Genomic DNA, 243,793 nt, shown 5'->3' with positions numbered 1-243,793 from the left:
GAAGAACCCTTAGCAGTCGATAATCAATATGTCAACACAAACGTCAAACTTTACTAACCTGAGACTTTACCAAAGAGGCAAGTAAATTAGTGTTTTTGAACTTTTCTAGAAAAAATTATTTAAAGGAAGCTAAATGCTCAGAACACAAAGTGAGAACAGTTCTTGTTCAAGGGACTATATTACATTTATATTAGGATGAACACCTCTCTTTCTCTTAAAGTTCCTGTAAAATTGGATTTGTTTCCTTATATTGTGTATGGTAAATAATAATTTAGGATCAACACAAAAGATAAACACAAAATATTCCCTTTATTTTTTTTCTTCTACCTTAAGACTACACAGGGTCACCAATGTAGCTCTAAGAGGTATCTACATTTGCATTTTATTTACAGCTTACTTGGATGTCCTCATATTTACACAATCAGAAGAAGCGCTAAAAACACAGTGTTGAGAACAAACCGAAACTCAAAATGAGTCCAAAAACTTTTAGAAAAAGATACAGTCTTATGACGCAACAATTATCAGTGCAATATTCCACAATGCAAATATCCTTCATTCATATTATGCTGAACATACATATTGTTTTTCAGGAACAAAATGCCACTGAATCAACCAACATCATAAAAAAAACAGCAAAAAAAAAAAAAGAAGTCTTGTCCAATTTGCTTAATCGTTTGTACAGATTGAGACACTCAATCATGCTCTCACCACCTATAGACACACAGACAAGTCTATATGCTTGATCGGAAAATGACAGTCAAGAGTGTGAAGTGGCTTGGCATAGTTCAAAACGGTACCAGAAGTCAAAGCAATGTCACAACTCTCAAAATTGTCTCCTTGTGAGTTTTCACATCATGACATTTTTAAATGAGCACAAGTTAACTGTCCTTTGCAGTATCCACCAGGGGAGGGGCATGAACAGAGAAGGTGTGTATAAGAGAGGGAGGAGGGGAGGGTCACAGATGTACGAGGGCCAAAAAGTGTCCATGTGGCAAAAGTTGGTGTGTATAGACAACCTTTAGTCTGTAAACGGGAACCAGAACACCTGCAGGTCAAATGCATTTCCTCCAACTAAGAGGAGCCCTATCCTGGAGAATAAAAGCACTTCCTATGCTGACCTGCGGGCAGCCCTTAGGGCAAAGGCAATTTGTATCTTTCATCAGACCCACAGTACGACCCAAAGCCCATTTACCTCTGCAGCCAATATGCTAATGGAGCATGTATGACTGAATTAACTGCTTTCTTTGACCTTCTGGCCAGCCTCACACTATTTAAAACCATTTTCATCCAAAGTTTAATCGGATTGGATGCTGTGTTGTGGAATACTGACTTTAACTCCTCAGTGCTTCACACAAGGAAATCGAGATTCATGAAAAAAAAAGAAGCAGCGAGTCTAATGAAATACACAGTAAGGGATTTCACTAAAACCCTCCTCATTGTTTTATTCCATGTGTTGAAACACCTCCCCAAGTATTGTTCAAGTACAACAATCAACAATAAAAGGGACAATAATTCACATTATTTTTAAATTCACATTTGTTATACTGTTAATTCATATATCTATTTATAAAACAAAATGAAAATATAGTTCAAAACCAGTCCCAGAAAATACCTTTTTGTTCTTTAATACACACAATAGTTCCACAGTATTTTCTTACAGGGTTGGCTCTTTGTGTAGTTTTATGATTGAGTTGTCTGACCACGTACCAAAAAAAAAATCTATCCTAAATTTAGATTTTTCAAAATTCATTGAAAAGAGGAACACAAAAAATAAAAATCCAATATTATATCCCTTTGTTTCTTTTACTATAGGTGCATCTCAGTTAATTAGAATATCATAAAAAAGGTTAATTACAAAAATTATCTGTAGCTAAAAAACAAAATTCTGCCGCTAAAGACCTTTGTTTATGAAGCTGGGTGTTCACATGCACCCGTATCCAAGCATATTAGGAGAAAGTTAAGGAGGAAAACGTGTCGCACATAAAAAGTGCACAAAGGAACAGGGATAACCCAGATTCTCTCTTTCACATTGAATGCCTTGTAAATTTTCCTGCAATTCTTGAATAGACTTGCTTTAAAATCACTGTTGCTTTTATATCTACTTCTTCTTCCCACTAAACTTTCTTGTGTTTGGATGGAGTGTCATACGAACAGCCAGCATTAATTAATAACTGTTAAGCCAACAACAATGGCGTAATAGTAATAATAATACATTTTATTTAGAATTGCCTTTCATAACACACTCAATGTCACTTAAAGAAGGTAATGACGGTCCCATAAAACATGTCCATAAAATAACACTTCTGAATTAAAAATGGACCATTTGCAATTTCTGAAAGTGGTGCTGTTGTGTCTCTTAGCGTGCCAACCAGGTTGGGAATTTACAGAACAGTGATTACTCCTTAAGGGTGTTACCATTACAATGCATTTTGTAATGGCAACAAAATGCAGTACCACTGATAGGCATTTGGCCTATGGGTGGTGCTGCATTTAAAAAAATTCATTAAAAATTTATACTTCATAAATTTCCCAAAACATTTTCAGACAACCATTTCTATATCTGGAACAACAAAAGTCAGCTCGACAAAATAACAGAAATACAAACTTAAATATATATAACTCTGTTTAATGAATCTGAATAATGCAAGAGGATCCACTTTTTGAACTAATTTACTTTTCAACAATATTCTAATTGACTGAGATTGCACGAATATTCAATTTAGGCCTGCAGAGCTCTGCAAAATGATCAAGTCTGTTGAGCTTTTTCATATTTAGATCACATCAGAAAGGTATTTCATCTGTTTTATGTCATTTTATTCAAAAATAGTCTCTGACATACCACTGAGATCTCATAACAGCTCTATTTATACTGAAAATACAGACTGGTGGAGTTGGTTGCAGGAGATTTTATTTAGACGTACAAGAGAAATAGAAGCTAAATAAAGTATGACAGACTTTTAAGGTTTCATTTGGGGAAAAAGATATGAAAACCTTTTAGATTTCTCTGTTTAAAACAGGCCTCCGTGTTGATTTATCCAATAAATTCCAGAATAATATGCCGATGCTTGTAGAGAAACTTTAGAAAATGTGAAAAAGCCCAACAGGAAATGATCTACCTTCTGCAAGGCGCTGTCATTAAGCATTTTTGCAGGTTTTGTACTTAATAAAAAAGGCCGACATGCACATTTCAGGTTGCACAGAAACCTTAAGACCACAAATGAGCACAAAGCCTCCTCTCATAGAACTCCAAGACATCACACAAACGAAGGTGCTTTGACAAGTTCAGCTGTGGTTTTGATGAAGGGCATTACGGCCAACAGCAATTTCTCTCATTATTAATGGATGACAGGGGCTATGAGGGCTTCAAGTATAAAAAAACGAGTGATTAAAAGAGATGGAATCTCCTTGGCTGAGGCGCAGAAAAAGGCAGAATGGAGCAGGCTTGTGAATTACAATCTGCAAAAGTCTGTTAGCAGAAAGAGAAAGAGAGAGAGAGAAAGAGAGCCGGAGAAACACAATGGATCACCAAAACTCCCCTCAGATTCCTTTGAAGAGATTCACCAACAGGTATGAGGAAATGGAGTCACAAGAATAAGCCAAAAGACATCACAGATTTCCATCCTCTAGCAGCCGCACTTGAAGGGCAAAGACTGGTAAAGAATCCTCAGAAGGGAGAAGGGCACTCTTCTGTCAGTGCAGTGCAACTGTTTGCAACCGTCATCTTGTTTACAGCATATTAAAAGCCAAGTTGGGCACAGTCAAAGAAAAAAAACAAACACGTGTGGTCATGTACACAACTGTCTTTGGCAAGAAGTCCCATTTCCTACATCGGAGTCCGTTATCCGACAGCCTCGTGTTCATGTCACCTTCGGCCCATTTCGCTCTGTCTCATGAAGTGGATGTTGTTGACACTGTCTGCCAGCTCGGGGTACTGGTCAACTGAAACCACATAGTATCCGTCATAGCCTTGCACCTTCCCTGAGCCCAGAAGCTGCTGCTTCTCTCCCTCAGTCCAGGTTCTTGAGCCTTCCTCCCCGTCTCTGAGTCTCTGGCGCTCCCGGGCCCAGGCCTGGCCGACGGCCCTCTGCCGGGCCAGCTCCAGAACGCGGGCTTTCTCTTCGTCTACGCTGCCGCCGTATCGCGTGTTGAGGAGCAACGATCCATGCTGCAGCTGGATGTCGGTGATGCGCCTAGTCCTGCCATTCAGCACGGTGTTGACCTGAGACACGGTGACATTGACACCGTTCTCCAACGTGCGCCGGCCAACCGTCATGCCAATGAGCGCCAGGTCTCCTTCCACTGAGCCCAGCTTGACAAAATGGTGGGTGTCCATCCCCGCGATGGTGAAGTGAAGGTTTTCAAGATAGAATGCGTCGTTCAGAACGGCAGCCATGCGGCGTCCGTCCTCGTTGGCCAGGCTGATGATGTCAGTGCTGATGCGGCCGTCTCGGATGGCGAACTTCACCCCCTTCCCAAAGATGGAGCCGCCAGAGGCGAAGATCTTCTTCCCCTCTGTCTGGGGACATCCTGCGCTTTTGGCGTTGTAGATTTGACCAAAACGTTCCAGCTTGACGAAAGCTTTGAGCTGCCTTTGAACTTCGCACTGAACGCCCAGCAAAGACTGCAAAACAAAGACAACACTGGTTAGTCACAGCCCACGCAGCGCCAGCTGAGGACAGCACCAGGAGTAGTTTGAAATCAATGAAACAGAAGCAAAGGAATCTCACATGAACTTTTTCACATTTTGTCACATTACAATCTCAAGCTTGTGTTTTATTGGAATTTGCTCTGAAAAGTAAGTTGTAAAAAATTAAAAATTTTCCTTTGTGTTGGTCTGTCATATTAAAATCTAATAAATTCAATTGCAATTTCCATCAATTTACAGAAAGTCCAACAAAAATCTGTATGGCCTTGCTTAAAACCTCCTTCTGGTTGAGTAAGTTGAAATAAAAGTGCAAAATTCATATTTGATTGAATGTCATTGCTGGGTCTCATGAGTATTTTCTCACAAAATGTTGATGAAACAGCTTTTTTAATGGCCAGAAAACAGATCCATGATGTTCTGTTGCTGTCAGTACATCACTACATAGTCAAGGTAACAGCGGAGGTGTTTGTCAGAGAATGCAAATCTCTGATCATAAAAACTTTAAGAAAAAAAAAAAAAAGCTAGTGAAACTGCTGTCTTCTAAAAGAACTGCTGGGCCTAATCTGAAACAGGAGTGTTTTGGTAACTGGAGTATGCAGCACAACTCATTCTGCAAGGGATCAAAGGAGATATCACATCCCCTCCAGCCAATGTTTATGCTTTGTCCTAATATTACTTGACAAGAGATGTTCCTCTAAAAGAAAGAAAGACAAAAAAAAAAAAACCCAGAGAGGATGATGCAAAATGGAAGCTGGCCAGAAAACAACGAGGCAGTCGCCTGGGTGCACGTAAGCAGCAACCAAACGGCTTTAAAAATGCCTTCAAGTCACCAGCCAACATACAAGGCTCCGCGTATCCTGAGGAGTTCCTGCCAAGTAGTAACATGCAAAGCCTTCCTGACAGTTTTTCAGTTCTGACTCTGGTTAGAGGGTGGCTGTGGTTTGAGGGATTGGTGTGGGGGACAGAGCGCTCTGCAGCATGCAGCACGTCTGACCATCGGTTGACATAACACTGCATCACATCCTGGATGAACACATGTCAAACGGAGGAGACGAAAAGGCACACAGAAAAGGAGGTCCTCGCAAGCAGTGACCTGTTCAGCTGTTCCGACGGCCGAGGGAGAGGGGACGGCGTGCAACGTCCTCCACTTTACTTCATACAGCCTCCAGGGAAACGCCAAGAGACGCATCAGTCACATAGCAGGGGGTGCAATGAGCCTCCAGCGAAACCCTGAATGAGAGATAGAGCCCTGCGCATCGCAGACCTCATCTCTCCGTCTGCTCACGGCACTTTTCAATCTCTGCCTTGGATCGAGCAGCATCACAAAACGGGGGCTTAAGCAGACAGAGATAGAACGGGAGCTGTTCTTTCTTTTTTTTCTGAATAAAATACAATCAAATACCAAGGTATAGATGTACAACATGCAGTTTTAAAGTTGTATTGATTCCTGAAAGGACCCAATATGTTCCTGGGCTTATCTGGCCATTTGCAGTGAGGATCAACCTGGCATTAGCCATCTCAGGGCATCCTTTCAGAAAAAGGGATTCTGGATAAAAATACCACACAACAGCTCATGAACAGGATCAGGACTAATTATATGGATCCAGAGGTGTGCTGAAGGCGAAACATGACGGAAAACTTCAAAACAAGGCTAACCTCGCAATTCGACGCCTTAATGACTACACAGTTTGAGCTATTTAGGTCTCTAAATAATTGAGGAGCTGCATTTTGTAGATAAATCTTTTAATTTAGATGTATAAATGTTCCGTTTTCTGATAGAAAAAAGCAGGAAATTTTCCTAAAACCAAACATATTATGATATGGACTTTCATTTTTAGTGTTTCATTTCAACAGAGCAGGCGAAAAGCATGTTACAACTTTGAAACGTCTGAACTGAAAATAGATGGGATGTTGTTTGAGTTCTGTGTTGCTTCTCCTTTGTAGGTTGATAACTTTGGTGAGTTCAAAGATTTCTGTGGGTTGTTCGCACCGGATGACTCAGTCTCAGGATATTTCCACAGGAACACTTCCAACAGCAGCCCAAGCAAGATGAGGACACCGCTGTGGTTTTTACCTTTATGGTAATGCTCTACACATGAGACGTATGAAATGTCTGTGCCAAGAAATACAGAAATCCCTGTTACATTTTAATCTACTTTGGAAAGTTGAGTCAAGTCTACTTCAAGGGCAAATAGCATCTTTCTCAAGAGCTAGAAAACTAGAAGAGACTGAAAATAAGAAACAAATCAAATTTAGACATCATGGTCGAGCAGTTGGCTCTCGACTGTCCTCAGTTCACTTTATTCCGGTCTTTCTTTTTTACTCAGTTATCGACATTAGACATGGAAATCAACAAGCATGGACACAACTGAAAGAGAAAAGAAGGAAAAATGATATGTGCCCTTTAAATTATATAACAAAAAACAACCACATAAATAATGACTTAGTACCTATTTCAGGCTGGTCAGACCAGTAAGGGGGTACAGAGGGGTCAACACAATTTGTTTTACCTCAAATTCTGCTTTAGCATAATTTTGTTTTCGTACTAAATTATTAGTTTTGATAACATAACTTGTAACAGTTTTAATAACTTAAAAATCCATTTAAAAACAATTTTATGGTTTGATAACTTTAATAAAAATTTTATATTAGCATAGATTGTAATTCACAATAAACATGGCAGTGGCATTTCAGTTATGGCGTAGCTTCACTTGGGGTTTTTGTTGTTGTGTTGTGCCTGTTGCTGTTGAATACATTTTTTAGGCTCTTCTGGGTCTCCGTAGACCGGAGGTCAAACTCACGTATAATGTTTTTTTTTTTTTTTTTAAATATCAACCCAGTAGCTTTTAATGCACACATTTTTCAAAAGCAAGTTCTCTGTGTTAGGGTAACAGCTGGAGTGTCATGCAACACAAATCCATTCCTGTGCCATTCACTTGTCTGGCTGTAACCAACCCCATGAAAACAACAGTGGCCTCTTCAATAATTCAAGTGAGTTGGGGGCTACCTAAAAGGGCTGATACAAGTGAGAATCAGAGCCTGTCTACTACTTCTCAGACCTTAGCCGGCAGAGTAACACCGAGATGAAATCGATGGTCGTTGGTGGAGGGGAATGGAGAGTGAATTTCCCTAATGGCAGGACAATTACAAGAACTGTTTAGCCTGACCCCATTCCCCAAGATGGGGATGAGGGGGCTGAGACCTGGCTCACTGGGCCATGTTTGGCTTGGTAGTTAGCAGCTCCTCTGGGAATGTGGCAACAAAGAGCATGCTCATTTGCTAATGACGGTGAAAAGGAAAGGGGACAAAAGCAGAAGGCAATACTTTAGGGTGAAAGCTGAGATAGATGAGTGAGTACCTTGGTGCTGTCCCACTCCTGTGTCTTGATTTGGGTGCGGACTAACTCGTAGGAGGGCTCCATGCTCTCTGTGCTCGGTTTACGATAGCCGGGGATAACATTATACAGCTGGAAGCCAAAGGTCACAAGCCAGCTGTTCACATCTGTGGAGGAGAGGTTAAAACAAGTTTAACTTCTGCAAAAAGACAACAAAGGAGGAACAGACAAGATTAATTTATTAAATCTGATCAGTTGACATTTTGTAGTTAAGTGGCTGCTTTCTTGAAATGCTCTTCAGTCAGGAGGAGCACTTCATTTGTTTTGTAAGAGTGGATGAGCTATCCTGAACACTCAAGTCGACGTTGGTGATTCATGTCCAGTCCTGCAGATGCCCCACTAATGACACACAGCTGGATTCCAGAAACAACATCTGAGCACGTCTGCAGCTAATTATGGACTGTAATTTCATGTCACCAGAGACTTCAACAGAAAGATATTTTGAACACTCAGTGGGTTCCTCCAACAGTACTATTTCTCTAATGAGATGCGCGGGGAGGCGAGTGACATTTCCAAGATTTAACTCCATGCAATCACGATAATGCAATCCATCTAAAAGCAGCAGCCAAAACGGTGGTTGTTAGAACGGCTGCAATCCACTTTTCACGTTATTTGCTGAAATACTCACCCTTCCCCCTGAATTTTTTCAGATTATGTCATGTCAAAACCAGAAACTTCAGTGTGCTTTATTAAAAATGTGTATGACTGAAAATCAAAAAGTAGTATTGTTTTTCTTATTTTGACCGCTTTATTCCGTCGTACCCGAATAAAATCGAGTGCAAACAATTCAAAATTCAGCAGTCTACCTGTCCGCATAAAGTGCATTGTGTGTCCTTCACAGGACTTTTTCCTTCAGGTATGGCTTTGCCATATTTTCTTTTACAAAATGGTCCCACTTAAGAACGAGCAGTGGCGCTTTCTTCTGGATGGCGGCCACATTACAACACTGAACGTAAATCTAAGCGGATGTCATTAATTAATCGAATGGAACAAATTTTAATCTAATAAACTATGGATTGACAATAAGTCTATTAATTGTTTGCATCCCTAATTTAGATACAGCCATCTTTTAATTAACTGTGATTACATCATACACAACAGGAGTCTTTTTACTAATTATGCTTTTTTTTTAAATTTATTTGGGGTAAGAGAAAAGTGGGTATACAAACAATCCAAAAACTGAAAACAACTATATATCCTTTTATTCCCATCCCAAATTTGTAATTGTTGGGTTTAAGTGTTGGGTTTATCAAATAAAACTGACAAAAAATAAGGTTTCTGTTCTCAATGTGAAAAATGTAAAAAAATTAAAAAAAATTAAGTAATGATGCTTTTACAAAGCCCTATCGATACGATAATTTTTAAGATCAGGGAGCAACGTGTCGGAGAGAAAAGGCTGTTCAGTTGCAGGTATTTGTATCCTGCTCCTGTTATTGACAGCAGAGTCACTGCCACAGCACATGGGTGGCAACAGATTGCCAATACAACGCTGTGGCGCACAACAAAGCTTTTTTAAACAAGAATTTGTTTGGGAACAATGAAAGGACCACAGTCATTTAGTGAATGGAATTTAAATGTCAGTGCCATCAATCACAGTTGAGGCAGACCCGCTGCAGTACATCTATGGGTCTGTTTAGTATTCAGAGTCCCTTATGGAGGACTGTGAAGCTGAACGGCGCTCTCATTGGAGGGAAGTTAAATGACTTTGTTGGAGCAAAAGAAGTTGAAGGCTGGATCCCAATTAAACAAAAAAGGGGCTTAATTTACCTCTCGACACGGTGCAGAGGAAATGGGAGTGAAAAAAAAAGTACCATATTCCCTATCCATATTATGCAGGTAAAACAAAGAAAATAATTGCAGAATTCCTTTAACTACAGAGAATTTACTAGGTATCGTTAACATAGTTTCCCTTCCAGGCTCTAAGGTTGATGCAACCAGCCCTGGCTATGATTTCTATGAATCCATTGTGCCCTCCTGTTCCCCACTGCGGTGCTTTCACTGTCATTTGTCCTCCCCCTAACACAAAGGAACAGAGAATATTTCTGTGAAGGATCTGAGTGTTCAACAGCAGAGAGGGCCCGTCCATAAAGCACGGCTCCCTTTGAGCATTTTCAAAATGATAGCCGCTGGGCGCTTGCTTGGTGTAGATGCACATAAACACACTGAAGCCCGACATCAGCGAGGGAGCTCTTAAACATCTACTAAATGTGAATTTAATTTTGACTAAAAAAAAATAAAAAAAATCTGATTTCACAAAAATATTGGGTTGTTACTCTTTGTACACATTTATACTTCAGGAAAGCTATTTTTTTTGTTTATGATTTATGAATAACTCACTTGAATGGTAAATGTCTTGTCTCTTCTCATGTTGTAAGTGTATAGAAGATAAATAAAACTGTCTCATCAAATTTGTCAGTTCGGTTTTATGAGTGAACTATGGGAGGACGAATTACCTGTCATGTAGCATTTTGTCTCCTCATTATTGCTGAGTGGGTTGTTATTCTTAAACATGTACAAGTTGAATGGAACGATGCGATTGTTATTGAGATGACTCCAGATCTCTCTGTCCGGTGTTGTCCAGCGGCCAGCGAGGACATCGTAATCCCGTTTGCCCATGTGGACCAGTTTGCTAAGAGGCTCATACAGTCCTCCCTGGTAGCCAATTATAATCTGGAAGCTGGGATTGGTGTCCAAGTAAACCTCTCCGAATGCCGTGTGGAGAATTTGCTTAATCATGAGGCCTGAACCGCTGAACACAGCGAGAGGAGTGCCGATGTTGTCGCACGCCACGTAAAACTCATCGCCGCTGCTCAGCTCCATGGCAAACAGGTGTCCCTGCAGATCGTAGTATAGCGAGGCAATCTCAGAGCTGGAGTGGTTGTACATGTGGGTGACCCGAGTGGGGCTGGACAAGTCGGCATAGAAGAACTGCAGGTGATGACCTGTGCTGCTTCTGCTGGAAACCCGCCTGCCCAGGCCATCGTAGCGATACTTGATGCTCCACCCACTAGCTTTGTTGTACACCTTCGTCAGCAGACCAGCTGAGTTGTACTCAAAGTAGTCGTTCCCTCGTTGCTTCAGGAAGCCGTCCTCATCCATCCGGTACGTCACGTCTCCCAAGCGGGTGATGCGGTCTCTGATGTCGTAGCGTAGCGGGGTGAGGCGCGCGCTGTTTCCAGGGCTGAGGAGGTGCAGGTTGCCGTTCAGGTCGTAGCTGTACCTCCACAAGGGCTTGTCGTTGATGGAGACCACCTGGAGCTGACCGTCAGCATCATACTCATAGGTGTAGCGTGTCGTGTTGGCGTAAGGTCCAACTTTGAGCTCTTTGGCCACCACACGCCCCATGTTGTCATACTGCACCATCATCCAGTACATGAGCGAACGAAAAATCTCATACTGGACCTCCTTCACTCGACCGTAGGCGTCAAAGTGTTTGGTGTGTGTCATCACCGCCGTGGTTATAATTTGATTTATGTCGTAATAAATTACTCCAAATTTGCCAAACTGTTCTGTTTTGCCTGACACATCGTCATAGCGATACAAGTCGATTGGTAGCGGAGTTTCGTTAATGACCGCTTGCATGCTGGTGACTCGGAAACTGTTGTCGTAGACATAGTCGAATCTTGCGTTGACCATGCCTTCCTCGCTGAACCTAAAGATCTGCCTGTCGATGAGCGGGCCGATTTGTCTGTAGCGGATCGTGCAGGTGAAGCCTTCGCTCTGGAGGTTGACGGTCTTCAGCATCCCCGCCATCTCGTCGTAGGAGAAACCAATTCGTGTGGTGTCATAAAGGATCTCCAGCAGCTTGGAGAGCTTGCCGTACTTGTAGATGACCCTGCGACCTGTTCCCAGGTGGGTGGTCTGCAGCAACTGCCCGGCCTCGCTGTAGTCTTGGAGCACCGATGCGTTGCCTTCGGGGGGTCGGTAGGTGTTTCTGTAGTAGCCAATAGAGCGGGACGTCTCCAAGGTGTGCCGAGCTACGTTGGGCATGGTCACGGAAGACAATCGATCGTTTTTGTCAAATTCGAAGATGTACTGCCTCTGACTGTAGAGAAGCAGCACCATGGACTGCAAGGAAAGAGAACAAACAAATTATAAGACAGGAATAAATGGGACATCTTAACCAAGTGGCCCCTGTAGTGTACAAAAACATCTGAAAAGCAGGAATGTTCAAGTCCAGTCCTCGAAAGTCACCGTCCTGCAAATTTTAGATGTATCCTTACTCCAACAGACCGGGATCTGCTCAGAACAGGCCTGGTAACGAGCCATTCATTTAAATCAGGTGTGTTGGAGCAGGGATGCATCTGAAACTTGCAGGATAGTAACTCTTGAGGACTCTTAAGATCCTGTGATAATGGTCGGCTTACCAGACATTGTGATCATTGATAAGCAACATAGGACTGACGTGCTTGATGTGGCTGTCCCAAATAATGGACACATCAAGAAAAAAAAATACGAAGAGAGTTACGAAGGGCTCAGGAGAAGCCTATCATATGAAGGTAACTCTATTGAACAGGATCCTTGGAGGACTTGGGGTAGTGGCCTCCACGCTGGAGAAGTGGCTCCACCAAGTACCTAGAGTAACATCTCACGTCTCAGTTTGGAAGAACATCATCCAAGGAATGACTTGGATACTATGAAGGACCCTCAAGCTCCCAGGTCTCTAGTAGAGTACCCAAAAATGACGTTATCACATCCCTACCCATTTACGATGATGCACATATTTGTGGTGGTCTAGTGAAATCAAATACATTAACATTTGTGTTTGTAACAGGAGAATATGAAAAACTTCAGCAATTTAACAAGGCACTGTACATATGATTGTATTTGCAATCTCAATAAAAGCTTCAACATGTAGCGCTGTGTATTTTCGGATGAAGTTCAACCCATGAATCTTGAGTTTTTATTCCTCTACTATTAAGATTTTTTTTTACATGGTGTCATAAACACGTTTTTTTTCTTATTTTTTCGCCTGTGAGCTTTTGCGATCTGAACAGCATGAAGTAACTGAGTATTTCCCAACTCAGCCAGGCACATTTTAGAAGCAGTAAATGATGCCTTTAAATTATATGCAAGGTTGTCTCACCAGGTTGCTGAAAAACTTCTGATAGGCTGTTAAAAAGGTGACTGGCTGCCGTTTCTTATCATAAATGTCTAAGCTGGAGAACAGCAGCTCTTTTCTCTTCCTCCACAATCATACCTTTAATTAGAGAGCAGGAGGCGACATTTCTTGCTGTTCTTTTCATCTGAGCTATTTCTGGTTGAACTTTGCTGCCAGAGTGTGGTAACAAAGAATCATGTCTACAACGCACCAGACACTTTTAATTATGTTTTGGCTGATATGTGTGCAAGAATCTTTCCGTGTGCTGCAGATACCAGCTTGGAGAATTGCAAGTTCATTTATATATCTTCTCTAATATCTTCTGTCAACTTTCCGAGGCACACACGCTTTTATTCATGCCTTTCTCTACAGTATTTATAACAGCTTTATATTGAAACCATTTATTTTCCATTAAAAGTTTAAAGCTGCTTACCTTTTCGAGGTAAGTGTAGCTCCAATATTTGCCATCCGCAAATATCTGGGACGTGATTCTGCCGTTTACGTCGTATTCCATGCGGACAGACATGGTGCCTCTCTGGATCCCCGCCACATGCCCCCCAGAGGAGTAAGTGACGTTAACTCCGTTGAGACGGCTGCTTGGAGCCCACAGAGTGGGCCGACCAGCGTGATCATAGTGGATCCGTAAAGTGAACTTCCTGTGATCATCATAGACCTTTTCTGTCCTGGTGATCCGATCAAAGTCCAGCGACAGCAGGTTCCGGTTATGAACCTGTTGGATAAAAGACAGGAGATGTTTTGAAATGAATGATGTTTGGACGTTTAAAATCTTGGAAAGAAAGTGGTGCATGTCTTTTCAAAAGGAGAAAGTTTAGCAGAAGCACTTAATCATAAAGGAGTTCTTTTTTTTTGTTCTCACTACAGTTTTTCAATTTAATTTTAACGATGGAGCTGTATCTCAAGCCAGCAGGAGCAAAAAAAAAAAAAAGTATTGAAGAATTTCAAAAATTCTTGGTCTGTGTTAAGACACAGCGAAGTTCTGTTGTGAATTAGACATTAGAGTCACATTGATCATCAAAACTCCTTTTCTTTGCACACTGAAAAATACTTATGAGTCACAGATTCTTTTCATTGTAACTTTGACATTTCTGGAAGCTGCAAAGGAGGAAAAAACATCTTTAAATCCAACTGTGCAAAGAGAGTGGCTTAGGTGATCTGAGAGCTTAGCTGAAAACAATGAGCTCTAGTTTCCCTTTGCTCAAACCAGAAAATAAACACCCTGAAAAGTGCTGACCATAAGATGCAGAATCTTTGCTATGGGTTCAGGACATGCATAGCATTTCAAACACTAATCTATTATGATTTTGGTGATTTTTTTCTTTTTTTCTAAAAATGGTAAGTAACACAAAAACATTGTATTTTAGTATTCGTATTTAGTTAGAAATTTGCCAGCTCTGGAGAGTACCTCCTCCTGAAACCAGCCTAAACCCAAACTGTTAGTTGTGTTAGTTAAGTACTGAAGCTGCTGCTCTCAGACAACATTTCTCCTGAATTTGTTTTTCACCAGACAAATTCCCACATGATTCATGTTATGAACTGAAATTTTAGCTTCCTCTACTTTCATCTTGGCTCATCATCATCTAATGCATTGACGCCTGAGCTCAGGGTTATGAATCTCATCACTCTTGGGGAACCTTTGGTTGGGTTCTTGGCAGCCTTGTGCTTGCCTTCTTTCTTGTACATCTTAAAAATATACATTTCTCAATTTCAGAGATTGTGTAAAAATGGTGGCTTTAATTAAAAGAACGCATGCAATATATACTTGTACAACAAAAATGTGCTGCAGCAGATAGTCATATTGAATCTAACAGGAAACGAGGGGATTATGAAATGATCCCCATTCATGCTTCAAAGCTTATATCCCTACCCTTTAGGGATATAAGTGCATCAAAGAAAATGCTGTTTGTTGATGTAAAGACTTAAAATGTTCGAGGCGTTAGCTTTAATGTATTTAATGAACAGAAGAAAAAAAAATCCATATTTTTCAGTATTTGACCTGATGCTCACCAGTCAGAGCCGATCAAAGCCAAATTGGCCATTACTGCGTAATGAACGATTTTTCCCACATTAACCTTACAGCAGGCTTTTTTTCTGGCTTGATAAAAATGCCTGATATGGATAAGAAATGTCAGTGGCTCAGAAGTTTGCTTCTGGCTAGTTTCCTGAATCATCCTACTGAGCAGGTCACACGGGGGCTTGCTGAGAAACCCTCCCTTTTTTCAATCTCACTCCGAGGAACGCATGCTTAGGTCTCTCATCTGTGAAGGGACAATTACACCAGAGGCAATTAATGCCACTGATACCCAATTGAGAGGATTACTTTAAGTAAAACCAAGAGAGTTAAGAGCAGGAGCAATCCATGGATATTTAGAGCAAGCCAAAGAAATTCAACTCCAAGACTGAGGAAGATGACGGTCATTTAGTCAAGAAATGAGAACAGGGGTCTGTGTTGGCATTTGCTTTATTTTCATTTTTAAGAAGCAATGAGGACTGTTATCTTTCAGACTTATCCAGAGACACATTGCAATGCAAATGCCAACAGCATGTAAGGTAGCATCGCAGCTAGGTATTTCAGCCTTCCAAATCGCTTTTTTTTTTTCAAACTTTTTTTGAATATGCTTGACCAAAAGAATCTGCAAATTGGTGTATTTTCCTCAAATAATTTGGATTCATATTACACAGAAAAATCTGTGAATTTTACCGGGTCAACCACCACAGTAGTCCAGGGGGTTAAAGGGGAATTTATGTACGATGGATGAAATTTAACAAACCAAACTGCAATACGTGATACTGAAGAAGTTGAAGAAACATAACTCTTCCAAGATAATCTACCATGTGCCTTAGGGTTTCTTTTATGGGAAAGAAAAAGGACGTTCCATATCTACTGAGACACTTCAGTCCTTAGTGTCTCAAACTATTTCCAAGGCAACAGAGCTCTGCTTTCTGTTAGAGAAAGTTTATCATGCCGCGTGAGCTGATTTCCAACAGACTCATCTTGTAGAGGTGAGAAAGGAAAGAAAAGCATCTGACAGCAGAGATTCAAAGATCCCACGAGAACAGGAGCCCACTCATGGGGAATAATTTTCAAATTGGATGCCGTCTCTTAAGGGAATATCTCAAAGGAAATAAGTGAGAGGAAGCAAAAAATAAGATGATAGTTGCAGCTCACTACACTCACAAAGGTAGATTTCTAACTGTTCTGTGAATAACATATTACCGGGACATCAAATCTCCAAATCAATAGGAAAGATTTTTGCGTCAAGTGACGGTCTCAATTTGTCATTTTACAAATCTGCCTTTAATCATTTCTGGTGATTTATTTAGTCCTCTGGCTGTTTTCCTCAATAACAACAGTGGTGTTGTTTTCACTGCAGTTAAAAGAAAACATTTTTCTAACTTGTATCTCTTTTGAACAGCAAACTCAACATGATAAGGCACTATGATAATCCTAAGCTGTTACAACACAGATCTCAGCTTTGTCTCTGTATTGTATTCAGTGATGAAGAGGATAAAGAGCGCTGCGATGGTGCAGCGGCAGCCCCGAGGGTTCTCTCATTATTGTAAATTAACAACCTGCCCAAACTAAGAGGAGGGTTTGTTATCGTTGAGGGATACGGTCACTGTGCCTCATGAATGTAAATCAAAAAGGAAGCCTGAGGAGGGGATGGAGAGGCTGAGAGGGATGTGAGACTGAAGAAAAAGGGAGAAAAGCAGCCTTTTCAGAAATGCAAAACCCAGCGAATGTAGTTCCACAGCGTGACAAAGACGGTCAGAGGAACAAACTGGAAGTCAGACAGAAGGAACCTGCTTTATCCTGTCGCCTCTGCTCACAACAACAGATGTCTGTGAAGTCGGAGCTACACAGCTGCATATCTGTTTTATATTCCGACGCCCCCGCCCTGCGACCCTCCAGCCGCGCGCTGCGACACCCTCACCCTGCCGCCCACATAATATCACTTGACATGTCACTCAAGGTCGCTCAATGATTTCAGCTTCGTTCATCCCCTCTGTTCTTGCCATTAGGCCTGCTCCCATTTCCCAACACAACCCTGGGGGGTCGTTGTCTGTAACGTACATTAGACGCTTTCACTTCCAAAGGGGACGACGGGACCATTAAATGAACAGCCAATGACAGACAAAGTGGCACCTCCCCATTAGCAGCGTTGCCTCCCAGAAACGGAGGAGACAGTCTAAACCAAGTTCCTATTGGCTCTTCATGGCCAAGACAAGCAAAGCACTATTATGCTTCACCAACGGGCTCCGGTTTGAAACACACCTGTTGGCTTTCTGTGAACATGATGATTTGGTCTCATATTATTTAACTGAATTTCAATGTAGAATTGATAATTACAAATCAGAGCAAAAAGATGAGTCAGAGTACCCAGCGTCTGTTTAATATCAGAAAAAGGCTAAAAAAAAACCGCTTAGCATGAATGCCAATGTGCTGCTGAGGTCACATAGAGTGAACAGTTTGAGAACAAACAGCCTCATAAGGAGCAAGGAACACAACGTGAATTAAAGTATGGAGGAGAATAAAGCGGGGCCAAATTATAAAACGCTATCATAAGCTTTAAGCATCGAGAAAAGAATAGAAATGGCACCAAAACAAACACGTCAAGACATGACAATCCACCTAAACTGGCAGGCTGAAAAAGGAGAGCACTACTTAGAAAAGCAGTCAAGACCCCGAGGGTAACTGGAGCAGCTGCACCAATCCACAGCTCAGGTGGGAAAAATGTTGAAAACTGATAAGCAGAAAGCCAACGCCAATAGAAACCAAAAGGAAGTCTTATTTGTGTTTTACCACAAGCCATTCTGGCAGACACTTTATTGCATTTTTTTTCTCATCTTCCCTCCAGCTTTCCAAGCGGCCCCTAGTTCTGCCACTGGTTTCATTTCATCTAAACCAGTGATAAACACTGGCTTAGATGAACACTGGTTTAGATGAAAGCATATTCTTTTGATAGAATTGCCCAGTCAAAGACTTGATCTATATCCAATTAAGATTTGGTGGCAAGACTTGGAAAAAGATGGTAGAGACATCCCATAAAATAAATAAATAAATAAAAATCCTGGTTGCATAACGTAGTAAGCCAGATCTTCTTATTCAAAATGTACACCACATTTTATTTCAAAACAATTCCGAAATCAAGACATATAGCAGCTTATGTAAAAGAAATGTGTAATGCATTAAAAGGGCGTGAATAATTGTCAGGATATTCAGACCTTGAGGTAGTTTTATGTGACAAATCTTTGATTATGAGGGATATAACAAAAACACCTTAACTTTAACTGCTGTCCATAGCTCAGTCTTATATCCGTAGATCCAAATGTTAAACTAATAAATCCCCTGATATGCAAGCGTGATTTTATGTCGCCAACCTTTACAGCAAACATCAGTAAAGCAGGTTTTTCAATATAACAATGGCTACACCATACAGGTTGTTCATTCAACCAAGATTATGATGCCCTGAAAACCCCAGGGCATCATATTCTTGCAAATCTAGCAAATCTGAATGAGTTTATGGTGAAATTTAGAAAAATGGAACAAAATATAATAATAATAATAATAATAATAACAAGAACAAGAAAAAGAAAAAGAAGAAGAAAAGGAAGAAGAAGGAGAAAAGGAAGAAGAAGGAGAAAATATACATTAGGTATATGAGTGAGGGACTCATCAAGTCAATTTTCATTACCCTAAATTCACGAATAATCAAAATCGTACCTTTTCACAGTAAGGTGATTTTATTTGTCAGTTGACATCAAAATCAGGATAAATTAGGAAACCTTAACTGTGAATTTCATTCAGAAAGCAGGCAGATTTTAGATGCTATTTCAGATTTATTTTAAAGCTTTTTACTGGGATATAACTAGGAGCAAAAGTACTAGCCTGAGGATTTATTTATTTTTCTTACGGGGGGGCATTTACAGATGAATCAACAAATGAATGAATGAAATTTACATGGTCTCCATGCCAGCAGCACATGGTATCATTTGTGTTTGCTCCCTCAGCCATAATAAGAGCTTCTGTCTCGTATTGCTCATGGATGAAATTTTAATATAAGAGTTTGCAGGAGTGCTTCTAGAGAGTAAATAACAACAGGGGGACTTTGGCATCAACTCATTCTTATGTGGCCAGATTTGTTCAGCAGCTTCAAATGGTCCTTATCCAGCTGGAATGTCACAGGGCACAATTCAGGAAAAAAACCCCAAAAAACATTCATGGCGCTTTTTTCTACTTTGTAGTACAGTACAATGTAGCTCTTCTTGGAGCTGGTTTCCTGCTCCATTTTTTCCTGCAGACAGCGCACCCTGTATATGGAGGATCAGCTACTCATCATATCAGAATGAGATGTAGCACAAACAGATAATCTCCCTTAGTAAGTTTATGACAAAACAACACATTTATTTAACACGTTTAGCTAAACAAACCAAAGTAATACTTATTTTGATGTAATAAAGGAAAAACCTCCGCTGCTGTGCAGTCGTATTGACATATCATACCTATGTTTCACAGTAATTTTAAAAAGATCTCACAGAAAGTTCTGGAGTAACCAGAGTCATATTTGGCCATATGGAGCAAAAATAATAGTGCACTGCTCCTCGCTTACCTGTTTCAGTCCACTGCCAGTCACGCCTACACTTTTCTATTATTTACAAGAAAGAAATTCAGCTGTTCCGACGGTCATGGGGTCTAAGGTAAAAGAGTCCTGTCAATTACAGTGCTCAGAGAATGCTTTTCTTAAAGTGCAGTTAGCATGCTAAAAGGCCAACGTCTGTAAAGCAGCCAACTTCAGCTTTGCTACATAAGCAGAAATCTCAGCTGCTGCAGCTGCTCTATGTAGTCCAAAATGTCACAAAGTGATAATACGCGCACAATGAGCACGTTGGCCTAAAACTGCAATTAAATTCAGTGGGTATTTATTCTGTCTTCCTCCAGTTTTGTATCCATCTGTATAAGTAAAAAGTCAGTTTTTATGCGGACACTGACTTAATATTTATCTTACCAGTTCTGACTGGAGTGGTATTTATTATAATTTATTAGTGAAAGATGATCTACCTAAACTCATTCTAACTGTAATAAACAATATATATTTATATTACAATGGACTGTTGGTCATTAGGGGGCTTAGGTGCAACAGTCGCCTATGAAAAGCTAAAATCCGCAAATACTGAAGACCGCTTCTATAACAAGTTGAAACACCAATTATAACATAATTTGCATTGCTTTTGCATCTCCGCTCTTGTTGGTACAGTCAATCAGCTCCAAGGAAAATTAATGAATTTACTGTTTTGTAAATGCTAACCAAGTCAAGTAGCATGTGTCCTTTTTTAAGCTTATTTTTATGGTTTAATTTTTAAGAATGTTTTTGTACTAGTTTTTTTGTGTGTTTTTTTTTTGTCCTTTTATGTGACTATGGATGTGAAAAATGTTAATCAAAAATGAATGACGTATTTTAGCTTTTTTTTTTTTTAGCATTTTGAATAGGTGGATTTTCCTCAAATAATTTGGGCTCACTGTGAATCTGTGAATCTGCTCTAGCATTAGCTTTGGGTAAATACAGTGTTGGTATACTGATTTAGCATTAGTGGAACTAATGTTTATGATTAGTGCTTTAGGGTTAGTACACCTACATTTATAGCTAGCAGTTCCCACCACTGTTGGTATAATTGTATTTACTGAGCAGGTGCTTATTCTAAAAAGCTTTAGCGTTACTGATTTAAAAGTTAATTCAAGTATGAGCAGAAATATAGAGGTCATCAACAATTTTCAGAGATCGGTAAATGAGCAGTTGACAGTGATTTTAATCATGCATCAGTTTTTGTAAAGCTGCGTTCTCACCCTCAATCTGCGTCCATATACAGTGACTTGACCACGAGCCTGCTCCTTCCTCTGTCTCCACTCCACCAGGTTGAGGCCGTTGTCGATGGCCAGGGTGATGTTCCTTTTGCTGACGGTGGGGTTAACCGTCCCGGCCAGCAGGTGGGGCTCGGTATACAGGGAGACCTCCATACCATTGGCAAGAACAAGCCGCAATGAGCCGTCCAAACCAATAAAGTAGCTGTTCCGAACTTGTTCTGAAGATGTAGAGAAGATATTAGAAGCGTTACAAGGGAAGAAACAGTCTAGCTGATGTAAGAGGAGCATATCTAATATTTCTTTCTGTGAGGCACAAATATAATGACCTAAAATGGCCGCGCAGCAAAAAGGAAAGCCTTTAGCGGCAGTATTTAACCGAGCCACTGTGGTAACGTTGAGTCTGTGACAACAAAGATCAATAGCGTGAGGTTTCAAAGCACCAGTAAAGTAAAATTTTACAGCTGTTGCAGCAGCCTGGAGGATACTGAGAGATGAAAACTATCAAAGCAGCTAGCTTGCCTGTGGCCACAGAGAAGGCAGGGCATGCACATTCGCACAGATTCACAGGGGATAAATCTGAACCTGCCTGTTTCTTTCCCTGGGTGACAGCCGCCTATGTTCCACTTCAAGACCAGTGAGTAATGCTACCTCTGAGCGTCTTATAGACGTCCACCAAGAAAGGCATTGTTTTGCCTTTTCTAAAGATAATAAAAAGACCAGGCTATGTCCAGTTATATTTTCCTGAACCTAATCAAAAAAAATTGCACACTGGCATATTTAGGAGTAGTTGTAAAAATGGTAATGATATTTTTCCTTGCTTTGGGCAGACAATGATCACAGAATAGATGATCCGTAACAATTGTTCACACCCCTCGCCACTGCTACAAAGTAAATGTAACTGTTATTTTTAAGATAAAGAACATTTTTAACTAGTAAACCATGACCCCTCTTATTTTCCCTGTGGTTTAAGAGAAAATAAACAATGGAGTTGTTCATTTACAGTTTATCTTTCAATCAGTTTCACACATTGTTGAAATAATTATGAAAACAGAAACAAAACATGTTAAATTGTCACCGACATGGCGATGCTGCACATAGATAGCAGTGTATTAATTAGAAGCAGAGCTTCTGGTGCTACTATAGTTATAAACAGATGTGTAAGTCAGGATCACTCAACAGAAGCTTTTAGTTTGTTTGATCAACAGTGAAGTGAAGATTTTCATCTTATGTTTCAGATTCTGATCATAATAAACAGGTTAACTAACAGCTAAAAATCACAGCTGTTAATGGTCAATTAGTGCCAGGTCAGGTTAAACAGGATGTTTTATTGCCACAGTGATTTACACAATCTCCACTCAGTTGTATTTTTCATCAATTTTCCTGGAGGGTCTAGTAAGGACCACCTACATTGCGTTTCCTGATTCATTTTTTATGACATAAAATCAATTTTTATTTTTTTCTTTTCTGGGAAATGGATGCTCACTAACACATGTTCTTAAAAATAGAACAGAAAAGAAATACGGCTTTGATTACGGGCGATGATTTAAAAGCAGTCACACACCAGACGTTGTACCGTTTCTAAAGATTTTCTGAGATTTGCACCCGAGTCGTCTGCCTTTGTCTCAGCGTCGTAAAATGAGGGCAAATTTCATTTCCTCTGCAACAAAAGTGTGGACGAATTGCATCTGAAAAGGTCAAAACTTTATATCAAAAACAAAGTCACGCTGATTCCATTTATCCACTTCACTGCTATGTTGTTTTGAGGATGAAATCCCTTGTATTGTTTTAGTTAAAACTGTTAAAAGTCTGGCCTACCAAAGTACAGGTTGAGCCACAGGGTACTCCCACTGCAGCAAGTTCTCAAAGAGGGTCAGTCCGTAAAGACAGCTATTTTTCCCCTAGCTCTTTTCTTGAAACTAGTTTGCCTTGAGGCTTCCTACATGGAGCTGCAGGCCTTCCTGAGTTAAAGCAGGAGTTAGACACCACTGTTACCACAGCTCCAAAACCCATGGAGCGCTTCAAAATTCGGTGAAAATCCATCCATCCATTCATTATCAAACCTACTTATTCTTGCAGGGTCGCGGGGAGGCAGGTGCTTATCTCCAGCAGTCGATGGTTAGACATACTGCCGGTCTATTGCAGGGTGTTCATTGCTTCTACAGTCAAAACTGCTGTAATTTAAGCATGAATATGTAATTTACTACAATCAGGCAATCTTTACAAGTAAGTAACCTGCTCAGTAAGGAGAAAAACTGAGGCCATCCCTGGGGCAAAGTCTCAACAGCACCAACTTCACTAAAGACACAACTTTTAGAGTTTCACTTCAAAGAGAATCTAGTGATGGCATGACCAAACAGACTCGATGAGGTGCTTCATTTATGAGGAAGAGGAACACGTCTCCTGTCAGAACATCTTTTCACCCTTTACTTTTTTAAGCATAGTAGCACTTAAGTTTCTAACAATTTTCCATGTTCGAACCAAAAAACTTCAATGTATTCTATTGAGATGTGTTTAAACACAGATCTGGAAAGTGTAGCCAGAATTTACATTTAGTTACTTTTAACCTCAAACCACCAGATTTCCTCAATTAAAAAGTAAAAGTCCCCTAATTACTGGAGTCCATCTTCGTTTGCTTTAATCTCAATACAAATTCAGCTGTGCTGTTTAGTTTGTTGGAGAACATTAGTGAACAAACAGCAATATGAAGACAGAGAAGCACAACAGACACGTGGGGAAGACAGGTGTGGAGAAATTTAAAGCAAGGTTAGGTTATAAAACAATATCCTAATGAATCCCTAAGCACTGTAAAATCCATCATCCAAGTAATTAAAAAGTAAGACCCTGCAGGAAATCTGCTAAGACATGACCTTTAACCAAAACTGAAAATGAAATTTAATGGACAACCAGCAACAGGACTTGGAAATTGATGCTCACAGCTGCTCTTTGTCCAGCTTACTGAGCTGGAGACATTTTTCGGAGAGGAATTGGCTAAAACCTTCAATTTCTCGATGTGCAAAGCGGATGCAGAAGATCCCTCGAGGCTGTATTTGTAGCTAAAAATGCTTCTGCAAAGTATTTACTAAATCAATTCAAAACGCACACTTTGCTTTCCAATTTTATATTTATATAACTACATGTATACAATTAGTAGTGGGACTTGAAATTTTCATCAAATTCATTTCAAGGTTTGTAATTATTTTTTTGTATTTTAAAGTGACATATAAACATAACATTTTTAATTAAAAAACTCTTTAAAATCATTGAATAAACAGATGTGTGTTTATAAGTTATTTAGGTCATTCAACCATCACACTAGGGCAAAATAATATTATACCCATTCAGCTTTTTTTCTATGAAAAACTACATTAGAAATGTGGACTGTGGACGCTAACATTAGCGTGGCCGACGTCGTTGCTTGCTGCAACATGTTCTGCATTGAAGTGGCATTTTAAGCTTGAATAGCTTCAAGCTGTTGGCAAAACTTGCACATAAAATACTTTTTTCCAGCGTCCCAACAGATTGCTTTTGAACTAAAAATGATCCCCCAGAAGGTAAGGAAAGGCAGCTTTGTTGTCCATTGCTGTTGGTTGTGCGTCATATTTAAGGGCGTACCAGAACCGCAAAAATACAAAAGTTTCAGTTGGAAACTTTGTATGTGAAAAAAAAAAAAAAAAGATTAATGTTGTTTACTTTTTTATCACATTAAAATATATCTAATCTAATTCTCAAGTATTCCTAGTTCATATGCTGGTCTATTTGGAGATCCCAAAAAATCCATTTGAGATTCAGGGTGTAACATGACGTGAAAAGGTTTGTGTGTGAATACTTTGTGAAATTACTGTGCTGTGTGAACACTATAGGATATTACTCATGCCACTAAGAAATGGCTACACACCCTCACAGACTCCACTGATGTCCCTCAACCAATAAAGTGTGATGTCAAACCGGAGGGATAAAGTTGAAAGGTTTAGTCAGGCAGTGCAGTAATGAAAAGAGTGTATGTGCAATCACATTTTATCCTTTCAGATGACAGTTTAATGTAAATGCTTGGTTTGACACAATGCGTCTGTGTCAACGAATTTGGGTCTCAGACAAAAAATTGACTCCCATCACCGAGGCACTCACCTTGCAAAAGTGTGTAGAAGTTGCCAGAGGCAGACAGGTTGGTGGTGACTGTGATATCCTCTCTGTTGGAGCCCTCTGTCTGGATGCGGACCGAACTGTCGGCTTCTGTGCGGTAGCTGCTTACTCTGCCGGTGGGGTAAGTGATGTTGGTTAGTCGTCCGTAACCGTCATACCTACAATAGAGAATGTTTGAAATAAGGATCAGCTGTAGGGAACAGAACCAATTTAAAAGAAAAATGACATCTACTTCAGCAATTATGACTTCTTCTCTGTTAAGAAAATATTTCAGTGCTAACTTTTTTCCCTCCTGGTCCCACAAACTGCAAAATGCGATTGTAAAACGACAGCAAATCAACCAGTGCAGAAAAAAGATAATAAATTCAATAGGCACCTTTAATTGTCGTGGCACAAGCTTTAAAAGTAAAATCATCGGAGGAGTAATTATGCAACCAGAGTTTTGAAGCTTTTACCTTTTTCAACATTACATGAAAAAAACAAATACAATTACTTTATAATGTGTAACTTCTAATGATGGAAACCTGTAATCAAGCATTGCATAAATAAATCTCTGTACCTTTTATTGCAAGATTTTTCTGCCGATTTCAAATGGCCTACACCAGTGGTTCTTAACCTGGGTTCGATCGAACCCCAGAGGTTCGATGAGTCGGTCTCAGGGGTTCGGCGGAGCCTCTGCCGCGGAAGTAAAGACACACTTGTGTAAAGTCGTGATGAAGCCCCGCTTTGCCATCACTTGCTGCAGAGGATCACGTTACATTGCTTAATCAATCAGAGCTGCGGAGGAGCTGATTGAAGGAGCTCCACTCTCAGCATGGATTTTAACTTGTGTCTTTATTTACTTCAGCAAAACTCACAGTTTTTACCAAATTCTGTAGCTTTCGGTGTACTTCTAAATCTGCTCCTTAGTCGCATCTTTTCGGGGTTGCTACTGCCTCTAGTGGCGTGGGGGGAGGTGGGGGGTAACACAACTAATATAATTACTAAATCAGAATACCGCAAAGTCTTTATTATTATTAATTTTTCATTCTCTTAAGAATGTAGAGCTAATTAAATGATCTAAAAAAAGACCGTAAAGTGGTTCCAGTTTCTCTTGATGGCCAACCTGTGGAAACTGTGGCAAATTTTAAATACCTTGGGTCATTCCTGGACAGTCAGCTCAACTTTGCTGGAAACACTGACTATATTTTGACACATTATAAAGTAACTGTTCTCAGAAACTCTACCTTTTTCAAGAAGACTTAGTGATCATGGGGTGACCCAACTAGACTCTAGTTGGGTCACCCCTCTGTCTTGAATTTGGGGGGAAAAAATCATTTTATTCATCACTACAGAAGGGTTCAGTGAAGGCGCATATGAAACTGGTGGGTTCGGTACCTCAAAAAAGGTTAAGAACCACTGGCCTACACATTTTTTTAGTCTCAATAAATGCTCAATTAAACTAAAACAAAGTAGTGTTTTCAAAGAATTATGTTGGTCTGTCATAATAACATAATGAAGCTGTTGTTTGATCTTTCTGTTTATATAAGGCCATCTGCACTTGCATTGGAGTCTCATATGAGGCAGCAAGAGATGATGTTTATGTAAGACAGGGTTCACTGACAAATGCTATGTCAGAATTTGGAGTGTGAATCTGTATTTTTATCTGTTTAAAAATACCTATAATTAGCAAAAGTGTTTTAGTTAACATAAAAAATTATTTTCTGAAGTCACACATGTATGGCAATTTTTCATCTACCTTTAATTCAGTGGCTGTTGGATAATATGGCAGAACTCCAAAATTGCCCCAAGTGTCTGCTTTTGTTAGTTGTGTTTGAAATGCTACAGGAGAAAAGGGTAAACTTCTTCTAAAGAGAAAGGTTTCACAGCAAAGATGAGAACGCACACACCTTCTTGCATTTGGAAAACATCTTATTAGCTTAAAAGATTAGCAACATCACCTAATCTCATTATGTAGCCTATGAAAAAGGAGCACTGAAGTGCAAATCCTCTGAGAGATGCCTTCTCTCTCCAGCCTACAAATCAGCTCATCACATACAAGAACATGAGTGGCCAGATTGTTTCATTCTGCTCAGAGAGCACGTCAGCATCGAACAATTTGAAATCTTTCAGATTGCCTGTTCGAGGAGTGAGTGAGCAGTACATTACTTAGAATGAAGACTTTTATCTGTGCACTGAATACATATTAGAACGCCCTCCTCTATGTTGCTGCCTGCTACAATAAAACCTCTAATAAATGAGACGGCGGGTGCTGGTTTACAGATATTTCCTCAGTGCTCCCATCTCAAATGTCTAATATGGAAAGGAAGAGTGGGAGAAGGATCATCTCAGAGAGATAAATGTTATCTGATCCAAGCTGGTGCAAGCCACTGAGATTCATGCACATTTCTTCCACTTCAGGAAATAGAAAATAGCATCGTAATTAGCATCTAAGCATATGATCCTCCCTGTCTTCATCTTGTAAACAAACTTAAGCTTTGAAAGCATACATTACTCATGATCTAAATTGTACAGTCTAGCCGCTTAATTTATTCAGCTAGTTTTGCCTTTCCCACAAAAGTCCAGTAGACAAATCTTATTCGCATTAGGTGGCTTGATCACTGACCCACACTCTCTCTGTCTCAATTATAAGCCGTGAGCTAGCTAGCTGAGCTGCTAATGGCTGCTGCCTGCCTCGGCTCAGCTGCCCATTAGTTTGCTTTCTTTGAACAAGAGGGGCACACAGGGGCAGGGTGCTCAAAAGAAGCAGAGAACTGTTTCCCCATGGTTGGCCATGAGTCTATTCGGATCGCATCAGCTCTGTGTGACATGTTAGCTCCATGACCTTTCACGCTAGGGCCCAACAATGGGCCGAACACTTCATGTCAGCATCACCTGCAGCACAGTAAATGTCAATTTTACGCGGGATTCTCTTATTTTGCTTTTTTGCTTGCTGCCTTGAATTTGAGGGGATATAAAAAAATTGAAAAGCTTATTGTTGCAATACATGAGCTAAAGCTAAAGACTTTAGAGTGCATGTGGCAAACTCGAGACCTGTGGGCTAATTCTGGCTCTCCATAACTATTTTTGTGGAAGCAGAACTTCAGCATATCACTTATGTGCTTAAAAGTTTTATCAGTCAAATCAAATCAGTTTTTATTTGTGTAGCACCAAATTGCGTCAGTGTGAAAAAATTAAGAACTGCTTCTGCAGAGAAAACTATAACATTTTAATAGTTTGTTAACATGTGGTTTTATCAATACATTTTGCCACAACCAGCCTTTTGAAGACATTTATAATCTTGATGTGGCCCAAAATGAAAATGAGTTCGACCGACACCGCTGCTTTAGAGAACTAGTGCAGCTTTTTTCAATACATCTCTCTATTTCTACTGGCTGTTGAAATTCTAGCACTGCATCCAAGCTGAGCGGATTGTAGCGAACAGTTTCAATTAATATTTATAGATATGCATCAGACCTGCTGTGTTTAATTTAGTGCGTGATATGCAAAATTTTAAACACTATTAATGCTTGTTTTATTTATATCCCTGCTCAAATTCCACAGAGCAGGGGTGTATCAAGGAATTTTTTAAAGAGGACTAAATGGGGGCCAATTGACGATCTTTGTGGTGTCACCAAAAATCAAAACCTAGTTATAAACTTTATAGTGATTAAAATATTGATATAAACATAAATACATAAATCACTTAAATAATTGTAACTAATTCATTTTCTTTCCTAAGAAATTTAAAATATCCACAAAAAATTTATATCTTATAGTAGAAAGTGTTTTGCTTCTTGCAAAAATCTTTTTTTTTTTTTTTCAAATGACTGAACAGATTATTGCAGAAATACTTACAATAAAATTATGTGTGACCTCAAACCAGTTTGATTAGCAATAAATACTTAGATTACAGTTCAAACTGTAGGAAGATACTTTAAAGCTTTACTCAAAAGAGACACTAAACTCAGTCGCACAGTAGCCCTCCAATTTCCCACAGTTGGTCTCAAAGTTCTCTTCTCCTCACAATCATCAGCAGCAGCAGCAGCAGCCATAATTTGTTGTACGATGTTTAGAGTGTAAAATATGCAACTGTCAAAGGTCACTACAATATCCACTTCTAAACAGATACAAATCTGCAACACATGAGTTTTAAACACTATGCGTTTTAAAAACGTCCTTTCTGAGATGCTCTCAGGTTTATAGACATAGTCAAAGGTTTTTGGGAACATTGATTATAGTAATAAAATTATCTAAGGGTCAGAAGTATGTTTGTGAATACCATAAATGTCAATGGGAGTGAGGTTGCCAAGGGTTACAATGAAAAGAAAATCCAGCAGACATCTTTTGTTCCCTAGTCGATTCTGAGTCTTATATCTGCACCTAATGAGAATATCCTTTGATGTACACACCATGGGATATAATCACATAATTATTAATACCAGCAAATGTTTAGCAGGGCACTTTGTTGGATGGAGATAAATGGCGGTTTTGATGGCAGCGAATTCTGCTTCAGACCCTCAGGTGGTGTTCTGACCTTCAACGTTAATTATTCAAGGAAAAACAAATGCTCTTTATTTGGTCTAAATGAAACATGGATGAACTGATTTGCCTGCAGGTAAAAACAAAGTTATTGCTTGACTTGAAAGAGAAGAAGCAGGAAATTGAGTAATTGAATCTCTCCTTTGTTTGGAGCAGGCTATAATATGCAAATTTCATAGGAAAAACAACCCCCCAAAAATACAATGGTAGACATATTTTTAGGAACAAAAGTTACTGTAAATATGTTAATCCAGATTTGTTTATTTCAAGGCAATTTTCTGCTTTGCATATAGTTGTATGGCTGTCATGGTAAAAGGAACAGATTAAAAACAAACACAAGTTAACGTGAAAAAATAGTTGAAGATCTCATTAATTTGACATTTTTCTCTTTAAAAACATCATCACTGATGCTGTATATTAGTAAACAGATTATGACTTTTTTTTCTCAACATATAACATCAAACTGGAATATTCTAAAGTGCTACACTTATTCTCCATGTCTGTTTATTCACACCAACAAGAGATTCTGACCCTGAAAACAAACTGTTCTTATTCCATCTTTAAAAACTCCTTTGTGCAACTTCTGCTCTATGATCTTCCTGTTTCTTTACACATAAGCAAAGGTTGCGACTTGGATCTAATAATAACCGCAGCTGTTTTGCAGAACGTCAAAAAATATATACTTAAAATTCCAAACACCTAGTTGTGTGTTTTGTGGCCAGAGGCAATTTTCTCTACCTCCAGAAATGCAAATATTTGGGTGCATTACTGCCTTCCACTTTCATTCGAAGCATCTCAGGTGACAGCCGAATCAAACACAGGTGATAAATGTGTGTGCATATTAAATGGAGCATCTGATTACATGTCAAAGTTACATTCAACTGGTGAGGCGTGACAGATGTCTGAATGGCAAATCTGCTTAATCACATGTTTTGGGATGACATCCTGTTAGCACAGTTCCCACCTTTTGGTACAGCATGTTAGGATAAGGGACAGGCTGCTCAGCACAAATCACGAGAACATGAAATCCTGCGCTCATATGCCGAAGAGTGTGGGAGGGTTTTCAATTGTTCCCACTCAATGTGTGGTTCACCTCAGCCAATTACTACCTCTGGCTATTATATTATGACTACATTAATCAGCCTTCACATCCCTACGGGTTAAAATTTTCTACTGAGCAGATGCATCTCTATCCATCCTGTATCCAACAATGAAGGGTCTGCAGTCTGTCACTGCAAGGACGGGTGCAGATGAGTAACATATCACCCGGTAATCCTATTTGGTATGATAACGGCAAATAGGATTACACTCATACTTCCACAGGTCTTGCATTTTCACGGACTTGACATCCAGCCATAAGAGGGGAGTTCATGTGCCAAAAAACACTAAATTCACTCTTCTACGAAAACGTCTTAACATAGGATGACAACACAGAATCAAAAGCAGAGATGGAGGCATGAGTCTGTTAGACTCGAACTGAAATCTCATAAAAGATCTTTACCTCATCTAATTAGGGGTGAAAGTAAGGCAGTAAGTGCAAATCATTCGAGTAAAATGACTTACTTATTTTGTGAGAATCCCTGATTAAAAATTCCCAAGCCTGTTTGGCTTCTGATCCAAAGAATAACACTGGAAGACACTCATAACCCTACATAGCACTGATTCCAGACTACTCATATGCAATAGTTTTTAAATCGTTTGCAGTCTGAATGGTCATGCTGCATTTTATCTTCATCGCTGACAAAATTCTGCACCAGAGGAAGCTAGACATGGTAAATCTGGACATAAACAATGGCTGAAAATTATAATTACAAAATTATGAAAGAAGTCTGTGTCACAACCCCACAACAATCCTGATTCTGAATAAACTTCTCTACAGAAGGTGCAATTAATGCAACACAAAAGGTCGTTGATAACTAGTTGTCCTTTATTTTTACTAGCTTCCTTTGTTTGTCTTATGATCTTGTAACAATATTGTAAGCTCTCATTACTGAATGAGAGCTTACAATCAATTCACAGACGATAGGTAATGTTTACTTACTCAAAGAAAGTTGTCCATCCATTTTCATTTGTCTTAGAAGAAAGAAGTCCTGAGCTCCCATGGTAAGTCATTACAGCTAGTTCTTGACCCTGTGCAGCAACAGTTTTGAGGGCGTTGTTAGTACCAATGGTGAACCAAAAGGTCTGCCCATCAGGGACCATTAGCCACAGAGGCATTCCTGTAGTGTCTCGTCGGATGGTCACTGTGTTCTTGTTCTTATCTGTGATACCACTTATATCTCCCTTTCCTGTGTAGGTCAGATTGTAGAGATGGTCTCCTGTTGTCAGACTTTGTGTGAAAATGTGGCTGCCGTTGGAATCAAACAGATAGAGCTCATCATTAATTGGAGAGGATACCTCGTACATACTGAGAGGATTCAGAAAGGGTTTGTTTTTCCGCACGTAACGAATACGAATGTTTCCAAGATCTGCAATATAAAGCTCTCCATCTGGACACACAGCAAGGGAAGAGGGCGCATTCAGCTTGGCGTCCTTGGCATAGCCTCCATCTCCAGAGTAACAATCGCAGTTGACGTCATTTTTGCAGTCGCAGCCACTTGGTGCCCCTGCCACCAGAGAGATCTCTCCATTGGTGGACACCTGTCGCACTCTGTTGATTTTCTTTTCATCAGACTCGGCGATGTACAAAACACCATTGTGTGACACAGTCAAGGCATTTGCTGACTCCAGAGTTGCATGGATGGCCACTTTGCTCATGAGAAAGTGATCAATGCCAGGTACTTGGCAGTGCATGGGGCGGCCTGCTACAATGCGGACTTGATGGTTCTCTGAGACTTGTAGAACAACATTGTTGTCCAGAACGTACAGAGAGTTGTCCATGGGGCTCACGGCCAGGTCTGTCGGCCACTCAAGGCGTACCTAGAACGACAAAAATATATTTAAAAAAATCAGCTTCAAGTTACAAAAAAGATAATGGAAGACATATGAATATTAGGTCTCCATGATGTTGGGCATACTTCTAATAATGTGTTAATATTGGAGCTAATAATTTGCTTAGCGCTTTAGTGTAAACTCTTGAGGAGATTTAGCATACTTAGCTTCACCTAAGTTAACTCTTCTGGATAAATTCTAAAGTGTTGTCTTTTGTAAACTAAACTGAATAAAGTTTGACATTGAGGTTTTGGTAATCAAAACCTCAATAAAGGTTTTGATGACCTTTATTGAGGCTAAGATTTCTTCAAGTAGTTACAAATTTATATTAATCAGCGTCAGCTAATGCAATTAGTTACAACACAATGGTTTAGATCAGAGCATAATCCTTTGTTACTCAAAGTGTGAAAAGAAAAATACATGCCACAATTTTTAGATCAGATTTTCAGTTTGCTTTATGATGATCCGTCACAGAAAATTCCCAGTAAAAAACCCCACATTAAAATAGCTGTGATGTGACAAAATATGAGAAGTTCAAGGGTTTTGAATGATTTTGCCCCATATTATTATTATTGCTGTAATACAACAGCACAAGTCCTTGAAAAGAGACAAAAACACCTTCAACAAACAAAAGCCTGCACTGCCTTTGGCTTTTTGAATTATTAGTTATTGTTCTACTGACAATGTGTCAGGCTTTTAACAAATTGAAATGATTGGATTAATCCCATTTACTGGCCTCCTTCTCCCTTATTGTCCCACTGGGATCTCTAAGAAACATAATCTAGAGTGTCATATTTCACCGGGAGCCTGGGAGCTCACAGGAAGGCTGCTGATTAAATCATGGACCAAAATACAAAAAGTGCTACTGAAAATGCTATTTGCCCATAAAGCGGGAATTCAACAACTCTATGCACAGGCACAGGAGTAACAAATCCCCCAGCTTTCTGCCCTTTGCATAACAAAATAAACAAGTCTTAGACTTACATATAAGCCCTTTAGTTTACTTTTGAGAAGTGAATGCAATGCTGCCAGAATAATTAATTTGAATCTGACAGGACATTGAGTCCAAGTGGAAAGAGAAACAACTTCAAGCGTCACATGCAGTTCATATCCTATAAACCTTCAGTCATTTTCCACAGGAATCGAGGAGGATTATATAATAGGATAGATGACATACAACAAACGGGCAACTGACAGAAGATACATGTCAGTTTTCAGTGAGCAAAAAACTGCGTTTACTTGGGTAATGAAAGGGGGGGGGACTTTAAATTTCTTAAAACCTATTTCTTGTCAACACTGCGGGTTAAATATTTCATGAGCCTGAGTGTGGAGCGGCTCCGGGGACCTGCCTGTAAGGAGGTTTTCACGCCACTCTGACTGATGAGGGGATATTTCCTGAGCTGTCGTCCCACATGCTGTAACCCGATCACAGCCTGCACTTTATACAGTGGGGCTGCTGTCAGCAATGCCTGCCTGATAGGCCTTTTGCCAACCCCACCCCAAAGGAAAAAACTCCCAAAAGAGTGCTCATGAGGTGGGGGAGCAAATCCCAGATTAGTACCAACACCAAGTTTTTTTGGGGGGTATTTGAAGGCTATAAGGATTTTCTACCTTCTTTCAGCCATTTCTTTTCTATAAGGTTTGGCAGGTTATGAAAGAAATAATAAGATGTCATTTTTACTAAATTCTCAATTTAAATTGAATGCCAAAGTTTGAGACTTGATAAATCTTTTTAAAGCTGCTAACATCCAGAACAGGCTACCAAAATTAACTTTAGGGCTTTAAAACCTGTAAAAAAATATGACATTAAGACTTAGAAGACTTTTCTCTTGTTGTTTAGAGCATAGAGGTGTGCAGTGCTGCTACACCTTTTCTTATACTTCCAAGGCAAATATAGCAAAATGCATGCACAAGGTAATCCACAGTGCTTCAAAGGAAAAGCTGAAAAAATAAAGAATAAGAATAAATGCATCATACAATGAATGAAGGTGAATGAAGGTGTTATTCTGAGATTTTGATAAAAAAACTTCTGAAAAATTGCAAACAGTGAGGAAAACCAGACTTTCTAAGCAAACTAACCAGACTTTCATTAAAGCGGACTAAACAGGACTGAAGTGAACACACCCTTAGTATCTCCAATATTTCAGGGACAACACAGCTACAAACAATTTTTAAAAACCAGGTGAGCAACAAATCAAGACAGCAGCTTGTGAATTCTAGGTTATGAACTGTTTCTGTCAAAGATACATAATTCAGTTTGTTAAACTTATTTAGATGCTGCAGTGATTCTGGAGACACAAGAGACGTCATCAGGTTATTGGAGCACACATTTGTCTTATTCTCTGAATTTTGTCTTAAAAATATCAGCAAAAAATTGTTGGACTTGTATAAAAGTTCAGGAGAGAAATGTGGTGAGGGATTTGTCAGCCTGTCAACAGTAAATAAACTTTGGGTATTGCTGCTGTTTTTGTCAATAACATCAGGAAGATTTTACTGCCTTGCTGTTTTTAAATAAATGTCACAGTGAACTTTAAGCTCTGTTTTTCTCCAAAGGCATTTAGCTTCTCTCAGAAATCAGAAATAAGCAAAAAATAAAGACAAAACAGGCCATAAAAGATGTGTCTGGAAGATAATAGTTGAAACCAGATTTTAACATACACTGAAAAAAGATACAAACACATTTTATCTCACTTTCTAAAGTTAAATCTAATGTAGGTCAGTTACCAACATTATTTCTGTTTTCTACATGCCAGAAAACTTGGTGAAGACATTTTTAAAGGTCTGACCCAGGTCATATAGTTTAAAAGACAAATTTCCCTGCTGCTGACCAAATATATGTAAAATTCTAAATTAAATAAACGTTACAAAAAAATTGTAATTCTCATAAAATGCTTCTAATAGATTTTCTGGCATTTAGCAAATACACACAATTTTAGTTACTCTAACTGACCTAAATAAGAGAAGTTTGGATTGATTTAACTTCCGATAGTGAGAAATGTTTAGTCTTTTTATTCGGTGTATGTAAATGTCTGGTTTCAATTGTATGTCACACATTTCTGTAAAAGCGTATTTTTACTCAAGGTTATCACACCATGAAAATCTAATACCAACTCCTGAAAATGTCCCAATGATTCAGTCTGAAGATTTGCTTTTTTATTTGACTAAAATTTGAACTCAGCAGGGAACACAGAAAAGCAAGTCTTTCATTTTTACAGAAATCCAACAGACTGAAAAAGCAAAACAGGAACAATCCAAGTCCATGGTGTAAACAGATAAAGACATCTGAAAAAGTTCAAACTTGTTGTTTTGCAATGAAATAAAAAAAGTTGAAAGATTAAAAACAAAAAAGATTAAAGAGATGAATTAAGAAAGATTTTTGCTGCAGTTTCCTCACAGGAGACATGGTGCAGCAAGATAACAAACTCATCAGAGAGGGAAGAAATTTGACAGTATTTCTTGGCTAAATCAGGTGTGGAACACAACAAAAGTAATGACCACTGCCACGAGCCTTCTCCAGAGAAACCCATTTCTGAGCGAGGTTACAGAGAGTGTTTGAAGTAGGAGCCCGTGTGCTCTGGATGAATTTTTAATGGATGCTTTTTACTGTCTGAGTGTCTCTGGCAGTGCTTGTGTGATTTGTCATCATTGTCGAGCTGCACCCAGCTTGCATGTGTCCTCGCGGCAGCAGCAGTGGGAAGGTGAGCACATTTAGGTGCTTGTGTGTGGGAAAAGGTAAAGAACCAAGAAAAGGTAAGGCATGGGCGGTGGGAGGGATGAAATCCCCTCCTCAGGGTGGGAGTCTGGAAATGGGCAGCTGGAGGCTTTGCTCGAGTGTATGAAATCCTATAAACAGAAAAAGCTTTCCCCCCCCCACTTTCATCTGGCACGCCGCAGAAACTGTTTGCTAGTTGTGCTCAATAATATGCAAAACCAGCTAAATGCTTGAATCATTTGGAGATGTGTAGGTAAGCAGAGTAGAACTGGAAGCACAGTGCCGCCTGTGGTTTGGGTGTATCTGCTGTCTGATGAAATGCACTGCATAATTCTGCTCCTGTTTCAGGAAAAAGATTGTTTGTTGGCTAGCCCTTAAAAATGACTTAAATGTTCAAATGTGTCAGGGACATCTGTGTTTCTTTCTAATTTTCTGTGTCATCAAATCTGGAGCAGCAAGATCTCGTAAATAAAGTGCATTTTGAATGAAATGAAACAGATTCAATAACAATACTGGGCACACTTCTGCTACTACACAAATAGTGGAGCAAATGTTTTGTTTAATGCTTTTGGTAATCTAAAAAAATATTTAGCACATTACATTTTTAAGTCTTGCCAAACATTTTCAATTGGAGTTAATCATGGCCTTGAGTGGGTCATTCTAACACAAATTTGTTTTCATCTAAGGTTGTTTTCTGTTGTAGCTCTGACATATGCTAGGAGTTCTTCTATTTCAAGGTGAACCTCCATCCTACTTTCAAGACTTTTGTCGCCTCAAAGTTATATCAAGCAGGATTACCCTGTATTTAGCTCTATCCATGACTCTAACCCAGTGGTGGGCACACTTCCTAATCCTCTGATGCACTAATAGCGGAGCTAATTTTTTGTTTGGCGCCAGACTACAAATAAATATCTTAAATCTTTCTCTGCAAGAAATTACAGCATTCCTTTGGTCACTTTTGGTCCATTTAGCTTGTAAATGTATATTGCATACTGAAAAAAAGGCAAAAATCACTAGACTAAAAAGAGTTAAATAGCAGCTTCATAGTCAAACATTCCTTTTAGATGATAGCAGGATTATAACATGCAATATAAAAGATTATCCTAGTTCAGCCTAATTTCACAATGACAGATTTTTTAACACTCCTGGTTATGAAGAGTTTCACATGCTTGAAAAGACCAAGTTTCTAGCCCTCCCTTCAAGTTGTCCTCAGCAGGATTTTCCCCCCCGAAACTTACAAATATATGGATAGTATATTAATTTCCCAAAAGGTAGTTTAAACAAACTTCCCTGACTCTTCCTTAACAGTCTGCAGTTTGGATTTAATATGAGTTTTGTAAACAAAAATACATCTAAAAGACATGTTGTAAAATGACAGCAGAATAACTGACTGTACCTGTGAGTCTTATTCATATTAGCTTATACAATACTTTGAAAAAAAAAATGTCAACGTAAAAGAGTTCTGCCTCAGAAAATGTCTACATCAGCAGGTAAATTAATTTAGATAGCAGTAAAGGGTCAAAACTCTGCAGAAAATAGATAAGAGCATGAGAAGGAACACAAAAGAGAGGCCATACCTGAGAAATGTCCATAACGGCATCACAGCTGAGAGGTCGAGCAGAGGTTAAGTCATTATAGCCCAGAAGAGTGGAGATGATACCATTCTGATCAATCCTGCGAATCATGGTTCCATCCACAAAGAAGATTACCCCATACTTATCCACCGTAATGCCTGCAGATAAAAGTCACACTTTAAGAACAGGAGGAAATATCCATCCGTTTCATCTTGCTTATCTGTACCTAATGCAAAGGCAGAGCACTACTAAATGACAATTAAGAGGTATCAGCAGCAATAACGTACAACACTAATTATACCAATGAAAAGTAATGCAAGGATTGATTTTGTAATCAGTAATGGAGAACAATAGAACCATCTGAGCAGATGATAATTACTATAACTATTGATTAAATTACACCTAAACCCGCAGCAGTGAGGTTTATGCATCTTCTGCTTTCTTGCTGATTGACTGGTGTAATTTACTTTGTAACATAGTATATGAGTTTATGTATGTTTTAATAATAGAAACAGACACATTTCATACTAAAGGAAAACATTTGATTGATTTAAAACTCTGTACATTACATTTAGTCTTCCACATAATCTTTCATGTAAAATGTAGTGACTATCTACATTTATTTGTTACAATTTATCAATTAAAAGCAGAAAATCATGATGGATTTATGAGAAAATACTTTTACAGTAGGTTTTAAATATGGACCCAGCCACGATGGAAAGATGGATGGACGGAAAGAAAAAGGGAAAGAAAGAAGTAAAGAAGGAATGATTGAAGTAACAAAAGAAGAAACAAATAAAAACTAAATAGAATGGAAGGAAGGAAAAAGGGAAGGATGAAAAAGGAAGGAGCAAAAGGAAGGAATGAAGGAACAAACATGACGAAAACTAAACAAAATGGTAGGAAGAGATCCGAAAATTACTTCAATTAACTCCCAAACTCTTCCATGCTTTTCCCGTCAATGAAGGGAAATCATTCATTCCAGCTCTGGTGAAACATTACCTCTGGGATTGGTGAGGGTGGCCTCAACAGCTTTCCCTCCATCCCCGCAGCGAGCGTCGTCGTATGGGAGACACTGGTCACCGGTTCCAGCCACCAGCTCCAGATTCTTAGCAACGTTGTTCACAACAGTCAGAGATTTGACCCTGAACACCTTCCTGCTGCCCGTATCGGACAGGTACACGGCGCCGTTCACAGGGCTGGAGGCCAGGTAGTACTTCTGAGCAGGGCTGTTGCTGCGCAAAGGGAAGGGAGAGGGAAGGAGTCAATAAAACTGGAAGCAGCTACATCGCTTTCAATAAGAAACATTGTGTAATACAATTAAAATGGATTCAAAAGCCATTTAGAGAGTCAATTGGGCACAATTACAGTTTAAAACCAGGACACAGAAAGAAGAAAAAAATAGAATGAGATTAAACATGGCAAAGTGAAATGAGATTAAACGTGACGTAGGCGTAGAGTCATCTACAGTAAAGTCTGAACCAAGGACCTCTGTTTGTAAACTGGACAACAGAAACGCACCATAAAAATAGATTTTCATCCTTTTTGTCCCCTTCAAATTACTTTAAGAAAATAAACAGCTGGACGGGTATCAGTCTTTTGGGTCCAGTAGTTGCTTTTACAGAAATCCTAATTATTACCCCAAAAGAAAGACTGAAAATTCCTGTTATCTAGTCTGAAAACAACAAAGGGAAACCAGCCATTGCAGCGCAGCAGTCTGGTTACTCTTCCAAATACAAATGCCTTGTATTTTATTTTTACCTTGCTAAAAATGCTGGTAAAAGGCAAATAACACTGAACCAAAGATCCAAAGACATTAGGCATCCGTCAGGCAGACATCTTTGCGCAGAAACATATCCTGTGTAATTCCCAGCAAAATCAACAAAGTAATCCTTTAAAGCTTGGCGAGATTTCCAGCAGTGACATACAGACAATAGAACCAAACACAGCCAAGATACATAAAATCTCCTGGTCTCCAAAAATGAAGATAGATGGGGAAAACAAAGATGGCAAAAGAGAGCTGTTTATGAATCCATACAAGGACAAATGAGGTGACAGATAGGACTATTTTATGGTTAAATCTCCTGCATTCTGTGATAGATGCAAGCCTCCGCAGAAAAATCGATGGATATTTTCTGACTTATAAAACATACCTCGCCTGCCACATTTATTTTCCCCCCTGGTAAAGATGCGTAAAAAGCCTTGAAATAAATTCATTTTTGCTGTAGTAATCTCTTGAAATCATCCAGGGTCCTTTCTTATGCTCTCTTCAGCTGAACTAGTAGGTTTTCTATTGCGCTTATGTCTGGGGACTGCAGAGGCCACTGAAGAGGGGTTAAGTTTTGTATGGGGAAACTTTTATTGGGCAGATTTGATCATCTGTTTGGCCAAAGGTCAGTATACAGTTGAAAGACCCAACTGTGATAAATTTTCAGTTTTCTGGTAAAGGCCACCCAAGTTCCACTTTAAAATCTTCTAGCTCAAAGATGCACTTTGAAAGACAAACAGGCCCACAGAATCACGGATCCTCTGATAAACATGACGGTGGTCCAGGAAGTGTTTGTTACCAAAAACTCAATATTACTCTGACGACCTTTGACAGACTTGTGTGAGTTTGTAGTACAAAATTCCCATGACCTTGTTGTAGGTGCATGAAATGATGTGGCTTTCTTTTATTGACAGCAACTTGATGTCATCAGTGTGCTGATGCACCTCAGTAAATGTGTTGAACAGCTTTTAAGAAATTAGCTCGTAGTGTCATACAATGGTTGTTATGGAGACGTGGTAACTGAACTGGCAGAAAGCTTTGATGATTTCTTCATCTCTCCTTCCTTTTTGCTCTGAAACTATAAAAATGGGTCGTCATTAAGCCCAGTGGCTACAAGAAATAAGTAGTTGCATCATGTGGCATTTATAACAATAAATTATTGATACAAAGAACAACTTAAAAATGTGAAAAAATATATTTTTTAAAGGTTTCGTTATTGATTTCAGTACCAATAACGCCACAGACGATTCTGAATAAGAATGACTTTTGACTTGATATTTTTTCAAAATTTTGTTATTCTTGCTGCACCAATAAAATAGAAAAATATACTTTTTTTCCCTATAGGGCTTTTCTTCAGGTGACAATAAATGTGGTAGAACTGTTACTACAAATAACTGAATGCCTTTTATAGTATATACAGAGTTTTTGATTTAAGCATATTCTTTCTTGACATGAGTGAATACTGAGTGGTGCAAAAATATTTGCTGGTTTTTACGTTTTGCACAGCTAAACAACTCTATGATGATGAACTGAAAATATTTATCTGTAATTTTAGTTGCAACATTAAACATGTTGACAGTTATCATTGTCAACATATGGCACAATTCTGCCAGAACCGATAAGCTTTGTGGAGAGGCCTGTCATCTTGGCGTCATTCAAAGTGGATTAAGACAGTATTTCAGGTTGAACCTTGGGGGTTCTTTTAGCGTGACAGCACCACTAGCCTATGTTTCTAAAATACAAGAGGGAAGGCAAGTGGGTCTGTGCTATTGTCATCTTGGGTACATAATATTAAATGACACTTGACCTTCAGTGTATCAGTGGTGACAGCAAACCTCAGGCGCATGTGTCGAAAAACGACCAGTGACCCAAACGACTCATTGGCTGCTTTTCTACACAAGTCAGATGCAATGTTCTGGCAAAGAGAATATAAGTGGATCTCAGTAAATCAGAGTTCTTTTGCTTTAATCCAACCCAATTCCAAAAATGAATATCGTATTCTATGGATTCAATACACAAAGAGGAATATATCAATTGATTATATTGTCTCAAAGCTAAGAAAAAAAAACTAAACTATTTTTGTACTATTTCAGAGAAAATTAGAAAATCTCCAATAGGTACAGTTGGCATGGCCAAAAATATTTTAGCTTAATTTTTTTAAAATTAACAGTAAAATGAGCTTTAACATTGTATCACAATTTCTGCCATAAAAATGGTCAAATGGCATTCTAAAAAAAAAAAGATGAGTTTATTCAAATTTACCGCATTTTGTTAAGCACCTATTATAAATATATAATATTAAATACACACTTAAAAGTACTCGGATGCGTCTCAAACTGTTTTGCCCACTAAAAATAAATTATAAAAAAAATCTAACACCATTGCCACACAGCAGTGGCAGGCACTGCAAACTAAAGCACTATTCGAAAACATTAGCTTCACTAATGCTAAACCACTACACTGGCATGGAAGTTAGCAGAAGCTAATGCTAATGTGCTAACATCAATTGAAATCATATCTGTCCTTGAAAGACTGCAACCCTCAAGCCCAATTTAATTTTGAGATTATAATTTACATGCTATACAATGTCGTCAGATGTTGTATTTGTGTTTATTTCTTATTCTCTACTGTCTGTGTTTTGTTGCCAACTTTTTAATGATTTTCCAACTTTTGAGATGTTCCTGTACACTGAATACTCAATACTGTTGGTAAATCTCAGTAAGTGGTTTCTGATATGTGAATTACCTTCAAGCTTCTAGTTGCATGTAAAACACTGCTGGCTCCCTGGCTTAACATTAAGCTATGACCTATATATGCCATCTACAGTCACTGACTTATAGTTTGTGGAAAGTCATTGGATTTTGTTGCAAGCTATTGTGGAATTGATCAGAGAGGATTAGTTAGATCACTAGAGAACTACAGCTAAATCACCCAATTCCCAATCCTATCGCCAGCTATTACATGAACAGGAAGTGGTCATCCATTTTACACCAACTCTTGTTGCACCTTTCCTGGACAAATCTCCTTTTTTAATTTGCAAATTTAGTATACAGAGTTTAGAGATGCAGCTCTGATATCTCTTTAGTGGAGCTCCTGCGAGCAGAGCTCATGTATGATGTGTAAGTTAATGTGTAAAAAGGAAAATAAAGTTTAACCCCTGCAAAATAAGAAATTGAGAAATAAAGTGACAGAAAAATAATATAAAACAAGAGCAAGTGACCAGTATTTCATTGCTTTTTATCTTCATTTCTACTATGTGTTTCAGAGCTTAAGTCAAGGCCCTTAGACAGAAAATCAATCAATAGCCCTTCACCTGAGACACAGCATCTGAAGAGGGCACGCTGAGATTTCCCTCGTTGCCTCCTGCTATGGAAAATGAGGTGTCTGTATCTTAAGCTACTGATAAAATCTTTACCTATAGTCATTTTATTGGACTCACCTGCAGATACAGCAAAATGAAACTACAGTTGGTTTTAATTTTATGCATCAAAAAATGGTCAGTAGATTCTACATTTCCACACTTGGATTAAACAAATAATTGTTTTATAAAGTTTGAAATTTTGACCCAGCCTTTTTCATAAAACAACTTAAATGCTTAAAAAACCCAGCTGTGGATGATCTTCAGTTGGTGGACGGATGGCTTCACTCTACAATGCATTGGTTGCAGAGTTGAAAATGGACTTGTAGACCGAGAACTACACTGAGTCAGTGGCTATAAGGCAAGGCAATATCATCAAACCACATCCACTGTGCTCCACAAATGGTAAGAGGTGTTTGTACGGCTAGTTCATCTGGCATTTTGCAGACATTGCTTCACTAAAGTCCTGGCTGAGAATATCTGAAGACGGTGCAGAGATTTTATGGGAGAGAAAATAAGAATTCATCTACAGAGAAAATAAAGAAAAATTAAATCTGGATACTGCAAGGTACCCAGATCATGTGGCTGTAAAATAATTTCAAATCATCACTTTTCCACCAATGTGCATGATAGTTAGTATAAAACATTTGTGCAGAATTTTCACCAAACATTGTTACAATGCTCAATGTTACAGAAGTCTTGCTCGTTTAAAGGTGTCCTCATATCTGACACATTTGGTCCACTTTAACCAGATCAAAGTTTGTTTCCCCCGTCGGTCCAGACATTTTGTAAAGTTGTGAATCCACTCATATGATCTCAGGGGTGGGACAAACAACTGGTGCGAGACCCACTTTTTGAGGCGGTTTTGTCCGCTTCCAAACAAACTCTGGTGCAGGCTAGTCTTGATCTGAACCAACTACAAGAAATGTATGTCTTTATGACTTTACGCTCCACTGTTACGATAACGCTACTGCTGTATGTAGCAATTGTAATGAAACTGTACCTGATCTGCCGTTTTCTGCTTAGCGATGCTGCTGCCAGCATATTAAGGGTCGGGGCACACTCATTCAGCTGGCGCTGTTCCACAATTTGAAATATCTCTCCACAAAAACAGAATTGAATGAGCTGCTCTTGACATTAAAAATAATTTTGCTGTTGCAATAGTGGTACAATTGTGCACAACAGGTAGTTTTTGTTTACAAATTTAAGTCTGATTGCGAAAAAGCACAATGTGATTCGAAAAACATCACATGGGAAAAAGAGTCTACAGATCTAAGGACTTTTCTGTTGTGAATGCACCCCAAGATGCAACTGTACAAACCTAAGTTGTGATATTATTTGGAAGATATATGTATAACACAAAATAAAAGGATATTGTACTGATTAATTCTGAACTTTAAACGCTTTCCTTCATGGCTACATTCTTACACCAGCTGCTTGTTTAAAGAGAGACAAAGTAGAAAGGGAAAAAGTGAAGCTTGGTTCTCCTTTGGGTATGTTAAACTGTATCCAGATGTACCTAATAAACTGGCTCACTCTTAAATGTTGATGGCTGTTCATGAATTGAGATTCCAACAAAGACAAACAAGTGATGAAATTGTAACAACAAACAGGGTGATGGTAAATTGCTTTATGTAGGGCTTACCTGTGCCTGAAGTCTTTATTTCTTTCAAAGTTAGCGAAAAGCAGGAAAAGTGAGAGAGGAAAGAACAGAAAGAAGAGGAAAAGGTAAGTTGTTAGTAGAAAAGAAAAATCAAAAAGAAGTGGATGGAATCAAGCAAGAGAAAAAACTGACTAAAAATATTCTTTTTTATCTATATCTGTGAACACATTAAGTGGCAGAAGAAACTGCTGTATTGTTTCCAGGACATCATCTGTTGAAGTCCTATTACATCCTTTTTAGGTCCTTCGAAGGACCAAACTTCAGCTGATGCAGGTGAATAAAAGTGGCAGACCATCAATCCTCTGCCTTTAGGGCATTTCTGTCTATCTCAATTGCACTAGGTAGTTTATAGCCTGCGTATAAGCCCACTTAAGCTGCTCGTAGTCCTGAGCGAATGTTAGCAGGCTGCTCCTCTGTTACCTCAGCTCCAGGACGCTGGTGACGTTCCCTGTGGTGAAAATCCTCCTCACATAGTTGAAGTCGCCCACGTACAGACTTCCATCTGAGCCGCAAGCCAGAGCCACGGGGGCCAGGAGTTTGTTTCCGTCAGCAAGGCCGTTACAGCTGGGGCAGGAGATGCTGCGCCTGCGCCCGTTTCCCATCACGCTGCCGATTACGGGCGGCTGCTGAGAGATGAACACGTTCTCTCCGTTGCCCATGTGAAGAATGCCTGATGAGGACACAGAAAACACACAGGTGACACCTGAAAGGGACTCTCTGCTTAGCAGAGTTTAAACATATATTTTGCGAACAAGACAATGGAAGATAATGTTTGTTTTTAATGCTTCTCATGGTGTTGCGCCTTCTTTTTCATCTTAAGCACTTCGCCCAGTCAGGGCTCTTTGATTCGCTGACCAAAATCTTTTAGAAGTCCCTAAGGTCAAAGTCCAAAACTATGGAATTTATTACCTTTTGAATTGCAAACCAGCAGTGACCAATTTTGGTTTACAGCTAAGGTAAAAATGCATTTGTTTGGAGCTGCTTTCAGCACATTGCAGCACTAAGACACTTGTTTGTTTCTACTAATGCCATCTTGTTTGTTTTTATTCTATTCCCTTTTTTTATTACTAATGGAAAGTACTTCAGTTCAGTAGTCACTGTTGAAAGTGCTATACAGATAAAATTTGATTGATTGACAAGTGGAACAAATTTAAAGCCCTGTGGTCAATGGACACATTCAGCTTATTCATAATACTTTTGCAAAAGTATCTATATATATTTTTTTTATTTTGCCAACAACCACAAACTTGCATTTGTATTTTATTGCGATTCATGTTAAAGATTAAAACAAGACAGAGTTGAGTTGCAAAGCGACGCATGAAGTTAATTTATTTTTCCAGTAAGTCAAAAAAAAGATTGACATTAATTTGTATTAAGTCACCATTTTTACTGCAACTAAAATTGCAAGTCTGTTAAGCTCAATTCTCCAACAGATTTCTATATTTTCTTTTTATAAAAAATAGAAATCTTTTTTTTTTTAATTAAAGAAAAAAAGTTAATGGATTGAAATTGAAAATGAACAACATATCTTTCAGGAATTATTAGTATGTTCAAACCAATACAGTTTTGCATAGAAATATATAGGTTACCTTCTGCACGTAGTCGCATATTTATTACTTAGATTTTTTCATTTGTCATTCAGATCTTTGTGAACTTCAAGGAATTGTACTTTTTTCCCAGTCACAGACAGCAGCCAGGTAGCTGCAAGTCATATAAATGCACAATACAAAGGACCTCAATTTATCCTCCTCATACAAGAGAAATTATTACCTCTAGACTCAATCTTACACTGCGGCAAAGTTTGATCGGATCACAAATGTAAAAAGAAGAATGTAATTGAAGACAGATTAGAAGATGATGTGACTTTAAATAGGTTTGTATCTGTGGCGAAAGGCGTGGAAATTGCAAGGCGGGTCTGTGTTTACAATAAGAGGTCATCTCAGTGGATGAAAACACAGGCACAATTTCACGCCAAAATGGGGACCAAGAGCTGTGGCTCGAGTGAAATCTCTTGGAGCAAGAAAAATACACCTCAAACACGATCTTAATCACACAGACGAAAATAACAACACACCTGCATTGTTCCCATTTCTCTACCTCCAAATTCAGGGGCTTCAAAGTCAAGGATTCAGAAACACACGCACACTCACAGACAGCTTTGATATTTTTCACCTCGCTGGTGCCAATTCATTATTGGAAAATCCCCAAATATGTAAATGTAAAGATGTTCCTGCTGGTCAGTCAATGTAATCATATTTGAAATTCAGCATCTGGATGTCTGCGGTGGTTTTTCTGCTTCTGATGGTACTCAGTGACCTGACTTCTCAGAGCAGAACAACATGTGGGCTATCAGAAACGATCAGCCAAGCATCTCTTTCCTGGGACGTGATTTAATCTTTGGGACTGCTGCTGCTCTGAGCAGCAGTCTGACAGCAATTAAATTAGGGATGATTCTAAAAATGCTGGGCATGGATGAGACGCGGAGGTGCCAAACAGGGGAGGGGGAAGGGGATGTGAGGGTGGAGAAACTGGCAGTGCTGGTTTAAAAAGCCGGGAGGCACTTCTATCCATCCTCTGGACACCATGTCCAGGCTTGGTGCCTTATAGATCAAAGTGCCACCTTTCTGAGCAATTTTCAAGTATGCCTCATCTCCTTAGATGAGACTCTCCAGACGCAAAACAGACTGTGAAGCCTTGCTAGTGACAGGTGCTGCCGAAACGTATTCCTAGCGCTGCCTTTGAGGAGTAATTTGTCGGCAATAAGGAAATTGACCCACTTCCTCCTGAAGATTTATGGCAGATATAGAAAGTCAGATCTAACTAAAGCTGAATGACATAGCTGCATGGGGAAAAAAATGTCACATAACAGAAATGCTGGTTAGTTTACTGCATCAAAACCGTTAGATCAAGCACATGTGGCTGATTTGGCATGTTTTGTATGAGCAAAATGTGAAGTGGGTTTATGGCCAGGGCCCAACCTGGCTGAAACTGAGGCCAGGTTGGGCCAAAATTATTAGCCTGATGGTCAGATTGGGTCGGACACAGGGTTCTGGGGTGCGTTTGTAAGCCTACAATACATACAGCACAGAGAAAAACAGATGAAAATGCATGGTGTAAAGTTGTGTTAATGTTAATAACTCTGGGTTAAAATGATAGAGAATCAAATAATGTTTTAAATATAAATTTCATAACAAGTGTCGACTTGACCAGTTTTTTATGTACTAAATTGATATTCCAGGACACAATTACACTGAAAACCCCAATGATAATGTTGCAGAAACTATGTACTTTTTTTCTTTTTCCATATATTTCAACTTTCCACAGAAGGATATGTATCCATCTTCTTTTCTGTAAAAGTTTCATTTTTTTCTTTAATTTAAAATCAAATCCAAAAGCAAAAGTAAAATGGGTTTCTTTATGAGAGCAAATTTTCTGACTTATACTTCAATGAGATGCATTAACTTTATTTAAGAAATTCTACTCAAAAGAGGCTTTTTTTTGTTGCTTCAATTGATCTAGTTTCCTTGTACTCAGTGCGTAAAGTTGAAAATGTCTGCACACTTCCACCAAAATAACGTGTGAACTGTAATTTGTCAAAATTATGGGTGGCCTTCAGATTTTCCAGTCACCATTTAACAAAAAAATATCAAAGACTGAAAATACTTCATTTACACAACTTCAGGGTGTTTTACTGTACTTTTTCTGTACTTTCACAGGCAGTGAGTTGCTTAAAATAATAACCAAAAATAATACGTTCTTAGCAATGAGATGAATATTGGAATATATTCCTCAACCTCAGCACCACATGCTGTTTGAGTGAAATTGGTAAAATGATCTTTTTAACCGATGAAATAAGTAACAAGTCATTGAGAACCGGAGCTTTCAAAGGAATAATGAGTTGACTCACCGCTCTGGATATTTAAAGCATGATGCTTGTCTACTGTCCACCCTCCAAGTTTGGAGGCGGTTGTTTCGTAGCCTTGTAGTACAGCAGTCCTCTTCTCCCACAGAATAAGGTCTGGGCATGATTCATACTCAAAACCCACTGAAACTACAAAAAAAAGAGCAAAGATGAGAAACTAGGGCTGAGTAACATGTGCTTTGGATTAAAAAAAAAAAACCCACACCATATGAAAAATATATTTCATCACTCACCAAAGGCTTCAGAGAGGCCGTACACCTTCTGGCTGTAGACGTCCGTCTTGTCCCACACAAAGTCATAGGAGAGGTTGGGAGCTGCAGGAAACCACTTTCTGAACAGCCTGCCTTCCACAGCCACCATGAGGTGAACCTTCATCAAGTTGAAAGGAATGGTGGAGTGGGTGAGGGTCACCCTCAGAATTGACTTATAACCTGGAGTTCTGCTGCTTAGATAGCTGAGCTTCATCTCTGTCCCTGGTATATGCACTTCCTCCTGTAGAGACTGTGGGCAAAAAACACACAAGAGTTATTAAAGGAAAGGAAACGAAAAAAACCTTCTATAGGTGGGTGACAAATTAAGATTAAGTACATGTTTGTGCTACATAGCAGGAGTATTTGTATTGTATTTTTACCAAACGCCAAGGTTAGGCATTGACAAAGATTAGTTTTTCCCAGTTTGTCCACCTTAAAAAAATCTCTACCGTCTCGCAGTGTTTCTATCTTACTGCAACACCTGCTGCTCAGATAACAAATTGAATGCTATATTTGTGATTAGTGTGATCATTATACTGCATATACCGTTCCTTGAGTAAGAACAATTATATAAATCGACAGATGTTAATACTTCTTGCAATCAGAAACGTATGTGCAGCCCAAAAACGAGTCCTGTTTTCAGTCTGTGAACTGGCAGAAACTAGCTGGGGAGGGGAAGCGTTGTGTTAAACTTTTGTTCAACTGGTACATTTTCTCTTTTTAAAATTACTTCGCTTTAGAAATGGTATGGCAGAAAGTGTTACTACTTTCAAAACCATAAACTTTCAAATCCTGAGAACGGAAACCAGCCCATGCCCAGTCATATTTTTCATTTCTGTTTGTAAAGTGACAAAATAAGAGTACATTAAGCTGTAATTTATAACTGTGAAGCAAAAAGGAAGTCCTCGAGAACCAATGTCCCTTCTTTTTTTCATCTCCATTAGCAGATCAAATTTAACTGATTTAATTCCCACTTTATAAAGATAAACATCAAACTACTTGAAGAATTCTCAGCAGTCAATAACCAAAACGTCAATACAGATGTTGAACTTTACTCAACTGAAAGTTTGCAAAACAGCCAAGTAAATAAATGATTTAGAATTTATTCAGAAAAGAACATTTAGGTGAAGCTAAATCCACTAAAACTGTTCAAACTTAGCAAAAGCTCAAAACATAGACTTAGCTCTACTATTAGCGAACTAGTGGTAGTGTCCCCACCACTGATGGTACATTTGATCAAAACGGGAATTATCATTGTTCAAATCCTGCTGTGCAGCAGATAATCTGTGTTCGTACAGCCCATTCACTAGAGATCCACCAATGAATTGACCAAAGATCATAATATTCCAGTGATCAGCTGTGATTGGTGATCAGATGGACAAATCCTTAAACATATATAGTATATAATGTAATTCCCTCATTCATAGCTGGATTTCAACTGGTACCACTATCAAAACACCTGCTGCACTTTGTTTTAGTGTTTCACATTTAAAGAGAAAGAAGTGTAATTACTCAAAATGGGATGCAGAATTTGGTATCCACCAGGAAAACCCTGATTTCTACACCTTATTAACAAGTGTGATTCATTTATTTGTAGTTCATCCTCAAAGGTGTGCTTAACATTTTCCATTTGCATTCGTTTCTTTCTGGTTTTGTACCAAACCGAAACAATGACGGGCAGACAAAACAGATAATTAATGTTACTCAGTTGGTCAGAGGAAAGCCTTTTGTCTCGTGTTTTTAATTACATGCCTTGAACCATATGTAGGCACTCGAGGGCAGTTATGAAACACTAACCGGTGGACAATTATGCTCATGGATAAAATGGTATCTGATGAAGGATTTCTTTAAAAATACTCCAATGAGCATTTCCAAGAGCGGATTTAATAACTGCAAGCGCTTCATTAGAACAGCAGTCCCCCCAGCAATGCATGTGACAACAGCATAACAAGGAAGCCCTTGGGCTCTGAGTCTATTCAGTACAATAACATATTTAGTTATAAATTTAGCTTGGTGAGAGATAACAGTGCTGCCTTAGGGAATTTACTCCAAGATGAGACCTTTATCAACCGCTGGACGATAGAAGCTGTAAATGAGCACTTTCATACACGGCACAGAGTACAGGCTTAAGTTCAAGGACTGACAGCAATGGTTTGGTTGGCCTGGTCCTCAGGACTAAAATTAAATCGCCTCTTGTCGCCCGTCTCCACAGCCCGAAACGACATGTAGAGCAGCAATCAAAACAGCTGCTCAAAGCGACATTGGTCAGAGGACATGTCACTTCTGATGTATTTATTTTTAAATGCTCACAGATTGCAGCTATTTGTGGTTGACTGATCAAAATTCCCTTTTGCAAGTGTAAATGTAAGTGTAAGTGTCCTTGTGTGGCACTATCAGAATATAAACAATTCTAAACACTGGGCTCCTATGAATAGACTAAATTACATACTAAATTTACAGATATGCCATCAATCATGCGAAGTAAAGGGCAGAGATATGCCTGCAGACAAACAGGATCAAACAAAATGAGGCGCACACACATGCAGAAGTGTGCGATCGCACAAACAAAACATGCAGATGTGGGCGAGCGACAAACAAATGTGTGGGTGGGAAATCTAAAAGCAAATACTGTAGCAAAGTGGTGTGCGCATGTGTTAAAGCAATAACCTCAAATTTGCTGACTTGTCCCTATGTAAATGATCATAAAATGTGGACGTTTTAATCAGGAGCTCGCACATTTTTCAGGTCAAAACTAGTCATTTGATTCAGGTGTGAGTAAAAGGGGGCAGCATCAAAGCATACAGGATACCAGTCCTTGAGGACTGACTTTGCACGGTGCTGCTTTAAAAGGCAACTTAATCTACCCATTCTCTGTCATGGCACTTAAAAGAATGTGTGTGTCCTCCGCCTGTGATCTTTATCCGAGTGCACTAGCCTGCAAGTGGCATCTGCACCACGACAAGGCATGGGCTGGTTGGAGCTGTAAGCTAATTGACTCAAGGGTTACTTCTATGGTTTAAAGTTATTTTAATGAAATGCCAGAAAACATGCTGGAGTGAAGACATAATTTCTATGGATATATGGATTTGACAGTAGCACAATGTTGCCTGTTTTCAACCTGTTTCTACCAGTAAAATTTTACTGGATAGTTCAAGTAGAAACAGAAAGTCATGCTGTGGAAACTACCATATTTACAAATCACTTCAGTCAAAAAAAGTGTCATGAAGAGGGAAAAAAGAACATATAAGTTCAACCTGGCTGCATCCAAACTATAAAAAAAAATGGGACGTATAGTCCAGAGAATACGGTTTAGAAATACATTTGTCTGTAATAAATGCATCTCTAAACCGTATGTTAATAATAGCATGTTAATGTTGACAATCACCAATTTTATATTCATTTTGATGTGTTATTTTAACAGCAGAAGAACTCAGTCAATGTTATATTACAAAGGATGGATGGATAAACGAATTAAAGGAAGAAATGAAGAAAAAAAGAAGGAAGAATAAACAAAACAGATGGTTGAATTAAAAGAGTGATGGTAGGAAGTTGGGGAGGATGAGAAAAATAAAAATGGAACAAAGAATCAAAGGATGAAACAAATGTAGGATGAAAAACTAAACAAAATGGTAAGAACAGGAGGAAAGAAGGCAGGAAAGAAGGTAGGACAAAACAAAGGAAGGAAAAAAATGGGAAGGAAGGAAATAAAAAAAATATTTTCTTTTTTCATGCTAATCCAAACTTTAACATCTTTCTTCTCTGTGCTTGAGCCAAATTCCCTCCCTTTCCAGACTTCGCCATTCCGCGAATGACTGGATAATTCGGCCATTTTTACAAGGGATATAAAAATGACAGTACAGCCACGAGCCATGGTTCCTTTTCCACTTTAGTTTATGAATAATGTTACGACCCTCTTCCAGCTGTTAGGCAAGAGTTATTTGAAGGAGAGACCCACTTAGGTTTCCTCCTGCAGGGAAGTGAGCAGGGCGGGAGACGGAGCATCACCTGGATTTCGGGCACCACTGTCCCCCTTTCCGAGCAGGAGCCGGCGAAGGCTGTGAGCGGCGCCGGGGACACCACGGGGACGGGCCGGGAGAAGCTGCTGAGGTCGCAGCTCGGGATGTCATTTTCCTCGTGCCGCATGACAATGGTGTCCATGACAAAGAACCGTCCCCATGGCAACCACAGAGTGTGCTCCTGAGTGATGAATGGGGCGCGCTCAAAGTGCAGGGCTATGGCTATGCCCCCGTTGGTCACCAAGTCGAAGCTGGAAAAACAGAGAGGATGAACTGATTCACATTTTGTCTTTCATATCGCCGTGGTTACAATGAGGCAGACAGTCGTAAAGAATGGGTTTATAAATGAAGGCTATTAAGAAAGGATTATTTTCAGCATTAGGCATTATTAAGCAGTCTCTCAGGCACACACATGCTGAATATTCAATAGGACTTATATTGATCACAATCCTAAGATCACATTTTTCCACTATAACTGTATGAATATATTATTTTAGGGAGGAAAAACAGCAGATTTAACAGTTTCATCTGTGCGTGTGTGAACGCTGAGCTCTGTTCTCATTTCTATGTGCACAGAGAGAGAGCTTTGCAGTGCCGGATGAAGGCAGCCGCCACTGCTTTATTGATCCTTCAGACGAAGCCTGTCCACGCTAACATCAGTCTAAAAGCCCTGCAATGCAATCCCATCTGCTGTTGCATTAAAAGGCCCTGTGCCTCCGCTCTGACCTTAGCTTCAGTAAACAGGCTGCATCGTGACAACAACATGGCAGCACCTGCGCTGGACTTCCGCAGCTCCTGTCACTTCTCGCTAAGAACCAATTAGCACCTGGTCACCTACGGGGCCCCTGGGACGGGGCCATATCCTCCCGCATCCTCACACAGGAGGCACCTTTGCTAAATTACAGGTAAAGAAGTAGGTCCAAATAGAAGCCTCTGAAATAGGCAGCCTCCCTGTTGGTTTAAGGTTCTATAAAAAGAATATGCTATGTCAAGCTTCCCCTGAGGGTAAGCATTTGAATGTTTGCGGGGATAAAGGGAAAAAAAAAAAAGTAGCTTGTTCTACACTTTGCGGTTCAACCTTGGCTGGGTGTGAGCGGCAAAGCGGTCCGGAGGCTGCAGAGCTGTTGTACTGGTGCCAACATATTGCCGTGACCCATGAGCGGTCTGGCAGTGGCAGCCTGTCAGTTTGCATGACACTAGGCAGGCTAAGCACACACTCAACACTTGTGGACAAACACCCGTGGGCACGGGAGCCAATCAATTACTGGATTTAGTAGATGTTATCAATCAAGTTTAACACCATGTTAGAAAATGGAGAAAGTTGCCTAGAAACCTGCTGGCTTTGGCTTTCAAATCCTTATTAAATGATTCTCTTGTTCTCACCTTTCATCATGTTACAACAGCAAACTTTAACACAGTTTATTGGAATTTCAAATAATAAACCGATATAAGTAGTATATGGTTGTGGAATCAACAGAAGGAAAATATTATACAGTTTTCAAAATGATTAAAAATCATTTAAAGATTTGTATTCAACATACATCTTTTTAGATTTTTCTTTACCAGCCTCTGCTTTGCCAATTAGCTCAGAGAGCATCTGAAAGATTTTCAATTGGACTTTGACTAGGACATTCCAACACATGAATGTGATTTTGATTTAAAACACGGTTTTTCAAAGTGGTGGATGTGCCCCCCTTGGACGACAAGATATCAGCACTATTTTTTTTTAACATATAAGCTTATGTCTGATCAGTAATACGTGGCTGATATTAACAAGCAATATTTATGTCATGTAGTCATGTGGTATTTGTTGTCGTGTGACAGTGATAATGATGCAGCATAGGATTATGGGGAGATTAAATGAAGCAGAGAAGCAGTGGCAAAGGCAGTGATATGTTCAGGTTTTTCTAAGCCATCAAAAAGTTAGTGATATCGGTAAACATCAGTTATTGGTAATAATAGGAAAATTAATATCAAATCCTCGCATCGGACTAAATTTTCACATCGATACGTCCTTAATTTCCATCTTAAACCGCATAAATAACAACATACAGATTTGTTTCATCTTGATTGTGTTGTGACTCATCACATAATCCTTGTTAGCATTTTATACATTATAAAATCGGGACTGCCCGGATACTCTGCTCATATATACAGTCCGATAAAGCCCACGTAGTTTAAAAAAAAAAAAAAAAAGAAACAGCACAAATCTCTTGTTTGGACCAAAACAACGTTTCAAGATAGCATAGGTAATGGGTAATTTCAAAATCTAAACCCTTTGAAAATAAAGAACACATCACAGAAATGAGTTGAGACAGCTTTCTCATTTCTAAGTGGGTGAACAGGTGCGTTTCTGATTTCACGCTGCACTGAGCCTGTTTACAGTGATTGCAGGGGTAGTTGCAGGAGACTGGACATGTTTACAGGGGGGGAACCAGGGAGATGGAGTAGTGTTTACACATATGCTGGTAGGGGGAAAGGAGTATAAAGCTTTTCACAGGAAAAGCAGAGTGATGCATGGAGAAAAATGGGACACGCATAAATGTGGGAGAAAGATAAAGACGAGAAGAGGCATGGCAGTGGAAAGGACATGGACCTGTACTCAAGGAAGGTGGCCAGAAGAAAAAAAAGCTTCAGGGTAGAGGAGGATTAGACAGGGGGAAATGTGAGCAACTGCAAGTCAGACAAAATAAGTAAAGGAGTGGAAGATGATGAGGTTAAGATGAGACATTTCTGTATAAAAGGGAGTAATAGAGTGATGGAAAAAAAGAATGATTAAGATCAAACGTCTGGCAGATCTAAACCTTTAGAGTATGAGGCTGATAAAAGTATCAGGAAGAAGTGGGAGTTGGAGAGCGAACAGAGATTCATGCTGTGCTGTGATACAGCGGCTTCGTTTGCTACAAGGCCCTCCTAAAACAGAGATATAAAGGGGGATTGAGGGAGCTTGTGCAATCTGATCCTAAACTGTGTGCCTGAAAAGAGCAAAGTTTAAAATAAAATTATAAGTTTTTTGTATGTCAATGTTTTCCCTTTTTTCCATGGAACAAATTCATGCCGGTCTAAAGGTTTTGGTCTTTCTAAACAACAATTTACATTTTAACAAAAATGCTTTCAGAGTCGCTGGAATTAATCAATATCAAGCTAGATGTTGAGTTTTTAATGATTTATTTGAAACATAATTTTCCCAAGGAGGAATTATTATAAAACAACAGTTCTAAAACTTAAATTAACTTTAATTTCAGCTAAGTTACGTGCAGAACTCGGTTCTGGATTGGAATTCAGTGAAATTATCAACATTTTCTCAAACATATATTCTGTTGATATTGATCATGTGCCTATTGCGATAGATATCGTTATTGATTTATTGTCTAGCCGTACAAACGTGGTCACAATTAGCAGTTCAAACAAAGCGATGACTCCACACAGCAGACCATGATTAAGTTTATGATATAGTCCAATTTAAACCCTATAGGAAATATGTGCACTGTCTACAGTAATAAACTAATGCATATAAACAAACCCCAACAATTCCATTCAGAAAAACAGCTAGAATTATGCCAGAAGCTTGATGAAGGTTACAAAAAGTGCTTGGTAGAGGTATAGTTTGCTATATGGGGCCTGTGTTTACATTTAAGACAGTATGTAGAATTTTGTTAATGAAAAGAAAAAGTCTGACTTGTGCACCCCATTCTTGATCTTCTGATCGGCACTGCAGGTTTGTATCTTCACTTCGGTTATCAAAGAAACATAAAATAAATAAAAATTAAAACAGTGACCGTCTTCACAAGAAAACAACCCTTTAAAAGTACTCAATAACTATTAAAATCAAACATTAAGAAATAAAGTCTTAAGCAACTAAACAAGTATTACTTCACTGTTTGATCCCTCCATCGTCAAATAATATCCATCTGCACTGCGTTCTGAGCTGGCACGAGTTACGCTGTCACCTCTCTGCTCCAACCGTATCAGAACTTGTGAGCGCACCAGACGGGCTTTGTTTGATTTCTCTGGGAATTGAGCCGAGAATTCCAAAATTGGACCCGGCAAAAGTACAAAGCAGATCAATAGCGACAGAGCTTGTGGCGGCGATTGTGCTTTTAGTCGCTGCAGTTCAGCTAAATCACATTTTTCACAACATGAATATCACTGCATTGCAATATCAATACATTGCATCTGTTGTTTCTTGTGTGGATGTCTGAGTCCGTGTTTAGATAAAAATGGCCAACTTTTACCTTCCATCTTGCCTGGTAATTGTGTAGCCAAACGCCGGATTGTTGATGAAGCTGACGTTAACGCCAACCAGCGGGGTTCCGTCTGAGGTGACCACCTGCCCACGAATGACACAAGCATGGCTATGCAGGAGAAAACAGAAACATGAACACTTTTAGACCAGGTATGCTGAGGAAAATAAAAACAAGACTTTTCCCCTCTATGTTTCTGTGACTTCCAGCAAAATACCCCACTTGTGTAGCGCTTCAGCGTTTGCTGAACTCATGTTTATAATTATTGCTTTAGAGTTGGCGCAACTAACTTTTTAGTTAGCGATGCACACCAACACTTCTGTTAGCATTAGCAATAAGATTGTGTATCTTTTCTCTCAGAAATATAGTTTTCTGAATTACATGGTTTTATGTCTCATATTTTGCCTTGAGAAAAGGAACAGAAAAGAAACAAAGGAAACATTTTCTAACATTCTATACCACAATGATACTGATTGCAGTGAAATAAACAGATTTACAAAAAGTCAGATTTGAGCAAAAGATTAATTATTCACTGTTGGAAGATATTTACAATGAGGCCAATAACTACTGTACATTAAATAAATTTTAAAAAAAGTAAAAACCTAATATCTGTATGCACCCATACTGCACTCTGCATCAAGATCATTTCCAGTGATTTTACAAGCAGCAATTAAAAAAGTTTAACAAATGCAGCGACCGTCCTTTATTATATGTCATGAAAGATTACAGCCGGCAGTTAGAACACATAACATAACCAGTTTCTATACTGCTGAGTTTTAATTGCATAGAGAACACAACAAGATTTTTTTAAAGGCTGAAAAGCCAGCATATCTGGTTAAACCTTTAATTGTGATGGTTTGCAGGGAGTTCAGTTCTGTAAATCTGTAACAACTGATATGTCATTCATTACTGATTTTCTAAAGGACTATAAAACAGAAATAATGTGTAGCAGGTCCTTATGCACAAGAGAAAATGAAGGGAATAAGCCAAAGCATACGGCCCCAACTTTTATTTGATTCATTTTAACCAGAAAGAAGCGCAACAAATATGCTCTCCGTAGATTCTTCACAGGCCATATAGTGAAAGTTTACAGTACAGATTCATTTAACCCTAAACCAGAAATTAAGCTGTTTAACTCCAAGTAAAAGGGTGCTGTTCCAGGTGTTTTCAACATTAAAATTCCTGTCCAAACAGGACCTCAGTTAAATTAACTCTAAATCCAGGAAGCGCTTTTACACAAAGGTGGCTCTCTACACCTTAAAAACTGTTTTCTTTCATCCAGAATGGAGAGATAATGTGATAAGAAAGATTTACTTTGCCCCTGCTCTAATTAAAAAAAAGGATCTATCTTTCCCATTGCAGAATGCAGTTGTAAAAAAAAATAATAATAGGACTGCAGATTGCGGGACTCGCTTGGCTGATTATGGAGACCTCGACAGATTCCCAGTCTAACAGGTCTCGAGAAGCTTCGTAAATTAGATCTGATCATCAGTCCCCACCAATCGATTGTGGGAAGTCATCCAAACTCACCTCCTAATCTTACTAAAGTGATGAGATGAGACCTTGCTGTCTCACATCTCCCCTCCCGTCAGCTCCTGTCTCCATCATTATCAAGGCCCAAGTCATGGTTGACCGTAGTTTCTGTCGTCGTTTGCAAAAAAAAAGCTGGTCCCCTAACAAATGCTGTACTGTCACTTCTTCATTAGACCATGGCTATTTTTAATACGTTTGGGCCTTAAACACTGCCATGCACTGGAAACAATTAACACCAGCATGTTAGGAGCTGCCCTCAACATGTCCTTACCAGAGGCAAGATCATTCACCCCACAGTAGTCCGGTCCCTAGGAACCCAGTTTTATGTTAATTAGGCCAAGTCTCCTTGAGAGGACCTTGGATGTCCAAGAGTGCAGCGTAAACAAGGAGGAGGACACTGCTATAAACGATTAGGCTCACACCTAAAGAACTTTCTGAACTCATTTACATATAATAAGCAATAAAGAAAACCCAGTCAAATCCTGGGTGCCTGATTAGTCATTCAAGGTGTGAGTTTATTGAAGGGATTTGTTTGAAAAGCCAGCCATCCATGTTTTCTCGAGATGAAGCTGTAAAAGTGGAACTATCTCGTCCCAGGCTGTGTGAAGCCCATGGGAAAACGATTCCTTGCCGTCGAGAGAAATGATTTAAATATTCACATCAAAATGAAGAAGGAAGAAAGTGAACATTGGGACTTTACTGGAGAAATTTCCAGCTGGCACGAAATAAAAAATATGTGTTACATATTTGTTATCACCAGTATGTTGTGACAGTATAACATGAGACAAATAATCTGTGAAAAAAAAAATCAAGGTCCTTTTGCCTCCTCCCTGCAGTCCTATTGTCTTCTGCAGAAATACATAGTCAGAAACCATCAATCAGAGCCATAAGGAGGGTCTTAGCGCTGTCTATCATGCTCTTCTACACCCTGCAGCTGAACTAATGGGAGAGAAACAATGTACCATTACAGAAGAACTGCTTATCTGCCATCATCTATGGCCTTGCTTATTATCCTGCATGTTCACAGTAAGTTTTGGTGTAGTGAACAAGCTGTACTGAAGGGGAAGGCATGAGCAGCGCATACACGAGATTGATTGACAGTTTTAAGAACATTCTCTGACTGAGCTGTGTATTTCTGCAGAACCGCAGGGGGGAAGCAGAGGAGTTATTTTCTTTTCTGTTTTATGTCATATTGTCAGGATGTAGTGAAAGTTTTAACAAATATGTAAAGAATATTTTTTTTCATAAAAATGACATCTTTTATGATCCTTATAAAATTAAGAGCCGCGTCTTGATGTTTTCAACTTTGCAGATAGGCATCAGTGGGTGAAAATGTTTGTTTTTTTTACCGCACAAAAACATTTTTCTACCCCTCAATTAATATATTAATTTCCTGTGACATTACACTACACATTACTTCCAAAAAGTTCGTTTGATTTCAGACTTTTCAAATATTTTTAAAAGAGATGCACAGGAATGTAGCCAGATCTTATAAAATCCACCCTATGATAATTTTTCAACCAAATGCCTATAATGATACTCAAACCGAGTGAAAAAAAAAAAAATCAGTATTTGTCTGACGGCATGAAACAGTGTTCCAATATACAATTTTAATGTTGACATTTTCTGTAGATTTTTATGGGCAAAAAAGGATGGATGCCATATTCAGACAGTGGGAAAGGACAATCTGAAAATATAAATATTTTCTCTATTTTTTCTTCCAATTCTTGCTCAGACAGGGACAATTCTTTCCAAACCTGTGCAGAAACCCTGAATCTCACTTAGATAACTTTAATAAATTTAACAAAAGATTTTTTTTTTTTAATTGATGGCAGTTTTGTCAGCATGAACAGTAGTAAAAGTCACATAAATAACATATTGTCAGGAAATTTGGAGTTTAATTCCTTTCATAAGAATACAATAACGAAGGAAGAGCACATTTCTTTTCAATTGTAGTGCAGACACAATAAAAACAGCTTGCCAGAGGTAAATATAGAACTTTAGACGAAGCCTAATAAACACCCCCATTACCATGCACGCAACGAAAATATCATTATCCACACAAATGACTTGATTACAGGGTGAATCCTGATGCAAATGTTAGCATGTCACCGTGGATCCCTTCCTCTCCCTCGCTGTATGTTACTCGCTCAGAGTGCAAATGGAAAACACTTTGGACTAATTTCTTTTCTGCAAACAATGCTGCTAAAAGGCGTTCGGACAGACTACTACGGTTTTATTTCCGACATTAATAGCTTAATGCTAAAAAGAATAGCTCTAAATAAAATTAGAAAAGTGCCAGCTAGCAAATGGAGCGCATGACTTCAGCCCCGCTATTAGAAACCAACCATCAATCTCTGTCCAAACTGTTCCATAGACAAAGTCCCTGTTTACTATTCTGGTCAGCATCGACTGCTGGGCTTCGGCAGGCTGTTGTATTATGTGTCATGGTGGGGAATCAAGACATTTCATGCAGTGGCAGATGCTTTATTCAGTGGCACCTCTGCAGCTTTTTGCGGACGGAAACATCAGAAATAGCAGTCCAACACGTCTGCGAGCATGAGGAAGTGGCCGGCGGATCAATAGAAAGATGATCACGTGAGCAAGGCAAGCATATCACAAAGCAAAGATGCTGAGGCTAGGCCTGTCTGAAGCCCCCTCCGCCACCTCGTCATAACTGTTCAGATCTGTCAGTGGGTGGGGGAATGAATACCAAGCATGAATAATAGATTATCACCGATATTTTTAGGTGTGCCGAGGCCCCCGCGATCTTGCAGCTCATCTCTGGATTCTTCATTTTACTTATTTATGGCAGCATCTTGAGTGAGAGACAAGAGTATTACTCAACCTTCCATGCCTCTAACTCTGTCCGGGGACGTACTGCAAAATGCTGAGTGCTTCTTGAGAGCCAGAAAAATGTCAATGAGAGAAAATGTCAGAGCTTCCGCTGAAGTAACAGCTGACGTTGTCGCAATGCATTAAAAAATAAGACCAAAAAAAGATGCATTTTATGTTTTTGGGTTGAAGAACTTCTTCACATTTTGTTATATTTTAACTACAATGACCACATACTGAAAAGAAAATTTCACAATTTTAACTTTTTCGTACAGTTTGTGGAGGTTAGGGACCATAAAGGAATAGCAAATAGGAGAAATATAAAATACTTGAGAGCCCTTCTAAAGATGCTTCTAACTGCCTATTTTAATAGTTCAAACATCAGATAAATGTTAACAGGCATGAATTCACAGTGGAAACAATCATATCACTAACGCAAAGGCTAACATCTACAAACTTAGGGGAACAGCCAATCGGCTGCTTTGCAAACGCCAGCCAATAGCATGCCAAGTAACATTACGCTAGATATTTTAGCTTCTCATTTTCTTCTGAATATTTTGCAATGCACTAAAAAAGAAAAATTCGGTTATGGGTGGATTTTCCACGAATACTGAACCTCCTCAAATAGGTGGGTGTCATATTTCTTTACCCCTTTCTATTCTAACACCCTTAAAGAGTCCACTTACCTGTAGTTTTGGTTGTAAAAAAATCTACCTCAACCTGGCTATCCACGTAAACTCTGAGATAAACAGAGATCCTAGCTCATTTCACATGACTGAACTTCATGGAAGAGTGACCAGAAGGAACCCACTGTTGAAAAAAAAAAAGCATGGAGAAGTTCTGTTTGCAATTTGGCAAACAACACACCTGTGTAAAAAGGTCCTCTTGTCAGCTGAGACCAAAGTTGAACATTTTGGCCAACAGGCAAAAGCTATTTGTGGCAGAAAAGTTGCTTAAACTTGCCCACCATGAACCTTGTGGTCACAGTGTCATGCTATTCTTCAGAGGGGAAAGAAAAGCTGGTTGAAGTTGATAGGAAGATGTATTGAGGTAAAACACAATCCAGGAGGAAAACCTGTTAGAGGCTGCCAAAGACTTAAAATAGAGGCAGAGGTTCATCCTCCAGAAGGACCATACTGTGAAACACGGCGGTGGCAGCAGTATGACGAGCCAAAACTTTTACATTTCAAGCATTTCTCTCTAAGTGAATACTCCTGATTATTGTTTAAGCTCATGGTGTTGCCTACCACAAAGAAGATGGAAGACTATTACCGGCAAGAAAACAACAAAGAATAAAATAGCTTTTCTTCACATGAAACATTTAAGTGTTTACACTCTTATTCTTCTCCGAGTGTATATTAAGTCTCATCTTTGTCTTCTACATTAGTATAATATACAAAGATGAGAGTGATACATAATAAAGTAGTATGGAAATGAGCAACCCTGTCACGCATGTGATAAAAGATGAAAAGAAAAACAGACAATAGAAAACATCGGAGCAATCTTATGGGATTCTGACTGCCATCCTGCCTGATTTAAAAGGTTCTCAAATTCCACGACTGGGGTGTCATGAGCTCTGCCTGTGGGAGTGAGCCACAGATGGATTACAGTAGAAGTAATCACAATACATGAATATGAGATGCCTTTCTTGCTGAGGGAACGCTGCCTCCTTTTTTTTTTTGCCACATTCCATGTTTGTCCATCATCATTTGTCCATCATCCTTGCAGCGATGCCAACACTCTTTGTCAATTCGAGCCCCCACTGAATGCAGCTGCTTCCCCATGTGAATGAATTATCCGTTTTATTTTTTTAAAAACAAAAATAAAAGTGCGGCAGTAGCTGTTTTAAAAAATGCGAATATTGTTTTAGGATTTATGAATCTGTTCAAGAGCGTGTCACTGCAGCAAAATGTGGTTCTAGATAACAGTTTATCCAGGTCATAACATCGCAAATGTGCAAATCTGTTCCTGTTTGTTGCTGCTTTACTGATTTGAAAAGCAATCCAGCTTAGAACGGAAGACAAGCTATTGTATCACACATTTTTTAGTCAATTTTAAATTGAATGCAAATAGGCTTAAATCTTAATGCGTTATACTTAGAGAGGCACTAAATAAACAAGAGCTGCTGTAGTAGCTGGAATTCGCAGAACTCTACTAATGCAACAAAAATGTATATGATGTATAAGACAAATAGCTCTGTGAATCTAAAAAAAAAAGAAGCTTTTTAAGTTTGAGTGTTATCCAATGAGAGTACATTGTCACTCACTTTCCGTCGAAGGGGTTAGCTCCAGGGATGGTGTGTGTACTGTCCCTGCCCACCAGGAAGCGCACTCGGTCGTAGAACGTCTGCAGGTTGCTCTGTGCCGAGGACATCTGCGTCTCCTGGATGATGTCCAGGGGGTCAGGCGAGCCCACGCATAAAGAGGTGGTGTGACAGGTTGCCTGAAGACAGCAGTCTGGATCCATGCAGTCCACCAGGCCATCTGAGAAGGTTAAACAAGTCACAAGCAAACAGATTCACAAAAAACAGAAGTGTGGTTAACACCTGGCAAATGCAGAAAAGCGTACACACACTGAATAAAATATGCTATTGGGTAACACTGAGTACTAATGTTAAGCTAAATTCTATACTTATGCAGGAGTAGAGACGTATTAATAAGCCAGCTCCTCATCAAAATTGTGGACAAATTTCAGTTTCAGCAACTCAAAGTAAAAAATTAGCCAACAACCTAGCAGAAGTTTGCCCAGCACATGGCCAGAGTTATGGATGGAGCTAAATACAGGGCCTTCCTGGAGGGAAACCTTTCAGAGGCGGCAAAAGTGAGACGGTAAATGTTAAATGTTTTCAAAGTTACAATAAATGCTAAAGGACTTAACAAAAAAATATCTCCACTATTACCACATTAGCAGACGTGTGCCCATCCTGGTAGTTAGGTGTATCAAAACAGCATGCAGAAGTGGAAGCAATGTTATAAACTTTTGCAAAAGAGCATAATATGCAGAAGATGCATTTCCCTCTCAGTACATTAGATAACATTACTAAAAATGAGTGTTTCTATGTAATGCACTTTACTTTGCTAAAGTGGGTCATTAGTGTCTCCTAACCATTGCTTTCAGGGGCATATCTGGCCAGACGGGGTGATAAAAATAAACTGTGCTGTCAGGAGTCAGTCAAATCCCAGGCAGTACCCTGCTTTTGCTGTTGAGAGCCGTGTGGTCCCTGTTAAGTGATGGGAAGACAAACAACCCCCTGTATAAATAAGGGAGGCTAGTGCACTGCTCAGGCTGAAGAATCGGGTCTGGAATAAAGAAAGTCACATCTCCCACTTGGAGTAGAGATTGGTGCAACATCCCTGGCTGGTTGGGTGTGTGTGTGAGTGTGGGAGTGTGTTTCTGCCCCTGCTCAGGGTTATTTAGAGGGAAAAAGACTTCCCTGTGGAGATAGAAAATGTTAAAATCTTAGAGGTTAATAAAATATCAAGGTGAATTTATTAATACTTCTAATCAGGACAACTCTATTTCATTTGCATGTAAAGATTGCACTGGATGTGTGCATGTAGCTTTCACATGCTCTATACAAATGTATTTCGTTTAGAGGAAAAGACATCCAAAGGATTTTACTTAGAGCCAAGATCGTACACAATAAAATCCCTGCATTATATCCACCTGTTGTGGTCTAAATGGCTAGTTAGCTTCAGAAAAGAAGCATTTTTGTACCTTTTCTAAGCATTGATTTAGCTTGAATTGAGCAGTTAATGGTAATTGTAAGTCAGAATTGCAGTTTTAGCGCTTGTTTTTTTTCTCAGCTCTGCAGTTTTTCTGCTTCACTATGCATCCATTACATGTTCTGATATGTGTGCAATATTTACATTTTCTTTAGATTTTTAAATTTTTTCTTTCCTTTCTTCGAGTTAAAAGCAAGCTGGCTCCTGGGATTCAAGGCAGTGAAACCTCAAGACAATTTCAAGACAATTTATACAGATATTGACTCTATATGAATAAAATTGGAATGGCCTACATAAAAGGTATAACAGAGCATGGAAAGCTTAAAGCAAGTACAGAATATTTCTCAAGCCCACAGGGAGTGAATTTTATTGTCAAATCGTGTCTGGTTCAGAGTCCGTGTTGGTGTCTGGTCAGTGTCAAAAGGCATTTGTGATTTTACCTCCATCGTTGTCCTTGACATCACTGCAGGCGGTTTCCATAGAGGTGTCACAGCCGGTGCCCCTCCAGCCCAGCTGGCACACACAGTACCAGCCGTTGTTACCCAGAGTGCACCTGCCATTTCCATTGCACAAACCAGGACAACCCTCTATGAAAAATAGATGAAGACAAAGACCAACGGTCACAACTGAGTCTCAAACAAAGAGAAATTAATGAACAACAAATAATACAGAACATCATTTGTGCACCAAAATTGCTTTGGAAAAAAACTGGTTTGCTGTTTGTACTTTAAGCAGCAATAGCCTAATGTTATAACCTAATGTTATGTGAAATTTTAAATGGATGAGAGCAGCTCTAATGACCCTCAGCTAAACTTGATTAATTCGATACACCTTTTGTAAAGCTTTCCAATATCCTTTTGCAGTAGAATCAGATAAGAGGGATCTTATTAATCAATATTCACTTATTACTACAGCATATTAGCCAGAATGTATGGTACTTTAGCTGTGCAACGAAAGCAGTGGAGTTTATACTGCCCAATTTGAAATAATTTAATAGGTAATTTTGGATTTCAAGGTTTTTTTTCTATAAGCTTTGCAAAAATATCCACATCCCTTCGACTTTTTCACATGACAGCCACAAACTTCAATGTGTTTCTTTAGGACTTTCATGTGACAGACCCACACAACATAGTGAATGATTGTGAAATGCAAGGAAAATTATATAGTACTTCTTGAAGTTTTTCACATGAATTTGCATTCAGGCTCCCTTCAGTTAATACTTTGTAGAACTACGTTATGCTACACTTAAAGCCGCATGTCTTTTAGAATATACCTCTGCCAGCTTTCCACATCTAGAGGCTGAAACCGGTACCTACTCTTTGTTAAAAACACCAGACTAAATCGGACTGGATGACGAGCGTCTGTAAATATCACTTTTCTAGTCTTGCAACAGATTTTAAATTGGAGTCGAATCTTGGTTTGACTGGATCATTCTAACACACATTTGTTTTGATCTAAGCTTTTTTTACTGTAGCTCTGGCAGGAAGGTAAATCTCCACTATTACGTGTTTTTAGAAGTTTTGCTACTTCTAAAATGTTTTCTGCCAGAATTGCCTGTATTTAGATCTATCCCAGTGAGCACATCCACTTATAGTGAAACAAATTTTTCATTTAACGTTTCTGCTAACTTTTAAAAGGCTTAGCACATTTAGCATCTTCTAAATTATCCTTCAAGTAGCTCAGACGGTTATATTCATGTTCTTATTTTGAAGTTGACAATTATTTAGGCAGTAATTCAGTTTCCTGTTCTCACAACCTTCACCATGATGCAGTGCAGCAAATGATCTTTATTCTGTACCCAGAATAAACTGCAGTTTAAAATTTACTGATGTCCTGCATGCTTTCTGACTGGAGCCGTACAATTAGGGCAAACTCAGAAACAGTTAGCAATATTGTTTTTCAACAAATGTAAAACTGAAACCATGACAGCAAGTGATTCTGTGCTAAAGAATCACTTGCTGAAGTGCAACTTTGCATGCAACCGTGTAACACGTAACGTACAATAAACACGTGGGTAGCATCAACATGATTGAATTTGTTGCGTTAGCATTAGCCTTTGATAAATTTCATGTTGGTGCCATGCTCAGCACGACTAACTTTTAGTTAGTGATGTCCACTTCTATTCTATCCTTTTCCGCCTGCTTTATTATCTTTCTTCGGTGTATTGGTCTATAACATGAAATTCCTATTTAAAAAAAACAACAAAAAAAAACAAGGTTTGTTTGTAATGTGACAAAATCTGAAGATTTCCAGGAATAAAATAAAATTGGAAAGTAGTAGTAGTAGTTTAAAAAGTGGTCTAAATTATTGTCAGAAATGGGTTTTTAACAATCAGTAATATCCCCTCAAGCAGAGAGACCATGATATCCCTTTAGGAGAAGTTCAAAACTAAACAAAATGGGTTTTATATAAATTGGAAAAGGTTGTGCTTGGTTGCTTTGAGCAGAGGTCGCCTAGCTGTATTTCTGGGAGCTGAGCCCCAGGGGATCTGAGGCAGGCTGGAGTAGAGAGACAGGTGAAAGATTTCATTGTTTCCTCCCAGATAGGTCTTCACAAGGGCACAGATCAGACGATTATGATGCCAATTGTTCTACCCTGTTTGACATTTATCTGATACATTATGATATTTATCCCCTCGCTGAGGCAGAGGGTAAAATCTAAAGATATCAAACGCTCAGCTCTATCATAGATTGTGGTGTTAGAAGGATGCCTTGATAGAGAGAATGCTAAGCTGACCCATTTTATCAACTCTCTCTCTTGTGCAGCTTGCTTCTACATCAGACAGAGAGAGAACTGGACCGGAGAACAGAAAAGGAAGAAAACAGGTAAGGCAGGTGTACTTATAAGGTAATAACTGTAAGGGAGGAAAGGCTGATTGATGGATGAATCAGGGCTGCAATTATATTGTGACATAATTCACAATGCAGCCACAGTCTGCAGAATATATACTGTTAGTTAGAATAGAATAAAGAGCCACAAAAAGTAACTAATCCCAAATTTCTGGAGCACAACTGTCTACCTCCATTTGTTAAAAGTTTTCACACAATTTAATTTTAGAAGTTAAAAGTTGCTTAGTATCCTTTGCAGTGATTTGGTACCCAAGATAAAGAAGTCTTATAATATATCTGTGCTTTATTGCTGCAGCATAATCTCATACTGAAATATGTAGAAAAAGCAATCCTGTAATTTGAGTGGATATACTCAGGACACTCCTACGCTGTGAAAATAACAGTTTTCAATGAAATCTCCCGTGCTACAACTAAAGGGACCTCTAGCAATTTCTCTAAAATAATTCTAAATGAAGCATCGACTCAATATGTACTTTGCATTTTAGAGAACCCAGCAATTTTCAGCTCAATCTTTTCCTGTTAGGTTGTTTTGACAACAGCATCATTTGGTATGGATGCCATTTCTGGGTAAAGATGCCTACTAATTTTCAAATTCAATTAAGTGTTTTCAATTAAGTAATATGAATCAGAGTTGTAAAAGCAAATATTGTATTTTCCACCATATATCTGTTCATTCAGGCTGTCGGAAAACATTTTAGAATATCAATATTATAATAATTTAGTCTTAAAATAGTAATAAAATTGTGTTTTACTGCAAGGGCTCTGTTACACACACAGTGTAACATCAGCTCTGACACTAAAGTAAAAAATTAATGATCACTCACAGTATGAATGTTGCAAGAATATATTAAATTATTTATTTTAGTCAAAACTGGTACTAGCATGTCAAACTTTACAGAAACACTAATCGATCACTAGTCTAAGATTTCCTGCTTATTTGCAGTATAAACATCAGCTAACACATTTCTATTACTTACTACTACGTTTTCCCATATCTTCACTAAAAGCAACATTCAAAATGTTTAAAACTACTAGAAATGTGACAATACGTGTAGCGAGATGTTGCTCTTGTAATTAAAGAATAATTGAATAGCTTTTACGTCTTCACCATATATAGCTCTTCTGCTCATCCCTTCAAGAGATTACGAGCTGAAATTGTTTATTACTGCTGTAACTTCAAATTCTACAGATGATTTAGAGAATTTATCATCAATAATAAAGTGAAAACTCAAATGATATTCTAGAGAACTGCAACCAAATTTAATGAACTGTTCGAAATGGCTTGCCTCTTGGACACTTTTGGCATTGGCTGTCCATTTATTGAGCAAATGGACAAAAACAACTCTGGTTAAGCCAGTGGAGCTGGACGATTAAGGAGCTCAGAATGTTTGTTATACGGATAAATAAAGCTTCACTCTCTTTTGGCTTGGTTTCAACTTAACTGGCAGAATATTTCAGAGAGAAGCCCCTGCAGAGCCCTGCCCGAGCCCGTCTGAAACAGCTCCAGACATGAGGATGCAAACGTTCGAAGAGCCCCTCTGGCAGCCGCTCTGATGCCAGGTGGTCTATAACCAAGTACGCAGGGAGGCTGAGAGAGGGGTGCCGGTGGCAGACAGCAAGGGGTGAAGCAAAGCCTCCATTCTCGTTCTGCCTACAACCATAAAGTCTTTTAATTAAAGAGGCTGCAGCCTCAGCACCTATCAGGCTTTGCACAGCACTGTAAGCTCATCTATAATGCAAGGCGCAGGTTATGAATCCCCTCTCCCAACATCCCCCTACTGAGAAGGCTAAAATGCACAAACCAAACATTTGATGTATAGAAAGCAGCTCAGCTTGAATTGGGTGTGAAGGTGCTAAGTGGAGATTACCATGGAACATTATGTTGAAAATACGATGAGAGGAGGAGAAGATTTTTACTGGTGCATCTCAATAAGTTAGAATCTCATCAGGAAAGTTAATTGATTTAGGATATTCAGTTCAAAAAGTGTAAAATGTGTAAGAGTCATCACACAATATGATATTTCTGTTGGTGTTGATGATTTTGGCTTACATCGATCAGCATGTGGCTCTGGTGATATGCTTCCTGTTAGGGAGTCGCACTGACTTGAGAAAAACACTAACAGATAACATAACTCTCTAAATCAGTCCCTCCAGGATGCAATAAAACAAATATTTTTTTGTGATTGACTGATTTTGCACACCCTTGTTCATTAAGGGTGTGGTCAAAGCTACTAATATTTTTAAGTTTTATTTTTGCTAAAACATCAACTTACAAAAAAGTTGAAATAATCCTCTCAAAAAAGCAAAAACAGGATTTTAACTTGAACTGTATACACTGTCTGAGCAAATCCTACAAAACATCTCAGAACGGTTTTTGAAAATGCAGTAAAAAAAAAAACTTTGTGAAACAGAAAGTTAAATTAGAGGGGGGCAAAGAGACTATCAAAATTCAACTCAGTGCGATTGGTCAGAAATTAAGGAAATGCAAAAAATGTTAAGGTCAGAAGTTGCAATGATTAATGAAAATTGCTAGTCTGCAAAATGTGTGAATGATGAGCGAATAGTTATGATTGCAGCATCGCAACTTCCTGGAGGAACAGCTAAATTCCTCAACAATTATGGACATTTGCACCTAAACCCCCAACAGCTAGGATTCCGTCTCTAAATCTTCCTTTAGACTCTGGGACCTTGACTTCCAAACACTTACTATTATCTGAAGAGGACACTGGACCACTGAGCACCAGTCTGGTCCTGCAGTCTCTAGTTCAAAAGTGGCTTGAAAAAAGGAATACTGCAGATGTAGTTCATGTCCTGGATCTGCCTGTAGTTTTTGACCTTTTTTGAATCTTCCCCAAACTTTTAAGTTGCTTATTCCAATTTTTCAACCAAAACTTTTCCTGCTCCCATTCAGGTCTGAGTTCAGCCTCTGGTGAAAGTGCAGGTGTTCTTGCATCTTGCCATTTCTTCACAAGTAATCACAGGAAGGTGGATAGACAGATCGGGGTGTTTTTTTCATTAAGTATAAGCAAGTATAAGGATTTATTGGCCCACCTGCACTGTAACTACAACCCCACTTTTAGAACAATATCCCGGATACAAGGAGCTCAGATGAGCTTCCTCTTTGGTGTGGCTGGGGTTAGCCTTTAAGACAGGGGGAGGAGCTTCCTCATCCGGGGGGGGAACTCCAAGTAGAACTGCTGCTTATTCACACCTTACCTAGAAAGACCTGGATAGTGGCGGAGAGAGAGAGGTCTGTCTTTTCTTCCTGGACCTGTTGTCCTCACGACCCAATCTCAGATAAGGGGAAGACAATGGTTGCATGCATGGATTGACATTTTCCTTCCATTGAACTTTACATTAAAATGCTTTGACACCATACAATGCTGTGTTTTCTTGAAACCTGAATGAGCAATTACACCGTTTCTGGAGGGCTGAACTGACTATCAAGATAGCTGTCTTTTACATAATTGTGAAAGCTAAACTATGGCCATAATCTTATATTATAGATTTTTTATTCATCTAATGTAATATTGAAATGTTTTTAAAAACTTAATTTAAAATATATATATATATATTATTTGCAAGCCATAATCATCAAAATGAACACAGAGAAACTTTTGGGAAACAATATCGTGTAAAGAATCTATTTAAGTTTCAAATTATTGACTAAACTAATAAATTCTAATTTATTGAAATGCATCTGTAGAATGAGAACAACAGTGTTTTGGATGGGAATGGACCATGGTGTGTGTCTGCGTGTGTTTGGGTGTGTGTTTCACGGCTTGTTAATGCTGACCGGCGTTATAATGAGTCGAGCGCAGAAAAGATTGAAGGAGGAATGCCATACCTTTCACTACCTTATCCAGATAGTGAGCTTGAGAGATAAAAGACAGGACATATAAGGGAGGTTTGAACAGTGGCACTTCCATGACAAGACAGCAGGGCAATGTGTTAGTATACGCTACAAAATGCGGTTAAAAAAAAAACACAGCCATAGAGCATTAACAGCATGCATTACAAGCAAGACATCGAGCACAATCCCACACAGGAGAGGGATGGAGACAGAAGGAAGACAGGGGGAAATTGTGGGACGCAGAGGAAGATTGCAGTCACCAAAATGAAATCTTCAGGAAAAAAACTAAAAAACGTCTGTTTCTTTTTATTAAATGATGGAAACAACTAAATAGCCCAGAGAGTATTTCGAAAACACTGGCACTGACGTGCATATTGCAGGCTTCAGCAGTGTTATGCAGGACAGAGGTCACAAAAAGCTCTTTTAATCATCGTCTACGGACGATGCAAGTGGCCTCGTCAGGAATGAGACCAGATCAAACCTGTAGGGGGTCTGGGGCCAACACACGGGGCCCTCTGTGATGGAAATTGATTTAAATTGAGATCTTAATGTACGACACAGAGAAATCTTCTTGTTGAATCTGGATCTCAATATGGCCTTTATAAAAGAGCCATCAATAATGTACAGGCCAGCATATAAAACATTCACAAACTGAGCCGAAGCTCTGTTCTCAGGCAGCGCTGCCTCGAGACCAATGAGAATACTGTGAGAAAAATCAGCTTTTTCTTTTATGAGCTTTTATTTCTGGTTTCCCTTTGACTCAAACATGTAGGGAATCACTGAGGCGGCTGAGAAAAGGGATCGCCATTGTGCTTTCAGTTTTTTGTATCAGCTGTAAAAAAAATTAAACCATAATGTGTCGAAGCAACCACCAAAAAAAGCCCTTGTCTTTTACTTTTGCTTTTAAAACATAACATTACCAATGTGGCTAATGAACCTGACATATCATTACTGGTGTGTTTTAACTTGCTGGTTTTTATACTGGTAGCTATGAATAAAGCTTATATTTCTTTGATTCCGAAAGTATTAAGTGGTTTGTCTGAGATATACTAAAACAAAGAAAGAGGAGTAAGAAGAAATGAGTGAATTTGCACATGAAAACACAGAACACCAGCAGGCTCCAAGCAACACATTCTTTTGGTTATTTCACATTTTTCATTAAGAATTCATGAAGATGGAACCCTAAGTCAAAACTCATAACTACATACAAATATAATGTGTGCTACAAAATCTCACAATTTTTTAGCTTGTGTCGGTTACCTGGAAAATTGTATCCTTTTCTAATTAGTTAATGCACCATACCTACATGCTACTATATCGCAAAAAAAGCAATTTTCAGTGTGTATATGTGAATTTGCGAGCAAACTTTTGGAATGTTGCAAAAAAAAAATTTAAGAAAGGGAATGCATATCAGCTGTGTTTCCCTTGAATGGTTTCAACCAGGCTACGGAAAGCATAATTTTGTCAGATGTTGATACTACACAGGAAGTAATAAACAGGAAGTAGAGGTTGCAAGCTAGCATGAACTAGCAGTCATCTCAGAAAAATGTATAGAGTTTTTCACGAATGTGTTATCTATCGGCCAAGTTGTAATTGTTCAGTCATGTCAGCATTGATAATGTTGCCTGCTGTCCTGAGACGCAGAGAGAAATCCAATTCTAAGGCAGCGGAAACAGCTGATGAGTCGTGTGAGGTAATTGTTTGCTATGTCAGAACTTAGTTGGCAAATGTGCTTCCATTTCCACTTTAACTCTTTTTCAGAAAAAAACAAAAACCACCTCTAGGAAGCATAAAAACATTTTTGCAAAGTTATTTCAAAGCGTTGATGTCCAGCATCTTTGAACATATGAACTTGATACAAAAAAAATAAGAAGAAGCCATTGATGGTTTCTAGATACTCAAATTTCTTTTTAAGGTTACATTCTGGTTTTCAAAAAAGCTTTTGACATTCAGTCAAGGTCTTAAAAAAAACGTAGCTTCTACCAGCTTTTAGTGCCAGAGAGCAACAGTATTAGTATAAACAGAGAGCTGAAAGCGGTGGGTGACCGGCTCACAATGACTCGCACGTCAGCATTTGAAAATAATAGTAAATGGAAAGGGAGCAAAGAAAGAGATGAGGATAAGGATGAGTAAAATGAAAAGACACCTTAGCACATTCCCACATTAAAATGCATGAAGGCAAGCCTCAGATCCTTGAGTAAACCTGTTCATGCTTTACTGAGTTGCACAAATTCAATTAAGCATGCTTTCCCGTTCTTTCTCCGACTGGATACTTCCTCTCAGACCCGACGCTTACACACACAGGCAGAGTGGTAGTCTGCACGCCTTTGTTGGTATCCCTCCCCCTTCACTGCATCCTGACCAAACAGACATATACATCGAAGCTGTTCCCCCCCCTTAACAAAACCCCAGCCTCCTCTCTTCCTACCAATGGTGCAGTGTTCTCCATTCCAACCAGGACTGCATTCACATTTGCCGTCCTTGCATGTGCCGTGCTCGTTGCAGCGCGGGTGACACGCCCTCTGGTCACACCCGGCGCCCATCCAGCCGTCGTCACAGCGACAGGTGCCTGAAACACAAACGCCGTGGCCTCCACAGTCGGCTGCACAAATCTCTGTGGGAGACAGAGACACAGAGGAAGACAAAAAAGACCGACAGAGAGAAAGAAAGGAGGGGTGGGGGTAGGAAATGGGAAGACAGGGCGGTGATGGGACAAGGCAGAGGTGGAGAGAAAAAGACAAATCCAGAAGTTATTGTCAAAGAAAGGCGGCCACGCTCTACTACCTTGTCTGATGGCAGCTGAAAAGAAATTCCTGCACCTCATAGGGACAATCCTTTTTTGACAATACAAATCTAATAAGTCCATTACCGAGAGGAGACGAGATTTGTGTGGCCTTAGCAGACGTATTCTTCCTCACTTCTTCTGTTCTTTATGTTTTCTCCTTATTTGAACCACAAAATGGCTAAAGAATAAAAAAAAAATACTCAGATGGAATTTAAAAAAAAGGCTACAAATTTAACAGTCCATTAATTCAGATAAAACTCAAACATTATTCACTTTAAAACAGTGCACAGTTAAAGGCTTTGCCACCGGTTTGGTCGTGGGTTGAAGCAGGCAGTAGAAAGCGAAGTTCATGGACATTTTGTGAAAGGTTTTTATCCAATTTATTTTTGCATTATCTTGGGTAAATAGCAAACTATTTGGAATAATTGTTTAGTTTTGCTATAAGGTATGAGCATTTTATATTAAATAGAGAACTGTGTGTACTTTCTGTATTTTCATCTTACCAACTCCAACTTAAAATGTATTTTTCAAAAGCAGCTAGTTGTGTTTCATTATTCTCTGGTGTTGAAATTTCCTTTTCTATGTTCCACAGCAGGAATTTTTTTTTTTTTTGTGACGCAAATCTAACAATTTATATTTAATTAACGGAATGAAATATAATCAAAATTTGTTTCACAAAAACTGAAAATGTATTGCTGCCACGTTTTCACACGCTCATCCTCAAATTATCTTGAAAATCCAAGTTATATGTGTTGGATTAAAAAAAATAATTTTATGTTAACTTTTTATGCTTTCCCACCCGCAAAAAAAAAAAAAAAAAAAAAAGACTTCAGTCACTAAAACTACAAAATAAGGGGTGAACTTTTCTGAATGAGTACTGAACTCAATAATGGAATTCACAAAAAGAGATTGGAAAAAATATGTCGATCTAAAATATGTCTGACAAATCCTTCAAACAAAATTCCTTCATTTCCTAAGGAATCAGGTGAAGCAATTAATTTACTAACAATTAAAGACAACTGATCAGAATCAATTATCAATTGATTTTTTTATTTATACAGCAGTTAACAACAGTCAACTAAGGTGACGAAAGCACTTAATGTTAAAAGTCACATCACAAGAAAAAGAAAGCACTATGCTGACGTTGCTAGCTTTTGACACTCCAAGGCTTGAATAATCAACCCCTTTTACTGACAGTTAAAACAGAGCATAATTAAGTATGAGTATGATTTTCCACTGCAGGATTTAACAAAATACGTTTTTAAAAAGGACACTTACGAAATTAAGTGCTACATTTGCTTTGGGTGATTTCTGATCAATTTCCACAGCTTCTGGAGCTTTCCTGCAGCCGACTTCTCTTTAAAATTAAATAAATTCACTTTAGATACTAGTGTTGTAGTACTCCAGAATAGTCATGAGACTGTGGTGACTAAAACTTTTATTATCTCTTAGAAAGGAAGCACAAAAAAGTAAGCTATGTGCAGGTGATGTTAGCAAAGCTAGCTAGCTAACATTAGCAATCTGCCTCTGTACCAAAATTATTTCCCTGCCCCTCACAAAGTGATTTAGTCAACATTAGCTATACATATTAAGTTATCCATCTGTGTACATTATATACTGTATGCTTTAAAAAAAAACCTTTCCATTTCTTGTCACCTAGCTTGGTGTACATGCTAACGTTAAATAATACTAGAGTGGGGTGCTGTTCTTGGTCTTGACTTGGTCTTACCTTTGTCTTAGGTTTCTAATTTTAGTTTTTTGCTTTGCACCTTTTTTTTTATTATGTTAACATGAATACAAATCTACAGGTCCTTTCTAAAAGCACTATACATTCAGTGACATCACATAAGGCCTAACGCAAGAGATGATTTTTTGAAGATAATCGCAATTTGTTCAGCTTTGCCATTAACAATAGTATTAATTTTGGCTTGAGAATCATCAGATTTAAAGTGTGGCAAAAATAAGACTGAATTGCAGGTTAAACGCAACTCAAATGGACCTAAATCTATGAAAAGTCAATCATCCATTATAATATTCACAAACATCCAAATGATAACCCTGCCTTTTGTGCCTCTTGTGGTGTCTTCAGTCCATATATGAGCAGAGGAGGAAGTACATTCATGAACTGCAGAAGAATGACACAGAGAGCCACAGTGAAGTCTGGTCCCGCTATTGTGTGGCAGCTGAAAGACCTCCCTGACTGGGTGTGACGGAGCCCGGGACTTTACCCTCATCTCATGAACTCGAGGGAGAGCATGACAAGCATAAAGCGCAAAGAAATTAAACACTGACAGATTACTTCTGAGTCTCATTGAAATGTTAACCTCTTTATTAACTATTCTGTGGTAAAGGAGGGCTTAGTAGTATAGGCAACAATGAACAATATTATTACTGGCTTATTAGCCAAACCAATTCATGTATGACCACAGGGGACCAAACTGGAGGTAAAATCTTTTAATAAGTCAATTATAGCGTTTGCGGTGCCTATTTTGCCATCGTAACAAATTGAATCTCAGTGTTATTTTTCAGTCAAAAACCCTAACATGGCAACCGTGCGTAAAAAGCTTTAAAGAAAATGATCTCACCCTCCTTTGCTAATTATAGATCAGCAAAAAACTCTGCAAGTCCTAATTTCATATCTGACTTCTGATGCATTAAGTATGCTGGTAGTGTCTGGATAATTGCCTCCAAAGAGCTTCGAGTACAGCCAGCGCACAAACAGAGATTACTGCATAAGCAAATAGAACATATGGGAATGATTCACTCATAAAACATTTACACCGACTTAAAAAGTTTTCACACCCTCTGAACTTTTCCTCATCAAACACATATGCACATTTTTAAACCAGCCTACAAAGTTGCACATTCTTTACACTATTTTTTATACTTCAGATTGTTATGAATTATTTATGAAAATGTAAAAGAACATTCATCATTTTCATCATTCCTGCACAAGTATGCACTACAACTGATCTTTCACTTAAAACCTCACATTTGTTGCTGTAATATGACAAAAATCGATAATTTTGCAAGCTGACTTTCACATTCTCTGGAGATAAAATTACATTTAACACAAGATGCTAATAAACCAACTAAACATCTAGAGATCTCATTCACACATGTTTTAAAGAAAAGAGGGGAGAAAACAGATGCTTGCAGTTCACTGGAATGGATACTGGTCAGAGAAACCAGAGCCAATGTGATTTTCACACAAATGTTCACTTGGAACGAAAAGGGAACCTTTACAATGATAAAGATGCAATTACCACCTACAAATAAACTCTCATTATCTTTGGCAAGAGGAGCTAACACAGTGAGAAACACCTCTGCTCTTATGATGGCTGTTGCACAAAAGGATTGTGTAAAAAAAGTTTCCTCTGGGTGGGAGGAAATGGTAAAAATGGCATAAAAAACATACATAAAACCTCAGGCATACTTTTATTGGTAGTAACAGAATTACTACATACTGTGTACATTTTTGGTATACAGCTCCAAAGACAGCAGAGAAAAGAGGTTTGTCATATAAAAAGTATATAGGAAGAAAGGAAATCAATTTCAAGTATTCTGAAAGCTTTCCATGTTTTCCGTCATGGTGCAAGGTAATATGCAGCTTTCTGCAGAACCCCACAGCATAGCTTACTGCTGTATTAGAGCCCAGAAAGCTCTACAATGAACAGGATAAAGGAGGATAAAAAGCCAACTCATCATCATTTACAGAGCCTTTTCTCTGCAAGGCACACCCAGACTAACTGCCCATTTCCCCCCAAATCCTTAGGATTACCTAATAGGTCATCATGTCTGCTTGGAATACAAAAGGGATTCGTGGATCAGAGAGGCTGCTGCTGTACTAAGGCTCTCATTTCAGAATGAATTATGTGAATACAAATTAAAACAGACTGCAGCTGTAAAACTGGAGCTGATTATCAACACATCAGAAACCTGCTGAACCAAAGATATCTGAAGTGAAAATCTGCAAGGAAACAATAACAGATTTCACAAGAAGTATTGCATTAGCATTTATTCATCAACTTACTGTCTGCAGACCTAAGTGGCGGATGAATTAATGTAGATGAATCAGTTTTAGTCATCCTCTACACGATTATGTTGTCTCTACTGCCAAAAAGTCTCTTAAATTCCTTTGCTTAGGGCAGAAACTGGCCCCCACCATGGATAGAGCAATCTATCTTTTACCAACTGAGAACATGGATTCTGACTTTGAGTTGACTCTCCGCTCCGGCGAACGCTTAAATTCATGGGAAGGAGAAGCCAACAAAACCACATCGTTGTGAAAAAGCAAAGCTGAGACCCTGACACCTGATTTCTCACTGCCGTTTCTGGCTTCACAAATGGCGTCTTGGCATGCACCCTGGTGGGAAGGGGAATTATTCAGCTGGCCGTTCACATTCCCATTTCTGCATACGGCATGAGTGACGCATGCCTAACAAGAAGATTGACATGGTAGACTCTGTAAACATGTTCATTTTTACCAGCCTGTGTATGGCTGAATGCGAATACTGAGTAAATATATATGGCAAAATGTCACAGTCTTCAAAAGACACCCAAAATGAACACTTATGGCCCTTTTCCACTAGACTCTATCAGCGCACATCGACTTGGCTAAACATCACTCCACACAGTTTGGGTGGTTTTCCATTACAACTGAGTTGTGGGTGGAGTCATCATATAGTCGGGTGGCCCCAAAGTTCAAAAAGTTTTTCGGTGTCTCTTAATACTGCAGTTACCTCTACAAAATGCCTTGGGAGACAAAAAAAATCTTAGGTTATGTTCACACAGCAGGTCTTGAAGCTCAATTCTGAATCTTTGCTGAAATCAGATTTTTTTTTTTGGTGTAGTTGTTGTGACTACAATTATAGCGTTTGCGGTCAACAAAGAGAGCTTTTGAACATTCAGAGCCAATGTGATTTTCACACATTCAGTCTTTTGAACGGTTTATGACCCCAAAACAATCAGACAAAATGCGACAGACTGCAGACTCTTTGAAACCAATCGGATACGTTTAGCACCACGTATGTAAGTGGCACAAATCGGATTCTTTTTGGGCGAACAGGTCAGAATTGGGCCGTTCAGACTGCCACAAAAAAAGTTATATATGGGCTGCATACAGGCAAAAGAAAAAAAAAAAGCAAATGTCCTGAGTCATGAGCCCTCTCAGCTATGACCTGGTCCATTGTTCCATGGCTACACGTTATATCCATGGCTCTAGCTTCTCCTTAATCTGAGGTTCAACAACCAGCAGGCATCTGCACCTCCAGTCCTCAAGGGCCAGTCCTGCAACGTTTATATGCATCTCTGCTTTAATACACCTAAAATGTGTGATGCTTTATTGCCCTTTTATTCTGGAACAACTGTCTGGAGAACTGCAAGTGTTGAAGCACTGAGTTCCTTTAAATCAAAACCAAAAATCAATTTGTTTATAGTGTTAACTCTGTTTCATATCTAGAACATCATTAATCAAAGTCTTTATTCAAACTTTTCACTGCTTTTCTTTATTTTGCCAAAAGACTCTAATGTTTCTTGCCAGCTTTGATTTGACTTGTTGCTGAAATGTCCCGTACAAATAACCCTGTTCTGCCTTGATGGCTTGAACACACTTTATGGTTTTCTTTCTTAAGAATAGGAAACACCAGTCCCAACTGTCGCTGTAGCTGTTTATACTGTTGAGTTGTGTCAACCTCAACAGCCCCATAATGTCCAGCAGCTTGGGACTTCACTGCTGCTGTTAGAACAGGAGCTTTTCATTTTTCTTTCAGTTGTGAGATGGAATGTTAAAATTTTAGTTGACATTCACCTTTTCTTGACTACCAAGCGAGAACTCTCCCTGTGGACTTAATGAACACAAAGGAAACAGCCTTCCAGAGCAGAGAAAAAAAAAAAACTATTCTTAGCTGTGAATGTTGCACAGTTGTGAAGATAGCAAGATCTAAAGAAAGCATTAACTCGCATCATTCCGCTTTCAGAATACCTGCTTTGCTGTGCATTTTTTCCTCCAATCGCAGCTGCCACCTAACCATGCAGAAACTAAAGGAGGAAACCGTCCGTAAAAGATGTAAATTAAGAACAGAATCAACAAAAATGTGATTGCTAGCCTTGGACTTCCAACCGATAATTGATGAGGCTAATTTATGCCTTTACGTGAGACATTTTCTATTAAGAAAATCACCAATGCTCACATCTCTGATGAGCTTCGCAATTAGCAAAGTTGATCTGAATCAAGCTGGGAGATAAATCTGGAAGTAAGAGTGATGGGATTTTACAGAGGAAGTGATTGAGATGTCAATTGTGCTACATGTTGTTGATGTTAGTTGTCAGTTGTGATACATTTAAGCTCTGATGGGCAACAGAAAAAGTATCACACAAGTTTAACCAGATTTGATTGCTTACTGTCAACCTCAAACTGATTATTGATGGGAACCACTGAGGCGTTTGTGTGAGTTTGGAAAATACAAAATGTTTACTTCAGACAGAAAAGCCTGATGATTATTAGAAGAAACATGTAATCAGGCAGAAACGCATTTACACACAACAGTGGAGTTAATCAAAGACTGACAGGTTTCTAAAAAAAATAAAGGTTGTTCTAATTCTTTGTTGTGATAAACTGCACAACAAAAGTTTATTGGATACCTTGGTAACAATGTGTGCAAAGCAAAAAATTAATAGAATTACCAAATTAACAAAATTTTTGGTGCCAAATTAGAGAACACGGAGAGAAGAATCTCAGCACTACTATCTGTCTAAACTTTCTTCTCTGTAGCTTCAGGTTTCCTTTACGATTTAGCTGGCCATGAAAAGAGGTCTAATTTTGTGTCTGATGAATTATTTATGTGTTGATCTGGACACATGTTTTGGGTCATTGTCCTGTTTAAAGATCCAGTGTTGACCCATTTTCAGTTTTCTGGTTGAGGCAACCAGATTTTCACTTCAAATTTCTCTCTCTTTTTTTAAAGGGTTTTGACTCTAACAAAGTTCTTTGATCTTTGGGAGACAGACATGCGCAAAACATAACAGATCCTCTACCCTACCTAACAATGGGCAGGAGATGTCTTTCCACATATTCACAATTTGTTTCATACCAGAAAAAAAAAAACTTTCTTAGTTTCATCTGCTCGAAGCACACATTTCAAGTTGAGGTTCCAACTGAGGTTAGCAAATGACTACCGATGCCGAAAAATATTTTTCTTTTTTCTTCCTTACACACAAAAAGTCACAAGTCATAACTTTGGTGTTGTGTTTAAAGTACACCCGTAAATCCGACAGCAAGCGACATCCACAAACAAGAGTGATAGATGACAAAACTGCTTCTTTTTGCCTCCTGGTATTTAATATTTTCTTCAAAAACAATCTGATTGGCTGCTATTGTTGTGTGCAAGTTGAGGTATAAGGACTTAACCTATCACCGAAGCAATTCAAGCCTAAAATACTGTCTCAATGCAGAGCAGCAGCACAGATGTTCCCAAAACCTTGTGTCAGCATCCACAGTCCACATTTTTAAAGAAGTATTTGTTCAAAGTAATTACATGAATGATCAAGAATTACTGATCTTGATCAATCAGGATCAATTAAAGTTGAAGGTATAATAACATTATGCACTAAACTGACGGTTGAATAACCCAAATCTGATTGGCTGAAAACAACAGATTGAAAACAATAAAAATATTTGTTGTTGGGCTCAGCCGTCTATTTATTCAATAAATTAGCAACAAAAAGGGCTTTTGAACTGTAAAATCTTACTTTTAATGGCAAACTCTACACTTAACTCAAAAAATTATAGAGTCCCACCTCTAAGTAAAATAAGCCATGTCAAAATATGTTATTTTCAAACAAATTTTGTATTTCAATCTTATTTTTAGAGCAAATGTTTTTGCTTCATTATTGAGAAGCACTGGTTAACAGTCAACAAGACGATGGCCTGATACCGGATGTTTTTCTACCTTGCAATCAGAGCTCAGTTGGCTCCTCCAAAGGAAACCCTGCCAATGTTTCCCCTCATTATGGAAGTGCTTACCTGTAGAGCAGTCGTGGCCCGTCCAGTTGGGATCGCAGCTGCAGGTTCCAGTGTCTGCCAGGAAAGCTCCATGTCCAGAGCACTGGTCCATGCAGGAGGCCCTGGGGCTTTCACATCCCGGCCCTCCCCAGCCGATGAAGCAGTGGCACTCTCCCTGGACACAAACGCCTCGGCCCGAGCACGTTGGATCCAGGCAGTCCACTAAAAGCGTTTCGACAAAGGGGAGAGTGTTAGACACACCAGTCACCTACTGTTTCCCTCTTTTCACAAGCATCCTGGCATCTTTTTCTTTCCTTCTTTTTCTTGAGCCTGAGCAAAAAAAAACAGCAGTGGGCTTCAGCTCAAATGCAGCAGCAACCAGATTAGCACACGAACAATGAAAGAACAGAGGGAGCAGACAGAAAATAAATTTTTTTTTTCTAAAAGCTGGAGAAAAGATTTACATAGAAGCAAATTAAATGGCTGTTTGCTTAGCTGGTGTTATGGCACAAACCTACAGGTTCAGCCCACACTTCTGCTGGCGTTCTCCATTTATTTTGTGCAAAAAAAAATAAAAAATTCCTCTGAAGGGACAGCTTAATACATAGCTGGAAAAAAATAAAAGCCATATTCATGTAGCAAAAAAGCAAAAAGTCAAAAAAAAAGTGAAGCCTACATTAAGTGGATGTAAATAAGCAGTAAATAAAAGTCTGTAAGCAGACTTGTATGGCAAAAAAGCGTTGTAAGGTCTAACTCATAGGTGCGTTTTACTGGCTTTGCTTTGCTCTGTTTTTTGTACATTGCTCAGTGCACACAACGTTATTTCAGTAGACAGTGAATAGACAACTCATATCTCTCAAGCGTTGCACATTTTATCATGTTATAATGGAAAACTTCAATGTTTTTTGTTAGAATTTTATGAAAGGAAAAATAGTACATCACTCTAGAGTAAGGAAAATGCCAAGGAAAACTTTTTTTATTTATGAAAATAAGAACAGTGCTGTATGAATTTAAAGTCTGAACTCCGACACAACTGCAAACCTACCAAGACATCCATCTAAAATCGACAGGCTAGGAGACTATAGCATTGATCAGAAAATAAACCAGAAGGGCCCTTTGGCAACTCAAGACCAGCTGCAGAGGATTGTCACGTCAATGCCTACTAAAACTGCAGTAGGTAACTTTTATAAAAATGTGTTTTTTACATATTTGTTAAACCTGCCACTATGTCCTGAGTTTAATCTAAGAAATCCGTCAAGAAAATTGAGCTCATTTGCCTCCTCCTTGTGGTTCTATTGCCGTGTGTAGAAATAAATCACTCCCATCCTGGTCACAAAGATAATTGGCAAAGGTTTGCAAAAAACAAACAAAAAAAAATGGACGTAATTTCCTTTTAAGTTCAAAATCATACTCTATTTCGGTTTGTTATATAAAATCCTCAGAAAATACATTGAGGTTTGTGGTCATATTACATGACATAACTATGAACATGTTTGCATGGCAGTGAAAAAGCCTTTTCTCTTAATCACTGCATCACTGACATTTCTTGTTTCCAGGGAGCAACGGTCGCAGGAGCGTACAATCACAGAATCAGCATTCTCGCCGCTATAAGTTATTTGTGCACACAGATGGCAAATGGATGCCAAGTAGGAGCAACGTCTAGCCTCTGAGAGCAGTAGGCCACACCATGGCAGGTCTCCTTTATCATAACAAAAAAATGGATAAAAAGACTGCTACAGCTAGACAAACGGGATCTCTCGCCTCTTAGCAGATGGTTTGGGCTCAAGACACAAAGATCAGAGGCTAACTGACAAGAAACTCTCTCCTGGCAATTAATCATTTCTGCTGAAGGTCACACGGAAGAAAGGTAAAAATGTTAAAGGGCCCTTGTGCACATTCCCCTCCACTCCTTATGGCTAACACTCCACCTAAAATAGAATGGGGGCCTATGGATGTCACAAACCCCATTTATCAAAGTCCCAGAGTCCATTTTTCATCTTGAAATGAGAGCCTTCAAGAGCTGACAAACACAATGGCTCCTTCAATCTTATCTAGTCAAACCTTACCAGCGACAAATGAAGGTGGAGTTCCCCCTAGATTAACATCAGACTTTATTGTCTGAACTTCAGACATTAAATGTGCTGCTTTACACCAGAATATTGCTTCATACACATGATTTACCCAGGCAAAGTCACATACGATGTATATTTCATAGATTTATGTATATTCCCCTCACTACTGGAGAGTGCAAGCTATCAAGTCAAAATAGAAACCCCCACACATGAGTACACTTTTTAAATGTCTAACTCTAATAGGTTGATAGGATGTTACGAGCTGGAATCATATTATGTGAAATTTTATTAGGTTAAGGCAAGTTAAAGTGACATTCAAAACAAGTACCTTCTTCGCAGTTCTCTCCTTTGTATCCAGGGTTGCAGATGCAGGTCCCCCCAATGCAGGTCCCATGGCCGCTGCACGTGATGTCGATGCACTGGCTGGTGGGAACGTCACATTCGGAGCCCTTCCAGCCGCTGTGGCACATGCAACGACCTTTAAGGTATTGACCATTCCCACTGCACAGCACCGGACAGGCAGCTGTGAAAAGCACAAAGAGCAGAAATCCATTTAAATGGAGCACTCACTGTAAAACAAAAAAACTCAAATGAGAAAAAGTGAGACTTTTAACAAAAGAGTGATTCTGCTGCAGTCCTTCTAGCAACACATAGTGGCAAAATTAACTCTGATCTTTGTCCAGACTTGTTTTTGTGAAAACCTATGTTTTTAAACTTATTATCCTATTAATTCATAAATGATGTCTGAATGCAGTAAACTGAATGTCATTCTGCTTACTGAGCTGAAGCAGAATAATCTGTTGAGCTTTATAAATCAGTTCAAATATTAAAAGCCTAAAACTTTTGATATCAAATGAAAACAAAATCTGTTAAAGTCATATGCTACCTGTGTTCAACTTATAGAAATTTTGACAATTTATAGTAAGTGTGAAATTAAAACATGTTACTGAATAGCTTGAAAAGCTAACATTAGCTAAGATGCTAGCATTAACTACATATCAAACTTTACCTAAAATCCTAACACTTTCACACTTACCTAATGGACAATGCTGTGCTAAGCATAAGTTAATATGGTAACATTTAGTCATCAATCATTAAAAATGGGAAATTATCTGAATGGTATTTTCAGAGGAAGAGGAAGTAAAATATGCTTTAGAGAACAAAATGGTTTATGTTATCAAAAATAGAATATCAGAGAAGTTAATAAAACTATGGCCTAGCATAAATCATAATCTTGCGTAGTTAGTAGCGGAAAGTTTTGATATTTGAATATTGCAGGAGTATTTAAAGGCCAAAAGACATAAAAGAAATCTGATTCCAGAAAAGGAAAACACCATTATCCTCTAAGTTTAGAAATGGGGAAATTTAGGCAAGGTGATGTTTTCTTCAAGACATAACTTGACTCATGAAGAGGAGTGGCTAAGAGAATTTGATTTCTGTGTCACATTGCGATACTACAGGCAAACAGCAAGTCAACAAGGATTCTTCCACATTGCAATACAAAAAAAGTATAAACTACAAAACTACACCAGTACTTTTTAGAAACAACTAGGGTTGCCAATACTGGTAGTTTTGTGGATTTTTCCCTTCAAAACTAAACATAACTAATCATTTCAAGGCATTAAACATAAAACTGATTAAACAAAAACAATTTTAGCCAGGTAATATGTGAATCTGCTTGTGCGATATGCTCTTTTCAAGTAGAGACAGAGGCAGAAATAAGTAATTTGGTCTTGTTTTGTAAAATGTGAATTACAGTTAAATGCTACAATAACATAAAAATTACTCTCCCCAAAGCATAAAAGCCATAAATGAGATTATCACAGTGACCTAAAATATATCTGAATGATGGGAATAACTGTGAACTATGAGAGGAAATGACTCACCTCGCCCACAGTCGGGCCCTTTGAATCCTAAAAAGCAATGGCACGTTCCAGAAACACAGTCACCGTTTCCAAAGCAGTTGCTGGGACAGTCATCAATGGAATCTACAAGAGAGCAATCAAGAGATTTTCTGAGTAATGTGATTTGAAAAAAGAAGAAAATTCCATGCCACTCATTTCCTTCTGCTGATTATTTCCCTTTGCTAATGACAGTGATGAGAACACGCTCCATCAGCCCCGACGTTTATATTTCACTGCATGCAACTTGTTTGAGTGTTACTTATGTTCCACACAAATGGTCTGATTCATGGGCAGGGAGAACAAGTGACAAATCATTCCAGTTCTCAAAATTTCCAAATTACCCAAACGTCGAAAAGAGCAACATTAGCAACATTTGATAATCCTAATTTGAAGCACTGATTACTAAATGAGGTCAGCGACTGTGAAACTTGCACGTTTTCACGTCAGTGCTTTGTGTCTTTGTCTTGCTGTCAGGGAAGGTATTAACAGAAACAGTGAGAAAGCTGAAAAGAACACTTTGTATTCCTTCTCTGCCAATTCATCAAGTGCTGCAGTGTTTAAATGCAACATGTAAATCAGCTTTGCATTTAGAAGTTAAAATTCCACAGGGACACAATAATTTTTTCTTGGCATCTTATCTAATTGTACTTGGACTGCAATCAAACGAGTAATTTACAGCAGTCTCATAATAATTCATGCTAAATAGATCATTTTCACTGCAGTTAATAGTAACTTTCAAGCTATGCAGCGAGTCAAGAACACAGTTGATGAATAAACTTTGCATTCTAAAATAAAGATTATCTTGAGGTTTAGTCAAACTACCAATGATAGTGATTATGAAAATGGACTTAAATCCTTGCATAAGTTTCCTTTATGCTGCTGCACAGCAGGAGTGTGTGTGAAGAATAAGTCTAGAGGATTTTCTTTTTCCCTTTAATATGCCACTGGTACTCTTTTCAAATGAAACTGATGTCAATCTAAATGTTTTAGAAGTTTTCTGCAGAGTTTACCATGAATGTGTGTGGTTAACCTTTAAAACAGACCAGATATTTCAGGTCTGTTTTAGGTTATTAGCAGCCCATTTTTTATGAAACACTCTTGAAAGTGGAATTTGCGTTACTTTGTGAAAAATCTATATTTATAACTCAGTGTTATAAATCCATATTTTTCAAAATTTGAAGTTCTCAGCATCTCAGAACAGTCGGTAGCTGGCAAAGTAAAATTCATTCCACAAAAGTTTAGCGTGAATTCCTGGGAAAAACTTTGTGAGGTAGATTATTTTTATGTAAACCTTAAACCTTAAATCTGCTGTAGTTGTCATGCCAGGGTACTAGACGGTGCTGTGATTATAAAATGACGTCAAAATTTCCATGCTCATTGTTCGTTACCTCGGAGGTCCATTGAGTGTCTGCATTAAACGGAAATTGCATCTCCATCTCTGATGAACCAAGTGCTCATGTAATACATAAATATTCAGAATGATCAGAATGTGCTAAACTGAAAATGTTAAGAAGCACACATAGCATGTGTAGAACAAAACCTGCACCCTTGTGTTCTGCACATGTGTGTTTCCCTCCTCCGCCCTGATACCTGGTTTCAGAAAGTAAGGGTATCTGAGACCCCAGTCACTGAGTCGCAACAGAAAAGGTCTATATAGTGACAACCAGCACCATGTAAATGAGGCCTTAGTAAGAACCTTGAATATTACAGAGTCAGCAGCCATTTCTTCTCTGTGCCTGTTTCCTTCGCACATCACAAGCACAATGGCATCTGGAGTGCAAGTCGACGACCGAGTGAAGGACATTATCAATGAAATGAAAGTGGTGAAGAGCGTAGCTCAACATAAAGACGTTTGTAAAGGCATTTTCATGTATTTGCAATTGCAAGACACAAGATTGTAAACTAGAGTACATTCCTTACAATGGAAACAAAACAAAGCCAAGTCTAAATTCTTTTTCCTAAACATCTCTAAAAAATATTTTATTTGTCTCTCAAATTATGTCCAATATACTGCCTAAAAACATTTGCTCCAGCGCTGCACTCTGACACATCCTTTTATTAGAGACAAGACCAACCAGTGATCTCCAAAGACAGCAGCACAGGCCAGAAACATGATGCTCAGCAAATTAAGTCTGAAATGGTCCTGAAAAACTATCCAATCTTGTCCACTGCCTGCAGGCAGCACAAACTCTAGGGCTAAAACTTATTGAACAAAGATTCTCTTGTACTACACAAAAAGTAAGAAACGCGAGCCATGGATTCAGCTTCCCGGGACCCCGGAGAGTCAATCATCACTAAGGATGCAATGGAAGGCAGGGGGAAAAAAGACAAAGAAAGAGAGGGAGGAGGATACAAGCTGACCAGAGACGCACTGTGAAGACAGGGAGGAGGGGCCCGTTGTATTAATGTGCTGTCGGCTTCCCTATGCCATGTTGGGTTAGCTAAGGGATGAAGGGAACACTATCCTCCGGTGTGGTGGAAGCACTCTGAGGTTTGGTGGGTTTTTGATGGCCTCCCAACAAACTAAGTACACAAAGAGGTCAAGGATTTTTTGCACAAAGCCAAAAACACCAGCAGCATCTTTAGGCCACAAAGGTCATGGTAACAAAAATTAAATGCATTTGCTCAAAATGAGAAATTCCTACTTGTTATTACTATTACAAAAGTAAGATTTAAGATGCCTTTCGAAAGTAATCACAACCTTTGAACTTTTTCACATTGTCTTATTTTAGAGGAAACAGTAGACTGTGAAAAAGGGAGAAACTATATCATGATTTTCACATTTTCTAGCAAAAACTAGAAGAAAAGTATTGCATGCATTTGTATTCCTTTCCCCTTGTAACACTTCATAGTGCTACATAGTGATACTGCTGCGAGTATTTCTTTCAACTTTGATCTCCTACCCAGCCTCTGCTGAACAAAACCTTCCCCACAGAATGATGAAGTCACCACCATGTTGCAAAGATGGGATGGTAAATTCAGGGTTTTTTTTGTTTTTTTTTAAAATACAAATTGCATTTTGCATTAAAGAGTCAGTTAAGACCTTTTTGGGACATGTCTAGTATGTCTGTAGCCAGCAGTTTTCAAATCCTGCCCCAGATTCTCAATTGCAATTAGTTAAGAACTTTGATGAGGCTCAGTTCATACTTTGATTTTGTGCAACTTTGTGTTGGTGTATCGTATAAAATCCAAATAAAATACCTTATAAATGCGGTATTACGTAAAATAAACTTGTTTTAGCTTTATATCATGTTATAATGTTATTCCCTCATTAAAAACATACTTGGGGTGTAACTTTTGCTCCCATAAAGTAACACCTATTGTCTCATTTTCAATCCTACATACATAGTGTCAGGAAGAGTAGGAGGTTCTTAAAGAGACAACAGCCAAATTATGTTTGATTCATGCAGCATTTTAATATCAATTTAAGGTAGCAAAGTTACTTGTCTGTGCCATTAAATTGCACAATGTGCCTAGAAAGTCTCTAACACTGCTCCTTTAAAGTTTGTGCTGCTTTGTGAGAAAGTGTGAAAAACTTCAAGGTGTGTAAACAAGGCACTGTAGCATACAGAGGTGTTATTTCGTAAAAAGCCCAACTCTAATCAGCTGAAATAATTATTCTGGGAACAGACTGCATCAGGATGCATCTGATTAATGCTAAACTATTATGCACATTTCTATGCTAAACACCATACAACCTGTCAAACCTGTGTTGCTCTGTGCTCTTATTTTGAAAGCTGGCACAGTTTAGCAGATTACACAGTGCCCACGTCTGTTGGCTGTGATTCCTCTGAGAGCGAGGAAGGGAGGCCATGAATATCTCTTAGCCACACACTCGACATAGGCCAACGCATAAATCACGGATTCAAGCTGAGCTTCATTGAAATTCATTACCCTTCATATCAGGGGAGCTAACTATTGTGAGTCTCTGCAGTCGGCGAGGACAGAGCCGGGTTCAGGAGCTGCCGGTTTAATCAGCAACTTGCCACGGTCTCAGAGGACGTTCAACACCTTTGAAAGATGGTAGGCAGTAGACAGAAAGAACCTCAGCGACGGAGTGAGTCAAGGTAAAAAGACAGACACTGCTGCTGTTTTTTTACTTCCTTTGCTTTCCCCAGATGTGGAGAGCTAATGCATGTCTGGCTCAAGAAAGCAAGGACAAATGGCTGCAGGTTCCAGAGGGTTGTAACACAAAACATTCACCAGAACATATTTTAACTCAGATTAAAGGAGTTACTCAGATAAACAGGTAAACTTTGTCATATGTTATATAAAAACCTTCTTGTATTAGGTCAGTTAGAATAACCTAAATTAACCTAAATTATGTTCATATGCTAAACCCTAGAAATGTTCATGCATGTCCTTAAATGTTAGTCTTTAAAATGCATAACATCAGTTTTGGGCATCATTCGTTCTGATCTTTATCCACAGGTTTTGTGACAGAGCTGGTCAGATTTATAGTCCACCTCAGTCACACACACCTTTTCAACCATGCTGACCTATTTTTTATGGGACTGATATCCGGGCTTTTATATGGCCACTTTAAATCACTGACTTGAGACATTTTGTAATTTGGCACTATGCTTTAGTCATTGTCCTTTTGGATGACCCATTTGTGCCCTAGCATTGTGCCTGATGCTTTGAGATCCTTCAATATTTACACATAATGCTCCTTCGTCATGATACCGTCAAATTTATGAAATGCTCCAGTCCCTCCTGCAGATAAGCACCAACACACAACATGATGCTTCTCCCACTAACAGATGGTGTTGTGAAGGCTGCAAGCGTCTTTGTTTTTACTCCAAATGTAATGATGGTCTTTATGGCCAAAGAGTAGAATTTTAGTTTCATAAGACCAGCATTCAAAACACATTTATACTTGTTTACAATTGTTTGAACAGAACGTGGTACCTCTAGCCATCTGGAAATTACACCCAAGGATGAACCAGAAGTCTGGTAACCCTGATAACTTTCATGAAATCTTTGGATTTCCCTAGGATGTTAAAAAGGAAGCAGTTTGTTTGAAGTATTACATTAATGCATGTATGGCGGTGCCTAAAATTAAGTTAAAGCTATTAAATAAGGCTAATCATAGGCTTACAAATACATGATATCACCATCTGGACTTCTCAAAATTGTTTAAAGCAGGGGTATTATGAGCTTTATCTTATGTTATATTATGTTATTATTGTTCCTACAACAAAAAGGAAGAAAAGAGTCTGAAAAAGTAGCAGCATCTTAAAAAGACAGAAGCCCAATATTAAGGCATCAAATTGCAAAGCCAAATTTCTCCTAATTTGTGTTTGCTATATACAGCATAAGACCATAAGACCTAAAGGCAACAGTTATTTATTGTGCAACAAAATGGCACTATGTGTCTGGAAAACACAATACTATCATTTTAAAAGCATGTGTACTTATAAAACTAAAGAAAGTAATTCCAAAATTGTACTTTTCTGCCTTTTAGCAAATAGAAAAAAAGGGCTATTTCTAACTGACCTAAAACAGGTCAATTTCAGTCTGATTTAATGTCAGAGTCATGAAGAAAAGGATATCTGGTTTCAAGTGTGTGTTTTGTTATGGTGGTAGACAGCAAGAAAAGCTTCCATTTAATGCATGTAACGTGCAAAAGGTTGTAAAACGACACTTTTTTCCCACCCAGTGTTGCCAGAGACAACTAAAATAATTTCACCGTGAGTGTCTCTTAAACAATGCTGCTTCTGTTTCACCGTCTGCCTGTTATGGATATTGCACACATATATTTCTATACCTGTGCGGCTCCATTTGAAGGTCAACTCCATCCCTCCACAGCTCAATACGATTCAGGCAGGCGGTGGATTCAATTTCTGCTGAAGGGCACTTAACCGGTGACCCATTTTAGAAGGGCCCCTCTGCCTCCCTCTGAGCTCCCGTGAGCAAATCGGCTCCTACACAAACGAACAGAGCCAGGATTCTTGCTCCCGACTATCTCTGCCCCACCCAATCCGACGTACTGAATACTTTATCTAGCTCTGTTTTCTCTGATGCAAACCACAGGAGGGCTTTGCGCGCATCCAGTCAAGAAGAACTAAGCAAAAGCAAACACGGCGCCCGTCCTTCCCTCCCTTTCTCGTGTCGCATCATATTTTAAGCATTGAATTACAGTTGTTGTTGGAACAGCAGGAGGGGCGCAGTGCATCTCCTGCTCGTCTTCACTCGAGGACAGCCTCTCATCGATCTGCTGCCTGGCACAGCCACTGTCACATATGGACCGTGGCCCGAGAGCTTTTAATTAAAGAGCATGTGAGAACAGCTCCCAGCTGCCATGCCTGTGAAAGTCGACACCTCGGGCCCTCTCACACCTTGCTTGATACAGCCGCGCTAATCAAAGGCGCTTAAGGGAGAACAAAGAGCGACGCACAAAACGGAGTCACCTCCACAAAGAAAGGACATGCGTGCGAAACGCAGTTGCGTGCCACTCCGGAGTCAGAGCGCAGGAATATCGTTCCGTCTTTGATTTATGGTAAGCAGATGGAAATTGGAGCAAAGCGTGATCAAAAAATGGGGACTAGCAGGAGGGGACAATCATACTTTGAATTGTATGCAAATGTTTCCCAGACGCTGGACCCCTGATTCGCTTGGAAGACACTCAGGCTAATGAGGATATTAAGATCTCTCAACGCCCTTCTCAGTGGCATGGCGGGATCGCGCTGATGTCCTGATTTTGTAATATTCTGTTTCACCTTGATTAACCCACACTCTCCTCAGCCACTGAAATCTAGCTGTATCTCTTACTTTTGCCCCAGTTCCGCACTGTTTGCTGCAGGGTGCTGCAGGGTGGTATTATAGGGATTAGGGATAGCTATTACAGGTTTCATTAGCAGGCCAAGCCTGCAGCACTCACCTATGGCAGTGGTGAGGAAGGAAACGGTTTCGGTTTCCTTCCCGTCGTTGTAGACGGCCAGGTGCCAGATGCCCGAGTCCATGTACTGGATAAAGCCCGTGTCGTGTGTGGTGATTGGTACGAGACTCCGCTGCAGAGCTGCAGGCCCCTCCAGACTGTGAACATCCTGGGCCAGGAGCCGCCGCCCATCCAACAGCTCTACAAAGTCAAACTGCAGACAGAAAGTGAGAATGAACTGATGGATGGACCACAGACATGCCATTAGGAGTGACACATGAGACTCCAGTGCTTTCAGCCCCTCTTTATAGCAGAGCATCATTTGGTGTGCATGAATAACTCATCATCATTCCAGAGGAGCCTGAGTCAAGCCTTGACACAGCTCAGCTGGATGGGCTGTGATAATTTCAGAGTCCAAATATCTGACATGAAAGTCTTGTTTGAAATTATTAAACTGAAAAACGGAAAGCTGGGGAAATTAAATGTAAAGTTAGTGTTTACCAAATAACATCTGCTCTGATATGCTTCATATCAGTGGAGAGTCAATGAATACCAATGAGGCAGCATTTCGTTTTCATCCGCAAAATGAAAGGAATCCTGACTCGTGTGCTCAGTCTTTGGATGAATACTCGACTCTGGATTATTTTCTCTGAAGTGAAAATGGAGGGGGAAAAAAGACCAGCCTGATTTTTCAACCAAAAAAAAAAAAAAAAAAAAGTCGGATTGGACATTAATGCAAACAAAAATCCTGCTATGTGCAATTTGTTGAACTCATGTTGCATTCAGAGCAGAAATTTAAAGTCTGCAAGGCAAGATATCAGAAATGACTAATGCAATACACATTTCATTCTGTTCGAAACATAGATGGGAAATTAGTGAAAAGAAAAATCTTCTTCTCTTGGCTTATGAGTCCAGTCTCTTTGTGATTCATTGATGGTGCTGAACCTGAAAGAAAACTGCCACAAATTCATTTTGCAACAAAGAAGGTGATTCATAATACAACAGTGAAATTTATAAAGCCGTTTGTATTCATGACACGCTCCAACATGGTTAGTCCTTTTTTAAACAGTATTCCAATTTGTTTTCTCTGGATGAAAAAAAATGGAAAAAGAAGAAGATTCTTACACTGTGTGGTCATGATTGTAAATTGCTTCACAGCACGGCATTTATAATTCAGCCCTGACTGTGTAAAAAAAAGAAAGACACAGAACTAGTGCAGGAATACCGCCACTAAACTGACAAGACATTTTAAGCCCTGTTTTTATAGCATTGCAGGGTTCCTACAAATTTAAATTTTAAAGTTCAATACTTTTCCAGACCAATTTTCCTAGCAGTGTGTAGAACATTCTGTGAAATCTGAGTGTAAAAAATTAGCATATGGGGTTTTAATAGCTCTCTGTTCAACAGATCATAAAGAAACAGGATGCTGAAACTCGTTTCAGCTTCAGCTTCAGCAGACTAGTAAAGGGTTATTTCACAGCTTTTCTGGTTTCTGGATGAACATAAATCTGCTGTATTTGAAAATCAAACATTGAAATGTGCTTATTTTGAACAACATTATCATATGAATTGTGAATGATTTTTTCTTCATGGACAATTTATGATCTCTGATCATTTCATGATGTATACAAAAAAAGGTAATGACATTGCTGCATTTGTCATTAAAATATTCATTTAAAAATAAATATTTTCACATAGTTTAAACTTTTACCTAAGATCTTGTGGTCACACAGGTCCAGCTTAAGAACCTTATAATTTAAAAGCAAAGTTAACTTTCAGCACTTTTATTTCATAACCTAATAAGCAACCTGAGTGAGTAAAAAATAACAATGCATGTTTGAAATTCAAATATCATCAGCATAAAGAGAAACTCTGTGTCCTATTTGAACTGCATATCGTACAGAACTTTGAAATCCAATTTAGATTCTGAGGTCGTAGTTGTTGATGTTAAGCAGATACGGAAGCAAAACCCAAACTGTGCAAAAACAAAACTAAATTGCCAATGGTTTGACAACTGAATCAAATACATGACTAAGGCCAAGTTCACACGAAGGTGAACATGGTAAATTTGCATCAGTGATTAAGAGAAAATGTACATCCAAATGACTGACCACAACAAAGCCAATATTGGTCTTGGCAAAACCGAAACACCGAACCGCGCCATGTTTATTTGTTGGTCAGATGGAGGTATGACGTTATTGTAAAAAAGATCTCCTAAAATGCTGGGGATGTGTTGATGCCAACCATGTCTGAATTGTTTAAGACAGAATCATTTTTATTTTTAGCATACTGAATCACACAAGGGAAAGATATAAACCATGCAAGGCGTGGTCAGTATTGAAAGAAAACAATAAAAATTAAACATTCTGGTACCCCAGACTTACCCAAATTTGCAAATGATAAAATTAAATTCCATACTTTTCTGCTTATTATGCAGACTTTTCCAGTCTGCATACTAAGCACATTTACAAAACTTACAAACAAAAGATACTACAAAAAATAGAATAGAAATGACATTTCATGAGTATTTTAATACTTCCCACCTGTGTGTGTGACGGAGGAAGGCCTCTTCTTCCATATATTCCCACTAAGGCATCTTTGCTGAGTGAAACGTTAAACTTTAGGTACATGGGATGATCGATGAAGACCTGGGATCTCCAGAAGATACCAGGAGGAATCTGCTGGGCGACCTTGCGTCCCACGTCAATCTCCCCCATATCTATATAGCTGTCATCCGGGAACAAGCTGTCCAATTTGCCTGCAATGCACACAGAGTTAATCGGTCAAAGAGATCACATCATTAATCCAGAGAGCAGAGGAGCGGTGAGGTTTGGTCTGCAGAGGCAAGGGTCTGACCATATCACAGACATTTAATCACACTGCTGACAGCCAGAGAAAAAAATATATAATGAATGATCTCTCTGACCACTGACAGAGATTACCAGTTACACAGGAGAGAAGACGGTATATAAGTGAGAAAAATCTGACTGAATTTCATTTTATACAGTGCCTTGCAAACAGTGTCATACCCTTAGAACCTTTCAACTTTCTCAGCATAACTGTGACGTGAAAGAAACAGTCCATGGTCCTTAATTACTTTTACAAATAGAAATCTAAAAAGTGTGGCAGCATTCCAGAGTAAAAACTCTGGAAAATTATCTTTTGCTGCAATTTCAGTGACAGGATTTGTAGGGTGTTTATCAGCTTGGCTGAAATTATTGCCCATCCCTCAATACCAACCACTTCAAGCTTTGTCAGATTAAATGGAAAATCTTACCACAGATTCTCAGTTAGATTTAAGTCTAGAATCTGAAAAACGAATATGATTTGATGAAATCCATTTCATTGTACCTCTGACTGCATGTGAAGGATTCTATCCTGCTGGAAGATGATTGTCAACTCCAAGTCTACACTCCATTCATCTTCCTATTAAAGCTGTGAAAGGGAGATCTGAGAAAACCATCGACTAGACAGAAAATTTGAACAGGCTCTGATTGGTTGTTTCTGAGCGAGGGTGTGTTTCTGCAAATGGCAATACGACCTATGACAGGAGGCAGAGGAGCTTTTTTTTGTAGATTATCTGTCTCATATTCTATTATCAGGACAATTTTATTGAACATGAAAAAATACATGTATATATATATTTTTATAAAAACTAAAAGCTAAAACTGAAGCTGCCCCCACCAGCTTAACACTGAGAGGATGGTGTTATGTAGATATTTTTCCTGATGCTGTTCACTCATGTTTTATAATGAACTTCTAAATCCTTCATACAAACACAAAGATGGACTCTACAATCAAATGGCTTATAAAAACATTTTTACTCAAAATTTTATTAATTTACACATAGAAGAGTGCTGAATGCAAATTACCGGCCACAAATTCCATCTATGATATTTGTTTATTCAAAATATTTACACCTATAAAACCCTAAATAATACGGGGTTTGTAATTGAGAAAAATATGTGAATAAGTTTAAACGGGAAGAACGCTTTTAAATGGCAATGGATCTGTCTTAATGTAATTTGACTTTTTTTTTTTTAAATGAAAAACCAAAATATTGGAATATTTGTGTTTAAGAAGTATTTACAGTAAAATAACCTGTTATTATTTTTGTTACAGTTATAGAGTAATAATACAGGACAGACGTGAGGAAAAACTGTTCAAAAACTAGCTTCTTAATACAGAGGAGTAAAAGGAGTCATTATAGTAAAGAGGGAACTTAGTTGCTATCACCTGCTTGGGTATTAGAGAATTTACCTGCAAAAATCCCCCATATGCTCCATAGCACAACTTTTATTGGACTCAGCGGAAATAGCAACATCTGTTTGACTGTGTAGATGAGCTAATTTCAGCAGCAATGCCGGCTACAGCAGACATCCATACAATCTCCCCCCAGGACAGGGAAGCAGACACGGCTTTAGGTTACACACACGTGGCACACCAGATGGAAGTCCTCTCAAAAGTCCATCAGCGACAATAGGGGTTTATCAGGGAAGGCAGGGCACACTCCCCAACTCCCCGATCGGGGCTTTACATAATACTACAACCCTCTAGCTCAGTTTCCACATGCAGGCAAAGGGTTTGTGTGTGTGTGTATTTATGCAGCACATTAATGGTGTGCTCATCAGACTGTTTAAATAAATTATAAGGTGAGATAATGGCTCTTATAGTTAAATTTTTTTTTTGTTCTGCAAGTTACATAATGCCATGATGGAAAGAAAAAGGTTGGAAGAGAGGGCTCTGTGCTGTGCATCATCTTTATTATACATTAGGTAGTTGAGCACTGTTGCTGGTGACAGCAGTGGAAAATGAAACTATTTAAAAAAACTGCACTCATTGATTTGCTATCAGCAGTCGTGGCTGTGCAGGCTTTGGGGTTTTGCTGTAGTCATGCTTGTTGTTACCTAAACACACTTTCTGCTGTCTGGTAAATGAAAAAGACAACGCCTGGATTCATCTATATGATAATAAACCCGTCCTGCACCTACTGTAGTCCGCCTGTGGCAAATCACATGGTGCAGATCTGGGGGCATTTTCTCAAGAGTGGAGCAGAGAAAACTTTCCCTGACTTGAGCAGTTGGTACCAAAGGGTGAGCACATTCTTTCTTTGGCTGCCAGGAAAGGCAGTCCAAGCTGGAAGATGAAAGGATCACATCCGTTCTGAAGGGGACAGAGTGGCTAATCCCCTTCCAGTCCCTGGATACTCCATCCCTTAAGCTGCCCCATATTCTCCCTCCAGGAACAAACAACACTTTCCCACTTACAACAACTTTTATAGGATTACAATGCAGATCTCTGTGCATACCGTGGAGACAAGTGAGCGTAATGTGAAGCTGGATGACAAAATAATTACAAACTTGCATGAGCTCTGAAATGCCATCTGTAAACTAAGATTTGAGAAGTTTGTTTGCCGTTGAGCATTTTTCTAAAGAGGGCGCAACTGGGAGCTGTGCCAAGCATTGGAAAACTGCAGACAATTTAGGTAGCTTTATTCACAGCATACGACGCCTTGCAAAATGTATTGTAGAGCTTTTCCATATTTTGTTACTTTAGACCCACAAAATTCTGTGCATTTTATTGGGATTTTTTGCGACATTGAGAAACAAATGGCATTCAGTTCAACTTTTTTTACAAACAGAAATTAGAAAAATGTGACAAGTATGTTTTCAACTTCTCTGCACTAACAAACCTAAATGAAATCCAGTGAAGGGTGTTAACTATCAAAATCTCTCACAATAAAAAAAAATAAATTATTTGCAGATTTCCTTTAACAACCTTCTATTCCTTGATTTTTTTGTGGGTTTTTTAGTTTTTATCACACAGTGTCCTAGTGAATTAATTGGAAGTTTGTGGTTGCACTTTTGCAAGGCATTGTATGAAAAACTGAAAAGAAAGATCAGAAGAGTGTACTTACTGTCATCTCTTCCCCTGTGATCTGGTATCTCCAGCCCCGTGTTGCCTAGAGGTGGTAAACTCAAGTCTGTAGGGAATGGTAGGCCACTTGTATTATCTTCTGACAGCTGGTACATCTGTCTCTGCATGGGTTGGAGGTGCCAGTTTAACCCCAAAAGGTGAATGGCTGGAATATTAAACAAAACAAGAGAGAAATAGTTTGAATGCATTCAGTTGAGTAAACTAATCACCTTCCATAAAATTAACCCGAGTGCATGACATTTTACTGAAGAAGAATGCAGGACTCGGCTTAATGGTTAATGGCTCTTTCTCCAAAGTGCTGAGCACTAACATTACAGGATGAATTGTATCACAAGCCCATGGGACCACATGTGTCTCTCCACACCAACACTGGCATGGCCAATCCTCTGTGTCTTGTCATTTTCCCAACCCTATTACCTTTATGCTTCCCTACAAAACCAAAGGACAAACCTGGGGGGGAAAAAACACATCAGCAGAGAGAAACCCGGGGTGTTCTGACTGAACAAAGCAGATGAATCACAAAGATATTTTACAAGGTCGACAAAAGAAATGTCCTTTAGAACAATGGTAGCACAGCAGAGCATGGAGGAGGAGGGGCTGACCATGACAGATCACCAATAAGAGAATGGACAAGATGAGCTTACCAAGGCAAAAGCCAAAGCAGAAGGCAACAGTCAGCAGAAAAAGGCAATGCACTCAATACAGCCATGTCTTTGTTTGGTTGGTTCACTTAAGGATCCAATGCAAATAGCAACACAATTTAATCAAAAAACTACTTAAGAGTTTAGAATCCAGCTGGGGCAAAATACACATCTGCATGCGATAATTTAATTTCATTAAATTCTTTTGTCTATAGAGAAATTAAGAAATTAACTAAGTACTTCTGGGACAATGAATAAAATGATGTCAAATATTATGTTTTAACACCTAGACTTAATTCTTCTATCTAATCTGAATCTGAATCATCTGACAATCAGCAAGTGAATCAAAACTAACATCTACTTTTCTTATCTGTTTGTTGATTAAACACTTTCTGGTTATGCTAAAAAGATTAAAAATGAAAGTGATAATAAAATGATAATGACATGAGCTCCTAAAATTTACAGCTAAACCAAATGTTCTAAACGACATTCAAACACCTCACTGTAAGATGTTCCATCTCACTGACTGTGACTTAACACTTACAGTATTTCTATTTCAAATATCGAAGTTTAACAAGAAACTGAGGACTGTGATATCACATTTGTATTTTTATCTCAACATATTTGATATTTGACGCAAAATACATTAAAGACATGTCGTTGTACAAAACCTCTAGACCACTCAGGTCTTCTGGTTCTAAAGTGCTCTGCATTCTCAGAACCAAAACCAAACATGGAGATGCAGCATTCAGTTTTATGAACCACAAATCTGGAACAAACTGCCAGAAAATTGCAAAACAGCTGAAACACTAAGCTACTTTAAGAGAATGGTAAACACCAACCTGTTTAGAATTGCTTTCGACCCATAATCACTGGAACATTGACTAACATATTTGATAAGTGATGATTTTGATGATGGCACTTGACAAAAGGTATTGTTTGTTATTGGTCTCACAATTGCTGACTGTTTGATGTTTTATGATGCTTTTAATGTTTTCATGATGTAAAGCACTTTGAACTGCCTTGTTGCTGAAGTGTGCTAAACAAATAAACTTGATTGATTGATAATACATGAAAAAATGAATGAATAAACATAAAATACACAAAATTATAAATATGTGCAAGGTTTTCCATATGTTGTCAGCAGCTTGAAAAACAATAACTGCCAAATTACGGAAACTTCAGCGTAAAATCAAGGATTCTAATTTGCTATGCCACTCTTCCTGCTTAAAAAAATAAATAAGTAAATCCTAATAAGTTTGTTTACAGTATGGTAATGATATTTTTGTTTTTGAAGAAAACACAATCCAACCATAAGCAAACGTCTAAGCCTCCCCACAATTCCATCCTGTTATAATGTGCACTTTTAATAAACTGTGTCCTGGACTGGTTAATTTTTTTGGTAGGCTCTGTGAAATTACTGTGGCTAACTACTAGTCGTTAATTATGCTAAAGTTAAAAGCGTCTGCTTTTGTGCATTCTAAAATCCTCTGTTCAATTTATAAAAACATAGAAAGCATTTTGAGCATTAGGACCACTATAGAATTAGATAAGCATTGAAAATAATAAGAAAGAAAAGAAACCCTACAAAGTTAGGTGTTGGAGAAGTGAAGAAATATTTCTGTGCAAGTTGAACAGGCATGTTAATAATTGTGGAGGTTCAAAGTAAAAAAAAGAAAGAAAAGAAAAACAAGAGCTAAATCACAGAAAGAAAGCCTGGATTGAAAGTAGGTGTTCTCAGCAACTGACATATAAGTGTGTTTAGCAAACACAATCACTGTAGAAATAACTATTATAGAAAGTTATTTTGTCCGGTTTCTGTGTGTGAAATGTCAGAAAATCTAGAGTCATTGACTGATCAAGCACTGGCTTTTCTATACACATTCACCAAGAAAAATCCTAATGACCAAAAACCTTATTTGATACCACATCCTTAGGCAAACTGTAGGTTAGGTGAATATCTATCAATGAAAACACAAATTCAACAGAGTTCAGCTGCAGTACCAGCATCTGTTCTCTGCTCATTCTGCTTGAAGAAGTGACTGTGTCAGTGGAAGACAACCAGGGGAGTGACAGATGGTGTTGTTTGTCATTTTGTAAGCCCCCAAAAGATATACTTTTTGATCTGTTGAATTATATTGACTGACAAAATAAAATAATAATAAAAAAAACAACTATGTTGCTGAACCCTTTGCAAAATCACCAGGCATGTTGTCATTCAAAATGTCTTGGTAATCAAGTGTTCCTGAGCTGTACTCTTTACCCCATCCGACCCTGGAGAGTCTAATGGATTCTTTAAGACTTATGTCAGTGTCTACCAGGTATGGAGGAGAAACAGAGAACAAACTTTGCAAACACTGCCAAGCCCTCTGAAGATAGCCTAAAATGGATGTAATACCAAGAATGACAGAAGGCAGTGAAAATATGTCTGAGTGAGGAGGACTGCACTTAGTAGCATCTCTGCTTTGTCCTCAGTACACGTTGTTCCGTCCTTTCGCTTATCTCTCTGCAGGAAGTTGGGTCACGCCATGTGCCAATTACAGAACAAAGGTAGTGTAGTTGGAGACTTCTAAGTCAATCTGAGGAAGTCAGAGCACGGGTCATCTGCCACAGCAGTAAATGATTCTGTTGCCTGTTCATGGCACTTTTTAACTGGTTCACAGTTCAAAGGAAGCAAAGATGACAAGAAACTTTCTCGTCATTTTCCAGGTTAAAACCTAAATGCAATGCAGGCATCTAAAGATGAAAATATAAAAACTAGATGTGGACCTTTAGAGTTAATTGCAGGGACTGTAAATAATTAATCGCAATTAATACAATGAAAAAATAAGCAACATTTTCTATTGAAAACCATTTTTGCTGCTAAATTATTGAATATTCAGGCATATAAACTTATCAAGTATATTTATGATTTCTAATCTATTATTGAGGTTACTTAACCGAATTGATGCAAAGAGCTATTATAGCAATTCAGATTTCAAATGTTTCAGGAATCATCTTTCCAAAATCCCATCAGATTAAACAGGAGAAGCAGCTTTGTCATCCATCGCTGTCGTTTGTGGATATCATTGTACAAATACATAAGTTCCAGCAATGAAAAAACCCAACAATAATAAATTGTGTCAAAATTTTAAATGCATTAAATCTATGTAATTAATTAATTGAAATTAAAGCACTGAAGTCCTGCACCTATCACCAATCAACCAAAAATCAAAGGTATTTTTGACCACATGGCTTAGAAGTTTCTAAATCCACAATTTCCAAGGTGATAAATATGACATGACACAGTTCCCAAGCTCAACTTGCCACCATGCACATGGAGGAAGGCAGGTAAAAACAAAAACCCGAAACCAAATCCCACTCAGAGAAATGAATCATTTTTTAAGTTGGAAATTATATTACTGCAATAAAAGCTGAAATTAATCTTTGGCAGGGGTGCCACTAAATGTGGAAGGTGCTGTTTGTAAATTTTCTTCAACCAACAATTTATAGGAGGCAGCAAGTGCCGCGTTGTATTTCTGTCAAAACAAAACATTAAACCGGTAAGAACCTGCCTCCAAGATTGTCTTGAGTTTAAACTGCATTGACATAAAACAACAGCGTATAAATAGTTTAATAGACTATATTTAGGTTTGAATCTCCAAGCTTTAATTTCCCTGTCACTTTGCTGTTGGAACAGAACACCTGAATTTCCCCACTGAGGGGCAATAAAGGATATTTCTATTCTATATAACACTAACACCGACGTTTGACTTAAAGTCCGTTTCTTCTTGTAAGTCTGCTGTGAGAAGTTACTTTACTCTTAACGTAATGGAATTAGATTGAATAATTCCATTAATTGGAATTAATGCATGAATATTCCACTGGACTACACCCAGAGATCAATAATCAATATGCCTGTCAATGACTGGAAACCTTTTATTTGAAAGCAGCCAATATCTATTCACATCTTAACACTAGCCCAATAAAACTGTTGCGACTCCTCACAGTTACACCTGATTTTGCAGTTTTCATACTTTTTTGTTCATGTTTAATTTTTTTCTATTGTTAATATAATGGTATGGTTAAATTGATATGAAATCTAGAAAACAGACAAAACAACAAATGTTTTATTGGTACATCTCAGCTGATTAAAGTATTATCAAAGGATTCATCTAATCCAAAAGGTAATTCATTCCACACATAGGGACATATTTTGAACATTCATATCTGCTAATATTTCATTGTCATTTCTGTAATATTCAATTTCTGTTAAAACTGGCAAATGAATACCGTACCATGAATACTTCTTGTTTCTTCCACTACAATTTCCATTAAAATGCTTAACACAGCTCTCTGTAAACAACTTCTAAAGTAATTACTTTTTGTGACACATCTTTGTGTGCGGGGCTGTAAGTGATTGTCACCTGGACCTACATGAGGTCAGATATATACGTTGTGATTGCGTAAGTCATTACACAGTCAAACAGTGAGACTTTCCTATTAAAATTGGTTTTCAGTGGGTCATATTTAAAATTCTAACTGAAAATTGAGTTTTCATTTGCTACTAGCCATAATCATCTAGACTAATTAAAATAAATGATGGAAATCTATAATGAATATATATAATATGAGTTTCACTTTTTTTGTAATGAACAACTGAAATAAATCAACTTTTCAATTATGTTTTTTAATTCATGAAGCTGCATCTATAAAAAGATACATTTTATTAGGTTTTGGCAAAATTAAACAGAATCGAGCTGTTTTATTCTGAATTACAAAGTACAAATCTGTGTTATAAGAAATGTTTTCTGAGTTTGAGGATCACAAAGTCAAACATTTTCCGGGGCCCAACCTTTTCGTCCTTGACTGGATGCCCATGGTGAATGAAAGTGAACACAGGAGGATACTGATGACCTTAAAATGAGGAACGTATAACAAATGTGCTAATGAGCAAGCAACCACAGAGAAAATAGTGCCATCAAAAAACTCCCGACCTTTTCTGCACTTCAAAATAGGTCAATTTACCCAGCTGTGTGGAAAAAAGAAAACCAAGCTGAAGTCAAAACATCTGTCATGAGCTGTAATTGGCTTTATTAGACATCTCATCCAGAGGTCCCAATTACAGGCCTCAATAATTAACTGCACTTGAAATTAAATGTATTTTCTCATCAGCCTTTAATTAAAAATGCCTCTTGTTCTTGATTGAAATTTCCAATCTGAGGGTGGGGTTTGGTCTCCAACATGTTTACTCGTGCTGTAACAGAAGATGGTCGAGGTGTAATTGTATTGTCTGATTAGGAGCTGTCAGGATGATTTGGCTTTTGGCCAGGTCACAAGCAGAACGCGCAGACTGAAAACCCAAGTCAAAACCACATCTTTTGTTGCTAATTAATAGATAATCGCCAGAAGAAGAAAGGCATTGGTTCTGACTTTAGATTTGTACTGTTTTGAATTTTAAATTAAACTCTAAGTGGCTACGCCAACAAAGAAATGAGTAAGATTTTAGCTTGTTTAGCCTCAAGGTGAAGCAGAAATGATAGCTTTTGTAATTGTTACAGCCCAATGAATATCTATAACAAATGTCCTCAAAGAGGAATTAATTTATCTCCCTGATGAAGGCCGTACAGAGGGATCTGCCTTTTATTCCCCTCATGCAAATCAACTCCGGCCCCATCATCATTCTGCTACTTTATTTCTTTCTTTATCTCTGGGAGACTGGATTCAATAGTGACACCATTTATATGTTAAGAAGGTATTCTCTGTGAAATAGATGCACTGTTATAGTATAAAATGTAATAAAAGGAAGTGGGAATTAACTGTTTTCATGCGTTTACAACAAGGGATTCCATAGAACTTTTATTACTAATTAAAAAAAATTATACAGCGCATATTTAAAAGTCAAAACTTTACATCAAGTGTTTGGCTAAATGTGTTAGAAATGAATATAATATAAGGATCGGAACCCATTTTGCCTGAAATTATTGCTCCAGGGGAAATATTATAAATCTTATTTTTGATTTTGAAGGTCTTTGTTTTCATCCTGCAGGCATAAATCAGTCAAGATGTTTGTTAAAAGGAAAAAGAAGTAAAACAAAACTTTCACAAGATGCAAAACCCGCTTTTTGTTTAATTTGGACCTATCTGTTGTTATTTTCAGTTCAACAGCGTTGTCAACACAGAGGCTTGAGTTAGTTTGTTGCTGTCTGTGGCGAAGCAAGCTTAACATCAACATAGATTGACTAAGAAATAAGCGTTTGCCCAAAAATCATATTCAAAAGACTAAATAAAATGTGTATTTACCAATAAGGGTAAACAGAATTTATCCCAAAGAAAAAAAGTATAGTGAAAAGTTCAATGTTGATTTATCTGGCCCCGATTACAAGGAATATGTTTATATGAGTAAAGCTGAGACTTTCAGACTTTACAACCCTGTATCAATTATCACGCAGGGTGGAGGCAACATCGGATTGAAGATGTATTTAGCAGGTGGTATACTACAAAAAAAAAAGAAGAAAACATCCAACTTCTTCCACTTTACCATAAATCAACAACTATTTGACTTAGTCTAAAACATAATTGGGTGTTTTAGCGGGACAGTGATCCCAAGCATATCAAGACTGCTTGTGGCACGGATAAATGTTCAAAAGTACTTTATTTTTTATCTCAAAGGGAAATTAAATGCTGCCTCTGACTGAAGACGGTTGCTGTATAACAGTCTTATGACTGACAGGACATGCTAACAGCTCAGCTTTCTGGCAGCAGAGACAATAATCCACAGTGACTTGTTGTGGATGTTGGCAACCGCTACTAGTCCACCTCATTTTCTTTTTTGTCTTTAATGTAGGCTAACATTAAGCTTCTGGCACCTGAAGTCTATTGAAAGTGTATGGACTATGCTTTGAAGCTGGATCCAGGCCAAGAAACTGTCCATTTTAAATAAACTCTGCTATTGATATTGAGCCAAATATATATTAAAGGTTGTGGATAACTGTAGCAAATAGTGGGGAGGGAAAAAAAATCCAGAATCAATTGAAACTACAAAAATTCACTCAAGTTCGACACTGTGGTCATTTCACCCTAAAAAATAAGTTTAAATGCATAAAAAAAAGTCAAAGATTCATACCATTCAATCCTTTGGTGAGAATCTAAACTTTTTACCATCACTGTATATCATCTGCCATATAGAACAGCAGGTGTTTGATTTGTGCTCTCTTTTGTTTGGGCCTCCTTTTTCATTTTTAAATGCTAAGAGTTTTTCCACCAATACTTCTATCCCCTCAGCAAATAGATCACACAGACAAACTGCAGACTGCATCCTCAGATATGAATATCAATTCCTCATAGGATGGAAGCAGACAAATTGAGCAGAACTGATTTAATAGCGTAACTTAGTTGATGCCTCTAATCCAGCTGGGACCCTGAGAGAGCTGGTCAATCACACCCTGCAAGATGAATATTCTAAACTCGCAGCCCCTGTCTCTCGAGTGATGGCTGATGTCTTTTTAATCTATTTCCTACCCGGCCTATTCATGAGACCGAGACGCCCGGTTGCCCATCTGCAGATTCAACCGACCAAATCTATGAATGATAATGTTTTTTTTTTTCTGTCGACTTGTGTGAGTAAGGACTCAATCTATAAGCCTCCATATAACTGTGTTTGTAGAGCTCCGGGCGGAGACTAAACACCATTAAAACGGATGATGAAAGAAATACAGCAGAGAACGGACTCATCCTGTGTCTGCGTGCGAGTGAAGGGTTGGAGTCTGGGGGGGGCGCGCATCGGTGAGGACACACACACACGCTACTCACCAACGAAGTAGGCTAACAGCAGCAGCAGCGTCACTGAGATGAGGATGGCACTGAGAGCAGCACATTTCCAGTTGCAGTGCTTGTAGGGCTTCTTCAAGCTGAAGGCAGGTCGAGAGAAGGTGTTTCGAGGTAAAGGGCGTGGGGGTGGCGAGTACACCGTGCTGGAGGTCAGAGGGTACCCCGGTGAAGTTGTGCAATACATTGGTGATGTTCCACCTGGTTTGAACAGGAAATGCCTGAGAAAAACACATTTTGTATGTTACTCTGACAGAAAGCGATACCCAAGGATGCCTTCAAATTCAAGTAAATCTTTCATTTCCGTCATTTTATTTCCAAGTGAGGATGTAAAGACATAATGGATTATTAAAATCAAGAAATGTGTGTTAGTATATACAGTGTCTTGCAAAAGTATTTAACCAACCTTCCCACATTCTGTCACGTTACCACCACAAACGTCAGTGTTTTTACTGGGATTTTGTGTGATATTGCCAACATATTGTAGTACATAATCAGATCTGAGAAGCATGCTGAGAATTTATATAACGCTCCTCACCAGATTAATAGTTTGCACGACCACCTGTTGCTGCAAATACAGCTTAACCTGCTTTGCGCATCTAAAAGCTGGAATTTCAGAGTGGCAAGAAGAAAGCCACTGCTGAAAGAAAACCATTTAAGTTTCATATGCGGTTTGCCACAAGCCAATCAAGGGCAGCTATGAAAGAAGTTGCTCTGATCACTCTAGGACCAGCTTAACCTACATTTAAACTGCTGTGTGTCATGGAAACTAATACTGTGCTCAACCATGATCACGCCATGCCCTTTGCCCATGTAAATCATAAAAGCTGTGGAGATTTAAATTTTCCATTTTGGTAGAGACATCACCAAAAGACTTGTAGATGTAATTGGGCAAAAAGTAGTTCTTAAATGTTAATAATACATTTTGCCCCCATAGTAAGCCACAGTGGTGAGCACACAACCGCTAATCCACTAATAGCAGAGCTAATTTTTGTTTAGCAATTTAGCCAACTTTTGAAAATATTTGGTGCATTTGACTTCCCCTAAATTAAGTCTTCCAGATAAAGTTTACGTGTTTTTCGTAAACTTTCCGTTGAATAAAGTTCTAAGTCTGTTGAAGTTTTGGCCATCAACTGTTAAGCGTTCTTCAAGATGTTAGATGTTTATTTTCATGTTTTTATTTTGTAGAGGGTGAAGACAGCATTCACAGCAGTTTTGTTTCCTTGTTTTTCCCTCAATAGCTTTATTTCATACAAAAACAAAATTAAATTGATGTTCAGTTATTGTAGACTTTCTAGGATAGATATAATTTGAATTGAAGTTAGAGTGTTAGCCCTTTAGCTTCTGCTAATTACTGTGCAGGTGTAGTGCTTTAAAATCAATGAAACTTTTTTTTATGATTGGTGCTTTAGGATTAGCGCAACACACTTTTTTTAGTTAGCAGTCCCCACCACTGAGTGGTAACATATTTTTTTGGAAATGATTTTGTTCAGTCTGCCTTTATCTCTAGATTTGCAAAATTTTAAGAGACATACAGTAAAAGCCTATAACCGTAAAAGAAGGCAGCTCTACAATGTAATAAGTCAAGGGGAATGAGAGAGTAAATTTTGTTTGTTGGTCTATTACATACAATTCCAATAAACTATATTGAGGTTTGTGGCTATATTGTGACAGGAAGGGAAAAAGTTCAAAAAGTGAGAACACTTCTGCAAAGCAGTGTAATTTTCACAACTAGTGACCGCATTCAAGGAAGTGTGACTTCAGGTAAAGCGTGGGGTTGTCAAGGCTGTCCAGAGGGGAGATAAAGCACATAAAGCTGCAGAATGGTAAAAAGCAGATTTATTCGCCCTTGAAGAGCATGGTTGACTATCTCAGGAAAACATGTGTAGCTCTCCGTGTCCAAGTGCCGTATGATCAGCCCATCAGAGAGTCAGTGACAGCAGCACTATTGTCAAGGCCATTTCAGTGACAAGTTTACAAGACGCTCCCGAGCGACAGTGACATGAGTGTGATTGAATGTCATCTTACAATGTGTGATGTGGAAAGTCAAAGAGACCATACTTTATTTGTAAATCTCAAAGACAAATAGCTTGAGCACCGTATTTTAGCAGTTGAAGTTTCATAAAGCGGCCATGTTTGACATTACTAAAAGAACAGCACAACCCAACAATGTGACTTGATGCAAATTAGGCGAGTTGCATCAAAGCTGAAGACACAAACACACCCATTCTAGCACTGCAGGAGACGCACAAAAGTGATTGACAGTGTTTCCAAACGGGGGATGTTTGATGGAAAAATAGCACAGGCATTCATTGTTTTCATGGCAAAGCAGATTCTGAGCCACAGAGCAAACATGCAACATACCCGTCGTTGTACGAGGCATCGTGGCGTGCTGATGCCAGAATGTCCATCTCAATCAAGTTGTCCTGCAAAGTCTCAAGGAATGCCTGCTTTGCTATATTTCTACACACAGGTGGAAAGATGGATATGAAGCTAGTGTGAGACATGCATGCAATAAAAAACATGAAAATGCCAGTACAAGAATGTGATCACCAGGCGATATCAATCAACAGGTAAAGAAAGAGCGTCACAACGGATGGCGTGGGGACAAAGAAACCAAGGCCCTTATGGAACTACTTCTAAAGAAGAGTGGGACAAATGACATCTAACTCTCGCTGCTCTCATTTGTACGCTTCCATACCTTGTTTTGTTTGAGCCCTGTCCTTCTCTGCAAGCGTCTTGCTCTTCTCTGATAAACATTAGAGTATTCTGGCTCCTTTAAGGTTGTGGTTGAAAGACAAAAATGCATCACTTACTGTACATATGAAAAGTTAGCTTTAGACAGTTTAGTATTAATTTTAAGTAGAATAAAAAACTAATCATTAGAGATGCACCGAGAGATCATTTGCCTTTCTTGAATGTGCCTAATCAGCTTACAAAAGCATTCTTCAATGTGGAAGCTGTTACACAGTGAAGAGCAGTTGGCTGCTTGTAGTGCCTATGAGGTCTTAAAAAAAAATTAGAAGCAAACAAAAGTAATAAGCTCCTTCTCCGGAGGCATTTTCTTTAGACTGCTAAAGAAACAATTAATATTGTTTGTCTGATCTGGTTTTTGATTCTAATATAAATTATTAATGAATGTTTAGATCAGAAAGATCGCTTCAGCTTCCCATATGGTTACAATAAATCAATCCATAAATCAAAAAGTTAGAGCATAATAGTGTTTTTTCTCTTTAAATATACAGTCGAGATAGAAAGTCTATATAAAGCTGTCAAATTGCAGGGTTTTTTGAAGTAAAAGTTGAAAACAAAAAATATTTCAGAGCATATTACACTGATTGGGATAGTCAGTGTATCCCAATCAGTTTGATTGGGATACACTGTGATAACTTTTTTTTTGTACGAAAACAAAATGTTTTTGTACAAGTTAACAAAAACATTTTTTTTAAAGAAAAAAATTGCTTTTTACATAATTGTTTAAACTGTAACTATGTCCCTGCAGTAAAATATGGCATATAATCGGTGCCATATCTTCTCCCTGTGGTCCTACAGCTATTGCAGAGATAAACCAGCTTTAAGACACATACATTTCAGAGAATGCAGGAAGTAGACAAAAGTAGTTATACATCTAAAGTCATCAAAAATAAGTCAGAATCAGTTTAAATTGGTATCAATGGGTCAGAGCTTCACAAAATTTGCAATCAAAAATCAGCAACAGAATCTCTGATCGGTGCGCCTCTGCTGATTAGCAGAAAAATTACAACACTTTATCGCTCAACTGCTGTAGCACTACAAATAACACATTTGCAGTTCTTCTGTAATGCATCTAGAGGCTTGCGTCTCCCTTCTCCCCATGTTGAGAGCTACGTTCCATAAGGAAGTACTCCTCCAATGCAATGGAGAAATGAACCGTCCACATGCAATGGGAGGGCTGAACACGTTCAGTGGTCCAAGAGAAAAGGCTGGATTTTGATGCATGCCCTGTAGAGCTCAGCGCTGGACTCTCCTCAGCTTCAGCTCTGACGATGAATGCAAAGTTCAATGAAGCAAATGACGGAAGGATGCTTGGCAGAAGCGGCAAAAGTCAAGAGAGTCAAGCAACTACCACTGTCTCTCATATAGCTGAGACCTATTGATGCCTTTTGCATCAGTAGATTTAATTTAAGAGATGTAAGAGAGAGGTAATGATATGGCATTAAATGAGAAAAAAGTAGAATTTAATCCTACAGGATCTTTTAGGATATGATTTTAGTAGCATTACTTTGAAATTGTATCTTTCTTTAATGCTATGGGTTATAAAACTCCGTGGTTTCAGCAGAACTATTTTCTCTCCTCACCATCTGTCTTTGGCTCCACAGGGAATACCTGTGCAGCATTAACTGGAGCTGGATGATGTGTAATCATTCCTTATACTTTATACTGCCCCACCAGCTGAAACTGATTCTCATTTTCCTGTTGAATGAACCGTCTCACAACAGCCGAGGGACGAGACAACAAGTCTCTTCATGACTGTTTTATTTACAATTGTGGAAAAATGAGCTATTAGTAGTTTTCCCATCAAAATAAAATGCTAATTTGAATAATGTTTTTTAAGGAGTAGTTTCTAAAAATGGATGGAGGACACAAGGTGGAACATTGGAAATGTTTACCAGTGTTGCCATTTTGCCAAATTGTCTCAGTTCTATAGGTCTGACCCAAAAATGTCTTCATATTTGAAAGATCATCTATTCAACCAGATACTCTTTCCATAAATTTAAGTTTAAAAGCAGATGTATTTTTCATGCTGATTATTTTGATGGTTAATCGGATAAAGTAATTGTCACAGAGAGGAAGACTTTCAAAATAAATATTTTACTGTTACTTTTTTTACACTTTAAACTACTCTATGATGGAACATGGCAGATTTAGGAAAATTAGGAAATATTTAGATATTTCTTAGTTAATGTAAGGTTCATAACTCTTGCGAATACACTGCAACAGCTGATTTAGTGATGCAAACCATGTTAACTGTGTTAATTGGAAATTTAAGATGTCAATATTATGTTATATTTGCCTAAAAGGGACATATCATTTACTGCAGATCTGCTAAAAAACATCATGGACTTCTGGCTAACCAATTCCAGAAGCCACCATTTTTAAATTTTGCTGCAATTTTTTTAGTACAATTTCAAGGATATGCATCACAAATCAGGTTAAATCACATTAATATAAAAACAATATTGTTGCTGGGTGTCATAAATGCTTTTCAGACCACTTTGTCATGCATTTTCCCACAGAAATAAAAATCGGCTATTTTTAAACTGATAGAAAGAAAAATCTATAAACCTATTTTTTAGATACTGTTTATAAATCTAAATGGCAATGCTGCTGCCAGTTACATGTCAACACAAAGCTGCCATTTGTGCAAAACTGGCTTTCTTTGCTCAGAAGCTTTTTGAACTCAAAATTCAAAGGAGAAATTTGTCATGGTGAGAACAGCAGGAGGAAGAAAACTGGCTTAGAAAAAGGGTTTATCAGAGTTATTGAATTTAACTTTACTAGCTAAACTCAAATCTGTTGGAACAATAGTGCTTCGAATACAGCTTTGACAAAATGGGAATCAATTACTGCTCTGTGACACTTATATTGAGGGTAAAAAATGAAGAAAAAAAAAATATTTTAGAAGAGACTACCTGTCAGAAGTGTACACTCAGCTTGCTTTTTATTCACAGGGCATTGATCTCTAGTTTTCTAAAATATAAAAAGAATAAATGAGTACAAATGAACAAAAACCGTTTAGTCACTACTGTGGTGGGTAAAATTGCAGCCCTAATGTTAGAGTTGAAATGCTCTGACTCAATTTTAACCATCAAATCTACAAAATGAGGAGAAAATCTCCCACAATTTGAGGCTTATTGAAGAAATTTTCTCAGTTGGTAACCTGGCTACAGTCATGATTGAGCTTTTCTTCGTGAAAATTATGCCACCGTGAAAAAAAAGAGAGATTATTAGAGCAAAGGAAATAATTTTGCCTTGAAATTCTTGACAATACCAGTCAAGGAAAGGCCAACAGACATTCTCTTAGTTCCAATAATACTCGACAAATCTACTTCACACAAGAGCCTTCTTATTGAGAATGTGCTAGAGAACAAAGAGTTGATTAATATAAAATAAATAGACACCAGGACTGAAGGAGAGGAGCGAGGAAGCATGCACACTAGAGCCTGGGTGGCATTTAGCATTTTTCTAACATTATTATTATTAGTCAAACTAGATTTGGCTGGAAATCTGCTAATATTTGACAAGCAACCAAAAGCAACACTTTTCTCTTGTTTTCCACAAAAATCGTGTTCTTCAAAAAAAGTTAGGCGTTTTGGTTCCAAGCAGTTTTCATTTTCTTGCTCTGCTCCTTGTTAGCTCTGCGGTAACATAATATAGAGCTGACAACACAAAAAGCTGACTTCGATGGCAGAAGCTTGAGCTCATTCCTAAAGATGCCAACATGTCTGCCTCGCACATTGTTAGGGAGACGAGTGGCACGGTACCTCGTTTCCAGCGGGATGTTGCTGTTGAGGAGCCAGTTGTCCTGAACGCTGCTGGAGTCTTGACCGCTGGCGGGACCCTCGGGGGGAGCGGAGCTGTCTGTGGGCGCTGGACTGGCGTTGCTCCGCGGAGTGTAGTTGCTCCTGTTTAACGAGTTAATAGAGGCTGCATGGTGCTGATGATTGGGCGAGTGAGAATGGGAGAGGGGCAGCGGAGGCGTCCGCAGCCGAGAGTGATTTTGAAAGACTCCGTCTGAAAAGAGAGCGGGAGAAAAAAAACCAGGAAATAAATAAAACATGAAAAAGAAACCATTTACCTGAAGAAAAAGAAATCCAGTCGTCAAATAATCACTTTGAGGAACTTTTTAGTCCTTTCTACCTTTGAGGTTACCATCAAAGACTGACTCACAATTTGTTTCCCAGCAGAGCTAAAATACGACTGATCTATTCAGGTTCGCAGCTTCTGAAAGAGTATTTGAGTTTAAGCTTCGTTTTTACAAATAAAAAAATAAAAAAACTTTTGGAGTTACCTTTTAAACATTTTCACAGAAAATTGCAGAAATTCAATTCCCTCCTCCTGTAAAATGTAGACAAGGTATGTTTTCTTTTCCAATGATAAATGCTAAAAGTCATAAGCACTAAAGCAGGTGATATTTCATTAGTGCAAGTGAAAATTTGTATTTTTATAAAGAGTTATTTTTAAGGCTTTTGATTTGTCTGAGTAGAAAAAAATCTGCAGGTCATAAACATAAGAAAATTAAATAGTTTTTATATTGGACATCCAAAAACAGTTTCCACTGTAAAAAAGCGATATATATATATAAAACACTTTCAGGGTGCATTCACACCAGCCCTGTTTAGTCCACCTTAATCAAACTCTACTTTTTCAAGGCAAACAAACTGCAGTTTGATTAAGCAGGTCTCATGTGAATGCACCCTAGAAGGCAACTAAAGTAGGAGAAGAAACAAGATCAATTAAGCATAATATTAAGAAGGCTGTGAGAAGACAAGTGACAAATTGGGAACTTTAGCAAGACAGTCATGGAAGGACCATTTTGATTTTAAGTAGAGAATAAATTTATATTTTGTGGCAAAATTTGCCACAAAAAAAGAAAAGTAAATTTCTGACTTTCATATTGGTTTTGGACTAAAACAAAACCTCCTAATAGGCTTGACAGCGTCCTGCAAAGGAACTTATACCTTTACTTTAGCCAGTTTACATTTTTGCTGCATTGTGTTAAGTTAGGATTTTATGTGATCAGACCAATAGAAAAACAACACAAATAACAAAAGTTCCCATCCCCTTTATACCGATTCCCCTAAATTAATTAAATTAAACAGTGTATCAACTGTATATATAATTGGATTGTACATATTAACTTGTCAGTTTACTCAATATCAAAAAAAAAGAAATGGTTATGTCAGCGTGTTGGCTGACATAACTGGGCGAGAACGCGTTTGCTGTCTACAGTGTATATTCAGCATAATCAACTAATAAACACCATTAAAACTAAAGTTTGAACTTTCCTGCTGTAGCACCCTGGCAGACATTTTCACACCAGCAGTTTCACTAACAAATTAACACAGAAACTTACAAATCCCTTTTAATGACAAGCTACAAAGACCTCACATGAAACACGCTTCAAAAAGAAAGGAAAAAAAATCTCTGCTGCTCATTATTTCTTCCAACTGATCTCCACCACTGTGTGCTCTCTGCCTCCCACTGAGACCGGTGTAAGTTTACTCCGAACAGACACGGACTGGCTTGTTTAAACAAATGAGCTGGTCTCTTCCTGAAGTTGACAAAGTCTCACAGCTTTTTAGGACACTCATTTAGACTAGTGAAGATTGTTGGAGCATGTTTTTTTTTTTTTTCAACTAATAATGCATGTTTCACACAACTCATTAGCAGATTTAAGATATGAAATTGTTTCAGCTGTATGGCAGTAATCAGATCTTCCCTGAGAAACTGGCTGGAAATGCCAAACTGCCTAGAAGAAGAGATAGTAGTCTCTGGTCCCATTCTCACTCTTTGATGCTCTGCTCTCCACAAGATAGAGGACTGATGTCTTTTTGCACTCTGTAGCCATTTATTTCCACGTTTTCTAAGCCATTCATCAATCAATGAACTGCTGGCTTTACACAGAAAGGCTTTTCTTCGTAGCGTTGAGCCTTTATTTCACAGATATCCTCAGCACTAAATTGCCAATTTACAGCGCAGAGAGCAGAATGCAGACACCGAGCGGGCTTATTTCCTATAATCAACCCCTTCATTAAAGCAATACCGACTCATGTCAGTCAACAAGTTTCGACTCCCATCAGATTTTTTTTTCAGGGTCAAGAACTTAAAGCGCCCATATTAACATGTCAATCATGTAAGACTGATAAACCTGCACCAACAACATGCTTGCGTCAAGCTTCATCAGTTGTTCAAAATGGGGAACATAGCCATTTGTGCTAGCAGGCAGAATGCTAATAAAGCAGCAAGAAAGCTAAAATATACCGAGTTAAATTCTGTTTTCCAGCCTAATAAGCAACATTTAAACGGCTTACTAGGTTTCTTCCAAATATTTAAAATCAAACGGTAATTTTTAAATTTAGGCGATGGTGAGTGCTAATCAACTAATGACGCAACACATTTTTCGTTTAGCTTTTGTTGCAAACTTAGCTTAGCCTAAATGTATTTTCTCAGATAAATTCAAAAACACTAATTTACCTTGGTGCCTTGTAAATCTTCAGTTGAATAAAGTTTCACATCTGCGTAGAAATGTTGGTTATCAATTGATAAAAATTCTCCAAGTATTTAGACGCTTATATTCATGCTCTTACTTTGAAGGGGGTGAAATTTTTTACAGAGCAGTTCAAAAACTTTATTTTCAGGAAGAAACATACATGAACAATATAAAGAATAAATAGTAAAAAAAAAAGATATAAACATGAATACAATATCTAAGGACATTATAAGAACATGTAAATGATAATGTTAAAATTTAATTAACATTTAATTTATTAAATTGGTGCTTGGGGATTGTAGTCTTTCAAGGGGAGATATCATTTTAATTGACATTAGCACTTTAGCATTAGCTTTCTCTAAATCCCTTGTAGGTGTAGTGCATTATGTTAGCAGAACTAATGTTTGTGATTACTGGTTTAGGGTTAACGCAACAAACTTTTTTGTAGTTTACCACTGCATTTAGATTTAGTTTTAGATCATTTCTTATGTTTAAAGACATATGTTTTGTCTTTGGAGACATGATTTATTCCTTCCAGCAGTTGAGGCACTTAGAAGTATCACAGTGTGAGGTAAAACCACACAGTTTTTGATGACCTCCCTCCAGCTCAGTTACGTACCTGATCCCAGAAGCCATTCATACGGTTATGCTAATTTGATACAGATATGGCACAGATACACAGCAAAATATATCTAAAGGACAAATGAATCCCTGCTCCAGAAGGCATCTACTGCAAACCAAAACAAACATTTTACATCCTGGAGCGTGACCATCGAGCGATTGCAGAGCAACAGCTAATTCATCTCTGCAGCACCTTCTTTTCCTGGAGCCATGTTCTCAATAATTATAGATTGTACATTTGCCATGTACCATCAAATGTAAATACCTGCAGATCTCTACACTAAACATGCAATTTAATTCTCAGGGCTTTGGATGCTTTCGTAAATCTATCTGGATTAGTGTAAATGTAAACACTGTGCTGTATATTTGCACAGTGTGCAAATGCACATATACAGTGTGCAAATATACAGTATATACAACATTTATGTAATTTTCCTGACATAAACATGCCAGGAAAATTACACTTATTTTAAGTGACTTATAAAATAGCAATACAGTGTCTCCATTATTCATAGTTTTTATGAATATAGTGATATTTATGATTAATGCAACATTATTTTTAAAGAGTTTCTCAGCTTTTGTTTGGGAGACAGACAGCTTCTCTTTGTGTAAGCTTATTTTTTCTTCTTTTCCAAGCAACTTAAAGTATGCTGATGTTAGAGGCAATGAACTTACCCTTTGGCATTAATGTTGCAAATTTATCTCCAGGAAGATATTCATCTTTCTCTCTTTTTTGTTTGTTTTACTATTCATTTTTAAAACAATTGATAATATTGCTATATGAAACAATTCACTTTCCACAGAACTTTTTCTTGTTTTTTCTTTTTGTTTTGTTTGTGTCCATTTCCACTATGCTCCATTGCTTTGAGGAAAATAACCACCCAGCTTGAATCTGGTTCGGTTGGACGTTATCCTTTGTTTCCTAGTTAAATGTAGTTCTTCTTTCTATTGTGACACACCATACATGCTCATTTGGGGTGCTTGTCATTTCATCCATTTGCAGTTGTGGTTGTTTTGTAATCGACTTCTCCAGGTTTGAAATGGTGCCGTCTACCGCAGGATGATTCAAACTGAACAGTCCGTTCAGATTGAACAGACTGTTCAACTGAACAGACTGTTTAGTCTGTTCAGTTGTAGGTTGTCAAATTGTAGGTTTGACAACCTACAATTTATATTAAATTTTCTAAATTCTACTTATAAAATGTTGAGAAAATATGTCTACATGATTACACTTAAATGGACAGACTATTGCCAAAGGTGTTAGGTCAGTTTCTTTTACACACATTAGGCTTGCATATCTGTCAACGATACACTTTGTGCAGCTTCCACAGCTTCAACTCTTTATAGTCTACAAGGTTTAGGGGGATTTTGTAAGGAATTTCAGAAGACTTTTCGGGCAAAATATTTATGAGGTCAGACACTGATGTTGGGCACTATAGTCTGGCTGTCAGTGTTTTGTGCAGCCCAGTCAAAGTTTTCCATATCGTCCACTGAGCTAGCCTTGTGCACCGGTGCAGAGTCATGCTGGAACAGAAAGGTGGGATTCCCGAACTGTTCCCATAAAGTTGGGAGCATGAAATTGTCCAAAACGTCTCGGCACGCTACAGGATTAGAAGTCACATTTACTGCAACTAAGAGGGTGAGCCTAACTCCCAAAGAAAAGCCCCATACCATAATCCCTTTTGCAAAAAAAAAAAAATCACAGTTGACACAATGCAGTCATGCAAGTATCATTCCCCTGGCAACTGCTACAGCCAGACTTGTCCATTAAATTTCCAGACAGAGGCATGATTCATCACTCCAGAGAATACTGCTCTAAAGTCCAGTGGCATGGTTTACATCCCTGCATCCATCCTGTGCACTGCTTGGAGCCAGTTACAGAAGCTAAAGGTGATGTTGTCACTAAATATTCTTACAGCCATTCCTATTGATTTTGAGAAAGAATAATCTGTCTGTAAATGTTTCCACTGAGGAATATTTTAGTTAATTTATTTGACGGTGTTAAATTTGTCAGTTTTCGCTGCAAATGTTCTGTAGTAACTGTGTGCTGCTGCCAGTCTTGACCAGCACTGTACTGCAAAAGAGATGTTTAATCTCAACGGGATCCTGGTGAACTAAAGTTTAAATAAATTTAAAAAAATTAAAAATTAAACAAATGCACATTTGTTAGTGCATTAAGGCTTGGTTGCTTAGCCCTTCAAACCTATTTGAGAAAGCTATCTGTGCACAACAACTTAGAATAAGTATGTAGCAACTGAAGACACATTGACTCGTACAGTTTACATTAAACAGTTTGTTGAAAATTAGAAGCTGTTCCACAATGATAATGAACAACTTATAACATGATAAAAACAACCTCAGAGACTCCTTGTGATTGAGATCGACTGTCTGATGGTGTGCAAACATGTCGTTGCCCTGCAATGCACATTTTTCCCACAGTCAGGTAAGTACATGTTAGACCTGTAGCACTAAAAATATTTTTTTAAAAAAGAAAAGAAAAGAAAAAGGAATGAGAAATAACAGTGTTTGTGGTATAAAGCACGGGGCAGCATGACCAGCGCAGATGTGGCGATTCAGCAACAATTATTCACTACTATCCAAGGAATAGGAGAGAAAAAAAAATTAATGGTTTTCTATTGACCTGCTTTGCACAACAAAATTGCCAAGAAAAGGAGATTCATTTGTTATCAGAGAGACAGAGAATAGAGACTTTGGTACAATGGCCAAAAACATTCACATCGCATTCAAAGCAGAGGCCTGATGATATCCATTCAGTGTGGGGAATGTGGGGGTTTCATTTTTCTTCCTAACAGATGCATGCACCGGTTAAGGCCTCCCGATGCTTTCTGAGACAAGTAATTAAGGGAAATCCACTTCATTAGCTAAAAACTCATCCCCCACACCAAGAAACAACAGGAATATCGCTCTCCTTGTAAGTTGTTATAATTGCTCACACAAAGATGTCCAGTCAGTGAGCAAAAGCCCAACTAAGCGAAGTACAGATTTTGTAGTATAAATAAAATTAGTACCGATATATTCCAAAATATTTTAGAATAGTTCACCTGATGCAGAAATGTCCATTTGCATGGGAAACAAGTTGTTGTTTGGCTAGTATGAAACCTCCTGCTGAATGTATCTAATGGTTTTGTATTAATCTGAATATTTTAGCGGTGAATTAGACTCAGTTGTAAATTACTGAAATGTGTAAACATCTTTTGATATTAAAATGCCAAATTCAAGAGGTAGTTCACATTTGTATACAAACACCCTTTGCTCTGCCAGTGCTGTTTTGTCCTGCCAAATTTTCCTTCTAAAAGGTTGATGTTGAATGCAGTGAATACAATTCAAACACCCAGAACATGGTCCAAATTGGACATTTGACAAGGCTGAATTAGAATTACTAAAAACTAGCATTTGTGTTATAATTTTGTTTTAGCAGTTAATTAAAAAAAACAAATAGATGTTTTCTTTCCTGAACTATATCTTTGTTTTTTTTTTTGTTTGTTTGTTTTTGCAGACAATCGATGATGTAGTTGGAACAAAATTATATGGGACTAAAATCATCAATATACTAGGTGGAAATGGTTACATGCACTGTAATCCAGGAGTAAATCAGCCTTTTGTTAAAAAGGTTCAAATTTAATCAGACGCCCGTCTTCCAGATGTAAGATTTTGTAGGGACACAACTGCTTTAATTTCCACAGCAGGAGTAATCAACAATAACATAAACACCAATCAATATACAGAGCAGATCAAAAAGCTGCATGCACTGCTGCATGCTCTTTCAATCGTTACACATTTAGTTTGATGCGTGCGCCTGATAACTGCAAATACCAAGACTAGAAATATCTTTGCAAAATACTCGTCATATATAATGTATTTCAAACTCAACACATGATAAATACCTACATTAATTGGGAATGACAGAAAATCTTGCCAGGAAAAGTTTATTTTTGCTTCATTTAGTCTGAATTCTTAACTTTATTTGACATTCTCTGTACCGTCTAGGGAAAAGCATATTCGTGAACAATGAAGGTGAATAGCATCCACAACACTGACGGCCACATCTGATGACATAAAGTGATAGGATATGCCCTAAACATCCACTCAGCCCACTGAGGTGCAAGTCATTTGATGGAGAATTAATCAAAAGTCATCCAGCACCAATATAAATCAGCAGATCATCCCCGATGGCTAATCACAAGAGCAAAATTTCCAGTTGAGTAAGGATTGTCTATAAAAATACAAATAGAATTTGTCACAAACGCAGTGAAGCAGCACAACGTAGTGGCTCCGTGGAGCCGGATCCCTCTCCAAGCCCTGCTGTTTCCTACACCATTAAAAAAAATCTGAGAGGAAGAGGCATGAGGGAATTCCAGCTGTCTTCCAAAGAACCATTTGAGAGGTAACAGGTACCACAAACAACACACTTCTCGGCTCTTCACCGGGTCTCCCTTAGGGAAAAACAAGTTCGTAGAATGCAAATAAAGCTTGATTTTTATTACCAACCAGAGGAAGACAGATGTGTTGTTTTTTAAAGAAGTAAAGCAAGCTGCCGCCAGGTTGCACAAAGAACACCAATTTATAAAAACTATTATAAAAGGGCCTGCCACAGTTTTCGACCTAAATCCATTAAGACCGGAGCTGGCATATGTTTCACTCGGCCTTCCTTAGATCTAATGGATTTTCTGTCATTCTTTGAGCTGCCTTAGCAAGAACAAGACAAGTGGTTATGTATGCTCTGTTCTGTATGTCACTCTGCTACAAATCCATCAAGAGCCTGGAGATTTTGTTAGAAGGCACAGATGGTCTGCAATTATCATACAATGAAGGTGATGCATCTAAATTTACGTCAGTGGAAAGAAGATATGTAGGTATCCTGAACGGGTTACTGTGAGCTGACAAACGGTGGCCTGAATATGATCGGACAAATTGCCTGTTGACTTCACTTTACTGATAACTTGCAGTGGGTTGCAAAAGTGTTGGGAACCTTGGAACTTTTCACACTTTGTCATTTAATAACCACCAACTTCAGGAGATTTTCTCCAGTTTTGAATGACGGAATGACTCCAAAAGAAATGACATTTGTAAAGAGGAAAAAAATTGAGGCATGTATCAATTGCAATTTTTCTTTAACAAGCCTGACCTGCTGATTCCGATTTTGGTCTGAGAAGTCACTACATATTTTATCAAAGTTGCTAAGTTGGCAACAGTGGTGTAACGCGTGGTCTGCAATGCTCGTCATCAATGCATGGTGGGTAGCAATATGCTTGAGTTCAGTGGTATTCTGCTAAATACCATGCTGCTGCAGCACTTAGGTGTAAGCAGAACAAACGTTTAGTGCTTCAGGGTTAGAAAACAAACTTTTCAGGTTCCAGTGCCTGAAAATGGCATCCCAAAACAAGACACTGTGGTAGCAGCATTGTGCTGTGTGGAGGCTTTTCTTCAGTAGGAAAAAGGTAGACGATCATACACGTCACAAATCTGACCTTTATGGCAGAAGGTCAAGAAAACCAAAATTTGACATTTTTGACCTACATTAAAAATGCTGTGTGACAATAAAAAACAGCCCAATATGAACATGAGTACATTTCAGGAAACATGAAGGCAGCAGCATAATATTGTGGGAATGCTCTTTCAGTGGGTCATGGAAGCTGGTTAGAGCTGATGGTAAGATGGATGGAGCTAAATACAGTGTAATCATGGAAAAAAGGGGGTTGCAAAAGATTTAAGAAAGGGGTGTAGGCTCACATTCTAGGAGTAAAACGACCGTAAACACACAGCCGGAGCTGTAGCAAAATGGTTTACATCAAAGCGTTGATGTGTTTGAACAACCCTGACTTAAATCTGAGTGAGAATCTACAGCAGTACTTGAAGCTGACAAATACTCTTCATTCAATCTGACTGAGTTGGGTATATTTCACAAAGAGGAATAAAACCTTATTGTTATCGGGTAAATTTGAAATGGTTTAGGGGTTACTGACACTCTCGCAAGGCTCTGTACATAAAATGTTGAGGAAAAAAAAAAAAAAAAAGAACAGGGCGCCATGTGTTGCTCATGAAATTATTATTTAGCCTCAGATAGTTCTATTCCTCGTGGTGTCTGCGGCTAAATTACTTTCTGGTGTGACCTCTTTTAACCACGTTTCTCCCCCGTCTCTGCAGACTCAGGGGGGATGATTAAGCAGTTCAAATGAAGACTCATTTGAATTCACACACGACTGCGTCCCTGAGCCTTCTGCTCAGCACAGCATTCCTGCTTGGTCAGCTGCGAGCCGCTCGGTGTGCCGGCCCTTTTCACCGGGGCGTCCGACCGCACTGAAAGCCGATACTGGCCGACCCCATGCTGCTTCGCATTAAGAGATGCTAATGCGGGGAGGCTGCAGTGTCTGGGATCTTGCAGCCCAGCGTGGCAGCGGCCTCTAACTGGCATTCTCCCCAGGAAGAAGACCCTCGGAGAAAGCCGAAGGCCACGGAGAGACACATGCTTGACAATAGGACTGCAGGCTTCAGCGAGCAGCCTCATCAGCCTTAGAGGAACTACTGCTTAGTCTTCCCAGAAATGATAATAATAAAAAAAAAAACACAACTCTCCCTCAGCCCACTCTGAAAATAAATAAAAAACACACAGCAGCCTTGGAGGCTAACTAATGTGAATAATGATATGCCACTGAGAGCTTTCAGTTGTTCAAAATCCGCCAGAACATTTTAAGTCCTGCATTTGGGCTCCAAGACGACCTTGGGCGAATGTAATCGGAAAAGATAAAAACCACCTGTTTTTCTGTGGAAAGATTCCACTGCGAAAAGAGTGGCATACGTATTCTTTCGCCTTGTTTACTGACAATAAAAACATCTTTTTTTATTCTTTTTTGCTCACATGACATTTCTTCAAAGCATGACTTGCATATCAAGCCGACCCAATTTGAAATTTTCATCCTTTTTCGCCCTGGTGGTTTTCAAATAGATATTTTTTGCTGCCACATGTAAATTCTGAAGGAATCTTGACATGCATGGTTAATTCCCAATTACATCCAGGAATATTTTCTAAAGCAAAAATAAAAATGTTTTGTAAAGAAAAAAATAAAAATCCAGGAATGTGCAATCTTTTTATTATCATTCTGGCAAACACATGCAATACCACGCTCTCATTTTGTCACCTCTCACTACGTTTTTGTCACCTTGTGAATATTAGATTTATTTAGCTCCATGTAGCAATGTCACACTGAACAACTTCCAATCAAGTCATTTCATTCTGCTGAAACAAGCTCTGATTGATAGAGTTATTTAGCTACATATATTATTTCCCAACAAAATAAAAAAAAAAAGGGGGAATGAACGTTATGCTGTTCACTGGAGTGAAAGACTCATTTTTTTCCTATTAATCAAAAATGAGAGATACCCAGAATGGAATAAACAAAGTCACCAAGCTTGCTAAATATTTGGATGAGGCGCTGTAAATGCAGCGGGAGAAATACGATAGAGAGGAAGCTTATCTAAGTTGTGTGGATTAATTGAACAAAACTTGGAGATGCTTTGCTATTCTTCTCCAAATTTTAATGAGAGCACTATTCATAAGCAAAAATGTCGAGTCTCAAAATGAAACATAACATCCCATTATGGGGTGTGACAAACAAGATGAGATTTAAGCAACGTTTTGGTAAAAAACTAAGAATTTGCAGGTCCTTGTTGTTTTTGGTCAGTAGCATTGGTTCGATTAAGAAAGCACAGCAGTATGTGCGCACAGTGCCACTTACAAAAAGGGTCTTTCAAAGCCCTAATGACAACCAGAGGTAGCAACTCGAGCTGCTGAAATTCCTCCTTGCTCCTCTTCCTGACAGCCTAAGGCTAAACTAAATGATCTATCCATGCAAATTACATTCATTGTTGTGAGAAACTTCTGCCATGGTAAAGGTCTTACCCCCCCCCCCTCTCCACCCATATTGCCTACAGCCAATCGTGCCACTGCTGGGTGACCACAGTGTTGCTGCAGAGGAATTAGCGGGTAGATTTGCAGTGGGATTAATAACTCATTCCGTTGCCGACCTGAGCAGCCAGTTAGGACACTTTGGAGTTTCATATAATGAAAGCTTTCGGCTAGTTAGCTTGATCAATGACTTAAATCATTCATGTTGTTTTAGGAAGACTGAGGTAGCGACTTCAGGTCAAAGGCGTCTACGCTAAAACGCTGAAGAACTTCAATCTAAATTCAGATGCTGACTTGTGGGAAATTAGCTTCTTTAAACACAGGTGATATTATGATAATTTTTTTTATACGTGCAAGTACTGTTTTACGGATTTGTAGACTCTGTGTCTGTTTCCAATTTTGACCAAAGTCATGGAGATGAACTGAGCAATTGGCCGTTCCGTGGTCATGCGTTGAAAAAAAATCAGATTTTCCTCCATATTCATCTAAAGCAGGGCTGTTAAACTCGTTTTCATTTTGGGCCACATGTAGACCACGAATGCCCTCAAAGGGCCAGTTGTGGAAGAATGTTAAGGTAAAACCACTAAACTGTTACAACATTGTAATTTTTCCACATTTGATTTGCACTTCTTAAGAATAAATATTTTAAATCTTTTTTACATTGATGTAATTCGTCTCTATACGAGGCGTCTACAACCTTTACAATCCTGAGAGCCATAATTGCCTTCAGTCCAGCTAAATAAGACTTCTTCAGAGCCACAAATATTATAGTACCTTGAAAAAAAACACAACTTAATATTTTTTATATAAATATGCACATCAGGAAATTTGTCATAATATATTATATATATATATATTTTTTTTAAACAGTTGATTTATAAGAGTCTTTGTGGAAGGTCCAAGACCCACTTGTGGCTCTGGTGCCAGAGGTTGCAGACCCTTGACCTATGCAAATAAAAACTGATTTGATTTGACTGTTAATATAATATTTAGACACACAACTGTTATCTTGAACTTCCATTTCTGTGGCCTTTAGAGGCCTGGAGGGCCACAGAAAAAGCATTGGCAAGCCAAACTTTGTCCACGCACCATATGTTTGCATCACTGCATCACTGTTAATGTCAAACAAATATAATAACATGGCCAACCTCAGACACAAACACACACAAACGCATGCACACACGTGCACACCCACACACACACACCCACACACACACAAACAGCAAAAAGATGAAAACTACTTTTGGTTATTGACATCAACATAATTATTTATGGGACCAAAATGGATATGTTAAAAAATTACTAACATCTAGCATGATACGTTAGTAATATCATCAGCATTAGCATCCCTGCTGATATTGTTATTATTCTTTTGTTGTATTTAACAGCAACCTCTATTGAAGATGTGCTGCAGAAAAACTGGAATCCATTGGAATCGGTAGGCCTGACCTCAGCGAAAAATAAAAATTAAGTCTAATAAGTGTATCTTTACTTTTGAAAGCTTGTCAAGAAATGGACAGAATCCCACATTATATGAAGAAGTGCTATACATTACCAGTATCAGCATTTATTGATGCATCAAACAATCCAGCAGGGATCAAAACCGATCATCAATTTCCCGTGACTGGCTCCCAGTACAGGCCGTTATATTCTGAATTTAAGGAGTCTTTAGTTTGAAAGCATCAAGACTAAAAGCTTAAACTATTTTGATTCGTCTTTTCTGAGATTTGTAAGAGTTTGATGGAGAAAAGCAACATATGCTTTAATAATATTCAATGAATAATTTAGCAATTTCTACACTTTCAGTTGTAAATATTTGTTCTTTAATGTGTTGAGTAACTTAAGGGGAAAATATGCAAGTATTCAGAGTTGCAACTACCATGTCAGACATTAAAGACAAACGTGAATCGGTATTAGCCAAAGACCTGCCTGATCCGTGCATCGCTGCAATTTTTGATATACTTTTTTTTTTGTAAGAGAAGATCAAATCAGTGAGAGTAAAGTTCTTCTTAATCATCATCAATAACTCTCCTAATCTCTCAATCTGTTGATGAATTTAGAATATAGCAACAAGAAAAGAAGTAAGAAGTATACATCAAAAAACAGTTTTACTCCTTTAAAAAGTTATCATGTCTGAACGCTCAAAATCGTCCTCCTCATACTTAAATCAGTACCTTAACTGCTGACATCATTTCTGACATTTCAGCTTCCTACTTGGTAAACATACAGCTTTACAATCAGATTTTTTTTTTCCCGTCAACTGTCAACACTGTGTTAGCACTTTGAGCTGAAATGTCATTCTGTCAGTCTGAATGAATGTTACAGTACCAGCAGGAGACTGCATTTCAACATATATAAAAAAAAAACAGCTGATGTTTTTTAATGAGCAAGCGCACAGGGAGTCCACGAAGCTTTATACAACTAGGCAGGATGTTACAGATGTGAGTTACGATACAAGAGCCCAACATTTCCACCTAGTATGTTATAACTTTTTCTCACTTATTTTCTATCCAGACCATCCAACAGAAATATCAATGACAAATCTTTCCTGCTCAACCAAAATCGCCCATCGCTTTGCTGTGAACTTTGCCGACCTCACTTCAGAGAGTTCTGCTCATTTCCTGAGGCTACGTATCGACTCGAAGTTTCAGCTCTCTCTTAAGGTGCTTAAATAAAAAAAATAATAAAAAAAAAAGAAGGACATTATCTTGCCCGTAGCCATCTGCATGACCTGTAACACAACACATCCAGGAGTGTGTGTGTGTGTGCGTGTGTGTGGGGAAAGAGGGGGCAGGCTGACCTCCAGAAAGCAGCAGTAAGTGTGAAAACCAACTCACCATCAGCAGTTGCAGCGGAAGGAGCATACAGGTTCCCTGAGCCAGTTTTAACTAAGAATGAATTGGGGCCAAACTCATCCTCAGAGTCAGAGTCCTGGGCTGGCTGAGCCGCACTGTTACCTAGCAACCTCCCGTGGTTCTCATTGGCTGCAATGGAAGGGGGAGGGTATGGGAGCTGCTCGACAGGGGAGGAGGAGGCGGATGAACAATGCAGCGGAGGACCTGTGGACCACAAACAGAGACAACACATGTGGGGGGGAAATGAAACACCCAAACACAGGCATCGTCACACAGAAGCAGAACACACACACGCACGCATACACACACGCAAGACTTAACTCTGACACTTCAAAAACAAACAGGGACACATCTGCCTTTGTCTCTGCCACCTCACTCCAGCTGGGAAGAACAATACAAACAACCAAAATGACTTTGAGAGTGAACAGAGAAGACATATGCTTGGCACCGCTTGAAAAAACACAGAAACTATAAAACACCTTTTTAAGATGTCTGTCTGAGTGAAAAAAAAAAAAAAAAGTCTGGCTCCAATGTAAAGGGAAGAAAAAAGAAAAAAAAAATAAAATCCAAGAACAACATTCCAAGAACTTTGAGTAAATTGTTTACTTTTAAAAATACACACTTTTGCATGTGCTTTCCAGAATATAACTGCAGCGGTGTAAAGATGTGCAAGATTAAAATCGGTGGTTATTAAGAAGACTTGATAAACCCAAGATGGCGCCTTTTCTTCCCAAACAGTGAATTAATTAGGTTCTCTTCCAGCTTTGTTGGAGACAGCTCCAGTTCCTTCAAGCATGTTGTCTGACTAGAAGCTGTTATTTGGGGTAGATGATGAAAAGTTAGCTATTTTAGGTGTCAATAAAGTGTTTAAAAAATATGATGATGATGTATTCATCTGTGCCTTGGCTAAATGTGTTGAAGAAGAATTGAAAATCATTCGATCCCAACAAATATCTGATTGCTTTGAAGATGCTGTTGGATTGCTTAGGGTTCCCTCATCCTCTTCAGAATTAATAAGCAAAAAACCTAAATTATTCTGCTACTCTTTAGTTTTCATTTTAAGCATTTAATAAATCAAAGACCAACAAACCAGAACACAAAAGTATAAAATAGAGGAGAGACAAAATGACCTCAATTTAAAGGTTGGATTTTTTTTTTTTACTTTTCTGTAAGAATAGGCTAATGCAATATATAAGATTAATTTATTTGGAGGCTTTTTTTTTTTTTTTTACATTTTTACCACAGGCAGCAATTACTTTTGGAGTGTGCTGTATGAATAATGATCTCGTTCACATTGAGTGTGAGCCACTTGTTGTAAGGTGCCCACTATAAAATCCCGGCCACAACATGACTCCTGCATGAACCGGTCCTTTATGTTTCCTCCAAATTAACAGCTCTCCTTCTTGTCAGACACCTGCACCCCACGGCAATCACACTGCCCACCCCGACTTAAAAGCACATCATAAATAATTTGCAGTCGTGATTATCAGCAGCTTCTTTCTGCCATTATGAAACTTAGATTTTCACTCTTTTAAGGCTTATTGGTTTCAATCTCACGCTGTTAGTCAATGGTAAATCTCTGCATAGAGCCTCGTATTAACGTGTGATTAACTTCTGAAGCAGCTCTGCACCATGCTGAAAATGACTCTACTTAAGTAACACGACAACGGCGCGAAAAAACCATTAGTTCTGAGCTCTCCTGCATCGTCCCATCAGTCCCTCCGTCTTGACGTTAAAATTCCTGCTGACCCGACTGTCATTCGTCAGAAGTGATGAATTTCTCCTCCTTCAGTAACGATCCCCGAAGAGTATTAAAACACGACTCACTGACTCGCATCTAATTAGGCAGCAATTAGTGATATTACCATATCAGGCGCAGCCCTACACAAGCTGTAAATGTCCACTGCCACAGAGAGTCACAGTTTGTGCTTTACACAAGCTTCAGCAGACACTTCATTTCGCTCTCAGTTTGTCTAATGCTTAATGGGCACGGGGACACAGCAGCCCTGCTGTGGGTTAATGACCGTGACACTGCTGTTGTTGAATGTAAACTAATGCATAGCCACAAGAGGAAGAGGCATTTTTACTGTCGCTCCCCGTTTCCCTCGGATACATATCAGGCACTTCATTAATTTGTGTCAAAACAGCAACACTGCTGAACCCTCTCGACATGCTCTCATCTGCCGCCGTTAGAAAGTAACAAGACCCTTCTTCTTGACGTGAAAGTTTCTCTTTTTCTCTCTCCCGCTCTCTCCATCTCTCCGAGACTACTCGTTATTGGGACAAAAGAAAAAAAAATTATTAAGGTCCACTAAAAACAGGCAAAGACTTAACCTAAATGAGGTCAAGGTAGTTAAGTCCTGCAGCCGTTGGTCTCGCGCACAAAGGTTTGACTGTCTCCCTGTGTTTAATTAATGCGGCCCCGGCCAGTTCATGCCCAAGCCACGTGCAACCTAAGGCGAGACACTGTGTCTGCGCAGGAGGAGAGAAGATGGCCAGAGAAGTTTCCCCACCTGCCACAGTTAATTGCTTTCGCCTTCACTCACTGTATTACAGCTGCGAAGAGGAACTTTTACTTAGAAGCCCTTGAACCGTGCACGACTGCTTTCATTTCTGACAGTTTTGGGAAGAGCCTCTAACTGGCTGGTGGGGGATCCGCTGTAAACGCCGATCTCCTCCCTCTGTATTTAAGAGACTTGATTAGCTTGTTAGCCACCCAGTTGAATACACAGACAAATAAATCTGACAGTGATCTGTGGGCTAAACAAAAGCCTGCTAATGACATCGGAGCATTTGTTGTTTTTTTTCTTTTCTTTTTTTTTAGTTTTTGTTTCCCTGAAGGCAGTGCAGAGGTGATGCATGCATTTAACCAATGCTTTTTCTTTCTGGGAATATGGGCAAAAAATGCACACTACAGTAAAAACTAAGAATATGAGCTGATTTATTCTATTTACCATTAAAAATGCCTTGCTTTGCCTTAAGTTAGACAACATAGTACATATAATAATAATAAAAAAACAATGTCAATTTTATATTAATAGACAGTTTAGTGGAAGGAAAAAGTGCAGCAGAAAATGGCACACCAGCAACAGCGGTAACTAATTATTCTAGGGAATTGGAAGCAAAGCCCATTCAATACTTTGGAAGTGATTAATAATGTGTGGACTGTAATCAGCACTTCAAGAGCAACCACATCCCGAGGTATCAAGGACATGAACTGCAAATATGGTATTCTTTGTGTTAAGCAGCTTCTGGTGTCATGGTTTCAGTTTTTTAGTTTTCAGTATTACCAACTCTATTGCTGATTTGAACTTACTATGGTGGGGCTTCGGTCAGAAAGCAGGCAGGACATCAGTAGATTTTAAACTGACTGCTGTACATTCTGTGTACAGAATAAACCCCATTTGCTGCACCGCATCACGAGCAGAAAACATGAGGAGAGGAAGCAGAACTGCTATGCAAACAACCTCTCCAACTTCAAAATAAGAGTACAAATATAAACGTCCAACCAAAACTTCAACACATATGTCAAACCTCAGTCAACTTAAAGTTTATAAAACAGCCAAATAAATTAGAACTTCAGAATTTATCTGGAAAAGAAAAAAAACAATTTAGTGGAAGCTAAGTGTACTAAGCTTTTTGAAAGTTAGGAAAATCTTTAAAGAGCTAAATGAAAAAAATTGTTGGTTAGAGGAAGTGTGCCCACCAATGCATTTGGAAATCAGGGGTTTCAAATTAATCCAATTGATCTAAAGTCAAATGTAAGGTTTCTTCAGGAAGTGATGATATGGCAAATTGTACCATTATTTGTTGCTCCACTGTGTTTTATCACTACTGCACTGCCACTACTACCCGGCTTAATAACCATGTTGTCACTTGATTGTCCAACAAATTGTCCATAAAGAATCTATAGAGTATTATCAAGAGGGAAAACAAGTGACACAGGGTGATCACCTCAACATGACATCATGCTGAGGCAGTAATTCATGCAGAAGGAGTTCAACCGCACATTACTTGGACATACCTTTCTGCAAGGGGACATTTCTGCATAACTTAGGTCATGAATTATTTAACTGTAGTCTGAGATATTCAATTCTGAGTTTTCATTCGCTCTAATCCATTACTTTCAAAATGAACAGAAATAAACACCAGACTGTATCACTCTGTGGGTAAAGGATCTGTTTGGGTTTACCTTTTTAAATTGCAATAATGAAAATAATTAAGCCTTCGGAGATATCCCAATGTATGTAGATGCAACTGTAAACATCGTGCATTTGTTGTTGCAAACTTGTGCCGATGATTTTAATAGGGTCAACATATTGTGGCTATACTTAGTAGCTTCAAAGCAAATCAAATTTAACGACCTATAGCGTGTCCCAATAGTTAAGCAGCAATGCACAGAGGACATTGGTAAAAATGCCCCTGGCGTCTGAGCTGCAGTTTTATTCCAGTCGGCTGAATCAATACTGCATATTTTTTTTCTACAATTCCTATCTAGCAGTGTTGAGCTTGTCTAAAGGCAAAGAAATAATCTTTCAAATTCTGTTTTATAGAAAAATGTGGAAACTTATATTGCTATTATGTAATATGGAGAGTTAATACCAGATGGATAAAACAGATTGGGTTCATCACAAACTTCTTTAATTATCAATCTGCAAAGGGCTATTTAATCCTTTCCCAATATGTCAATGTATTTATATTTCCACTGGGCCAAACTTTACAAGTCCAGTTCTGTTGACTAAAGTTCTGGTTTTCATTATGTTCTTGTACTGTGACAAATAAAACAAGGAAGTTGGTCAGAACGAGACCGCAGTTATTATGTTGTTGTCTACACCACATGTTGATGGTTCTCTCCAACCAATCAGAGGTCTGTAGTTTCTCCCCGTACTCATATGGTACCACTTTGGCTCAGCTGAACCTTGACCGAGGCAGTAATCGAAACATATATTAATATCAGATGAGTCTTTACTATCTCCAATGTCTAACCTAAAAGAAAACACAGAAACGGTGGACCGTGTAATGCAAACGAGACAAAAACAGCAACATTTTCATCTTTAGAAATAAGAATCAGAAATACTTTTCAGTTATTCTTCAGATATACTTTTCAGGATTAAACTAAACCACACGTCTTTATATTACTCTTTGAAACGTACCTCCAGTGACATTTAGTTAATATAACTTAATATGCACGTACTTTAGATCAGTAACCAACCATTTCAATAAGAATCAGCCATGATAGTTATTGAAATTGCCAGCAAAGTAAATGTCAGACTTATATAAATCATTTCACATATAATGTAACGTATATGCTGCACGACTCACATGAAAAACATAAATTACTATATTCGTTCAAAAGATTTTTTTTTATAAAATCAAAATGGAAAAAACCTCACTGTTTCTGAGTTCAAACCTGCCATCAATTCTAGTAAATGTGCCAAACTTGACATAAAGTCGGCTGACTGGCCCTGAAGGATTTTCTTTTAAAATGTTCTCAGCATCATTTAGTTGAAGCCATAGTTTGGAAGGAGGTTACAAAAGACCAAAATGATCTCAATGTACCAGTTTCAGTCATGATAAAGGCACAATGAATGCAATATTTTGATAAGTACCGTACCAGAATTATTCCAATTAAAATCTATTTAATTAAAACTGGTGAAAAAAATATATACAGTATATACTTGAAACTGCTCAGGGAGGTTCCCAAGTGGCCAATAGCAACACTGAATGAGAAGCAGGAAGTACTGGATTTACTCGACATGTGACTGAGTAGCAGGGATGAAAATGTCTAAAGTCAAAGTAAACATCCAAGGTTGGCTAAAATCTAAAAACGTTGTGGGGAAAAGTTTTATGCTCTTTTAAAAATAAGCTTGAATTTGTGGTTCTGCATATAATATAAAATAAAATGAAAAAAAAAAAACTGCCAGTGCTAAAATATGCTATCATGTTTTCGGCTTATTTTTCTTCATATTAAACTGAGGTGGATGAATATATGATAAGCTTCAAATACTATTTAGTTTTGGCCTAAAACTTTCAAGTGTTTGTTTGGTTTGATATTTCAGCATCACAGCGAGTCCAAGCAAACACCCATCAAAAGAATGGCTTCACGAGAGGAATGGCCCACACGCCGTTCGCAATTAAATCTGACAGAAAATCAAATTTTCCAAAATGGAGCGAGCAAAGCTTCTCATGTGAAGATTTTGGATGCTGACAGAAAGAAGACAGAACGCTGAAATTAAAGTCCCATAGCAGCTCAAGTATTAGTTTAATTTTGTTTACACACATGCAGCTGGGATATTGCAACTTTTTTTTATTATTTGTACTTTGTTTTCCTTCAAACAGATTTGTTTGTTTTACAGTTAAATAATTTATCAGGGTCTTTTCTTTTATATCACAAAACCCTGGAACTTTAACAGGACTGCAGTAGAGATCTGTTGTTTCCTGAAATATTTATTTTATTAATGCCTCAATGTGGCATTAAATGCCATGTTTTTATTTATGTGATATGGACCATGATAACAAACACCAGTTGAGAACCAAACAAAATAAATGTATTACACTTCTAAACTTTGACAGACACAACCTTCGACATTAATTTGATCAATTTGCTGCTGCTCTTGTTTTTGTCTTCTGACACCCAGCTGATTGATCTATTGTCTAATTCATGCTGTGCTAGAACCAATAGATTACAAACCTAAAAGGTGCTCCATAGTCGCTGTACATTCTCCCTCTGGGTGTGCAAAGCAATGTAATGAGCAGAGGCAGCGCAGTTGTTTACACACCCATAATAACTCTGCAGTCAGAGTGATGCAACATTACACAATGGAAACTCTGAAGCTAATCACAATTATCAGGTTTGCTCATGCACAAGAGGCTAGATAAGTCATTATAATATAAATAAACACCATTTTTATCGAGACAAAAACAGCTGGGCTTTAAAAAGGTAAACAGTGATTAAAATTTTCATGAGAGACGTAATCAAGAGGACAAAATGAAATGATAAAAGTCAATACAGTCCCAAACATTTATCAGTGTTTGATTCCCCCCTTTGTTGCTTTACTTACAATGATCCAAACTGAATGCAGGGACTCTGCATTCGGGTTTTTTCATGTTTTATCACATTATAATCACAAACTATAAGGTGTTTTATCAGAGTTTTAATAATACAACAACTAATAGACAGTCCTGCATTAATATAAATTTAAAAAATTAGTCACAAAAAAATCTGAAAAGTGTGGCATGTACTGTTGTATTTCTACACCAGAAGTACAAAAGGTACTTTGCAGAAGTACCTTTTCACAGCAGTCAGAGTCTCTACATCTTTGCTCATTTCGAGAGGGATTTCACAACATGATGCTGTCACCAGAATGTTTCTCAGTGAGGACAGGACAGTGTGTTCAGAGTGATATGCAGTTATCTTGCATTGATTACTTTAATAAAATAAATGAAAGGTCAAAGCCCTGAGGGGAAGTGGTGAATGATGAAAGTACATCAGATAAAACACATGAACCCTCATCCTTTCGGATTAGTTTGTAAAACAAAAAAGAAAAATAAACTAGCCAGCAAGCTAAATACTGGTTTATGTCGTGACTGTGATACAAGCATGCAGCTAAAATGTGGAGTTGTATAAAGTTAAAGGCTGCTGAAAATTCATAAACAGGCAAAGAAAATGGTTTCCCCATCCAAACAACCCAAAACAAGATGAAGTAGGGTGTTAACAGCATCATCAATGCTCCTACCGGTGCTATAAGCAAACTGCAAAGTATCTAAATGACTCCGAGTTGCCCTCCAGATCTCAGCCTTTATTATCTTCTCGAAGGACTTCATAATGATCACAGCAACAGAACGAAAATCATTTTGTGTCTTTAAAGAGATCCACAAGAAGTGTTAACAATAGACTTTACATTTATTTCAGAAAGACAACACAGTAAAAAATACTGTAGGCCGTTTAGCTTTAATAAATTTAAATAAAATATTCTCACACAAAGGTCGCCATGTTGTTTGTGCTGAGACACATCCTGGGTAGGTGGTGTATGCTAGGTGGTAGAGCTCCATCTCCGTTCGCTCATAACGGTAATTTTTGTGCAACACGTAGCACTCAGCACTTTCAATTCTAACTGGAGAGCATTGAAATGCAAAACAATGCAGAAATGATGAGGGGAAGTGAAGATGAGGAGAACCAAATGGATGAAGAGGAAAGTCTCAACTGAAAAAGCTGGTGTTTGGGCGGCTGCTTGGAAATATTAACCACTAAGATCTCCAGTTTCTAACTAAAGCTGTTTATAGTAAGTATCAGGATCATGCAAATGTGCCCATAAAGTCTGGCTACTGAATGAAAGATTTAAAGATGCTTCATTGTCACTTTAAGCATCCACTCATTATCTTCCAGTTTGTTTTGATTTCTCGTTAGCTCCTGCTAATGGTTTTAGCTCTAAATAATATGGCAAACAGTAACTCACAAGCCGGTCATGTTTGTTTCAACGTATCTCTCTACTAGGTGTTACAAACAAAAACCTTTAGGTTAGTAGTAAAATTACAACATATTGACACTAACATGTTCAACTAATTGTGGATCTCTAAGAATTTAAGCTTGACAAAAGGTTTAACTGAATTTTTCCAGAGCCTAGGCACCTTGAAGTTGGGGAAACTTTGCAAAGATTAAAGAAAAATGCCAGTCAATTGTGCGGCACAGTGCTTTGTAAGTCTGCCTTCGATGTCTTTTGGCTCGGACTTCTCTCTGTTTACTGTTTCATTATTTAAATTTATTAGAATTACCAACTGTGCTGATTTAACATTCCAGAGCAACAATCATTACTAGAACTATATTCATTAAATGACTGAAAGAAAAGATTAAATGATGACTTATGAGCCTGACTTGATGGCAAGGGAAACAGGGCTGCCCTCCAAAATGAGCTGAAATATATTCTTGTGTTTTCAGCTGCTGTCTAAATGACTCAACTTGCTACTAACATCACAATAAACAGCTAAACTGTAGATATCTTGATCTTTGCTGTTCTCTTTCAAGTGTTTTGCAAAATTGCAAAGTGGAGCTAAGTGAAATGAGCAGCTCTGTTTTTTTGTTCCGTGTCTAAACAATTTCAAACTGCTTGCCTGAGAGTGCATTTATTAACGCACTATGGTTTGCTGCTGACGCTTCCTGTTCTATTGTGCTGTACTGAATTTACTCTAAAGTCAGGGAGGAATTCACAAAACTGTTTCACTCTCGCTATTTGCTTTTTTTTTTTGTCTATTCTGGATTCACAAAGCAGCCAGCACCAACATAAATGGAAATGCAAATATGCCCATGAACTCCTGTAAGGGAAACTAATTTCGATCTATTCTGAAATGAGTTTACCTTTCTCTTGCTTTTAACATTCAGATTGACTGAAGTTAAAAATGCATCAAATTTTACATTTATTAAAAAAGAGAAGTAAAAAGACACTTTACAAGTCCTGTTTTACTTTTACTTAATTACTGAAAAAGGTCTATATTATGGTTTCTGCTGTGATGTTTATTCACCATGAAGCTTTTTTCCTCTGTCATGTTACCAGCTGCTTTCAGCAGGGGGTATTTTTTCCTCTGGGTAACTCAAACAGCTCTGGCCATAATTTGCATAAATCTAGATTAATATGAGCACAGTTTATTCTAAATTCAGGCATAATGTCTTATTCAAGTATGTAGATTTATCACAAGACATGGCATTTGCTTGGTATAGATATTTTAGAAACAGATCCATCTCTTGCACTCAGTTTTATAACTAGAAGGCTGTACAAACTTCAGTCTGTACAAAATTACCATCTCCAAAATGTTTTGTTTTGCCTCTCTATGTTTGGCTGCTACGTGGCTCAATCTGTGCCCATCATTGATGTCACCAATTGATATTTTCCTGCACTTTTTGTACTTAGAACTTTAAAGTGTTTTTAACTCTAAATTAAAAAAGAAAAACACATATCATTGCCTCTTTCACTGTTATTGCAAAAATACCTAAAATTTTTTATTTCTTAAAAATGATCTCCTTATCACACAACAGGGATGGCCCACTTTACAATAAGCCTGTTTTATAATCTTCAATAAGTGGTTGCTGTCTTTTGCTACTAATTAAATATCTAAGTGAAGTGCCACTGATTGGTCTAAAGACTTTTCACACCGTTTATAATCATACTAAAGCAACTGAGTCTGCAGTTTACTTTTTATAGTGTTGTGACAGATGTTTATACTTGCAAAAGAAAAATGGTTCCAAAGCCCATCATGAAAAACCACAAAACATTTTGTTGTTTATGAAATGAGTTTTCCCTACCATCACAGTACTTTGATTAATTATTTAAAGTTGCTTAAAATGCTGATGCAAAACCAACTCATGTAAAACAGTTTTTGGTTATTTTTTTTTTACTTGTGCTGTTCATCAGTCAGAGTCAAAATGATTTATTTATCCATTCATATGATGGTTGAGTTATGTCGTTTTAAATTATTCCACAGGAAAACTACACTACTGTACACAATCAGATGTTCTTTGGACTGATTTTCTGTAGCTGGCAATAGACTGCATGTGTGGTTTATTCATTTTCGCTTAAGCAACAGAAGGACCAAAACCAGCACAAAATATTTTGGTAAAGAAAGTATCAGTGTCAGCGTTTTTCAAAATTCTAAGTCAAATTCAGAGTCAAACTCGATCACAACTCCAACAAGCCGCATCGTTCATCATGACATCATCTGTTTCCAACTTTGGATCCGTCCACAGACATTTTCAGATCTCCGTTTGTGTCCAGGCCTCCCGCCGGCCTTAACAGGTACGGCGCCGCATCGCTGTTTTGATTTTTTCCCTTTTTCAGTCACTCTGTTGCAGATCTGCTGCTGTGCTTGGCACGACTGATCCTTTGACATTGGAGATGGCGTCACATTTGGCTCTAGAGAACTAGAGGAGTTCATAGTGTTCAGTGGCTCCCAGTTTAACAGGTCCTGTGGCTGAAATAACAAGCCCAAATCATCAACTGGCTTTTTCGCTGATATTCTGAGTTTGACATAGTTGAACTATTTACAAATGTGCTTCTTTTGGTCTCATTTCTGCATAGGATTTTGGAGTCTTGTGGTTTCCTTTGATGCAAATGTGCAAACATAAGCCTTGTTGACTTATTCGTCTTAGAGAGAAGATACTTTCTCATGGCAAACCCTCAAAATAATTACTAACTTGTGCCAGTAGTCTGAGATGTAGTTCTTTTATTTATTTTTTTGCTCTTTCTGGAAGCACTGAACAAAGAGTGAGTTAGCCAAAAACATTTAAACAGTTCTCAGTATATATTTCTGTCAACTGCCTTCCTTCCAGTTGAATTTTTTATTCAAGATCATAAAAAAAAACCTTCTGTCTGCAACTGCAACAAGAGCTCCATTGCTGCCGTCTTTCCTCCCTTGAATTGTGTTAACAGAAACCTGATTGCTGACAAAACAAAACCTAATTATAAAGGTGCTCACACTTGCTAATGATCAGTCACTTGAGTGATTTTGATTAGCAACACCTCCCTGCTACTTACCCTCTTAATTCCAGTAGAAGCAGTTTGTGTTAACGGTTTTACACACACTACCTCTTCATTCTGGGATAGTTTTTATTCAATAAATACTGGCCTAGTGTAATGTGTAGTTAAATTTACCAAATTTTAAGAGCAAGGAAAAAGCAGATGAACAATTATTTTCCAACTGGTAAATCCTTAATTTACTGTTGTACCGTCTCCTATCTTCCAAGATCTTGAGATCCTGATGAGTTATGTCTAAATATGAGGAAATGTAGGGGATTTGTGGAACATCAAATCATGTGATGTCTCAGTGTTTCATTTTGGATTAATTTCTATTCTGAATAGTGCATGGGCACTGGGATCAAAGCTGTGTTCTGCTGCATTAAGTCTTGGTATGTTAGTTTTGACATTTTAATGACTTACTGCATGAACACATGTATGTGCGATTCTAACTGCATTTCTTATTTAATGAAAATGCCACCATTATAAAATTGTGTTTTTTCGACATTAGCAGAATATTGAAAATGCTTGGTTCTATAGTATTATTTTCCTTTAGAATATCTACTCTTGAAATTAGGGGTGGATACCCAATAATGTTAAAGACGTGTAAGAATAAAATGCCTTCCTTCTTTTTCTATGACAGTAAACTATTTATAGATGAGTTTACACCAAACTAATAGTTAATTTATGACCATCTACCCAAAACATAACTGAAACTGAAGAATTTCAATATTTGTCGGTGTTTATATTAATCAGGAGTGTGCAAAACCTGCATAATGCACAGTCGGCTACACTCCACCAAACTTCATAATGTAAAGCACAGGCGCATTACATACACAAGCAGAGTTTGTGCAAAATGAGCTTTTATGGGCCAGCATTGGAAAATTGATAAATATTTCTCTGTCTGTGCTGTTTACTTGCTAGGAATCAATAACATAATAACAGAGTGAACATAATGCATGATTGAAAACAAATTGTAAATACCCATAAATTCTTTTTTTTTATTTAGACAGGCTAGACCATTACGGAGAAAATGGAAATTATGTTTGCATGTAATAAAAAAATATTACCACAGAAGATGCAGTTCCATTTAAGACTGGCCCACTACTTTTCTATCAGCACTTTCTATCCCAGCATCCATTACTTACAGCACAAACACTGCATGCACTTACACAGACACTGAGTGCAAACTATGAATAAATACATGGCCTAAAAGTGTTTTGTGAGCAAACAAAAAAATATGTCTATTGTGAGACAATTTAGGGTATATACAAACAGAGTAGAAGAAGAATGTAAGATTTTAAACACATTTCTTCAAATAGACTTCAGAAAGTGTTATGTGCATTTCTACTTGGCCCCCTTTTCTAGAATCCATATTAACTCGAATGCAAATGCCTTCAGTACCCACCTTGTGACTGAATGGATAGAGCTGATCAAAGAAGACATTAGAGGTTTATTAGAGAATGTTAGTGAAAAAATGGGATCATGAAGACCAAAGAATACACTAGAAACAGAAGGAATAAAGTTGTGGAGAAATTTAAAGCAAAATTAGGCTGTAAAACTAAATTTTGATAGGTCAAGCAATGAGGTCAACGAGAGCAGAGAGCAAACTGTGATTATTTATGGTTTGTATTATTGGCATAAATTATTTGGTGCAAATAATTTATTTCTTCAATGCATTTTTTGCCATTTAAATTAAGTTTATTTTTCTGCCTGTCAACACGCCACAAGCCCCGATAACAAATCTAGTTTTGTCTTCCGTCATCAACGTACAATTGCAATAAATTAGTCCCAACCTAATTATCTTTGTGAGCATTACACACACCACAGACAAAAAAATAGATAGATTTTTAGTACCTTAATCTACAGTGAGTAAGGAGATAGAGTATGGATCGTGCAAAATAAATAGAAAATAAGGAAATCTGACCATAATTATTTAAGGTTGGGATCTTCATGGGCTGGAGCTGAAGACACGCCACATTTTTTACAGATGTGCTCGGAGGCTACAAGCTGTTCACAGACTCGAGAGCTGTCCTCTTCACATCTTTAAATGACCTTACAACAGGGGCATACACTCTCAGCAATAATCTATTCAGCTCCACGGATGAGGCGGGAGGTAACCAACTAAGATTACAAAAAAAAAGTGAGCAACTCAGAAGCATTAGCACACAGCTTAAAAGACATAGCCAGTGGCATTCCAAGGAATCACCCATGAAGATGAAAAGGATCCTGGAGGAACTGAGACTGGAGATGATGTTTCTTCTCTGAGGGCATCTTAGAACTGACTTCTTCCTTATGCTTTACTCAGACCCCTACCTGGCTCCTCCACCTTTCATTCATCCAGCCTACTCTGCTCTCCTGCATGTAAGAAACAGCATACCCTGAAATCCAACTTTTGAGTTTTCTGTTATAAACAGTAGGGGCAGGAGGCTGTTAATGTACAATAGAAAACCAAAATGAACTCAAAGGGGCAATATTATGTAAAATTGACCTGTTTTTATAGCTTTATATCATATTATAATGTTATTCCCTCATCATAAACATACCTGGAGTGTTGCTTTAATTTTTTCATACATGTTAGAGAAATCCTGTAATCTCCCGTGGCAGCTAACTGGAGGCAGCTAAACGCCTGTTAATACCAAGCACTGCCTTTTACCTCAAAGCTCCTCCCCCAGGCAAGCTTCCCCCTCACAGTGCACCCCTTCCCCACATCTTATGTCTGCTGAGCTTATCATACAAACAACTCCCCAATTCAACACTGCTATGGATGGTTGTAAACAGCATGATGGAGAAGCATAATGTCCTAATGTACTTAAGGGCAAGTGCTGCAAAGGATATGAGCTCCTTAAAGAGGCAGAAGCTAATTTAAAGGTGTCAAATTTAAGTTGTATTTCATACATAAAGTATTTTTATAACAACTGGAGGTAACATGGTTACTTTATTGAGCTATAACATGGCACAGCTATGTGCCTGGAAAATACATAATACCCCTTACCTTTAATAGAATTTCCTCTATTGGAAGGGATAATTCACTACTGCTCCCATTTATTGGCCTCAGAACGGCTGACAACTAATCTTCAGTGATGCTAAAATCTCTGAAGATCCTTTTCATTGATGTTCTTTCTAACTATTGCCATAATACTCAGGAAGTGATACTGATACTCACCAAGACTGACAACCATTTGGCTTTAAAAGCAGATTGTGACTAATCCTCCAAACTCCTCTTGCCTTGGCCAATTTTATGGTAGTATTCCCTTTTTTTGCTTTTTTTTCCTTTGCAGCAGGAGAAATCCATTTAGCTGTGTTAGTACTATGTTAACATCTATAGATGATCTATCCAGTCCAATGTAGATATCAGACCCATTGCTCTCTTTATGGCTGGGTCCATTGATCCATTCTCTGAGATCGTGACTTTATTTTGCTGAGGGTGGCTGATTTTACTTTGAAAGGTTAATCTTTTAGTATAAAAAATAATTAACCACGGGTCGGTCATTAATCGGCAGATTCGTTAGACTAGTGTTCCCTAAGTGTTAAATGTTTATGTAAACAGAAACAGTTCTCAGTTTTTCCACATTACCTGAAGTATACAATGGTGATCACGTTTTCTTTTTGCAGGGAGAAAATATAAAATATCTCTCTCAGAGGGTGTGCTTGCATTAGTATGCCTGTATCATTATATTAGATAAAATTTGACTCAAAATGACAATATTATTGTTTATCGCAATAACTTCTGAGGCAATTTATCATCCAGGAAATATGTTATCGTGACAAGCCCAATTACCAATACATAACTAAAAATCCATCTGGATAGGGACAAAATTGCAGCAGTATGGCTGGCAGTGGACTGCTGAAGGTTTATTCATATTAGCTCATACATGATCATGACAAAGATATAACTAAATGCTTAACACAATAGAACAGGAAATGTTGGTATCAGTAGATATTCAATGAAAATTGGAAGATAGAACTAGATCAGAGAATTTCTATAGACATCAGGGTGAATAGAACATGATGTTAAGCCACATTAAAGTAGACAGGTCGACGTTCTAAAGACTGATATTTCATGATTAGCTAATGGTTCTGGAATTTTTAACACATGCAAGTCTTATAATATTGTCTTTGCACTTTACTTCACAAGTCAAATGTATATTTGTGTAAAGTCGAGGCAAATCTCTGCAACTCCACTTTTACACCCCTGGGGGGTTCTTTGTTCTAGGATGAAAAGTAAAGGTTCTAATCGTCTCACATCTCACTGTTAACAACATCCTGCAGGCATGTGACGGCTGTTTTTAAGAATCTCCAGGTCTGCAGAAGTGTATGCAAGCCACACTGTAACAAGATATCTTTCCCAACTGCACAGTAAAAAAAAAAAAAGTGCCGTAAAAAACAGGCTTAAAAACACATCCTCACCCATTTGGGGAGTCTTCTGCAGAGGATTTCAGACTTCAAAGGCATCCACATGGTAATCTGCTTTAAATGGATGTTTCTGGGCCCTCTATCATAGCTCGATCATCAACTGAGCCGACTTAAACCATGGCTGAAAAAACAATGCTAATAGTGGATAATTATCAGCTTTTACTCCGTCTGCACAGGCTGCTTCATTCCCTCTCACATCACACGCAGAGGCTGGTGAATAAACACAATGGCATGAATAAATAATGACCCCGCAATCCTCTTAAGATCCCCAAATGGTGAGCAGGGGGAGAAAAGACAAAAGTTTACTTTTGGTGTTTGAGAGCTAGCGGAGCCTGAAATTATGAGCGACTCATTAGGGCTACATGTGGCTTGCCTGGGGCCTTGCTGAACAAAGATGGCACTATCCCCACCCTGCCTTTTCTCAGTGCATTCTGGGCCTGGCCTAATAAAATTCCTCAGTATACCCCTAAGAAAAAACTACAATTCCAATAACAGACAGTAAAGAGCTTAGGCACTGCCTCAAAACCCCCCAAATCCTCTGCATCCATCAACCTTCCTCTGAATATTTAAGACTTAATGCTTCTTATATTATATGTAGTCTGTAGTCCTTATTTATAGCTTGTAATTATTGGCTTTTGTGTCCAAAGCAAACACCTCTGTCAAAACTGATTTCTTCCTCTTATGCTCTCTGGATGGCTTATATAAAAACCCACAGTTTTGTATTTCAGACACTTTGTCAGTGTTGAAGAATTGATTTCTTCGTGCCTGCAGCTCCCACTGAGTGCATGACAGTTCAAAGGCTATCTAAAATACATGCTGTGGAGAGACTTGTGTTTCTGAGCGGTTATATAATTTACAGAATAGCAAATCGTAAAGCAAGTTGGAAATATAACCACTGGGGTTTTTTTTAAAAGAACTGAACAAGTTACTAAAGTTTGGCTCTGAATGAATCACTGGCAAACCAAAGCATGAACAAAAGGAAGGAAAGACGAAAAATAAAGGGCAAAGGCTTTTGAAGCGTAATTAAGGGGGATTTTGGTAAGTCTACAGCAATCCACTTTCCAAATTTCTATTGAGAGAAAGTATTGAAAGAAGTTGGTTCGAGTCCTAGCGCTGTGAAATGGGCAGCTAAACTCTGGTTATCCTTTCATTTTCTGCCAACTCAGAAATGAATCAGAGTAAAACAGTTTTTTGACTGAACTAAATAGCGCCCACGCTACAGTAAATCTGTTGAAAGAGGCCAGATTCCAGCATCAATCTGTGTTTTATAATTCTAGTCTTTAAAGTTAATTACTTATTACCTCAATAAAACCTGAAAAAAATAATGCCATTCAACAGTGATAACATGACAGAGCAAATTCCTAAATGAAGCCAAGTTTAGAGGAGACCATCCCCAATAGGGCAGGGACATTCTTTCTCTCTCGCTTTCTTTCTTCCAAGGGGACGAAACAGAACTCTGCAACATTTCTACTTTGCAATGAACATCCCCAGATTGACTGCTAATCCAGGGTCGGTTGGGGTGAGTTGTAGCCTAAGGAAGGAGACCCCGACTTTCCTTTCTCCAGCCACTTGGACCACATTCCTCCTTCAGGGGAATCCCAATCCTTTCACAGTCCAACTAAGAAACAGTTCTTAGTTGGAGTCTTCCACAGCGTCTCTACCTGATGGGATGTGCAAGTAACACCGTAATCAATCTCAACATTTTCGTGAGCAAACTCTCGAGATACTTGGGGCAGAACTTCTTCCGCAACTAACAGAGAGAGGGACGGAGAGAGGGATAGACAGACAGACAAACACTGAACAGTATATCTACTTTTAAGCCAGCAAGCGCTGAGGCTTACAGACTGATAGAAAGCAGCTTTTATTTGACCTGCCGGCAAAGCTGTCAATTTGTACAGATAAAGCTACCGTTCCCAGTGTGACAACATTATTCTCAAAGAAACTACAAAGCAGAGTGAAAAATGCAAAGATATCCAGCTATTTTCTTTTCAATTTCCAAGGAGTGAAATTTTACTGTTATCACTTGGAGACAGAATGAAAGTGAGGTGTAAAAAAAAAAAAAAAAAGAACATTTTAAAAAATGCTGGTTTATTATATGTGTGAAAATCCCATTAGCACCGACCTTTTATCTAAGCATCTTTATTTAGTAATGATAGCTCACATAACATGAGGACTGCTGCAAATACATTTTCTGACATAATTACATATTTATTTGACTTATAGTGCTATCCCAGCTGAGTTCGTAGCTCACCTGGGATAGCACTCAATTAGAAAATTTAAAGCTTCTGCTTTAAATTTTCTAATTGTAACTTCACTTAACTATCAATTTAACCTTCTGAGATTATATTATATATTATAACCTTCTGAGTATTATTGGTATTATTATTATCGGACCTGCTTTTGTACTCAAATTTGCAACAGATTTAAAATGGGTCATTTAACACAAACAAAAAATTTTAAATTTTAAATTAAGATTATAAATATCGAAAGCTTGAATTTCAAACATCTGCACCAAGTAGAGCGCAGCTTCAAATGTACCAAGACATGACTCCTCACCTAATCACAGGTTGAGCAAAAAGAGCATTAATCAGAGAAGCTGTCAACGTACGCCGTCAGAGATGCACTGCTCAGGTGTGAAAAGGACAAATGTGAGTTGTGCACTCCACAACAAACCTGGGCTTTAGACCAAATTAGCAAAAAGATAGTTAGTGTTTGAAGAAAACTGCTCCCGGGCTTCTGGCTGCCTCCTTCCACACAGGCTTGGAAGAAGGTTCGGTGGTCAGATGAGATCAAAACTGAACTTTTTGTCCATGGAAAATGCTGTGTGGCAAAAAAAACTAGCATCATCCTGACCACATCAGTCCTGTTATAAAACTTTGTTGTGGAAGAAGCATGCTGTGGGGATGATTCTGCTGAATAAACAAATCTGAAACTGAGACATAAAAGAGACCTATTAAACAAAATTCACTTTATGCACGATTTTGTACTTCCATTTGGATATCTACTGCTTCTAGAAACAGACATAACTTGAAAAACACAATAAACATCCATTTCTAGCAATAATTGTATTGTTTTTTGTAGGGCAGGGACTTGGGCTGCATTAATTTTGATTATTTAATTACATAGCGTTACAACTTTTACGCAATATTTATTTATATTTTTTTACATACAAAGGTTCTGGCTGGTACGCCATAAAACTGACACACAAGCAACGTCCACAACAACAGCGATGGATGACAAAGCCATTTCTCTTTGGCAAACCTGGGAGTTACTTTGCGTCACAAACCAATCTGATGGGATGCTGGAAAATACTACTGTGTTTTTCCTCTGCTTTAAGAATAAGATATGCTTTGTGTATGTCTATTACGTAAAATCCCAATAAAACATCTAATGTAAATCGATTTTTTCAACAAAAATAAAGAAAAGAAAAAAAGACATGCATAATGTTTATTATGAATGTGATTTCATGTCATAGATGCTTAAATGTACCTGTTAGTCAAGCTTTTGATGACAACAGAAATGTTTAACTTCTTGGCGTAGGAACTTTCACAGATTATTAAAGCATAAAAGTTCAGTGTCTAGATGTCTGTCTTAGACATTTACACATCAGAGGTGACTAGTAATGAGGGAAAATATTCAGCGAGAAAGTGTAATTGCTTTTACGTTACATTAGAGCAACAGCATGTTATGATCTCCGCTTCCTGAGCTTCAATAACAACTGCTAATTGCTGTCCCTAAAGATAACTGTTCAGAGTTATCTGGAACTTTATTGTAAGGCAGCAGTACAATCAAGCCAACCAAAAAACATGATAAGAAACACAAAGAGTTTTTTTTCGTGCAGTTCATTAGTTTGCAAAGTATTAATTTATAATTAATTTAATATGCTTTTATTTTATTTGTGTGTATCTTTTTTTCTGATTAAATGACAAAGTGCGTTTTTTTTAGTTGATTGGTTCAAACAAGACTGACTCAGAAAACCGAATCATGTGTCATGTATTTTACACACAACATTCCCCAAAACTAAGATTAATATAACATGAGCATAGATAATTGACAGTGTGTTAAATGGATCTGTCCAAGTGAGGAACAGAAGTGGTAAGCCCGGACCGGGATGATCCTCTGCAGAGAAGCACTCATCCTGCTCCATGCTGAGCTTTGAGTTGTGGTGAGCCCCCCCCCCCGAGCTTTAGTGGTAAGATGGGTCCTGATGTGCTGTTGGTTTAGACAGTGGGGATGAGGGTATGCAACTCCGCAGATAACAGCCCCCAAACTGTCCACAAGGGCCTCTAAACCCCAGCAAATTAGGCTGCAAATGAGCCAGAGAATTTCCCCCCCACCCTACTAATCCATGATCTGAGCGGGGACTCTGCCAAAAAAAAGTAAACAAATAAATAACTTCACAAGAAATACTGGGGGTGAAAATAACCACGGCTGTGAGCCGGGAAACCGCTAGTGATTTCTTTGAAGCCTCATTTTGCCCGATGCTCCGCCGCTGCAGCGCAATTCCTGTGACCGCTTCCAAAACAAGCTCCCATGTTGAGCTCGATAAGGAGGCAGCGAAATTACAGATCCCAATCCCACATGAAACACTCTCCCCTACAGCATGTGATCGCATTCTGCATCCGAGATGTCAGACGGAAACGTTGCATCAAATTCTTGCTTTTTTGACAAAAGTCATTACGTTTCTAACTGCAGGGAAACTGACACCATTATGTAAAAGTAGTGCTGTGGGAAGAATCACCCTGTTCTCTTGACATTCAAACATTCAGCTCTGAATTCAAAGTAAAATCATTTTCAACCCTAATTCTGAACAAAAAAATATTGTTTCTCACTAGGCATGCAGTGTTTTTTTTTATTCTAAATTTATTTCAGTTTATGATCATATTCAGGGTGGAATTACATATTTTTGTTTTGTTATTAGCCTGTCACAAAGGACTGAAAATAAACATGACTAATTTGCCAGAATAATTTAATGCAAACACAGAATTAAAAGTGAGGAGTATGATTAAGAGTAAAACCCTGCAGGGCATTGGAACAAGCTTAAAGAGTCATTCTGTGCCGTCTGTTGAGCCATTCGAGGCAAGCTAACACACTCTGAATGAAAATTACAGTCTACTGCAACACACCGCAATGTCCGCACCATGTGAAACAATGATGTCTGTAACACAGTGAAGCATGGAGAAATTGGCTGGTGGCAAGAATCAGAACATTTTCAGCTTGATCGTCCATGACAGGTGACGGGCTGGTCTGAAATCGACAAATCCTATCTTTGGTCAATCAGTGAATGCATCGTACAAGGCAGCAAGCCGTGAGAATAAGAATTCTCATACTGAGAGAGAGAGGAAGCAATTTATAAGAAACTGTGTTTTCGGCCACATGGTGGGTCACGTGTGTGGCTCAGTCAGGAGAGAGAGTGAGGAAGAGCGGATCTTGAAGCAGATAACAGGAAGGCTGTATGTCCAGCTAAGCTGCTCTGTTCTTACCGTGGTTTAAAAGTCTGCTATGAAACATGCAGAATTAAGAATTCAGCTGCCTTTTTAAAATCTTAGACTGAATGCAATTCTTTCAGGCTAGGGATTGAATATTTTTTAATGAGTTAATTGTAGGGTTTATAATTAATTGTAATAAATCACATTTTAATAAAAAATTATACATCAACAAAATAAGCAACCTCGCTCACCCTTCCCTATCTGAGCTCCTCCAGACTAGCAGCAGCAACAATTAGCTAAAGCTAATGTGCGCCTCCTGAGTTTATCATACAAACTATTTCTTAGTTCAACACTATTAAGAACAGTTCTAAACAGCATAATGAGAAGCATTGTTGTGATGATGTGCTGAAGGCAAAGTGTAAGAAAGAGCAGAAGCTTTTTAAAGAGACGGAGGCCCAATTTTGAGGTGTCAAATTATGAAGTCAAATTTCTTTTAAATTATGTTTTATACAGAGAGCGTTTTGTAATAACTCAAGATAATGTAGTTACTTGATGGTGCTATAAAATAGCATTATGTGGGTAGAAAATACATAATACCAACCCTTTAAGAAACCAGGACTAGAAAGGAAACCAAAAAATAAACTGACCAGAATATCTGTAAACTTCAAGGTTTCTGACCTTTATAATAGGTTGATTAGTTTCGATTAGCAAAAGGCCAGGAGATATAATAACAGCGGAGGAACAGGGAAGGTATAAAAAAAAAACTGCTTCTCTTATAATATGCTGCTTCACTTATGCCACCTTTCCATGAGACGCCTCATATCTGTGGTTCCGACGACTTGCTGTACCGCTGTAATAAAAGCGCTAATGACTCCAGTACTGTAACTCAGAGATATCCCATCTAATTGAAAGTCTGATGTTGCTTCCCCCAACACAGGCTGCTGATGCTGAGGCAAAGCTCCGGAGATTCAGTTCAAAGTTAACACACATCTTAAATGTGGAGTGGGTATCAAAGCCATTTGCTCAGACACCTCCAAAGGGTGTGGCCATCAGCAGCGGTGTTTTAGTATGCACAGCCTGCGAGGTACACGACTGAGCTACATGGGTTTGTATCAAAGTATAACAGTACTGTTTGTTCTGTGGTTATTTTTGGAAAGCTATCATTATGCAAAGAATGCATTTTTAATGTGAGTTCGCATTTTCTTTCATCTGTTGAGACTAAATATTCAGGAGAATAATGATCAAAAACATGAGGAGAAAAAAAATGATATAAATTTTCCTGGTTAAAGTTAGTTTTGACATTGTGGAGTTTATGTTTCTGGGGCGGTTTTAAGTTCTGTTTGACATTATTTGGTCAATTTAGAAATCCGTAAACAAAAAGTGGATTTTAAATGGACTTGAATTCTTCATAGTAAATATAGCGAGCAAGCACACCATACCACAGTAGATGCTTTTGTATGCAGTGGTAATGTGGTTGGAGCCAGAAATAATAGAACTGAACAAAAGTTCTTTCAATAGTTGGACGGGTGACAGCTGATGTACCTCCCATTCAAGTTCAAATCTGCAGGAGATTTGCTTTTCAAAGCCCCTCCGCTTTTTTAGAAGGGAGGCGTGACGCGTTTCACAAGGAACACCTGTCTCTCACAGACACTCGTGCTACGTTCAAAGTTTCAGACGCTGAAAACCACCCCGAAGCGCTTAACCTCAATCTTTCAACAGTTCAAAGTCTCACAAGAATCTTACACCCTCCAAAAAAAGCACCTGATACAGGTAACAAGGGAATAAATCACTATGGAGTTTTACCAGACGGCATGATTTTTTTTTTTCCCCCATTCTTTGTTTCATGATTCATTAAAGGCAGAGTGTGTGGGAGTCGGTGATATCTGGTGGTAAAAGATGCAGACTGCCACCAACAAATTGAACCCTGCAGCGCTGTCTCCGTCACAGCATGCAGGACTGGGTACCGAGGCTGCCTGATGTTCGTCACTGTCCTGTGTTGTGCAAAAAAAAAAAAAAGAAACAATCTAATGTGGTGTAAGCTCGCATCAACTTTAACAGCGAGAAGGATGTTTGGTTCAATCTGAGCAGCACACTGAACTGAAAATTTACTGTTGACTAGAAATGCACCTGTGTGCTTCCAACGGTATAAAGCTCGAGTTAAAATACCAGATAATATAAAAACAAACATCTACCAAGATCTAAATTAGTTTATTTGAAATTAAAAAGAGAGAATCGATCTTGCTGCTGCTAAAATAGCATAATTTTAAATATGTAACATAGCTTTTTACAGTTATTTTTATCTTCTTATAACTGTGCTTTCAATGCTCCACTATGCAGATAATAAAAATAGCATTAGTTGCCAGCATAAAGTTGAGCTTCGTACCACTGTATAACTGTGTTTACATGTTGATAATACCTTATAATTGCACTTACTTATAGTAATACTATATATACTATATATACTTTACTTGTGCATTTTTTCAGATGCATTTTTTCTGAAAAAAATGAGTAATTACAATAAACCTGGTGGTGATAATTTCAATCGTAAATAAAAGCAGTTACTGGAATCAATCCTTCTTGTTTGCAACTTCAAAAAAGCTCTTTTATAAAGAGAAAAATCTGAAATGATATTCTAAATCCTAGAGATTTATTGAATTGGCTTCTTTCTGTTAAAAGGGACTCATTACTTTCCACAGTCACCACATGCGCAGTGATCAAACTTAATTGAAATCATGTGTCCACTGTTGCTAAACACTCACTCTGGAGGGGGGGTTGCTCCAAAGCCAATGACCAGACACAGTCGGTTGGGCTTCAATAAGCCCGGCACACACTGTACAATTTTGAAAATTGTGCAGAACCAGAACGGGTCACACTGTACCAGAAACTCCTGTCACACTGCGTGATAGATGATGACAAACTGCATGACTTGTTGCTTCAGCAGCACTGTTTGATTTGTTCATGTATTTTTGGATATAGATATGTTGGGGGGTCGGGGGGATGGGAGGGTTCTTCCGAAGTGCCTTGATGTTGCATTCTTTTCCCAATTAGGACTGTGTAAATAAGCTCAACTTAATATAATTAGATTTAAAAAGTTTTTTTTATTTTTTTATCAGTGTAAGTGATTTGCACATTTCAATCAAGATCATCCTGTTTCCCTGAATATAAAAAAGAAATCCGACGTATTTTTTATATAAATGTATCCCGAAGCCTGGTATGTGACTGGGTTTGGAATGAGGAACACACACCAACAGCTAGAGAGTTCGTCAAAATGCCTCTGCGGAATCAGGCTTAACAGTCTTGGAGCATGCAAAGCTTAGGCAGTAAAAAAAGCAATCGCTTACGCAATCTGTTGTGACAGTTGTAAGACTCATGTCCGCCATCGGGGCTGCTAATTTTGTGTCACTAGCAGCTTTTCTATCACAGCGTGTAACCAAGTCAGTCAAACTTTCGATTATTTTTTTTATCATAGACAAGGTAGCTCCTTTAAGATCCAAACAGGTGCTTTTAAATCAAACATCTTTATGATCATTTAGATTAAACGGATACACAACCACAATTGCTTTGAGAAAATTTAATTGAATAATGTGAGAAAAGATAAGATGTTTTTTGTTTTTTTTTTCTGTACCACTTCGTTCCAAATCCCAATCAGGAGAAGCGATTGTGAACAAGAAATAAACACCTTCTCTGTCTGCGTCTAACAAAGCATACGAAAAAAAAAAAACTGTTACATGCAACATTTGCACTTCAGACTCTAAGCTAAAAGAAAAGGGGGCGTCGCTCAATTGCACTCCAGAATAAGATCAGAACTTGGCTTTGCATACATTTATAAATACATCTCCTCAATCAATAAAGAATGAAACTCCCTGGAGGATAGAGTAAGAGAAGGCAAAATAAATACACAACTAACCACCCACTGGAACTAATTACATTTTTGCCATAGAAAAACACCAGAGCCAGTCCCACCAATGTTTTTTCTCTTAGAAAGAACTGTGTAGGCTTTAGCGGCATTATTTTCTCTCCACAGGTTATGGGACACATGAATAACACTCCCTGAACAGGCCTTGTGGTTATCGTCTGTTCTGGTTCTCGTAGTTACAGAAATATAATAGCCAAGCCACAGTGGTGGTGAGGGGGGGGGGATTAAAAGAACACACATCTGGATAAGCCGTTACTGGGAATAAACCAAGAAAAGCAAAACCTCCTCTAAACACAGCAGACTGCCTTTTCTTCGTGCCGCTGAGCCTCAGTGAAACGTAGAGTGAGTCAGCAGTGGCAGGCTGCCTTAAGTGTCTTTGAGGGACTCCCTAGGGAACAGGAGCAGCATGGGGAGGATGAACATGTACATCGCTGTACAAGCTCAATGGATGCAATTTTAAGGCTTTCTAACTCACATTACGGAACGTGCACATTATATTGACATTCACTTAGGTGTCCGACACAGCCATTGTAGTTTGGGGAAGAGAGAGTGTGCACAAAAATCATCCGGGGGTTCTACATTTAGTGAACCAGAGTTCACTAAATGTAGTGAACTCTGGTTCACTACATTGCACAGGTGAAGAAATGGCCTAAAATCTCACCATATGAGATTTTAGGCTGCCAAAGATTCTTTAATTGTAAAACATTTGTTGACATTTTTAACCTGAGCTTGACTCTGCAGCTTTAAAGGGCACCATGATAAATTTAACACGTTGGTCTAAATATGTGGTATATTTTCTTTTTAATCTAAAAGTTATGTGCGATACGTAAAAACTCATAATTACTTCAAAAACTGTATATCTTTCACCTACAGAAGTCGCCACACTTCACCTGTGCAATTCATGCCGGACTGATGCATTTTAATAAGTGGACTTGAGTCTAAACAATAGACAAGTAAAGTCGTGGAGTCAGACGACCTTCATGTCTGCCCACAAAACATCTGCAATCAGGCAAACTGCCTTAAATTTTTATGTGACGTTATAAACTGTTGAAACAAATAAGCATGATCGGCTTGTGATCTACTTACTATATTAGAAAGAGCTAACACGCTAGCAGGAGCTGACACCATCTGTAGGAGCTAACACCATTAGCAGGAGCTAATACCATAGCAGGAGCTAACACCATTAGCTGAAGCTAACATCCTTAATGGCAGCTAATAAATATTAGCATTGCCATTAGCTGGAGCTAACAATGTACCAGTACAGAACCAAAAGGTTGTGGCGTTTGAGTGTTTTTGGACATGACGAACTCCAAGAGATGCTTTTAGTTTCCCATATTTTATAGGCAGTTTTCCAACGTAGTGTACTCTTTGCTAGGAAAAGAAATCAAAATATAAAATTCCAATATGCAAAGAAGTTTTTTTGTTTTCTTTTTTGCAATTCTCCTGCCAGTTGTTAGGATAAATCGGTTTACTGCACAAAGAAATTAACCATCACTGTGGGATTTCATTCATTTTCAAACTTATCAGGGAAATGCTAACAGTCTAACTTACTTCAGGCATTTGCTTAACTACACTACACATTCAGTGAGTTCCAATGAGGATAAGGATTTTTATCGTTATCACACACCAACTGCAGAGTAATCGTTGTAAAAAACCATCATAACAAGGAAGGCATTTTGTTCACAAAACAGAACTGACGGCCTGGAATCAAAGCATCAAGAAAATTGTTCTGAAATTGCTATAGCTTATTTGCATGCATTAAACCAGGGTCAAGAAAGTCACATGTGAAGAGGGGGGGAACAGCCCAGCGGCTTGAATACATTAAAGCACACTAAATGGTTTGTTGATTTAAAGAGATTAAAGCACACACAGGAAGGCCTTCTCGATGGATTTTAATTAACTTGCCATATATAAATTGTATGTTATCTGGCATTACTGAATTAAATGCTGAATACAAGTGCTCTTTCTGCTTGGGTGAGTGGAATAAAAGGCTACTTAGAATCTTGATTGGGTCTCGCACACGCATGATGCTGCAGCTACGGGAAACATTCCAGCCTACCGACCCCCTGAACAACCATCCAAGGAGAGTCTCTTTAATTATGCACAATACAGCCAAGCTCAAGTCCCCTGGCACCCCGGATGATCAAGCGGAGGGATGCCGTGCTCTCTACCGGAGTCATCTGACCAAATGGATTCCACTTCCAAGAGTCATTTCTGTCAGTTATAATAAGAAGCTAATACATAACGTGATGCACGCTGAAATGCAAACGATTCGCAGAGTTCTCTGCAAGGATGGGCAGGGCAATTACAATTCTTGCCGCCAGATCCTTGATGAGCTCCTCTGTCTGTGAAGTACCCCGGGAACAATTTCATAAATCTGCCATATAATATGCATGATTTAGGTTAATGCTCAACGCTGCATCTTATGAAACAGATCTAGTACACCAGAAAAATGAGATAATCCAGTCGAACTGAGACAGAAGTAAGCAAATGTGGAGAATGTCACACTAAGGAGGACAACATAATGTTATAAACAAAGTGTACACACTTTGCTGAATATACACCAAGGTTCTCTTATTTACCAACATGAATAAATGAGAAACAATAAAATGAGAGTATTATTTATTGAAACTATAGAAAACTGTACAACAATGCAGAAATATGATTGATCCTCTGGTTAAAAGCCAGTGGTGGGCACACTGCAGTAATCCACTAATATGATAATAGCACAGCTAACTTTTCATTAGCACTATATCTAACTTTGAAAACATTTAACGCTTCCCCTTCAATTTTATGGGATAAATTCTAAAGCACTAATTTACTTGGCTGTTTTGTGCACTTTCAGTTGAATAAAGTTCAACATCTGTATTATGGTTTTTGTCATGTTGTTAAGCATTCAGCAAGCAGTTAGATGTTTATATTTGTGCTTTCATTTTGAAGTGGCTGAAGACTGTTTATGAAGCAGTTTAGCGTCCTCTCCGTATGTTCTCTACTCATGATTCGGCGCAGCAAATGTTTGTTTTTTTCCTGTACCCAGAACTTATCATTTTAGAACAGTTTAAAATCGACTGATGTTCTGCTCGTTTTCTGACCGCACCCCTAACGTGGTCAATCAGGCAGCAACAGAGTTAGCAATCCTCAACAAATGTAAAATTCAAAGGTTTGTTTTAAAGAATTACTTTCAGAAGCTCCTGAAGTACAACAGAGCAGATAGATGTGCAATAAGGGTTAGTTATCCCTGACCTTGTTGAGGGCGATATAACACGTCACTGACGCTAGGTGTATATCAATATACGTAGTTGAATTTAATGCGTTAGCTTCCACTAAACACCATGTTAGTATATCGCTTTAGCATAAGCTGAACTAATGTTTATGAACAGTGCTGTAAGGCTAGCGCAGCTAACTGGTGCCCACCACTGAAAACCATTCTTACCTTCCATACCAAGGCACAAAAATACTTCCCAAATTCTCCTTAAAGTCACAAACTGCAACCTGTCAGGCAGGTTTTCTGCCAAAGTCAACAATGAAACTGAAACATATTAATGTGCAGAAAAACATCACAATCATCCAGGACTGATGAGATGTAGCCCTGCGCTCACTTCCTGTCTCATGTGCAAGACTGATCATGGATTTATTGAAGTTGGATAAATTATTTTCTGTCAGGTGTTTTTTTCAGCATTACTTCTGAACATATTAGCTCTGCTGGGATAGTTATATAACAATATACTTTAAAGTATGACTCATACATGTTTGATCAAAAAAAGTGTTTTTCTTTTTTGTTTCAAAATGCTGTCATTTGGTAAGTTTTCATTAAAATGCTGTTTATCTACAAGACAAAACAAGCAAGAGGTCAGAAAACAACTTAGCTGCCTTATTATCTGTTTAGGTGGTTATTTCTCTGTATTTTAAAAGCAGCTAAGTTTTCTCAGCAATTTAAAGGTAGAGAAACAATAGAAAGGTAGAAAGTGAGCAGTTGAAGCTCATAATCAGTTAAAACAATATGATAACACTGAAGTTGAGGAGGAAAAGAAAAAAAGTCAAGTTCCTACCGTTTTCTGTGTTCTCGTGTTCAGTGTCGGTGAGCGTTAGGTTGGAGTTGGCCCTGCTGGAGAGACACGAGCTGCGGCCCGACTTGGTGTTGCTGCGGCCCCACAGCCTGACCGCGTGTTCCGGGGACATGATGCCGTCCGTCTCTGTGTCTGCGTCAGAGCCCACGCTGACCGAGTAGTCGCGGTGAGGCAGCCCCATGTCGCTCCTGTACGTCGCCACATGCGACGGAAGGCCATCTCCAAAGCCGAGGTCTCGCAGGGAGAAGTCGGCCCCTACAGTGAGATGATAAACAGCGCTCTGGAAATGAGCATTTGAACTGCAAATGTATCTCGACTAAGAAGAGATGGCTATAGTAGTAAGATAGTAAGAAAGCTAATATAGAACAATTTTATTCAGTGTTGAAGGAGTTAAGGAGTTATACCGTACATATTTAGCATTTAGCATTATTAAATATTTTAATTATAGTAATTATAGTGGCAGTTGTACACACTAAAACATTAGTTTTGTTTTGCCAGTCAAAAAGAAAAAAAAGGGTGTTAATTTTTAATTCACCAGCTAAATATGTAGCTCCAAATTAAATATTTAGTTTAAAATTTGTTTAAATACATAGTTTGCTTGCTAAATATTTAGTTTGGAAAAGAAATATTTAGTTTTGAACTATATGACAAAAAAAACTAATAAATAAGCTAAAAAAAATAATACAAATATTGTGTAACTTTGCAAACTACATCCCATATATGAAGTCATCTCCCATTCATGGATTTAGAAAGATAATTTTTAAATCACACCGACACAATAATTACAGTTACAACCAAGGCGACTTTAAAACTAACATGAGGGAGCAAAAGTCAAAGAAGCACCAGACTACAGACCACACCTTAATGCCTCACCCACTAACTTCAAAAAGAAGACAAAAAATTATATTTATAGGCTCCACTTGTCTAATACTGAAGGTTTAAATGTTGTGTGTACCTCCTTTCCTTTGAGTTTTAAAAATATTTATATATTTGCAATTATTTGGTCTTGTTCTCCCTCTGTTTATTGTTAATAAAATTGATTAAAAACAATAATTGAATGACTTGTTGCAGACTAGTGGATTTGTGATTTTGCTCTGACCTTGCCGGCTGAATTCATCCACTTCATGGTGAACCATTTCCTTCACACGGCTGCCGTACGCCATCCTCGAGTCGTGGTCGAAGGCTTTGAGTGTTTCGCTGGAGCTGTAGGATTTAGAGTTGGGTTTACCATCTTCGCTGTCCGCAGAGGAGCTGGTGTAACGGCGCTCGGTGTCCTGCCGGGTCGTGAGCGAGCGATAGGGTCTGCGTTCTTTCACCTCCATGGCTGCCTCCTCTCTACTTTCAGATGAAAATGTGGGCTGTAACTCCGGTTCAGTTTGAGCGATTCTGGAGAAGAAAAATACAACACATTTTAAAAATAAATGTATATTCAATGTATAGAAGAATCAAGTAGGTAGTGTACTCACACCCCTAGATATTGAAAAAACCAAAACTTCTGTGTATAGTTGTTCACCTGCAGATAGACCAGGGAATGAGAACAACTACTAGTTTCACATTTTACAAATCTGGATTTTGTTGTTGGAAGAAATTCATAAAACGCCTCATTGAAGTTTGGCAATAGGAGTGAAGGGGAGACAAATATGCAGAAGGAGGTTCTTTAGTACAATAAAATGCTACTTTGCTACTTTAAAATGCTACTTTAAAAAGCTAAATGCTACCAAAATGCTACTTTTTGGTCTCATATGTAAAACACTATGGCTACGTTCACATAGCAGGTAAATGTGACGCAAATTATATTTTTTTGCTCATATGAGACTTTTCCATGGCTATCTGAACGGACCAATTCTGATCTTTTCACCACCCAAAAATCCAATCTGTGCCACTTTCACGTGAGATGCTGAATCAGATTCATATCAGATAGTCTTCAAAGTGTCTGCAGTCTGAACAGGCATGCCTCATTTTATTCGACTTTTACGTAGTTGATGTGACATGCATCATAATTCTGCACCAGAAGAAGCCAGATGTGGCAATACCCCATAAAAGGCCATCACAATTATTTGTGCTACTGTTTGTTATCTTTGTTTGTCTTGTTATAATCATGCGACAATAAATATTGTGCCGCTGTGTGACATCTATGTCGTTCCATACATACGGGTCAATTTGGGGTCGTACAACGTTCACAGTTGGATTATTCAGTGGTATAAACCACCATGCAAAAAAAAAATAAAAAATCAGATTTCAGCAAATCATAATTTGAAGATTGGCAATACGTAGCACAAAGTTTACTATGTACATCACACTAGCCGTAAATACAGAGTCAAGAGAATCGCGCTCGGGGATGTTTCTTCAGAACAGACTGGTAAGATTTTAGAGGAAGGTGGATGGAGCTAAACGCAGGTTAATCCCACAAGAAAATCAAACCTGTGAGTAGAGATTGTAAGAACATTTCACGTTCCTACAAGTCAAATGAACAGCTAGGACTGCAAAGCAATGATTAAACGTGAAAGTCCAGACCTAAATCCAACTGACTGTGGTTTAACTTCAAGTCTGATGTTAACAGACAATCTTAAACCAATCTGACTTAGCTTGAGAAATACCCAAAAGACCTGCAGCTGCGAAAGCAGCAAAAAGGGATTTGTATCGTTTAAAAAATATCACCAGTTCATGTCTCAGAAGCAAACATCTAAAATTATGTTTACAGAAACTAAAAGAAAAACCCTTTTAGTTAAACGCAACCAAATGTTACTTAGAGTACCACTTGGATGAGCCACTTCCGAAACACAAACTGTTTAACAAATGTACATGTTCCCAGCTGGAGGTTTTAGAATGGCTCAGTCCACTGCACCCGCCTTTCCACTAATAAAATACGACACAACAAATCATGTACCTATAAACTTCATGACACGAGTCTCCCACAAATATTGCAGTTCATATGTCGCACAGAAAATGCTGGGTGTCCGGCGTGTGGAAAAAGTGGCAGGTGTCCTGCCTTGAATTGTGATGTTTACACGCCACAAATCATCCCGAGCCTGAGAGCCGCGGTGCCAGACACATCCAGGGGCCACTGTGAACCAGCAGAGGTGATTAAAATCTGCATCGTAAAGCCTCAACTGCCAAACAGCACACCCAGGATAAGATCAATAGGAGAGGGAGGAAATTTTAGCATTCAGCCATGCACCATTTTTTTTCGCCCTACTTGCCTTCAAGGACGAAATACTGAAGTGAATATCGAAAAAAAAAAAGAAAAGAAAAAAAATGCAGTGTCAGTGAAACAGGATGAATCGATGCATAATTGTGCAGTAGTTTAGTGATGGGGGGCCGTGCAAGCGTCTCATTTAAAGTGACCAAGTGCTTTAGGATATTAAGTTGGATTAACAACTGTCAATGTGTGAGTAAACTGTATTAAAAGTTTAGAGGCTGTTTATTTATAGCTCATGTACAGCCAACTGCAAAGCTTTTGTCACATACCAACCACAACCCTTTATTTTAGTAATAAAGGGTTAAAATCTATAAAATGCGGTTCAAATTTGTTTTAAAAAAGACACTGATAAATCGGGTACTGATAAATCCTTAAAGGGGCGGCATTATGTATTTTCCAGAAACATAGTGCCATTTTATAGAACAATCAAGTAACTATGTTACCTTCAGTTGTTAAAACATATTGTACACATCAAATGTAACTTAAAAGAAATCTGAATTCCTCAGAATTGATCCTCTGTCTCTTTAAGAATCTCCTACTCTCTCTGATACTTTCCCTTCAGTACTGCATCATAACAATGCTCCTCCATGCCGTTTACAACTGTTCTGAGGAGAGTTGGACTGAGATATAGTTCGTATTACAAGGTCAGCAAATGCGCAGTTCCACCAGGTATTTGCTAATTGCTGCTGCTAGTCTGCAGGAGCTGAGGGGAGAAGGCACATGGGGGGCCAAGGGTTGTGTAAGGCAGAAGTTTTGCTGGTGAGAACAAATGTTTGGCCACTTCTGGATGGCTGCCAGAGATTAAAGGATTCCTCAAAAATGAATTAAGTGCTAAAAGCAACAGTCCATGTACGTTTTTGATGATGGAATAACATTATAACATGATAAAAAATTAAAAAGTTTAAAATGTTTATTTTACATAATACATCCCATTTAATTTTGGGAATTCTGTGATCAGCTGATGCTTGAAATGAGAAACTGATCTCTTCCACCTTTCTTATTCATCTTTGCAAAGGTCTGAAAATCAGCCATGGTCCCCTTCTGCTCTGCCGTTAGAGCGCTGCCTGCAGGTCACATCTGCTCTCACTTAACAATAGTCACTCCACTGTTGGACACTTAGCAACTTTGCCACATTATTCAGCGACTTTTCAAAAAGAAAAAAATTTAAATCTGTGTCAGCCAAAAATGAAATTGGCAGGTCTGTCTTTTTAAAGACCAGCAATTGGCCAGAAAATGGTAATTGGTGCACGCCTCCCTCTAAAAAAAAGAAAAAAAATTATATTCTAGAAATTGTGTCTATTTACAAAATAAAATCCAGCTGTATGAATTTGTAAAACATTATTACTGCAATATAATAGATCTGTTCATTACTTTTTCAAATGCAGCTTCATGGCTAAATTCCCATAAATATTTTAGTTTGCACTTCTTCTTCGACATTACCCAGCCCCTTTAAGGGAAAATGAATTACAACTGATTCTAGAAGGAAACATAACTGTTTTCAACAAGAGATCAAAACTAATCCAGTCGGATCGGAGACTTTTTTTACTCACAATATGCTGCGCTGTTCAGACAAGGATTTCTCCACCAGATAAGCTCTTTATGAATACAGTATGAGGTTTGTGCCGGACAGAGCAGTAAACAGTAATCCTCAGTGAACTGTATTTGCCCCCGTTCTGAAAAACAAAAGAAAAGGGTTTCATTTGAGACATCATTGTTGTCTTTGGGGGTCTCTTCTTGTATGTATTGACAGCTGAAAAGATCCTGGTGATTAATGATTCGAGGCCACATGAAGAGCGAGGGGCTGGTGGGAAGGTCAGGGTGTGCGTTTGGGGGTTGTGCTGCCACAAGAGCACTTCAGCTGCTCCTGAGATTTCAAATGTCGGAGCGGCTAATTTTTTCAAATTTAACTCGAGATCCTTGATGCAAATGCAAGAGGGTGGAAAACAAGCAGCTTCCCAAAGTTTTTGAGAACGCTTTGTAAAAGTGCATGGTTTTTGTTTCCAAAGGGCCGCGCTAAGTGCTTTGGCTAAAATTCTGCGGAGACCTTCCACCTCATTATTAATCAGCTCCTATGCAATGAGATGTACTTTTGAGACCATGGGAAACCCAGCAAGGGCTTCAGCAAACTGCTCACAATGACTGATGAGATATGAGATGCAAATATCCTCCAGTTCAGGACTCGTGCATCTTGAGGAGCTGCTTGCAACTTCTCACAATGCTGCTGTGTTCAAAACTGCTGAATTATTTTAATGAACCAAAAAAAAAAAGAAAAAAAAAAAAAAAGTTCTTATAATGAGACAGGTAATAAATTATATACGGACAAATTCAAAAGAAATGTTATCGTTTCCAGATAAGAGTTGGCAGACGGTGAGAAGTGCCTTGAAGTAATGAAAAAAGGTTAGTAGGAGAGCATTCTCAAAGACTTAGAAAAGTTATTAGCGAACACCAGTGGAAAAAAAAAAAAAAAAAAAAAAAGAAAGAAAAGCGCCACTGATTGAAATCTCTAAAAAATGAAGATAAGAATCGTGCTTTTATTTCAAAGTAGAAGTTCTTCTAAAGCCTGAGCTGCAGAGCTTAAGCTGCGCCAGAAACCAGCCGGGTATCTCTGCAATGATCCAAAATCAACTGAGGTCTCTCTTGAAAGACAAAAGAAATGATGGATGGTCTGTTTTTCTCCTTAAAGCAATTGCAGACTCCACCTTTTTCAATTTCATTATCTGCACCAGGGTAGATTATGGTTTGTCTGAGGATGTAAAAAGGAAATGTGTTGCAGCTGTGAGCTCTGCAGAGGAGGGATGTGGTCCAACAAATAAAAAGTGTTGCAGGAAGAACCAGAGTGAAATCAATCGGTCACAGTGGTGCTGCTGAAATGCATATTCGCAGGAAGGGGAGCACATTTAAACATTATAAAAACTGAGAGCCTTCAATCCTTGGGGAAATTTCCTTTAACGTCTCCTCCAAGCTAATCGTTTAGAGCAGGTCGATTAGAGTCTAAAATCTATAGTTAAGGTTAAAATTTCAGCAGGTTAGAAAGTCTACCTGGTGTCCGTGGTTGTTTTTTTATGCTGGGTTGGACCTGGCCTGCTGTGTTAAGTAAATATATATATATATATATATATATATATATATATATATATATATATATATATATATATATATATATATATATATATATATATATCTGGATTAACACCTTGGACAGAAGACAGAACTTCAGCTGCAGCAGCAAAGAAACTAAAGTACTGACAGTTTCAAAAGAAAGGAAACTGCCCATAAACTACTCTGCCCTTGTAGTGCAATTGTGATAAAAACCTGCAGTTTTTAACAGCCACACTGGACAGCTAAATGTGGACAATATTTAAAGGGTTCTGCTTTCTTTTAACTCAAGCCATCATTTCTGGGGTTTTTACTCATAGGACACTTTTTTGGCAAGAAATAAAATATAATCAGTGTGTCTCTACTGCTGGACGCCCACAGTTGACAAGTGGCATTTCTCTCAAATACAAATAAAAACTTTCAGACAATAAAATCTGAGAGAGAGTGCCTGACTGTAAGGACAGCAGACTTTCCCATGACTGTTTCCACCATGAAGAATCCAAACTTTGGGGTTTTCATCCGTTTAAATGTAGAATTAGCACAAAACAATGTATCTCTCTGTTTATCAATATATGTGTAAGTCTTATGGTTAAATTAAATTACAGAAAGGGAAAAAAAAAATAATAATTTTTTATTTATTGAGAAGTACCTGCAAATTTATGACTATGAATTTTGTGATTACTTTTTTTATTACATCCATGTAAAAAAAAAAAAAAAAGTCAGTAACAAAAAGATTAAGGATACAGAATATACTGGAACTAACATTGGTACGAGCCTCTACATTCGAGCCACTTTGTACCCAAATAAGTGAGATTTTAGCACAAATAATGTAGATGTGTTAGCTTCCCAATCATACCGACCTCAAAAGTGTGCTAAAAATTAGGATAACCTCATACTTAACCTGAATAATCAACGCTTCAAAAGCATCTGCTGCAAAATGAAGACATCTCTGCTTCCTTACACAAAAGAACATCCCTCACACCAACCCCTTAAAGACACCACCTGCAGGATAAACAGTGGCACCCTTTGTTAAAAACACTTCCTGAGACTTTAGCCGGGCAGTTGTGACCATTGCTATAGTGTCAGAAGTTAAATATGGGATCTAAATAGGCGGGATGTGTTTTGTGGTCCGATATAAATGCAAATGGCCCCGCACTATCCATCAAACAATTAGCAGTGTGCTGAGAATTGCTATTCAGAGCTGGTGCTGAATATAAATCTAGCTTCCGCTCTCTGTGCAACCTTTGTTTCCCTGTAATGTTGGAGATTCTTCTTAGCAGAAAGCAGGACTAAACGCTGACATATTCAGGCGACACAGACGACAGACACAGAGATGCACATGGACAATGTGTGAGCAATCCAAGTGATTAGTAGTCGCTTGTGTGTGAAATTAACTAGTTATTTGTGACTCGCGATGATTTTACAAAAATGACAGCTGATATGCCATTAAATATTAAAGAGATTAGCCAGCAAAATGATAGAAATGTGAACGATTTTCATATTTTATTACATCTATTGTCATTTTTTGACTTGACAAACAAATTAGTAAGTGTTCACCAAGATCTTAAGACTCTTTCCCGGTAACTACACTGAATATTCCTAAACTGACCTACACTAGCAAGAAAAACAAGTTTGGCTGTCATGGCAAGAAAACCTGTAAAAGATCTATCAATCAAAGTATGATCAATTTGTTTTACAACTCTAATTAGCATGCAGAATGTCTTAAGCAGCTGACTGTTGTCTGGCTGCTGGAGCTCCAGCTTCATACACTGCCAGTTTTAGTCTATAAAATCCAAAGAAGCAAAAAGATATAAAAGTTTGAAGTCTTTTTAGTTAGATGACAATGTGAGAAGCATGTCAGAGGTTCTCCATATCCCACCTGGTGTTTTGCACGGCCTGGTGAGAAAAGTCATTTTCAGGTGATAGGACACCTCTTGCCAAAAGTCAACCATAGTGGATCAGGCAGCTCAGCTTCACCAAAACCTGCTATACATTTGGTCATTGTTGACAGGAAATAGGATAAATTAAAAAAAAAAACATAATAAATTAAACAGTAATAATGCTTTAACATGTCCATAGCCTAATAAATTGTGCAATAATCAGAGACAGGAATGCCTTAAACCTAAAAATACCAATAGCTAAGAAGTTAGCCGTGCTAAATTTAAAGCACTAATCATACACATTAGTTCTGCTAAAGTTGAAGCACTACACCAGCACGTTATTTAGCAGAAGCTATTGCAAATGCGCTAAAATGCTAAATTCAACCATGTTGACACCGTGTGTCAATGACAAGTCTAATTTAAGAATTTTTAACAGTGGATTAGCAAAACGTCAATACAGATGTTGAACTTTATTCAAATGTAAGTTTACAAAACAAGCAAGTAAATTAGTGCTTTAGAATTTTTTTCACAAGAATTATTTTAGGGGAAGCTAGTGAGTGTTTGTTTGCTAAACAAAAACTAAGCAAAAAAAAAAAATAGCTATAGCTACCGAAGCATTTCCTATCAGCAGCCAGCTGTAGGCTCATTATGGGAGGAGATGACCTGAGTAATAGCAGCTTGAAGATAGAGATCCACCAATCAAATGAAACTGAACCATTTTTTTTTTATTTAGTGACGTACAGGCAAAATATGAGGGAGATTTTTAAGTGTATCAAAACTCGCAACCTTTTTAATCCGTAATCCCTCCAACCACCAGCATACACCTTTATGCACTTATTTTTGTTTAACAAAAATCTAATAAAGATTTGCTGTTTATTACTTTAGTTTTTTTCTTTTTCAGCTTGGTTTAGAAATACATCTTGAAGAACATTTTTTTTCTTTTTTGTGTGGCAAAATCCTTAAAATAAAAATTAATTGAAAGACTAAAAGAAAGCCGTATAATAGTATTGGCAAGAAAAAGCCTGATCGGTGCATTTCTCTTTCTAAAAATCTTATCAGCACAACACCAAAACAATGTCACAATATTGTTCAGGAGATAAAGATTAATTGAAAAGAACAGCTAGACTTACAAGATGTTCAAATATTAGTTTTAGAAATAAGTTTCAATCATACAAGATATTACAAAATATAACTAGTGCCGCTAGTTATTTGTTCAACCACGCCTTCTCAGTCAGTGTGCCAAGCAGCGTTGATGTGGAAGGTTTCGTCTACCCGCAGTGAATTTTCTTGGAAGAGCTCTTATGTCCAGCCGTCGTTTTTCTTCATGGAGAAGTTTTATGACCAGCGGGCGGCTGTGAAGCTTTGCTTCCTGCTCAGGAAAAAAGCATCGTAAACTGTTCAAATGTTGAAGACTGCTTACAAGGATGACGCTATGTGTCAAGCTCAAGTTTACTCGTGGTTCACCCGCTTTAAAAATGGTGAAATGTCAATTGATGATCAACCGCTTTTTTTATTTTATTTTTTTTTTAACGATTTTAGCAACAGCAACATTTTTTTACGTTCCCGTGTAATTACCGTGAAACCGTGGCATTTTTACCCACCGTGAGAATCTCATATCACCCCATGCCTACTTCTAGACATGCTTGCAAGAAATTTGGGCAGATATCAAGAGCATTGTCTACAACATCTATTGAAAGCAAAGAATGCTCCAAACAGGCAGCACTTACTCCTTTTCTGAAAGATTTTCACATGCCTCAGCTCTATAGAAAAGCTTCCTCAGTCAACAGAAAGGTGTGTTTTCAATAGAGGGGAAGAAAGACTTGGGCAGAGGTGGTGGGGGTGGTTAAACGGCTTGTCAGACAGAACTGAATTTGGTAGCGCTTATGCAAGCAGGGGGGGGAGATGGGGAACGACGGCGAAGGGGTATCTCAGCAGCCTCCTTCCGGGATCAAAAGCGAGCCCCGCAAGCGCATTAAACAGAATGCGTAAAAGCCTCAACATAAACAAAAGTAGCCTGGGACCATCGCTGCAGCACGCTCCCTGCTACTAATCACTCCAAGCAATTCAAGGTTTAGTCCTGACAGCAGCAGCACAGAAAGGGAATAATGTTTTCAAACCAGCCTGGTAAGCAACAGGGAGAAGCCCACCGTTTATTCACTTTCTGCAATAATGAACACTGCTGACCTTGGCAAAATGCAGCTCATAAGGATTGATCCAGGGTTACACAGCCCAACCTGACTTAATGGAAATAAGTAATAGGTAGTCGTAAGGTTAGGAACAATCAAGAAAAGAAATAAAGTTCACACAGGTTTAAAAGAGGGTCTTTCGACAAGTACTCTGCTGGTGACCTGCCTCTCATTAGTCTGCAACTACTGCTCATTATCCTGCAAAGGCAAGACATGAATTTGATTTATGGTTTGGCCTGCAGGGAAACCAAACCTAATACCAGCTAAGCAATAATCAACCTACTGTAAACTTGCAACTGTCAAAGTCGCTGTTATATATATTTGAGGTTCACAGCAGTAGCCTGAGGAAGGTCTGAGACTCAAACACCGCAAATAAATGATGTGGCGAACAAAAATATTTTAAGTGCAGTTTCCATGGCTTCAGGACTGTTTCTTTGGTAGTGCAAAAAAAGATAAACTATTCTTACTGCAACAACCCTGAGATCAACCCCCAACATAATAGAGAAGAATAGGTCCAGTACATTACGCACGCAGCCCTGAAACATTCTACTTTATAAAAATAACAGCGGCATCTGTTATGACATGAAAGTCTATTTGCTCTGTTGTTTTTATTATGCTGCTGACAAACGGATTCCCTGCTGCTGACTTTTGCAAGAATATCAAAATAAATTACTTTTGTTTGTAGGCCGCATTAGCTGGTAAACGCGATCTTTTACCTCTAACATTACGGTTAAGTAAAAACATTAACTCCTGAAACATAGTTTCCCACTCGTACTATAGACAATTTCACTGTTACATCCCCAGTCCAGTCTGGATTCCATGTATCATGCAGATGTAATTCAATTCAATTTAATTGAGTTCAATGTGATTTCATTAAAATTAAATGCTTTGTTTGTCCTGAATGGGGAATTGGTCGTTATGGCAACACTTATCTAAGTTTCTTTAAACAGTAAGGACAGGTTGCTACACTTGAATCATGTAAAAAAATAAATAAAATACGAAGGTTTACGTTAAAACTACTTCTGAATTTGACAAACAAAAAAATTTCATGTGTAAAAAAGTAAAATGCCACAAAGTGATTAGCTAATCTGAATTGTTTTCTTTCAGTTTGGGCCAGAAATAAATTTCTACAAGACAAAATACAACGTAGCAGGGTTGATTTGAGTCCATTTAAACCACAACCGTGCGGTTCTCCATTAGCGAGTGTCGCTGAAAACATCGGCGTGTCGACCACAGCTGCGGCACTCGCTCGTCCTGCCCACGTTTCTGCCCATATCCGTGCCCACAGCAGTGAGGCACACACTGCAATGGAGACACAAACAGCTCAAACCAGACATTACCCAGCGAGAATGAGGCCTGACAATGGGTTAGTAGCTTATGAGTATCGTTTTTCTTAATTGGAAATATTTTCAAACAGCTGAATATGTTTTATAGGCAAAGGAATCTTTTTTTCAGACAGTTGTCTGGCAGTGGAAGTAACACGTGGGGGAGGGCATGCGCCGTTTTACTTCAGGCTTTAAACAACCACGAAAACACTGGATCAATCCAATACTTTCCCTGGCATCTCAAGAAAAGGTTTCCTAAATTAAATACAACACTGCTGCAGATGGTAAATCAATTGCTAATGCATTTTAAAAGTATAACTAAGCATTATTTCTACTGGGTAAAAAGACAAAACAAAATGAGCCACCGCAATGACATGGCCTGACCTTACAAATTAAGAGAATCCAAAAATGGTGCCTATCTTTTTTAATACAATAGAAGATCCCATCAATGCTGTTCAAAGTAAAATCCTTTAAAACGCTTACGTAGAAGAAAATAAGCAAGCCAGAAAAAGTCAAATAAATGTAATCAGATTTAGTTTGACTTGTAGCATCCAAATCTATCCCATATTTCTCTCCAGCGACCATTTTTATTTGGATTGCACATCCTCATCCAATATGCAAATAATCCTTCAAATCACTTCACTTCCTCATTTCCAGGGATCAGAGGGATCTCTTTGCTGTTCATGCTTGCATTCGCAGTACACAACGTGCAGCACACTGGCAATTGCAAGCAATTGTTATTGGTTTAAAATCGTGTAACAAGAGTCATGCATTTCCAAATTAGTCACCAGGTGCATGCTTTTTCCAGTTTAAGAGGTACATTTCACCATGCTGCTTTTAAGCAGCAGCCCTCAGTGGAAGAACTCCCTGCAAAGACACTACTCTTGAACTGCTGGATACCAATTACACTCCCCTCTCAACGGGATGCAGGAGATTGTCTCAGGATAACTCAAGTAGAACTCGACTGAAGAAGTGGACTGCAAGCATCTGAGACTCGCACAACTGGATCCATGCTGCTGAAACTTTAAAGACGAATGCATTGTTGGTGGGAGTAGATATCAGCTTGATTGGCTGTGATATAGCCGTGCAAGTCGGTGAGAATTTTACTGAAAGAAATGCTGCAAAAAACATAAAAATAGAAAAATGCTTACTGACCACAATGTCTGAAAAGAAACTCCCAGGAGCACCAACTAACAAAAACAAACCAAGAGACGGCGATTCATGCTACCAGTCTGCCGAGCTGCTGGCAGCTCACTCCCGGTCCTGCTGTGTGAGGCCGACTCTTACAGCCCAGCCAGAAATAATAAAGTATTTTTCTCAGAAAGTCTGCTTATCAGAAGCTGCGACCCACCATAGCCTGTGGGATTGTCAAATGCCATCCCCTTCCGTTGAAGTGGTCCACAGTGTTGCCCTCAGGAGCCACTGGGGGTTACAACTCTGCCTCTGGCTTTAGCTATTTATAAGATTTGGACGGGTTGCACCGTGTTTTTTGTATTTTATTTATTTTACTTTTTAGCTAATTTAAGACTAAAAAAAAAAAAGACACAGATTACCATTGTCTTTACATGGCATGATTACTTATTTTATCAAAACTCAAAACTCGTTTGAATTAGAATATAGGATGAATTTTGACACTGGTTTAATTGAACTCTGGTTCCTTTGTCTGTAAAATCCAGTTTGTTTAGGGAGGAGTGAATTGAACTCTGAGACGGTTTGTTAGTCACAGTGCAATGGGAAAGTGAACCACACCAGTTAAAAATGTAATAAATGTTGAACGTTTGTCCCCAGTAGAACCGAATCTACTGAACCATCAGGTGTGGAAACCCCCATTATTGGCAAAAGTAAGCTAATTCACAAAGAGTCAAAATCATACACACACACTCAGGCATGTGTAAACTGCTGCCGATCTGTGCAGATTGCACTTTGGCAACATTCTTTTTTAAAGTTTTTCTGCCATGGTCGCAAATGTTTAAGCTTAGTTCATACTTTTTCAGTACAGCTGAGGTCAGTGCTTTCCAGCAGCTAATAGTTGGTCAGTTTAAGGCTAGTGGCTTTCAGTTTAGAACAGGCTTAAACATTTCTGGTTCCTGAACTGCTCCTGATCAAAGTTTTCTTCACCTGAAGGTGTGTGTCAAATAGTTGCAACTTGGATGGGTGTGCCACCACATCAATGATCCCAAATACACATCAAAACTGAAATTGGAATCAGTAGGGCAAACAGAAAGCTAACTTGAAGTTTGTAAGGTAGGGCTGAACATTTTTTAGAAACTTGTGATTTGCAAGGATATCAGTAAATGTTGCTGGAATTATATGACTTGCACTAAATAAATCATTTAAAAGCGTGAATGTCTCACTGCTTTGGATTCATAGCAAACGTAGACTCCACATAATGAGTGGTCCCATCTAGCTACTGTAAAAAAAGAAAATCCATATTTCCATATTAACAAGGTTTTATTGACAACCACTTCACCTTTTAAAGCTTTTTATGCTGCATTAAACAAGCTCCATTGAATATATTACAGGCAAAAGGAGCGTGTATGCATTGTACTAAATAATTAGCTAACCTAGCTAATTGCAGTCCAGGCAGCTCTTGGTGATACGCGGTAATGATGCAATAAGGATGGATTTGCGGTATATTGTGCAGACTTAGTGTGCGCCCAGCTCTTGTTATTTAAATCTCATTTAAATTGTCTGAATATTGTACCCTTAAAATAAATGGTTCAAATATATGGTGAGTCAAAAGAGAAAAAATAAATGAATAAATACATAATTAAATCATTCATTTGATGTACCATGAAATAGATATATGCTTAACTGCTTAAATCATTTATTTAGTAGATTAAATATGAAATTAAAATATTGAAATGCAAACCTACAATAGCCGATGAATATGACTAAAAAAATTGTTATTTCATTGTTCCTGCAGGATCACAATGAAATAATTTGTCAAACTTAAGCATCAAAGTTGAGGGGCGAGGCTAACACTGACCTGTTGAACTCCACAATTTTTTGACTTGATCGACCACGTAACCTGGATGACAATTTCCTGCTTCTGTGTCGTCTCATAACTTTAAAATCTCTCCTAGCGTCTTCTGGAAATTATTAAGAAAATTCTCCATTACAAGAATTTCAAAGAATCAGGTTAGACTAGTGGAGTTCAACAAATCAGTGAAAGCTCCGCCCATAACCCCGCCCCTCAACATGAGTTTGACAGATAAAATTATTTCATGTGGACACCATAGGAGAAGGAACCATAAAATAATTACATGCACATCTAATCAATCATCTGCATCAGCTATTATGAGTTTGCATTTTAATGATTTAAATCCATATTTAATAAATTTGTTGTGTATTTAAAAAAATAATTAAACATTTATTTATGCCATGGTGCATTTAATTAATGATGCATTGACATATTTAATTTTGTTCCTTTTGGCTCTCCATACAAATAAACCATTAAAAGCAGAAAATTAAAAAAGGATTAAAGTTCCTGTGTTAGTTTATGTGTTAGCCTGTATATAAACCTCAGACTAACACTTTTCTACATAACACAATTGACTTCCTGATCAAAGTGCTTCCAACTGTTCAGTAGGAAGAGCAGCACATAGTGAAAGCGTCAATCAATCACATAAACTGGAGTAATTAAGTTTCCTCACAACAGCAATAATATGGATGTTTGCTGCACTTTGCAAAATGAACCAGCAGCCATTCCTGGCTTCAATGGACACACACACACACACACACATATATATATATATATATATATGGACATGTGATCCACGATAACCTGATGCACCGCAAACAGCAGACGCGGCCGCAGTGAGACAATAAAACCAGCGGATGTTCAATATCAACAGTAAAAAAAATAAAATAAAAAATCAGCACACGCAGCAAAGCCAGAAGAAGCATCGCTGCATGAAAATGGTCTTACTCTAAGTGCTCAACTGAGTCATCTCTGCCTTCCCTGCTTTGACAGCCACACACCTCCCACATTTCCCTTCTCAACAGCCCCTGGGTGTGGCTAATCACTCTCTAGCTTCATCAGCCACCAGATGACAGCTCCGACTATAAAGATCCACTGTTTGGAGAAGGCGTGGCTGCTGCAGTGGACCGCTGTAAACACAATGGACTTGTTTTCGTCAGCTTCATAACATTGCAATACAAAAAAAAAAATCCCCGTTCTCAGACAATGAAATAAAGATATCACACTATCGTGACAGTTCAGACAAAGGTCCTTGGGAGGATCGTCCCGGGGTAGTGTTGGTTTATGCTGATTTGTCTCTGACCGATTATGATATGAAATGGCTGATGGATATCTTAGCAGTCCTATGTTTACCTGCACAATCCCCATGTCTCCAAGGTACCAGAGGGTCTGCACCATCTGATCGCAGTGGCTTAACAATAGACAGAGCTGAAACATGCAGAGAACCATATGAATACACCCACAGCACCCTGCAGTCATACCACTTAACTTTATGTTAAGTAGCATGTTGCAACCAGACTTTTGGAGAATGGTTTCTACCAGCTTTCCACTTTCAGTGAGTGAAATTTTCAATATTTCTTCTGAGCAAAACAGCTCAAGCTGTGTGGTTTGACAAATTCTCACTTGGTTTTAGTTATGGACATTGGCTAAGTCATTATGACGCTCGACTTTGCTTTGATCTAAACCATTTTATTTTTGCTCTGGCTGTATATCCAAACAGCTCTGCCACTACAACGTTTCCTCTTGAGGATGACGTTTTCCAGTGGAGGACTCCGCTACCCTAAAACACTACTCATAAACATTAGTTCTGCTAATATTACACATGGTATTTAGCACGGTTGAAGCTCTAAATTCAACCATGTTGATACCCGCCATGTGTCAATGACACATTGACTTCAATGGGGTGAAATTTATTGCAGATCTACCACACAGGGTTGCGCTTCAGGAAGTGCTTCTTTGTAATAGACCTTTCATTAACGGCTCCAATTTTACAGTCTATGAATACTGCTACCTCTGTTGCTGATTTTGACTAGATGGCTAACTGCCATGCTCTATATGAATTAAGGGCATAAAATAAAATAAAGTCTGATTGTGGCATAATCAAATGTGGAAAAAATTTTACATTTACATTTTATTCAGACATAGATTTTTTTTAACTAAAGGCTTGGTTCGTCTTCTTTTAGTTTCCCTCTTTGATTGTTCACACATATGGGAGAAAATGACCTTTCCTCCATCAGGGTAGGGCATTGCATCCTCCTATATATAAATTTAATTCTCCCAGTAAATTAGGATTGATCTCTAGCTCTAGGCCATAATCAGCAACACTGATCTAATCAGAGTTTGGCTTAGACAGAAAAGGATACTTCCATAAATAAAAACCATATGAGGGCCAAGCAAATGCCTATAACGGTGATGCTGAATTTGATCTTCTTCTTCCTCTCCACAGGTATGCTTTTAGCTCTCTACCTTCAAAGACTACCAGCCGGATAAAATGTTCACCGTGTGTCTCCTCGCTGTTGTTTTCCTGCACTGAGGGTTTTACATCATACTTGCATCAGCGGATGTGAGCTCCACATGCAAGAGTCACTGCTAAGCAGGTAATGCCCATGGAAGCCTGGCTGAGGGTGATCCCAGGGAGACAGAATCTGTCAGCGGCGCCTCGCCCGGCGACACCAGGGGTAATAAATTACCCAGAATTAACACATCATTCTGTGCTCCGCGCATGCATGCAGCTACACTTAACTCATGCCATGCAGTCTAATGAAGCTATTAACCAAACCCAGACTTGGAAAGCCAGCTTTCAGGGTTTAAAAATTCAAGTTTCTAAGTTACTAACAAAACAGAGGGAGATGATATTAAATATTATCTTTAACTTGGTTTAAATGGTTTAGAATCCTGGAATTGTAGGTGGGTTTTTATATTGGATTCACATTTTATAAATATTTCAAACAATTTGATTTGTAGGGATTTTACACATACTTTGCCATCAGGAAGTATTTGCCCCAAATACAATTTTAATGTTTTTTTTCTTCCTCTTTTAGTCTCCGTTCTAGAGCATCAAGTACATTTTCAAAATAAAAACAGTAAATGCAAATTGCATTTTTTCAAAAGATGATTTCCTTTGTTAAAGGAAAAAGTTAACTTTCATATCTGTGTATCCCCATCAACTCCTCATCCCGAATCTCACAAAAAGAGACCGAACATTATTTAAACCACCTAACAATCAGGGTCATTGGTTCTGCTGTAAAATGTATGTAATTTTGTTTAAAACACCAGTCAGTAACGTTACGCTTAAGCACGTGAAAGGACAGTGATCCGAAAAACACACCAAGACGATCACCTCTGAATGGCTTAAAAAAATAAGCTACATGGCCTTTTAGGAAAGGCCTAGTCAAAGATCTGATTTGAATGGCAAATCTTTAAGGAGGTATTCATACTTGAATACCCTCCAATGTGTCTGAATGAAAACAATTCCTAGCTGTGGTACTTTGCACTGCAAACTAAACAAAATGACACAAAATGACCCCAACAGAACCTTTAACAGCCGATTGGGAAGAGCTCTGACATGTGACTTGGTGGGCATTGAAGGCATCCTCTCCTGTCGATGCCTGTCACTGATGCTGGGGGACATTTAGCAGAGGGCTCAGAGTCCCAGTTCTGCAGCTTTTATCTACCGGATATCTGTAGAAAGCAACTAGCCCTGTGACATGCTGATAGTGCGGTACACACCAAAGCCAAACTTCAGACCAACGTTCAATCATCACAGAAGGCTGCAAAATAAGTGTGAGAATTTGAAATGTTTTTTTTTTTTTTTTTTTATACTTCACGGTGAGATGTTGGTACCGTGGTGTACAAAAAAATTAAAACCACTCACAAGGGAATGAATAAAAAATTAAAGAGAAGAAAGGAAAAGAGAAACGATGTCAACTGTTTTAAGGGTTAAAGCTTTTACCAATTTCCCCACCAGTTTATCAGCATGGCTTTTAAAAAGCTATTTCATTCCTTCCTAATAGGCTCCATCTTTCCATTTTTCCAGTTTTTGCATATTTTGCTTGCATAAAGAGAAGGAAAAGAAACCTCTGGAGCCAAAATGTTATTCTCACGAGGGAGGAAGAATTAAACCTGAAAAGCATAAAACCTGGAAATCTGAATGATTAAACCTTACAAAAACATTATGCATATGGCTGGAAGTAGTTGCAAAGAAACAAAGTAATTTATGGCAATTCATGCAGTACAGAAAAGATTAATCATCATTCAGTTGTTTTCTTCTGCTAACTCTGATTTTAATTCTCGTTTACAAAGCCTCACAAAAGTATTCTTTGAAATATGTTTTACAATTTGTTCCAAGTTTTATTTGATAATCCAACACAAAACAGTAAGTAACTTAATAACTTATTTTTTACAAACAGAAACGCAAAAATGTGATGATGTATTCAGCCTCACTTGAGTGAATAATATGTAGAATCACTTTTTACAAAAAAGTGATTCTATATTTCTCAAAAGATATTTTTTCAAACTTTCTCAAATTTTCTGTCAAACTTGCTCTCAAACTAATGTTGACACCCTGATGCAAAATAGTTCTCGCTTTGTAGTTAGTCGTCTTTATTCTGAAACCACTAAATAAAATCACCCTTTATAGTTTTTGGTTTATACAAGAAAAAATCTTAAAAACTATTTCTTTTATTTTATTCTTTTATTTTCTTGCTCTATCACATGAAATGCTTCCTAAATTACTCCGAGGTTAAATCATGACAAGATTGTTTTTTTTTATCAGGTTTTATGAATAAAACTGTTGTTTTAATTCAGGTTATTTCCAAGCTAGACAGTTTTTTTTCTCTGGTAAATATCACCATTTTAGCACAAGGTGTGTAATGTACACTTCTCACATCTTTTAGCCGTGGGGGTGCATTTGATGAATAGAGTGGTCATTATTCGTAAACTGAAATGTAAAGTCTCATGTTGCGTTCCCGTCTTCTGTTGCTGAACGCACGCCTCACTGAGAGCCACCCCGTCCCGCCGCCGCCACACTTGTCAACAGACTCATTAATTCATTACCAAAGGTGCAGATAGGATTTTTGTAAAAAGAAATAAAGAAAAACTGCAGCAGCTAAACTCAAGAATTTAAACCCTCATGTAAAAGTTTTTTGTTATGTGACACTGCAGCAGGTAGAGAGGATAAGTTTTGTTACAAAATACAATTAATTGAGCCTTTTTATGGCGTTTTGGACCAAAGAGATGTTGCTGTTGCTTAAGTAACCACAATGAGCATAGAGGTTGCAATTTTTATTTTAATTGTCATGTCATTTAAAGAGACATGCACATTTTTAACAGTTTTAGATTTAAGGTTTATTTTCTTTAAATGTTAAACATTGAAATGTCAATTCATTAGAAACAGACTTGCATCAAACAGCAAATCAAAGTTGAGTCAGAGGTAAGACTTTATTACTATTATTAAAGAATGAGATGGACAGAAACGTCCCTCTGGGCATCCTAGTTTAAATGCTGCCAACCTCAGCAAAACCTGATGCGAATCCAGCTACTGCTGCTGGTGATACCATGTCGAATTTCTACATAGTTAAGGGGAATGAATCTACTACTATAAAAATTGACTTTTTTTTTCTCAAAGTGCAATAACTATGAGGGTAACACGGCTATTGAAAACCGATCGTCCAGTTGTCCCATGATGGGTTTAAAACGCAAGTACTGACCACCAGGCAGATTGTAAAAAATAAATATAATACAGAGTTGTTGGCGTACTTTAGAAGTAAAACCTCTGACAAATTCTTTAAAAAGCAAAACATTCAATGTGTAGTGATTTATACTGGTGTAAATTCTGTGCCAACTTTCAGTCTTCATTTCAAATACAATACACCAATTACTCTGCTGATTTTGTGCTTGGCCAGTCGAAAACTAAAACAAATGCATCGTGTCTAAGCACTAGATATGCACCGTCTGGAGCACCAGCGTAGACGAAGTGTGAGTGAAGACGACTCGGGTCCAACAGGGATATACTTGCCTTTGTGAATCCGCAGGTTTGGAGTCAAACAACAAACAACAGACAGACAAACGACACATACGTCTGTCGTTTTTCCCCACAGTCATCTATATCCCCATTTCTGTCACAAAAATGCTTCTACAAGCAAGACTGAATGCAAGCAGAGAAGAAACAATCGTTAAAAAATGTGCGATAAACTTGTGAAAGATTCTAAAGAGAAAGCAACACCAGCAGGGTCAAACTGTTCAATTTGTTTTAGGAATGCACTTCTTCTACTTACGCTTCTTAAGCCACCTGATGTTGGTTGCAGGCAGATTTGATTTGTTTAACGTAATAACTGCAGCGATTCAACTCCAGTCCAAGCAAAAAGACGTTCATTGCTGCTGAACTCCTTCCAGATAGCTGCTGGGGGGAAGGTATGGCTGGCTTTAGCCAATTCTAGACACATTTGACAATCTCACAATTAAAATATTAATCCAAATATTCTACAGGAAATTCAAACATACAGACTGATGTTTAAATGTTTAATGATCAGTGACAGGAAGTTGCTTAAGGCTTCAGTACTGTTGCAATAAATGAATGAATGATTTAACAACCTAAAGCATAGTAGTAAATCAGTGCTTTTTCCCCTCAATATTAGGTTGGACATGTTATTCATTTTATAATTCAATCGATCCATCCATCTAATAAATGGATAAATCCAAGAGTAATGTGAGGGCTGGTGCCTATCTCCAGCAGACTTTGAACAAGTCGTCAGTCAATCACAAGGCAACACAGGACAAACAACCGCGGGCGCGCGCACACACGCACGCACGCACGCACGCACACACACACACACCGATACTTTAGGGCAATTTAGAGAGACTAATTAACTCAGTCATATTTTTGGACTCTGGGAGGAAGCCGGAAGCAATATTCTTTAGTTCTTTTCAGTTTTTTTTAAATTTCGTAGAAATACCTCTACTCCACAACCACGAGGATTTTGCTGCACTTGTTCAGTGATGCAGAGACAGAGAGTTCTGTCAATTTGGGATGTTTCTGAGGAAAAATCTGATTTTATGTTAAAATTATAAACATTTTGCAAAACAGATTTTATTTAATGAGTGATCAAAAAGTAGCTATTAGATGTCTGACTTCTTCATCCTTACAATTTTTGTGAAGCTAATGTTTCAAATTCCAAGCAAATTAACAGTAAAAAAAGGTTTTAAGAACCTATCTGGAACACAGGTTCCTGATTCATACTACACTGTAGTATGGAAGTTTTATAAAAGTGTGTTCTACACATGTGTTAAAACTGTCACTATGTCCTGACAGTTTTAGAGATGATTATAATAAAAATTATATCGTCTGCCTCTTCCTTGTGGTCCTATTGCCATCTGCAGAAATACACAGCTTTGTCAGAAAAGAAAACAATCACAACCAGGATGAGGGTCTTGGTATTGTTCACTTTTAAGTATGCACTGATCAATAATGGTCTTCCTACAATAGTCTAGTAAATTAGTTTATTTTTCCTCAAAAGTGATTTTTTTTTTTTGCCTAGAACATCTTTTGGAAAGAAAGAGGTCACTACTTTTTGGCAAAAATCTCTTTAGACAAACTAAGAGCATTATTTTAGAAAGGTGACAATATGTAAAAAAAAAAAAAACATAATTGTTCTTTAATAAACATTACCTCCACCAGCTTTAATTAAAAAAAGTAAAGCAAACCAAATCTAAAAACATTTACATCCAGTATATGAAAATATATTCATCAACCTTTTGTACGGCAAAAATGAGAAACAGCAAAATAACGCTCACCTTTAGAGCAAGTGTGGAGCGTCAAGGTTCAAAAGAAGGACGACCTAGTTAAGTGCAGTCATTGTCTCCTGTTTAAGTGGGGTCAAAAAAAAGCAATGTTGAGTCATGAGGAAAAACGAAAAAAAACAAAAACTCAAATTTTAATCTACCAAACTATCCAATGTCACTCAAACAAAGGCAGCCTTTATGTGCTGCACTTAAGGTGCTCTCTTCCTCAGACCTCTTCAAATGTACAATAGCTTTAAGTTTAATAAAAACCTCATAAGGAATAGGAGACCCCCTAACAAAATCTAAACCCTATCACTAGGGATCTGACAAAGCACGTTAAGGCATCCGATACAACAAGGAACAGAAAGCTCTGCAGGCAATGGGAGAAGAGAATATAAATACTAAACAAATAACACTTAATTGAGGTCAGTGTGATTGAATGCTGCAAGGCTAGGATGGCTTTAACATAGGTTCCAGATGGCAGGTTGTTATTTCCCCGTGCCCTGCTAATACTGCAGGATTCAATGCTGGTAACCTGAGTGTCCCCTGGGCCCTCTGGCTCCTCCACCGCACTGAAATCAGGGCTAAGCTTCCTCCGCTCGCTTCTCGGCAGGTTTACTCAACTTTGAAAAGGGGGAGTGTTTGGATATAGGGTTGGAGGAGGGGTGTGTGGAGGTGTAGGCACAGGGTGGGGGGCTGTGCAATGGAACAAAGCATGTTAACACCGTTTATGTGTTTAACAAGTTTGGAGACAAGCCGGGTTTTCCTTCCAATCCTCACTGGATGGTGAGTCTTAGTGCTTAACAGCAGGACAGAATCCCCGAGTTACGATTTGCCTCCCCGCTCCTCCCTGCTGCCTCAGCGAAATTCAGAGAAACACGCTTGTTTTGTCATTTAAATGCCGATGATGCTCGTCAATATCTTTCACTGCCAATTCCTCTGAAAATAAGGAAGAGAACCATAGATCAATGATTCATCTCTGAAACAGTCTTACCAGTCATGCTCCGTTTTCTGCGTGTTAAGATCTGAGTGCCGACAGCACTCTGGAGAATTCTCTTAATATTAGTGCTGGTTCTCATCCAAGATTGGGCTTTTTTTCTTCTCTTTCTCTTGTTTTCTAAAAAAAAAAAAAAAAAAAAGAAAATTGCAAACCAACCGAATTCGAGTAAAGTATTTCACGCTTTTATTATATTTTATATTTTTGCATTTTTAATGATTATGACTTAGAGGTGTAAAGGAAACCCAAAATTCGCAGTCTCAGAAAATTTGAATATCACATTGGACCAATCAAAAACAATGTTTTAAGCACGAATGTCAGGCTTCTGAAAAGCATGTACATTTCTATGCACTCAAAAGTATGTTAGGCAACATCCTCTTGCATGAATTAACTGCATCAATGAATACAGCGTCTCATCTTCTTTTATCTTAGGTTTTGTAAGGCCCCCCGCCCCCTTGAAAATGAGATTATATATCTCAAGGGGTTATCCTTGAAACAAAAATACCTTAATTCCCAAATTATATTGTAGAACTTCACTTTCATCTAAAAGCAGGACTCTGGAGTATTGTTCAACGGTCCAGTTCCCTTTCTGCTTACCTGGATGAGACGCCTCTGATGAGGTCTCATCTCTCTGGTTCAGGAATGGCTTGACACTGAGAATGCCACATTTTTAGCCCGTGTCTGGTACTAGTCTGTGTGTGTGGTGGATGGTCTGGAGTGGATTTTGCTTAAGAACGTAAGTCCTCCTTGTTGATGTTGCATCTTTACCTACCAAAATGTTCAGCTAAAATGCTTGGATATAGAACCCTATGAACAACCAGCTTCTTCAGTAATTACCTTTTGTGGCTTACCCTGCATGTGAAGGGTGTCTTCTGGACATCTGTCCAATCAGCAGGCTTCCCCATCATTGTGTAGCCAACTGACCCAGAGTGAGAGACCGTGTAAAGCAGCACAAAACCTTTCCAGGTGTTTTGAGTTAATTAGCCAATTAGGCTGTGACACCAGGAGTTTCTATTAATGACCTTTGTCACAGTATCCTCCTTTTCTGAAACATTGAATTTGGGTTTTCATTATCTGTAAACCATAACTGTGAATATCGCAAGAAACAAAGGCTTAGAATATGTGATTTTTCAGTTTCTGAGACGACTGGCAAGAAATATTGTAATTTTTGTAAATGTTCAGACCGGGCTACCTGAGCAGGTAGCTCAAATAATTTACAAGTAATGTCAGACGGTCGTATGAAGAAGAGTTAAAAATAAAGAATAAAATATTAGAAAACGGCATTTTGATTTAGTGGATATTAATCCAAATATTCATAATTTGCTGACATCTGGTTTTGCCAATTTAAATAATAAATGTTCATTCAAAATGACTGTAATGATCAACAACTATTATTATACCAGCAGTATGATTTTTTTTTTTGTCTTGAATGGCAGTTTGCATATTCACAGCCGAGATAAAGTCAGACTTATTTTGCTTTAAATGTACAATCAGAACATATTTTAATTATTGAAGTTTTTTTTTTTGTCCTCGATACGAATAAACATGTTTTCATGTAAGAGCAACCATTTCTAAACTACTGTGTTTGAAACAGGGCAGGTTAAGGTTGCTTCTTATAAGAGTAACTTCCTAATAAAGCAGGCGGCCCTGTGAGAAAAACATCAGACCAGGTAATGTTGACAGAACCAGGCCAGGTCACTATATAAAACTTAATTTGCCTTTTTTATTTTTTTCCTTTCTCTCTGGGATCTCTTGTTCCCTTATTTTAATTAAACTTCTTTCAGGGTTTTTTTTTTTTTTACAATTCAGAACAATTTAAATATGGTTTTAATCAACTAAATGTTTTGTATGTAATTCAAATGCTCCCAAATTAATGAGTTTATGAGGAAAAACAAACGCTAGGGAATTAAAAAAAAAAAAAGTAAAAAAACGGAAAAAGCCGTGACTATGTTTGGCGTGATTGATGATGATTTAATGTTTTTAATGGCATTTTTTTAACATCTATGTAATTTAGGTTGCGTTAATGAAAATCTGCCGTAGCCAGTGATTGCTCCCAACACACACAGCACAAGTCCTTGAGCTGATGTTAACAAATAAAAATAAATCACTAAAACAAGACTTATGAGCCTGTCAGCTGACAACAGTAAATAAGTACCTCCATGTGTCCAGCTGCGTACTAAAATACCGCAGTTTCTTTTACCCTGATTTTGTTCAAAGTCAGCACAACGGCAGATCTTTCCAGCCATGATCTAAATCTCATAAGCTCCCTCTGTTCCTGCTCGAATTCAGCCGCATGCAAAGACATTTGGGCACATTAAGGACTCCATGCACGCCTGAAAGGAGGCTGGCCCGGGAATACTGGGAGCTTTTTAAAGAACAATACAGGTAACTAATGGCTTTAGTCATACCAGTGTGATTACAGCCTGCGCCGAGCCCAGTGTTAGCTGACAGTTCTAAAACCTCCTCCTGCCTCACACCCTTTTTTCTCCAGCACATATTTCTGCAACACAGCTCTTCTATATGGTTGTGAACGTCGCATCTTAAAAACGAAGTTTACATTTTGCTCCATCTGCTCCCCATTTGTATATTCTGTTAACATGTATACTTTAAACGTAATACACCAACTTTTGATCCGTACAGTAGAAGAACATCTGCCACTTAAAAATATAACATTTATTTGCACAGTTGCCATTTGTCACAAAATAAAAAACTTATGTGCACTAAATTTTGAGGAACCCTGGTTTCCCTCACCATCAGCTCCTCATAGAGATGTTTAGGCAGGACGCCTTGTGGCAGAAGCTACCCCCCTTTTCACTTAATTTCCTCAACACATCTGGTACACTTCATTATTTGATGTCTAAAATAGAAGCCATGAGACTGTGGCTTTGTGCAGATGGAAAAAGCACGCCTTCTAACTGGTAGTTAGGTTTGACAAATAGTGTGTTTGATACCAGACCAGAATCAGGATGTTTCCCTGTGGGTAACCACAGTTTTGATGTCTGAACCAAAACGAGCACAGATTGAAAAATAAAAGTGTGAAACAGAAGCACCACATAGAAAGTTGCAAGATAAATGTGCACCATACTGCGGGGTTTTATAACTCGCACATGACTAACCCTTAAAAGCAGAATTTATTGGCGTGTCTTGAAGGACGCTGTTGTAAACTACTACTTTGCACTAAGGTTGTTGAAATGCAAACTATTGCTAAAACGATTTTGATTTCCAAATGAAAAAGTTAACAGTCATTCAAGCTTGTTTGCAATTCGAACCTTTTTTTAAAAAATGTGTCACCCAGTGGTGGGCACACTTTTGATAATCCGCAAGTAGGGGAGTTCATATTTAGTGTTTTTGCTAACTTTGAAAACATTTAGCGCAAATTAATTTTTGCGCATATCACCCTGTTGGTGGTGGCATATGTGGGTATCATCATAGTTGAATTTAGCGCTTTATCATTAGCTTCCAATACTATTTTCATGTAATGGTTATGATTAACGTTTATGATCAACTTTTTAGTGAACAGTGTCGAACACTGGTGTCAGCTATTACAAAGCCCCATTTATTTAACAGTTTATACAAATAACGAAACGTATTACAAGGGACAGACTGGCGACCTGTCCAGGGTGAACCCCGCCTCTCACCCGAAATGTTCGCTGGACATAGGCACCAGCACCCCTCCTGACCCCACTGGGGTGTACAGAAAATGGATGGATTACAACGCAGAAAAACACAAGAAAGTGAACAGCAATGGACTGACAGTCCCAGAAAACAATGCTTTTTAAAAACAGAACGAGGAGGTCTCTTAGGGTGTAATCCACACATGAATGACATAAATAGAACATACATAATAGGAGCCTAACAAGATTGTGTACCAACATTTGACAATATTAAAGCAGTGCAGTATAAAGGAGGCAGAAAGTGAAATATTTTCTAAAATTACCATCGTTTTGGTGTCAGTATAAGATGTTGTCTGATGAAGTAAGTGTAACCTATTATTACGAGACCCAGAGATGAAAGTAAGTGCTTCAAGCTTGGCACCCTGTTATATCTATATTTGTGACTCTTTTTTGTAATAAGCTCAGAGATTGTGGCTGAAATTGGTTTGTTCCAAATTCTTGAACCAGCTTCCACCACTTTAACAAAATTTAGCTTTTTGGGCTCTTGGTAGAAAAGGAAAAATGTGGCAAACAAGATAAAAAGATTACATTTTTTCAACATTGATTTCAGATAAAAAAGAAAAAAAAGAGATTTTAGGAGCCTCAAAAATTTTAGGGAAGTTTGTTAAAGAGGGTAAGAAATCTTGAAACAACTCCCTGTGGATCCAACTTAACAAAGACAAACACATTTACTGATTCAATTGAATTCGATTTAGTTTATTTAGGTAGTGCAAATTCACAAACACATCTCAACGCACCACAAATAAAGTCATTTCAATCCAACCATACAAATTAAAATACTTCCATTTCAACTGATCCAGGGATCACATAATGCAGTTGGACTGCACTGAATCACAAACTTGCAGCATTCACTTCTGGATAAGCATGTAGATATTCACTTGCATTGTGTTGCTGACTTTGCAGCAATCCCTCACACTGAGCGTGTATGCAGCAACAGTTTAACAGGAAGAAACCTCCAGCAGAACCAGAGCTGAGCCAGGCAATGTTCTCAGGATTTTTCTGCCACATACAAGAAAAGCAGCACTGATCAAGGTTCAAGAAAACTAAAAATGTAATAGCAGTTGTAGTTACTTTAGTGGCCTCATCCTGGAGAGAAACACAGCTAAGCATTTCAGCTCTTAGCCAAGTCGACAGGATGAAAGACAGCACATTTAGTCACCGCAAAAGCTCAACTGACATCTTGGTCAAGGTTAAAGGCTGAAAGATGGGGCCAAGTGCATCACCTATAGAAAGAGAACATCAAGTCGCACCTCCAATCTGCACTATTCTGCCTTTTCCAATGTCCCTCATGTGTCAATGTCCTTAAACCATTGCTTTTCTTTGAAGTATGTTAGTGTAGCTTTGTCTTTGTAATTCTCATATACTATTTAATTCCACTGTCTATTACTTGAAAACTTCAGACCATGCTCTAGACCAATTTATTTGATTATTTGTTGATAGGTCAGGAACCCTGATCAAACCCTGTTGGAAGAAACTATTTGCTGATGATTTAAAACCACATCTCCTAACAGCAGACCATGAGTGGAAAACAGAAACCACCTCAAATCCTTTGTTGTCAAGTGAATACTAAATGTGGGTAAGAAATGACACATGGTTGGAACCACATGTCCTTTGGTAGACAACACCCTTTTCCTTGGCTCATGCTTCACGTCTGTCATAGTTACTGCAGTGTTTTCTGAGGCTACAGGCTTTTCTTTTCAGAAAGAACCTAAAAATAATTTTCCAAGATCAACAAGAACATCATACATAAAAAATAATCAGAAATCTCCTTAGCCTTCATTGGTTGCTGTCACTGGCATACTTTTGCTAATAGGAGAAAGATGCACAAAGGAAAACAAGAATCAGCTTTAGGGAAAAGGTGACAAGATTTTTCCTTCTGTTCAAAACCTGTGACTATTTTTCAGGGGAAAACCCCAGTGATGGAATGAAAACTCACCTTGCTGTAAAATAAGCCCGGAGTGGAAGAAAAACCTTTCCACCAAGTTGTCATTTTACACAACAATGCATCGAATGAAGAGAAGCCGAGCAGCAGAGACATGAGGCGGTGTGTGGGTGGCACAGTGGGCAAAGGGAGAGAGAAGAGATTTGCCAGAGCTTTTGTTTCTCCTGATTACATTTTTTTCTCCTCATGCTTACAGATTAAAAGAAAAAGTGTGAAAACAAATTCAGGTATCAATTTAGTTACTTTCGTATGTTGAAAGTTATAACAAGCGGGTGTGCATTTCCCCAACACCTGTATAAACCGAGTAGGATTTTGACAACATGCCTCTCAAATGAGCTTCTGTGGAATATATTTTTCAAACAGACCAGCCAATCATCTCTGAAGCAAGTAGTTCTGCTAGAAACTTCTGCAATCCCAACACCTGAACAAGCAGTGGGTTTCACAAGAAATTTCCTCTAAAAAATGAGAACGATCAAAGCGCATCTTACCGGTTTGAACGTGCTATTGCATAAAATATCTGGAACTGTCAATACCTGCAAAACATAAAACCAGCAAGTCTTGGAAAGCATATCGAAAATTAACTCAATTTTGTTGCATCAGTTTTTTGTAAGGTTACATACAGAATCTAATTGAGCTCGCTTGTAGGTCTGCAGAACATGAGACGGGGTTCTATTCAGGCATCGTCACTCGATAATCTCGGTAGTCTGTGTGTATTTCTACGTAAAAAATGATTTATGCAGCTTGAAACCAGATGCTTCCGGCTGGAAAAAGCTGTAAGGGCACTTGGGAAAGTCACATCGTTCGAAGTGCATTGAGCAGCTCCGCTGATCTGCAGCGTTAATGCATGCGTGCTGAGGCAACCCCATTACTTATTGAACACCACACGTGGACAACATATCAAAACGACAGCAAAATACTTGAGCCAGTGCACTGGATATCTGGAAATGCAAGCTGGCTGTGAAATTAAAAGTATGCTCTCTGATCCAAGAATACATTGCATTATTGTGTAAAAGGTCATATGGCCGCACGCAGGACTGTCAAACTGTTTTCCCTCAGCTGCAGGCACGATTTCTTTTTATTTTGTGCCTGAAAGCCACGTTATCAAAGCCTTGCCAATATGATAAACAGTTATGGGTTTGAACACTCTTTATCTGAAACTGTTACATTAATGAGGGAAGTTGCCTGAGTGATTATACCTTACAGACACCTAGCAAAACTCTGGCACTCAAACATTCTGATTTTTTAAACAATGTATGCCTTTTATGGGGCTTGCTAAAAAGAAATAGTGTTTCACAGTAGAGTTTAAGATTTTTTACTACAAATTCACTCAATAAATAATTACTCCCATACCCATAAATATAATACAGTACAGTCCATGTACTGTATTATACATGGACTGTACTTTCAATATAAATACAGCTGCTCTGTGAAGGCCTCCAACGTTTATTTAGGGTGTGTTCACACCCAACACATTTGGTCCGCTTTAGAGCCAGCAGAGTTTGTTTCCCTCGTTGGTCTGGACCTTTTCTGCAGGTGTGAATAGACTCAAGCGAACCTTGGTGCGGACCACACAACCGAACCGTAACCCACTCTTTGAGGGGTCATACTTACAAATAAACTCTGGTGCAGTTTGCTTCTGGGGTGAATACAGACTGGCCTCGATCCAAATCAACTAAAGAAATGTCTTTTTGGACTTCATGAGTCACTGTCGCTTGCCTTTAAGGTAAAAATGAGCCCTTCCGTGTCGCTAACGCTACTGCTCCATGTTGTAATTGTACTCAAATCATAACTGATCCAACATGTCTTGCTTAGCGATGCTGTTGCCAGCATGTTGTGGGTCAGAACACGCAAACCAACTCCTCTCATTCAAGTGTGTTTTCTCTGAAGTCGATCCAAAATCAGAAATATCCAGTGTTGAATGAGCTGCTATTTTTCCAGTTGTAACAGCTGTTATAACATAACAGAAAGTTAGTTTTCCCGAGTCGGAGCTCTGTCCCGCCCCCTTCATTTCTGTTGAATTCCACCAATGATCATCAACCACGTTTGTTTTCAAATTATATTGTGCTTGCAAAAAAAGGACAATAAGAAAGCAAACTACACAAAGCGAAAAATCAATTCTGCTTTTGGTCCAGACCAAACAAGCAGAGCAATGGTGTAAATACATCCTGAAGACATTAGTGAATAAGGCACCACCACACACGTCAGTGAAGTTATGAAAAGAGTTAAATGGCAGATTCTGAAACAACATCTCAAACTCTGAACATGCCCAGCTCACCCTGAACACATCAACGCTGCAGAGATGTGTTGGTGCTGTGGGGAATCTTTTCCTTAGCAAAAACAAAGAAGCTGATCACAGCTAATGGGAAGATTGGTAGAGGTCAATAAAATGCACTCATGGAAGAAAAACTGATGGACACTGCAAAAGACTTGAGCCTTGGGTAGCGTGTCACTCTCTAGAAGAAAAATGACACTAAATATACAGCCAGAGCTACAAAGCAAATTTGTGTAGCAGTCCAAATCCTAGCCTAAATCAAATTAGGAATCTATAAGAGAAAAATTGCTGTTCACAGACACTCTCAATGCAATCTGCGTGAGACTGAAGAATCGGCAGAAACATTTAGTCTCTTGCTGTGCACAGCTAGAAGAAATATATCCCAAAAGACTTGCAGCTGTAATTGTAGCAAAAAGTGGGTCTAAAAAAAAAAAAACAGTGTTCTAAAACACAATGTTCCAATTTCTCTTAAGTAAAACGCTGAAAACATCCATCCATCCATCGCTCTGCTTTGTGAAGATTTATCCCATATAATCCCAGTAAAAAAACATTGAAGATTGTGGTTGCAACGTAAAAAAAAAAAAAGGGGGTATAGAAAATGAATTTGCACAGATATGTTTAAGGATTTATAAGTTGTTTGTTTTTTCTCAGAATATTGCATGAATCCTCAACGGCTTCCCACTTGTTAAAAAATGATAACCTTCTCTGCGCTCCTCTTTGCAGCTTCATACTCACAATATCAACAAGAGTGGAAGGCATTGTGCGAGAAGGCATAAGTGCACAGTATAGACGCTAACAAAAGCACACCAGCATGCCAACAGTCCAGACTGTCTGCTGAGGTGTTCATGCATGCAGCCCTCCTCTGGAAAACGTCTAAAAAACCGAAGGCGCTGGAGAACATGTGTGAAAACATCTTAAATTACACTGCTGAAAAGCTTTGTTGACACAGGACATCAACCACCTACAACTGCTGTTATTCATGAAGTCCTAACCTGCGAAATGTCACACCTCTTTAAGAAGAAGAAAAAAAAAATCAAAAGGAGAAGAGTTCAGGGTTATCCAACACTGATGTAGAATTTATAGAAATGTGTTCAGCAGTAAAGCTTTTGACGTATACAGCCTTTTAAGAGCATCTGAATGTCTCTGGAGGGTGGCGGGGGGTGGGGGGACTGTCATGTAAGCAGGAAATCTAACACAGTCTACGATTTCCTTTTTTTTTTTTTTAAGTATGCTTTATTTTATACATACTCAGAAAAACGAATGTTGGTATTCTTACAGATCAGTGAAACAATACCCTGAAAAGGTTTCCCTGAAAAGTAATTCAGTTAAAAGCAACTGCATTTAATAATTTAACACTTAAAATTACTAAAACAGCATGGAGAGACTGTGAATCAAATAGTATGACATGTGCGTTCAAACGTTTTGGTGCAGTTTGGTGTCATGGCTTTCACATGCTTTAACGTTTCATCTAAGCTATGGATAATACTGTGTTTTCTGTTTTTCCAATAACACACGTAAATGTTGATTTTACAGCGCTGAAGGGAGGGCGGAGGGAGGGGAAGCTGGCTGGCCTTTATAAAATAGGCAGATTTTTGAATAAACACAGAGTCGGTGTTCTCGGCTATTAGAGTTAGCAATTTCCATAAATTCTAGAGGAAAACAACAGATTCACCCAAACACAGATTTAAAAATGAAGCAGTTTAAATAAAAACACTGAGGTCTTCTTAAATTGGCTCCCCCACGAGCTCTCTGCCATGTCCAACTCAAGCCAGTGAGGTGCAAATTAGTCGAAGCTTAGAAGCTGCCCTTTCTCCGTTTCCTTCATCGCTTATTTTAACTTTATTCCACAAATACACCTCCCTTCAAAACACACAAACAAAAGCACCGAGATGTGCAATCAGTGCTCTTAAGTGGACAGATGGTTATTTCTCTAAATAGTAAACTTCAAACAAAAACTTACCATTTTTCTTTCACAAACAAAGAAGCTGATAATGATGCAAAACTCAGAAACTCGATGCAGTTGGTTTGAACCATTAGGGGTTAACATAACCAGAATAAATTACATGGAATTTCTCAGATCAGAGCTTTGCAAAACAAGAAATGCAATTTAACTACATTCAAGTTAAATTGTTATGGTCTGCATACATGTACAACCCTTTGCAAGACATACAAGTTTGAAATCATAGCCGGTAGCATGTGGCTGTTGGTGTTTCAGTGCAGTACTAAAATGTACATTTTTATTAACTCCTGCTCAGTAAGAAACTACGACACACATGCCCATCAGAACAGTCCATGTTTGGGAAGGGAGCCAAGTCAAGATGGGCTACGTGTGCAGCATAATGTATTCACACATTTGATTTTAGCAGAGAAGCACCGGCAGCCCCTTTTTTTCTCCTAATCCCCCACACTTCACTCTTGAGCTGCCATAAAGCTTCAAAACAAAAGTCAATCCCAGAACCACCATAAAGAACAGAGATGTGGAGTTGAAACCTGATTTCCATGACATCACCGAGCAATCAGACTGACTGTCATGAGCCTATTTGTGAGGATAATAAAAAATCTGCACAGGCTTCAATTGGTCGCACTATATGGGACACAATTCAGCGGTTTGGCTTTATGAATATCTGGCAGTAAAGGATCCACGGGAACTTTCAGCAGAAGGAGAAGAAGCTGCTCTATAGCTTCATTTTTAATGAGACCACAGCTGTGCTCTCTTGCTGCATGTTTTTTGACCAGGGCATCAGGATTCCCAGTTAACTCCATGAAAACAAAACAGCTTTATCTGCATCCTGACCCGCTAAAGGAGAGTTCATGTGTGAAAATAAAACATGTTTCCAACCCGGACATATGATCCTTTCTCTTCACTTCGAATGGTATTGCTGGTGTACTTAAATGGAACATTAGGAGTAATGTATATATGCATTCCTGCAGCTGGAGCTGCTTGCCTAGACAACTTTTCAAGGTAAATATTCCCTGAGCTCTTAAATATCACAGCGCGACCTGATGTGTTTTTAGGTGTCAAGAGATTCCTTTTTGTAATCCACAAAGAGCTAAAAACACAAACTAGACCTGGTAGATTTCATTATTTAATTACGCCGGTCTACCTTCGTCATTGCTTTGAATTCAATTTATGACAGATCTAAAGCCTTAACCTTAACTCCATATAGACTTCATGTGCAGCAGTCAAGTTTCAGATATGCATTTTCATTACATCAACAGCAACGTTTCTGATGTAAAATGAGGAAATCTAAAATGCTTTGTGAATAAAACATAAAAAATAAAAAAAAAACAGTGACACACTGCCTGCATGTGCTTCACATTTTTCATTTTATCTGTTTCCTTTGAACTTGAAATTGTAGCATCCTGATTTCAGGCTAAAGAGAATGCAGCAAAAAATAAAATCTTTATTTTTTTGTTCGCTGTTAAACACATTCTCATCCTAATTCTTCAAATAAATTACTTAAGATCAAAGAGTCAATCCATTTAAAAACAACAGTAATTGTCTTATTATTTTAAAGTTTAATCAAAAATAAGTGGCACCATGAGTGCAAGAAGAATATAAAGGTGACTGTAGTGAAGTCATGTCCATAAAAATAAAACTTAATCCTCGGAAAAGGGCAAGCACATTATGTTCTTGTGAGAGCAAAGGTGTGGGGATGTAACCAGGTTGTTACAGCTCATTAACAACCGTCACTGCATGACATGGGGACCGGAGCAAACTGAACAGAAGATCCCAGCGCTCAGATCGCTGGGATCCTTCTCAGGCAAGGATTAAAGTAAAAGTTCACTGTAAATCGTTGGCAGGTGGACAAACAGGTGTGCAACTTTTGCACTGCATCACAGACAGTACAGTGTGGAAATACAAATATTTTACAAAATATCTATTTAAGTGTTTTATTTTATTTATGTCTTAAATGTTTTATATTTAACTGTGAAAGTTTAACATAGGTTACCCAAGGTTGTTAATTAGTAGGGCCCAATAATAGAAATACCAGAATTTCACAAAGGAATATCAAATCTGCTAGAAAATGTGAAAATGTACAGTGAAAAAGTAGAATGAAGAATGTATTGGCTGCTGTAGATGATTTTGATGGTGACAAGATCAGATCTTTATTGTTTGTTTTGTAATGAATTACTGTGTTGTGTTTTTATGGAGTGAAGCTCTTTGAACTGAATTGTTGCTGAAATCTGCCTTACAAATAACCTTAACTTGCAGCTTCCTGCTGTGTAAGGTTAAAATGGACCAAATTAAAAACACACATGCATAATAAATCGTTAATTAAATGCACCATAAAATAAATAGATGCTTAATATTTTTTTTATTACAATTTATTAAATATGTAACTAAATAATAGAAATGCAAACTTATTATAACCAATGCAAATAATTGTTTCACAGTTTCTGTTCCTGCCGCTTCAGCATGAAATAATTTTTTCTGTCAAAATCTCCCATCAAAGTGTCGGGGCGGGTCTAACACTGATTTGCTGAACTGCAGTAGTTTCTCCTAAATCAGTGAAAATTATAATGGGGGATTTTCACAAGCTTCCCTGTGATGGCTAAAGGGCAATTTCACATAGTTGTTTCACTAACCTGAGCATCTTTAATCTATTCCAGTTATATATATAAAAAAAAAAAAGACAAAACTTAGACACTTCAAACTTGTACTAGATTATTCTAAAGTAAGTGCAGAATATTCAGAACCTAATTTGTGATTTGTAAAACCTTGATTTGATTTGACAGAGTTCAATAAAAGGTGATTTTAGTGTTTTTCATGCATCTGAGCCACACTACAACTGCTCCGGCTTAGAAACAAAAAATCAATGTTCAGGGCTAAAAACAAATCCGGTTTTACCAAATTGAACCTGCAACTTATCAGTGGTCACTGAAGGTTGACTTAATCCTAAAGACAAAATTTTAAGCTCTGTAACATGAAGCATCTCTCTGTTAAATTTTTCACATGTATTTCACAGATTTTTACCTCCTTATAAAGTTACTAATCATTTCTGAATCATGCCGTACCGATAGATTTGTGGCTAAATGTAATTGACACATAAAAAAACCTAAAGCATGATGAAAAATGTATCTTTTTGACTCCGATAGTTTACAGCAAAAAATAATGGACTAATGACACAAAACAAAATAAGAAAACTTTCTTCAAAAACAAACCCCTCACTTTTCCAAACTGATCTTACAAAGTGCTAAATAAACAGTTAAGAGTTCAAGTTTGAGTTGAGTTGAGTTTATTTGGTGCTTCTCAGAATTGGTGTTAATTTAACTCTTTCTACTCAATTTGTTGTTGTAGTGAATCTGAAAGAGTCAATAAACTTTGACACTGAATATTTCACCCTGCAAAATTTACTTTGTATTTTTATACTTCAAATAAATGAAGACTAAGCGCAGCAGAAAAAGTAGTTAGTAATTATGTTCTCTGAATCTACTTTCATTCTCCTTGAATGATTTTTATAAATGCTGAGTCCCTCATTTAGATCCATTACATGTAGCATCAAAAAAAAAAAAAAAAACTAACAGCAATGACCACTCGAGAGCTAGTGGTTAACCCAAAACACAGATCCTTTGACTTCAAATGAAAACTGGAGTCTTTAGGGGGGGGAAAAAAGGCGAACATCCAAACAATGGAGCCGCCTGTCACTCTCTGTTCCCCTGATGGACCTAAATTGGCTTCTCATTGATATTTGGAACATTTTGGACTAAACCTGGCGAGCCGGGCTGCTGATGTGAAGACGTGATTCCTGTCCACAGCATAGAAAAATCAATTGCAAAAATCAGCAAAGAAAGTTGCCACGCCATTTACTGAGATGGAGGACACAAAAGGATGGAACGGCGAGTCTGCTTTGGACATTCGGTTCACTGTGGGGTAGCGCAACGGCATCCCGCTTTCTCTAGCTCTTCTACCCTTCAATATTGCCGTTCTCCGGAAGGTGGGACTGAAACCAAGCAGCACACAATACCATGCAACGCATTTCTTTGCATATTTGTTAAATTCATTGTTATGACAATAAAAATAGGTTTCATGGTGGATCTGAATTAGCTGCTCTCAGTGCTCAAACAATATCTGTCTGTGCTGTGTGTCTGCATGAAAGAAAGACAAACAAAGGAAAAGGCTCTGCATCTGTTAGCACGACAAAGCCCCGTGTTGCTGCCTCGTTTTTGTTGTGGGCGACAAGTGCGTCTTGGCAGAGCGATGTCACGAGCAGCCACAGCCTTCTGTTCTCGTCAACCTTCTTTCTTCCATTAGTTTTCCAGTTAAGAAGAGCTAAACAAGACCGCGGCGAGACTGAAGCTCAAACCATCACAGACACCTTTGCAAAAAAAAAGGTTTTATTCAGAGTTAGCTGCTGGAACTGCTAAACCCTGCACTGGGAACAAGTCAGGTTCTTACAATGTTTCGCAGAAGAATTTTCACTGTTGGAACTTTTTTATTTTTTATTTTACCCATTTTGTTATGTTACAAAACCAACCACAAACAAATACAATCCAAAGCTCCCGAGACAGTGTGTTGTAGAAGTCAGGTTCACTGTAACACTGTGTACAATACTGTACTGGTTTTGTGCATCTAGAGTCTAAAACTTTTATGCAACCTCAGTGGAACAGGATGGAAAGCGCCTGGGAACATATATTTTCCAGGTTTTGCATGGATTCTGTGTTGAATTTCTAGCTGGACGGTGTGACGTGAGGGAAAACAATAAACCAGAAAAAAGTAACTGCAGACATTTAGCCAACTTCACCAAGTTTATATACCCTGTTCATTCATCCAGCCGACGGAGGCACCGTTATAAAACTATAAGCAGTACATTGCTAGAGTGCAGCGGTCTGCCTTTAACATCCCAAACCTTGATGAAAACTTGGTTCAATTTCAATTCAGTTTATCTATACATTTTCAATTCACAACGAATATCATCTTGAGGTATAAAAAAAACAAAAAAACATTTCATTTCAATTACTCATGCATTCCAATTGGTCCTAGTTAACAAACAGTACAGTACGCTCGGTTAATAATTTAGTTTAATCATTAATTTAGTGATATTAAATTAGTCTGATGTTGCGTTTCCAAATAAAGCGTTGAGTGAATCTTTTTGTCAAGAGTTGTTAATTTGACTTTTTTTAATTTAAAGACTGTTGTTTTCTAAGAAAGTGTAAAATGGCTCCAAGTGGTATGTATAAGTTTGAAAGGAACTGTATATCTCAGCCTGTTGCAATAAGTAATGAATTTCATGATAAAATGAGCCAGATAATTTCCAAAATTGCCCGACGTATTGAAGGGCAATTTTGTTTACAAAGACGTCATAATCCATATTAGTTATGGCTTTGGTTGTCTGTGTGTGTTTTTTAGTTTCCTTTTTGTTCTTGTTTTTGATTGTGGCCTTTTATTTTGGATATTTCAAATATCTTCCAGTTCCAGTGTTAAGTTTTATTTACGAAATTAAGGCTTACTGGCCTTTGAGAGGGCAAACTTAGAAGTATCATGCCATTATCAACATATTACTTGAAAATAGTCTCAAAATAATATGATCATTTATTGCAATAATTACTGGGACAACGTTGTAGTTAGTAATATTACTGCAAATGTATTGTTACTGAAAAATAAGTAAAACACATGACAGGCCGCATGTATTGTTTGCCAAGTCGGTTTTGTAAAAGGAAAGTTCAGCAGGTCAAGCTTCTGTTTCCAGTGATGGCATTTCATTTTTGAAAAATGAGCACTGTCACCAAATGTCATCTTCCCACTTCTATGTTATCTCATCACTTTTTTTCCCAGCAACTTGTCACACTGAAGCCATGTCTCTGACATGAGCAAACAGTTTGCTTCCTTCCAGGCAGACCAGTGGGCTTTATTAATATTTATAGAATAACAGCTTAAGGCCATTTCCCCTGAGAGCTATCACTCCACTTCGCTGCCTAACACGTACAAAATATATTGACAACTCTCTTGCACATCTCGTCGCTCTCTCGGAAACCTCTGTGACCAGGTGGACTGAAGGTTTCAAAAATGTGCAACCTTTCAAAATGCAGAAAAGGCCTACAGCTCTATTTAATTTAATAATGTGCACAAAAGGGAGGCAAATATGTGAAAGCCTGGGACTGAAAATATTTGTTATTGAATTTATATATATATATAAAGAGAGGCACAGTCGTAATGTCATTTCATGGATGTCATCTTCATTTCTGGCTGGATGTACAAACAGGCTCTGCTGACAGCTCTCTGATGACTCAGAGTAATGCCAGCCAGTTTCAAGCAGCTTTCAGTCAAGTTTGGCCTAGGACCATCTCTCAAACAAGAAGAATCTTTTTCATGTAGCTGATCCGCCACGAACCTCAGCGGTCGTAAAGCTGAGTCCTGACTCGAAGTGATGCACATATGGACGTGATCAGAAAGTAAAAGTTTCCTTTCCGAAACCCTATCTGATTGGATTGATATGAAAAGTTCACATAAAAACCAAATGCAGATAATCTTCCTGCTTTGTGCCAAAGCACACATTTCCAGAGCCGCAATAGTGGTTGGAGGCTCACAATATGTCAGTGATGATATTCTACAGGAACTTTCGCAAGGATTCTTGGACTTTTTCACATTTTGGAAGGTTATGATCACAAAGCCACTTTTCGTTGGGATTTTATGCGACAGACCAACATAATGTAGCACATAATGAAGTGGATAGAAAAGAATGCACGCTTTTAAAATACTGCACAAAATTACTTTGTATTCAGCCCTCCTGAGTAATTACTGGGAAGAATAACAATTCACTGCTGCTAGAAATGCAAGTTTTTTGAAACATCACAAAAAGTGGTAGTGTAACTATGCCGTAGGGTGAATATTTATGTGGGTGGTGCGCTGTTTTTAAAGTTGCATGGCTTTGTATTCAGTCGTATAACTTGTAACTTTTTGTGAAAGTTATTAAATTATAATGGGCTAATATTCATTTCTGCCTTTCTTTATAAAAACTGTTTGGAATCCCAAAAATGAAGCATGGAAATGGCAGAATCATGCTATGGGGATGAATACAAATGCAAACCAGTTGTATTGTATTCAGCCCCACTGCCTTATAATGCAGTGGCAAGAAAATAAAGCATACATTTATTTTATTTTTTCAGTAAAAATCTAAAAAAGTATGGCATACATTTGTATTCAGCGACACAGCATGATGCTGTCAACACTTTCACCTTTTGAGTTCGGCCTAAAAAAGTCGTCACCGCAATTGCTTTGACAGGTTATTCAGAAAGTTATTGACTTGAGGAGAGTCTGGATACAAATGTACGCCATGCCTCCACTTCACATGGTGTGTGAAATGGAAGTACGCTTGTAAAATACATTAGTTTTGTAGTAGTAATGTGGCAAAATGTGAAAAAATTCAAGGGGTATAAATTTTGACCTTTGTAGAGCATTAAGTCCTTAATTTGTGTCATTTGAGTTTATTTCATCAGTTCTGATTTTTGACAAAACGCTAAAACAAAAACTTTAAAAAATGAATCTTGACATGTAGATTGATGATTTTTAAAATCCATTAAACAGCATCTATCTTATTTACCATTCATTTAAAATGATCACCGATGACACAGTTAAAATATTACTTAATTTTTATCTAAAAATAGAAAATATATATTAGAAATTACCATCACATTCCTAAAATATCTTTTAATCATTGCAAAAATATTTATAAGACCTAAGTTTTATTGCTCCTTTTCGCTGAAGCGCATCAAAATACTTGCAAGTAATTTGCAAGACAACTTATTAAGAGTTACTGACAGAAAGCTGGGGTCAACATTAGAAAAAAAAAAGCTCAGATGTGAAAACCTTTTAATTACTTAAAAGGGAGCTTAATAAGTGCAGAGTTTGATAAGCTTCCTGTCCTGTGCCTCTGCTTTCATCTAGTCTTAATTCGCAGCCTCTAAAAAGGCCTCTGTCATAGCAATCAGAGCTTTAACTCAAAGCTACAAATTAGCTTGAGATCGGAGGAGAATTTGGCTCTGGAGTCAGGGACTGTGAAGTTAAATTTCACAAATCGTCTCAGAGAGTGCAGAGGGAGATTTTTGTAAGTATTCACTCTGCTAAAGCTGAAATAATCAGTTTGGGACCCATTTTCAATATGCCTGCTTTGACCTTTACGAGTGCCTTTCTCAAGGGCAATCTAATAAACAGGGACTTACTCTGTATTCCCAAATAACAGTTAAGAGGATAGTGGTTAGTTTATTCTGCCCTAAATCAAACAACCTTACCTCTTTTTTTTTTTTTTTTTTTTGATGAGTACTAAATTAGAGAGAACGTGGTTGATTCATACGCGGTGACTGGGAGCAGCATTTTAATGTCTGAGCTTTTAACTGCAGTAACATGGGGTGCAGTAAATGATTTTTATAGTCACTTTTATCATTAAATGCCAAAAAATATTGTAATAAAATCTTTTGCCGATATAATCCATCACTAAACTGAAGCACATTTTAAATAAACATACTTTTTTAAAGTTGATGATTAAGAACTTCTAATTAGTATTGCATGACATTTTGCTGTTCCTGGGGCATAAATACAATATGACACAAAGGCAGAATTCTCATAGCCAATGGTCAACAACTAATGTCTGTATTTGCCAACCCTTAAGGAGCATGCAGGAGATAGCTCAGTGTTAGATAACTGCAGAGAAGAGTGGCATATTAAGGCAACCAAGTCTCCGTAACAACCATAAAAAATTGAAATACCATCTTGTTGTTTGAGTTACGCCACATAAAGAGTATTTTCTGTTCCACCACACGAATGCAAACATGGGGGACATGCAGGGACTTTAACTGGAACTGTGCTCTTTTGTCAGATGAAACCAAGTTTGAGTTTTTCAGCCGCAAACACAGCTTCCTGGGCAGAACTTTGCATCATCAGAAACTGAATTTGAATAAGTTATATTTGAATTTGCATTGCTCCAAAGGAATCTGAATTCCTCAATCAATCAATCAATCAATCAATCAAATTTTATTTGTATAGCACATTTCAGCAGCAAGGCATTTCAAAGTGCTTTACATAATTAAAATAAAAACAGCATGTGACATTGAATAAACAGTGAGAAAGAGAAATAAAAAGAAATTAAAAAGTAAAAATAAAACATGTGACATTGAAAGAGATTTAAAAAAAAAAAAAGATAAAAACATTATTCGCATGAGGACTTGCCCTTATGGGGTCTCCTCGATAATAAGAGGCTCTAGCCTTTCCTTCTGTAGGACTTTAGTCAAACCGCCATTTGACAAGGACTCTAACCTTTAAGCATTTATTCACCTTAAGGTGAATAAATGCTTTTAAAATGTAAATCCGAATTAGCGCAAGTTGAAATCCAATGTATTGGTTTGAAAATGATTGTCACTAAATTGAAACTGGATTACTTCCTATTGAAAATTGAACTCTTGAATGCTTTGGTTCAGTTCTCACCATTCAATTTCAGCTGTACAATTCAGTTTTTGTGGGCCCTTGAGAAAGCCACAAAGTAATCAAACACAGACTGACACAACAAATCCTTCAAAAATATATGATGTATATACTAATAAAAAAGACCAAATGCAAATACAAAGTACAGCTAGCAGTAGGAAAACTTAAAAAATATTATTTCTCAACATAGAACTTTTTTTCCAAAAGCCAGATATTGTCAACTTATTAGTAGAAATCTTCAGTGTGAGAATAAAAGACGAGAATATTTTAAGACTTGAGGCATGTTTATCTGGAATGCCAATAAATGTGGCACTGTATACAGGCATGCAAACTCCTGCTAAAAAAACAAGTGTGAAGTACAGTAGGCTTCCCATGCTTTGCATCCAATTACAGGTTTTGGATCCCCATACAAGGCTGCAGCTGTGGTGGTCTATTATAATTCCAAACATTATGCTGCCATATTGGCTGCTAACTGCATATGTTGCTTTTTCAACTGTAAATCACTAGGGTTTAATTACCTGCAAATTGACTGCTGTTTCACCGTCTTGCATAAGATTGTCCTGGTCATGATGAAATGCCACTTGGGAGTCTGTTCTGATGGGAGGATTCCAAAATGCAGATAATAAAAGATGCCACTTTGTTAGTCTGATAGCTGTAAGGAACGTGATGGCTGTCAACCAAATCGTCCTGCTAATGTTTCTCACAAATGCTGCAAGGACGTCTTATCATTCCCGTCACTATTTTCGAAACCAGCGTGAGCCGAGGACCTATACCAAGATTGCTTGGGTTTCCTGCCCACTGTGCATGGCTGCAGCAGGCCACAGTATATAGCCACAACATTATGAGTGGGGCAATTTGCTGCAGTGCATTTAACTCAAGTGGTGTAAAACACATTGACCCGACAGCTGGGCTTAGTCAGTCTGCGAGCTGTATTTGGAAGCAGTTTGAAATGGTCAGCCTCAATTTCTCTCCATCAGTGTTGAGTTCTTTAGTGCATGATGGCCAATCGAACACAAAGGTTTGTAAGTTCAGTTCTGCCAAACCTGCTCTGTTAGGGCAAATCATTTCAGAAAGCTAAGTTTGACATATTATTCTTGAACCATTTACATGTTGCCATCTCTCTCCGTTACTTTCATTTCCATTGAATTTAAACATTTTCTAAACGGTTCATCTGACACGTTTGGAAGATTGGAGGCATAGCACAAAACTCTGCTGCATCAAAAGGCCAAAACCTTCTAACCAAAGTGAAATCTGTGTCATCAACCATCTCAAAAGTCAGCTTTTATCGTGGCTGCAGATTTAAAGATGACTCACTTAAGCTTGGTATCCAAAGGCTCTAGACTCACTTTTAGCGCTGGTGTCAGAACTTAAAAGAAATTTGACCTAACTTTTATATCCCAATGAACGCTCATGGTTTCTGTAAAGGCAGAAAGTATCTTTACAGTATGCGCAGACTGAACCGTAGATATGCACGTGCTGGGAAAGTCTCTTTTTAGATCAATTCTAAAGCAAAAATTCAGTTGGCTGTCTTGTAAATTTTCAGGTCAACAAAGTTTGGCATTTATGTTACATTTTTGGTTAATATTTAGTTGCTAAGAATTATTCAAATGGACATTCATATTCATGCTCTTATTTTGAAGTGGATGAAGACCGTTTACTCATAAGTTTTATCGCCTCTCATGTTCTCCATGCGTGATAAGGTGCAGCAAATATTGTTTATTCCTTACCCACAATGCATCCCTGTTCTATAGTAAACAGCGTAAAATCTAATGCTGTTCTAACTAAAGGCCTACTGTAGTCATTTAGGAAAAATCAGCAACAGAGTTGGCAATACCTGGAGCCATGAAAGGAAGGTCAGTTTGAAAGAAGCGCAACCATACGGGTAAGATGTGTAATCAAACATTTTATCCCGTAGAGGACGATATACTACATTGTAACACATGTGTCACCGATACACAGAGAGCCTGAACATGGTTGAATTTAGCGCTTTGGAAGTAGCTTGTTGGTGTAGCGTTTCAACATTAGCAGAACTAATGTTTATGATTAGTGCTCTAGGGTTAGCGCATCTAACGTTTTAATAAGCAGTGCTCATCATTGCCTGGACCTTTTAATGAAAACTTTTAAATTGTCATTAATTAATCTTTACAAAGATTTAGATTACGAGCTTGTAAGAAAAAATTGTTTCATTCAAAAAAGCAGCTCTTTAAAAAAAATCATTTTTGAAATGCATAAAAACATCTCGCCTAATAGCACCTGCCTTCCTGCGTATTTGCATAACACATATTTGACGGCTGAACAGTAAAGTAGCACTCTACATGGCATTTACTCCTTGTATTGTGCAGCAGCAAGTAAGTGACATACAGTCCTGCCATCCTTTCTCCTGCAGTAAAGTCTGACAACCTTAAATAAGGACATCCAAGGCCTTGATCATGAAAATGACATATCCCTGTGTTCAGGAAACACTCCTCAGAATGCAGGCGCATCATCATCTAAGAATATGGGGATAAGCTTCAGAAGCAGATTTTTTTTTTGCACTTAGTGCTCCTCTAAAATGGTTTCATATTATTTGGCTGTGAACAACCAAGCAAGGCAACCATCACATCTAATGACTGTGCTGAAATGGCTGTTCTTCCCATTACCTTTCCTGAGCCATGTTTTAAAAAAAAGGAAATGAGAATTTTAAATGAAGTAGAGCTCATGTTTGATATGCACGCACAAAAAAACTGAAAGTAAACAGCACAAAACCTTTCAAAGTAGATGCTGAGCACTGGCAATGTTCTAATGGTGTATAAATTTGTATCATGTTGAAAAACACTCAAATTGACCATGAAGCAATTAATTTAAATCTTTTGGACAGTTATCTTTTCTTCTAGAGAGATCGTTACAACCTTTTAGGAAACTAATCCAAAAAGATGTGGTAGTAATTTTTTTTCTTCTTTCAGTTAAATCTAAACATGACAAGTCAGATATTCTCAATAAAAGAGAGGATTTAAAATAAGTTTAAGGAAACAGAGATGCAAATAGTTTTTGAAAGGAAATGTACAACTTGTTCAAACATGTCTGCAATTCCCCTGAGAATGAGAGAGAGCAAGACTTTCTGCAAACAGGAAGGCATATCACAACAAAATTGCTTGATTTCATTTTTTTGAGCATTCAACCTTTATGATGGAACATGCTAGATCTGAAAATGTTGGCAGCTCTTTGGAAAAAACGAAGAGTTTTTTTCACATTGCATTTGCTAAAAATGGAAACTAAACATGAGATGCACAATACATCAGCACTAACATCTGTTAATGCGGCTCAATGAGCCAACTATCCACCTAGCTTAATGTGTTGTTACTGTAACTAATGTGTGAAATGAACAAAACACAGACTGATGGGGTGGCAAGTAAAGCTTGGTGGCCCACCAGGTTTATACTACACACTGGGGAAAACCTTATATAATATCTGTAAATATTAGTTATCTGCCAGAGCAACAATATTAAAATCAGATTTAGATATCGGCCCAAATTTTTATGTCAGTGCATCCCTACGAAAGATATCTTCTGTTGCAAACAGTCTGAGGACACTCTTGCAAATTAGATTTTTAATCTCAATGAGTTTTTATCCTGATTAAATATTGGTTAAATGAACTGAAACACACAAAAGCCAGTTCGCATCTCTGGTCTGTGATTATGTTGTTCTTATTTTAAAAATAGGGGCTACACAGGAGCACAGTTGTTGGCACTATACCCTGGCAGCACGAAAGTTCCAGGTCTTCCTGTATGGAGTTCTGTATTTGAAGTGTGCTCCTTCCCACACTTCAAAAAACATGACAGTTCGGTTATTAGGTCTCTCTAAATGCTCTTAGGAGTGTGTGTGTGTGCGTGTGCGTGTGTGTGTGTGTGTGTGTGCATGGTTGTTTGTTGTGTCTCTTATAGACTGGTGAACTGTCAGAAGTGCAACATGCTTCTCACCCAATGACTGCTGGATATCACTACAAGGATAGGCGGCAATATGCATAGGATGAATTGACATTTTAAATCAGGTTAAAACTTTACAAAACCAGAAATTGTAAATTAACTTCAAAATTTTGATCAGCACATCTCTAGTTTTGACTAAGATTTAGTCAACCACCTTCACCAATTGCAACCATTCTAGCAGAAACTCTACTTTTAATTCTTCATCATACTTGGAGAATAAAATATTTCCATATCTGTACAGTTCATAACTATTTGTGAGCATAATGCAACTTTTTGTTGCTTTGACACAGACTTAATACATTAAGACGGCCCATTGCAATGGCCGTGTTCTTACTCCAACTAACCACGTTCAGGTCAATGTTTCCACTTTGCTATCTAAACCGTGATCAGTTAGAGGGGAATAATGAGCAGGGTGGGCAGTATGAAAAGAAACCTGGACAGACTGATGCATTCTGGTTGCACTGAGCAGACGAGAATATATCAAAGCAAGGTATGTAGGGCAAAAGACTATGACACCTGTGAATTATCATTTTCTGCAGCGGCAGTAGGAGTGATCTTAAAAATTGCTGCATGAATACCGTGCAATGTTGAACACAAAGAGGAGTCTGTTGCTGCTTGTCCAGGAAGAGAAATCCAATCCTGTGTTTGGGAACTGAAGTACATAATTTCAACCTCAATCTCCCTGCTCAGATACTTTATGTGATTTCGACTTTTAGAACACCAAACAGGAATACGATTCTAGTTATTTGAGAAATGAAAGGTTAAACTGCAAAGTCCAGGAAAGATGTTGATCCTTCATGGAAATTATAGTGTTGGGTACAAGCGCAAATATTGCAAGAATAAGTCCAGCTTTTCTGTTTTTTCTCTCCTACTTTTTTTTGATAGACTTTTTTTGTAAGCACATATTACAAGAAGCACAAACTGAAGCTTCATTCTTACTTCAATTTTGGGCGTTTTTTATCACACTTCCTAATTTAGTTTGTACTGATGTGTTTCATAGAGCAAAAATAGGCTTGGGTTTTATCAAAAGATTCACCAATCAGGCCTTCCCAAACTGACATTGACTTTTCTGTTTTCCTTGAGGTCTGACTGACTGTATATAAAGTTGGAAGTGTAATGTTTAAGATATTTTACCGGGATGGTTGTTTACGGTGCACGCAATTTTGGGTAAGCTTCATAGCCTAGATTCCTTCACAACTGAGCTGGCGCAGCACAATTGGCAAACATTAGCAATTGGGTGAAATCAGATCTAATCGTTTAAAACTTAAACAGAGTTCAAGCAACCATTTCTTAATAGTCGAGGGTCCAGAACCTCTGTACAAAGCAAAGCGTAGAACAAGGGACTGGATTTTACCAAGCTAGGTCAGACAACAAAGAAAAAGCATAAATGTGTGTTTTTCATAGCATGAAAAATATTCGTTTTTAGGATACTACAACAGACCTGTGAAGTTTTCTCTGAAGACAATGCAAAAAAGAAGTTTCTCCACATGTTCTGTTGTCCTTATTCCTCAACAGCTGTTTCACATGGGTGGCATGTGAGAACGAACATGTTCACAGTATTTGCTCTGGATATCTTGTGAATGTGTTCCTCCCAGTCATTTAGTATAAACCTCTAAAAAGATCAGTGGGTGGGACAACGTGCAAACGTAGCTGCAAATCTTCTGCAGCATGCTGCTTAGACTTGTAGCTTTACACTTCTGTCTGCTGACCTCTATATTGCTTTTCACTCTGTTGTTGATATTTCAGACAAGATATGGTTTACTTTTTTTTAAAACACGGTTTGATTAATGCCATGTAATAAGAGATATTTCCATACAAAAGCCAATCAGAGGAAATGTGAGTCTCTAAACAAAGAAAACCAGTAAATCTACAATCACTTTGTCCCTCTAACAGCACATGCTTTAGATTCCTGCAGTGTACTCCACTTGTGATAAATAAGTGGGGTAGTTCTGTCAACGTTTAAAAAATGAGGTGTCTCTATGAATGTGCATGGGTCTAAGACATTAGAGTAAGGCTTCGGTGTCCCATAAAAAGGTGCAACCGTGACAGTCGCTTGTTATTTTTCACTTGATAAAACATAAGACGGCAGACTGTAACTTTGACTAAAGATAATGCTTTCAAATGGAAAATTCACCTCTCCTCTTGCTGCAGTTGGAACATAAATGTGTATATAAAAAAAAATAAAAAGAGTAGGTATTGGGTAAAACACGAATTTAATTAACTTAGAGATATCAAATGAAGTAATTTTCACTAAACTGAGATTAATTTTAAGGTTATCTGTTCTGAAAGGCAAATGAAAGCTGTTTATGGTTCTTTTTCTCTCCCAACTAATCAGGAATAGCATTCTTTTCATCATCCGCTGTATCCAGTCCCAACACACAGCCAGCGCCTCCCCAGATGACTGTACAGTTCTCATAACAATTATTACTTCAAATACACAGTATCCCACAAGAAACTCCAGGGAGAGAGAATCATTTCATTGTTTCTTCCCCGTCATCCGTCTGCCCTCGTACAGCATTAGCTCAAACACAACAATCGTTTATGGAATATAACAAGGTCCAACTGCAGCTTGCGCGCCGCCGTACAATCCGCACCTTGTTTCGCAGGAGAACGAGCAGCCGTGCGTTCGGCTCGCAGCGAGACAGCAGCTGAGGTGAAAAGACGAGCAACAGATTTTTCATTTGTGACTACAAAGGCTGGGCCATTCCCCCCACTTACCACGCAGGGAGAACTGGTGCTGAGGCGGCTTCTCTGAGCTCATCAACACGACAAAGACGAGAGGGAGAATGCAGCCTTGTTCTGCAAAGGTTAACCTCGAGGGGACCTAACAACTTCAGGCTTCTCATTTGATGCTTCCACCAAACACTCGCCACAGAGGATTGAGGGCCTCTGGATTCCCCTGGATTTAACCTCTAATATCTAAGGTCATGCCCCCTAAACCTCTCCCAATATAGCCAGTGGTGGCACTTGTGAGTTCAAACACTCACCCGCTCCCCTTTTCTTTCTTTGGGAAACTTACGTCTGGGTGTCTGTGGCATGTCCTGGGAAAACTTATCTACCATGGCAAAAAACTGCTTTGTATGTATATTTTTAACTCTGATCATAAAACATAATAAATAAGAGATGCACCGATCAGGCTTTTCCCCACCAATACCAATTTCTATTTAGCTTAGAGCTATAACACATGGTGGGAAAAAAAAATTGGATTTGTTGGATTTTGTAACACTACCTCCTCCGTAAAAGATCGTAAGAAAGTTGGGACTTGTTATCACAGACAAGAAAAGCATAATCAGTGCATCTCTAATAGGGAACCCACTCGTAAAATAAAAATAAATGGTGGGAAAGGTAGAGTAAATCTCAAATACAAAAAACTCACTCGGTTTCAATGCAAACATTAAATAAAAATGAAGACTACTGTAGCACAGAGAGATACTGCTTTATGATTTTCATTGAGGTATAACCTGCCAATTATGATTTTTTTTTATTTTTGTTCAAATTACTATAAAGCATAAAACAGTAAAGAAAATGTGCTGCAGAGTCTTCTGTAAAGGTTTTAGTTTTGAATCTAATAGAAAAATAAGTGGAATAGTAATATTATCTCCAGTTATTCATCGTAGTATTTGCCCCTAACGTTTATGTGAGTTTTAATTAATTAAAAAGGAAATGCATTGAATTACAAACGTTGACTGAAAATTGTATGAATTCTTAGATTCCATGTATTTACTGGATAGCAAATAAAATCTTATTTTTCAGTTTTTTTAGCCAATTACATGAAAACTGTTTAGAAAATGGTTTTTAATAGAGGCTGCTTGATTTACGAAACTAGTCTTCACTTCTTTCTTAATTAATTTAGCTAATAAGAAAAAAAAAAAACTCCATCCAAATATAATTTCATGTAGGATGAAGGCGCAATCTGTGATCAGCACTCCTCCTACTACTACACCACTACCCTGAGAGGCGTGTGTGAGCTTATGTGCAAGTCTTACAACTTGCTAAATCTGAGTGCAACACTGATTTATGCTGTGTTGGGCCCCAAAAACGACTCCCAGGGGTCCTCCTCTTGCCTCTGACTCCCTCCGTCTCAAATATCTGTGTGAACTACATTATGCCTTTCAGTTGTCTCAGTTTATTTCATTTAATTTGACTGGCTGCATTGTGACCCCCCTGTGATAATGCAGCTTTTAAGGCTGCCCCCCTCTTATGAATTAACAATAAAAAAGTCAGTTCAAATTATAATAAATTCAACACTGAATTTATTATGACTTTAATTATATAGGGGCTATGTGTGCAGTTTCTTCTGATTTATTGAAAACCACAGCGTTTCTTGTAGGCAGATCTGTTCATGAATTTTATTCATGTTATTATTATTATGCTGCTGCAGTGAAACTATAAGCTATGCAGTTTTCCCTATGGGCCTCCTTTCCAGAAGGAGCATACACAATCCAAAAAGTGGTGCTGGTGTTGCACTGAATGCAACAGAAAACTTGAATAGGAACAAGAAATGCACTAATAGGACACCCAGAAATTGGAATCGGCCAATTTTCCTTGACTGGATTTGATCAGCAATTAGCAGGTTAAATTATCTATTTTTCCCCCCCTGGCTGTTAAAAGCATCAAAAGTAAAACTCAGACAATTTATAGTGAATAAATCTACCAACCAACAGCATGTGATTTAATCTTGTAAGCATACACACATTTGGCAAGATTTAAACTACTATTTCTATAAATAAAAATCTTGGAGCTTTTTTTTATTTTAGGTTAATTCATTGTCAATATTGCTGTAACTTGGGATTATCAGGCCAATGCCTTAAAGAAAACCAGTAATGGCCAGGAAAAGCTTTGACTGGAACCTCTAATAGGAACCCACCAATAGAAATGAAAAAAATATGGTGGCAAAACATTTCAGAAGGTGTGGCCCAACCTACAAACAGTCAATAGTTTTAGAACCAAACTCTGAATAGATATGAAGAATACTGACATATATAAACCAATGAAGCTTTCCCAAACCCAACATCTTTTTTTTTTTAAGATTTGTAAATGTCAGATAAAAGTTAATCAACATACAGTAAGCCTAGAGGCTGAAGATGTTCAGAGTTCCTAGGTTTGATCATTTAAAAGAATAAGAATTAATCAATTTATTTCATTACAGGACTTTCCAATCATTTATTTGGAGCCAACAATGTAAAACTGGTTTGACTCAATTGATGGGTAGATGTTCAAAGAAATGTAGCAGAAATAAAATGTGTCATTTTGTGCATTACCCAGGTAAGTTTTACGGCTGATAACTTTTAATCTGTAGTACGACCTCACAATTCTAATTTTGACTTTTTCCATTTTGTCCAAATACAATGTGACATAAATGGCATCAGATACCCCAGTCTGATTTTTATTGAACTCAAAGGAAGTGCAAAGTATATGCTGTTAGATATTGATTTATAGCCCAAAAATCTCAATTTTGATGCATTTAACCAATTGTAAAAAAAAAAAAAAAAAAAAAAAAAAAACTGATTTATTTTTTTTGGACCTGCAGATCAAAAATAAATATCGGCAGATTCCGAGCTCTGACCGATTGATTGGTGCATCTCTGGTGCTATAATGTCGCAGCTTGTTCAGAGAAGCTGCTACAGAACACAAGATTGGTCAAACTGTGAAACATAATCTCTAAAAACCCCTGAAACAGATCCTTACTCTCCATCCATCCTCATTTATTCACCTACTTGTTTTACATCATTTAGGACACGGTGCACCCACTCTTTCTTTTTGTACCAGGACTTTTTGATCTCCCATATTCACCAGCCTCCAAATCCGCACCGAACGATCTTGTTGAGACGGGTTGTGAACCCTTTCTAAAGCCGAGGCGCAGGTAACGCACCGCGCTGCACGAAGCCCCGCTTCAAGGGGGGACAGATGCGAGCCAACCCCGCTGAGTACGAACAACATCCACCGCCTGTGCTCCGACTGATCACCGCGGCGCCCCGCATTACAGGACTTCTCCGTTCATGCTGCGTGGTACACTGGCAGATATTACGCTGAAATGTAACCTTACCATTCTGAAGACATGTCCACGGTAGCAGGCCCGTCCCGTTAACAATTCACAAAACGAGTCTGTGAAGCCTTCTTCACTTCGTGTCCTTCTTCTTCTTCTTCTCTCCGACTGGTTTTGATAGTAACCAGAGCAAGCGAGCGTATTTCCACTATACGACGCGGCACCGCACGGCACGGCAGAGAGAGCAGTCCTCCTCCTCCTCCTCCTCCTCCTTCTCCTTCTGCGCTTCCAAGGTGCTGCTGCCTCTGCTGCCTCTGCTCCTGCTGCTGCTTACAGCGCACTCAGAGGGGCACACATGGATGAGGAAAGGCAGCCGTCCAAGACGCCCATTAACAAGCACAGCCCTGACTGAACCGCCGTGAAAATCCTCCGGGAGAAATATGTGAGATAGCCCCTCAAACACGGCACAGGGAGATAAGGTGACACGCCAGCCGATATGCTGGGAAATGGTGAGCTGCGTGGTGCCCCACTCCCACTACCCACCCTCCTCCTCCTCCTCCTCACGATTTACAATTACGAGTTTGGAGAGGGGATGAGTGAGCCACCGTGCGTGGTCGCCCCCTTCGGTAAAAGCGTCCAAATATCCGCCCTTTTTTTATTTTTTATTTTTATTTTAGAGTATCTGTCAGAGTTCAGAGTTGACTTTGCGATATTAACCTTGAGCGCATTATTTTTAATAACGATTTCCCTCGCAATAAGCAACGAAAGGGTTTTCTTCTTAAGAAAATAAGTAAAACATTTTCCTTTGTGGACAATTAAAGATATGAAAAATGAATGATATTATAAATTAGAAAATAAAAAAATGATTTAACTAAGCCTTACATACACACTAGACACCTCTTAGGGTTTAATGTTACCCTAAGAAAAAGATAAGATCAGAGCAAAAACTACCAGCTACCTTTTTAAACATTTTAAGGTAGAAAGAAGGCAGACATCAAAGTATACCAGGGTTTTCAAAAGTTAGGCTTTTAAAACTAAACTGTTAAATGTTTGTCATTTTCATGGTTTAGAGTTGTTTCATTGACTGTTAGATATGTCTTATGATAAGAATATTATTTATTCTAATCGTGTCGGGAAAAAAATAAATCTGACAGTATTAGCAGAAATTTTATTTTTACTATTTTCTCCACTCTTTGTTTCATAAGAGCATAAATATAAGAAATTTCAAAAGTAAGACTAAACCTTAGCAAAATGTTTTTGATATTCTGTTAATTTTGAAAAAGCCATTTTGAAATTGTTTTGTTTCAATGAAATAAATTGAATTGAAATCACACATGACAGAGTTTGTTCATGCATTAAATCGCTAAAAATTATGGCAGTGATGGGCCAAAGCATTTATATGAGATATATTCACAGCTCTAGCACTGTGGTTTTCAGTAGAGGAGATGTTAGAGTGTCAATCAGGATTTGGCGCAACAAGCAGCTACGTATATTTGCAGCGTTTTGGGGAAATTGTAGTCAGTGATTTTACAGAAGAGCGTAGGATACAACATTTTCCTATGACAAAGTTGAGTTTGTCATTTTGAAATGACAAACTCAACTTTTGATGAACTATGCGTCGATGTGAGACCTTGTGGAACCAGCTGTGCATTAACCAAGGGAGCCAGTAACTATAGATAAGTGCTTTATACATTGACTGAACTCAGTAACTGCCTGTCTGACATTAAAGTTTGGCTGAACGACAACTACCTGCAGTTAAATGGAGGCAAGACTGAGACGCTTATCATAGCTCCTGATGATAAAATCACAGAAATCAGGAAGCATCTTGGGTTTTTAAACCCTTTGAATAAAAATAGCCTCAGAAATGTGGGTGTTCTCTTCGACAGTTCTCTGTCATTGGACAATCATTGCAAATTGTTAGTTCGCAACTGTTTTTACCATTTAAGGAATATTTCGAAGATACGAGCTATTTAATCACAGAAGGAATTAGAAATGATTGTCCATGCTTTTATATCTTTTCGTTTAGACTATTGTAGCAGCCTTTTAGTGGGGATAAATAAATTCTCCATGGCTTCCCTTCCAGGCTTTTAACTAGAACCCACAGAACAGATCACATAACTGCTGTTCTGGCCTCTCTGCACTGGCTCCCAGTGTATTTTAGGACTCATTTTAAAATGTTGGTTTTAACTTTTAAAGCACTTCATGGTGAGGCTCCCAAATATATATTGGGCCTTTTGAAGCCTCTCTGTCCGTCTAGGACTCTGAGGTCTTCTAATCAGATGCTGCTGTCGGTTCCCAGAACTCATTTTAAAACTGGTGGTGATAGAGCATTTCAGATGGTGGCCTGAGGCTCTGGAAGGCTCTCCCTCTTGAAATGCGTTGCTCCAAGTCAACTGACGCATTTTAAAAAAAGACTCAAGACTTATCTTTTTAGACCGGCTTTTGGTTAATTTTGTTAATTGATTTTAGATTCTTTTATTATTGATGTGTTTCCTTTTTTGTAAAGCACTTTGTGATTTTTATGTCTGCGAAAGGTGCTATATGAATAAAGTTTACTTACTTACTTACTTCGCTGCTATATACAACCTGGCACAGTGTGAAAAAAGCGTTTCCATTGCAGTTTTACAAAATATAAAATTTTCGACATGGCTGAAAAAACAACCTCATCCTAGCACAAAAACTTATCAAAAAACAGTTTTTTTTAAATTGCTATGTTTCCATTAATGAAATTTAGTTTTGTATTTCCAATTTGCGTAAACTATATGGTAAATTAAGGTGTAGATACTGATATATGGGGGGTATCAACATGTTTGAGTGTAGTGCTTTAGCATAGCTTCAGCAAATTACCATGTTGGTATAGCATGTTAGCAAAACTAGTGTTTATGATTAGTGCTTCATAGCGCAGCTAACTTTTAAGTTAGCGGTTCCCACCACTGTCCTGCCAACATTAAACATGTCCTGACATATTGTAGGAAAATTTAAGGGCACTTGGGCGCCTCCTGGTGGCCAGTGGTTCTAAACAGAGGCTTAATTTGCCTTAGCTAGCATAAGATTAACTAATTTCATTTTGGAGATTACCAAAAAGTGTTCTTTTTAGAAATTGGTTTTATTAAGTCAGTTTTAAAAGACAAGGTTCAAGCTTTCGACAAGTAAGCTGTAAAATAAATTTCACATTCTTTCATGTAAATGTTGCTACTGAGAATGCAAGTGGTATGATTTCAGCACTGTTCCACCTTATTTAGAGCTATGTTGTTAAAAATGGCTTTCTCCTCTGTACTAAGGTTTGATAATTACCTCTGTAAAATTAAAAACTTAACAATGAACCGATTCCAGGATTATTTTGAAATCAATTATCTAATGAGTATTACATTGATAAATAAGTAAAGAGTGCATTCAGATGCATTATGTTTGAGTCTTAAACTACAAGTCCTCTGTAAAGATCTTTAAACAGTTTTTTCCTCTGAACTATGATTGCCACACATTAGGTTAACGAGAACACCATCTGGCCTCTAATTGTCAGGTCAACCTCTTAAACCTAAATCCTCTGCTATATACTCATCTCCAACTTTTAGTTTCTTCTTCTTGGTTAAAAAGACTGGTCAAGGGTTCCTGGCCCTGGAAGTGTGGTTGGTCACCCAGAGAATAAGAGAGAGGCCATGTGTGGCCTCTAATTCACCACATTGTCTGCCAAAAAGCTAATCTTGGCCAGGCTCAGAGTCTCACTGCTCACGAGGCTGCGAGTGAATGAGTGAAAAGTTTAAATATGCTTTCAGATGTAAAACCAAAGACCGGCCTGGCATTGTGGGTTGGGTCGTTGTGGGAATGTGAGATTTGCCGTTGACCCAGGCAACAAGAGAAAAGGGGCCCATTTCGGTTGGAAAAGCTGCTGCATTCAGGCTCATGTTTGCAGGTGGTGGGCTGTAATTCAATGGCTACACACCAATTTTCCTGCCAGCCAATGTTTGAGAAATAAATTGATGGCTCACAGTAGTAGTCTGTCGCCAGCCATCAATCAGAATTTATGGCATACAGAACATTATATATCAAGTCAATGTATGTAAAAGCCCTGTAATGTGACCTTCAAGATAAAGAAATTTCCATTGAAGCAGCAGGAAACTTCAATTTTAGTTCACCGTCTTATAAAAAAAAAAAAAAACGTGCCTGACTTTCAGAACCTCTGCAGGGTCTGAAGTCATTTTAAAAGCATCACTGAGGTCATTATTATTATTATTATTGTGGCAATCTTTAAGGACTTTGCAGCACAGCAACAAACCAACTGGCGAGCAGAAAGAGAACCAGCACACAAAGAGGAGCGCTAAGTAGATAAAGAGGTAGCCATTTCCCTCAGGAGTCGGTTAAGACCAAAGACTGAACTAAAAAGAAAGCAAACACCAGACTTACGTGTGCCAGGCTGCCTAAGGCAAAACTTCAAATAAATGTTGATTTTGCTCTGTGAATGCTGGGCGTGTAAATAACAACTGCATGCTAATATGCTTGATGTTGATGTGAAATGTGACATGTCAGAAGGATTATTCATTCTCTATGCCTCCAAAATACAGCTTTTATCCACAAAAGCTGTACTAAATATTAAAATGCATTATTAATACTTGAACTTCTTTTTTTTTTTTTACCAAAGCTGCAGCAAAGAATAGATTCAGTGCATTGCAAAAGTATTCAACCATATTAAACCGTTTTTTCATACGTCGACTATAAACTTCAATATATTTTATTTGGATTTGATGTGACCAGCACAAATTAGAGTGAAGAGGACAATGAATGATACATGGCACCAATTGCAGTTTTCTGACCAATCACTGATGGTCACAGATTCAGACTGGCTGATACCACTTTTTGTTGTTGTTGTTGTTTAATCTAAAAAGTTGCTACAAATAGTAAAGCCACTAAGTTGGTAACAATGGGGTAATATTTTGAACTCCGCATGAGCAGATGTGACCTGGTGGGCGGGTCTGTCAGGTGGCCCTCTCTCTGATTTTCAGACATTTGCAGAGTTGGATAAGATCGGTGGATAAGATCAGTTTTACAGGCAAGTGTGGGCCAATCACTGATGACTCAAAATTAAGGAAACTGGAAGCTCAATTATTGGTGCACCAATATACAAATATGCAATATACAAAATCAGTGTTTTGTTTTCATACAGGGATTCAAGTTTAAGTCAGTATTGAAGTTTAAGTCAAACCTAATGACCAAGACACACCAAACATCTGAAAGAAGGTGCTCTGGTCAGAAGAAATCAAAATGCATTTTTGTTGGCCTTCAAGCAAAATGCTATGTGCTGCTCAAAAATCCCTTTGCATGTCACCTTGTCTTTCATCATCGCTGTGAAACATGTTGGTGGCAGAATAATGATGTGAGGGCCAGCGAGACTCTAATGTGGAACCAGATTGTCTGTTTTAATGATCTTTGCTCTTTCCTTGTTTTAGAAATATCACTTATGATATTCTAATGCAAGACTTTGATGCTTTGCTGAATGCTAATTTAATCTAGAGAAATACAGGAAACTGTACCAACAGTTGTCCTCATCTAGCCACACAGCTTATTCTTAATCAGCACTCCAGATGGAGATGCAATTACCTGTTCACTGCATCAACAGTCATGTAATTTAACTGTCCATGGCTGTCTGCTCTCATAATCACCTTTGTCTTTTTTATTATTCAAACATACTGAACATATGGGAAGAGACTAAATGTGAAAAACCTATCTCTTAGTACATCTAAAAAAATGAATATTACTTAAAAGTGCAATATTTCTAATCACCGACCTGGTGGGTGGGCAGATGTGACCCGCCCACCAGGTCACATCTGCTCATGCGGAGTGATTAGAAATATGTTTGAGTTTCACTTTCAGAAAGTGAAACTCAAACATATTGCAAGTTTTGTCTTCTGTAATTCTGGTGACTACGGCTTACAGATAAACACTCAAAATTCATTGTCTAAGAAAATTAGAATATTGTGGAAAAGGTCATTAATGGGAACTCCTGGTGTCACACTCTAATTAGCTAATTAACTCAAAACACCTGCAAAGGTTGCCTGCACCTTTAAACTATTTCTCACTCTTGGTAACAAGCAGACACAAAAGGTCATTGCTGAAGAAGCTGGTTGTTCACAGAGTTCTGCATCCAAGCATGGAAACAGAAAATTGAGTGGGAGGAAGAAGTGTGGTAGGAAAAGGTGCAACAGGTAGAAGATTGTCATGTGAAATCCATTCAACAAGAACCAAGACACAGACAAATACTAGACATGGCTACAGATGTGGCATTCTCCATGTCAAGTCACAACTGAGCCAGAGACGGAGACATCTTTCCTGGGCTACGCAGAAAAAGAACCAGGCTGTTGTGCAGTGGTCCAGAATTCTGTTTTTAGATTAAAGTAATTTCTGCATTTCATTTGGAAATCAAGGTTTCAGGGTCTGGAGGAAAAGTGGCGAGGCACAGAGTCCAAGTTGGCTGAAGTCCAGTGGGAAGTTTTCAGTCAGTGACGCTTTGGGGTCACTGCTGGTTGTGGTACAGTGTGCTTTCTGAAAGTGACAGTCAACACAGTGTCTACCAGAAAATTCTACAACACCTCATGGTTCCTTCTGCTGACAAGCTGTATAGAGATGCTGATTTTATTTTCCAGCAGGACTTGACGCCTGCCCACACTGCCAAAGGTACCAAAAGCTTCTTCATAACCATGGTGTTCCTGTTGTCGATTGACCAGCAAACTCCCCTGACCTTTAACCCCACAGAAACTCTCTGGGCTGAGGAAAATGAGAGACACCAGACCTAATGAAGGCAGATGACCTGAAGTCAGCTATCAAAACAATCTGGGCTTCTATTAACCAGATCGCCTCTATGCGGCAGCACATTGATACAGTGTTTCATGCAAGAGGATGCTCAGCCAAGTAGAAATGTACACACTTTTCAGAAGTTTGACATTTGTGCTTAAATCATCCATTTTTGATTGGTTTGTGATATTTTAACTTTCTGAGGCACTGAATGTTTAGTTTTCTTTAAAAAAAATAAAAGCTTGAAATATTTTACTCTGTGTGTAATGAATCCCTATGAAATGACCATTTAATTTCTGAGATAACTGGCAAGAAAACTTTTTTTTTTTTGCAATATTCACATTTTATTTAGATATATTAGCTTGCTGTTTAAAACAAACATACTGTTCTAGTTATTCCAATGAATATTGGCGGTTTTGGCATTTCTGTACTTGCACAGTTGCTACGTGACATCTCCCTCTGTTCATTCTTGTTGTTTTAAAGTCAGGAAATGTGTTAGCTTTTGGATCCAGACTTGGTGCTGTGACTCAGATTATATGCCTCATAAAATTCCTAATTAGGGAATGCCTGGCTATGGAGTGCCACTACTCCCTGTCTTATTTTACTATTTCAATCCATTAAAACCTGGAACTACCAGCTGTTGATAAGAATAATGCAGTCACATAATATTTAGGAAAACGACTGCTTTAAAAACACTGGCTTAAAGAAAGGTATTTTGTAAAATATGATGAAAGGCTGTTCGTATTCAGTAATGTTATCCTCTCACAGCAGGGATAATGCATCATGCTGAGAGTCAAATAGTACACATAATATGATTTTTTTTAGTAATGATTTTGTATTTAACAACACTTGTGCTTGAATGCCACCTAAATTTGATTCAATACTTAGCCAGTTTTAAATGGTTTTCTTTTATTGACTTTTCGAGTCAATGCTATTAGCTTCAGCTAAAACTTCTGCTCCATGTTCAGACGATCAGCATGAATTCTTAGCCAATTATCTTAATTAGCTCAACCTAAATTTATCAACTGAATACTCTTTGTGATTTAGACTCGGTGCAGAAGGAAACACCCATTCTTTAAAGTCAGAAAAGCCTGTTCAGATGAAACCTGATGCTGTGTGAAAAAGACCCTCCAAAAACACATCCACTCAGCCGAATAGTCGCACACCTAATTAGGGATGTTTTGGTGCTCTGATGTTTGATGAACCATTCCTGGTGAGGGTCTGAGGACCACAGATTTGCTAATGAAGTGAGCCCGGGTGATTGGCACTGTGGAAGATGTTTTGGTCGTTTCACAGCGCATCAGTGTCAAAGCCGTGATGGCTGCTGCTTTACGGCTTGTGAGTAAGAACACTAATTGTAGCATAATTAACAGTAATATGTGTCAGTTCTGCCACAGAGAGAAATTTGGAACTATATTATTTTGAGTTGACTCATAGACTACTTCTTCCAGAGGAGATGATGTGAAGGTCCTCCAAAAGAGCACTGATATTCTTAAACAATTTTTTTTTTTTTTTAATTTAAAAGTTTGTTTTTCAGATACTCAGTGTTCAAACAGATAAACTGAGTGTCTTTTTGGAAAGATGATGGATCTTTATATATTTGAAAGAACTATTATGATCAAGTAAGACATGGTAGAAAAGAGAAACATTTTCTAAAAAATGATGGGGTAATTAATTTTGTTAATATATTGTTACTGTATGACAACCAGGAGAGACGTATACATTAGCTGTGAATTGTTCCTACATTAACTGAATTGAACTGAACTGAACTTGATCCGAGTCAAACTGAACCCAACTGAATAAAGCAGAAATAAGCTGAGAGCAAGTGAAATTACTGAAACTGTACTAAAAATTAAACTGAATTGAATAAAATCAACATCCACTGGGATCCAGGTTTTCCTGTTTTACTGTCATATTTACACTTGTCAGAGGGTTTGTAGTCACCCAATCATTTGCACCTGTTTGTGCCTAAAATTAGGCTTTAAATGAGACCTGATCAAGTTTTTTTTAGCAGCTGCCCATCCTCCCACCTAACAGAGCTTTGGGTTCACAGCTGAGAATGTCCCTTAAGTTTCTTAAATTTTTTTATTCAATCATGTTTTTTCTCATTTATGTTATCATATATTATATGATATATTTAATGTATTTGTAACATTTATTTTACATTGTGCAACATTGTTATGGCTATTTTAAATGGCCAGGGCTTTTTTGTATTTATGTCTCTGCTGGGAAAACAGAACATTCTATTTACATGAATAGTGTTGAGTGCATTAAATTTAAGATTTTTTGTTGTTTTACACTTAGACAAATGTTAATTTTTTTTGCACTTATTTGTAAAGAATGCATCTTTTTTATGTGATAGTGCATTTAAAACTTTACATTTTAACATTTAATATTAACTTTACTTTGGATTTATTCTTTGTACCTCTTGTAAAACAAGACTGGATATAAAAGACACATTTTTCATTTTGCCAGCTGACAAACAATAGAAACAAAAAACAATAGATATTCGGATAAAATGCAAATATTTCAGATCCTCTTAAGCAAATTGCAAAAAGCAACAAATACTGGTTGCTGAATGACAGGGATTCCCCTCTAATGTTCACATTGTTGAATTAATCAATAAAACAGCAAAGAGCAAAAGGAAGAGTAATCAATATTTCATATTGAATGACAAGACAACATATTTGTAAGAAATGATTCCTCTTTTATTGTGTAGACTTATCTGGGTAAACTGTGCAAAATTCAGTGACTGGTTGGGATATTTGAATGCATAAAAGATGAAGAATCAGCATATCCAAAATATGACCAACATGGGGAACACTAAGACAAATTCAGTTAGAGTTTGTAGTGTTTCCATTCTACACTATTGCTTTAGGTTTAAAAATTCATATATATATATATATATATATATATATATATATATATATATGGGAAAGTGTTTCGTTATTATCTAGGAATCTTAATAACAAATCAGAATAAGCAGGTCAGAGGTTTGCAATATAAAATTGGCCAGAAAATTTCTGATTGGTGTATCTCTCTGCGGTTTACCATAAATCAGAATTTCAGCTGTTGAGTTGAGGTATTTGTAAAAATTTGGGACCAACATGTTTGATGCTTCATAATCTGTGTGACTTCCAGGAGTGATAAAACTCCAATTGTTAAGCTGCTCAAGAGCAACTTGACATGCAGACATCCACAGCATCTTCGCGGTTTGCATTTCATTTGGCCCCTGCTGGCCGCCGGGTGATTGCCACGTTTAGTGCCTGTTCGGGAAAACAATCTCTTGAACCTTCTGCTTGTCTTGAGGTTTTCCCAAGACCTCCAAGTTGACAGCAAGTGAATTGCCGCTTCCAGTTTGTTTGCTTTTAATTTTAGCAAACCAGTTTTGAGGATTTTCCTGTCAAATTACAGAGCCAGGTTGCCATCACAACTTTCTTACAAGGCGAACTTTTTCCTGCAGTTCTCTTGCTTGTCAGATTGAAGCCATTTCCCTCAAACTGTAATGGGATCAGGACTCTGCACTGCTAGCACATGATTGATGAAAGATTAAAAGGATTGTTGGGATTGAAGGCACATTTAACTCCCCACTGAGGTCCAATTTCTTGTCCTTGTGTGGGGAGTAGGACTGCCGCCATGCAGATGAGAGGATCGCTGCTGTGAACGCCAATAATGTGAATTCTTAGAGGCACAGCGACAATGACAAGAAGGCAATCATTTTCTTTCTAAATGTTCTTTTTTTCCACAAAAGAACTAAAGTTAAATTATAAAGTGTTAAATAAGACATTCACAAGGAAACAAGACATGAAGCAGAAAAAAATGGAGGAAAACGGCTACAAATTTCTATGGCGGTAGCTCTGATGCTGTTAGTGATTATGCACGCCGATGGTGCACTTTAACCTCTACTGAAACATTTGACAGATTTTTGACTAAAGACAAATTGCCCTGCAAAGACCCAATTAGCAATTTTTATTTTCTGGTCAGGAACGCTCACAATAAATAACATTTTTCTCATTGCCTTAGCTTTGTCCTTCATGCATAAACACATTTGAGGTTAACTTGAGCTGTACTCATAATTTTTTATTTTTTTTCCTGCATTGTTAACAGAACCTTGAAGAACCGACCTTTGGTAAGAGAGTTCCCATTTCATATTTCCCCATTATTGCAACTATTTCCTCTTCTGTGAAGAAAGCTGTAATTTTTAAACCCAGTGGGAATGCTTATTTGCAATTATAGTCATGTGTCAGCTGTCAGCTCTGCTCTGCCGTAGGTTATCTGGTTTAATGTGTAGGAACCCTGTAATTAGAGATGATATTTCTAAATGAAGAATTGGCAGCTAAGAATTATGAGGCTGTATCGTTTAATTTTAAATAAACATGAAGTTCCCAGCTGCCTCAAACAATTAAGAGCGCCTTGCAAAACTATGCATAATAACCCTTGAAAATGTTCACATTTTGTCACAGTGTAACTACAAACATATAAAAAGGTATAAATTCTACTTCACTGGGATTTTAAGTAAATAATATATTGTAGCACATAACTGTGGAGTAGAGGAGAAACATAATGGTTGGTAAAAATGTAAAAAATATGGCATACATTTTTATTTCCTCCCCTTTACTCTGAAGCCCCTAATTATAAACTCTTTTTTTACATATATAAAACTGAGAATAATAATCTGACCCATAAAAAGACATTAATATAAAAACTGAGGGCTTCATACAAAAATGTTTAATACCTGCTCATTGGTTGTAATTTTCAAAATACTTTATTTTATTTGACAAATGTTGAGATACATATTCTAATTTCATGAATGAATATGTACACGAAAGTTTGTGGCAAAATGTAACGTGACAAAATGTAAAAAAGAAAGTCTTTAAAAGGCAGCACATAATAGGACTTAAGCACCATGAAGTATGAACTGGTCATTGCCAGAGGGCAGATTACTTGGATCAAAACACTTTATTAATGTTTTTATTGCCTTTTAAAAGTCTGCAGATTGTGTCAACGCGGTCACACCGGGTTACACGGGATGACAAACGCACCAGCTGGCTTATTCATCTGAAACAGAAACGCTGGGCCAGTTCTGTCCTTGAAACTCTGTCCTCCCAGCCTCCTGAGCCAGTGCTCCATGGAGGCATATGATTAGTGGTGACCAGCAGCGATAAGGACTGCACGTCTGTCAAAATCAAGTCGCAGTGCCCTGACCGTGTTGTCTTAATATGAGCTGAAGTGTGGTGTCAGGGTCTAGGGTCAATTTACCAATTCAGCAGTGCAGCAAGTCTTTGCCTCAGCTCCCTTCAACTGGCAATTATCAGTATGTGGCTTAAAGCATAAAACAGCAGCAACACACTCACACAGACACCTTCAGAAGCTAGCCATCGAAGCTTACGCACAGAGGCATGTAAATGTATTGGATGCAACACGGCTTTTGAATTATTAAAAAGGCTTAGTTTGCAATACATTACGCAAAACCCATACAGGGGTAGTACATCATAATAAAAGCTAAGTAGCTCCACAATGATTTATATTTTTTTCCATCCAATTTTCTTCAATTATAGAGGAGAACTAGAGGCTTGTTGAGTCATTTTCAGTTGATCAAAACAATTGAAAGAGACTGTCTTTGAGCAGAGTGCTGCCTCTTCTCCGACCCTGAGAAAAAGGCCCTTGATCACTTCATAGTGTGAGGTTTGCATATGAATGTAATCAGAACTGTTTTTTTTGCAAAGGATCCCACTCTGAAGACCACTCAAAGGCATCAGCTATTATCAGCAAGCGAGCAGCGTCCGTGCTCTGACCTCATCCGCCGCGCTGTCCCTCACTAAAAGGCTGAGTTATGACCGACACAGAGAGGAGCCGGGCTGCTCAGGCTTGTAAATGAGCGCGGCGTGAAACAGAGTCTCCATGCATGTCACGAACAGCCCATCATTACTTTTACAGAGGTTGACTTGAGTCGCAGCCTAACATATGGGTTATGATGTCTTAGAGGGTAGACGCACTGTGCATTATAAAAACAGATGTATTCTAAAAAGCGAAGAATGGAAGCAGCTGTGTTCAGTATAAATGCTACACACACATACAAATAACCACAGTCTCTGTGTATGCATATGTTTTTTTCTTTTAAGCTTTTGAACTCTTTCTGCACCGACTTAGATTTCATTTTTATCAAGATCAAGTAATCCTTTTGGGTCTTTTTTTTTTTTTTTTCTTTTCTCTCGGTGCGCTGCAGAGCTGTTAGGGTAACTGTAAAGCCCACTACCACTACGCTCACACCGCTCCTGAAACCAGTCATTAGCTGACCGGGCTGTTTCTTCTTATCTGCATTCTCATTTAACACTTTTTCACTTGCCTCAAACAAAGAGTTAGCTGCTGCCTTGCACCCTGCAATTTTTGTCTAATCAGCCGCCCAGCCACAAGCTCATACAGTATTCATTTCATCCAGTGTTTGTGAGGTTTGATAGTACTGCAGAGATGAGTCCTGCTGAGGCTCTCTTATAAACACTCAGAATGGCTACCAGTCAGATATTTTGTTGCTGCGTCTGCCTGCAGGTCTTTACAGCCTCATGCTGATCCATCTTGGCTTTTGCAGATGATTATATGGTACATCTTGGATAGCGGGAATAAACTGGAGGTTCCCAGGCTAATCTGGGATGTCTTTTTTTATTTCACAAGGTGGATTCATCAAACAGGTTTATTGAATACCCAGGTATTGGATATAGTTTATTGAATATAGTTTATTGAACTATACCCAGGTATAGTTCTTTATATCGAGGAACTATACATTTTTAAATACTTTGACATATTCTGTCACAGTAAAAAAAAATGCTTTTGTTTAAGATAAGGCTTGATAATGTTTTCCGTGTCCTTTTATTCAATTAAAAAATACTTTATTTATCCCAAAAGGATATTAAATGTCAGAACTAACATCATCCAAGTATCTTTAAAGATTTTATGGTGCTATTGTGGACAGGAAGGGTCTCCAGCATGACTGTAATGACATGCTAACAGCCCAAAATCTGGGCAACAAAGATGATTTTCCATAGTACTATCTCCCCAAAAGTATTTTATAAGCACTGCTAATCCACCTCATTTGTTTTTGCCATTCCTCTGTACAGGCGCATTCTGTACAGGTGAACCTGGTCCGCCTTAATGGAACTCTAGTTCGTTTGTCTTGAAAGTCTGGTTACACAACCGAACTCCGATGTGGACCAAAAAAGCAAACTCTGGTCTGCTCGCAAAACCTAGGTCTAAGTTTGGTTGAAGTGAATTCTGGTGCAGTTTGAACGAGTATGTGAATGCTAAGCGGACCGGATAAAGCTCCAAAATCAGGAAGCAGAGTAGAGCTGGGCATTCTGGGTAAATACAACCAAAACAAATGCAGAAGTCTAGCACTAGTGGCATAAATATCTCGTTTTGTTTGTTTTTTGTGCCAAAGACAAAACAGGAATCCTACAATGGCTAAAATATGATGTTTCTTAATTTTAGTTTACATTTTCTGAGGAAAGAAGATTCTTTCTGTGTCTTTTTAAGAGGCTTTTGTGAGGGAGGAGCAATTTTTTTCTAATGGTTTGGGTTGTTTGACACAGTGCAGTGTAAAAGTGAAATGCACCAGCTGAAAATGGAACAAATGTTGTAATTTTGGTTCCCAATCGAACTGAGTCTAGTGGACAATCATTTGTGAAAACACCCCAGCTCTCTGTCTGGCCGCATGGTTAGAAAGGTGGGCAAAGATATGATTCTTGCTTACTATGATGGATGGAAGAGAACATTTGACCTGCCTCCTCCTCTCTCTGCTCTTTGGTCCTGATCTGCATCCTTGATGCCTCCTTTTCAACTGCTCTTGTATTTTCGGCTGTAGTTCAGATATTACTAGAATGCTGATCAGCTTCTCCCAGGTACAATTAAAACAAACAACAACAACAACAGAAAAACACCTTGTTGTTATGAATCATAACAAATGTGAAATTTTTCTACCTTGTCCATCCTCTTTGTCAAGTTTGGCTATCAATTGTGCTGTCAAGCATCTGTTTCCATCACATTCCTCCTCAATGAATAAGTTGACTGAATCCCAAACAGTTGGTCATGCAGGTTCTCCTCCAAAACAAGTCAAACTGATAGTTTTTTTCAAAATGTATTTTATTGGTCTGACATAATATTCTAATCTTCAATGTCCTGTTTCCATGAGCAAACTATCACAATTAACAGAACTAAAGGCTCCAAAGCATCAGCCTGTGTGTAATGAGTCTATTAAATGTGTTTCACTTTATGAACTGAATTACTAAAATCAGTGAACTTTTAAATAATATTTTAATTTATTCAGAATGAATGTACGGGAAGAAACTGAACAGGAATGAAACAGAGAGCTTCATAACAAAAACATGACAACCACAATACAGATCAGACACAATACAAAACCCAGAGGACAAAGAATCATTAATATGAAAATAAAAAATGTGCAAAAAGGCCTTTGCACAGCAGCCTATATGTCATAGGGTCCATTGCTTTCATTAATTATTTAGCCTAAAAGCAGCTTAAATGAATTATGACATCCTTGCCACACCAAATTAACTAACAGCATATTTAAAGGTTTAAAGTGAACAACATGTCCTTTATTGTTGCAGAAACACAAGTATCTCAGTATGACGGCTGGGCCGTGATGGAAAGCTTGTCAAAGTATCCTGGTTTTGCAAGTACATTAACTGTAATGGCCTAAATCCTTCAGCTGAGAGACTCTTTGGGTAACTCAACAGAAAGTGTCTCATCTGACAGTAGCTCTCCGCATGCGTGAGCTCGCAAATATACAGTGTGATCACGACAAACCTGCACAGGCCTGCATGTGAGAGCTCTCCAAATGAAAGTGGCGGCTAACAGCACATGCAAATGCCTGAATCAGAAAAGTGTCTCTGTTACATCTTGTTTCTTTCAGAGTGTCGATATCCGATGCTCACTGCCATCCATGGCACTCAAACGGACCAGTTTGAAGGACTCACTCTATTTTGTGCGCCTCATTATTGAGTTTGGCTTCTGTAGATAACCCAGAAGTCCTTGAGTACAGCCGATGTCCAATTGGGCATGATAAAATTATGGAGTGTCTTTGCAGTCATTTTTATAGGTGTGTTTAATTTATTCGTTCAGGATACAAAAGCAGAGATACTGTTAACTTCAGGATTAAAATTATGTTTAAATTAAGAGAACAGAATAAAACACTGTGGGATAAATTATTGTAGTAATCAAAATAATTTATTCATCATTCTAAATAAATATGTTGTGTATAATGTTTGAATAATTGTTGCTTTTGGTACGGTTCATCAAATAGTTCCTTATTACTACATATTATGAAGTGTAAAGAAATTAAATGTTTAGTATCATAACCAGTGGCGCAACTACACATTATTCAGGTGGATGCGAAAACATAGATTGGCGGCGCCCGCCCCCCCCCCCCCAAGGAAAGGAACATCAGGGTGAAGGAGCGACGTTCACTCGTCGTCGCCCCCCCCACCCCGAGGCAACGATACGTGAAGGGTAAAACTAGCTACATTTACCTCGTTATGTGCGCGAGGTGAAGGAGCGTAAGGTGCGCTGAAGTGTATGGGAAAACATTATTGGCGCGCCGCCCCCTCCAGGCGGGGTTTTGGCGCCCCCTCTGGTGATGCGCCCCTTTGCGTTGCATACCCTGCATACCCACTTTTTGCGCCACTGATCATAACCAATGCACAATCTTTTTAACGTATAGAACAAAAAAACTCTAAATGTACATTTTATTATTTCAAAACTAATTAATACTTCAAAACTAATTAATAACTGAGAGGTGCAACTGAAAAAGACAAGAAAAAAAATCTGAAAATTTATAAATTTGCTATTGAAAGTTAATTGAAACAAATGTCCTTCTGTTGCAGGAATTCCTACAGTGAACAAATTGCTTTTTCCTGGTTAAAAAAAACAAGACAGTCTTATTATATACTTCCACAGTGTGAATATGATTGTTAAGCTGTGACTTTTCACTTTTTATTTTTCCGACATCACTTTCAAATCTCCTACAAATTCAGACTCCCTCAGCTGTGAAAACTAATCAGCGATAAGATGAAACTTCTTTACCAGACTAGCACCACAGCTGCAGAAGATCTATTTTATTTAGAACTGACCAACAAGCGCCGTGTTTCCATCGACTTGCTCATTGCCTTCAGCCAAGATAATGTGAGATGACCCGACATCTCATGTGACCCCATCAAGGGCTTCACCTGTGAGCCTCTGCAGAGAGCACTGTGCCTGATAAATGAGTCTAAGGTGATGAGCAGCTGATGGAGTGGCTAGCAAAGGTCACAGTGCTCTGGGAAGCTCCATTCTGCTTGCTCATTTCAATTTTTGGACCGGCAGCACCTTGTGATAATGCTGTAAAACTTGAGCCAAAGGTCAGCCTTGTGGAACCAAAATTCATTATTTTGTTCAGATACTTTTAACTCATTGAAACAACTCTTTTTTCTTTTTTTTTTCTAATTTGGTGCCACGTGTGCCTGCTGAATTAGGTTGCAAGCTATTTGTATTGAGGTGTAACTACTGACAACCATAAACCCACATGTGGTGGTTATTGGCAATGGATGTTGCAGACATGCAGAGCTTATGATCTTTTTTTGTCATTGCTGCTACATTTTCATGCACCCACTGAGTTTTATCACCACTCTGAGTGTTTAGCAATCGTTTGGATTGCCTTTTGTAGGCGGAGATAGCTGTTCATTACAGAATATGGGATTTTTAATGGTAAAGGTTCCCTATTTGTTTCAGTTTGATGCACAAATATGTTTTTCATCAGCTTTACATCAGCTGCGCTGAGATTTTCTAACATTTCCTATCCACCATTTTGTTTGATTTGATGGTGTTTTTCTACACTGAGTGCTTATTTTCCTGTGCCTGGATGAACGCAAGCAGGGAGACGCAGGAAGTGAAAAAAGTAGAGGCAGTATGCAATTTGTATGGCACTGCACACACCTCGCAACAGCTGTGGACAGTGGGGACAATTGACCCGAGCACCGTCCGCACTCACCCACACTCGCCGCTGAAGATGGTCTCGATAAAATGTCATCTCTGAAACGGTCATGTGTCGAGCTGTGGCTCCGCAGTCAACTCGACTCTGAGGAGTGGAGGAGGAGGAGGAGGAGGAGGAGGAGGAGGAGGAGGAGGAGGAGGAGGAGGAGGAGGAGGAAGAGGAGGAGGAGGAGGAGGAGGAGGAGGAGGAGGAGGAGGAGGAGGAGGAGGAGGAGGAGGAGGAGGAGGCAGGTGTGAAGACTTTGAAAATAATAGCCTTTTGACAACTCTTGGAGTTAAAATTTGCATCACAGAGGAAACACTTCAAAATGTCAGTGGTCAATCAATTCAAATATTCCTGGCTGAAGAATATGAAGCACGGCCAATCTACTTCTACTATGTTAATAGAAAATGCAGTAAAATAACTTCTAAGCCCTCGAGTAAACAAAATGAGAGCTCATTTAGTTTTAGAAAAAAAACAATTGTGCCTTGCAAGAGTTCTCATTAGTGGTGGGACCAGATTAAATTTTTTTTATCAATTGCAGAGTCTGTAATTACTTAATTGCAATTAATTGCATTTTAATCAAAAACCATACATTGACAAAAATTAACCACCGGTGGGACTAAGGAAGTGGTTGTCGTCCACCGCTGTTATTTTCAGATGTTGCTTGTGCGTCAGAATCACAGACATACAAAAACACAATACAAAGGTTCAACTCTGAACTTTTGTATTTAAAAAAAGAAAATACAAAATCATACAAACAAAACTTAAGTGGGTGAGAATACTTTTGCATGATACATGACAGTATATGCCTTGTGGAAATCAAATCTCTCTCGGTTGACGTCATTACAAGGTGATATGTTCCCCGCTTTTCTTTTGGTGTCTTCCAGCAATGCAAGCGGAGGAATACCCGTCAAGGGAGGCTGCTCTATTTTTATTTGCTTAAAATCTGACTTGGAGCCATTGAGCATTGTTCAAGGGATTTACAAACACACCACAAGCCATACATGGTGACAGCACAGAGCTATTTAACAAAGCTGTTTTACAACACCCTATTGAATCCTGCCCAAGTCGAGATCCTCGGGTCATTAGGGAGCCCTGCGTGGGGCTGGCTGTGCATCCCAAAGCTAGCTGGTTGGGCACAATTGTTTTGGCTGAGTTCTTTACTTCATTAATGCACATGAGCCGCTCCCGGAAACTCTCATCAATGCTAATGAGCATATTAGTTTGCGCCGGGGCCAGCTACTGTCTTTTGATCAAGTTAATATTGGTCGAACACACGGGGAATCTAGCACCAAAAGGACAGCGGGGAGAGGAAAAGTCAGAATGTGTGGCTTTTTTTTATACTCTAACTGAACTTCCTGCGCTCCTTCTCACCACAGCTACCTAACTAGACTGGGTGATTAAAAGCCAGGTGGCTGAGGAGGGTGTCTTTGTACTCTAAAGTAACATTTTGAGTAATTTCACCTGCAAAGAAGTGAAACAGAAAGTGCTTTTTTTTTTACTATACCCTGTGGTGAAAGGCAATGTGTTCTGTTTAATGGTGCCACAGTTCATTAGCATGTGATTTTGAGCTCAGCTTTCGCAGTCGCATCCCAATGCACGAGAGCGCCGCTTCAGATGTGCTATATTTGTACGTTATGCCTTAAAGTAATACTCAAGCTAGATCCTCTGAGAATGAAACATTCGTCAGCTGAACTGTTGTCCACAGAGCAAAACACCATGTTCAGCTAAAACATGCGTCATCCCACAGGTTCAAAAGAATAATGCCTGACAACTGAGGGATACGTTGCAGTCAGCCTAACCTGTGGTGTTTTCAATCAGTTTGGAGATCTGGATGGTAGGCTGAATGTGCTGTTGTGTGCTAGAACATTTCTACAAATTCAAATCAAGAAAAAAAAATAGACGGATGCTTTATACAAAGTTCCTGACAACAGGACCCTGCACATTTTTCCTTGATTGAGAATGTTTATGTTTGCACCACAGCATCCAATCACATTAACGTCTGGACTTTGACTAGCCTAGAATTGCACTTATGATTGATTTAGTATTGGACTTTCTGGTGTCCTTTGACTCATTGTCCTTCTGAAGAACCCAAGTTTACTTGAGATTATTGCCACAAACTAATAGCTGGACATTCTTCTTCAGAACTTTCTGCAAGAGAGCAGAATTAATTAATTGTGCATTTTCTCCATTCCACACAACAACATAATTAAACACAGATGTGCAAGTATAAACATAAGCCACCACTTATATTCTTTTAAATGTAATTTTGAGAATTGCCCCTGGCTATATCCTTTTAGTCAGGGCACAAGCTAGTGTAATAATTTCAGCTCATTCATCTTGGATGGTTTCCTGTCAAGGACCTGACTTTGAGGAATAATCCTTAAAATTCTGACAAAAAGAAACTCTCATACTTGACAGCCTAAAATTAATTACTCAAGGGTTTTATTTTATAAATTAACCTTAGAGTAAAAACCAGTTTAAATAAATCAATAATGAGCCAAAGTATTATGTCCAATAAGGAATGTGTCCAAACCTCTGACTGGAACTGTATTTCTAATACAAATTTAATAAATGTTTAAATCTGTGCTCGCTGAAAACTTTAGGAATTACATGTAGGGCAATACTTAACCGCAAACTGTTCATCCATTGCTGTTACAGAAACAGCTGTCTCGCTTGTATGAGTTTTTACATGATAAAACTTTACATAAATTGATAAATACGATGAGGGGAAAAAAGAAACTCTGTTCAAAGCATTTGAAGCACTCAGTCCTTCACAACAAGCCCACTCGCTATGATTCTCAAAAGAACAACGATCCCATAGGTGGGAGAGAAAATGCACCATGAACGCTTTGTGTTTGGGCCGAGCCAAAACATGATGGATCCCTCTCAGCTACTTAAAAACACATCTCATTAATAAAAGCAAAAAGGGACTGATTACTCAGATTGCTTTTGATTCATTTTACACCCACTGGCATTCACAGTTGGTTGCACACAAGTCCTCCCACACACTCAGCCATAAGTGTGCCTATAGTGTTGACCACGAAACAAAACAGACGGTCTACAACATACTTTGGAGCTCAGCATACTTGGTTTGTAATCTGTGGCAGTCCTCTCAGATCCTGACAGTCTGTCACGCAGCTTGAAACTAGGATGGAAGGACAAAAAGATTGTAAAGAGAAGGAAGGAAGGATAGAAAGGATAGAATGAAAGATAGAGAAAAAGTATTGGAAGAAAAAATAGACAAAATGGAAGGAAGAATAAAAAGGATAAAAAGAAAGGAAGTATGGAAAGAAAGAGATTAAAGCAGAAAGAGAGGATAGACAGGAAGTCAAGAAGAAAGGAAGAATAGAAAGGATGAAAGCAATGAAAGGATAGAGAGGGAAAAGGACAGATAAGAAGTAAAGAAGGAAGACAGGAAGGACAAAAAGAAAGGAAAGATAAAAGGAAGAAGGAAGGCAAGAAGGACAAAGAAAGGAAGAAAAGATAAAAAAAAGTAGGTAGGAAAGAAGGATAGAGAAGGAAGTAAGAATAGAAAGGAAGGAAGGCAAGAAGAAAGAAAAGATAGAAAGGAATGAAGTACAGGAAGGAACAAAGGATAGAAAGGAAGGAGCAAGAGGAAGGAGAGAAGGAAAGCAAGGGAGAAGGAAGCATAGAAAGGAAGGAGGGAATAATCGAATGGATGAAAGGAAAGAAGGAAAAATAGAAGGTTAGAAGGTTAAGGAAGGATAAATATAGAGAAAGGCAGAAGGATAGAAACGAAAGAAGGACAAAGAGTAAGGAAGGTAAGAAGGAAGGAGGGGAAAAAAAGGAGGACAGACAGTAAGGAAGGAAGAACATAATTTCAGACAACATGATTGAGAATGGAGTCCAAAAACAAATATTTTCTCCACTCTATTTACTCTTCCATACTGTGTTGGAACCCCGGGGTCTGCATTCTTAATAAGAGCAACAGAACGTATGGGTGCCAAATGCACAGACCGCCTTCTGTTTACTACTCCAAGCATGGTCGGGATAAAATGGTGCCCAGAGTGCGCAAAAAGAAATAAAATGGTGCAGAGAAACAGTCTGAGACAAAAGGACCCGTGGGTGATGATAGATGGGGGTGAAAAAGTGTATGAATCTGGCAGGATCACAAGCAGCCATCCCCCCACCTGTCAGGGAGTGACTAATTTCAAAGTGGGAGCTTGGTACTGGCAAGCTGAGTGCCTCGGGTCAAAAGAGCTGCTTGGGTTACTGCGAGGTGCTCTGTACTGGCTGGGAGATAATGACTGGGAGTCTACACGACACTCGGTGTGCACCGCCTTGTTACAGAGGCTGTCCCGGCAGTGGAGCCACACATCTGATCAATCACAGCGGGAGTCGTCTCTGCGGGAAACACAAGCACTCCCATGAGCGCAAACGGGTTGCAGTGTAACCAGAAAATGAGGGCTAAAGTACGTCAGCGCACAGCGCCAGTCATATTTGTTGGCATGCCTGATTAAAGATGATAATAAAAGCCCTACATTTAATTCTTTATTGTGGTGGCAAAATGTTACACAAAATTCTGCAGAAAAACACAACCTTTTGTTTGTGTTTTTTGTGAACTTGTATTAGTTTTGTCATGTTATAAAGTAAATCCCTCACCAAAAGCATACCTAGAGTGTTGATTTGATTCTTTTATGCATGTCTGAGGAATCTTCAAATCTCCTGTGGCAACCATTCAGGGGCGCCTAAACGCTTGCTCAAGCAAAGCGCCACCTATTTCCACAAAGCTCCTCTTTGGAGCCGCAGTTTCCGCGCCTTCCCCATGAAGTTCCCCTAGACTAGCGGCAGCAGGAATTAGCAAACACCTAGTGGAATTATGCATTCATGTTGTCAGATATATTCTATTTAGATTATTTTTTATTCTACTGGTTGCAACATCTGGTGTAGCCAGAGAAGTTGATATTTGTTTTCCAAAACATATGGTCAATAATTGCAGTATAAGAACTTTTCCACATATAGAACCAGGTTTATTTAGACAAGTTTTATCCCTAATAAATGATACATTTTTCTGATAACGTAATCTTGATTAGTTTATCTGATCCTCTTGTCTCATCACTGGCGTGCTTCTATATATTAAGCCTCTGATTTGTCACTGTTTAGTAACGCATCCTTCCGTTTTATTTCCTTTGCTTTCTCTCTCCATCTATGCTCCTATGCAAGACCCATAAGTTTTCATTAAGGTTGTCTAAAAATGCATTTTCAAGTTACTGTTTGTGCCTTAAAACATGACATGCAAGAGTTACATTTTCTGATTTAAAGTCTTGTAGAAAATGTATTAAATTACAGTGGAGAAAAATTCTTTAATTTCATTTTATCATTTCATAGTTGTGCCAGGCCTGTTATTTAACAACTAAAGAGTTAGTATTTAAAGTCTCATCAGCACTACTAATACAATCATAGCAGTTATTTCTGCCTGCAGGTGTGACTCCATTACTTCTACTAAAAGCTTCACGATGAACTGAGGTAAATTTACCTTTGCAAGTCACTGCTGCTGAAGCATCATTTCACCAAAACATTTACGTAATTTAGTGCAACGCTGCTGCATATTTTTCCTTATTCTGACTCTTGAAGTCCTTGAAGCTTTCACACTGCTATTGTACCTCTGAGACAAGGATTTCTCAGATAGCTGAGAGGAAAATATTAACGTGCGGCTCGTAGGAAGAAGCTAATGTTAGTTTTCAAAAAGAATTGGAAAATACTACATAAAGAATATTTACTTGTAGAGTACTGAGTTCTCTCTGTTTTTAGTCTGCCTGACTCTCTGAAGAAGAACAGAGGAGCACAGACATCCTTTCTTGTGGTGATACAGTGAGATTGCTTTCTGAAAATACTCAGATCTTAATCAGCCTTTCAGATATATGGCTTCTTTGGGGTCATCTTTAGGAGAAAAACCTACTTTGACTGTAAATTTGCTCTTCCACTCGAAAATCAACCGTCTCTTTTTCACAGCTGTCTGGCACTTAAAGCACTTGATGTCCATAATATAATGTAAAATATAATGAAATAAAATGATAGCAAAAGGGCTCTCAGCCAATCTCCAGAAGATTAAGCAGACTCTGCATAGAATGGCATTAAGCATGGGCCAGTGGGACATTCTCTCAGTAACCTTGAACATACCACTGATTCACAGTAAAATGTAAAACAAAAAGGTTTATAATCCACAGCAACTGCTTTCATTTAAACCACAAAAGCCCCAATTATTCCTACTGCTGCTAACATAATGATGAATACAGATCTGGTGTAAACACAAATCAGCCTTGATCTGAAACAACTACAGGAAATATATATCTCTTTGCACTTCACAAGCCACCATTGCTGGGCATTGTGGTAAAAATTAGTTCTGTGATGTTGCTAATGCTAGTACTGAAAGGAGTGATTGTGCTGAATGTGTACCTGATCTGCCATTTTCTGCTTAGCCATATGCTGCTGTCAGCACATTGTGGGTTAAGAGGTGCAGAGAATATTGTCTAATTCAGCTGATGCTGTTTAGAAATTAGAAATATAACATTGTATGAGTTTCTCTTGACATTCTTAATGGTATTGCAGTTCTAACAACAGAAAACCCGAAAGCAGGACTTTCAAAGTTAGTTTTTTCCAGGTCTGTGATTTGTCCCACTCCCACCATTTCCATCCAGTACGAGCAATGATTGTCACCCACGTGGTTTTGTTTACAAGTTATTGCAAAAAAGCACAATGTGAAAGCAAACAAAATGCAAAAAATTAAGTCCACTTTTTGTCCAGACCACGCAAGTAGACTGAAGGACTTTCTTGGTGTAAATGCAGCCTAAGTGATTAATGCTGATATGATCTGGCTCACTGTTGGAGATTTCTTAAGTTCAGGTTTTGGTAGTGACGTTCATTAGTTATGAGCTCCCACCTGGAGCAGATGAGGCTTTTGTCATGAATAGTTAGTCTATATCTACATTAGTTGGTCTCAAATCCTGGAGCCAAAGGTCAGAACAAGATGGGCTAAGACCAAAGTGAACTTTTACTATCGTTAAACAACTCCACAGTGATAAAAATCAACGTTCAACATTCTATGATATTTAATTCATCTTTCAAAGATTCATCAGCTTTTGAGAAAAAAATCTGTCCAATGCATTGACACAATGACACACCTAAATCTAAAAAAAGAACTTAAAATTCTCATTTGAGCCATTTCGATCAGCTGAGTTGGGGCAGAAAAAAGTCAAATGTGTTGGATGCTGGTCCCTGAGGACTGCAGTTGGACACAGTTCATTAAACAACATGGCCATATGGTAGGGATGGTAGACGTTCACTTTGATCTTGGACCCACTTGGAGTAGCCTAAGCCTCCTGATCAAAATTGGCTGCTTATAACATTTCAACAGAACACTGCTTATAAAACCCTGACGTAATCCAGAGATGTCTAACAAAAATCGCCAACTGCAGTTTAACAAAATCCATTTTCGACACCCATTTAATCCATGCAGGGTCCCAATTATTAAACGAGAAACCATGTAAACCCCGGAGACACACAAGACAAGCAACACGCACAGACGGATTTGGAAAGACCAATTACCTAACATGAATCTGTTTGGACTGAGGGAGAAAGCTGAAGTACCCTAAGGGAACCCATAAATACATGGGAACAACATGCAAATCCTTTGCTTTTCACACTGATGGTGGAAGGAAAGGTTTGGTGTAGTTTGGGAGGTTTGAACAGCTGCAAAAAACTGGAGCCATTCCAGTATTTTTCATGGTATCTCAAACATTTAGCAGTCTATAAACCTTAGCTTTTAGAAATTTTTAATACCATAATAACAGTAAATGGCCTGTGCCAAGTTGATGTGATTCAACATTTAAGATTTTGACCTTTGCATACGTAAATTGATGCTTTTAGCATTTGCTCCAGGAAGTTGGGATGTTGTGTTTGCAACTGTTAATAAAAATTTGTCATGCGCAAATTTTTGCACCGACCAGCAATTGCTACCAGTCACTCAACTTTTCTACAAATCTGAACAATCACCTTAATGTTTCTGTGTTTCACTTTTTTTTACCAGTCACTGCAACTTGGCTAAATTTTGACCAATCTTCTTAGCCCTCTTCTGATTTAACTCCCTGTTTCACAATGTCTCTTGAAGGCTCAACCTGCAAGACGGAAGCTTATGTGACGCCAAACATTAACAGACCATGTGGTAAAAATAAAACTTGAAAAAATTTGCAAATTTGACTGCAATGTTTTGAGAAAGGTGTTGAAAAATCCGCAATTTTAGGTCATAACAATCACAAAAAAACCATCACAACATCCTTGATTGATTTAGTGAAAAAAAGCCACAGCATGTCTAAGAAGGCATCTCAACATGAAACATAAACACACATCAGTTATTGGATGGCAGCCATTTCCTCACCTCCAACAAGATGTTCTTATGACAAAAAAAACATTGTTTCAGTGTAAGAACTCCAAATACAGAGGGAGACATTTCATAATGAGGTCCCATGAAATCTCTTATCTTTGGATAATCAAGGCTGTGCAATAAAATGTAAGTACTTTTCAAATCTGTTTGAATATCACAGATTATGATATCTGTGTGGTGTCCTGTGACCTCTGCAGTAATAAAGCTTAGAGTCGCATCATTTGTCCTGCAACATTAGGGACACTCTTCCTGCTTTAACAAAAAATATATAAATTGCTCAACGATCACATTTCTATGGGAACAAAAATCTGAAGTTGAAGCTAAATCTAGGTTGCTGTTTACTGAATATTGACTACTTTACAGGGATTATGTTTTTTACTGTAGGTTAGTCTCCTTTCTGCAGTATCACATTCCTTGTTACTGGCTGCACTCATAACATTGATATCCAAATTGATCTTCTGGCTCCAGATGAGGCTCCCTATATTGATGTGTTTACTATAAAATAATATTAATAGAAGTCATCTTTACTGAAGCAGCACTTGTGCAAACTCCTAAAGGCTACACGAGCAACTGAACGGCAGATCTTTAAATGAAGTCAATCAAAAGGCCATATATTGCAGAATAGGCTGATAAAAGCAGCATCAGTGGCCACCAGTACTCATTTAAAAATTGTGTTCAATGTGTATTCCATAGAGATTTTTTATCTCTACTTCTCTTGTCTCTTAGAACACCTAAATAAGATATCAGTGATTGAAGATACCAAATACCCCTCTTCTCTCCATAAGGGCTCTGCTTTTGTTTTGCTTTTTTGCATTGCCAGCATGTGCAAAGGGATGTTTCAACTGAAGTTGGTCAGATTTACTTGTTGGTCCACTTTGTGATTGATTGCAGCAAACTGAAGGACTCTTCAAACTTGTTTGTGACCAAGCCACAGTGTTGTTTCATTTCCTTGGCAGAGAGCTTGGCTGCAGTCCTGTAATTTATTGCACAATTTACTAGGTATTAAAAGGGTAACTCCTGCTGTTTGTGCATTGCAATTTATTTTCATTTTCTGTTCACGTTCAGTTATGACTGTGCAGCATTCATAAATCATCACTAAGCATGATTTTAACAAACATTTTACTGAACACTTTATCAAATGTTCCAGTTCAAAACAATCTTGTTCTTGAGGGGGGAAAAAATTACAGCTTCTTTACCAATGTTTGCTGTATGAAGCTTAAACCGACTATTTTAACACTAAATTTTGTCCACTGACAGGCAGAATGAATGACACTGATTATGGCATCATCATAGGTCCATTTAGTCACACTCCATGGACGAAAAAAGTCACCACCTGGATTCAATTAAGCGAAGAAGTACGCGCCTCCTTTTGCATGATTACTGCATGAGCAATTATCTTTCAGGAGGCAACAAGTTATTTAACCCCAGCTGATGCCACGGGTAGCTTCTCATTTCTTGAACAACCATGTCAAAAGACACTTCACGTGGTCATGGAAAAGTCATTAGTGTGATAATGAAGGGTCAAATCATTGGCTTGCATCAAGTCAAACATCTAAGGAGACGGAGAAACAACAGACATTGGGTTGAGAACTGTCAAACGAATTATTTCAAATTGGAAGGAAGGTGAGGAAATATCGCGGTGAGTGCTCCTGTAAGCACCTCCCGCTTCCTTGTATAGGCCTGAAACAGGAGGACCATGCTGCTCCTTCAATAATTTCGCCAAGTAACTGGTAAACATAAAGGCAGTACCCTAAAAATAATCTTTAGACAGTTTATCTGCAAAAATAAATTGCTTAAGGAACACTAAGGAAGAAATGTAGTCATATGATATTCTCAATGATCGTGATCCGTGATCACCTAAATGTCTGGTGAAATCAAATCAAAGAAAAAAAACAAACTGTTGAAGTCAGGGCCATTTTTAATAGTGAAAGTAAGATAATTTCTACAACATAGAAAACTCAAGAGATTGTGACTGAAAAACTGTGTAGCCACGAGAAAAGCACTGACAAAAAAAAAAAAAAGATAAAAAGATTGGATTCTACAGCAATGCAAGAAGGCCATGCAAACTGATGAGTCCAGATCAGATTTACCCAGTGATGAAGCTAAAGCTTATTGCATCAGGGCCATAACAAGAAGCAGATGAAGTGATTATGCTCACTGTAAGGTCTGTGGGGGCAATGCTACGGAGAAGGCTCTGGTCAGACTCTCCCGTCATCAAGACAAGATCTTGGTGAAAAATCAATGCAACACTGGATGGAAATAAATCTTGTGACATTGCAGAAGTTTAACAAAGCAATTCCACAGCGAATGTGCGCTGTAATCAAAGCTAATGGTTAGAGTGGGTGACCTTTTGTTGGCCAGGAAGTGTTCTGTATCTTCATTGATGTACTAGAAACAGGAAAAATGGGCAGCTGGAAAAATTTGAGTTTGATCAACTGCGATGGTTAAACTTTTAAGACTTAAAGCATTTTCAGAAAGAAACACTTCAAAGATTAAACATTATGCACTCAAAGAACAGATAGCAGCCGAACGTGTCATGATCTCGCAAACATTTTATCATCATTGCAGGATTGATTGCAGCCATTCCCATGTTGTTCTCATCTTAAAAGCATTTAGTGATCCACAGAAAACCGTATAACAGCCTTTTCCCTTGGTTTCTCCAAAACATAAATGCCACATGATATTGTTAAAAGCATTTAAGGCATAATCTAGAAGGAAGGTCTCATATTTCTTTGTGGTGTAAATTACGTTTCCATAATTGAGCTCTAAATATTACTTTGAAAAATGTGTTACATTTTTTTTTAACCAATTACTCCGGTAAAGTAGTCATCATGTGATAAGGGCTGCTGCTCATTTTTTAAAAAGCTGATAAGTGAGTTGTGATGACTGCCAAAAGGCCACAAAACCCAAGGTACTCTCTTAAAAGGAGAAAATTACCTGTCTTAGGTGATGCTTTCATTTTACAAAACATCTCTTGTACTTGTCAGTCATATTAAATGTCATTCTGGTGCCAAGACAAAAATGTAACAAAATTATTAACTAAAGGTTAAAGAATATGTACAAAAAAAAAAGAAACATGCTGAAACCAACTATAAGAGGCTCCTATTTCTTGTAATTTCCCAAAGAATAGTTCAAGCTCTCATGAGGAAGCTGACTCTTTTCAAACAAAACTGTCAGGCATGAGGTTAACTTTATAATAAGAGTGCAGGAGTATTTTAGCCTTCAACACCAAATAAAATATCCCTTCAAAAAAACCCACCCAAAAAAAAAAGATCAGAGTTGTTCCCGTGTGTGGAAGCAGAAGGTTGTCCTGTTGGAAGGGGGGGTGGGTGCTGCTTTATGTCTGCTGGCCATGGAGACGTGGGTAATGCAGAAGAGCAGCTGAGAAAACACTTCACTGGAGACAGAGTGTCCCAACCTGCCTTTCTCCAGCAGCTGGAATAATAAATGGTCTGTTTTAAGAAGGTTTAAATCTACCTCTGTGGAACACAAATAATCGTGGACTACGGGGAAATTGTCACCAGGCTGAAGACTGTTTTATGTTGAAGATAATTCAATCATTCAACATGAGAGACAGTCGTTTGTAGCAAGAAATTAAAGTTGGTACATAAAATTATTTATGGTATATTTATTTGTATGTAGCGACCACATACAAGATGATCTGGCTAATGAGACCAAAATTGAACTTTTGGACCTAGATGCAAAACATGAGTGGTGAAAAAATTAACACCGCACCTCAAGCTGGACATACATCCACACAATAACAAATAGTGGTGGCAGCATCATGCTAGAGGATTTTTTTTTTTCTTCACAGGGACAAGATGAGAAACTAAGAAGACTGGTTGAAATGAATGCAGGGTTCTTATGTTTTACAAGTTTTTTAAAGGGGCAGTAGGAATTATCCAAACACATAGTGCCATTGGATAGCACAACTAATCTTTTATTAAATAAAGACATATTAAACTTTCACCATTGTCAATCTGTGCATTAATGACAAATAATGAAATAATATAAATTAAAATTGGTCCACATGAGATAACCATAACATTTTTATAGTTACTAAAGTCAAGGCCATCCTATTAAGATAATATAAACAAAGCTCCCAAATTTATTCATTAGACATAATTTAGAAGACCTTGGCCATTTATCATATTAGCAGTGAACATTTTAAACCTGTAAAAGCTCAAATCTATTAGTCCACAGTATTTTTGTAGGCTTATTTCTAACTCCAATACCAACTGATTGTATTTTCTGCACCAAATTTATGCTGTGATAGGAAAATCTGAATGTGAAATGACCCTAAGCTGTTTTTGGCTAAATATGATGACTATCTTTTCACCCTCTAGCCGCCTGAGATGAAGATAAGGGCCATCTCATCAGATAACAGGTCATGTTCTCTTCAGGCAATAACACATTTAAAATACTGGGATGTATCAATGTTTAGATTGTATCTATGTGACATCTTGTGAATCTGGAAAAGGAGCCCAAATAAGTTCTAAATAAATAAATGACAGATTCCAAATTTGCATCTGGACGTTCTGACGGTTTGCCATGCTCATTTTTCAGAAAAATATCTGGACTGATCTGTAACAAACGTTTCAAGTTATGAGGAAACAAAAACTGTGTGGTTTGATTTTTTTGTACTTATAAGCAATACTGCAAAAACACAAATCTGGATGTGTGTTTTGCTAAATACTGCTTTAGCAAGTGCATTAAAAGATAGCGAGCAAGACAAAGAATGATTTGAAAAGAATTAATTGCGAATTCATCATCTCCAAAGTTACCAGCTATATTTTACTGTTCCTACATATTGACATTTTAACTCTCCTCATAACATAACAAAACAGAAATCTAGTACAAACTGCCTATTTAAGTACCAACATTAACTTCACTTTGGAAAGTACATTATGAGACCTCTTCAGGGTTAAAAGGCAAGTTCATTAATTATCTGCAGCCTCTTTGTCCCGCCGAGGGTCACTGCAGGGTTGGAGCCTATCCCAGCTGTCACACAGAGTCGGGGAACACTGTGAGCAGATCACTGCTCCATCACAGAATAATGCAGAGACACACAAAGATGCACAGTCAGTATTGATGCCGATTCAGATTCACCAGTACAAGTTAGTTTGAACTAAAGATAGAAGGTAAAGTTGCTGGAGATAAATTGCTCAGGAATTGTAGAATCCAGAACAACCAAAAATAAATAAATCTTACAAGAAAACAGAACCTACCAGAACACTAGAAATTCAAAGTAGAAATTTTTTAAATCTTTTTTTTATTATTATTTAAAGTGCATATCCAAAGCTTTAAGTTTGTATAATTCAGTGGCTTGACATTCAGTCACTGATTTTAACTCGCCAAACGACACAGAGCAAAGAAATCAGAAGGTTCAGTCAAACTAATGGCAAAACAATAATAGGAGATTAAGGAATTAAACTGAAAAAAAATGTTTGTTTTCCCTTAGTCAATAATTTTTATTTATTCAAAATTACGCAAGTCATTGGAGGAGAATGTGATCAAATAAAATGCCTCTTCATTGGCCCCCGTTTTTAATTGGTGTAATCGATTCTGTACACTCCACGCTTGATTGTCATCTGCTTACAATTCAGTTTATTTCTGGCTAATTTTCCTATCTGGGAACTATTTGCTGCAGAAAAATGCCTCGCCACAGCTGGACCACCTTAGATGCGACACATAAAATCCCATTTTAGGATTTCCACTGGTTTACGATAATCCCCAGCAGTGTCTTTGGACGGGCGTGGACATGACAGCGGTTTCCACAACACGAATACAAGATGCACCGGTGTGGAGAGAGATGAAAGGGGAGATGAAATGTGGAGATATTGACAGAGTGGGAGAAGTGGAAATAGATGGCAGGTAAAATCCCGCAGCCTGCAGGAACACAGCACTGGGATTTTCAGGTGGATGGGGAAATAGCCTCAGTAAAGGTAAAGATGAGCTCAGCTCACAGTTATACCCCCGCCACTCTGAGACTTTAGGCGATTCTGACAGCCACTGCCACTTTATTGGAGACTGAAAGTCCAGCAAAAAAGTAAACATCTCTGCAAGTCAATGATACTGCATACTGTTTGTAGAGTAGCCGGCTCAAGGACACAAAGTTTCCCCAGCAATGGAATTAAAATAATCTTTCTGGATTCTGAGGGATGACTTTCCTCTGGCCCGCTGGTGAAACAGGCTTTATTCACTATTTTTGTAACTTTATATTATTTTCAGGAGGTTGCCAGGTCTCTAGAGAAACTTTGACACACTATAATAAAAACTATGGTTAAAACCAGTTTGCATACGCTGAACAAAAATATATTTTTCTCTTTTTTCACAGTTAATTCAGATCAAGATTCTCTTTAAGTCTGTAAGAATTATCAAAATTATCTGTATGTGTTGTTACCGCACTGCTAGTCAAATGTCACAGTAGTGACCTAAAAATAACATTACTTAACCTCCTCCATCACTATGCAAACAATATCTCTGCACTTATCAAGATTCACTCACCTCAGAATGCATGAGGCTTGAAACTGATACCAAAACTGATTTTATAACTACTTTTACAGTACTGAAATTTAATTCCCAGATTTTATTGGTTAATCATTAAATATAAAAATAAATAATAAAAAAAAATTCATGACTGAAGTGTCAAAAAGGCCATGCAACTGATCTTGATCCATTAAAAAATTGTGAATTTTACACCTTCAGTTACAAATTTGTCTACTGTTCATCAGTTAATATTTCATTTTCTTTCTTTCTTCTCCAATCCAGACCCTGACAGCAGCTCAGGGTCCAAATCTAGCCATCAAGCCAATTTTCTATATTTCATGTCTGCCACATTTTTTACCCTTAATGGTATGCAAAATGAGGGCTGCACAGTGGTACAGTTGGTAGAGCTGTTGCCTTGCAGCAAGAAGGTTCTGGGTTCGATTCCCAGCCTGGGGTCTTTCTGCATGGAGTTTGCAT

At 38.2% G+C, this 243,793-nt stretch overlaps 1 protein-coding gene across 15 annotated transcripts; it reads right to left on the bottom strand.

The window, feature by feature from the left end:
• Positions 1-290: 290 nt before the first annotated feature.
• Positions 291-211,280, bottom strand: tenm4 (teneurin transmembrane protein 4). Of its 15 annotated transcripts, XM_008426387.3 has the most exons (35): positions 210,681-211,280; positions 181,366-181,488; positions 162,673-162,795; positions 159,023-159,309; positions 157,906-158,178; positions 128,577-128,798; positions 114,466-114,715; positions 110,643-110,717; positions 110,306-110,404; positions 107,927-108,162; positions 99,475-99,639; positions 96,101-96,315; positions 93,561-93,771; positions 86,660-86,761; positions 85,102-85,296; positions 82,723-82,923; positions 74,343-74,528; positions 71,909-71,935; positions 65,653-65,799; positions 63,754-63,970; positions 57,111-57,230; positions 52,865-53,126; positions 48,842-49,109; positions 48,594-48,737; positions 45,107-45,356; positions 44,669-44,689; positions 38,900-39,132; positions 37,901-38,055; positions 31,722-32,599; positions 25,145-25,317; positions 21,002-21,237; positions 13,574-13,870; positions 10,493-12,107; positions 8,004-8,146; positions 291-4,621 (listed from the first exon to the last, which is right to left on the bottom strand). In XM_008426387.3, exons 4-35 carry the CDS (start codon positions 159,243-159,245, stop codon positions 3,863-3,865), a joined length of 8,598 nt encoding a protein of 2,865 aa, XP_008424609.1. In that variant the 5' UTR covers positions 159,246-159,309; positions 162,673-162,795; positions 181,366-181,488; positions 210,681-211,280; the 3' UTR covers positions 291-3,862. The 15 variants fall into 15 exon arrangements, with proteins under 15 accessions (XP_008424609.1, XP_008424612.1, XP_008424611.1 ...); XM_008426390.3 differs by lacking the exon at positions 162,673-162,795; XM_008426389.3 differs by lacking the exon at positions 181,366-181,488.
• Between the last annotated feature and the right edge of the window lie 32,513 nt (positions 211,281-243,793).

This window comes from Poecilia reticulata, chromosome 13, assembly GCF_904066995.2.
Source record: "Poecilia reticulata chromosome 13, P_reticulata-male-v2, whole genome shotgun sequence".
Lineage (NCBI taxonomy): Eukaryota > Metazoa > Chordata > Actinopteri > Cyprinodontiformes > Poeciliidae > Poecilia > Poecilia reticulata.
This window is presented reverse-complemented; position numbering and strand designations above follow the sequence as displayed.

Excerpts from the sequence above, each read along its gene's own strand:
- tenm4 (XM_008426387.3), bottom strand. The coding sequence starts at position 159,245 with ATGGAGGTGAAAGAACGCAGACCCTATCGCTCGCTCACGACCCGGCAG. Across the intron at positions 71,936-74,342 it reads TGGAGAACACTGCACCATTG|CTCACTATCTGGATAAGGTA; the intron begins GTAGGAAGAGAG and ends TTATCTCTCAAG. Across the intron at positions 39,133-44,668 it reads AATAAAGACTTCAGGCACAG|CAACAGCCCTGCTCAGAAGT; the intron begins GTAAGCCCTACA and ends CCCTTTGCGCAG.